Genomic DNA, 245,748 nt, shown 5'->3' with positions numbered 1-245,748 from the left:
TATAATACTTATAAAGTGTCTTTCAAGGTCATGTTGATACAATGAACTCCATGCATTCTACCATATACCACATAAGTATGTCCTCTACCTTTTTATTTCTTCAAAATACAATCAAATACTCAAAGGAACAAGTAGCCTGATAGGTGCCAAAAAAAGGCATACTAATAAAAGGTCTTTAGAAACATTCACCAACCTGTCATTGTAGAAACATTAAACAACAAAGTATTCTAATAGGTCCTAACTTATTTAGTGTTAATCAGTATCCAATACTGGGAGTATGAAGTGAAAGTGAAACCTGTGGGGGTTCAATTCAGTTAAATTCCCAGGCTAGGGTCATGTCCAACTCAACAGGACATCTTACATAATTCAAGCTCTTTAAACTCCAGGCCTGAGCCAGCAAAATATCACTGCCTGAACCAATAACCCACACAAAATGAGTGCAATTTACTGTTTAGGCTGGTGGTGGGGGGAAAAAATGGATAAGACAACCTATACGAAAATGATATGGCACAAGTGGACACTAGATCTGTGGCAGTCAAACTCTAGCCTTGCTGACTGCTCTCCCTGACAACATTTTTGGGCTTTATGACGTTCAAAGGAGCATATAATGATCACAAATGCTGTCTAGATAGGAAGCTTTAGGTTGTGAGACACAACCCGTGTTAACTTAAAGCAGCTGGTCGGTTATAAACATTATATGATTACAGATCGCTCGGTGTGTGATTAGAATGCATAATATTAACTTACTCATTCATAATAATACGACTCCATGTGTCGGAGTCTTTAATTGGATTGTATTTGGACTGTATTTAAAGCCTCGTTTAACCCAAATTATCATCGGACAGTCAAAGCCAAGAACAACCTAATTAGTTAACGGCCAGTTGTCATTCTTCTCCCTTTACGTGGTTAATTTTCAAACTACACTGACCATTTGACAAGTTTTAAGAGATTATTTAAACTACCTTTAGATCAAACTTAAATGTAACAACCGTCCGATTTATTTTGTTGCTTAACTTAAAGCAGGTTGATAGACGGTTCAGCTCATAAACGCGGATCCCTGACAGCGGCTTTTCTATGTCAGCAGCACAAATTCTCCCGTTTACCTGCGTCCCTCTGCTGACGCCTCGTCCAGTGACCTGACTCTGTCGTATCCTGGTCAGAATATTCCTGTTTCGAGTCCGTTTCTTTCCTCCCATCCAAGGGGACTCGGGCCCCAGTAGCGTCGCCATTACTTCGTCTTCCTGAACTGCTCCAAACAGGAAGTTAAAATCGCTCAGCTTTCGACGCTCACTCGTGTGTGTTGAGCGCCCTCGTGTGGACGATGTTTTAACCGACCAGTAGAGGGCGCCATGCACTGAACTCAAATGCGATTTGAAACTATGCTAAATTGTACTTCTGTACTCGGAAAGTCGGAATAAAAACACAACTGTAAAATGTAACGTCCGTTTAAAAATATATATTTATAGTTGTATATTTAAAACAAATTAAAAAGCAATTTTCAAATACATCTGTTGCAGACTGCTTAAAAAACAGTCATACAGGAAAAGATTCAGTCAAAAATCAGCATGTACTGACTTACGTTCTAAATAACATTAAATCACATTTTCTAATGTAATGTTAGATTGCATATTTTAAAAAGAAATCAAAATAGTAGGATATACATGATGAGAGGCAGGACTAGCATTTGTGACCACTTTGGACTAATGGACTAAAAAGAGTTGCTGATGTATTTTACTATCAAATGAATACAATGTATTTTAAATAAATTAGTTAAGTAAGTTGTCATCTATTAATGAAAGGGCAGACAATGTCATAATATAGATGCAGCAACCTTATCTCCTTCATTTCATATTTAAAGGGTCTATATAATTATAATAGGCCTCCATTATTTCAATTGGTCAGTATCATGATTACAAAACATATAAACACGTCAGTTCTCACATTTCTAAAAGGTGGGTGAATACAGAGTTGCATTTTGACCACGTAAATACTAACACATAAAAATAGATTTTAAAGTATTGTTGCATTTAATTAAACAAAGTTAAGGTAAAATAAGAATTTTCCAACAATTGCACAATTAATTCAGCATAATTATGTTATGTCACATAACTGTATTAAAGTAAGTTACTTTATAGTTTGTATCGTTACTTTACTTTCTGTCAGGTCCTATTGAGCAATTTCCCAAGGTAATGCATCCTGTAGACACAAAATATGACTATAACTTAACAAATCTTCATTTAAAAAAATTCAAATAAAATAATCAAAATGATCATTTAATAAATAACAAAAGATTATAATAAGTTTTCTTTTGTTAACATTAGTTAACTACATTAGCTTACATGAACTAAGAATGAACAATAATTCTACTGCATTTATTAATCAATTAATGTTAATCTCAACATTTACTACATTTTTTAAGATCAAAAGTTGTATCTGTCAACATGAGTTAATGCACTGTGAACTAACATGAACATAAAACATTAACAAAGGTTAATAGATGCTGTAAAAATATATTCCTCGATATTGATGTTAGTTTACATATGAACTGATGTTAACAAATGAGACCTTATTGTAAAGTGGTAATGATCATTAATCAATGTTTTTGTACAGGACAGAGCATCGTGGTCAAAATGCCCATCAAACATCTATTATTAACCCATTATAAACACATTTTTCGGAATGGTTTCATGCATATAGTCGTGTTAATAGTGTCCTATTTGAAAATGTTCTGCATTTATTTTCCCGAGGTTTTTTTCTTTCTTTTTTTTCTTGAAAATCGTATTTGAATGTGCGGTAACTAGTTGCCGGTGGGCAAATATGTTGTATGGACCCCCTCAATGTCAAATATGAATAGGAGGAGAACATTTGGCATCTATCTCAAAATAACTGCTTTCAACAGATAAATCTTTAAATGTATTATGTATAAAAGTCAAAGAACATTTGATGCATCTAGCTTATATGCTTATAATCTCTTGAATATGAAAACACAACAAACAACACATCCATTTGTCTTAACCCTTGTGTGCTGTTCGGGGTCTTTTTGACCCACATTTCTAACTTTCATTCATGGGGATAACATGGATAATTGTACATGGTTTAGTGTAAGATTTTTGCCCATCTTTTGGAAAATGCAGTTTTAAATGTAACAAATTATCACTTTAACCAGTAGATGGCTGCAGAGCTCCACTATTTGCTATTTGACTAACTGAAAGACATCTTTTCACAAGTTTTTCCAGTTGTATATATCTACATATTATGAAATCACAATTATAACAATAAAAGTTACTTTTTGTCAAAGTTTAGTTAAATTCTTTTGTACTGAAAAAAAAAATCTGTTTTTCAATAATGTTATATTATGATTAGAATCAAATGAATTTTGTCAATGGACAAAATGAATCCTCAAAATCAGGATTTTGTTTTATATCAATATTCTAATCAATATTTTCAAACAATGTAAGTTTCACAAGACTGTGAAAAAACTATGTAAAAAAAGTATATTTAATAGGCTACTCGATCAAAAGAGTTAACACAACTACAAGCCAAGTATACTTTGAATACTTATACTTTTAAGTATATCTCGATGAAAATATTGAGTACAAGTACAGGCCAAATATACTTGGACTTTTCTCTCAGTATAAGTCAAGTACACTATGTAATTTTAAGTATATTTCTGAGAAGTACATAAAGTATATTTTTGAGAAATATATAAAATGTAGACTGAAAGTATTTTCTTATTTTTATTTTAAAAGAAGTATACTAATAGAACACTTGAATAAACTTTTTTTTCTCTTGTAAGATTCGTTTTTGGATGATTCTAGAGACCCTCATGATTATATATATATATATATGTCAACAAAAAATACTTATTAGTAACATGAAAATTACCTTTCTTTGGGAGGGTTTGCCTTCGTCATGCTTCCTGGAAGTAGGGGTAGAAAGTTGACAGCCTCATGTGACAGGAAGGAAGTGAATACCTTATTTTTTTCTTGAAATCCTTTATTTAGTTGTTTGCTTGCATGTCTTTGAGACATAAAACTTGGATAACATCTAGAAAAATACTTACAAAAGGAAAATGACAACTATACACTGCGGCAACTATAGTTTCCGGTGGGCTTTGATGTTAATCAGTATCTGTTCTTTGTTGGATGTCACTCAGTCCTCAAGGCTTGACTCCTCTGTGATGTAAAAATATGAATTCATAGACTCTCGCAGTCCTTCACTAACCAGAATCTCCTGATCCGTCCCCTTTAACTGCCTTTGAATCATCGACCTGATGATAAATATGAGTTATTTCTATGCATAACACAGAACAACCAAAGCAAGCATCATACTAGCCTAAATTATAGGAAAAGTCTGGAAAATGTGATCCAAATAAAAACTGAACCTACCTGGACAGATCTTTCCAGTTAAGATTGGACCTCTGGAATGCTATTGGTGAAGGTATATGCGCTACAGTTGTGTTCGAATCATGAAGTAAGCAAGGTTCAGTCAGCTGACAGTACGTTCCATTAAAAGGTTCTGTAAATAGATTAAACGTATTCTCTCTGATCTATTTTAACATTCAAATGTTGTATTTATCATCATTGAAATGCAATGGACTGTCTTTTGTGGGTTGGAGGACTAATACTGAGCAATTTTGTTGTTGTTGTTTTTGTCATGAACTTACGTGAGTAATAGTCTACCAGCTGGTTGAGAGTGGAGAAGGTCCGGTTGTAGTGGATATAGAACCAGTTGTTGTCGAGCTGATTGATTCTGTAGTGCTTTACATTGCGCACATGGTCTCTATCTTGTCGCATTGAGAGTGAGTAGGAACCTACAACCAACAGCGATGCATTTGTTAAGGTTAAGAAATAGACTTATTAATACAAAAGATGGCAAGGAATAAATTGCTTTTAGCACGGACTAACCAGGGGATGACTGGCTTTCCCGAATTAGAAAACATCCAGAGTAGTTTTGAGGCAGCATAAGAAGTTGTTCTGCATTTCTCCTGGTGATCCCTTCAAACAGCCACCTTTATTGAAATAAACAAGATTTGGCAAAGTTAATAATGGACATAATAATCACACTTTTTTCAAAATCACTCAAGCAGCAGTGATCAGGTGGTATGATTAAATCCACTCCCTAATTATGATCTGATGACATCACATAACACTCTCCTTGTCTATGTTTTTCTTTTTCACCATTTTTATGATGGTCGCAATGGTACGCAATGTCAGAGAAACATTATATGGGGGAGAGAGAGAGAGGACCCATGCAGGCCAGACTCAAACCCGGGTCTCCCATAAGAACAGAAAGTTCAAAATGTTTTTAGCATTTGTATTTTTTTCTTTTCTTTTTGGAAATAAGGAATGTTTTTTTTAAATAGTTTGAACATGACTGACCGATTGTGCACTTTGGAAATGTACGTGTGAGGAATGAAAAACTCTGTGCCAGATGTAGAAGTAACTCTCAACATGTCATCATCTCTGTAACAGAAACAAACCCATTCTGAATTTATAGACTTACAAGCATTTATGTAAAAAAATTATCTTTACTTACTCGGATATAATGTTCAGTTTGTCTCCTAAAAATAAACCATGTAGGGGAGAGTGGGGTGATTTGTGCCAGGGGGGAAGTAGTTCCACCCTTGTTTCTGGAAAACCGTAGAAGAAATTGGTCATATGACCACATCATTTTGAAAAGCAATCACTTTTACTCGTCCTCCAAAGAAGGGAGACACATGGCATGCGAGTTAAGCATATTTTAGTGCAAAAAACAGTTTTTTCCCTTTCAAAGTAAAATTTCTAAGATTAAGGTTTTTTGATTGTAGTTTCTGAAAAATTATAGACAAGTTTGAAAACTTTTCACACATGTTTTAGTGCTTTAGTAGGCTACAAAATGATTCTATACAGTTAGCATGATGTTAGCTCTTAACTGCTGGATCATGCTAGTTTTTCAAACTTTTGGGTCCGGGGTGATTTGTGCCAAAGGGCCTGGGTTAAGTTGTGCCAGATCCAGACCACCTAGACCTACATACTCACAGGGGATAATCTTGAGAAGTGAGGAGATAGGCATGCCTCATCAGTGTTTGACTCAGGCCTGCCTGCTATTTGTTTAATTTAGCTAACACTGATTTCAGTTTTGAGTTTGCACTATGTTATTAAAGAGAAGTTTTATTCCGTTTTTAAGTGGCCTATGTCACAATAGGATGTTTAGAAATTAGCCTAGTCACTTTATTCTTATATGTTACATAATTGACAGACAGCACTATGTCAACAGGCATCTATTGCCAAAGCCTTTTTGCCTGAAATGATTCACAAATATCATATATTGTGTTGCTATGGTGCTCTAAATGGTTGCTAGGGCGTAGCTTGATAGCTTCACAATGATCCTGAGAGACTGATTGGTCGTCTGAGTAAAATGAGCCCGCCCCCTTGTCTCTATGACACTGTGATCCAGAGTTATGTTCAACACAAAATCCCTATGCAATTGACCATAGTAGGAAAAACGCATGCTATGGTATTCCAGGGTGACAATATCTAAATGAACCTTAAATTAGTCATTTTGTATTGAATTTATCTTGCTTTCATATAGCATTATGGTTCATAACATTAAAATGTTCTGTTTTACTTCAGAAATCACTGGCACAATTTACCCCCAATGTATTCCCCCAAAGGCACAACTTCCCCCGCACCAGGGGCAAGTTGTGCCATGAGACCACTTTTTTTCCAAGAGCTATATTTCTGAAACAATTTATTTCAGATCCAAAGTTATTGTTCTCAGGGATGCACCACATCCTGAAATATATGTACATCCTTAAGTTGAAGGCATTACTGCCATGGACTCACTTTAAAGTCACTTTGAGTAAAAACTGGCACAACTCACCCCACTCTCCCCTACATCAGACCTGTGGGGTGGAAAGTTGCATAAAGCCACTGCCGTGTGCATGCGATTTCCTGCAGCTAAAGTAAAAGAGACACGGTTGAGGGATAATTATACACAACATGACTAATAAAATATTTAGTACAGAGTAAAAGCTAACTGAGTTAGAGGTGTCTGACAAAGAAAAGCTGTTCATATGTGGAAGATTAATTGCATAATCACGCTCATACTCAAACACCCATCAGACATCAATACGGGATCCTCCAGTCTGTGAACACCAGATCGACGCCACAGTCTGCTTGTTAGACACCCCATCGTTATTTTATCACCATTTTCTGATTTTATGACAGAATCCACCCTGAAAACCCAACTGAAGAAACAACACTACTCAAAAATTCAATTACACAATATTATTGATTCATTTGATATAAAAACAGACAGACTTAAAAAATAAAGGTTCTTTTTTTTTTTTTTTCATGGTTTAAGAGACATACTTACTCAGCTCTGTTTCAACTCCGTGTGCGAAAACGCTAACATTACAAGATATAAAAATAACAGTAGGCCATTTGATAAAAGATACCCACTATAGGAATCTCACCATCACTAGATGAGTGCACAACGGTGTTGACACGACCTTCATCCTCTGTTGTCTGATGTTGTGCGTGTGAATTGACTTTTTTTCTGTTGAGTAGATGTGGTGAACCAACCAACATGCAAATGATATTTCCTGTGCTTTACAAATCGACAAATCATACAACAGTCAGAATAAAACTGTTGTAAAGGGACTAAAGGCCTCATTAGTGTGCAAGATGCAGTGCCTTCAGTTACAATAATTACATGGAATGGATATAGACATATAGATTGTACATAGGCCTATGTGAAAGTTAAGCCAATTCTATATCATTCATGAAGGTAATTTTGTGTGTAAGTGATAACTTTGAGCTTCTAACATTTTATTGGCAATGATATGCACCTTCAAATGTTTGAAGAGACTGGTAAAAATAGTATAACCACAACCTGAGAAGTGTTGCTTGAGGTGAGGGGAGGAAAAAGTACATGTGTGGTCGGAAACTTTGTCTCATTGGCATACCGTTGAGAGGTTGTTTCTTGTGTGGTTCTGAAAATAATACTATTTTGAAAGCAAAAGTATAGCAGTTATAAGCGTCTAAGGAAAAAATGCATGAACAGTGTTATTTCCCATGATCTAACTTTATTTAGTAATTGAGAATCAGTGGACAGTGACTTTGTCAGACACTATTTCATACTCATATACAGCTGTCATTCCATGTGTACATCAAGTCATGTTTTAATTAAGAATTATTATGTTAAAAAAAATGGTTAGGAATTAAAATACAAAAGAAAAAATGATTTTTATATCAAACTAAGTCCATGCTACTTTTGTTTTGAATATTTAAAACGGTGATGGCTTAATGTAACTTAAAAAAAAATAAAAAGAAACAAGTATTAAAATGAAAATAAAGAATGATATTCCACTTCTTTTGTCTGATGAGTCATTACAAGTGTTTGTTTTCTAATAGTTGATGGTTTTTAGTATAACCCATTAGAGTTTTTAATATAAATACAACAAAAGTCAGTTACTGAACATTCATTACATTCATATGATGAACAGGAAAGTGTATTCAACGACAAAACACATTTGTAAGACATAACAAATTAAACAATAGCACACAGTGTAGCACGATAAGAGCACAGGAAAGGTCACAGGTCACACCATAAAACATAAAAAAAAGAAAAAATGTTTTAATGCATGTGTTTTCCTTTACGTGAGAGTGGCTCATAAAAGAGGTGGAATTAATTCCATGTAACGCACACCGTGATAAAAAAATGAAAATAAAAAGCGTGATGGAAGACCCTTCATGTGTAAATATATATTAGTCTTTAATTTTATCTGCTTTTATGGCTGAAAATGTGGCTAGCATATAGTAACATCTGTATATATTCATTATGCATACCTTCAGTATATAATACATTTCATTCGAGCCTCCCCTGCCTCACTATTAAAGGCATTAGAAACATGTAGGTATCTAGGACACAAATAACAGGAGGTGAGGGGTGAAAGGACAGCAGACAGCAGATTCTTTAGCAGGAGACCTCCATGGTTTGTGGCCTGGCCTGGTTGTCCAGGACTCCAGAGTTGGGCCCGTCCAGAGGGCTGTTCAGGTTGCGGCTGCGTGAGCCGTCCATGGATGTGATGCTGGAGGAGGAGGACCGGGATCGAGACAGACGGGTCATGCCAGCCGCTGGTACTGTGAGGTGGGAGTGAGATATGAGAAGATATGTGATTAGTCTTCAGTAGAATCGGGGGTAATTGCAAGTAAACAGATAGAACAAGCATCATGCAAGAGGAAACCAAAAAGAGAATGTAATAATAGATTATCAGAAATTCGTCTTGTGTCTGCCCACATACAGTATAAATGTGCACACAGAGGCATTTCTGACAATATGTAGTAGATCTACCAAACACAGCGCAAAGACACATTCAAGCAAAACTAAAAACCAACACATACCTTCTGAAAAATGTGGAAAATATATATATATATTTAAATAAAATAAAATGAAGAACACAAAATTGAAAAACCGATATCGGTCAACCACTAAATAATACCATGTCAAATATCTACATGCAAATATGTCTAAACACAAGCACAGAGGTGAACCATGCAAGCATGTAAACACCAGTCAAAATAACTGTTGGATCACATCCGGGTACCTGATTCAGTGCTCAGATGGCTGAGCAAAACATGAGGAACTGTTTGCAAATGTTGAAGGGAGACAGATAGACAGAACAATAAGATATCTGTACAGGTTTTGGTATAAAAAGAAAAGTGTGTGAAGTGTTGCATGGAAATGTTTTCAATATTTCTGTTAATTTGAATACAGGCTAGATACTACGAGGACGGCTGTGTTTTAAAATGTAACCTTGCAAGTTACAACCTCAACCCTACTAATTACCACTGTAAACCTTGCAGGTGTTTACAGCTGTGTTTCAGTGGCCTTTCTGCAGGGTCTTAAATCGCAAATCCTTTTTCTGCAGTGACGTGAGCTGAGCCTAATGCTTCATTTATGGCTCCTCACCTACAGAGGGCGCCAAGAGGCAAAAAAACATGTGCTGCGTCCCAATTCGCCTACTTATACTACGCCCTAAAATATGTACTGTTTTTTGTGAAGAAAAAGTAAATACTTTTGAGTGTGTAGCAGAAGAGTAGGTAAGCTTTGAGACATGCTACTTCGTCATAACTGCGTCTTTAACGGACCACTCTGCCGCTTAATTACATGCATCCTTACAACGTTTAAACGGCCCTGTCAATCATCTTGTCACAGTTAAAATCCTCTGCATTCAATTTAATTTAATTTACTACCGTATCAGAGAGAAATGTAGCAGCACGTTGATCTACCAGACGTGGGTCTTTAATGCGGAGAACTCTCCTCATGTGTTTGTATAATGATGCATTTGAAAGTTAATGATCAAATGTACCTCTATAAATGATCACAAAGTTGTTGCAGATGAAATATAATGTGGATGACTTTGAATAAATATTTTTTCATCAGGTTAGATACTGATTGTTAATCACGAGTAAAACCCTTCTCCACTTAACTGTTGTCTCGCACATCCGCCATGTTTGTAGTTTAATTTTTTTTTATTAGTGTTTGTAGTTCTTATCGAAGCCTCATCTAATGCACAATGGGTTGTAGGCAATATTAGCCATTTAGAGTGTGCACGGATCTGCACTTCGGATTAGACTATCTGGGTATCTTTGGAGTAATTTCAACACTATGATTTGGACCACACTAATTCTAATTTCAAATACTATTTAGGATGGATAGTATGCAAATTGGGACGCAGTAATGCTCTTTAATAATTATGAATCTTTTTGGCATCTAAACATTTTATTATTATTTAATAATTTTCCCTGATATTCACAATGAAATTCTTCATAACCATTATCCAATTTCACTCTAACTTCCAGTCACCTTTAACTGTCTGTGACCTCCAGATAATGACTGTCGCCCCATAATAATAAAAAAAGAAGCTCTTTTTTGTCCTGTTTGAATGTTCAAAGTATGTTTTTATAGTACAATGTTCTCTTCGATCTCAAGATAAGATTTAGCAATTAGATTCCTCATGGTGTGACCCCCTTTAAAAACTCTCTAGGGTTTTGATGGCTTAATTTAAAAGCCTGGGATGAATGTTACCAAGAATTATGCTCTTGAAAAGTCACCGCTTTGGTCCGACTCCTGACATGTAAATTCCTGCCTGATTGCAACAAAGACTATACAACAGTGCAGAAATGAAACAGCAAGTATCTTTTGAGGGGGAGGTATGAGGTCAGAGAGAGGGTGACATTTTTTCACACAGAGCGCTGGCAGCACATAAAGCACTATACTGGTGCGCCGAAACCTGTCAACCAAAATGTGGGGAGGGCTCATTCAGAGGACATTGCTATTTCGTGCACGTCTGTAGTTTGGAAGGAAAACTAATCAAAACACAGGGTGTGTGGGAAGTCATGGTGAGTTGTGTGCGGTAAAAAGAAAGGAGAAAAGAAACAAAGACAGACTCCCAGAGCCGGATTTGTCTTAATAAAAGACGGCCATTAGTCATAGTGTTGGGCTGAATTGATAATCAGCATAGGCCTGTGTCTCAGAAACGCAGATAAACAGATGCATGTTTACGGAGAAAGCTGTCCCAGATTGCTCTGCACAGTCTGCAGATTAAACTAACTTCACTGAAGATACATTCACAGGTTAGAATGTCAAACGCTGAGGTAAACGGATAAAAATACTCACTGTATCCCATTCCTTGAACAAAGTATTTGAAGGCTTCGGCCAACTTTCCAGGCTGTTGGGAGATTAGAGGTCATTTAAACAGGATTACACATTCATATTACATAACGCATACTTGAACACTGGTGAAGATAACAGCAGGGGCGGAGGTGTTTAATATGGTGTTCAATATCAAGAATTAAAAGATCAGGACTAACCTGAACAACCTGAGGCAGACCGCCACAGTCAGCCATCTGTCATAGAGAGAGTAAAAAAAAAGAACTTTGAAATACACGCAGTTCACAATGTACCACTTCAGGAGAGCAAAAAGTTAGACGAGTTAAATGCTGGACTTGAAGATTAAGAGTTAGGGCTTTGCAAAATACCCATGTTGTCTTACCTTCAGCAAGGTGGTCTTTGTTGGATTTAACCTAGAGTTGCATTCAACCTGTAATATAAAATAATTTATTAGTTTTCAAGTAGTGGGTACAGCAACAAAAGGGGGAAAAAAAATGACCTTCCAAACTTACCACAGCCTCCACAGCAGGGGAAGTGTCTCCAACCACCAGAAGAGCAGGGCATCTGTACAAGGACAGACAGTGGTGAATAGAAAATACACAACAAAATAAAACAATAAAAAGAACTGTAATCAAATAAAATAATCAAATGAAATAAAAGCTTACATCAGCGTTTTCACTGTGTTCTCATTGAGACCAACAACTGGCCTCTCGATTCCAAGGTCTTGACGACTGTTAAAACAAAGGCCTAATTTAGAAGGTTTGTCAGCATAATTAATGACCAATACAGATGATTTCTTTAATGAAAAGTAACTTACGCATTGTATGAGCCACAGAAAAGGCCCAAGTTGTCCTGGTTGATGTCTTGGGCAATGTGCAGGCGGTACGTCTGAATCAGTTCTTGGTTGTCAGTCAGCTCCTCCTAATTTTTCAGAATAATAAATAAAAAACATTAAGTTTAAAGAGAAATAATAGCCAGCTAGGCTCTCATTGTGCTCACAAAGCATTATGGGAATGATTGTTGTAAAGCCAGAGGGGTTTACTCACAGTGCTGAAGTGATGATACATCACGGTGTCCACTAAATTGCTAGTCCACCCAGTGAGCTAGGGAAAAAAAAATAGAATAATATGGATATGGATAATACTATGAAAGTAATAAAATATAAACATATTTTGAGTGCATTTCGAGACAAAACAATGGCACTGACATTTTAAAATCTGTCAGTGCAAGTCGCTTAAAGTCAAAACAGCTCAAACTCAAACTAAAGGCTTAAGCCTTGTCTGTGAAACCAGGGGTGACAGTTTACAGGTGGAAGAAAATTAATGTCATAATGTCCAATAACTTAGGACACTAAAGAGACCTTTCTACTGATTCTGAAAAACCCCAGGAGAAAGATGCCCAGGGTTCCTGATCACCTGCGTGAACATGCCATAGACCTGCAGATATGCATAGAGCAATAAACTGTCATTTCTAATGTAAAACACCTAAGACTACAGGGAGACAGAAGGACAGCTGATCGCCATATATATTATATATAATCACCATCTGTTTGATCAAAGTGTATACTCACCTTGGAAGCAGCCCAGTCAATCCAGCCCTCAGCGCAGGGGTCCACATTGATCAAAACCAGCCCCTCTACCAGGGTCGGCTGAATCAGCTGCAGACAGAGCAAAGGAAATTAGGGAATTAGGGTCTTTAATGAGGGGAACGTGGGGAGAGTGCATTTAAAAGTGCATGTAGTCATGGCAGAGGAGGAGCTTTTAGCAGCTGAACTCAAAGCATCTTCCTTCAGAAGCCTCTGCTCCTGCTGACTGTCAGTGGCATTAATCTTTCAGTGTGCGAGTCTATGCGCACTCATATGAAGAGAGGCTGAGAGAGGACAGCACAGGAAAATAACACAGGGCACTTAGCGACCCGTGAATGAGAAAAGAGGGAGGGGGAAGAGATGTGTTATGGGTTGTTTTGCATAAAAGAAATGCTGAATATATCAGGCTTGTGAATGTGTCAGAGATATTTAGACTTTGATCAATAGCCTCAGATGCTTGAGGCTGCAGTGCGGGCAGTATAATAACAGTCCTGCATTCAGAGCCTCTGGGGGCAATGCAGCTTTTCCGGCACTATTTTCACTAAAAGTGCAGGTGGGGATGATATAAAAATATGTGATATAGCTGTTTGATATAGGGCATGTACACACCGCAGTTTAATATGCAGCATCATTTCAGTGTTTTATTGTTAACTAAAACTATTATTTAGTTGAAAAATATGAAAAACTTGATCATTGAAATAAACTAAATTCAAGTTGAAGAACTAAAATAATTCAAACTAAAAGGATAAAAATATATAGAAATATAAAAAAACTAATAATAATGACAAAGCATATAAAACATTTACAAAATCTAGTGTTTATGAAGTTTAAAGTGCTACATGATGTAGAAGTTATTTGTGTAAATTTAATGTAATTAATTCAAATAATTATATTAAAAAACAAATTAATTATTGGTTGTAAATAGTTGTTTTAAGGAAAACATTTCTTTTTTCTTTTTTTTTTATACTTCCTATGAAAAATATTTATAAAAATACATCTCCAGTTGCTATTATTTCTTTTAGATAAAAACAGATAACGGCAAACGGGTTAAACTGTTGGCATCCATGTTCCTTGTTTACAGCTGAGAGACACAAAAATGTTGCTGTGGTTACACCGACGGGTTTGGGAGGCAATTCAGTATTCCGTACGCAAACAGAATGCTAATTTAGGGGATTCAATACCGTTATAAAGAAAGAAAGAATGAGCTAGACAGAGACAAATTTTTTAAGACAATAAAATGAAAGTGAAATGAAAAGCAGAACTCACAGCAAAGCGGCTTAAGATGTATGCACCTGCTCCCACACCAATGCCAATCACGCTGTTCACCCTGCAAACGGATACATACACATCCTGTGTCATTTTCAACATCTGCGGTGTTTCATCAGTGCTCCCAACAGAGAAATCTTGTAATTCACTCAAACAGTCCTACAGATGCAGTGATGTCCTGTTCCGTCACTGATTGATGTGGTAGAGAGTAATTCAATACTAATGGACCAGCTGGACTTTGTTACTCACTTCAGCTGAGTCAGGACTGAGGATAACATCTCTGCCAGCTCATCCATGGTAGGGTACTGGTACCTGAAGAGCAACAAAGACAGAAAATGACAATTATATAAATCAATGGGAATATAACCAACCAATATTAACCAAGGGAATAGAACTAATAAATAACACCACTCTGCATCTTATTTGCTGAATTAAATCCAATACTTGTTTCTTACTAACTTTGGAGTGCTGATTCCAAAATTAGTGCCTGTTTGCATGCCAGTTTCTCACAAAATATGATGTGCATTTCAACAACCATTTATAAGGCGAAGACGTCTTGTTTTATCCCTTAATCACCAGAAACACTGCCACATAGACAGGTTGCCAGGTTAGAACTCTTTGTTAAATTCTCAGCTGATATTCACATTTATATTATTTTATGCCAGGGGTCGGCAACCTGGGTTAATCGCTGGCACACAAGCAAATGCGAGAGAAGTGTATGTATTTCATTCAGATAAAGTAGTCTAGTTTTATGCCGGTCAAATGCACTCGGGCTCCCCATAATTAACATCGCGCAACATCAGCATCACACGTGCACACGGAACGCACATGTAGGAAACCTCGGGAATTACGGCCGTTTCACGCATATTTTTTTCGCCGTGCATGTTAATCAATGAGTGCATTCACACCGGGAGCAGGAGCAGCGCGTGAGTCCCCAACAGGAGCGTCGCGTGAGCAGCAGTGAAGCGGGGGTTTCGCCGCCGAGTCTATTTTGTCTGCGCTGCTCACGCTCAATTTAAAGCCCCTTTCACACAGAGATTCCGGAAAATACACGGATAAAGTGACCCAAGATTTGACCCGGGTTCGTTTGTTGAACACGGCAACGTTACTAGGTCCCCAACCCGGCATCAATCCCGGGTCGTGTTTGCGTTCACACAGAAGGCACTCTGGCAATTTGCCGGCAATTCCCGGGTTCAAAGCGCTGTGTGAAAGGGGCTAAAGTGAAAGCACACTTTTGATGGACAAAATAAATATGATTCCAAACAAAAGTGCCCAAAATGCACAGAATGTGCATGTCTAGTGTGTTTGAACAAGAACTGGATTAGGTTATGTCAGAAAAGAAAATTAAGACTCTTTAAGAAAAGAAAAAAAATTATATTTGTGTGTGCTGTAAAGTGGTTAGAAAAAATGAAATCGAAATCGGCTAAAAAAAAATCGGTATCGGCAGGTCAAACTCAATGAAAAATCGGAAACCGGAATCGGCGTAGAAAATTGTAATCGGTGCATCTCTAGTTAGGAGTTATAAATACTATTAATTTGTCTATCTAAATCTAAAACAAATTTCAAGAGAAATATTTAAATTTCTGTAGGCTACTATTTCTGTAGGCTACACATAATGTGTTGCCATTATGAAAATGTAACATGTTTGTGTATTTATATGAGTGTGTGTGTGTGTGTGTGTGTATATATATATATATAGGCTATGTGTGTGTTGTGGCACAGTGATGAACTCGGAAACTTAAAAATGGCACTTTATGACAAAAAGGTTGCCGACCCCTGTTTTATGTCATGATTACAAGTTATAATTATGGCCAATGACCGAATTGGCCATAAGCCAAAAAGTGTTCATGTAAACTTCTTTAGTTTTTTTTTTACATTAATATTCGACAAAATATTTGTTCACTCCTTTGCAGATTGTGAGTTAACATACATTTTGAATTCTTCGAAATTCTTGCAAATCAGCAGAAATTGTTTTTCAAGATGCAGGGCTTTGTGATCACAAGATTTTGATAATGTGTTTAATGGCAGTTTTGCCTGATTGGCTGTTGGGACGTGCCACTCACCCTGTGGGAAAGGGGGGTGCTGCCTCCTGCTGGCCAGGGGCGTCCACGTGCACGACGGCAAAGTGCTGAGTGATCTCCATCATGTCCTCAAAGTTAAACAGGGTGTTGAAGCAGGACTTGTCTGAAAACCAACCAAAAACACCAACGTCATCATCATACTCAGAATTTCTGACAAGTACACAATTTGTCTGTCATTTCATTTTTTTCCACATACGGTTGAGGCCGATGTCATGGTAGGTGAGAATGACAGGGCGGTTGCCTTTAGGGCTGCCTCTCATGGTCACATGGAGCACACCATGGGGCGTCTCAATGTCATGCTCCTGGAACAAACAACAAGAAGTCAAATACAGGCAATAAAATCTCTCCTCAAAAACTTCGTCAGGCTGCCAGGAAATGCTTAAGGGTTTACTATGCTACTAAGTGAGTGAAGTGTTGGTGCTGCTGCTTTCAGGAAGAATGTATTTGTGTAGTAAGTGATATCCCCCATGAGAGCCTCAAACAGATGGCTGCAGGATCAATAGAAAGATCTAGAGGGAAGGCCAAGCAGCTGCACAGAACACTGCACATCAGTACTGTTGCATTATGGGTGTGTGCCTTGCTTAGAAACGTTTTTCATTGCATTATACACTGATTTGGGTTTATGGCTAATTTAAAGAATCCCTGGGCATTCAAATTTGTGAAATTTATCTAGTGATTCATATTCATTGACAAGATTAAATCTATTGGATTTATGTAAGTGATCTAAAAACGGAGATCTAATGCTTTAATATAAATAAATATACATAAATGTTGAAAGGATGAACCGTGAACTTCTTGTACTTTAATTTCACTCCAGTCATCATCATCCAAATCGGTTTAGGAAGAAAACCAAAATCTATAAAGCATCCTTCCAAGAGCCCAATTAGTGCTGCATTATAGTAGTTACTGATCCTCAATACGAGGGCAAACATACACACAAACTACACTAACGTTCAAAAGTTTGGGCTCAATAAAGAAATTAATACTTAAAGAATACAATCAAGGATTCACTAAAGACAGTATAATGTTACAATCATAATGCGATCATGTCTTTCATAAATTACATTTTAAAATATATAAAAACAGAAAACAGTTATTTTAAATTGTAATAATATTTCCCAATATGACTGTTTTACAGCATTTTTGATTAAATGAATGCAGGCTTGGCGAGCATGAGACTTTCAAAAACATTTAAAAAAAAAATCTTACCAACACCAAACTTTAGTCTATATAATAAGATAACCTCTAAACAGAAAGACTTTCTGTGGTCAAATAAAAAATATCAATGTGGACGCTGGCCGGATGCTTCCGAGCCATCACTGGGAGCGGCTGCAGAACAAAACCATCATCCTGTGAGTATGACTTTGCAGAACTGTAACGCACTGCAGGCCTCATGAGAAACAGAGAGAGTGCTTTTCAAACAGAGTAAAGCTTTGAGTCTTAACATTCACAGAACTGTCCATATTGCACATAAAACTGGAAAGCAAAAATGGCTGAAATCACCAGTTACAATCTAAATGGCTGCTTCATGCAGCTCCTGAGAATTTTTAGTAGCAAGTCAACCAGAAGTTGTATATCACAATTTGTATGGATAGAAATTCTCATTACAAAGTCTACACATTTTCTGCTATTTTTACAGCAAGTTATCTCAAGTTATCTTACAGCTATTATCTCAAAGAGTCTATTTCATAAAACCCCTTTGCAAATACAAAGCTAACCAACTGATCGGTTTACATGTCAGTCTATCCAGACTGTGATGTCCCTAACCATATGACCCTTCAAACCCAACTGGTATAAACCAAGATGGAGCCGTCATATGCCTGAGAGAGCAGAGAGATTCCTCAACAGGAGAAGAACTAATAAAGAGATTAATGATAGAAAGTTTCAGATCAATATCTGCTGACATAAAATTAGAATTGTTTTAATGTTGTATTCAAACTATATAAATCACCAGAAGGAGATAGGCCAGTAGTCAAGAGGGAAAACTGGGAATGTTGTCCTGGGCCTTGTATTGAGGGAGGACCAACTAAGGTCCTGGATAGAGTTTCATCATTTCATGTTCAGTGATGTATAAACCAAGGATATAACAAGGTTGGACTATAAGTGTGTGTGTGTGTGTGTGTGTGTGTGTGTGTGTGTGTGTGTGTGCGCACAGAGAGAGAGAGAGAGAGAGAGAGAGAGAGAGAGAGAGAGAGAGAGAGAGAGAGAGAGAGAGAGAGAGAGAGAGAGAGAGAGAGAGAGAGAGAGAGAGAGAGAGAGAGAAAGAAAGAAAGAAAGAAAGAAAGAGAGAGTGAGTGAGTGTCTGTGTTCTGCGCATCACAGCTTCCTCTCCATCAATTATAGAATGAGTCACAGCAGAGAGACACAGGAGTCCTGAGGTAAGGAAAAAAATTAGCTTCTACACTGAAGCTCTTTGTGTGAATAAGAGTCACAATATTGTGACTGGCTGTTATTTGCTAATACCTTTCTAGCTTTGGGGCCATCTTATATATTGAAGTTGGCATTAAATGGAAATTCACCAAAACTGATCTTGTAACTTTTAAATTAATATCATAACTGGATCTTCCGGTGAAACGACAGACTTCTCTCTGGTAATATATATATATATATATTTAAACCCTGCCCCATTCTTGCAATCGACTACAAGCTCACATTCAGATCTGCTTCCAGCCAATCAACGACCGACAGATAAAAATCAAGTCCGTGTTCTACATTTTTTTCTTTTCCGATAATCCATTTCACTCGGATGTGCTTTCCAATACAGAAGAAAAGACTGGTCACTCACTACTGCGGTTTCATCATGACTTCAAACACTGACACAATTTAGATTTATGCAGATATAAGCAAAATGTACAGTCCTTCTTACAGAGAAACAAGCCAAAAATATTGATGACATCCTGCACTAAACAGATTTTGTCCAATCAAATGGTCTCTAGAGAATGTCCCGTGCCCTAATACCACCTTCAACCAACTAGCAAGCAGCAAATCATGATTCATGGCTGAGATATAACTAAAACCAACCTGCTTTTATTCAAGTTCAGTTTCAATAGCAAATTGAAAAAAAACTGCTCATCAAATAATTTTATAGGGTAATACTTGGTATAACTGAGTAGCGCTTGCAGCTAGGCATGCTGATTGAATAAATGTCTGGTGCTTGGCTTTAAATTTGGTTGCACTGGAACGTGTCCGAATGTTTTCAGCTCTCAGGGACCTGAGGGATCAAGGCCAGAGAGTGGGAGACTCTGAAATGTAACATTTAAAAAAGTCTCTCCTGTTCACTCTGCCAAACACACTCTCAATCTTTCAGACACACACATGCACGCATTTATACTCTGCATGTGGGTCTAGAGAGTGTGGGAGAGTCTGGAAAGAGGGACAGAATAGGAATGAGCCTGAAAAAAGAAGATGACTAATTCAGTGGGACAAATAGTGATGGGTCATCATGATTCCTGACTAGGTCTACAATAAGCTGTAGAAGGTGATCTAAACTCTGCAATGTATTCATTAAAAACCATAAACAACCTATAATATGATCTGATATCAAACGCTTGCATCATCTTCCTCTGTGCTCTTCAAAAGGGAAAAAAAAAGATCAGGATCGACTAGGGAGCACTGCAACCTGCTGTTCACAATAAAGAAATGCTGATCAACCAGCCTATTCTTTCTGGAGAAATTCAAGTATGTTGCTGGTTTAGCTAGTCAAGAAGCCTGGTGGGAGCACAAGTCTTTTCAACTGGATAAAGATGTTTCTTACATTCAAACAGTGCCATAACAACAACACAAACCGAAGTGGACACATTTACAAAATAATCAAATTACTATTGGACTCACTTTTTTAATGGTTGACTTAAATAATTGTCTCTAGCACCCTTTTATCCTGAATATGTGGTTACATCCTTGCATGCAAACATTCAAACATGGCAAAAGGACAATCAAAACAGCTCTCTCTTGGGAAACAGAGGCTAAGCCAAGGTATATGAATGAATACAAGCCCCAGCCTTTGCCCACCCCCACCCCCGCTCCTCCAGCTAATAGCATCAATCACAGACCACAAGCCTGGGAGCCATTACACAGCACAAACTTGATGGCAGATAACTATCATACACACACACAGAGAGATCACATACACAGATATGAGTACACACCATCCATATGCATTTCTAGAAACACACACAGTATACACTCTCAACCACACCCTGCCAGTAATGCTACGCATTTAAGTGCTCCAAATCAAATGCCCTTGATTTGCTTGACCTATTAGACCGTTTGATGATGTCTCGGGACGTGTGCCATATTTAAATACACAAAATCCTTATTTACTTGACAATCCCTCGACTGCACCAACATATCATTTTAGTGTAAATCATGTACATTTGAAGCACCTAAACTGAAGATCTTTATAACTAACAGTTTAGTCTCTGACTGGTTTAATCTGTGGTAAGGTAAACAAGCAGAGAGGCGCATGACTCGCATGACTAATGCAAGAAAACACACAATCCCTCACTGGAAACAATCCCATATACTGGCTCACACATCAACCACGACATGCATGCACATACAAACATTTCTGCTAGAACATAGGAGGATATCAGGGCTAAAACAGTAGGAATCAGGAGTAAGGAATCAGCCTCGGCTGTCAGTTGTAGAGATCTCTCTTACACACACACACACACACACACACACACACACACACACACACACACACACACACACACACACACACACTCACCACTGCATTTCCAGTGCATGCATTCTGCTCCACATCCAGAACGGTTGACATGTTTCCACACACGAGACAGTGACAGCTTCAGAGAGGAGACAGGAGGAGATGGGAGGATCCACGAGAGAAACACAGAGTGGCTGAAGGAGGGATGGAGGGGAACGGACAGGGAGAGCAGTAGCTAGGCAGAGATCCAAGAGGGAGGGGAGACAGAGGAGTAGAGAGAGGGAGAGTGAAATAAATGAACAGAGGAGGTATGTTTTGAGAGAGAGGGGGAGAAAGAGATAGAGAGAGAGAGAGGGAGAGACTGTTGAGATGCAGATAGAGTGAGGAGAAAGAAGTGACTGCGGTTTGCGCTGGGGAGGCAGTGCTTGCTCATGCACACGGCAGCCCTGCTCTGATTGGACGAGGGGAAGTCAGGTGGGCGGGAGGTGGCAGAAGCAGGGATGAAAGGGTGGGGCAGACACATAGAGGGCGAGGAAGGGATGATGCTCTCCACTGCACTTTATGATTTGTTTTTGGGTGGGGGCAACCAGTTCACAGCTTCAGATTCAACAAGAGAAAAAATGCAGAGATATTTGACCTTGCAAATCAATTTATTCATGGGAGGGGTTCCCAACTGTTTTTTTGGGGGGGGGGGGGGGGGGGTTGCCTCATGGTAGATTTGATTTTATCAAGTGGGGGCTAAGACCAATAATAAAACGCATAATTATCACATGAAACTATACAAAAATGTCCTTACAATTTATTAATATTTCTTTTACCTTTGCATAGTTTTGCTCAGTCTCAAGATTTCCCAGGATGAGTACATGTAAACTCACCCATCAATGATAGAATAAGATACCTTACAGTTTGATTGGACACATGGTTTTTGACGTCAAAGTTAAGTTGAGTGTAACCTTGTTTGGTTTATTGCTTGATTACCGATCGTGACAGCATATGCATTTAGACCTGTGACCCATTTATAGGTTGTGACACGCTAAGAACCAATACTTTATTGTACAATTACATACAACTAATTACTCAAATGAGCCATCAAATCAGTACAACAACGACTAAACCTACTATCAGTGTCCTTTTTTCCACTGTGTTTTCTACCACTGCAATAAATAATCACGGTTGCAGAACACAGTTTGTCCCCACTGAAGGAATTATGACCCAGCAGAGGTGCACTGTGGTATATCATCTGAGCAATCTCTCTACGGATCTTGGGCTCTGATAGGTTATTGATTTGCTTTGCTTCCATTTATCAGTAGATGAGGTTGAAACATTGTTTTTCATTCAGTAAGCCTCTGTGCTGCACCCCAGGGGCCGCCGTAGACAAACACAATCTGAGGAGCAATAGTCAGGGAAAGCTAACACAACTGGAGCTGAAACACATAAGGCAAAAGAAGTCAATTTGTGGATTGGAATAAAGCAATGCGTTTATAAAGGTACGTACAGTGTTTTATTCCTATCCCTAACTCTACAGTAAGTACATGCTAATTAATATTACTCAGTACTTAAATGTATAATTAAACTGTAACACCTAACAATAAAGTGTAACCTATGTATTATTACTTATTGATGGACCTGCAGCTTCAGTAATAAATCAGATTGTGTTAGCCACTCTCTCCGTCTCAGTGAGCAGTCCTGCGGAGCGTGCCGTGTGCGAGTGACCTTCAGGCGAACGTGTGCACACCAGAGGGCAAAATGGACAGACACGGCCTTATGAAGGCCTGTCAACTTCATAATCAACAAAATATCATTTACATTCGAAACTACTCTGAAACTAGACACAGAAAGAGAGAGAGAGAGGTCAATACGATTCTAGGCATTTGGGTTATATTCCTATTTGATGGCTGAGTCTGAGAGAAGGTCTCAGAGAACAGGGGATCAGAGATGAAATCATGCTATAAATGATTCTTTTCTACTGGGCAGCGGTCTTTTGCTTATTTTGAATATTATTTAATACGTTAATGACACTGTATTAAAGGCAAGGATATGACTTTGCCTACTCTGAGCTTCTGGTGCCCTCTACAGGATGAAATAGTCTCTGAATAATGATGAACCTGTCGTGATGACTTGCAGTATTCACACAAGATGCTTCGGCTATTACTATTGGCTAAGAGCAGAAGGAAAAACGGGGTCTCCAAAAGGGGGCTCAGAGAGCTGAATCACCAACTGAGATCGAAGTATTTTGGCTAACAAAAGAAGAAAAAAAAAGCAATAGCACTATTAAGACGCATAATAATAATACTATTAATAATTATACACATAAAAATGTTGTAAAAATTTTGCAATGACATTTAAACATGAACCTCATATATATCAAAAACAAGATGTAATCCATTAGTCTGTAATCTGCTCAAACAAACATTTGGGACGTAAAAGAAGCTGTAGTTGCAACAACAACAAACAAAAAAAGCCAAAAGAAAAAACAGCCATTTTCTGAAAAGACAAGCAATGAGGTCACAATCTGACTTTTAATAATTTCACCTTAAACCTATAAGACTCTGTAAACCATCTATGCTATAAAAATGGCGATAGACTGTTTCAATTTTATCTTCTGGCTTTTGCACTATATTTTGGATGGCTGTAGAGAGAGAGAGAGAGAGAGGTCATTTACACAGAGTAAATGTGTTTTTGTGGTTAAAAATGCGAGAAGCAAGGCAGTGGAATGCATAAAAACAAGGCCTTGCCTTGAATGGCCACTCAGACTGCATTACCTCTCTTCACCAGCGGAGAGCAGTCCCTCCTTAAACCAAAGCCATCGCATGCACATGTAGGTGTCCTGCAGCACTCAATGCTACTGTGTGATTGGATTGGCTGGCTCGGTGTCGGCCCATCATCTGACTAACACTTAATGTGTGCGAGCTTGGGTATGGAGGCTTGCTGAGTAAGGAATACTAAAGCCACTATATAATGTAGACCAGGTCATGCTGGAGTCTGAGCATGCTCACTTCAACAGCTGCAGGCGCTAGGCTATATTTAGCTCATCTGAGACCCCTGCACTGAAAGAGGAGAATGTAATCCACGACGATGTATTTCCGTTTCCTCATTGCAACAGAGACGTTAAAAAACCCAATCAGATATGAATTTGTAAATGATGCATACATCTATATTTCAAGATATCAACCACCATCATTATCAACTTTCAATAGATAATGATCAGTGTGGATAATTATGATATGCTTTACAGGATGCATTAAAGGTATAGCGGAGGATCTTTCCGATTTTAGATAAGTCCCACCCTCTCCACTTTTTGAATAAGTTTGATTGATTCACCAGAATGATTGACAATTAGGAGGACCAATAGTATACACTATCCACCCGGAAGTAAAAAAATCCTCCGCTATACCTTTAAGTTCTTGAGTACCTTCTTAAGTTAGAACTACAACATTGTCTTGTTTTCTTTAAAATTGACTTGTTTCAATTAAACAAAATCAGTTGATGGCTGTCAGAGCTGATTCGCAGAATCCTGGTGTGACAAAGTTTCAACACAAACGCAGTATCATGAAAGCACATGTTCATATCCTCCAGTCAGTCTTAAGTTATTTCAACACCAAAATAGTACGCATTTCCCAAAATAACACCTTTGATATTAAAATATGAAGGTTGAACAGCCTAAAATATCCTTATCCCACCACTTGTCTGTTTTTGCACACAAACCAGAGCATCTAAGAGATAAAACTGACTTTTATCTCATCCACTAATGAAATAAATGTAAGATAAGATTCTTACCTGACAGTCGAAGTCTTGGAAGTTCTGAGAGTTCTGTAGGAAAAAGAGATGATATCTGATTATTCCTTACTCATTGAGGTGCATAAAAAATGTCTAACACATAATCAATTATTCTCTCCCAGCCACTGCTGCTCTTTATATTGACACCACTAGATGGAGTGAGAGGTCAGTGAGTCTCTCCAGTTCACGCATTTACCCTGGTTTCACAGACAAGGCTTAAGCCTAGTCCCAGACTAAAATGCAATGTATGTTTGAGCTGTTTTAACTGAATGCAACTTGCACTGACATATGTTAATGCCATTGTTTTTTCTCAAGATGCACACCAGTAATGTTTTTTTCTTTTTCTAATGCACATTTATAAAAGCTACTTAAATATCCTAATTGAACTAAAGTCTAATCCTGGCTTAATCTAAGCCCTGTTTGTGAAACCAGGCCATAAATAAAGAAAAAATACAATTATGTCATAATTAACTCACCATCATGTCTTTTTAAACCCCTCTATGCTGATTTTTTTTTTTTTCAGTGGAACACAAAAGTAGAAAATTAAGGTGTATGGATGATTTTTATGACACTTTTATGATACATTTTTGGTGTTTAATGGAACTTGACAGCCGGTCACAATTCTTTGTATTTCAAAAGAAAAAACTAATAACACCCACCTGCAAGTGTAATGAAAATAATTCTAATAAACTATAAATGCGTGTAAACGTTATGTGAAAAATATTATACAATTATAAATATTACTATTAAATTGACTATCTTTTTCTACCCACCCCATTTGTGTATTGTTAAAAACCCGAAGGCAAACTATTGCTGTCAATACACATAAAACAATTAAATAATTTCCAAACAGTATTGTCAAATTGGATACATTTTAGCATAGTTTATTATTTAATTTTTTTAACCCTATGGCTGCTCTATGGTTCAGCCCATTCATTAGTTTAAAGTGAGAGAAGGACCCCCCATACAACATTTGTCCCTTGCCTCTTGCGTTATACTGGTGGCCTTGCTCAGCACTAATGGGTGTATGACATTTACATTTCTATTTTTAGAAATATCATTTTTGATATAGATGCTGTGGCAAAAACTAATAGCAAGATTTAACTGACAAACCCTGGGATGCCATTATGAAAATTTCTGCCAATAAGGGCAGCAGGAAGAAAAAAAAAATATTCTGGAATGGATTGAAAATATCTTTAATTGTGCGTAATTTTTTGGCACCTCAACCCCATTCCCATCCTTTAAATTCCATTCTTCCACTTTTTCTCTTGCTTAAACCATTTCACTACTATTCCACCCCATCCGACCCTTTTCCATCTCCATTTGTTTTCACTTGCTCCATGCTCTCACATGAATTATTCAGAAAAACGCAGGGGTAGAGAGGACCTTTGCCTCAGCTACAGGAAAACACAGATCTCTAACACGAGGAGCCGTGGAGGAAAGACGTGCGTGAGAGTGTGGCACAGATGTGTAATGCTTGAGTCGTGAGACGTGGCATGTGCGCGTGAGCATCACAATGCATTACAGAGAGAAAAGAGGTATGAGCTCTGCTGTGTCTATAGGCTTTATATTGTGTTAGATCTTGCTCCTCATACATTTATGTGCATATATATCAGCAACGGCTCAAAGTCTGGCTGCAAATTCTGCTGATTTAAACTATACATCTTGCTGACTTGCAAGATTTATAACAAATGATTTTGTAAAAGTTTTGTAAAAATAGAGAGAATGGATCTCATTCATGAAACACGAGCAGAACGAATTTTTGTGTAAATCGTGTGTAAAGTGGTTCTGGTGTAAATTTTCGGATTCATTAAAATGTTCGTATTTTCCAAATGTTAGTTGGTACGAAAGAAATCTACACCTGCTCCCAGCCACGCGTAAATAGTGCGTTTAACATCCGAACGTTTTGCTCATTAATAAGGATGCATTTTAATTCACCTTAATCGGGTACATATTATTTACACAGCATTTTGGAAAAAAAATATATATATACAGTAATTACATACAGTTTTTCTTTTTACTTTTATTACGAGAGCCAGTAATAGCATCTGCAAACGGAACACAAGTCTTTTTTTTATTTTATTTTATTTTATTTTTTTTACAAGTCCACAAGTCACAAGTGTTGCAGTCAAGCTTCATTTCGAACCATTTTCTTTTCACTTCTGGGACTGTTCGATTAACAGATGAAACTCCATTAACTGCATCTGTAATATGCTGCCAAGCATTATTACCTAAAAAATCTTTTTTTTTAGGACCTACAGAAGAGGATTAGGGCCAAGCAATAATAAAAAAAATAAAACAATAAAACAATCTCGAGATTAAAGTCATTATAATGCGAGATTAAACTCGTTAAATTTCGAGAAAAAAAGTCGAAATACAATCTTGAGAATAAACTCATTAAATATCGAGAATAAAGTCGTTGTGTTTCGAGAAAAAAAGTCGAAATGAAATGTACAGAATAAGGCATTCGATCAGTGTTCATTGCATAGCCTACTGATAGAGGACATGGCAGAGTTGGATCACTCAAGCTATATTTTAGACTTTCTTTCAGTAACAATGAATAGAACATTCTTAGGTCTAGGTCGGCTAACTTTAGGTCTTTTTAGAAGAAAAAATCAGTCCAATTTGCGTGATGTATTCGCTTTTGTCCAACATGAAATTCATGGAGGTTTCGTGGTTTCCCAGGATACCATAAGACGCATTATTAAACTTGTTGATCCTCAAGGTGTGGAATTTCGACGAAGGAGACTGGCCCAAATGCACTCTGGCATATGGACAGCTATGATAAATTAAAACCGTACGGCATTGCCATTATATGGCTGTATAGATGTTTACAGTCGTTACATTCTGTGGATGGAGGCCTACACAACCAACAACGATTAATAATGCGTCTTATGGTATCCTGGAAACCACGAAACCTCGATGAGGTTGATATCAGTAGGCTATGCAATGAACACTGATCGAATGCGTTATTCTCTACATTTCATTTCGACTTTATTCTCGAAACTGAATGAGTTTATTCTCACGATTATTTCGATTTTTTTTTCTCGAAATTTAACGAGTTTTTTTCTCGAAACACAACGACTTTATTCTCGAAATTTAATGAGTTTATTCTCAAGATTGTATTTCGAGTTTTTTTCTCGAAATTTAACGAGTTTTTTCTCGAAACACAACGAGTTTTTTCTCGAAACACAACGACTTTATTCTCGAAATGTAATGAGTTTATTCTCAAGATTGTATTTAGACTTTTTTCTTGAAATTTAACGAGTTTTTTCTCGAAACACAACGACTTTATTCTCGAAATGTAATGAGTTTATTCTCAAGATTGTATTTCGACTTTTTTCCTCGAAATTTCACGAGTTTAATCTCGCATTATAATGACTTTAATCTCGAGATGGTTTTATTTTTTTATTATTGCTTGGCCCTAATCCTCTTCCGTAAGGACCTGATACGCCACTATGTACGCTTGAAAATAAAATGTGGCGTTTTGAATGAACTTCTGATAATAAAACTTCAATTTCTGCATCTGAGAAATTTCTCTTCCTCATTCGCTTTTGAGAAGACATGTTGAAATCCTTCGTTTCGTGTCATAATATGATGCCCATATATAGTTGTCAGTCGGTTTTAATGGGCGGGATTTATGGTAATTGAGAGAATGAAAGTGCACGCACGTCCCATTTACAACTGATTGGAATTCATTAACCCACACACACACATTTCACTATCAAATCTGACGTTTACGAAGTATTTGTGAATCAGGAGAAGAATTTTCGGGAATGTCTCTTTACGCGCAAATCACTCACATATTTACTCGTATATTTACGAATGTTTCATGAATGAGACCCAATGACTTTAGGAATGGGTTGGAAATTCTAAACTTTGAGTTGGAGCTGTATCATTTCCAGCTATTATTACTTTTTTGATTCAGTTTGAGTGTCGGCTTGCTAAAGAGATACACATCTGTGGCGATGCGTGTTGTAGTAGCGCGGTCATATCTGGCTACCGGGAGCCGGTAAAACACACTCTCACACGCTTACTTTTTACCATTTTGAGAGGAGTAAAATTGACATATGCGGCTTCAACAAGCAGATGCATTTACACTTGTCCGGTTTCGTCTGCGTCTCAAACCACCTCCTGAAGTGGATTGAGTGACCGGATTTAAATCGATATTGAATCGAAACCGTTTCAGAGGGCCTTTACACCTGGTCTTTTCACAATCATTTGATGACTTTACTATCATTTCACTTTCATTTGATGGCTTTACTATTATTATAAAATGTATTAAAATAATTAAAATAATTATAATAATAATAAAAGTTACAAAAAAATAATAAATAGAACTAATAGAAAAATGTGTAGGTGTATCAAACCTAGGGTCTATAAAAACGGTATGTACACAAGACACAAGGTATCACTAGTAAAAGATATAGTAAGCTATATCTTGTTTATGATTGTGTATACAGTAGATGGGCATACTAGTGTGTGTGTGTGTGTGTGTGTTGGATGTTTCTGATATGTTTATCTCACCTTGTAGGTCAGCAGAGGCTTGATCTCGGTCAGCTGAACATCTTGCAACTCATCCATCTCTGTATCTGTCTGTACTACAAAAAGAAAAAAGAAAAAAAAAGCACATTCATGAAACACAATACATGACCAACACTATTTCTTATTAATGTAAATAAAAAACAATGTGCACTGCACACTATCTGTTTCAGTTGAACCTAATCTAGTCTAATAAAGCCCAACATTGCCAGACAAATCTCACGTTGCGTCACATTTGCAGCAGACCTCACCTGAGTCAACACAGAGCTTTGTATTGAATTTCTGTTAATAAAACACGCTTTGCGATGTACTTAGTAGAGTTCTAATAATTTCCACCCTTGTAATCAAGCGCAAGTGTAGTCACCCTTTCTATTTTTAATTAACCTGGCAGACCTGAGATTGGGTATCAGCCCACAACAGCCTTTAGTTACACACTCTCGGTAAACAGTAATAAAAACTGAGAGCCGAAGGGAATGTCTCTACAATTAAATTTGCTCTTTTCCGTTGCCTTGGGAACTGGGATGTTTTGATGTAAGTGTACAGTCTGCTTGCTTGTTAATATATAAATGTTGCATGATTCTGGTCTGCGATTAACATTCTGAAGGCTAAGTTTTATGAAAGGATCAGTTTTTTTAATTATTCTTCCAGTATAATCACTTCCTGTATTCATTACAAGGACTGAGACAGGAACGTTCACACAAATTGTTTTTTATTTGCGTCCTTTCTGTTTGATTGCTGCTAATGAGTGACTCTGCAAATGAAGCCCCACCTTATGTTTTTTTCAATCTCTATTCAAGGTGAGACCTACAGAAATATGATGCTTGATCAAATATAAACCTAGATGCATCAAAAATGTGACATTCGGTATGAATGATGTGCCTATTGAGATCTGCTGAGATCATGCTGTAAGGTGGAATGGCATGCTGACGTGGCTTAACCCACTTCCACAAGCCTCATCTGTCTATCATCACAGTTCTGACCTTCCTGACCTTGGGATGGGTCCAAACGTGACTGGCTGCTTTAATTGTAACACCGTCAACGGACTGATGCACCACCATCAGATGAGCCATCGGTTTTAAAACATTTTAATCAAGAATTTTGGTTAGAAAATAAAAAAATACAGGTAAGAAAACAGTGAAGAATTACACTTTAAAAAAACAGTTTTCACAGAATTTTTTTTGATCCTTAGGAAATCATTCTAATATGCTGATTTGTTGTTCCAGAAACTTTTCTTAATATTATTAATGTTGATAAAACAGTTCTGTTGCTTAGTATTTTTGTGGAAACCATAATTTTTTTTGAGGATTCTTTGATGAATAGAAAGTAGGGGTTGCACAGACTAGCTGACTTAGCCATGACGCTTTAAAGGGTTAGTTCACCCAAAAAATGTCTGTGTCTGTGTTGCACGTCACCACGTATCACACACATGACCAGCGTCGCCCAATAGTGAGCCTACGTGGTCACGTGCAACACGCTTACGCGCTACGCTTAAACACTACGTGAAAAGACTCGAGGCCCAGAGAGAAGGAAATGAAAAGTGGAATAAAGTCGTTATTTTTGTTTGTTTTTGCGCACAAAAAGTATTCTCGTCGCTTTATAAACTTAAGATTGAGCCACTGGAGTCACTTGGACTATATTAACGATGTCTTTAATACATTTTCTGGGCCAGCAAGTTATAGTGTCTTAGAAGCCTATGGAGGAGTGAGACAGCTCTCAGATTTAATCAAAAATATCTTAATTTGTGTTTCCGAAGATGAACGAAGGTCTTACGGGGTTGGAACAACATGAGGGTGAGTAATTACTGACAGAATTTTCATTTTTGGGTGGACTAACCCTTTAAGGTTGACGTTGACTCGCCGCTGATCATGGCCTATAGAGGGCGCAACAGGATAAGAAATCTTTATAGTCCACATTTACGCTCAATTTCCAAATAGTTAAAATGACAAATAAATGCATACTCTGAGGGCGCTCCACAAGACATGTTTGATTATATCATCTGGATTCTCAAAATTGGGAGAATGCACGTTTTAAACAGCTTATTGTAGACGTAAGTTAATCGCTGTTCTAAACGAATGAGCTGCTGCATTGTAACGCACAAACATAGCTCGTACATTACGAGCAGATGCACAGAATCATTCAGTAGCACATAAATGTACTGTCAACAATGTTCTGTGATTTATCAATAAAATCGCTTAGAAACGGAAAAGTTCTAGCATACATTTCTTAGTAGCTAAAACCCACAGCGTCACTATTAGAGACACCGCCAGGTAGAATTAATTCACACACAACCGCTTTCTTACTAAGACATTCATATAAATGTAATCTTTACTGTGCTACTTTATCTGATTTAGAACGAGCAGAAATCTGTGAGAAATATAATGACCCAAAGACGAAAGAACTGATAAAAATAAGCTGTTATGTAGGAGCAATAGTCATAATAGTCAAGGCAACCCGCGTTCGAGTCACAACTCGTGGTTCAGGCTTATTTGTTCATTAATGACGTCATCAGCGACTAGTCGACGTCGACTTTCATCACATAAATGTCGACTTTAAAAATCTGAAGTCGTTTAACCCCTAATAGAAAGCTCTTGTAACATTATAAATGTCTTTACCATCTCTTTTGATAAAATTAATGCGTTACTGCTGAATAATAGTAAGAAAGTAAAGAAAAATTTCTTTAAAAAAAACTAACTGACCCCAAACTTTTGAACTGTAGGTGGAATATATATATTTTACATACTGTGACAGTTTTCAAAACCTTTTTTGCCTCAAATATGTACAATAATGAGCAAAATGCAGTTAAATTTTTTAAGTCGTTTAGCAGCTTCCCTTATGTCAGTGCAGTGCCTTTCATTAATGAAATAGCAGAGCAGCATGAAATTAAACTTCCATTACATAAAAAGCGAGAAACCTACTAGCACACATTAAGATTTGAAAGCTTAGGAGGTGGAAATCTCCTCCGCAATCCCAGCAGCAAATCCGGATGAAGGGCATTAAATAATATTTAGACAAGGAGTGAGTGACACAAAAAGAAAACAACAAATGTTCAGCATGCCAAAGATTTGCCACAAAAGTCCAAGATTCTTCTGCGCATGGTCCACGAATCTGGACAGAGGGCAAAGGTCAAACTGCAATCACGGCCACTGATTGTAATCCCAAGATTGAGCTGAAAGGCTCCGGCTGGAATTATCAAGCAGATTCATATACTTTTTATTTTTTTTTAAACATACTGCCAAGATCAGTGTCAAGATTTCATATCAACAAGATTTGACTTGCTTCATTAACCCGAGTTAACTTTCTCACCAAAACTATCAACCGCAATCAATGTCATTTTCAGTTTCCGCCCACTCTAGTTGTGCATTCAGTGAAGTGTAAAACTGTTGCCATAGAGACAGAAGGGCTGATGTTTATTTTCAGAGTGGGCTCCCAAAGGGACGGGAAGGAGTAATGAAGACTCAGAACAGCAGACCGAGGCATAAGCTGAGACTCACAGACACCCATAGTTCTGTATATTATATTTCTCACATCAAATCAGGGCTTTTTCTGAGTATAAATCTACTTTAGGTAAAACCTACAGCAAAACAAACCCTGATTCACCAGCATCTTCCCATGTGTATTGCATAACTGAGGACTGTGCTGTCCGAAGAAATGTGACTCATGTAAAAACACTTCCCAGGGTTCCAGCCTCATATTTCAGAGATTTTCAGCGAAAATGTGTATCTACACAGCTGCGAAAAGAAAATACCCGGAAAAAAATGATCAGAGCTAGCAGTCAGATGACAACGTTACTATAGGGCATTGCTGAATCTATTTCACAGATAAATGTCTACAAATATCAACTTTCAGCCCTAACAAGCCCCTCCAAACACCCTGTTAATCAGTCACATGTGGGTAAAGAGGCCTTCTAGCCCACACACACGTTTGTTTCACTATATTAGCGAGGATATTGCATAAACTTCCATCGATTTTATATTAGGTTAATGATATTCTCTATCGCCTATCCCAACCCCTCACCTAAACACAATCCTCGCAAAATGTGCAAAACAGTAGATTTAAATAAAAACACGTTTTGGCCGATTTATAAGACTTTTTAACTACTGAGGACCAGTAAAATGTCCTCACTACTCAGTTGTTGTCATAATATTTCACTATTTAAGTGAGGATATTTGGCCAAACCTGTTCCAGGGAGGACTTCTGTAAATTGTCTCCACACATTTAGTTAACCACAGACTAAGTGAAATAAAGAGAATAGCGTGATAGAATAAATAATAACTTATTTCAATATCGTGATAATACCGTACCGTGATGAAAGCTTCAACGATTATCGCAACATGAAAATTTGATACCATCACATGCCCAGTCCTCACTACTGATTTTCAGCTATATTTATAGTTGATTATTAACCACTTGCTGTTTGTAACAGAACTCAAATCATGAAGTAACATCGGCAGCACATGCTCCATTAATTTTTGTCACAATTCAACCTCTTTTTATGTGGAAGGTCATTGTTCTTGTTCTCAGGAAACAACCAGAGACCACTTACATGCATTCTCATGTGTTAATTTTTAACCAGTCCAATCACTTCCTCTGAATCCCCGGCTCTTTACTGGGAGAATGGGAAGTGGTTTGCAGGGCGACCCTTTTCCTCACGACCTATGACTAGGGTCAGAATGGAAGTGCACTAGGTACAGCATACTGTGCAGTGCACACTCTATAATGCCTACTAGATCTGAAATATTGAGAAATACTTCACAACATGCCATGACAAATGTTTCAAAGCATGATGCAGTGTTGTTGAGGTAATGTCATGTTTATTAATGAAGTACACGTGTATTATGGGTTCAATATGGATTTAGTATATTTATCATTTCCGTTTAATCTTTCACTTTATTATTCATTTATTCATTCGTTTATTATATATTATTTATATTATTTACTAAAGACATTCTATACCACTGCAATATGGTATTTTTAGATCGAGTAATACAATATATAGTGCTTTTTAATTATAAATATTAGACAATGTTTAATTGAATAAATGGCATTATCTGAGTACTTATATAAGGTTATTTTGCATTTTTAATATAATTTTATATAGCAACATCTTACCTTTTGGCACTCAAACCAAATAATAACGACACAAACATGTTAGAAATCATACCTGGAAAAAGTGTTACAACTTACTTAAAGCCTTTATAGGGGTATTGATTATGTATAACGCCTTATATATTTTCATAACTAATTGCAACCAAAGTTAAAATGCATTATAATATTTGCAGATTCTTTGTTACATCTAAAATTGGTTGTTTGTTGTGTATTTTAATACATTATAGCCTACCTGCTAAAGGTGTGTTCAATTAATAGATAAGTATAATGTATTATAACAGTGGTTATAATTATTTATGAGACCATTCAATGCATAATAAGGTGCATTACAAGGCATAATTAAAGCAATAAAAATACTTTCATAATGCATAATATATAAAGGCTTAACAAAAATGAAGAAAGAAAAAAAAACATTACAACAAACACGAAGTACTTCAAATGACAACAAATAAAAATAATTAATATATCATAAGATTAAAGATGAAACCCTCTTTATAATAATAATAACAAAAGATCATATTAGCAATAGCATACATAAAATGCATAAAGATTGAAATAAATAAAAAAATAACCAATTGATTCTATGTATTATGTTAAAAGAATACATGATGCATTGAATGCTTCAGAAAAGCCACTAGTAGAAGGTTTTAGATTTGCTATTCTGTAGACAGCCTGTATGTTCCCTCTCACCTTTTTCTGCCTGCTTCTGTCTCCATCTCTGTGGCTCCCTCTATCACTAACTGAATTAAGGGAAACCCCTGGTCTAAGCAGTTGTGTGCGTGATAGGGTGACACACACACTCCGTTATAAAGCTCTAGTGGTGGCAGAGAGCGGCCGATGCACTAAACTCTCTGCCAAAAAAGGAGTTCCATCTCTTTCTCTTTTCATACACTAAGGGATGAGGGACACCCTGCATGCTGACGCAAACTGTCACAGACTCACAGTATCGCATCCATCATACTTCGGCTTTTTCCTTATACATTAAGCCACTTCCTTGCTGTCATTTCAGAAGAAACAAGGACTTGCATACACACAAGGGTATATGAGGATACTTGTCTGCCTTTAAGTGTTCTCAGAAATCTCTCTTATGCACACAATACAATCACATACAATCTTTTTCATATATAATGCAGACTATAGCGAAAACCCTTCTTAGAGTTCCCAGAATGCTCTGAACGGAGTGCATTATTCCTGAAGGGTCACAATGTTTAGCCTTATTAGAAGAGAAAGCCACTCACTGTATTGATTTAAAGCTTAGTATTTGTTGGCATCATCAGTAAAAGCATCTTATGTCCTCCAAGACATTCACTTATGCCTCCCACACACACACACACACACTTAAATTAAGGACAATTTCACACTATGCTTTTGGTGCGGACCCGAGCCTGTTTGACATTAGAGCTCGGATCACTTGATTGGTGTTAAAGGGGTCATATAGTGCCATTTTTGTACAAGCTAATATGATTCTTTAGGGTCTAAATGAAAAGTTTGTAATATACTTTAATTAAAAATTCTCATTAGTATTGTAAAAAAAACACTAATTTCACCTGGTCAAAAACAGCTCTGTTTTCAGCACACCGTTTAAGTGCATGTGTCTTTAAATGATAATGAGCTTTGCTCACCCCGCCCCTCTGTTCTGTGGGGCGTTTTGACACAATACACGTGGAGTGTTGCCTTGACAACAGTTGAGGGTATATTTTGGAGAAAGAATGGCAGCGGGAGTCTCTGAGGGAACATCTGTGCAACCGTATCAATTTGAACCGGAGATGGACCCGGAACAAGATGACGGTCCCGAACATGACGTTTCTGAATGGTTGGTTAACGTAATGTCACTTTGATCTATCTTTGTATGTACTGGCAGGGTAGAGTAGTGAGATACGAACGCTATGTGTTTACTGATGTAAGTTATACGTTAGTTCATTGACAGATTGATGTTACAGATAATGGTCATGAAAAACTTTTTTTCGGTAAATGTAGGCTTGTCCGTGATGCGTAACGTTATCTATGCAGTGTTAGGTACAACTGTCAGGGCTGAAGCACTAAAATTTTACTGATCTGTTTAAAAAATAACCAGTCTGTGAGACTATGTGTCAGGCTTCTTGGGTGGATGAAGTAGGAGACGAACACGAAGACTATGAATTCCAAGGTTTTAATTCTCAAACATAACAGATACACAAAAACAGGGAGCGTGTGCTCAGAGCAGGAACCTAATATTAAACAAACCTAACATAAGCATTGACCGACAAGTGAGTACTGAAAGACAGGAACTTAAATACACAGATGACAACGAGTGAAGACAGGTGACGGTGATGAAGAACAATGGCTAATAACTAAACAGGTGACAGAGATGATGATGACCAGGTGCAGGTGATGATGACTGGGAACTCTGGGAAGTGTAGTGCAGACAGGACAATGACAGACGGTGAATGTGACATTACTCCCCCCTCCCGGTAGGCGCGTCCTCGCGCCGTAGAAAGACCAAAGGGGTGGGAGGGTGGGCGCCCTGGAGGCTGACGGGGAAGACAAGGCAAGGGAGACAAGGCAGGAAGCCTCCAGGGCGGAGCAGACTGTGGGTGTGGTCACGGTGGAGCAGGCTGTGGGCGTGGCCAGGACAGAGACGACCCCTCGGGCGGCCACGGCGGTGAGGACCCTTCGGGTGGCCACGGCGGAGAGGACCCTTCGGGTGGCCAGGGCGGTGATGTCCCCTCAGGCGACCACGGCAGTGAGGACCCTTCGGGTGGCCATGGCGGTCCGGACCCTTCGGGTGGCCAAGGCGGTGCGGACCCTTCGGGTGGCCATGGCGGAGAAGACCCTTCGGGTGGCCATGGCGGAGAAGACCCTTCGGGTGGCCATGGCGGAGAAGACCCTTCAGGTGGCCACGGCGGTGAAGACCCTTCAGGTGGCCACGGCGGTGAAGACCCTTCAGGTGGCCACGGCGGAGAAGACCCTTCAGGTGGCCACGGCGGAGAAGACCCTTCAGGTGGCCACGGCGGTGAAGACCCTTCAGGTGGCCATGGTGGTGAAGACCCTTCAGGTGGCCATGGCGGAGCCCTATGGCCCCCCCCCAAAAAATACTTGGGAAAAGTCCCGGGTACTAGAGAGGGCTCGGTGCTGGGCAGATCCAGCGACGAGGGCTCGGTGCTGGGCAGATCCAGCGATGAGGGCTTTGTGCTGGGCAGATCCAGCGATGAGGGCTTTGTGCTGGGCAGATCCAGCGATGAGGGCCCTGAGCTGGGCGGAACCAGCGGCGAAGAGGGCTCTGAGCTGGGCGGAACCAGCGGCGAAGAGGGCTCTGAGCTGGGCGGAACCAGCGGCGAAGAGGGCTCTGAGCTGGGCGGAACCAGCGGCGAAGAGGGCTCTGAGCTGGGCGGAACCAGCGGCGAAGAGGGCTCTGAGCTGGGCGGAACCAGCGGCGAAGAGGGCTCTGAGCTGGGCGGAACCAGCGGCGAAGAGGGCTTTGAGCTGGGCGGGACCAGCGGCGAAGGGGGCTCTGAGCTGGGCGGGACCAGCGACGAACGGGGCTCTGAGCTGGGCGGGACCAGCGGCGAAGGGGGCTCTGAGCTGGGCGGGACCAGCGGCGAAGGGGGCTCTGAGCTGGGCGGAACCAGCGGCGAAGAGGGCTCTGAGCTGGGCGGGACCAGCGGCGAAGAAGGCTCCGAGCTGGGTAGGACCAGCGGCGAAGAAGGCTCTGAGCTGGGCGGAACCAGCGGCGAAGAGGGCTCTGAGCTGGGCGGGACCAGCGGCGAAGAGGGCTCTGAGCTGGGCGGGACCAGCGGCGAAGAGGGCTCTGAGCTGGGCGGGACCAGCGGCGAAGAGGGCTCTGAGCTGGGCGGAACCAGCGGCGAAGAGGGCTCTGAGCTGGGCGGGACCAGCGGCGAAGAGGGCTCTGAGCTGGGCGGGACCAGCGGCGAAGAGGGCTCTGAGCTGGGCGGGACCAGCGGCGAAGAAGGCTCTGAGCTGGACAGGACCAGCAGCGAAGAGGGCTCTGAGCTGGGCGGGACCAGCGGCGAAGAGGGCTCTGAGTTGGGCGGGACCAGCGGCGAAGAGGGCTCTGAGCTGGGCGGGACCAGCGGCGAAGGAAGCTCTGAAAAAAGGTCAATTAAGTCCTTCTCGTCCGGACTCTGGCTGAGGACAGGAACAGGAGATACTGGGCGGAAAGTCTCTGGCTTGACGGGCACGACGCTGTCAGTCACAGGTGCAGCGGGCATAACGCTCACAGTCTCAGGGGCGGCGGGCATGACGCATACTGCCTTGGCTTCGGCAGATCTGGCGTGAAGTGCAGGCTCGGCTGGACTGGCGTGAAGTGCAGGCTCGGCTGGACTGGCGTGAAGTGCAGGTTCGGCTGGACTGGCGTGAAGTGCAGGCTCGGCTGGACTGGCGTGAAGTGCAGGCTCGGCTGGACAGACGTGAAGTGCAGGCTTGGTTGGGCTGATGAGAGGAGGGAGATCAGAGAAGTCATCCCTGGAGATAGGTTTGATTGTGCAGATATATCGCCCATATCCTCCCCTGTGACCTCCACGGATACCCCGGAACACAGCTTGGCGGGTTCCCACAAAGGCCTGCTTCCAGCTCTCCATCTTCTTTTCTTTTTAAGGTCGGTCAATCTGTCAGGCTTCTTGGGTGGATGAAGTAGGAGACGAACACGAAGACTATGAATTCCAAGGTTTTAATTCTCAAACATAACAGATACACAAAAACAGGGAGCGTGTGCTCAGAGCAGGAACCTAATATTAAACAAACCTAACATAAGCATTGACCGACAAGTGAGTACTGAAAGACAGGAACTTAAATACACAGATGACAACGAGTGAAGACAGGTGACGGTGATGAAGAACAATGGCTAATAACTAAACAGGTGACAGAGATGATGATGACCAGGTGCAGGTGATGATGACTGGGAACTCTGGGAAGTGTAGTGCAGACAGGACAATGACAGACGGTGAATGTGACACTATGACAGTCATTAGGCACATAAACAACATACTCAGACAGCAGCTAATACCTTTTTCAAAGTTCTCGTTTATAAAGCAGTCTGGTGAAATGATTCGCGCAAACATGAAAGCACTGACGTTGATCGTGGGGAATATTCCCTTCGAAAACAAAACTCAGCCACTGCGTCTTCAGCGGTTCGGATTTAGGAACATCAAAATGACTGTGGTGTTCCTTATTACACCCAAGAACAGAACACCACAATCGCTTAGACGCCATTCTGCTCCAGCGCAACTATGGCGGACTAGCGAGGGCGGGTCTGTGTTGAAAAGCTGCTGTCAGTCAACAATCGTGGGAGGGGCGTCCGACCGTGTGACGTCACCGCTTGATTTGAGACGGGGGAAAACATTTAAGAAGATTTAAAAAAAACACTGGATGGATTTTTATCATTATATGATGGTTGTGTACAGGCACTGCCAACACACATTTCAGTACAATCAACTTGTAAAAGTGCATGTACCATTATATGACCCCTTTAAAAAGGGTATATGGGGTTCTGTTTTTTTTTTAAGTGCAGGCCAATACTGATAATTATTTTCAGATTATGACCGATAAATGACCGATATTAGACTATTTTCTCAAAATAAATAAAACACTAAAAAAGATTTAAAGGCGCATTCACACCAGTGGCGTCAATTTACCAAAAGCAAAGGTATGGCAGACTCTGATAACGTGATCAAATCTTACTCCCTCGACGTGACAGTTCCACACATTGTCTTTCATTACCGACCCTAAAACATGCCGCTGCTGCAGCCATCCTCACATATCACAACATGCACATCTACACATATTGAAGCCATAATTAGACAAATTGAAATGCATAAAAACTGATATTCATGCAAACCGATAGCTGAGACAAAAACTAACCAACCTTAAAATACGACAAGTGTGTGTGGTGCGTCCAAAGATGAATCAGATAACCCAGCAAATTAGACAGTTGTAGACCACTGTTATGAGAACAAATTTTCAAGGACTTTTCAAGGACTTTTCAAGGACTTTTTCCAGCACTTCAAAGCTCAAAAGTCTGCATATTTCTTTTTAATTTAAATGCTAGTTTTAATGTGATGACCAAAACATTTTTTGGGAAAACTAATACTTGGTAAACTAACAACAGGAAAACTAATACTTGGTAAAAAACAAAAACTTTTATTTAAAAAAAAACAAAAAACAAACAAACAAAAAAAACACCTTTAATTACATTATAACCAGTAGATGGCGACAGAGGAGCACTTATTGGCTAATTAGCCATTTCCACTCCATAATTTAGTTTTTTTTCTCACACGTTTTGGTTTTGAATTTATTTTTAGACATTATAAAAATCATTATTATTTAAAAATCTACTTTTTGTACTAAAGTATGTTGGAAAAGTCATAAAGTCTCATGAAACAAAAACTTTTCTTCAAATTGTGAATGAAATTACACTGTAAAATATCACTGAAGCTGTCAATCAGTTCAGTGCAAAACAAAGAGTGATGAATTAATCTTTTATTTACATTATGCTTTGTTTGTTAATGTTATAATGAGAAGATTTGTGCATGTGCAGAACTTTGTAAACTTGAGCTAAAGAAAAACTATTGCAGCGTTTTGAGAGTTACTGGGCGGATTCTCACTACCAGTAACTTAAACACCACTTATTGGTCATTATTTTCAACAGAAATACCTGTGATTGGCTATAACGCTACAATTCACTCAATGCTGCAAAATCACGTTGTAAATACCACATTTGCACCGCTGTTGAACATGACACGAATACAATAACCAGATCATTTTAATTTACTTGCTTTTCTCTTTTATTAAACAATTACAAATTATGTTACACATAGTAATATAACTCGGTTTATCCTATACTTTACAGGCAGCCAAGGTATAGCAGCCGCCATACCCAATTGACGGCCTTGGTTCACACCAACTATAACGATAATAACAATATTAGTGTCCACATCAATGCACAATATAGTTGTCTATTATAAGCACAGTTTTGTTGCCTGCCGCTTTTAATTCTAGAGCTCTTTAAAGCAGGATGGATTCTGATTGGCTGTCAAGGTTTTTATCGTTTATTAGCAGGAAAAAAAAAACTATTCTGAAAGTGATTCAAACAATATCGTTTCTCTGTGCCATTATCGTTATAGTTGTGGTGTGGACCTGGCTATTCTTTCTATTTAGATTTTTTTTTAGAACAATAGACACTACAAATTACAAAAATTACAAAAATCTACAATATCATAAATATTGTATATGGTATAGTACAGTATATTATATAAATCCATATGGTAGCCTACAGATATATTGAACATACTATGTACAATTGACATTTTTGCAAGGTCCTTGCCACAAATGCTCTTTCCAGACACATACTTTCATGATGTTTTGTGCAGACAGCACAAGGCCTACCCTAGTGAAAGGCTGAATGTTTTAGTCTTATTTCTTTTTATTATTTTAATTTCTTCTATGTAAAGCACTTTGAATATAAATAAACTTGCCTTGCCTTGCCTAGTCATGTTTATTAGGGGACATATGTGACATCAAAACAATCCCATCACAGAATGCATCTGTCTCTGCAGAGGATCTGCTTTGGCCTCAGTTTTTGTACCAAAAGCATGAGGATTTAAAGTAGGTTAAATTACAGTGTGGGACTAAAGCCTTCAAACAAGCAGATGGTCAAATTTTGTTTCACAAATAGCGTGCACATATATAATTTAGCTACGTTCTATATATTCCATTTACTTTTTATCTCATTATAGATGCACAAAGCATGGGCCGTATGCATTAGATTAATCTGGTTTGATAAATGACAAAAAATACATTTCTAACCTGTCCAGGCAAGATGTCAGCTGGGTAAATGACTTTCTACATAAATAAAATCTAAACATTTGCCATGTGGAGGAGCCTTGGCTAAATGTATTTATAAGAGAACCTGCATTAGCACAGACTTCAGGGCCAGGGGAAGTGCTCTGAGAACCCAGTCAGATTTCATCTGAACAACATCTAAACTTTTGAATGGTAGTTTATTTTACACCGTTTATTATTAATAACACACTAGACATTTCAGGGTAAAAGCTAAAGAGACACTGAACTGAGACTCAAGCAAAAAAACGTTGCAAAAGCAGAACTAGCAGTTGTTCTTACAAAAGGATTGTTATATGTTTTGCTTTTAAGAGCACTGAGTCCTTAGGGATCCAGTGCAAAATACTGAAGAGGTGCATGAATATACACTGAGCAAATAAAATAAGAGCCTCCGCTGTGATCTGAAAAAGTGCCGGGTCAGTGTGAAATCTGATGACCATTTTGATGGAATAGACTGAGACATCTCAGCAGGCCAGCCTGATATTGAGCCATCATGCAGAAGCACAGCTGTCAAGGTGAAAATGGGAGGAGGGAACGATGGGAGAAAGAGAAACATGGCACAAAACCAAAGACACAAGTTTAGTGGGCTGGCCACAATCCAGGACAACCACATGAAACCCACCAGACACGTGCGACAGGCCAGAACGAACGACCTTTAATGTTAATAAGACGAAGATCGAGCTGTTGAAATTGATTAAAAGAGCTCCAGCACAGGGATGATTCGCCTTTTGTAGGTCAGATATTAGATGGGTTTGAGATGATTAACAAGGTGCAACATCTGAAAATGAGAAAAAAGCGAGTGCTTCACGTAGCAACAGCAGAATCGAAAAAAATAAGGTCACAGGGAACTCTCACAAATCTTCAGACAGTCATGCTAACAACGGCTGCCATTTGCCAAAACCAGTTTCACAGCGTTTCTGACAAAAATAAAGGTTAAACCGGGGGAGAGAGCAAGTGCAATGCAATTGATCTACTGAAAGCCCTTAAAATTCCACTATTGAATCACTAAACAAATGAGACGTTTGATGTTTTTTTGCGACTCTCCTTTCTCTCCACTAGACTGCACTTAAGGAAGCACACTCACGGGAACAAACGCTCCGGAGAATCATATTCGCTATGCAGCAATTACACCATGCAAACAACCAATTTGTTTCTCAGTAAACACTGGTCTGCAAGGTTATATTAAATCATTACCATCTTACAAAATACAACCAGTTCTTTTAAAACCAATTGAAACAATAGTATAATTTTAAGGAAAAACAGTACTAAAGTTTTACTATGTTTTTTGTTTGAAAGACCCTAATACTGTACATTACTGTTGTGTTCAATAGATTGGGGTAGTAAAATAACATTTTTGAAAGAAAATTAGTTATGCTCACCAAGACTGCATTCATTTGATCAAAAATACAGTAAAAACTGTATTATTGTGAAATATTATTACAATTTAAAATAACAGTTTTCTGAGTTTTTGGGGGGATACTTTTATGAATATAAAGTTGAAAAAAAAAAACAGCATTTATTAGAAACTTTTGTAACATTATACATGTCATTACAGTCTTTTTTTGATACATTTAATGCATGAATAAAAGTATTAATTTCCTTAAAAAAAATCTTAGTGGTAGTTTTAATGGATAAACTCATATTATGAAGAAAAATATGTACATTAAAGCCAGTTTTATTTGTTCATTTAGTCCATGTCTGGTGAAGAATAATCTGAAATCAAAACGGATTAAGTATTACAGAGTGTCCCTTCGGTCCTGCACATCCCTGCAGTGAGGGACGGTCTGGAGGACCAGTTTGGAATCTGTCCACAACATCACACACTCAACAGCCTGACAACTGTGATACTGCTCCACCTGCAGCAGGTGCTTTACAGAAGATGCTATGAGGGAGAGTGGAAATGTACTGCTTCGTTTGTTTAAAGGAACAGCAGTATGAGCCTTGTACGGCAAAGTGCTGCAAAAAGATTCAAAATAAAACCCTATGGGGTTTCTGTTCTGTTCTGTTCTGTAATGACAAAATTTTCTATCCTTATACTGTGTACTTTGCACTCACTGCCTCATATGTCACTAACACACACCAAAATATTATATTTTAAATTCAAATAAGATCTGACACATTCATTATGGCCAGTTTAAGATGAAGTGTCGTCTTTATCTCTGTATAGCACTATGGGCTATACTCATTGGCCCTCGTGCTGGTTCACAATCCTGATAAGAAGAGTTATTGAGATTGTAAGCACACTCGATTGAACTGAGCATAGCTTAATTAAAGCTCGCAGCTCCCGAGAGTCCCAGGATTCCCTGACATCTATCTATCTCTACACGCCAACCTGCAGGAACAGACCAAATCTCTCTCTCTCTCTTTCGCTCTCTCCAAATATACTTCTCCATATAGGGATGTTTAAATGCTAAAGTAATGTTTTAGTAATAGGAAACACACGGAATAAACATTTTAGAAAATAAGTCAAATTAAAACAGAGAGAACTTACAGCGTAATGACAGTTAAACGAGTTAAACACACATTCATCCGTTATTTTGGGGTGTTAACAAACTAAAAAGGGGTTACCTCAGTCACAAACTCTTCATAGACAATAACAGACAGGTAAATATGGATAACTGGCTTTCCACATGCAATTATGGATGTTTACGAGGAAATGAGGAAGCGTACCATTATTAATTATACCTGTCAAAATGTGAAATTTCCCATGTGAAATGATGGTTTGAGTAGAAAGTTCATTGGATTTCTATAGAAATTCACATCATCTTGAACAGCAGCATAAAGATCGGTTAAAGCTTTGTCTTGAATACAATTGATTAACACAAATACTGTGTACTAAAACAACAATCGACGTTTCAATGTAGATACGACAAACAATTTCAGCAAAAAGACTGTAAGGGATTTCTTAGGAGACCTGTGTTGATGATAACAACAGGTTAGTGCTGTTTGTTTGTTGTGTCAATAGTGTGTAGCGCACTATCACATTGTCTGAGTGTGCTGAAAAAGCACACCTGCGAGCACATGGAGTTCACATCATCAGCACTGCGACCTTCCCATGAGCAGGTGACCGAGGACAATGTCATTTGTGACATGCCGGAAGTTGTCTCGTATATAATCGCAATTAACCTAAAATCCATCCGTACGTCTTTGATACATCGGCGTCCTTCGAGAAATCTTATATATATATATATATATATATATATATATATATATATATATATATATATATATATATATGAATTTTACATTTATAGGGTAAAATTAGGAAGACGAAGCAATCACAAATCAAAGTTAGACTGACGTAAATAATTTAGCAATAGACAAATTCAGACACAACACATTTTTCATTTAAACTGTTATATATATATATATATACACACATGTACACAAAGAAAAATCATATTCAATAGAATAGATTGCAGCTGGCCCTCATGTTCTATACGATAACCATCTATGAAAACTATGAAACATCTGCAGCGACGAATAGGATAAAAATGCACCGAATTACAACCCCTTACATCTAATGAGGTAAAAAGTTTCTATTTTTGGCAACATCCTTGGTGTCGGATGTGTGAAAAAAATCGATCTATAATAAATCAAAATGTGCGTGTTTCTTCTCTTCTGTCTTATTCAGCGGCTGTTGTGGTGGAAATCGACGTTACTGTGTCTCCCAGCAGTTTAAAAACATGGAGCCATTTTAAATGGAATTAACATTGGTCGCTGAAGAGAAGATGACCAACACTATCACTCTAAATTATATCACACAATTCCCGTCAGTTTTGTTTATATTCCAAGAACACATCGTACTAGTTCAGTTCTAAAATGAGGCATTTAACTCACCAAACAGTCTTGAGGAACAATACTTGGATCTGACTAAGGAAAAATCCCCCACAAAGATGTTGAAGTGAACGGAGGCTGGTAGAAGGGCTCGTCCGCACGTTTCTCTGCTCGCAGTCTCTGCCAGCAGCCGTGTTTTGATGTCACTCGGTGGGCGGGGTCTTCTGGGCTACCCACATTACACTCAACGTTTGGAAGACCCCCTCATACGCGATTTATCGCCCCCGTGAGGTTATCTATATGGATATCGTGTCACGTCTTTATCGACAGTTATGTCTTTTTCTTTAGTTCCGCAATATTTTTTCGACTAAAGAAAATCACCAGTACACCAAGTATACACATATGCATACAAAGTGCTTTTATTGTAACTGTCTCCAATCTCAACAGCTGGACAACATGTTAAACAAGCATATCGTCATCATAATGCAGTATATAGAGGGAATACCGTTTTCCAGTCATAGGCTACAGTATTGAAAAGACGTGAGTAAATAATGACAGAATTTTATATATGTGTTCATCAAGATAACTAATATGCATAGATTTAATTTTAGGAACTACAATTGCAATACTGAAATGCATTCAGAATGAGAAATTCAGTATTTCCAGTTTCTGCTTTTAGACAAACAGTCATGTGGTTCAGTCTTTGTTAATACTAACTCCTGGTTTCACAGACCAGGGCCTAGTCCCAGACTAAAATGCATGTTTGAGCTGTTTTAACTGAAAGCAACTTGCACTGAGATATCTTAAAATATGTCAGTGCCATTGTTTTGTCTCAAGATGCACACCAGTAATGTTTTTTTTTCTAATGCATGTTTCTAAAAGCTACTTAATGTCCTTATTGAACTAAAATCTAATCCTGGTTTAATCTAAGCCCTGTCTGTGAAACCAGGCCTAAACATTTTATGGCTAATCCATAATGAAGTGATGTCACAGACTACATTTACTGCACAAATCTTAAAGAAAGTTGACTACTGAGGATTGCAGTAATTATGAAATTCACAGTTGTTCAGAAATAAATATGCAATATTCAAAAAACATTTGAACTTTCTAAGCATAAGGTCCTTTAAATACAGCGGAGCACATAAACAATAGTTTCATTGTGTACATTTTACTTCAGTTTCACAGTTCACACCCAACCTGTTAAATAGAGGTTAATGGTTACTAACCTTTGAACAATGCAGGACTGATCCTTATTTTGACTATCCAGTAGGTTTTTAGAATAAACATGATTAACTTAGTTAAAAAAAATTGGTTTATATATACATATATAAACCAAACATACATTTAGGTATTTTGTTATATGTTTACTTTCGGTGAAAGAGAAAGGATGAAAAGGATCTGGATCACATTTGCTGTAAAGGGATAGGTGGGTTGATAAAGTTTTGCAACATTCAATCCTAACTCCAAGTCCACAGTCAGAATCACAGATTCTGTAACAAACAGCTTGTATAGATTCACATTGTTCTCAGTCTAATGTTCTTTAGGCTCTTTGGTTTCGTGGCCCGCTTTAGGAATGTATTAAACTGAGGTAGTCCTGTGATGATAGTGAAATTTGCCCTGGCGCCCTCATGTGGCACAAATCAGAGCGATCTGTTGCACCTTTCCCAGTTCATTCAGCAGCTGTTTGATGCTTTGCTTGAGTTCAGGCAGACGGTCCAATGGCTCTGGAGGCTCCAACTCTCCCGTGCAGTCCAGCCAGTTTTCAAGCACTGAAACAGGAAACGATGTTTATGAATAGTTAGTGTTTTGATGTATTAGCTTTAATGTATACGAAACATTCCCATTATACAAATCACCAAATGAAAAATTGCAAAACATAAATCCAGCCCCCTGAAACCCTCTGGCACACCATCAAGCTCCCTTTCGATGAAGTCCATCCTGCGAGTAACCTCTTCTTGTAAAGTCTCGATGTGTTCCAGCAGGTTGATCCTCCACTGCTGGGGCTGAGCTGCGCCCTTTACCCCGGCTCCATCACCACACGCCTCACGCTTCTCTCCTGCACCCTACAATGTCACATTCACTCATTACTTACATTGCAGCATTCAATGTAATTAACATTCAGTCACAAACAATATAAAACAGTCAGTCTACACTACTGTTCAAAAGTTTGGGGTTGGTAAGATTTTTTTTAATTGTTTTTCAAAGTCTCTAGGCTCACTAGGGCTGCATTTATTAAAAATATTATTGAAATATTATTAAAATGTAAAATAACTGCTTTCTACTTTAGATACATATGTATTACATATATGTATTAAAATGTAATTTATTCCTGTGATGCAAAGCTGAAATTTCAATAGCCATTATTCCAGTCTTCAGTGTCACATGATCCTTTATAAATCATTCTATTATTGCTGATTTGGTGCTCAAAATTTTTTTTATCATTATTCTTATTATTATCGATGTTGAAAACAGTTCTTCTGAATGTTTTTGTGGAAACCATGATGCATTTTTTTCAGGATTCTTTGTTGAATGGAAAGTTCAAAGAACGAAACTTATTAGAAATATAAACCTTTTATAACAAACCCTTTACTGGGTCCTTGCTAAATGTAGAGAAAGTATGAATTCCTTAATGAAAGTATTAATTTCTATAAAAAAAATATATATATTTTGAACAAATGTACATATTTTGAAGTACACTTTTTAAGTTTGCAGTAAATCATTAAAGGAATAGTTCAACTCAAAATAAATCCTAAATGATGACCGGTCGTGCTGTGTCTAAATGAGTCATATTTTAATAGATGCAGATGTTTAATGTTCAGTACGTATTTTAAATATTGATGGACCTCTTATAATTTTGGACCACTGATACTTTTATTGTGCTTTTTATCATTTTGGAGCTTAACAGCACAAATCCCCATTCACTTTCATTATATGGAAAGAATGGCCCATTCTTCAACATTTCTATTCTATTAAAATTCACTTTTAGATGTACTATTCCTTTAAAAAATGTCAGTTCACTGTAGGATCAGACCTTTTGATTTGACCGTAATAATTATATTTCACAGAACTGGACAGTGTTAATCACATAATATTAACCTCATTTGACCCTCACCATCCTGTGGTTGAACAGCTGAGTACTAGATGTCTTCAGTAGTGCTGGTTGGATCTCTCCATAATAGCGTTGTTCATTCTTCAGCACTCTCTCTGTGTTGTGTGATCGATCTTCCAACACTGACTCAACCCTTGTCTTCAGCACCAGCCTCGGTTCCAATACTTGGTACAGTGTTTGTGGCTTTTGGTAGCAGTGCTCACTGCTAATGTAGTCCTGGAAGGATGAAGAGAAGGGCTCTTTATGTAGAATGACTTCTGAAGATGCTGATGAAGAAACGGTTTTTGCGTCCGGAAGAGCCATGCTTTTTATCCTGGATTTCTCAGTCAGCTTCCACGGCTCCCGCCACAACTTGAGGTCTGGATGAGTCTGGCTCCTGCAGAAAGGGGTGTAACACTCTTTTCATGTGGCTTTTCAAACAGCATGAGTCTTATTGGTTAAAACAGAGATAAAACAGCATCACTTAGGCCGCATTTACAAGTGACCCAATTCAGATTTTTTCCTCCCATGTGGCACAGATCGGATATGACCCACAAACATGCAAGCAGGAAAAAAGCACATGGATTCTGATATGAATTGGATATGTGCATTTGCGAATGACGTCAACTCGGGTGGAGAAAAACTGCGATCACATGACTCTTTTCAATGGCGCAATGGAGGACGAAGGCTCAACCCAGTGGAGTCATGATGAAGTTTTATGTATTTTGAGTCTTTGGGGCGAAGGGACAGTGCAGGCAAAAAAGCAGGGTTGTTACAGAAACAAAGGCGTATTTTAAGAAACTTCAGGCGAGATGGGAACGCACTGTTTTAAGCACTCGTGGCTACTGTGCCAACATAAAATCAAAAGCTTAAAAAGCAAGTACAAGGTAGTCAAAGACCACAACAACAAGAGTGATGATAGACCATATTACATTCACATTCTACAAACAAATGGAAGGCGTTTTAGCTGCCGACCACCTGAAATACTAAATAGTTTCAGAGAGGAAGATGCCGCGTCGCCAGTGGACTGTCAAGAGCCGGAGTGTGAGAAAATGAAAGTTACAGGTAAGGTAAATGAACGTTTTTGCAGACATTAGCTGGCATATAAACGTTATTTCAGCCATTGCCAAATTAGAAAAAGTGATGATATATTATTGTGTTAGCCTATAACATTAGATACAAGGGTGTAATGTGTAATGACCTAGCTATCATCAAGTGAATAGTGTAAATGAAGATATCGGATATAGCATCAAGACCTGCAGTGTAAATGTGGCCTTACTGTAGCACGCTGATTTTGAGCTGCAGGCCATTGAGGACTTCCAGCACATGCTGGACGTCCCCTAACAGCTGATGAGTGGCTGCGATCTTCTTGCCGTTCTGATGGGAGTAGTTCTCCAGGAAAGAGAGGCCATACATATGGCCAGTGCTAAGCCAGTCCCTGTCATACCAGTACCGCAGGCTCTGTCTCTGACCTCTGGTCTGCCCTGGACACACACAAACAAATGCACTGGTAAGCCAAAATTGACTTAAAACAGCAGAAAATTCCCTAGCAGGAGAAAGGGGAATTGACAAAATGCTGAGTCAAACTACTCAAACTGCCACTCATCCTGAGATCTATATTAGAGTTTTGTTTAACATGCATCACTTCCAAACCTGGAGAATCCCGGCAAATGAAGCAAGCGTATCGGTCTGGAACGTTCTCTTCCAGGAGGCCCATACAGGTTCCATGCTGCCAGTACAGACACTCTTCACACTGAGGTTCAAGAGAAAAAGTAACAAATGTGATCGTTTGTTAATAGTGAAAATGTTAAAGCTAAATCTTCTATTATAACATAATATTTCTATTTTAAAATGTAATTTATTCATGTGATGTCAAATCAATATTTTCAGCAGCAATTACTCCAGTCTTCAGTGTCACATGATCCTTCAGAAATCATTCTAAAAATGTCTTTACTATCACCTTTGGTCAATTGAATGCATCCTTGCTGAATGTAAGTACTAATTTCTTTACTGACCCCCACATTTTGAATGGTAGGGTTACCTGTAACATGAAGTCATTCTCCTCTTCCGCTTCACACACACAGCGGACAGTTTCCTGACTTCCTGTAGTTGAGGCAACAGAGCTACAGCTGAGAGGTGAGGCAATGACATCCAGATCCGCCCCCATTTCATCTTCACTCCAACCACAGCTGTCAGAGGACCAGTCTGAAATGCTATCCTCATCTGGAAACATATTACAAAACTTGTATTATAAGGTAAAAACTCCTATAAACTCTACAAAACATTAAGATGGACAGGAAAACTTCAGTTAAAGCACTGCTGAATGTACTAACAGTGAAAATATAAATTGACAGGAAGTGAATGAATAGCAGAGCAAAAAGTTTTTTTTTTTTCCTTAAATTATTAAATGCAAGATGTTTTGCATAGCATGTGACATGATAATATAACATTGTTATGAGATTATATAACATAATTTACAATTCTATAATTAATATTTCTACTTCTTCTAGACTTTACTGTTACGAACATATTTAGTTTGTTTGCATTGTCTGTAAATAAATGCTGCTTTTCTTTACCCGATGTGTTTTTTTTCATCTTTTTCTTTTCCTTCAACTTTATACGCAAGAAGTCTCTAGTCTGTTTCTCTTTTGACCGGTCACGTTCTTTCACGCCTTCTACAAAAGGCAAAAAACAAAGCTCAGTTAGATCATGTCATGTATTGAAGCCTTCAATTAAATAACACTGAAAATCCCAAATCCTTTCTGTGAAATACAATATAAATTTTATCCATCAGCCATACCCATTTCCATAAATCTCCTCTCTCTTTCCTTATTGAAGTATCTATGCATGTTGCTGTCTAGCTGATTGTCTCTGGTCTTGTCCCTGGTCTTGTCCTTCAGTGAAGGCCATCGTTGGTAATTCTGTGCACTGACAACAGGGGGCGCAAGAGAGCGTCTCTTCACGGTCACCTGCGCACAATCATGTGACGTAACGCACCTCTTCTTAGAGCCATCCTGATTATTAAGTGCGGTCTGTTTGTCCATTGCCCGGATCGGGTCTGGCTCCATCAGACGATCATCTCCATGGTAGTATTTCATATGATAGTGCAGGAGTTTTGCTTTGCGGAAAGACTTCGTACATCCAGGAGCACTGCATTTATATGGATTATGGTCCAAGTTGATCGAGAGCACTGGTGGCGGTTGGTTTCTGATGACTCTGTATACTGTGATAAGTACAATTTACATTCATCATCACTAATTCAAGATGATTCTGATTGTTCTCATTAATTAGTAGAGATCATTACTCACATGGTTCTCTGCTGAACCGGTTGGGGTTGTGGAAGGCTTGTTTTCTAACTGCTACAATAAAAATAAAAATAAAACATGATCAAAATGAACCAGGTCTTATTTGAGTAAATATGTGTTTTACAGATGTGGTGGATGGAATCTCACCTGTAGGCTTAAAGGTTTCTGATTGGCACTGAGCCTTAGGTACTGATGTGTCATTGGATGGTTGTGTCAGACATAAGGGGTCGGATCCTTTTCCTTGAGTTCTCTGATTGGTGGATTCGCATATGGGCTTGCAATCATTATGAAAAGTTTTTTCTAGAGGAAAGAGATGAATGATGAGGAAATCTACCATTATGGCACTACTAAACAATTTTTTTACATAACAGTCATATACTCAAACCTGAATCAGTCTTGGTTTTTTTGGAGCTCCTTCGTGCCATTGAAAGTCTCCTCTTCCCTACAGAAAATAAACTTAAATGTTAAATCAACTTGAATAAATGAAGCCTCACCAAATAATAGAGCTGCATGAATTGATGTTTTCTGATAATTGCATTTGCGATTGATAATGCAAATGTGAATTTAAAAAAAATTGTATTTAAGAAAAGGCTGTCTTCATTTTTTCATGCTCAAACATTAAACCACAGAGCCTTTATTTCAGTGGAAAACTGCAGAAAACCCTTATATCTCTTTTGTTGAAAACAGTCAGTTTATAAGTGCTTCTCATTACAAGTTTGATGAAAATGGCTGGTGCATGTTTGGTTCCCAAATACACATTATAAGCAAGCCAAACCCAGAGCAGATGCAGAGATGAGTTTGTGTGGAGCGGCATTTACTGCAAATCAAGCCACTCTGAGAGGACGAAAACACTGGATCATAAACTGCTTTGCATATATTTAAGTAAATCACAGCCTTTGCAATTTGATAATTGTGGTGTAAATTTTATTTTGATTACTTGTGCAGCTCTACCACACTGAGCTGAACAAATAATGTTCGTTTCAAACATGTTTCTCAATATATTCCCCCTGCTATTGGTCAGTCAAACAAATAGCCCCGCCCCAAACTCAACACCATTGGTTGAGCCACTGTTACCGGGTAGGGGCAGTTCTCAAACAAACAGAACATTGTTTTGATACCGCCACAGACCCGCAGTGTTTATACTTTTCAGGGAAATCAACCTACAAATCAATCACTTGTATCCAGTCAAGAAAATCACTTTGAATAGTTTAACTTTGCACGTACTTCTTATTCGCTGCCTCCGTGACTTCCTGTCACGAGGAAGGCCTTGTCCTTTGATTTCCTCCTCTTTTCGTTCCAGGACTTCTGCTTCCTCGTTCTCATTTCTCTTTACCACCCCCTCATTAAAGTTCAAGCCCAAATCTACCACCACAGAGCTCTCCATTTTCAAGCTGGTCTTCTCTTCTCTCTCCTTCAGAAATAACTTACTGTAGTTGTGCTGCGCTATTTGCTCCAAGACTCTCTCTCCCTCTGCATCTTCCTCCTTTATGCTTATATTTTGCACTTCAATGCATTTCCCATTCCCATTGCTTTTCTTCTTTTCACCTTCCTCTCCATCCAAGACTGAGTTCCCATCCTCCTCTTCCTCAGGAACACGGTCAATCTGTTTATCACCGCTGGCTTCATTCTCCTGCATTTTCTTGTCCTTGACTGTCTTTTTTACCATTGGCTTCTCTCCATTTTTGTCAGTTAGTTTCTTTCTACACTAATTGGAGAGAATGAGAGAATGAGTAAAAGAAGAGAAGGCCAAAATTGGTACTGAAATAGAAACGCAACATGAATAGGATAAAAATACTAAATGAACCTCTTTGGTGAAGGGCTTCACGTGGATTCCTTTGACTGTTTGGATGACGCCGTCATAGAACTTTACAGTGTAGGATGCTGCAGGATCATTTTGTACATTTGAATCCCATTTGAAACATACAATTTCAATTTGAAAAATAATCTGTTCACATAACATTTGTTTCATGCAATATTTACATCAACAGCTTACCATCTTTGTTGACGGCCAAGACTTTAGCAGGATAAAATCGACAGTCAGACCAACTGGCAAGAACTTTGTCATTCACATGAAATCCCTGCAAAAAAAGTATGAATTCAAACAGAATTTTACAATGGTTTTAAATCTGGTTTAACCAATCAGTATTTAGGGTCAAATTATCAGATTTTTAAGAGACTTATTGACCTTGACACATAGTTAAGTGGCTAGCTACACCACTAATATAAACAAATATTAATAAGCACTGAAGTTGTGTAGTAATATACACTACTGTTCAGGTCTGTAAGATACAAGGATACATTAAACTGATCAAAAGTGACAGTAAAAACATACATGATGTTACAAATCTCTAATTTAAATAAATGCTTTCTTTTGGATGTTCGATTCATCAGAGAATCCTGAAAGAACCATGGTTTCCACACAAAATATTAAACAGCATAAATGTTTTCAAAATTGATAATAATAAGAAATGTTTATTGAGCACCAAATCAGCAAATCGTGTGACACTGAAGACTGGAGTAATGATGCTGAAAATTCAGCTTCGCCAAAAGGAATAAATTACATTTTGTTATACACTCACCTAAAGGATTATTAGGAACACCATACTAATACTGTGTTTGACCCCCTTTTGCCTTCAGAACTGCCTTAATTCTACGTGGCATTGATTCAACAAGGTGCTGAAAGCATTCTTTAGAAATGTTGGCCCATATTGATAGGATAGCATCTTGCAGTTGATGGAGATTTGTGGGATGCACATCCAGGGCACGAAGCTCCCGTTCCACCACATCCCAAAGATGCTCTATTGGGTTGAGATCCGGTGACTGTGGGGGCCATTTTAGTACAGTGAACTCATTGTCATGTTCAAGAAACCAATTTGAAATGATTCAAGCTTTGTGACATGGTGCATTATCCTGCTGGAAGTAGCCATCAGAGGATGGGTACATGGTGGTCATAAAGGGATGGACATGGTCAGAAACAATGCTCAGGTAGGCCGTGGCATTTAAACAATGCCCAATTGGCACTAAGGGGCCTAAAGTGTGCCAAGAAAACATCCCCCACACCATTACACCACCACCACCAGCCTGCAGTGGTAACAAGGCATGATGGATCCATGTTCTCATTCTGTTTACGCCAAATTCTGACTCTACCATCTGAATGTCTCAACAGAAATCGAGACTCATCAGACCAGGCAACATTTTTCCAGTCTTCAACTGTCCAATTGTTGGTGAGCTCGTGCAAATTGTAGCCTCTTTTTCCTATTTGTAGTGGAGATGAGTGGTACCTGGTGGGGTCTTCTGCTGTTGTAGCCCATCCGCCTCAAGGTTGTGCGTGTTGTGGCTTCACAAATGCTTTGCTGCATACCTCGGTTGTAACGAGTGGTTATTTCAGTCAAAGTTGCTCTTCTATCAGCTTGAATCAGTCGGCCCATTCTCCTCTGACCTCTAGCATCAACAAGGCATTTTCGCACACAGGACTGCCGCATACTGGATGTTTTTCCCTTTTCACACCATTCTTTGTAAACCCTAGAAACGGTTGTGCGTGAAAATCCCAGTAACTGAGCAGACTGTGAAATACTCAGACCGGCCCGTCTGGCACCAACAACCATGCCACGCTCAGAATAGCTTAAATCACCTTTCTTTCCCATTCTGACATTCAGTTTGGAGTTCAGGAGATTGTCTTGACCAGGACCACACCCCTAAATGCATTGAAGCAACTGCCATGTGATTGGTTGATTAGATAATTGCATTAATGAGAAATTGAACAGGTGTTCCTAATAATCCTTTAGGTGAGTGTATTGTAATATTATTTCACAATATTAAAATTTTACTCTATTTTTTAATCAAATAAATGCAGCCTTGATGAGCTTCTTTCAAAAACATTGAAAAATCGTATGACCCCAAACTTTCAAACGGTAGTGTTTATATATAATTTTCGAATTAAAAAATAATAAAGGATTACGCCAAAGTACTTTACAATGTTTTCTTTTCAATCATTTAATTATTTTAATGAGGCTGTATCACCCGGAATAAAAACATGAAAAATATCAAACATTTTAAGTCAGAAATTAAAAACATGTTCACCATAGTATGTGTACTCAAGCCATTGTATGAATTGCATTTTTAATGTATCCAATGAATGAACAATTAGTTAATTACAAATTATATTTGTGTAGACTGGTTGATGCAAGATTTGCTTTTGTGATCCACACAGTAATAATCAGTTGAAAGAACAACAGGACTGATGCAGCATCACATTCATATCTCACTGAACAGATTTATATGTGAGGCTGATCCTAGATTAGCTTGCATATACTGGGATTTTTGAGGAGCAGTCTGTGACTCACAGGGATAATGCTGTCTTCCTGCCGTCCCTCTCTCCTCAGCTGAACCCTCTCCATGGGCCTCAGATACGGACTGGCCCAGTCAAACCACTCATCGTAGCGATGGCTCCACTGGCGATAGTGGATTAGGACTTTCTCATCCTCGTAGTCAATCTTCTCAATGTTGGCAGCATACCTGGGAGCGAAATCACATACGGATAGCTTGCTATAAAAAGGAGTGATGGACAGGCTACAAAAATGACTGTTTTTAAAAGAATGGCACTTGCCAGTTCTTCAGACTGTCCCGTGCTTCAAGAGCAGCGCCCACCTCAAAAGTTATCCCTCGTCTGTTAGGAGGTGTATTGCTCATGTTGTCAGCAAATACCTAATATGAAAGTGTCACATTTCAGTAACCGCCCAGTGAGGATTACATTACATAGATCATTCTCAAAGCAATACTAGGGCTGGGTTAATATCGATTTCTCGATTTAGTCGATCCTCATTTTGAAGAACCGATATTGATTCTTAAATCCCATTTATTATCAATCTTTCAGTCTATGTTGTTGATGAACGAACAAAGCAGAGTACCTACCATCCAATAAATCGCGATAAGCTTTGTGCTGTTACTTCTGATATAAATAAAATCTCAGCTTTCAAATTTTGTCACTTTTATTTCGAAATCAAACAATAAATACCGTTTTGACGCTCTTTTATGTGGCGCGGCAGATCGCTGTAGCGCCTTAATTCAAGCGAAGCTGCAGCGCTAAGGGCACGTGAACGTATTTACGCTTTACTACTATTTACAGCTCGAAATAAACATGAATGAACATCAGAAGGAATGTTGAAAGATAGGCCTACAGTACAACTTACCAAAATCTGTATCACAGATCATGTAATCGCTTACCCAATGTCACGTAAAATTACATTTACCTCAGAAAAGCAATTCAAAACTCATTAGTCAGCTAGAAAATTAACTCCAGATAGGAGCATTTTGCTAAATATACGCACTATATTGCATATATTCATTGTATTTTTACTTAACCTGTTCTTCAATATTTAATGTATTTTTATGACAGCCACCATTTAAGTGTTTACATTTTTTTTTAAACCGAGTAGAAACATAAGTAGGCTAATTAAAATGTATTATAATAACGTTATTATTGTACAATTTAAATGTAGGAAGAAGTGCACTGCCCTACAAATCAGTTAATTTTAACCTTTAATATTATAGTGATGCATCATCTGGATTCCCTGTATAGTTTACAGCATTAGTTGAGAGAGAGCATTAGTTTTTTTTCCTTGAGGAAATATTACCATGTACTGTACCTGGTAGTCCACAATTAATCGATATCAAATTGAATTGAATCAAAATCTAAGCATGATATTTGTGTCAATAACAAATACTGGGCTGGACGCCCTACTTAATACATTCAAGTAGACTATTTAAGAGCTAACATGAGAGAAATTAACCCTAATGAAATGTAGTAAAAGTGATTACATTTTTCCTTTTCCGATAAATATAATTATAACATTAGCTGACACTCTGAAGTCTGAACTGTATCATTAATAATAATAATAAATAATAATAATAATAATAATAATAATAACAACATCTGTATTTTGGCAGGAAAACAATTATGTACAATTATTAACAATTAGCATATGTATTTATTGTCACAGCTTGCTAAAATCACAAAAGGCCACTGGTTACTGACAAAATTGCACTGTTTTGTAAAAACAAACTTTTAACAAAGTAAGTATTTGACTTGTAATATAAATCTTTCAGATACAACTTTTGATTTTAAATGTTGAAATTAACTTTAAGTAAGATTAATAATAAATACTTTAGAAGTAGTTATCAATGTTAGTTCATGTCAACTAATGTAGTTAACCAATGTCAACAAAAGATTTGTATTTTTCATGCTACACGTTTTCATTACCATTAATGGATTAAGAATGAATAATTAAATGAATAATTATTTAAATGTTTATGCTTAAATCACAAGATTTATTGTTTTGACTTTTGAAAGCCATGATATTCCATGATTTCTTTTTATAGGTCTATCAAGGAAAAAGCGAAATCTTTCCCAGTACTCCCTGGATCATCTCTGATCTACAGCATTTGACTTAGAAACAGTGTAGGTGCACAGAATCCAGGTCATGGCATCATGCCACTAAACACAACGCGAACAACAGACTTAGCTTAATTATCAATAGCCTACTTAACTAAGACTCTTATTTCTATGTAACTTTTATGTTTAAGTTCAACATTCGGTTTCTATTAATAAAAATGTTAGGAACAGGATATTAGATCTATCAAAATGTTACCAAACTACAAAATAAAGCATAACAAAACACACTTAATTAACTTATTTGCTGTTGTCTGAGAAGTCATATAGGTGAGAGTGATTAAATGTGATGTTTATCGGGGGCCACCAAGTGCCTGACAATGACAATGGAAACAATAGAGATTCCATATATTTCAATACTACACTACATGGCTGCTTATTATTCTCAGATTACATATTCCTGCCTGTCTTTAGCCAAAAGCAGACAGGGGACATAATTTAAGACGATTTGAAATGCTACAGGATCATTTTCATCTTAGTGAAACCACAAGCAAACGTTAACTTCCTGACTGATCCACACCCTCCACGAGAATAATGACATGGATAGTAATGGGCGAGTACATCGCCACTCCCACAAATACAAGCTGTAAATCACAACATGCATCTATCAATGCACATGTTACGACATTTATTAAATTTCATTAGCGTTACCTAAAAGCTGCAATTACAGATTCAGTTTTCTAAAACAAGCATCTTTAAACATATCGTACTCGAGCAAAGTCTTGCCATTGAGAAAACAGTATTGTATAATGCTGTAAATATCAGTTACCTGCAGCGATATCCGTCTCTTTATATACAAAGGCGCGTCGCGTCTTTTATTGTAACCACGTTGGGCGCGAGACGCACTTACTATTTTCCAATGTGTTCCACAGCAGACTACCGGTATGAACAATACCAGAACTGCGCATGCGCCAGCGACTTCGCGTCTATATAAAGACGCCTGGGAGCTTTATTGTGATTCACACAGCACAGGCATTATTTTAATACATTACCCTTCAAAAGTTTGCATTCATTAGAATTTTTTTTAAAGGACTTTTTATTTATTTAAATCTTGAACATTTGTTTTATCAGGAACCCACAAAAATATCATGCAGCACAACTGATTTACATAGAATCATTTCCGAAGGATCATGTGACACTCAAGACTGGAGTAATGATGCTGAAAATTCAGCTTTGCCATCACAGGAGTAAATTAAATATCAAAATATAAATAAATAAATGTAGGGGTTGGGGTAGGTCATCACATGTGGTCCGGATAACCGTACAGTACCAAATGTAGCCTTGGTAAGTGTAAGAGACTTATTTGAAAAACATAAAATTCTTACCAACCCCAAACTTTTGAACAGTAGTCTATTTATATAAATAATGTAACATTATATAGGTATAATGTATAGAGCCTAATTTTATTTTAACCCCTCAAATATTAAATAAATAAACAAATCACATCTTTGTGAAACTTTTTATTATACTTATTCCTCAACATCCATTTCACACAAAATACACACACACAATCCAAAGGTTGTATAGAATATTTTGATCATACACAATCGGTCTATAGCACAGAATACTAAATACAAGAATTTAGATTTTCTATTTTCCAACAACTCACCACCACTCAGTTCCATTTATAAGCAACATCAGTAAAATAAGCAGCACTATTTACAAGCTTTATTTACATACAAAGAACATGAATACACAAAGGGTACCTGTCTTTTTAGATAAGCCATGGATTTTATTTACTCTTTTCCAAGATTTTACATTTTAATTCTTCAAAGGCTTTTTTTTTTTTTTTTTTTTTACAGGCATCATACAATGGCATATAATTTCATTATCACTTCATATATTTGATTAATTTACAACATTTTTTAGAAGTAGTATTTCCAAATGGTATGTATGAGGCTGTGGACTTCCAATGGGAGCTGAAAATGTACTATTTCATGACTCTGGATTCAATTTTGCATAAATTACATTCCTGATTATCAGGGAGTAGCAGTTTCTTTAAACAAAAATAATCATAAAATAAAATAGAAAACTTTCACTTCTTAAAATACTGTATATTATAGGATAGAGTATGAAAAAGTCACATTTTTCTCTTTTCTATAGTTTACTCTTAGATCAAACTAAGAACACATACAACGTTTATACATTTGTCATGTGCATTACAGATGACCTTTTCTTTAAAATCCACAAAGATACTGTCAGGACAAACAAAATAAAGTTTTCTTACAGCCTGTCACTATGACTTACTATACAACACAAGCAGACAGCGTTTGAGTGCTCACAAAGCAATGCATCCATGCAAGTTACTTTTAACTCTGAACCTCGCAATGCACGTTAACGTATGTACCACTAACAATTCGTGATCATCACAACTGAAGATGTGCCTTTTTTTAATGCATTTCTTGAACATGCAAAGAACTTAGGATGAAGGCATGACATTTCTGCCATGTTACCATCAATTTCACTAGTCTTTATATCGAGGAAGTGGGCAGAACACACATAACTAACAAAACAAACATTGACGTTGTGGAGAGTTTTCCAGTTAAAATATAAACACATTTTTAACAAACAATCATCCTTAGAAGTGTACTTTTGTCTAAGATTTTGCCTAGTTTTTGTCCATGTTGTCATATTTGTGTATCACTGAATCATGTACTGCCATTGAGACGTAAGGAGAACTTTAAACAATGCCCTCTATGAAGCTTGTGTCCAGATGTACAATAAGCATTCGCAGAAAAGACATCTCCTTGCGGGTGTTCTCGAATATGACACGGGGGTCGTCCGACTGGCACCGAAGGCAATTAGGAGCCATTACCATTGCAAGGTTGTTTACGTCCATTTTAGTGACTGCAACATTCGTAGGCTGAGCAAAAACCTGAGGAAGACATGGGACATACATAAGTGAAATAAGACATTTGTTCTGCCCATTGTGTGTGTTTGAGTGTTGTGGCTACCTGTAGGAAGTGGATGAAGTAGCACAACACCAGCCGGTTGAGCTCAGGCAGCAACTGCACCACGCTGATGGCTGCCACAGGATCATCATAGTTACTGACACACTCCTTGTAGAAACTCATAGGGATAAGAGGCTCTTCCAGCTCACGGTACCAGAGCTTCATCAGAGAGGCTGAGGGAAACATTGGTATAAGATGTTTAAACATGTCTGGTATTTTACTGGAATGCCAGTAAATATTGTCTTTGGATACGTAATATTCTTACAAATGCATGAGAACAGTTACTCACCAGGAACATTAGGGTCTGACAAATTTTCAGGAATCCTCCACTGGTCCACCTGCAGCTTCAGTGCATTAACTTCATCAATGTCACCAGGGACCCTGTAGGAGGAAATTGTAATGTTACACCCGAGAACCACCAGAGGGAGACAGCACACCATAATTATGCATGAACTAGACTGTGAGTTGGGCAAAATTGTATGTCTTTCGCATCCATAAGTTGTGCAATTTCCCTCCCAAGAGATAAATATATGACAGTATGGGGAATCTATTTTGAAACTGCACTTTGCCAAGCAACAAGCTACTCATTACTTGATATGTTTAAAAGGAGAGTTTTGATCATTCTTGCCTTTTGGCTCAAACTTAAATCAATCACTACTAGGTACAGAATACTACAATACAAATGGATGCTTAGGACATACATTAGCCCAGTTAAAGTGCGTAAGTTTATTCCTAACATGAAATTGGCACACTGTTTCACTGTATGTGGGAATGTAGAGAGTTGTAGGTGGTCTAAATCTAAAAGAACCTTTAGATCTCCAAAACGAAGAACCTGAAGAAACCTGCCTCCAAAGCTACAGTACTGTGTAAAGTTTTAGGCACTTGTGTAAAAATGCTGTAAAGTGAGGATGCTTTCGAAATTAATGTCATAAATAGGTTTCATTTATCAATTAACTTCCATTTACTAAATCAAATCCATATTTGGTGTGACCACCCCTGTGTTTAAAACAGCTTTTGTCCAGGTGCACCTGCACATAGTTTTTCAGGTAGATTTGCAGGCAGGTTTCTTCAAGCGTCTTGGAGACGTTGCCACAGTTCTTCTGGATTTAGTCTGTTTTAGTTTTTTTGTTCTGTTTCTTAATGCAATCCCAGACGGACTCGATGATGGTGAGATCAGATCTCCGTGTGGATCAGATCATACCGGCTGTTGTCAGACTCGTGCATACAAAAAGCTCACTGGATTACTAAAATTAATGGCAAAAGGAATGTTTGGAAATGTAAACTGATATTTCCTACTGACACACTACAGCAAAAGATATAAATAACTGGCTTAAAACCTTCTTTTTTTTTGTGTGAAAATACTAACATGCCTAATACTTTTGCACAGGACAGTATATCCTGTAAGGGTTGCTGTAACTGCAAACGGAAGCTCATAGATTCAGTTTAATACAAGCTAAACGTGTTATTGCTTTAGCATGGAAAAGTATTCAAAAGCCCTATTCGGACGGTAATTGTTTCTCATGGGGTCGTAAGGTATTTTCAACATTTGCAGGGGCTAGTATGTGATTTTATTGCCGTCCGAATCCAGAATGTCAGTGTTTTTCTCCCACCACCCGCGTAAAAATCCCTGGCCGAATTTTTGAAGGTTGTGTGGTGATTTAATTGCCGTCCGAATCCACATCTCTGAGCTTACAAGAAGAGATCACTTCAAAATTCACTGTTTAAATCCTTTTTGATCACTGTCGAGCACCTGCATGCATTTTAAAGATGAACACTTTTATTACTGAAATGCTGGAAAGTATTTACAAGAACAATATTTCATCACCGCTCCACCTCAGCGAACAAAAAGGAGAAAGAGAAAAAAGCACTATAACTGTATACAATTACAATTGAAAAAAGTTTAAATGTGTAGTTAACTACACTACAATTTACGTTGGAGATTTTAAAGGGCACAAAGTCCTTTTAAATAAATTAACAATGTAATGATATGATTTATTTTTGCTGTCAGAGCGAAAACAAGCAATTAGTGTGAGAGTATTAAATTTCGAAATTTCTAATAAAACTGTAAACTAATTAATACATACTACCATTTAAAAGTTTGGAGTCACTAAGACGTTTTTTTTTAATTAGTACTTTTATTTAACTGTGCTAATGACACATTACCAAAAAATGTAGTTAAGCTGGTAGCGTCACAACTTAATTATTTACTTGTCAACACACTCATATGTTAAAATATAGTCTGCTCTTCTCTTCTGCCTAATTAGTAGTGAGTTAAGCAGGTCTTACCTGAATATCCCTTCAGTCTGAGCTCCACCCAGAGCCAGCACATACTGAGACAGCTGCACTTGCACCCATGGTAACTTCCTGTCCGGGAAGAGTTCACTCTGCCGCTCCATCACTTCCTCTAGAGAGCTGCCGAATAGTGAGGGGGTCATGATGGCACGTCGACTGTGGTCCACCTCCTCCAAGCTAGGCTTACGGAGACCCTTTATGGGAAATAGAGGAATTGCTACTTATCATCTTCTTTCTTAAACATCTGATTCTTCTTCAGTGTATTTGTAAAAAAACTCACCTTTTTCCCTCCAGTGACCGCCACTTTCTGGAGCTTCCGGTAGCAGTACTTGGCATATGTGCTGATGGGAAGCGCTAGAGACAAAAAGACGTAATTTATTCCTACTATTCTTAGACACAGGATCTGCACAGCCTAATCGCTGACAGTTTTACATCTAATGCATCAAAACCTGTTTTACAAGTTAAACACTGAGAACTGAGTCACTTTTTTTTTGTCTGGAACGTGAGTTCCATATCGCTCTGTAATAGTTGTTATGGCACCAGCGAGCATGGGATCACGGCGGCTCGTGGGGAGTGAAGCACTTCAAAATGAGTCACTTTTTTAACAATGAATGAAAAATTATCTGGTTCCATCAAAAGTGTGGAGGAGGAAATCCAGCCTCTGTTAGTAGTGACTCATCAGATCAACATGTGAACTGGAGGAGAGGAAAAGACAGAGGGGTTTTCTACTAGGCTGTGTTCCATCAATGTGCTGTTTTGTCCTTCTGTTATGCAAGGACTATAAAAGTAGACATTGCAGAACATTTTCCGTTACTTAGAATAAATTATATTCACAGATATCACTTGATGTCAGATTCTGAGACAAACTCCAGACATGTAGAATCACTAAGATTTATTGTACATTCAAAAATGTTGAATTTATTGCACTCTGTGCTCAATATTTTAGAGAAACCACAGCCTGTCTCTTCAGGATTTCTCTGGTTTCACACAAGAGCTTCATAACTCCAAAGTTAAATCCATAGGGGGCATTTCTAATACCGTCACTGCAGGCTTTACGAATCTTAACTAAAGGAGCCAGATGGTAAAAACTTGTGCGGCGATAAAAAGCATCTTTTCTGGAATGTGCCCCAAACTCGACACCCCTTTAGATTTATAGCAAACAGGTGACACACATGCGTGTTGACACAACCTCTTGTTCATTTCCCCGCACCAGACTGCAATTATGTTTAATGAGAGATATTGCATCATAAATTTGCCCTTGATCTCTTTTTTTGGGATCCCTGAACCTAAACAGCTCATTTACAGGGTAAACATACGGATTCTGCTTAATTCTGAATATTTTGCATGAATAAGTGCTGGTGGTCCGGCTCTGAAGCAACAGCTTGCACTCATTTGAAATGAAAGGCAACAATAAAGTGAAGGAAAGCCAGAGGAAACAACAATCTTTTCAGAGGCCACAAATGAGACCACACAGATCTTTGCGGTGACTCCCTATGTCAGAGAGATGAGTAAATTCCTGTTTTACAGCGGCCCCGTCATCAGGGCATTCAGCATCTCAATAAACTCCTCAGCTGAGCCGGTCCTACTTACAGACCAGATCTAACCTTGAGAATCCTCCCATAGTGACTCACATCCATCTGCAGCACTATCTGTGAAGTTGACCCACTTATCTGGACATCTGCCCATCAGATCCAACTAAATGACTCAAAATCATTGCAGGCCATGAGCCATATCCTGCTCCTTCAAGTGGCCAGTGGCTGGTGCTAGTCTAATGATCCTGTGACTAGAGATGGCTCATGAGTAGTTCTGCAGCAGTGGCTGTGAGTCAATGTTATGCCATGTATGCAGGCAGTGAAAATCAGTGTAAGGGATCCTCACTGTGGTGAATGCCACGGCTATGTGTAGGCAGAAATCTGATGAGATCATCAGGACCAATCATTGTGGTAATACAGTAACAAGGTCAAAGTGTCACCATATGGAGGTACAGTCATCTACTGATTAGCACACGTGATGTGTACTGCCCAAAAGGGCTAATTAAAATAGTTGTATTGACCTGTCAAATAATCGATGTTGCTAATGCAGTGGGATGCACCCACAAATGAAGAGCACTCAATATATATTTACAGAGACCTGCATACCAACGTCTAATTCTTTATCAGTGTATAGTGGTACATTAAATCTCTAGTTGGTCCGTTACATATTCCAAATCTCTTAAAAATCTCTCAAATGTCTATTTCAACAAACTTTCCTCTGAACAAAGTGACTTTGAGGTCAATTTATTCTTTTTTTGTTTCATTCCAAAATGTGTCTCAGATAAGGAAACAGCCATAGTTAAAGAAAGGGCCTGAGGGGTAGGTACCTTCCGCTTCCTCCTCTGAGCTCTGTTTTCTCTTCTTCCTTGACTTTGAGTTCTTCTTCTTAATATCCTGCTGGTCCAGTATGTACAGGGTTACTGCAAAAGAGACAAAAAAAAAACATTTATATATAAAATACTGCTTTCATTTGATAATGTTTTAGAATAAAATTAGTTAAATTATATGCAAAATTAAATCACAATTAATTGCATGTTAAGAGGTAAGTTTATTTAAAAAAAAAAAAAAAAGGACCTTTATTTGATCAAATATACAGTAAAACTAATACTGTTAAATATTATTAAAATGTAAAAAAAACTTTATTGTAATTTATTCCTGTGATGCAAAGCCGAATTTCCAGCAGCCATTCCAGTCTTCAGTGTCACATGATACTTCAGAAATCAGTCTAATATGCTGATTTGGTGCTCAAGTAACATTTTCATTTTATTATCAATGTTGAAAAAAGTTTGCTGGTGGAAACCGTGGTAAAAAAAATTTAAGTCATAAAATTATAAAAGTCTTTACTGTCACTTTTGGTAGATTTATGTATCCTTGCTAAATAAAAGTATTATTTCCTTTAAAAAAAATTATAATAAAAAAAAATATATCGTGCTGCCCCAAAAATTTGACTTTGACTTGCGGGGCTGTTGACAGGATGTGTTCTTTGCATTTTTAAGAGGCCATAAGTTTTAAAAATGTGTCTTGAGGCCTTCCGTTCAATTCAGTTGTGTTCGTGTCACTGTTTTAGAACACAAGAATGTGTCCTGTGTGAACAACTTCTTGATGATTTGGCGAGACAAACTGCCTGTAGCCTAGTTTTTTTACTAGATTTACTAGAGAAGATTATTTTATAATATTATTTGATTTTTAATTAACTGACAAACTCACTTTTCTTGTCATTGGTTGGCTCCAAGTGCCTCTGAATGTAGCCTTCCAGGTAGCAGCAGAACTTGGGTGAAGGAGCGAAGAAGGCAAGGCACACAGCCATAAGCTCCCAGCCTGCTGCCAGACTGCGTGGGCTGGTGTTGCCTGTGGTCTGCCTCACGAGCTGGACATAGAGCTCATCCCTCAGACCCTGCATGCCCCAACACTTAGTGACAACTAGGAGAGCCGCATGCCGCCGGTCCAACCGTGAAGGTCGGTCTCCCATGTATGCCTGGACGAGCTTAAACATCTCGCAGGCTTCTTTGCGCACAGTGCGGTCGTTGGTCATCAGCATGGGTTTCTTGATGGAGCCGCGGTTCCATGACAGCATGTTGGCGATGGAGACTCGACGGCGGAACAGGCCCTGGGTGTGCATGTTCAAGTGCTTGCTGGCCCAGTCGGCCATGTTGGAGTCTGGGGGTGGTGGCTGACGGAGGGTGGCGTAGGATAGCTGGTAAGCCCCACCATCACCTCCCTGTAAATTGGTATCGCTGGCTATGTGGCGATGAGGGCCAAGTGAGCCCGTTCTGTTGTCTACCATACCTTTCTTTCTGCTGTCCAACTGAACCTTTGGCTCCAGAGTTCCCGCCTACAGAGGAGGAGAAACACGGTAAGAACAAAGGTATTCATAAAAAAACTATTTCTCTAAAGCTTCAGTTAGTTCCGACTGACATTTACTGAACATGACCCTCAGTTATGTTCTGCAATAATTGCAGGATCGGCACCTAAAATCGTAAATCAACACAAAAATCACAATAATCTCCATCAAACACTATGTAAAAAAAAAATCCAATCCATTATAGATGAAGTATGACCAATCGCTGACATAAAAAAATTCTTCTACAGCAAGTCGTTTCTCCTTCTATGTCTCTAAAAAATAGTGCAAATCCAGCAATGGCCTCATTTTGATCCCTAGAGGAATTTTGTCCTGTAATAAGGTCCCTTATGCAGTCATTGCCTCTCTTGCTGTACTGAAAGCTGTATTCCTGTTACAAAATCTAGACACAACATGTGTGCCAACTTCACTTTTATACCAAATATAGAATATTTAGGACACTGTGGGTCAAATTTACATAATTCATAGAGGTCATTTTAAGGTTTTATTTAAGCAATACAATTAGAGTTCACCTTTGTAGAAACAATGTGGGTCTATTAAAACCATATGGTTTTTATTTGTATAGTTTTAAACTTAAACTTACAGATCAGTATTATTTAAGCATTACTTATTTACTATATATATATATTTTACTAATATTTTGAATTAGCAGGTTTTAATTTAAATTTTCATACAGAGAAATATCTATTTAGATTTAATGTAATATTATTTAACATGCAGTGATTTTAGTGCTTCAACTTGCACTTGTTTTATTTCACATTTTTGAGTCTGAGTTTTTTTAAGTTTAAGTTGTTCCTCTAATATTTATTTATAATTTATAATTTTATTTCAGCTTTATTTCAATTAACAAAACACAATTTTTTTTTATAGTTTTAGTTAACAAAAACACCACTGTTATGGATGGATTCCCCATGGTTCCCCATGACACAAGAAACAGAATCAAAACATATTTTCCGATTTTTTTTCTCTGTGTATTCACTATCATCTGCCAAAGGTTTTGGGAAGCAGCACATTGAAATTGCCAGTGTGGTGAAATGGCTTATACACCAGGGAATGAGGTGATCTATGATGTCATCAGCTTATGGAACAATCCCCAGCAGGTTCCAAACCCCTATCGACTGCACTGTAGACACACAATTGGTCGGTACAGTGACCACGCCTGTCCAGGACCCAACTGTCCCGTCTGTGTCAGCGATGCTACCATATGGGCCACAGTAGCCATCCTTCCTGCTCAATAGGCGTCGTGTTTTGGAGCTCCACTACGTTCTGGCATTTCACCCATTACCCCCGCAGTTCACTGCTGGACTCTTATCAGAGGACCAGGGGTGGGGGGTGGGGGTGTAGTTGGGTGCGACGAGAGTAGATATCATCGCCTCTTTTTAAATAGGTAATAAAAACGTTTGCAACGATCAGCACCTGTAAGTCTCAAAGCCCTAAAACAATGCCTTTCATGTTTCCAGAGCTGATTGGATCGAAACCCAAGTAGTGAGTTCTTGAAAGCATTTGAGAAGTACGGTCCTCTGGGCGCCTGGCTGTTGAACAATGCAGATAGAATTCATCACTGAGGGAGGACATATTACAGCTTTGCTACGGGTCAGAGCGGCAGTAACCGTTCCTTTGAGTGAAATTATTGCCTTTAACTAGAATCATGTGCAGCCGAGGAATTACCTCTAACTTGCCTGACTGCAATGTTGAACACAAAAGAGAAAGATGTTGTTATACTGCCTGTTGCCTCATTGTAATTTATGTTTAGACTGAAATAACTAAAAGACTGATATTTTACATCACTCTTATGGTATAATGGCTGGTGTAAGGTGTACACAATACTCTGTTTCTAATATAGACCACAGAAAAAAAAAAAATCAGACAGGCATGAAAAACTTCAACCAAAACAAAACGCTCTCCCAACAGTCCCACATAAAGATTAAACAAATACAACGTCTGGTTTTTAATGATGCTGAAACTCAAGATCTGTGGAAAAGAAGTGTGTCAGAAGTTCATTCACATATTTTCTACAAGACTTCAAATCTCTATAAAATAACAAGGGAAAAACTACTCTCACAGAGGACGTGTAAATGTTAAGCTCATTATAAGTAAGTGATAGTTTACCAGAAGATTGCCAGTAACATTCTTTTTTTTTGGTTAATATTAGTTAATGTATTTAAACTATAAATATACATGTAAAAATATGTCTTTTGTGTCTAAACAATGCAAGTCAGTGGGGTTTAAACAATGTTGTTTAAACAAAAATAGTTTAACATTCCTTTTTTTTTTCAAATAAATGACAGAATCTGATACCAAAATGTATCACAATGTAATGTTTCATATCGTTCGTTATCGATAATTATTGAAATTTGTTATAACCTTTTTATTTATTTATTTTAAAGACAAGTAGAAAAGTTTGAATTTAAACCACTGTTTTTTGTTTTGTTTTTTACATTATTAAGGCAAACAACAAATTTACTGGATCTTTTTTCTTTACTGGATTGTAATAGTGTCACTTGATCAAGATCGGCTCATGCTGCACTGACATTGGACTCCAAACTTTCATTCCGCTTTCATTCCGTTTGCCATTTGATGTTTGGCAACGTTGTGGTGGTCGCGTCAGCGATACGTGTGCATTTTAATGAAAATATCGATCGCTATATTGAAAAAATTTTATATCGTTACAGACAATGGTGTACCGTCGATAAATACCGATACCGTTTTATCGCCCAGCCCTAACCAAACTAATGTTAACGAATTGAACTTTATTGTAGTGTTACCAAGTCGTTTCTACCAAATAAACAATTAAACTGAACATTTCTATGTTGTACCTGTGAGGGGGGTCCAGCAGTCTCAGGTGAGGACAAAGTCAAACTCTTCTCAAGCGTGTCCACCTTTTCATAAGTCCGCTTCTGCCGTCCTGGAATCTCCAGAGATGTGAAGGCCAAACTGGGATGGTTACTTGTCCTGCTTTGTGACCTGCTGCAAGATGCAACGTCCTCCCTGGAGGAGCACCGACCCACGCTGTGTGTGCGCTGCGAGGAAGAGTTCTCAGACATCTCAGAATCCAGACTAGCTTTGGTCTCCCGCATGGTGTTTGAGCGACTGACCACCTCCCTCATCTCTTCCATTAGGCGCTCGTTCAGGGCTGTAAGTTCCCCAGTGCTGCCCACAGACCCCGGTCGGCCCTGGGCTCCAGCACCTATCCTCCTCCTGCTTTTCCTCCGAAGGCTGGGAGACGAGCCGGTTGAGTAACCTGAGTCCTGGTAGCTAACGGCGGGAGGCGGTGGTGTGGAATAGTCCTGAGATCCTTGGCTGCTTTGCCGGCTGTGGTGCACTTCCATAGCTCTGAGCACACTCACTTCTAGGATCCTCCATGACTGCTTCTTCTCCAGGCTGGTGGGCTCCTTCTGAAGTCCCCTTGTTGGGAGAAGCAGAGACTCGGATGCTGAGGTCGGAGAAGGGCTGGGAGAGGGGACCGGTGAGGTGGAAAGGAGCCCTTGTTTGGGATCAACATTCACCATGTGCTTGATACACTCCAAGCCTGCTGGACTATAGTCTGAAGGGTTCCTCTTGTGTCTGGATCCGGTGTTAGACTGAACCGGGTGCTGGAGGAGTTTCATCTTCTGAAGGCTGTGATTGTGTCTGGATGGGCCATTGTGTAGGTGAGCACCTTCAACCTCCATATCTACTGGAGGCTCGTCATAAATGGGGCAATCGGATGATGGATCGTCATAGAAACTTGCAGTTGCTCCATATTGAGGAGATACTGGCCTAAGTGAGCTGGACTGTGGTCTTAGAGATGCTGTAGAGTCCCCAGAGGTCACAAGGCAGAAGCTGCCATTGCTCGCCTTCCTCAAGTGGTGAGCCTGCTTTGAGTCCGCTGCTATTTTTCCTCCTGGTGTGGTTTTGTAAGCCTGCGGGGACAGCATGTAGCCTGAAACAGATTTGACGCTGCCAGGATTGAGTGTGCAGGCACTATGATCACTGGCTTTGCTCTGTGGGAGATGAAGGGAAGCAGCTCCGTTGGTTCCTCTTGTCTGGCTTCTGCCAATGCTGCTGACCTTTACCAACATGGCGGCTTTGGATCCAGGTGAGGGCTGCCACCTCTGAGATGTGTCTCTTTGCTCTTGCCTGTAAAAAGTAAAAGAAATGCATTTAAGTTAGATAAATTAGAAAATAAGAACCAAAAATAAGGAAAGAATTTGTAAAACACCAGAAGGCAACACAAATCTACAAAAGGAGAAGCCGTAAAAGCAAGTACAAGCTAACCTATGAAGCCAAAACCAATCATCGTTATGATGCCTTTAACAAGTCCAAAACAGCAATCTCCATGGCTGTCTTTATCATCCAGACAAGTCTAGCTAAATTCTCAGCAATTTAGGGAAACTAAGGGTCTGTGAAGAGTATAAAATGTCTATTTAAACATCCATAATGCCATTGTCAGGAAAACAAAACCATGATTGTTCAACTGAAATAGATTTTAAAACACTACAATGTTGGAGTGTAAAACAGTTTTGTGGTGAAAATGAATGTGGTTCCTTGAATTGTTCTTATTCAAAAGTTTGCCAACAACATGTTATTGTCACTACACCAATCTGCTTCTGTTTGTAAACCCAACAACTCACACAACTCCTAGACAGTGTTTCATACTGAAGACAAAAGATCTAATCTGTTCACATCAGGCAGACTAATCATTTAGACACAAATGTACTCGCACCATTCCCAACAAAATATTGTCTGACGTGACCTCATAAATCTTCTGTATTTGTTAATTTACTCAATCTCCAAAATGAAACAATATGCATTATCATAGCAATTTCCGATAAAATGTTAGAAAGTACAGAGTGAAAACACAAAATAAGTGATAGGTCTTTAAAAAAGAAAGTTAACAACTTGCAGATAATCCCTAATTGTACAAAACAAAAAAATCAAAGCAAAGAGAGTAGTAAATACTTAATTTACCGTTTGTGTGTGAGGAGATGAACGCCTGTCGTGTACTGAAAGAAATCTATAAGGGATATGCTTTCACAGAGCTTTTATGTACACAACTGGATACCACACTAAAAAACCCCCAAGAAAACCTCTGATAAAAACTGCTCAGGCGACCGTCTCTGGGGATTTTTAATGAGTCACTTCTCAAATAAAGCTCTGGTCCTGCTTCCTCTTACACCGCTACAATCCATAAACACATACAAAACAGACCTATCCTATCAAACTCAGAAAGAAGGTAAGAGATAAGAGTTATGTCCGACTGTAGGTAAACACTTATTTAACAATTACATTGACTATGACAATCCACTGTTGCATTTTGAAACAACACAGGATCATTGCTGTGGAGGAAGCACTTCCCTTCTCTTCTATTCGCTGAGGCATTTTCTCTCATTAGAATTGTTCCCTTTTCTTCTCAAATCATTTCTCACATTTTTGAAGATAAACAGCCGTTTGAAATGCCAGACAGGTACAGCATATAGGAAGACTGGAAGTCAGCCATCTGGCAGAGCCCCAAGGCAATTGTAAAGACTGTCAGACGTGACAACACAACAATCAACAATGTTCAAAGTCCGTCACACTGATAGAAAGACTTGACACTTGAATCACAGAGTGTGAATGTTTAGATGGTGTTGGTTTTCTCAAGGTAGTGACGGAGGGGGCATTGCTGTATAAGTGTTACCCACCAAAGAGAAGACTGTAAAAAAGTAGCTGCTCTTTCCTGTGAAATTCAGCCTTCTGTGTCAGCTATGACACAATGACATAACATGCTCACAGGGTCACTTTAACAATAAGGCAAAGTGATAGAGTATGATTTCAGTTTGCTTAAATGTTGTGAAAACAATGCTAGAAATGATCTGTAATGTAGAGTTGAGTGAGTCTCCAATGTGACACTGAACATCCAGGAGGGATGTTTATGTAGGCCCACAGATTAAACATGCTGTTGTTATACGAGTTCTGCCGATGTGAGAAAGCAGGCAGCTCAATTTCCTGTCACAGGGAATGACTAGTAAAAAGCTCAAAGGACAGACTACACAGCACAAAGAGGAAATACTAATGCAGATATAAATATAGCGCCAGATTTACTGCTGGACTTACGAAACGTTACTCAGAAAGGCAAACGGCAATGTACCTTCAAAAGTTTGGGGTCTGTAAGATTTGTTTATGTTTTTGAAAAGTATCTTATGCTCACCAAGCCTGCATATATTTGATCAAAGATACATTAAAAACTGTAATATTGTGAATTATAATTAGAATGTAAAATAACCATTTTCTATTTTAATATATTTTAAAATTGTAATTTATCCCTGTGATCTCAAGAAACATTTCTTACTATCAATGCTGAAATCAGTTGTGCGACTTATTTTTATTTTAGATTTTATGATTATACAATTTGTTTTCAGGATTTCTTGATGAACAGAAAATTCAAAGAAACAACATTTATTTGAAATAGAAATCTTTTGTAACATTATACATTTCTTTACTGTCACGTTTGATCAATTTAATGCATCCTTTCTGAATAAAAATCTTTCTTTCTTTTTTTTTTAATTTTAAATCTGACAGCCCCCAAAATTTTGAATGGTAGTGTATGTTCAAGTGGAAAATAGGGATTTGAAACACAAGACTGCAATAATAACTGACTGTGATTAACTATATGTTGTCAGGGTATTTTTTTATTGTTTTATTTTTTAACGACCTGATAAACACCAGTAGTGGGGAAACTGACACGTGTCAAGATTTTCTCTTTTAAAAAAAACCCCACAATAATAAATAAATCATTTGAACCTAAAAACATGGTCTGAATGAACAACATAAAAATAATTTGTCAACATTTTTACAGTAAATCAGTGACATTTAGTTCACTCAGACATGGAATAAGACAACAGTAAAACTCAAAACCTGTTTAAAAATGTCCCCAAACAACAGTAAGTTTATACATTGCCTTGAAGCCTTTGGGTGAAACTAGACACATATTGGTAACACCCGCTCTGACATTTAAATACAGATGACAAAGAGGCCCCGAACAAATTAGTAGTTACCCAAAAAGTTACCCATCAATTTCAAAAGGAAAAACAACAAGAAATGTCCAATATAAATCAAGCTATTTTTGACATCTGAACATATCTAATGTCGGCAGAATAACTTCATACAACGCAAAATAAATACCTAAATTCAGTCTGACTTTTGGATTGTTTGCTTTCTGAAAAATGACAAAATCAATAGGATATTTCTCTTTACTTTTCCCAATACAAGTGAATGAGTTACTACAGCAACCAAGACTGGTTGTCCCTGACGCTAAAGCATGGCACCAACACATGACGTGTTTTCAACTGTATTTATACATACCCCCGGTAAAAACGTACTGTGTGACCATGAAAGTGCAGAAGAACAAAAACTAGTCAAATGAGAGCGGAAGAGAGAAACTGAGAAAGTGAGAGATTAGTCATGGGAGGCTGCTTTGGTTGGTATTAGAAACAACGTTGGCATTCCTTCCACTGATCACTCAAAGGCGCCGGGATTGTTTAAATAGCAGGACAATGCATGGTTGTTAAGCGTCATGGCAATGGTTCTCTTACCCTAATGTTTCATAATAAGATCCTTGTGGGCAGGGAGTGTGGTTGCTACCAAGTAGACTGATGAAAGACAACCTAGCATTTTTTTGTTTTGTTGGCAAGTTCATTTCGATTTTATTGATTATCCATTGATTATACCAAATTCCATGTGTACATTATGACAATTCATAGATGAATTAGAGTTCATTCACACATTTTATTACAGTCTTTGTGTAAAAGAGGTTAGCATGACTAAAAAGCAAGATAAGATTCCACTCTGGCTCTAATTTAATTTGGCAGTGAGGAAAATAAGGTTAACTAGTCAGGGAGGACCAATTTGTCCTAGGCCGTCTGGTGTCTAAGGCCCTGTTTACTCCTGGTATTAAGAGGTGTTTTCATTGATCGGATCACTTGTGGACAATGCTAAATACAGGTGTAAACCGGGTCTAAATCTTTTTGAGCTTGTCCACTTTGAAACAGATTCGATCGGATTGCTTTCGTAGTGTAGACGCTCATGTGGTCGAACAGCCACAAAAGACCGCCTGCTCTCGACCTACTGACGTAATGCATAAACATTATGGGAAGCGCAATAGCCAGATGGGGTTTAAACTTTGTCAACTGAAGACCCAAGTTTGGTTTGAAGACGAAAAACGTACCAAGCACAATGTTCTCTCATCATTGCTGATTTCTAACATGCACTCATAGCGTTCAGCGTAGTCTTGTCGCTGTCAGGGCAGAAATGAATGCTGCTGCTCTCTGTATGTTTTCCGTCACCTTCCGTTCATATGTAAATTGTGCGAGCTTATTTCATCCAGTAGATCGAAAGACCTAAAAAAGCCCATACAAGTGTTCGAATGTGGATAAAAGAGACGGATTAAAACACCAGGTGTAAACGGGAATGTGTCTCCCACATCAACTTGTGATTCGACCAAACAAAACGCATCTTAATACCAGGTGTAAACAGGGACTAATAGTCAAAACAGAGGTGAGATATTAGGATGTGTGTGGAAATGTATCTTACCTCATTATTTTATGAATGCATTGGACTTTCCATGAGTGTTGGAAAACATAATCAAGACAATGTATCCAAAACTCTTCTCCAACTAAAGAGGGAAACTGAAATAATGGGCTATTTTCATCTTAAGGACAGGAAGAGGAAATGTGGTCTATAGCGAAAAACCTAAAACATGACTCATAGTTGATAATCATCTTCAACAGATGTGAAAGTCCTGGCAACATTAACATACACTCATATACACTACCGCTCAAAAGATTGTGGTCTGTGTAATTTTATTTTAATTATAATATTATAATAAGATTTTTTTAAAAACCTTTGCTTGATTAAAAATGAAATTAATAAGTGATAAGTAATTTATTACAAATTAAAATCACTGTTTTATATTTGAATATGGCCTATATTTAAAATGTAATATATTCCTGTAGTGGCAAAGCTGAATTTTCAGCATCAGTATTCAGTTTCACATTGTAACGATCACCAGTGAGAGTGCCCGGGATAATCAGAGGCCACTCCAACCTGGACAATCACCACACATCCTCCATTCCCCATAATCCTTTGCCCAGACCATCATCCATTATCACATTCACCTGTCTCTCATTATCCTGTTTAGCTCACACTATAAAAGCCTGGTTCATTCTGTTGTCTCTGTGAAGTCTTGTATGTGTCTCACTGCATTTTTGAGCATGTTTGTATCCTTGTTTCTCCTCTTGATTCTCTGCCTGTTCCCTCGGATTTCTCTCTTTGCCTCAGCCCTGATCTGTTATTGTTTGTTTGTGTATGACCCTTGCCTGTTATCTGGATTACATCTTTGATTACCCTGTTCAATAAATACTGCATTTGGATCCTCAACCTTTGTGTCTCAGAGCAGTACTTGACACACATGATCCTTCAGAAATCATTCTGATTTGCTGTTCTAGAAATATTTCTTCTTATAGACCTTATGTAGCCCCGCCCCTTTTCAGCGCTGCGCTCGTTGTCTTTTGACTTCCGGTCTGTATTTTCACAGCGTTTTGCGTGTTTATTAATGAACGGCTCGTTTTAAAATCTTCCCGGTCGACTTACATTTGTTAAGTCACCTGTTTTAAACATTACAGTCCTCATGATAACTTTCGTTAACTTTACATTAAGTAAATCCTCTTCAAAAGCTAATTCCTCCTGGACAGAAATGCCATAGAAATATACAGAGCGACCGCAAAAACAGAAGTTAAAAGACAATATTTTAAAGATGGCGGTGCCCTCGTTTCTCTGGCGCATAAGGTCTATAATCAATGTTGAAAACAGTTATGCTGCTAAGTATTGTGGAAACCGTATTTTTTTCAGAGTTCTTTGATGAATAGAGAGTTTAAAAGAATAGAAATCTTTCATAACATAAATGTCTTCACTGTCACTACTGATCAATTTAATGAATTCTTGCTAAAGTAAAAGTATTAAAATCTTAGTGACCCAAAACTTGTGAATGGTAATGTGTTTAGTAGACATAACATTCTCTCCATTCCACATGTATTAATTCATCAACACTGAAAATTATTTGTTTTTCAATATTTGCTCAATGAAGCAAATGAAGGTCTCCTGAGGACTCAGCTGTTTGCAGACAGCTGAACACCTCTCACTACTGAGCCAGTGAGTCTAGCTTCTTCACATACCGCACACGTGACCGGCCCATCCTCTCCCTCCACACCCTGCTCTCAAAAGACTTGAGAACAACTTAAGCAGATAATTCAAATTATTAAGAGCAATAAAGCCTGACCACAAACAGGGTGGGAATAACTAAGGGCTCTACAACTACAAAATAAAGGATTTATTACGGTTCTTATTTCTGACTTTCTAAAACTAGCATATTGTATGGTTCACACCGAGCTTGTGGTGTATATGTACATTCGGGTGTCTGTAACCCCCGGAAAAGGCAGTCAGAGGGGGGCCGGCTCAGCATATGGACAATGAGATGGCTCTGGAATCTCAGCACTAATCTACATCTGTTGATATGAAATTAGATAGCATGAGAATGCACGGCTCTGGTTACAGCTATAAAAACTACTAATTCCCTCACGAACAGTGAGGATACTGTACAGAGAATAAGGCATATACAACAGTGTGACCAAAACATGTGGACAATTAGTTTCAAATACTTTTTTTCTAAGAGAGATGATTGTGGTTACGGGTGAAAAATGAGGTCCCAACAACTAGAGTAGCAGTTCTGGTCAACTACATAAATACATAAAGAATCATAAAGATAAAAAAAAATAACTTGTTTCTCTGCGTTTCAAGCGGAACCAGCGGATCAAGGCAGCAATCTGTTCTCAATGTATTTTAAGCAACACCAAAGGCACGACTAAAATAAAACAAAACAGGCGAAATTGCTCTACTTTCATAGACGATCTGTGTTAGGCCACTAATCTAGTTTTCAGAGAAAAGGACTGAGGTAACAAAACGTGCGTGACAGGCTGCGCAAAAAGTTTTAAGGAATCTCTTTACAGTTTAATGTTTATGACCATTTAAAGGTAAAAGCATGAGAAAGGCCAAATGATTTCTGAAATATGAGATGCCCCTTTAGCAATACTCCCTAAGGATATTAATGGTGACCTTTTCACTCCAAACATGATAACATTAGATAACATTATATTAGCCTATAAAAAGACCAAGTATTTCATTTAAAATGTCTTTTGCAATCTCACCTATTTATTAACTCCCAGATATACCCCAACTCAAACAAATCTTGTGATCATGACACAAGTGAAAGTAAGCACACAAGACCGGCAAAAACTTTCACTTTTGGTATCTAACCAAGCCGTTACACAGCGGTTTTCAGGCCCTTCTGAGAAATCCCCATAAATACCAATATCATAAAAGACACGTTATCTCTAGGCTATGACATGCAACATTGCCGTAGTTAGTTATCATTAACTCCATCCCTGAATCATTTCACTCTGACAAACATGCCATAAAAAGACTTCTGTCTTTAACTCTATATATCAATGCATATTATTCAGATCTGTCTCAACTCCTTCAAAAGAAAGTTTACTAAATCATTTGTCCACAAAGAGAAGGTTGTATTAGGCTGTTAATTTAATGTCTTAGATCCCACTCCAGTTCATGCTATGGGAAACCCTAACAGCTGGTCCTCAGGGATTTGCGTGCTTAACTAAAACCCTTGTCCTCCTATAGCAGCCACTCTGCCAGGGGGCCGTCTGCAGGACAAAAGAATTTCGTGACCCCTTCACAACTTCCCCAGGTCATCCCTGGGTTACGTTACACCATTGCGTCACACGGCAAAGGAATCACAGAGGTGTGCTCTAATCTACAATCTTCTCGCCATGGTAACCTACTAAACGGCTGAATGCTAGATAACACACAGACATTGTTGAATTAACTCTTGTGATCTCTAGTGCAGATGTGGACAAAGTAAGCTTCCTTAATAACTTTCACAGAAACACCCCCGTCCCTGCCACCTATCCATCATTTAAACAGGATCACATTGTATGTGTGTGCCAGTGTATTAGTGTTTGTTTACAGGGATTTGGTTAGCATGTTTACAGAATTCCCCGACTAGGGTCAAGCTCTGCTTGCCCGTAACACGACTGTGTCCTGGAGGGGCGGGTGTGATGACTACCAGATTTAGCACTTTGTTCATCAATCAGGGGAAGCTGATTGTCCCAAACATACCATATGATAACACAGATGGTGCTGTTTAGATCATTGTCAGGCTGATATTTTATGACCACTCCCTAGCTTTTATTTTTAAACTGACAAACAAATGAAATCGTTATTGGAGACTTATTCCCGTTGATGTATGAAACAATAACAAAGAACATGTCACAACAGGTCAATAATAATTATACAGCAATTCAGCAAAAGAACCTTTCTTCATTCTGGTGTAAGCACACAAGGGACAGTAAGAGCCAAAATAGCCTCTTTCTATGGGTGAAATATCTAAACAAGATTTTGATACTGAAATTTAAATCAAAGACGCTATTAAAAACTTAATCGGCACATTAAAAAAGCACATTAAAATTGCCACAATATTCATAATGCAAATATAAATAAATCAAAGCTTAATTTTATGTCGTCAGAAAAATCATCACAAATACTCACCAAGGATGCATTTATTTTATCAAAACTACAGTAAAAATTATATTGTTAAATAACACTTTTTAAATTTTTATATATTTAAAATGTAACTTTTGAACAGTAGTGTATATCATGAATATTTAAAATATCTCCCAGCCCTACTCACAACCCACAAGTTATTGGAAAACAACTAAGATATTATCACACTTCTAAATTAGGCACAATGCACTCATGAAGATATAGCTATGGTCTCTGATTCTCTTGCACACAGCTGTCTATTGTTTTGTACATCGTATGACCTTTGAAAAATGTGAGTCATCCGTTAGGAGGCTTAGACGTGTGGGGTTCCTGAGAGAGCAATACTGTTGCTTGTGAGGTTAGAAACAAATTGAAGGCCAGGCGGTGGGAGATGAGTGGTTTGTTGCCCTTCTAGTTTTACCTAAAGGTCAAAAATTTGTTGCCCTTCTAGTTTTACAAAAAGGTTAAAAAATGTTGGGCCTCCCAGAGACAGCAGTCATGCGTGTCTAAAGCGAAGACAGAGGACAGCTCTTCATAACACTCATCAAGTAGCTCGGGCCACATGTAGCCACAATATTTCAAAATCCTCCCAAGCTTCAGTGGGATCCAACTGTTAAGATATTGGAGTCCATTAACTCTTTTTCCATGGGTGGATTTAAAAGAACGAGGGCCCTGCACAACATTTCCCTGAAAAAGAAAGAACCGCAGTATATGCTGGATAATGTATACCGTGGCTTCAAGAGAGCTTTTTTTGCGGGAAAAAGGGAAAGTCCAGTCACGTTCGAACCACAATGGTTTGGCTCTCCCTGGGCCCCGACCCCAGCAGCTTTCATCTGGTGGGGCCCAGAGATTGTTTTAGGAAAGAATGAATGGCCTAAGTATTGTAGTTCGGTAAAGCATAAGGCACTGAAATAACAGAGACATAGCCCAGTGCCAGGTGAAAAAGAGCTGGCATGACTGGAATCTGGTTATGAAGGTGACAATGGGTCTGGGAAGAAACAAGCAAACTCTCATAAAGCACTCAATAGTAAGGGTTATGAGGAAATATCAACTTTTCACATTTGGCAGCAATTTATCAAAATTACTTCCTTATGAGTACATGATAAACAAAAACGAGTACAAGTTAAGCTCCATCGACAGCATTTGTGGCCTAGTGTTGAACAAAAATACATTTCCACTTGTGCCTCCTTTTGGGTTCCAGTGAGAAACTTTTAATGGATTTGAATGAGGCCAATCTGTAAACTTAACTCTGTCGCCATGACAATATAACCATAAAACTCTAACAACTGCAAAAAGTTATTTAAAGGGATAGTTCACCCAAAAATGGGCGGTTTAATAAAAATTTAACCGATTTAATTTAGGCTTTTATTCACATTTAAACATTCATCAATTCACACATCAGTTATAATAAACGTAAGCTCAAGCATGCATGCTTGATGTGCGAGAACCAATGAGGTTTATTCTCATGTTACGCAGCATGTTTGAACTTCTGCAAAAGGTTTGTTCTTGCGCTTCAAGCAGGCTTCTGTTTTTGTTTTCTGATCAATGTTTATATGTAAATAAAAGCCTAAATTCAATCTGTTCATCATATAAAGCGATAGTGTATCTTCAGAAAATTTTGCCTAAACCGCTCAATTCAGATTCGTTTTACTATCTCTTTATGAACTTTTTGAAGCGTCAAAAGTAGTTGCGTAGACTGTCAATGGAGAGTGCAGAACTGGCTCAGATTTTATTAAAAATATCTTAATTTGTGTTTCGAAGATGAACGAAAGTCTTACGGGTTTGGAATAACATGAGGGTGAGTAAATGATGACAGAATTTTCATTTTTGGGTGAACTAACCCTTTAAACAGCTTTACAGCTCAGGTTTTAACGGAAAAATGAATGCAAGTACTTTTATAAATTGTTTCACATTTTTGCTTTATTCATTTCCACTAAGTGCCTCAATGTAACCTTGATTCTAGCTTTTTCTAAAGAAAACGAGGGACAAGTCAAAATGTATTTTTTGTGGTAATCAACATTATGCCACAAGTGCTGCCAGTTGAGCATAACTTGTACTGAACCCAGAATGTTTCTTTAAAGTCAGGGAAAATGAGAGTGATATTCCAGCAGTCGAAGATAATTGGTCTCTGGTTACGGCCAGTTATTTCTAAGGAACTATAACGACTAGACTCAAGATAACATGCAGAAAAAGCCCAGTACCTGAGAGAGTCTTTGCTGCTGTCTGCGCCATGGATGTCTGGCTTCTGTCTGTTGTCCATTTCTTGTTGTTTAGGCTCTTTGTCGGCACATTCTGGCTCTTTAGTGTAGGGCTCCATGGGTGGTAGAGGGGTGCATCTATCTTGACTTCCCATGGATTGATTACTATGTTTCCTTTCTTTAGTACCCCCATCAGTCTTGCGCTCGGATGCCGTGTTGCGTTTCATGGCCTGGAGCTGAGAGAGAGGGACAATATCTGCACCCTGCGGCCTGTGCCACACGGTGATCCGGCCGGCAGAGTTGTAGTAATAGAACCTGCTGCTCTGGGGGTCAAAAAGCTCCCACCACTGGTTACCATCAGCCTGGCGGACAGGCACGTCGGTGGGAGGGTCCCAACCACACTCTCCTGTGGCCAGATTCACGTACATGCGCTCTTGTGAACGAGGCTCCAGGATTTCCACCCAATCAGCGCTGAGAACACAAAAATAGAGAGCATTATCACCATTCAAATCGTATTTAAATTGATTATATTTATTATACTAAGAACAAACATAACACATTTATTGTCATAAGATTGACTGTGATTGTTTTCCAAACAAAAGCAGGTACATTGGAATCCTAGTAAATTAAAATCAAATCAACTCAAAATGGCACAGATGTGCCGTTATAAATTAGAGGCTGCGCTTCATGGTCAATCTCTTAAGTGTAATCTGACGGATCTGTTATCAAGGGAATTAGGCCAAAGCCAGAGAGATTCACCATGTGTGAGAGTTCATGCACAGAAACGCTGTCTCAGCGCACTCATAATCCTATCAGCAGATACAGCCACGGACGAGGAAACGAAGTTGTGAGCTGGAAAGCATTCACATATATTCCCATACACACATGCACACTGGTCACTGCAAGACAAGTCTGGTCTCCCATCTGGTCACAGGTGCGCTTGTCGTGGTCTGAAAAGCTCTCTAAGTCATCTTAGTGTGTCATGTGACTGCTAAAATATTTATAGATGACAGGATTGGAAAGAAAGGGCGAGACTAAAGACAACGCAATCGTCTTGGAATCACATGTGCAGACACTGGAAAGTTCAACCATGTTTGACATTACACTAAAATCTGAACTGAGCATGGTGACTACCATGAGAGTAAGAGGAATAAGTCTATAAATGCATATTATTGATCTTATTGTGAACGATTCACCTATGCACATTTTTGACCATACCAGACTTCATTTTGTCCTCACAAACCCCAACTACTTCTTACAAACGACTGCAAGCTTACATTTTGATCTGCCTCCATACAATCAACACCTGATGCATAGAACCACTCGGATGTTCAATGTCACAATATGCAAGAAACGATCTGTTGCTACTTCCGTTACATTGCGACTTTAAAGCCAACAAATACAATTCTGAACCCAAATAAAGGTACTACTACATTTTACAATAAGACTCAAAACTTTTCACCTGCGTCTAGGACAACGAATGGGGAAAGTGACATCGGATGGAGACCTAAACAACAACAACAAAAATTGAATGCAGCTAATTTGGGTCATGATAACCCTCTGAGAAACCTATTATGTTTCTTTTGCTCTAGTTTCCTACTGCAGAGAATCTTTAGTGTGCTAATTTAAGCCATGATGTGGTAGCTCAGACTATCTGTCACAGGCGGCGGGATTGCTTCTTTAGGCCACCCAAACCAGCGAAGGGCTCAATATGACTCATTCCGAGAGAGTCATGGAGAGTGTGGTTTAAACCTTCGTAAAATAAACAAACACTTACACACTAGAATAAAACGCAAGACGATATGAATATGAACATTCAGATGTCTAGACATGTAGACACAGCTACTGTAAATTATCCTATCGAGTATCGATTCATCTTCAGCTGTTTAGAATGGTCTGATGATGCTCCAGTGAGGCATGTCAATGTTTGCCAGCTTCTGTGCCACAACAAGTGTGCTCTTTCTCTCCTGCCACGTGCCCTCTATACCACTGGTTGGACAGTGAAGAGTGTGTTTGTGAGTTGTCACGTCCATATGTCCATTTGTTCCCTGGGCTTCAACCCAAGCTGTGGCTCAGGATCAGAAATAGTCAGCCCACCTGTTCAAAGGTGCTTGAAATGTAATATAAGTAGTCCAACTGCCTTTATTGTTCTACTCCTTACATTTGAGAAAAAAAAAGCAAATACCAAATCTGTTAATATATCATTGCATCTTAATAAAAAACAAATGTAGATATACAGAGGCCAAGAGAGACTAATATACAGCTGGTGCCAGGTAAGCTGGGAAACACAAACCAAAACAACAGAACTCAGCAAAGACATACTGGGGCACCATCTGTCGCCGACATACCAATCAGCTCATTTTACCTTCATTAACACCGTTAAATATTTGAGCTTTGCCTTGAGAGAAACAGCAACTGACCTAAGGAAAAGCACTGATTTTATGTCAATGCATGTGCAAGTGTGTGTGTGTGCATTTCTCAGTTTGACAAATTTAACTATGGTTAAGGTTGGCAATGTTACTGCTCATAAAGAATCCTGTCCTGTAGAATGTATTCTGCACAAACTGTTTCTCGCTACTAGATCAAGAGCTTTATGGGTGGGAGCCGTGTAATTGAAGAGCAGTTAAACTGGAGGCCTTTTGTGTGCTGAACTCCACCCACCCTTTTCTCACTCGTTCAAGCAGCCTCAAGAAAGGCATGCAGTCTCTGCAACAGAATCCTTATGACTAAATTCCTCCTCATCAAGTTCAAATGTTTGGTATTATATTATCAAGAAAACAGATTTGCGTACATGTGAAAAAATAAAAAGGAAATAAAGTAAAAAGTTGCATAAGAAAGCATGAGGTATTTAGGTTGACCACCAAGACCACTGTAAAAATCACAGAGAGAAAACTCTCCATCCTTTAATAAACATAAGATCATAGATTAGAATCGAAACTCTAGAATTAATAATAGAAAGAAATTAATGCTGTTAGATATTCTTTTTCACATTATAAAAAATCCTTTTGTGTAATAATCAAGTAGGTATCCTGTTACCTTCCTGTCTGTAATAAATGTAGCCTATCGTATCTTTTTAAGGCACACTGTGCCTTTATCCCCTCCTGGTTCTGCTAAGGCTATTCTCTGCAAGTAGTGCTTCACAGGCACTAGAAATATATCAATTTAAATAGAATAACGCCACCAAACGCATGCAGCATACAAGAATGCATCATACTAAGACCTTCACCCTTTTCTTGTGTCTAGCTCTGTATGACAAAAAAAAAATATTTTTAGAAAGTGTCTAAAAATATGTCAAATCATTTCCTCAAATATATAAAACAATGAAATTATTTTTCAAATTCTTGAAGTCAAGGAATCTGCACCATTGTTTAAAAATAGCTGGTAAAATGGCTGGTCTCCAAGCACTGAATAAACAACGACATAATGGACTAAATCCATTGTTCCAAAATGAGGCCAAATGCCGTTTTTATTCAGTGCTTTTTTTGGGAGCGCAATTTTGAAATTCCACCTTAGGTGTTTCTGATTTAGAATACCCGAGATCACTCTGAGAGAACGGAAACAAATTTAACAATAATGATCAGTACCCAAGTCTCTTAGCTGCCCTTTACTCATCAAAAAGCTGAATTCCACTATTCTGAGTTTGACACTTGACAAACATTTGCCACACCAAGCCAACATGTTTAAAAACAGAACCTGCCTTTGACTTAGACAACGTATTAGTCCTCTGGCTAGCTGATAGTGCTAAACACAGCCACTTTATCTCAAAATAAACTGTGTTCCTGTCAAGGATTATTTACAACAAAACAAGAATATCCTTGAAATAAAAGGTGAAATGAGGTTGGAATAAAAGGTGAAAGAGGGTTCAGGTGACGTAATGCCATTCAATATGGTGGAACAGCATGCAAATTGTGTGGTAGGTGGGCCGGGATTACGTAATTACCTCAAGGTGTGGCAAAAAAATAAAGTACTTGCTTAGATATACCTAAACAAATCAACTGTTCTAACCTTACATCAGTATTCACCTCTCAAACAATTTCAACCATATATGGCCTACAATTAATTTAACTTGCATATTTGTTGCATTTGAGTACAGAATACATGCTGTGTCACTCTCAAACACAAATGCACAGAGTGTCAGCTGAGTACACACAAAAGCAAACAGGCATATAGTTCCACAAACAGAACACACAAGGAAGGACACTGCCCTGCCCCTGAAATAGAGAAGAGTGAACAGTGAACACACTTCATTCAAACAAAAAAACAAACTGCTGCACCTGTCAGAGGAATTCTTTAGTTCTGTGAAGTGAGGTCACTCATTCCAGTGATACTAGGAAAAGCTGGACAAACAAAATGTAGCCTACTCATACACATTTGAATGAAAATAGATGGATGAAAATGGGTGGAGTTCTTCTGTCCCTTCCTGCTTCATGCAAATGCTTCATTCATCCCATGGTACTAACTAAACTAAACACCTTGAGAATGAACACAGGGTTAGATCTGGCCCCTGGGGTTGATATACAGTAGTGAATGAAGGTGCAGCAGAATGCTCCAGACTGCTAAAAAAGCAGGCACCAGTTGTGCCAGCATGAGTGAGGTACGGAGGATCATCTTTCCGTGTCACTGAATGGACAGGACACTGAATGGTGCATTTCACTGCAAGTAAAAATGCACACATTGGATAAACTACAACAGGTAAACGTGTCAGCTGTGTGGACACAATATCGATAACAATTAATTAATTCTGATATGGATTCTTAAATCTCTGTTTTCTGCTGATGCGTGAACTTCATATTACTTGAAGAGCACCTGCCATCCAATAATCCCAATATGCTTTGTTCCTTTTAATAAACAATGACTCAGCTTTCAAATTATGTCAGTTTTATCACAAAATATACAATAGAATAAATGTTGTTTGGAGCTCTTTAACGTAGTGTGACAGATAGCTATTGTTCAGTTCAAGCAACACGTGAACAGATCATCTCTTTGTCTTTACTACTAGTTATAGCACAAAATAAACATGAATGAACATCAGAAGGTATAATGAAAGAAACAGTAGGCTACAACTTACTGCAATGCATCATGTCTCATGAAATCGCTCTCAGTTTCAACCGTGAAAAGACGTCAATAAAACAGCTTGTAAACAATATGTCCCGTAACATTATATCTACCTCAGAAAAGCCATTCAAAACTAATTAGTCAGCTAGAAAAAAAATAACTATAAAGTGGAGAATTTAGCTAAATATATGCACTATATTACATATCCATTATATTTGTACTTAACCTGTAGTCTACATGATGAGAAAGAACGGAAGGAGCTAAAAAATAAAATTCAACATAATTTACCGCCTAGGCTAGGCCTATTTATTTTCTTATAGGAGTCAATGGCTCCTTCATTTAATTTTTTTGTTTTGTTTTTCTGGAGCCCTGTGCAGGTTTCTTTTGCTCATTTTGAAGAGGGCAAATGACTAGAGCGCACCAGGCCTCCATCAGCAGAGGTCATAGTACAGCTGCTCCCGTCCATTTCATTTTTATTCTGCCTGGCTTTACGGACCAAGACCAACGCTGGCTTCATTTATCTTTGTGGGTAACATGTCAGTACTGATATAGCTGGCCGTGTGTTAACAGATTGGTTACAGGAAAGCATTCTGATGGATGGCTGAAAGCCAGCAAAAGAAGAGAAAAATAAGGTTAAACAGACACACTTCATTCATACACAACAGGACATGGTGTGGTCAGAGTTTTCTACACAAGAACGAATGTGAGAGCAAAAAACAGAAATCACTTGTTTGTATGCGTTTACATTAAAAGCGATTTAAAACCTTCAATTGGATTAGACATAAGAAAATAAGCCTATCCCTATCAAAACCAGAGCCTCAGCATTATCTTATTGGGGTCCTCTTATGAATACTGTCAACTCAAGCTAGAGTTAAAAACCACAATAAATACAATCACAGTAATCTGTTTGAATATTATGTTTCTAATTTATTTTATTACACATTTAAGGGTTTATTTTATTACAAATATTTGGATTTCTTAACAAAAAGTCTATTCATTTTTGGACTAGATTTGGTCAAGTACACACTGCAGCTAAATACAGATCTCACTCTTGTTGATTATTTACAGAAGTGACAATCACATTCAACAACCAAATTAACATAAAAACTAGTTGGTAATATAATGACGTCACTCTTTTTTGAACGCTGACAGCTCGTCAAGAGGTGCGGTGTTAGAAAACCACAGAAACAGATACATCTATGTCATGAGATGCCAAAATTTTAACTTCTTTCTAGTTAAACAGCTGACTTCTCTCTGGTGATGTACACTAGTCTTCTCCAATGTTGTTTATTTGACTTAGTATCATGTCATTTTGCTTCCAAACTAAATTTCTCCTCAGATATTTTTATTGGAAAACAAGAAAATGATTTGTTAGATTTTTAAATCACCCAAAAATCTGCAAAGAGCATATGGCTAATGGCTCTTGCTTTTCCTGAGAGGATGATAACTAAACCAGATAGTACTTAAGTGTTGCGGTTCAACGAAGGAGGGCATCAAACTGTCTAGCCAAATTGTAGTAAGTCAGTATCATATGCATGACAATATGTGAGAATTCCACCCATTACTAATGGATAATGGGGTCATGACAATGGAGAGCATTGTTAGCACAACCATCAGCCTCTATTCATTTGGAACAACCCCCTTTACAATTAAAGCTCTCACGGCACTGGTGGCCAATCAGAACACGAGTTGTGCCTCAGCGGGGGTGTGTGGCTTTGGGGTAAGGATAAGGGGTCTGAGATGCTGAACTACAACCCCCTTCCGAGAATTCTTTCTATATAAAGCAAGAAAAGTTGACCTCTTTGGGATGATGCACTGCCTGCCTGTATATGTTATACGGCTGTTTTTGTCCGCACTGCTGCTGAACTACTTCCTGTCTCAACGGACAGTGCTGCCGGAAATTTCTACTCTGGGCGGGAAGTCTGTAACTGCCAAACAGCAACTGTGTTAGCAAAACAATAAATCTTCTTTCTAGAGAGGACAAATCTGACAAGCCCACTGTTTGCACACCCACAACCCCAAAGGCCTTATTCAGGACAAACGAGCACACTGACAGCAACAGTGAGATGTGAACGGACATGTGTGAGGGACTAACACACACAGAAGTAGCAGAGTAGATGTGTGCTCAAATACAGATTCGCTTGTCTACTACCAGCTGTCAGCGTCAGTATGAATACTTCTTTCGAATGAACATCTCATTTTGATATACAGAAACAACTGTAAAGATTGAGCAAGATAAAAAGATTAACTGTTCCCTGAGCTGACCTTCCATGCCGAACATAATGATTTTATCATAACGCGTCCGGTCAGAGTCAGACGGGCAACAAGTTAAAGTCTTACTTTTAGTGTTTAAAAGTATCAAATTCAACGCATCAAATTTCCTCTCAGGTCAGGCTGAGTGACTGGGTGGGAGCAGGGTCAGAGGTCACCTAACCACCTCAAAGGACGACGTTGTCAAAGCGAGCTCCTAGGAGATGGGAATTGGGAGCCCCGAATGCCCAACTAACTAGGTGTTAAAGGATTAGTTCACTCCAGAATTAAAATTTCCTGATAATTTACTCACACCCTTGTCATCCAAGATGTTCATGTCTTTCTTTCTTCAGTCGAAAAGAAATTAAGGTTTTTGAAGAAAACATTCCAGGATTTTTCTCCATATAGCGGACTTCAACTGAGACCAACGGGTTGCGATGTACGTCCACGACTTCACGCATTACGTAATCACGTTGGAAACGTCAGAGCTAGTGTAAGACGAGCATTTGTGGTTAAAAATATTAAAAAAATTAAATTTAGAAAATGACAGATCGTTTTGTTAGATAAGACCCTTATTCCTCGGCTGGGATCGTGTAGACCCCTTTGAAGCTGCATTGAAACTGCAATTTGTCGCTGAAGTCCATTATGGAGAAAAATCCTGGAATGTTTTCCTCAAAAACCTTAATATCTTTTCGACTAAAGAAAGAAAGACATGAACATCTTGGATGACATGGGGGTGAGTAAATGATCAGGAAATTTTAATTCTGGAGTGAACTAATCCTTTAATGTTTGTTTCAGAGCTTAGTAGGGAGTAAGTAAGGACAGGTTAAAAATAATGCTTTCAAGTTTTGGAGAAGATTAGCATATTAACAGTACAAATTGTCAAGGTGGAGTCAACAGCTGCATTATAAGTGACCCATCCTGAACAAACACAGGAATTAATAATACCAGTAAAACAATTAAGATAACAACACTAATATAAAAGTGTTTCACAAGGCTATGATCAAATAATGCAGTGATAAAATAATGTCCAACTGTTATTGGTTGGCTCAGAAATGTTGGCCCATAAAATCCAAAGCATGCATTTTAGACTAAACCACTCAATTCATATGGATTCGTTTTACGATCTCTTTATCTGTCAATGTCTTTGCCGGAGCAAAATAACTGTGAAGATGAAAAAACAAAAACAAACCTGGAATAGAAAAGCAACTTATTGGCGCGCGAGACACGGCCTCAGGCGGAGCACTGGAGATGGGTGCTTTTCACATTGAGCTCAAAGGTCTTGTTAAAACACTGGTGCTAAACTGCTGTCACAATGCTATGTCCTCCCTTTGTCTGCACGCTATTGTGTACCAGATATGCAAACAGGGGAAAACATCCTATTGTAAGATCTCATTCTGAATCAAAGATAAACCTCAGCCTGTCAAAACATACATTTACACTCACTAGCTGGAACAGACCATAAGAGTGTCCATTAACTTCAGTCAGTGGTCTAGAGTTTCTTCAAAATGGTGCAAAACTAAAACCCATCTGAAGAATTTTAAAACAAGCTTCAAAATTGAGCTTCATAGAGACATGGCAATGTTAAAAGCGTCAAGTGTCCAATGTCATGCCCCTGCTCAGCTTCTGACCAGGGAACTCGGAGAAAGGAACAGAGAGCCATCAATACAACGGCTGATCAAAGCTCGGTAGTGTTACATCAAACAGTGCACACTGTCTTTCAACCACCTCTTTTCATCTATTTACACTTCAGCATCTGTGTCATAATCAAGCTCAGGGTGGAAAAAGAGGTTAGACTACATTTTAATTGAATGAATTTAATTAATTCGTACATCTGTAACCCTGCACTAAACAGATGCTGTGTGTTTTTCTGGCAGTGCAACGCCAACTAAAGCAACATGCGTCCACAGCTCACATTATGTGACTTCAATGCTTCTAACCACAGTAAAGGCGACAGAAGGTATTGTGGGATATCAAAGAGGGTTCTGGTGGTTTCCTGTAACCATCAGCCGATATTAGGAATTAGACCACATCCAATATCTGATACAAGACTGACTCTTGAATACTGGAACAAAACAGTTAAAAACTAAGTATAGTTTACATATCAAGGAATTATTGTGATTCAACATGTTCTTCCATTTTCTCTTTGTCAGATTTAAAAAAAAAAAGGTGCCATTATGCCATATATATTTATTATACAAAACCTGACAAATCTAGCAGTTCAATTAATGAATAAATAGAGTGTACGGATGCTTCTTATTTTAAGCTTCATCTATTTAATTGTCACCAAGCCATCATTTGGTGTATAATATTTTTTTCCTGTAGTAATAGTATGCTGCTGCTAATAGAGCAGTCTTAATTAAATATAATCGTTATCATTTGTATGATGAGTTTAAATATCACGATTGTGACAGAAAACAATATAAAAGCACAGTTAAATTATATACAAAACATACATCTCACAAGAGCTTGTGATGTTGTTGAACTCAAATGGAGTGAAATATGGAAGGATCTTCAGGAAAAAAGATCTGACTTTAATACTGCCTGATTTTATTTATTTAGCCTATTTTAATAAATATGTGGAGACCAAAAGTAACGACACAGTTGTAAAACATTAAATACTAGTGATCATCTCTGATTACTTAAGAATGGAATTAAAACAAATCGAATGGCGGGTAAAGTTGTGAAACCTATTTTGTCTCAAGATCAGTGAACAGAACTGTAGTTTATCATTTTTATTATCAGATGAGATCAGTCTGAGATTACAGTAAGAGGAACGCTAAGTTAGTCAAAACAGCCAATGATCTGTGACTGAGCTATGTCTATAGTGAAGTCGGTTCAAATCAAATCAGTTCAAATACACATGGCCGAAACAGTTGGCTTCCGGCAGTGATGCTGATTTAATGACACGACTGAACAAACGACAGCAGCAAACTGAACAAAATATCACATTTGACTGACTCCTCGTGAGTCGTGGGAAAATCATCTCTTCATTCACACAATCTCCATATTCTCCTTCATACTGATTTATAGCCGACATCTTAAGCAAATTGAGTGGTATTTATAGTTTCCTAGTGAGTAATAGTTAATTTACAGATCTAAAACTAGTTGAGGGGGCTAACGTGCAAGAAAGACACCGCGCTAACTTCTCGTGTCAAAACTTGGTTAATTTTCCAAAAGAAAGATTCAAACTTACCTTTTCCCAGCCATTTCTTCTCACATTGTACGGTTAAAACCACAAAAAAGTATAAAAGGATAGCGTAAAGACGGCAAAACTTTATCTCCTCGGTCTGTCGGACGTCCTGCGCGAGGGCTTCGTGATATGTTCAGAGTCCTGAATGCTCGCGCGCCTGTGCTGTGGCTGCGTGCGCGTGAGCTGGTCTGGATAGCTGGGGGGTGTCTCGTGAGCACCTCTCTCTCTCTCTCTCTCTCTCTCTCTCTCTCTCTCTCTCTCTCTCTCTCTCTCTCTCTCTCTCTCTCTCTCTCCACCCCCTACAGACAGCTACTGCAACTCCAGTTTACCTGTACTGGCTGACACGGAGTAAATGTGACGCCCAAAAAGTTTAGTAAAACAAACTACATGTGGTGGTTTATACAACAGGTGCAAGTTCAGGTGGAGTTGGATTCATATTTGATTGCCTGAACTGAAGGGATTTAGAGTATATCGGATTATTCAGAAAGCGCCACCTGCTGGCGAATAAGGCAAACACAACGGAGCACAAAATGTCTTTCAGTTATGATATCCTTCTGAAAAAGCATCATAAATGTAGAATAGTTTAGGTTAAGGCTGCTCTGTCTGGTCTCAAAGCCTGGTTTTAGTTTCTTTTTTTAATGGTTTCCCATCCTGGCTCAAATGGGTTTCAGCCACATGGTCTATAGGTAAACACAAACCACTCTAAAACCACCGAAACTAACAGCAGGGAAAACCACCAAGACCAGCAAACCAGCTTAGACTGGGTGATAAAAACAAGATGAGAGACATGGAGCCACATACATATATTTTATAAGTAAAACATAACATTTTGAATATTCATAAAAGGCAAGAAAAAAGAAAAACTAAGCTGGTTTAAATGGTCTCCCAGTTTGGATAAATTCGTCGGATGGTCTCACAGTCTGATGAGCTTAAAAGTGCCCAAAACCCCTGCAAACAAAAACTAGCCAACAGACAAACATGAGAGACCAGCAAAGACCAGTAAATTAGTTTTAGACTGGTTTTAGTTGTTTCTTTCTAAAAAAAAAATATATGGGGAATATGAAAAAGGCGTAAACCTGGGTATTTAACACTTTATTCACCAACTACTATACCTTCATTGCTTTCCATATTTCAAGCCAATGGAAAACAGCAAAAAGGGAAGGAATTGGTTTGTGATGACACCTACACAGATATTTGAATTGAACTATTATAACACATCATTACTCCAACACTGTTTAGTATGTTATTCATAAGTGCATTCAGATAAACATAAAACATTTGTTAGACTGAGGGTGCTCTCTTTTCAGAACAGTCACGAAGAGAAACTCCCATATGTTCAGTCTGGTAAAAATATACTAATATTTACATTAATTGCACATACATTCAAATACATATTATGCAGCATTCAGTTCCAAGTGTTAACTTACAGTAGCACCATGTTTAAAAAAGCAACATTTCCATGAACGGAATCACATAAGTTGATGACATTATTATTATATAGCACAACATGTGTAAAGTATCATGACGTTTCCTTGGGATTTTTCAGTTTGAGAGTAATATTACAAATATCCACAGCAGCAACGAAGTCAGAGCACGTCGGCCCTGTATTTAACACAGTATCAGAGTCCCACATCACAGTCTTACAGGAATAATAAAGGAGTAGTGTGTTTATAGACGACAAGTTTATATCTCAATGATGAGCCAAGTGAGTTTTCTTGTCTTATGAGAACAGTGAAGGTGACTGATCTTAGCCACGAAATGTTAGGTGCTGAGTTGGATAGAGATTGGCTCATTTAAAAAAAAAAAAAAAAAAAAAAAATCCATCAAAGTACCTTATGGTAAAAAGTTTCCATGGTAGAAGTCTTTCATTAAAAAGTTCCCAAAAATGTAGTGAATCAAAAACTGTAAATAGAAAAATGCACTGAGAGAGAAAATGAGATGGCCACACTGATATGACTCTCTCCGAATCCACACTTCATAATAGCTGGACGTTTGCAGAGTTTACTTGCTGTCCTCGGGTCAGGAGTTCATCAGTTCACATTCCTCACCTCTGTGCATCCTTCACAGTGGATAGTAGTGATAAACTAACCTACCCATCCTTCCCAAATTTGGCCCCTGTATAAACAGACAATAAAAAAAATCTTGGTCTAGGTTTGAGCAAAGTAAGAACAACATAAAGACAAAAGAAAGTCATGTACAAAACGAGGACGATGTGTAATTATGGCAGTCTGCACCACTCTGTACTTTGTTAACACACTTTTTCTTATCAGTAATGAAGGACTCTTGTCATCACGTGTGCATCTAAAGGAATGTCCGGAGAATTGAAAAGCTGCTCATGCAGCGAGGGACAGCATGCACATACACTGTATGACAGAGGGAGGAGGACTACTGAGGATTAGTGCTGATAACTGGCTGGCTGAATTATATTAAGCAGATGGTGTGTACAACAAACTCACATTGATTTGGAGGATGGTTTCTTCACTTTTGGCCTCTTTCGACGATGAAGGGGCCTGAAGCATGTGGAGAACACACACACACACACGTTGGGTTTTCATTTTTTATGGGGACTTTCCATAGACAATGACTTTTATATTGTACAAAGTGTATGTTCTATCCCCTAACCCTCTCTACCCCTAAACACAACCCAAAATTGTTTTACACCTGTGTGTGGCACCCCATGCCAGCAAACATACATAACAAAGATAGGACATTATTTATTTCCCAAGATCCGGATCTTTTAAAGCCTTTATAACTAACTTTATAACTAATTAATAAATATTATAGAGTATATAATAATTATTTGAAGTATCTTATGCTCACCAAGGCTACATTTAATTGATCAAAAAATAAGTAAAAACATTAAATATTATTACAATTTAAAATAAATGTAATTTTTTTGTTGTTGTAAAAAGTCAGTTATTCAAATGATTGCAAAGTTGAATTTTCAGTATCATTACTTCAGTCTTCAGTGTCACATGATCCTTCAGAAATCATTCTAAAAGATTTGGGGCTCAAGAAACATTTCCTGTTATTTATCAATGTTGAAAACGGTTGTGCTGCTTAATATTTTTGTGGGAACCGTGATACATTTTTTCATATTTAATATAATATTTTTCAGCAGACATATTGATCAAAAGATAACATTTAAAATGTTACAAAATATTTCTATTTCAAATATATACAGAATAAAATATCTAAACATATTAACAATATTACTTTTTAATCAGCCATAAAATATAAGAATGAAGCCATACCTATAATCGTACAAAGAGTTTCTTTCTTTACCACCTGTAAGAGATATGATGAGTCACTTGGTTACAATTTGTATATTTATTGGTATTATGTTGAAATGCAACATTAAAGCAAAGATTTTCATCAAACACGTGGCATGACTCACCTGTCTCCTGATTGCACTCTTTGTGACCTTTGCAGCTGCGCAGTTTCATGAGCTCCTGGTGCATGTGATTCACCGCATCACGATCAAGCGTGCTCACGCCATTTACCAGCTGCATACAGCAAAAAAACAGCAGTGGAAATGATAGGGGTTCCCTTGACAAATCTTATTAAATTATAAAAATGGTAAAGGAGATAAAAAGATAAAGATCTACCTGATAAGGATCTGTGTTAAGATCAAAATACTCCAGGAAGCCAGTGGCAAACTCACAAAATAGGAAGTTGTGCGTCTCATTGATAGTCCTCAGACACCAGTAAGTGTTATTGTTGGCACTCGTGCAAGCACAAAACGTCCCCACTGACAACACAAAAAGATAATTTAAGCGAAATTATATAATTATTTAACTATTAAGTAAAAGTTTTGTGGCATTAAAAAACTGGAGTGATGTGCTATGCGGTACTTGTCCAGAAGGGGGCGGTCTGCCAGTGTTGGTTGTCATGTGTGAAGCAGGTGAGGCCAGGCATGCTGCAAGTGTCATTATTACGGAGGCGCTTCAGGAGCTTCCTCAGCTTCTTCCTGCGTTTCTGCTCTTTCATCAGCCACTGTTTCTTGTCTTTGGAGGTCATTCCACTTAGATTAAAAGAACAGATGTCTTTACTATCAACTGTCTAAGTGTATGTTAGTTAGATTAGAACATTAGGCATTAATGTGCCTTCCTTGAAGTTAATGACAGATGATGAATGACAACTTACTTGACAGAATGTATCCGCCCTGATTTGAGTTTGAACAGTGCTCTATTGTTGTACTGATACCTTTAAAGCAAATAGTACTTGATTATGTCTATTGTGTGAAAAAGATCAAGCCAACACTTAAGCAGTTAATTAGTATGAAACGCTTACGTGTTTTGGTTGCATTCACACTCTTTTGGTCGAACCTGCTTTAGATGCCCTTTGACCTCTCTGAGGTTCTTTATTTTGGTCTGCAAAGTCTCAATCTACATAAAGAACAAAAAGTGGTTAAAAGTAAAACCTAACCCAGCTAACTAAAATATGTTCTAAGAAGGTTTTGTTCTGGAAACGTGTTCTGAATGTTCAAAATGTCCCGTTTTTAACATAAAAAAAAAAAAAAACTACTTGGTTATACAAATGTTAAGGGAACATTCCATTTTATAAGTTTGCAAACATTATGGGAATGTTACTTTTGAATGTTCTCTAAAAATTATAAAACAAGTTAGATGAACTAAACCGTTTCAACAAAAAAGTTCCATGAGTTATGTATAAAAACGTTGTGCTGTTTTGAGAATATTATTAAAGACCAGATAACTTTAAATATACATTCTATTAACATTACTGGAAGAACATTTGTTCATAACTTTGAGAAAATCTCGTCTGAACGTTCATGTTAGTTGGGAATGTAGTAAATTTAAGCATTATTTTGGTTTGTTTTTATTCAGGTTGTATTAGAACAATTTAACCATGATCTTACCTCATGCTCAATGTGTAGTTTGTGATCTTTCCATGCTTGTAGAGATTTATATAATCCACCATCACACCTGACTGTGTCATTCATCAGAATTGAGCATCTGAACAAAGTTTGACATAATAGAAACCACAAATTTGTTCATTGTTTTTCACTGCCACTAGCTGTTATCATCCACATTAACTGACTGTCTGTAATGAACCTGTAGGTGACTTTAAGAGCAGCAGGTGGCGTGAGGGTGTTGAAGTTGCTGTCTGTGGGTCCCATTCCGCTGTATTCTTCATTCTCTCCATACACTGCCTGCTTTCTGCCTAGCATAAGGCTGGTGTTCAGGTTGACGGGCTGGTAGCCCTTCTCCAGGTCCAGAGTGAACACATCTGAGTCCAAGTGATACGTGACAGAGCGGGCCCAACGATTTCTTGGCAAACTCTTCTTGGTCTTCAACTCTGGAATATTGTAAATGGACTTTGTTACAGATACAGGTATATTATTGCTTAAACTACTATCATTCTACGTCATGGTCTAATTTGATCTTGTATATGAATATGATTCCTAAAAAATTGTCCTTTTTGGAGTTTGACAGTATAAATCAACATTCTTTTTTTTTTTTTTTTTTTGCATGGAAAAGAGAAATTCAGACATTCTGCAAACTATCTCGTTTTTGTTCCAAGAATAAGGAAATAATGCAGATTTGGTATGACAGGAAGGTGGGCAATTTCTGTCAACATTTAAAATTTTGGTGTATACGGTTTTGATGTGCATAATTATCCGGTTAGCCCTTTTTGGCTGATGCCATTTTGGCTGCAAAAAGCATGTTTCTTCATAGGCTGCCATTTAAAATTAGCCATGTTTCCTGACTTATTTTATTTTTGCTATATAATTTTGCTACATACAAATATCTGAAATTTTTCATTATTTTATAGTAGATGTGTACTAGTTCCTTTTTTGGGGGGATCTTAAAGGTGTAAAATACCTTTTCCTTATTTTCGCAAATTTTAAACTTCACACTTCCAAAGAGTTCCGAGCAACTGATACATTGTAACTGCCTCATAAGTGGGACTGGGAATGCTAACGAACAGCTTTTTCCAGGTCTCCTTGGAACTAACCCCATTAATATTAATAATTTAAAATTGTGATTCAAATATTCTGAATTGAATAGACAAGAGAGGAGAGAGTGGAAGGCAGAATCAGCAAAGGACCTTGAGCCAGGACTTACACTCAAAAGCTGCGCTATATGTCAAAGCGCTGCCCACAATGCTGTGGCTCCAAAATACACAATTATTATTAGTCTTTTCCATTAAAAAAAAAGACTCCTAACCACTGAGCAAGCAAGAACACCTGGACAAAATATGTGAAACTATACTGTAACACACTCTTTTTGGTGAGTGCCTTCTTCCTCTTGAGAGGCATGTTGGGTTCACAATCACAGTGGTCTGATGCGGAATGAGCTCCGTTGATCTCTCCCCTGTTAGCAGCCATCAGGCCCAGAGCACGAGGTGCATAGAGACCCGCCATCCCTTTACACTTATACAGCCTCGGCATTCCAGTGGAATCTTCAATACACTGCCACTTCTGCACAGAGGAAGAGTGGTTACTTAGAAAGCACTAGACAGATGGCAATCACTGGAAATAATCAAGGGAATATGCCATGGTAAATGAAAGTGAATATTTACCTGCCCTGGTTGCTCACAGGGCGTCTGGTACTCAGCTCTTTGACACAGGTCTCTGACCCGCTGAAACTTTGGCAGCAAATTCTGTTCCACCTCTTTGCCATCTGCTAGCTTATGCAGAGGCTTCCTGTAGATTGGAAAGAGATCACATCAGGTTGCCACTCAAAAACAGCAAAGAATTAGATACAGCCCCTATTCGAAATTTGTAGATGTGTCCGATGTCAGTGTGCCATCTGGTGCCTCTCTAATGGAGTCGTGTCTAATCAATTTCTGGGGTTACAAATCTTTTTCAGAGCGATACAGTGTATGAGTTTGTGATACGGAGTTCAATTAAAAATGCATGGGTTCATCTGGCCTGATCAAATGTACTCACCCCCTCTCTACCAGGAATGAATCCCTCCACACTTTCACCTTCTTGTAAGAATGAAACCTGGTAAAACTGGAAGAATATAATGAGGAAAAAGGCTGTGTTTTTAAATTGTGAGCATGAAATGTTTATCTTGGTGTATTTTAGCACCTGTTGACAGGTTGTTCTGTTTCCAACAGCTTGAGGATGGATTTGCCATCCATCTCCAATGGAATATCCACTCCGGCCATGTCCAGCAAGGTAGGGGCTAGGTCAACGTTCAGGACTATGTGAGGATTACTGCAGGAGATCACAAACTTAGAATCAACAATGTGTTATTTTTAGCATTTTGCAGTAAAGTTGTGAGCTTAATATCTTTGACTCACATGCCACCTGCCTCCACATTCGGCCCTCTCAGGTAGAAGGGGATTCGAATGTCAAAATCATATGGCATTGATTTGCCCTTCACCAAGCCAAACTGGCCAATGTGGTAGCCATGATCAGACATGTAAATGATGTAGGTGTTATCAAGCTCCCCAGTTTCCACCAACATATTGTAAACCTGTGGGGGGGAATAGTAAACAGCATTACAACTTCTAGGCTAGATACACACGTCCATTTCTACATTTTTCTGTACATTTCAGAGGCATCTCTCATATGTTTTAGATGCTGATTTGCCTCACCAATCAGAATCATTGCCAAGTACCGTGGGTTTACATGTACAAGGTCTTGGGCTTTGATTCTGGTTTTGCTAGTTATTCTAGTAAACTAACAAATATTACTGCTTTCATAAAACAGTTTTATAAACAAGATGTAAATATTGTGTAACTTACACTAGCATTCGAAAGTTTGGGCTAGGTTTTATTAATGTATTTGAAAAGTTTCTTAAGCATTTATTTAATCAAAAATACAGTATAAAAAGCAATATTGTGAAATATTAATACAATTTAGTTTTCTATTCAATCATTTTCTTTTCTTTAATAGTTTTCAATTTTAATATATTTTAAAGAGTCATTTATTCATGTGATGGCAAAGCTGAATTTCTCTATTAGAATTCTAGAAGAATTTTCTTCAGCATCATTACTCTAGTCTTCAGTCACATGATTCTTCAGAAATTAATCTAATATGCTGATTTGGTGCTCAAGAAACATTTCTTAATTATTATCAATGTTGAAAACAGATGTGCTGCTCAATCTTTTTTGTGCAAACCTAAAATAAAATAGAAAATGTAATCACTTTTAATCAATTCTTTCTAAATAAAACTATACATCTCTTTTAAAAAAAGACTTACTGACCCCAACATTTGACACAATATTGCCAGTTTCTGTTTGTCCATTTTAATTTCAAATGAAGCCACAGAAGAACAATTGCGTATCTCAGAGCAATAAACAATTGGCATGTCTTTCCTGAATCTGAATCTGTGTTTTGAATTAACCAGTTCAGTGAATACTGACTTACTCATAAACAGTGACTTCTTGGTTCATTCCTGAATGAATTATTAAAATTACTCACTCATTCAGTCAATTACTAGAGTAACGATGTAACCTGCAGAAGGAGTCAATACAAAATTTGCACTACTAACAGACAGACCGGTGGAGTGATAAAAACATATCGGTACTATCAGCACTCTTATAACACCACATAGACAAGAATAAGGACTGGAACTAACTTCTATATAAAATATGATCTATGTGCTATATTGTAAGGTTATCATGATCTGTGACCTTCTCAACGCTGTCATCCACTGAAAGTAGGGTCTGCAGCCTTCTCCTCTGTAAAATATTGGTGAACTGCATGTGCACAGGCTTCATGGGTCCCGTGTAACGCAGGATCCAGTGCTTGTCTAGGTTGGGGGCGTGGTTGTAGCTTGGTGTTCTGAGTGGGACATTTTCAGAATTGTTAAAAGCTGTTTTCTGTGCCATTGGAAGAAATTACACATTTGTTATACACTTTACTGTTTATGAATAAAACGTACAATTTTTGGCAAGAAAATATAGTCACAGTCCTAGTATTTGTGCATAACTTGAGTGTTCAAAAGTCTGTTAATGGAGAAGATTTGTGTGTAATTCATTGTGTGCTGAATAACATTGCTGAGAAATTTCTGAAGTCTTGTTTCATATTGCGAAGGCCAATGCATTGTATTCTTTTGGTTTGCACTGTTTGAGAAGATTTGATTTGCATAAAGTTGCATTGTACATTTCAGCTGCAGCTTGATGAATGAGCAATTAAAATGATAATTTACAAAAACAATAGTAAAATAACAGTGAACTTGTGATTGCACGTGTTTAGATAAAATAGTATGCTAATTTAGTTTATGCACTAGCAATAGACTTTATACCTCTAATGGGACCTATGAATGAATACTGATGCAAATAATAAATCATGATATTATAATAATAGCACTCTATATCTCTCTTGAGCCTACTGTATGAACTCATTTGCCGGAGGCACTATGGAAACAATTACTGTACACAGAATACATAATCAAACCTCTGTTCCTGCAATAAACCAAGAAAGTAAGTCACAAGAGGTGGTTCATTAAAAGTAGCTAATGTGTAATGAGAATAGTGGCTATAGTACTATACAGTGAGCATTATTTATTAGGCTGTCGTATCTCAAATGGCATAAGAACATTTGAAAAATTGCTGGAGACTGAAAAATTTGAACCAAATGAGATTTATGAAGCTATAACCTCATGCATACTGTGAATTCTCCTAGTGAGTGAGAGAGAGAGAGAGAGAAAGAAAGAAAGAAAGAAAGAGAAAGAGGGTCTTACATGTGTTGAGATGCATTGGGGAAGGCGCTGCTGTACTGAGGTGCTGCGTCCTCCGGCCCATGGGGGGCAGCGTGGCTCAGGACCATCATCACAGGCCTGTGCGGGTACATCCTCTTTGACATTCGGAAGTAGTTGATACTGTCATTTGTGATTACATCAGTGAGATAGTCCTGTAAAAGAAGTAATATTAAAAGGGAAATCTGTCTGATACAAGTATCAATATGTGTTTACTAAACACATACACTACTGTTCAAAAGCTTGGGGTCGGTACGATTTTTTAAATGTTTTTGAAAGAAGTCAGGACATTTGAAAGAAAGGATACCTTCATTCCTTCGTTTTTATTTCAAATGAAATCTTTTTGTAACATTGTGAATGTCTTTACTGTCACATTTGATCAATTGAATGCATCCTTGCTGAATAAAAGTATACATTTATTTTTAGAAAAAATATATATCTTACCGACTCCAAACTCTTGCACATTGGTGTATAATTTAATCCTAGATCATGTTTGTCTATTATTATGTTCAAAGATTCACCAATGTTAAAACTTTGGCTGAGGCGATCATAAGCTTCTAATTATTTTCAAGTTATGAGCAATAACTGATACATAGCCAATATTAATTCATGCTGTTTTGTCTATGTAAACACTACTAACAACTAAAGTCAATCGTTTTAAACACTACAAGGGAATTTAGGGATATTGGAAATGATATTCATTTTGCAATTTGATAAAGATTACATTTAAATACATTAATAATTTAATGACACTGTTAAAGACGATCTTTACAGTTGCATCATATTGCGGCAAAGTTAATCTACAATAAATTTAAAAATAGAGGAAGTGAGCATGCACAGTTAAATAATACCCAATATCTTAACTCTCTAAAATCGTCCGTCAACCGATATGATACCAATACAACGTGTCTCCTTAAATATGTTGGGTAAATACTGTGAATGAGCTGAACCGATATGACGGTTTTACACTTGGTCTGCTGTATGTAGGAAAATTTCATAATACAATGTTCAGTCATGTTCTTTGAAAAAAGACAGCGGACAACCTTCGGATACTCCGAGCCATGCTTTTCTCGGATCCCGTTCCGGCACAGTGTGTAGTTGTAGAAACGAGAGTTCTTCACCAGTGCTACCCATTCTCTCCAGCCAGGAGGCACATAAGAGCCATTATACTCATTCAGGTACTTCCCAAAAAAGGCTGTAACAGAAATGGATTATTTTGAGATCTTAACTTAACTTAACTTGAACATAATTCAGTATTGCAAAAATACTGCATATACAGATCCATGCTGTCTACTAACCTGTCCTGTAGCCTGAATTGTTGAGGTGGACGGCAAAAGTGTGCGGTTCGTGGTGGGCCTGCCAGGAAGGTGATGAGCAGTTCTCGTTGTTGGTGTAGGTGTGGTGGTTGTGCACATATTTCCCAGTCAGGATGGAGGATCGAGAAGGGCAGCACATCGGAGTGGTGGCAAACGCATTGGAGAAGTGGGTGCCGCCCTGCATCATTATGCGCTTTGTTTTGTTCATGGCCTGCATGGAGCCTTTAGGGAAAAAACGGGCAATATATGTAGATTCGAAAAAGAGGGAGACAGAGCAAAAGAGATCCAGATTGTTTTATGTAACAGATGCTTGACCATAAATTTCCTCCCTAAAAGGGTTCGAGTGAAAAGCCTGAACAAAGACCAGCAGTGAGGCCATTATGTTGCCACTTCAGTGATTAAAGTGCCAAAAATCGAGTAGAAAAACAGCATGTTTGGCACAATTGACCTCAGCAGTTGGCCGATGCTACTGGAATGAATGTGTAAGATGCCCTTCTCCAGAGAATTTAAGTAAATTATATGATAATGACTCATATGAATGTGAATCATACTCTGTATAAACTCATACTTGATGTCACGCTGCGCACAAATTCACAAACATAATATGCACCCACACACAGAGAGAAATGCAAATAGGCAACACACCGAGTTCAATGTCCTGGTCATCAGTAAGAATGAGAATGATGTTAGGACGAACGTTTCGTCGATCCCTCTGAAGACGAGACCTCAGCTTCTGGCCAGAGAGGTACATGGTTCCATCCGAGGGGCAGAGGAACGTCAGGATGAAGACAAGGAGAAGGGTGGCCGGTCTCCACCCAACTGCCATGACTTTAACCTGTCTTCCAGCTCCCACACTAGTTAGTAAGATCACTGTTTCCTCTCAACCTGGAGAACAAAACAAGAGTAACTGTAATTTATACAGGGCCCATTATCAAACATTTCCTATAAAACTAACATTTTTTAGGTCCAGTTAATATTATAAAAACACAAGATTTTTTGCATTTAAAGTATTTTAGATATATAACATTAACTTGAACTGGCACTCATTGTCAGTGGCGCTCACTGACAGTGGCGCGCGCGCGCACACACACACACACACACACACACACACACACACACACTCCTCAAATGACCCTCCACTTCTACTCCTTTGGGCTTTTGGTCACCATGGGCAGAGAAACTAAGGAGCTCGTCCATATAAATGATCTTATTTATGATGCTTGGCATTAATTAATCATTAATGATGCATAGAGACCAACTCATTCCCCAAGTGTAACGATCGGATCAGTTGAACACATGGCAGCTGGTGTGGATGATAATGACAGCGGGCTACAGGCCAAAAGGAGTCAGAAAGAGGGTGAGTGATACAGGCCAAAGGTTAGAAGAGGAAAGGGTCATTACTAGAGAAGACAATAGGGTGTTAATGAATTGGAATAGGGAAGGTATGTGATACAGATTGGTTTTGGAAATGCATGTTTAGATTGACCTCACAGCCAGGGTTGGGGCCATTTTTTATGCAGTAGAAAATGCTTTAGGGACTGTCATGAGGAATATGCAAACCATCATCGTAAAAGTCAACAAAAGACAAAAAGACATGCAATTTATAAATATAATCTACAATGAATTTGCAATGACAATTCTGGAAATTAATAAATAATTGCATAAATACTAAACAGCTGCAGAAATGTTATTTACCAGTCTAACATTTCGAAAAAACACTTGGCTAAATACATGAAAGTGCAGTAAAGTGTCCTTAAATATTGTTCTCAAATCACTTTTGTATTATCATTAATCATCAATATAATAATTGTGATTATCTTTTTAACTATTATCACGCAGTCCTACCATAGTCCTATCGTGGCCTTCATTTTTTCTTGCATTTTGAAAGTTAATAAATCTATTTACTTTTCTATCCTAATATATTTATTTGCATTTTTTCATGTACAATTTGCTTTGTTTTCCCCTAATGTCCATGTCCCCATCATAACAGACCAATGGAGAAACACAGATTTATTGAATATCAACCGAATTAGTTGACTTAAGGTGAATTTGCTGCCATATTCACAACCTATTACCAGTGTGTTTGATTCACAGATGCAGAAGAGAAACATTTTCCTCTGTTAAATCAGTACTACTCATACAAGATGTAAATTGCAGTCAATTTGCCAAATCACTTCACCTCTAACACACCAGAATTTTTTGGATAAAAGCCACAGCAGTTGTTCTTTGTCCTCGGAGGAGGTCAAACAAAATAACTCTGATAACTGATAGTCAAATACAATGGAAGGATTTTGTAGCTTCTTAACACAGCATTAACCCAACACACCACCCACTGTGATGGGTTACATTCGGAAAGAAGCATAAGCTAAGACAGGAATTACTGTTTGTTTTGGAAACCCATCTCCCTCAGCATCATCCCTTGAAACCTAAATCCACATGGACGTATCCCTTTCATGAAACTCCATGCCATCTTAATTACAGCTTATTTTCTTCTAATTCAAATCACACAGGTTACAACAGCAGAAATATTCATCCCATCTTACCTCAGAGCGGTCAAGGCCAAACGTGCAGTAGATCCAGGCACCCTGTGGTCTTCAGGGCAAAGGTGATCACACACAAAGTCCACCCTCCAAACTATCAGCCAAAACTTTCTGCAAGAGATGCCTTGAGGGTCTCCCACTGCTCATCCCTGGACCTTCTCATCTAAAGGGTATATTTTTAATCTTATCGTGTATATGACAGCTTTCTCTCCTTCATCTATGCTCTTCTCGTCACTCTCCCTCTCTCTCTTTCCGTTTCTCCCAACATCTCCTCTCATACCCTCACAAACACTCACACAGCTGCATTCAGTCCATGTTAATTCCTGTTCTCTCCTCCGTCATTGTTCTCTCTCAGGGGAATGGATGAGGTCTGACCTTGGGGGTCTCCTGTTTTAAATTCTCTTGGCTGCTCTGTTTACCCCGGGCCCCTCCTCTCCTCCTTGTCCCTCTCCAGGACTCATTGCTGGCAATTGATAAAAACAACAGCTTGAGAAAAGAGTTCAATCTTAAATAGCTCTAGCAGGACAAACAGGAGATGTTTTGTCATTAAAAGTAAGTTAATTGCGACACATTGATTGCAACATTTTTGAACAGTTGCATGGTGATGGGAGAGATATGTTGTTTGATTTTAAAGGTTCTTCATTACCGCCACACCAGTGAGAATAATTCTCAGTATTGCCATTGCCAATAATTGCTAGTATCAGATGCTCTGTATCTGATCTACCATTCTGCTTGCCAGCATGTCCTTTAGCGCTGAGCTCCTGTTATTGCTGCTGTCAGCGTTTTGCCTCCAGCTCGCGTTGTAAATTGGGTTGACGTGATATGGTACGACAAGCCTAGGGATATAATAAACGCCTCAGTAAAACAATTTTAAACATATCAAATCTCATTCAAATGTTAGCAAAAATCCAATAACATTTATCAATTTGGAGCTAGTTGTAAAAAGTTCATTTTAATAAAAAATCCAAAAGCTAAAATATTGTCTTGAAAATGTTCTACGATTGAAAACAATAAAGTTGCAGTTTAAACAAATAATACATAAAACTATGTATGTTTGTATATATATAAATTCAACAAGATGTAAATATATAGTTCAAACTCATTTTCAGATAATATCATTTCATTTTTCTTAACCCGTTGGCAAATGTTTCTTTTTTTAAGCATAAATGTAGCAAAAGAGTGCAAGGTTTATGTTTACAAGTAAAACTTGCATAAAACAAGTACAAAATGTATAAATGGTATTAAAAGAAATCAAGATATATTGCTGGTAAGAAAAAAAAGAAATTTATATTAAGAACTTTTTTGCAGTGCGATATTTAATTGTGTCTTTTTGTTTGCTTGAATTGCTAAATAATTGTTTTCAATTGTCTGTAGAACATTTTCAAGATAATTTTTCTTTACTTTTGCATGATATATGACTTTGTGTAAAAGCTAATTTTACAAACAGGATGGTTTCAATAACAAAAAGTCATACAAAATCGGACCAAAGAAAATGAGCTCTTTCTGAATGCAGGTACTACTGAACGACAGTAATAATGCTTTTTACATGACAGAACAACATAAACTGCTAAGAGCCATTTGACACAGGTGTCATAGAGTGCACTTGACCCAACTTTCGTGCCCTGGGCCTCTCAAGTACCGCCATCACTTTACTTCCTGCCCTCATAACTATGCTGGCATGGCTTGGGGAATGTGCGTCCACCCTCTGATTCAGTATGCAAACTTTCCAAAGTCTCCTTGAATTTGCCAACAGCAGTTGGTATTCAGATGCAAATGGTCTGACAAGCCTCTTTCATGGGGAAGACCTTTATCTGCCAGCCAGTTTAAAGTGAGGTGGGGGGGATATGTGGATTCTCCAGTTGAATACTGTACATCAGGCCCTTTTGTGGCAAACTGTGGCCAAAAGGACTTGCGTCAGATTTGGTCAACATCAGTATCCATCATTCCCTACTTGTTTGGAGTGGAACATATACACCATGGCACCTACAACAATTGATTCGCGCGTTTTTATGATGCCGTGAGCAGTTGCAGGGGCGGCATTTTCCTTAAACAAATATTGAACAGACAATTATCAAGAGCAAATGGTGTTTTCTGCCTTGATCAGCAGTATGATAAACAGCCGAAAAGCTGCATGTCAGCACTGTGTGAACACTAAATCATGCTTTAACGAATTAGACTGGTCAGAGTCAACAGTCCCGTAAACATCACTGACCTAACCCTCAGATTTACATCACAAGACTATGATGACAAGCAGCAGAGAGCAAATGAGAAACAAAGTAACAGTACCCTCATATCACGATTCGATACATATCTTGATACTGAACTCACGATACGATATTATTGCGATACTCCAAAACATATGGTAAAGGTTAAAAAAAAATTTTTTACTGTTGATTAAAATGCTAAATTTGGTATTTCATTGGGGAATAGGCTTTGACTTGGTGTTGGTAACCCAATGCACAGGACAATGGTGACACCAGAATAAAAATAATCATGATTCTGAAGCTGAAAATACAGAATTATTTTAGACGAAAATGCTCTCTGTCACTGACTAGATATATTTAAAATAATGTAGGCCACTTTTTACTGGTAACATAAGACATTTGGCATTATCAGGACACACACATATTCCCCCATTGCATTATTATACATTATATTCAACATTATATATAATGTAGTACTACAGACACTAAAACTCTGTAAACGTAAAAAATGTCTTACACAGTCATTTTTTACTTTGGGTGAACTATACACAGTGCAGATTGTCACTATCCATGTTGCATTTTTGTATTGCGATATATTGTGACAATATATTGGTTACACCCATATAAAGCATTGCTTTACATGATGTCACAGAGGACAGCTCAAGTAGTCTACCTATTTTCTTCAGTTAATGAAGAACTCGCTTAATGGAATATTAAGCTCAAACAGCATTTGTGGCATAATTAATAATCATAATTAATTATCAACTTTACAAAAAAAAAAAAAAGATATGTAGTATATTGATGTGATAACAGAAGTGAATTGGACACAATCCATAAATATAAAAAATTCTCGCTGTTATAAGAGTATAGCCACAAGACATGAACAATATGCAAGTTAACATGATTTTGGCATAAAAAATTGTCTACCAACCTTTTCTGTGTAAGGCTATATTCAATTTCACAACTTTGATGCTATGACATTACAACGCCATAAACCTTTCAATTCGAAAACAACTGTAATCTTGATGACTTCTTTTTACAGCTCAAATAATAATCAATGCTTTAAAAAAAATTATAAGCTTCAGCTCCAAAAATTCACTTCCACCATAATGTTTATTTCTGCTGCTTCTTTTTTAAGAAAGAAAAAGAAAACAAGGCACACAAGACGAGTTGAAATGACTTTTTGTGGTAATCAACATTATGCTACAAATGCTTTTGTTTGTGCTGTATATTGAGATCAGAATACTAATGTAATAGAAGTTATGTATAAGCATATAAAATTGAGTTTTAAGAGTGTATCACTTTAATCCAGCTTCCTCCAGCTAGCTGAGCATCTTTAAGCTGATATCTGAGTGAGTTAATGATGAGCCTCTTCTGTTTCAGCTTCAAACAAGACCAAAGAAAGGTCAGAATAAGCGTTAATCATCATAATCGTCTGCTTGTTATCGCAGTGGCTGATAATGGACAGATGAAAAGCCATGTTTAGATGCTTCCTCTGAACACAAATGACACTGACAATTTTCAAACAAGAACAAAAGGAGGGAAAAAGAAGCTAAATATCAAATGCATCAAAGATAAGATTTTTCTTTTTAGCTGAATCTGACTAAAATGAGTTTTGAACTAAATATGTGCACTAGTGTTATGTGAGGCTAAATATCAATCAACTAGACAGGAACCTACTGCTAATTGTTGTTGCCCCTACTAATTGCAGCATCTAACCGGTGACCGATTAACAAATTATATGTACTCCTGCCGTCAGGAGCAGAGGAATCCAGTTCCCATCCTCCGTATCCGTCAGCAACCATATGGCATGCACTAGGCAAGCGTGGTGGTCCTGATCCCTGTGGCCAATAGGGGATATTTGTAGGAGTCACCCTGGAGTCTAAGGCCACTTTATCGCCCTCCGTATGTCCTGTGACAGAAGGACAGAGGGGCCACATACAGTGGGGTCCAAAAGTCTCAGAACGAAGATGGGAATTTTGGATTCAAAATCTAATTTAAGGGAAAATAGGGAATGTTAAAACAAAGACACTTTGTAGCTCATGGAGCTTGAGGGCTTCTGCCTTTAAAGCAAACAGGGGACAAACACCCCTTAAAAAAAATCAAATTAATGGAAATTTTTCAATACAACTTTTTACTCAAATCATTATGTAGATAATATAATAAGTACTGACAAAACTGGATTAAAGTAAATGCTTATCTTAGTAGTAGGCCCCAAAATCTTTGGCCCTCGCACACTATCAGCAGTGCTGTGATTGTGCCTTAGGGTTTCATGTGGACCCCAGATATCAGGGTCTTAACAAGCAACTGGAGGAGAAAATAGTTTCTGGTACATTTTTCAACCTCAAAAAATGGTTTTTCCACTGCTATCTGCCAGGAAAATCCTTTAAGATTAGTCTTTCCTAGAGCACTGGCTCCACTCATCCGATTCTGACTAAATAAGTAGATGGAGTGAGAAAGATAGAAATAAAATGAGAGGGGAGAGTGACTTCATTTACATATTCGGATGCAGAAGGAGAAATTGTGCCTTAGGTTTTTAATGGTAGAGAAACTGAGAGCAGGACCATACTGCATATCAAGATGTTCATCACATTAAAATAAATACATTGTATCCATATTAAAACTCAGAATAGGATATACAAATACATTAAATTAATTTATATGCTTTAATGCATGTGACATCTACTTTGAGTCTGTAGTGAAAGATTTGTTTGTTTGTATTGAACACTTAGTATCAGGTTTCAGCTTTCCTTACAATCTGCTTTCTGCCACGCTACAGGATGCCAGTACGTCATTCATTTTATTTTAATTACTTCCAATTTTTCTTGTCTCCTCTAAATGACTTGGGGGAGAGGGTAAGGGTAATGGCCCTGACTTAATGATGATTACAGACAGTATTGGTTTCTCATTTCAGTAAGCTGGCTCAGTGGTGAAAAAAAGAAACACATTCATCTTTTTGTTCACACAGCAAATGCAGTGTGCATTGTGCCTCAAACAGAAATAACATGCATGACTTCACCAAAGTCAATGTAATAAATCCCTAATGAAAATGGCTACAAATGACAAAAACTCCGGTTCTACTTGCTTCGTGGTTAATAGCTGACCACCGTTACACTCACCCTCCTTAAGCTCACTCCCATCCGGGTCACGGCACCAATATAACCCCTCTGGTTCTACTCGCACCGCTCCGAATGGGTTTCAAACCAGCGTTTCCAGCATGGGAGGCATAGCAAGTAGCGTAACAAGTACGCTAAAGACCACATGTATCTAGCGTCAGTCGCTAATGCACCTCTTGAGACCAGGGGAGTGAGGTTTTACTCACACAGCTCTTACTAACTGGCCTCCGTTACACTAGCTCTGGAAAATATTTTATTAACTAAAATTAAAGTTGCTTAAATGGAGAACGAAAACCAAAACAAACCTTTGTTGCTCCACCAACAAAAAGAGTTATAACCAAACCTTTTTGTTGTCTTCAAGCAACACAAAGTAGTGGTGTTTTGTTCCTGAATAAATTACAAATTGATCGACTCAATGACTCACTCATATAGATGATCAATTATTTAGTTCCTGAATGAATCAGTGTTTTGAACGAATCAGTTGAACGAAATATTCACTTGCTGCCACCTGTTGGCATAATAAATGAAAACTAGAAATTAAATCTAATACTGAAATAAAAATACAAACTAGTACTTTTCCGAAAAGTGAAACAATTAAAATGAACTAAAACTGGAATGGGATTGGAAATATAAATACACAGTGAAATAAAAATAAAAACTAGCTACATTTTCAAAAGCAAAATAACCCCAAATTGCAGCTTTTAAAGGGATACTCCACTTTTTTTGGAAATAGGCTCATTTTACAACTCCCAATCAAGAGTAATGATATGACGCAGTGCCTGAAAATAGTCCCCAGCTCAGTAACATACAAAATGACCGGGACTAAGTTTGTCTAACCTATAAGACCTATTTCCAGGCGCTGCGTCATATCATTACGCCTGCTATACTCATGGTACGGCAGCAAAGTTTCTTGATTATTACGCAGGAATGAGAGTATAGTTCCTAGCCATATCAGCCTAGAAAATCGCAACTTTTCATTTTCCATCGGTCTTAGTACACGATGTAACTAAAGAAGAGTCAAGTTTTAAATAGGAAAAATATCGAAACTCTTTGGTCATTTTTTTGAGAGATATGCTAATGGTCTTGTCCGATTCAATGATCTATGCTAAGCTATGCTAAAAGTGGTACCGCCAGACCCGGAGTTCGGCTGAATGGATTCGAAAACGGTAAAACTCAACTGTTTAACTCTGGGGGAGTTGTAAAATGAGCCTATTTCCAAAAAAAGTGGAGTATCCCTTTAAAACGCAGCTCCCTCCGTTCACTGAAACCATCTTCAGTATTCCATCCACAAAGAAGCACTTACAGCTCACAGCAGAAAGTGTAATTATCACATCTAACGCCCCTGACCCCTGTGGATTCCAGCACATGAACATTAGCAGTTATTCACATGGGCTTCCCTTCCCACTGTCAGTGTGGCCACTGTGGAGATTTTCTAATCTTCGCTGGAGATGGTCCCTGGGGATGTGCGGCTTGTTGGTATTTTCTTTTTCTGACTTTCCTCATCCTAATCCTCTTCTCCTTCTCCCTTCCTTCTCTTTGTGGTTAGATTAGAAGGCTTAGTGGTAGCCCCTCCAAAATCTATACATGTTACAGGCCTCATTGCCAAAGACACACAAGGGCTTTAAGAAGTGCAGGGATGGATGGGAACTTGAAAAGAGGAATTAGACAAGGTCCAATGCCCAGCACACTGACCCGAGTCTTCACAAGATATCTCCGCTAATCAGATATAAACTGTTCCGATTGTCTATGGATATTTTAAGCGAAAGAAAAAGTTAATGAAACATGAAAAAGTTATGAAATATGGACCTTGAAATGTTATACTGTAGGGAATTAATAAGCTATTTTTCCGAAGTAAAAGAACATCCCATCTTACATCCATCTTAAATTTCAATCTAACAGTCTTTAAAGCTGCATTCCACAACTTTTTTGGGTTATAAATAAATCTGAGCAAGTACATAACCAGCCAGTGTTCAAAACTAGCTGCTTGCCTTAGCTCGTTAATAATGTTTTTAATTTCAGTGGTACTGGTGGATTTCGGCGGGAAATTCGAGCATGTCTTTGCGTCATTACGTCACATCTGTACACATAAAGAAGGTGTCTCGGCTAGTAGGCTATATTGCGTGTGTGAGGATGTTGGAGGTGGAGATTTATAGCTTTTTCTCACCGCACTTGATATAATTAAACTTATCAATTTGATGACGGATCCAGAAAGGTTCAGACGACAATCACCAGTGACAACTGGAGATTCTCCCGTTGTAAAATGCAAAAGACTTTGTTCGGGCTTCGGAGTGGCTACAGAAAAAAAAGAGACTGCAACCGGGCCCATGCGAAAACAAGGATAATATCGGAAGGGCATTACATGTAGACACGCAATGCTTGCTATGTTGTTAACATTAACAATTTGAGAACAAAGTATAATTTGCACGGTTTGATGTGATATGATAAGCGATAGTTAGATTTAATCAGCGCGATTTACTGCAATGATTTTTCTCCTTAGTTGGTCAGAACAAAAGTGGATGTTACTTACTTGTTCAAATGACAAATTCTTATGTTAGTCATACTTCCAAAAAGTAGAATCTGTGATTCCGAATGACAGTATCCACACCGGCGCGGTGACTGACAGCCGCACATTCTCCTCAAAACATTGGATTCATCCGCGCTGTGCCGAGCCGAGTCTTCGAACAGAGATGGCGACAAAGAGCTAAACTGTAAACTAAACAGCTTCTTTAAAAAAAAAATAATACAACTTAAAATTGCAATATGTCTAAATGTTTCAAAAATTGGATGCTCTATTTTGGCCACAACCAAGACATATCTAATGTCTAACCATTGGTATGATGCCCATACCAACAACTCTCACAGCCATAACTCTCCTGGTTTCTTTCTTTTTTTTCCCCTCAGTACATTGGAAATATAGTTTATTTAATATGCCAATGTAGCTTCATATTGACTAAGTACCCAAGTACTAAGGATGTTTTCCTGGACAGTTCTTATCACTATCATTTGTTCCTGTCTTTCAGAATTTGGCTGTAATGTGTAATCCATATCGAAGGGAGTTTCTCACACTCACATAACCATAAACAGACATATTTAATGGAAATAAATACCCCCACTGTCACATACAAGTGCCAAATTAATAAAACATCTGGTGAAAATCATTAATTCTCATTTCCATCTCTTTGTGTTTTAATTGTGCATGAATGTCTTTAATCATATCACGAACAACCCATGACTGGCACGCACAGAACTCATAGATTTACTCAGAATTTACCCTCCTGTCAATCATAAAATTCTTCAAATGCCCCGCCTGCTTATGTATTGGTTTCTTAAATATTTTGCCCAATTTCCCCTCAAATGCCAGTTCAGAAGAATCAATGACACGCAGGACAAAACATAGAAAACATAGTATCTATGTTGCACAAAGAGTAGATCAACAGAGCATGGCACTATGAAAATGGGTTTGATTTTTCGGAAAATCTCAATGAAATGCATTCAAGATATACGTTTTCTCAATGTAAGCTGCTTTAGATAAAAACATCTGCCAAATGAATGAAAATGGAACCAATTTGGAAAATATATGTGATTTCCCAAGGTAGTATTACACAGTTCCCACATACGTTACAGTATATACATTAAGCGTATACAGTACTTAATCATTACATGGTATCCGGTTACAATAGCCACTTTTTTTCCCCATTTGGTAACTGGCCATTAAAGTGGAGACATTGAACTAAAGCCCATTTCGTTAATGACGCTTTCATTGGGGCTCCATGTCTGCATCTTTTACCCTGTGGCGAGACTGGACCCTCTAAACTGCCCCTTTGATGATCGTAATCTGTAATCCATAAAAAAGACTATTACCATTCCCTCAATTTCCACTGCTTTTTCCCTACATTTACTTCCCTGCCGATAACAATGGTCATTACATTCACAAATAGAACAGTGCAGGTGGTTACTGCCAATAATTGAGAGGTTCGGGTAGAATCTGCTTGAGGGAGGAAAGGGCTACACAAAAAGCTAAAGTACTTGATGAGAGACCGAGTTTGACCCAACCTCTATAAAACAGGCCATAAATTGCAATAGTGAATGACTCCACAGACATGGCTTCGACATTAGGGTGAATGAACAGCAATACAGGACTTATAGAGTGGGCCATTCAGTTAATGACCCTGAACGCTCACAAGCTGATATGATCTGCGGTCCTGTGCCCGACATGGATGATTGCATAAGTACAGCAGATTTGAGGCTTAAAATAGAGATTGAAAATAAAATAAACAAGACTAATTTTTAAAACCACAGAAAAGGGTAAGAGGAATTATTCACTTACTATCAACATTACATACCCAATAAGCTTCTAGCCCGCTAATCTCTATCTTAACCTATTAAAGTAATTAGCAAAGCAGCGGGAGAGTTGTCCATTTTGATAACTCTCAAAGGAAGAGGGTAATTATCAGGGTTTGAGCGTTTTTGCCAGAGGAGAGAGAGACAGTTAGACGGTTCCTCTGATGATAGCCAAAAAGTACTGAGACAAAGAGTGTATGATTTCCCACTGACCTGCCAGGCGAACCCACTCACACAAACAGGAGGTAATTCAGTCTTCCCCATACACACTGAGGCGCATGTGGCTTACCTTTGTGTGTGGGATGTCTGTTGGCACGATCTATGTTGCTTCATTGGGCGCCTTTTTTAAAAAGCGGGCACATCGCCCAATGTTGACAAAGCAGGGTATCTCCTGCTGTCTGCTTTTTTCATGTGCACCGAGTGGAAAGAATCAATTATCCCAGCACACAGCTCACCATTTTAATATCTGACTCCTAATTAGATTGTAGGGCGATATCCCTGATGAAAGAAGATCAGGGGTTTTTAATATATACACTACCATTCAAAAGTGTGGGGTCAGTACGTTTACAAAAAATATATATTACTTTTATCCAGCAAGGATGCATTAAACTGATCAAAAGTGACAGTAAAGATATTTACAAGGTTACAAAAGATTTCCATTTCAAATAAATGGAACCCCATTAATGGAACAGAAATGTATTGTTATTTTTCGGTTTAGCACCAACTTTGAGCTATTTGCTGGTGATGTGTGTGCTTTTTTTTAGTGTTTGCTATGTATAGTTTTGTGTATGTATATTATTTAGTTTGTACACTGAAATTAGAAACAATTTTCACTCAGAAATTGCTAGTAAATTTCACAAATAGTTGGATTAAACATTCAATTCTGAAAGACTGAAATAGTATTTTCTTGTAAAACTTACTTCAACAATCTTGTTTTATTTACAACAACAGCAAAAACACTTTTTACAGCATATATACAGTATTATACATTATTTTCTATTTTAATCCATTTAAAAAATGTTTGACTCCATTTGACTCTATTAAAACTAAATATACTCCCATGAGCCACAAGAAACCTCCTTTAAAACTAAGTCAGCCCGTGCTTACGCCCATTATGTAAACAGCAAGGTTTTATGTGGAGAGAGTTAGAAAGACCAAAGGATTTTATGCAATAATGTGCAAGAATGAAAAACTTCAAGGGCTTATTGGAAGAAGGAAATTTAAAAAAATCAAAAAAATATATATATATCAACACATACACTATGCCTTTGAAGAGTTCTTTCTCTTTCTTCCAGGTTGCAGTGGCTGTTTTATCTTGCTATGCTGAAGGCAAATTCAAAAAAGAGCCTGAAAGGGGACGAGAGGTGAAGTGTACAGACTTTCTTTTGAAGTATATGATCATGCCTCAAACAGAATAGCTGATTATATCGGTTTCCTGTAACATCACCAAGCAAAAACCATTTTAGTACACAAACAGTAATCCAAGCCTCAAATTCAAACCCGCTGATGGACAGCTCCTTTCGATTCTTACAATTCATTAACATGCGGTAAATCTCTAGGGTGTGATCTGTCAATGCTCCACCTCAACACCACAGATGCTGATGTAATTATGTACAGAACTGAAAACGCATTAGTCCTTGGTTTGGTCTTGATTATGTCCAGAGGGCGGGTCTCTCATGAAAGCTCATGAAAACTGCATTACTTCACACACTCATGAAGACATGAGATCATGGGATCCTGATACTGATCTTCCCTGTCTCCCACTGCCTAGGTGGCTATTAGTGACTCTGGCAGCCATTTAATATAAATGAGGACTCAAAATAGTATGATGGGCAGAGATGCTCCTGAACGTGGGTTCTTATGAAGGCTGTGCATCATTACTCAGTGCACAGCTAACTGTGTAATGGGCTGTTTGTTCGACTCACTGCAGGATACATGGCAAGATAAAAACTAATAGGCCCTGTTCTATTTCTGTTCTGGGGCTGTGCAGAAACTAGGCAACAATTCAGTCCCAAATCAGGCTTAACCACGCTGCCACCCACAACCAATTATAATGAATGTAACACTAAGGAGAAATGCATAAGGGAGGATGAAGTTCTAAATAGTATGCACTTTCTCACACAAACACATAGGAGACATGTTTTCTGCTACATTTCAGAGTAGATTAAGTGTTGAGGGTTACGCATTACAATTAATGCTAGTTATGTAATCAGATTACTTTTTTTCAAGTAACTAGTAATGTAGAGCATTACTTTTCAATTTACAACAAAATTGCTTTTTCAAATAAGTACTTTTTTCAAATAAGTTACTTTGTTTTGCCATTTATTGACTGACAGCTCTCAAGTACCCACAAATCGGGAGTAAAGGTGTAGGAAGTTGTGTGTGATGTGTAAACATGCGGTTATTATAGATCTAGACTAAATGTGAGCATGCATTTACTCATCTCACTTGCACAAAAACAGATTCAGTGAAACACAAACTCAGAATGTTACGCAAACTTGCAATATTTAAATATGTTAAATAACACAAATATACTCTATGTATTCAATCTCACTTTATTAAGCAATGTCTTTACTGTTGACCTTCGATGATCCAATTTAACCATACTAGTAATAACCACAAATGACTTCAGATAAACATCACATTTAAGCATAGCTGAAAGGTAATTAGGTAATCTAATACAGGCGTGAATTTTTATTTTCTTCATCCTGAGACTAATATTTATTTCACCTTTTGTTATTAAAAAACAAACAAGCATCTAATTTTAACTTCTAAAAACTTGGCTCATCGTCTTATCCATTTCAAAGTCATCCATAGAGCATACATAACTCTTTACAAAAGGTTTAAAATGAAACTTCAATCGACCAATAACTGCCATATCTGTAACATTGTATCATCAGGTACTTTTCTTCACATGTTTTGGGAGTGTCCAATTGTTGTCAACCTATGGACTCATGTAAATTTAGTTTTGTCCTCCTTACTTCAAATTGATTACATGTCTAATCCAGGTTTATGTCTTCTCAATGATGATTCTGACTCCTGTATAAGTTAATTACACAAGAGAATGATGTTTGCTGGTTTTACAGCTGCAAAGAAAACAATAATACAGAACTGGTTAACTCCGCGCATGTATGCAAAAACATATTGGATTCATAGCCTCCTCAGAATAGTGACTTGTGAATGTACAACAGCACGAATTAACAAAGCTAAACCTAGTACCATTGATGCATGGCAATGTTTTTCTTCCAACATATTGGATTATATAAAGGACATATCAACCCTTTTATTTTTTATTTTTTTCAGATTGCTAAATTATTGATAATATGTCTGTTGCTCCCCATTTTGCCTGTCTGTTTGTTTGAATGTGTGTTATTTTGTAATATGATAAAAAAAAAACAAAAAAAACAAGCAACCCCAGTCCAGGTGAAAAAAAGTAACCCAAAAGTAACGTAACCCATTACTTTCCATAAAAAGTAACTACTTAACACAATGAGTTACTTTTAGGAAGTAATGCAATATTGTTACACATTACTTTTAAAAGTATCTTTCCTCAACACTTGTTAGATTAACTAAAAACAATACCATTTTATTGTTGTGAGCCAAATCACTTAATTACTCGGACTTGAACCCATTCTGTATACTTTGGCCTTGTATCAAATCGCGAAGCACTGGCCCAATGATTGAACTCTGATAAACTTGATTGTTTTAACATCTGTGTCTGGGACAGACTATTACTTAGATAACACCTGACATGTATGTGGGTCTTTTTTTAATCAATCATCCAATATGGCTCATTTCAAGTAAATGCTTCCCTCAGAAATGAATTTCTCTCTATTCACATATGCCATTTATCATGATTCAGCTTTAACAGCTGACACTCGCAGTCATCACTCCACCTTCACACTATCGTGCACACATCTGCTATGATGATATCATGATAAATTCAGCTCTCCAACGTAACAGCCAAATAGAAATAATAAATAACTCTAATTATTAAATAAAAAAATTATAATAAGACAAATATATTTATGAATATATTTATTTTTATATTTAAATTATATAAATATTTATATAAAATAATACTTATATATTTATAGCAGTGAAATACAAATATCAGTATCATTTATAAAATCTGGGGAAAAGGAACAAAACAAGTTTAATGTATAAATGTCAGAAATGTGCACATCACCATAATTTATGAGAAATATGTAGTCTATATAATGGGAGCTTTATCAGTGCTTTCAGTTCTGGTGCAGACTGGCCCTCGGGCCACGTTTGTTTGATTCTGTCTGGTCCAGATCTCTCTCAATCGATTCCAGAAGCCTCTCATTCACCCAATTAATATTTCGACATGTGCCAAAAAAAGAGCTCCCTTGAGTTAGTGAGTTATTGAGTTAGCCCACTGATTTTTTTTTTATACTTTTTTTTTGTACAGTTATTTTGCCAGGATTTTATACAAATTAATTAGAATTTGCAATCTACATATACAACATTGTTATATGTTACAGAACAGAAATAATATAATAATTAAACAATAAAGGCTGGTATATAGATTTAAGCACAGTGCTGCTCACATCTCGTGTCCGAATCCACTTTTGCTAGTTTAACGACGGGAAAAATAGTCGGTGCGCCCGGTGCATGGTCTAAAAGGGTTGTCCCTATTCTCTTAATGAGTAATGGGTGTGTTTTGGGCGTAACGTGCAAAAAACCAACCAGAGTCTCATCTCCCATTCCATTTAAAAGCCAGTTGCGCTCACGCCTTTGGCGGATTCGCTATTTACATGGCGAAATTTGCAAGTGGAAAAACTGAAAGCATCTCCAGAGAGGGAACGGATATACTAGTGCGTGAGGTTAAAGCGCGCGAGCAGACCATCTACGGGACAAGCCGGATTCCACTATATCTTTATGTACACAATATTCATCTTTTAAATAGTAATCCTTTTATTTTTAATAGTTGGCATGTTTGTGTGCTGCTGCTGCGCAAATGCATTTGCTATTTAAACAACGTGGCGCAGGACGTGAAAATGATAACTGCGTCGGGCTGAAACTAGCAAAAAACGCATTGCGCCGGTGTATGATAGGGCCCATAGTGTTCATCTAAAATTACAATTTAATGAATTAAGCCAACTACAACAATACTTAATGCTAAAGTGTAATCTGATTCTACTAGAGAAGAAAAAAACCTACTGGAATTACAGATAAACCTGCCATCCAAACTAACTGTCCATACTGTCCATACTTAAACATTCAAGTTAAGTTTCAGGCCACAAAAAGTCTGGTGCATGTGAGAGTAGCCAGCTAATCTGCTTTCTTTAGTGAGTTGGGAAAATCCAATTTCGGAAATCTATAATTCCGTAAAAGTTAATAAGCAGCCACAAAGCTGGCTGAGCTCCTGAGGGAGCAAGAGATAGATACGGTGAGCGAGAGAAAGTCAGAAAGAGTAATGGGTAGATGTGAGCTGAAGTCTGAGCAAGAACCCATAACTCAGTTGGGAGAACCCTGAGGGCAAGAATAAGGCAAAGAAATTCCATTTTCAAAATGAGCAAAAAGACACATCTTTACATGTAAAGTATATGAACAATGTTTTTCAAAGCTCAATGAATATTGATCAAATCACTTAGCAGACTCTCCATATTCTCATATATAGATTCTCTGTTTGGCCAGAAGTGCTTCAGATAACTTTTAAGTCACTGTAATTTACTTTAGTGTGCAGTTCACCATTAGTCCCAATGACTGTTACAATTGTCTCCCTGGGTATGAAATCAAACCTCTGCAGCTCATCCCGAATGCTGCAGCCACCCTATTAAACCCAAGCACTTCCACATCACACCGCTATTATGTTCCCTCCACTCCTTCCCTATTCCTGCTAAAATTGACACTAGGACTTAAATCTTTATTAGCCTAGGTGTGCTTTCTTGCCATTTGTTGATCAAAATGGTCTTATTTGTGATGACAACTGACTTTTCAGAGAATTTCTGGATAATAACATCTGCTAAATGCCTTAAAAGGATAGTTCATTTTAAATAAATAAAAAATGTCTCTGTGATTATTTGTCTATCCAGTGAAAGTCCCAACAATGAATGGACAAAAACAGTTATTTACATTCTTTACAACCTATTGTGCGTTCTGCAGAATATAGAAAGTCATATAGGTTTGGAGCGACGTGAGAGTGAGTAAATGATGACCTAACTTGAATTTTTGGGTGAGCTCTCTCTTTAAATGTTCAGGGAAAAACTGAAACCAAAACTCTAAAGGCCTATCCAATATACTCATCTCATCTGAGCATCAGTGGTCCAATTACTGTTGTTGTGACAGATGTTAATGTTATATGAGACGAGAGATGGATTCTAGTATTGAATGTTCATGGCTGATGGAAGAGAAGTTTACAGTGGGAGGTGCCTGAGGGATGAGTAATGACACATGAGGACCCCAAAACTTTGAGCAGGGTTTTCCAACAGCAATGCCATATTCCCAGTGTAAACATTCACCATTTATTTGATTAGTGAGGGAAAAAATGCATTTGATCTTGAATAAAAGAAAAAGAAAAAAAGCCTTTTGATTACAAATTCTGATTCTGATCTAAGATTGATGCTCTCCATGTTCTTGGCAGGATGTAATTACAGATCTCCGCTGGACACCTGCCGTATCTTGGCACAGCTCTGTAATAATGCATTCACATCACTCTCTGCCTCAGAGGGCACCGCCAGAGGTGCTGTACTCCAAATCACTCATCAAAGACTTCCAGTCAGCATTAACATTTAAGACGGTGGGCACCGGGCTCAAATTATACTTTAGATTCATACCAGGCCTTGTTTTGCTCTCAGCAGCTCATGAAAATGAGATCTCGTGTCTCACATAGACGTGCTCTGGGCGGGTTCGGATTTGTCTCGTGTCCAGACTCTTTGATAAAAATCACTCGGATGTAATCACTCCCATCTAATTTTGACAGATTTTTGGGATAAAAAGCAAATAGATTGTTCAGGGCTTCATTTAAATCTTGCACATCTCTTAAGCTTATCTGACCACAACATCCAACACAGTTCAGTTTTCAGTTTAGTATCAAACCTTGTATGTTCCCAAATGAAAAGCCAATTAACTTATTAAAAAGTGCTAATCAAACTCAACTTCTCAGCAATTCAGTGATTTAAACTTGAGAAGAGTCCACGATTTCTAACTGCTCAATGTCAGTTTTCTTTGTCAAAAGATAAAGATCCAGTCTGTCCATTACAAGTTCAAACTTTGCTAGCACACTTATGACAATTTATGGCGAAATCATATGATATTGTATGACTTGGATCAAAACATACAACTTAAATAGGTTTTTTTCAATTACAATCATGGTTAGATCTAGGGGTTCAGTTCAGTTAGGGGTGGGCCTGCCCTTTGTGGTTAGGTTTAAGTCTGAAATGTACGTTCACTCTAATGATTTCGCCATTTTGGTCAAATTATGATGACTTCTCATGACCAATAGCAACACCAACATGAGGAGTCTGAGAAGACTAGGAGGAAAAAACCTGTGAATTTTACAATCACGGTTAGATTTAATGTACATCCCAACACTGGGTTGAACTTTGCATAAAATTAGCGAAGCTACTCTAAAACACAAATCGGTTATGTGGACTTTCTCCCAAAAACCAACAATATGTCAATTACAGTAGACAAAGAAATCCAAAAATAGGTTTCCAGCTTGTAAATTAGATAAAATCATCACAGGATAAGAGAACCCTATTGAGGCCTGGATGTACATATGCAAATGAACCCTAAATAGCTCCCACTCAGGAATTAGAAAATTGAGATCAAATTCCTTCTTCTTTTTTTTTTGTGCTGTCAGACGGAGGTCCCAAATGAGCAGTTTCACTCGGCTCTAAAGTTACTGCTGAACTACTTTAAGAAATCTTTGAAAAAAGAAAGCGTACTGTATGCATTGGAAGCCTCTGTGTATACACTCTCAGTAAAAAAGGTACAAAAGCTGTCACTGTGGCGGTACCTTTTCAAAAGGTACACATTTGTACCTAAAGAGTGCATTTTAGTCCCTCAAAGGTACATATTAGTACCTAAATGGTACATATTAGAACCCTTTTGAAGGGTACTGTCCCAGTGACAGCTTTTGTACCTTTTTTTCTGAGAGTGTATGGTCCAAAAAGAATGAGACCACCAAATCTTACATTCAAAATGGATACAAACGCTATGGCGTAAACTGAACAAGAAATATTTCAGATTCTGCAATATTTCTAGGTCACTAATCAAAGAAGCAAATTTGTGAAATTGACCATGTGAACTCATTTGTACAGGTCTGATGAACTAAACGTCATAGGACCTGGTCTACAGCTCTGGTTCAGATGACAGAAGAGGAAAAGGAGGCCAGTTGTTTTGGGGCTAAGTGGAGACAGTGCACAGTAAATAATGAATGACTAAGGCACAGATCTCTCAGCCCCCATCACCTTTGTCATTACCTCATAGCCTCACGCAGAAAACACAAGCGCAAGCTCACTGATGCATATTTTTACCCACCGAATCCCCAGCACTCCGAACCTCACTTGCTTCCATAGACCTACTTGACCCAGAGAGCAGCTCTTCATCATCAAAAATGCAGAGTGAGTCATGTAGCAATTTACAGGGGTGACGACAGACTCTTGTTAAAGTCCTTAAAAGGGCCAAAATCACACACAAACAAAGACGTTGTAAGAACCATTTCAGTCACACTGCGAGTATGAGGGACAAATATTTGAGATGCGAAAAACCAAGAACTATGGCGACGCCACCATGAAGAGTCTGAGAAGACTAGAAGAAACAAACCTAAAAAAGGTTTAATAAATGGGAAGAAATCACAACTTTCTGAACCTCTCCATGGCAATGATTTGGTCTTTATAAAAAAAATATATATATATATAATATCAGTTGAAGTAATTTCAGATATACATAAAATTGAGGTTCATGCAATGCAGAATTGTGCATATAACAATCTGGAAAGAGTATCAAATTATAATTCGCTTTTAACAATAGAGAAATATACCTGTGCATCCATTACTGGCATCAAATCTGACAAGAGGTGATGGTACCAAGCGGTAATTGGGGACAAAGGCACTTACCTCACTGATGCCCACCTCTGAATCCTTCCTGAGGAACAGCGAAACAACAGGAGATGTTAAACTCAGGGATATAATGATCCGTCACCTGTTCGGTCCTCGCCAGACCACCTCTGACTCGACTCCCCCTCTGCCAGCTGTACAAGTGGGCTCTCTCATAGCCGGTCCCCTGATATAGACACACAGAGAGGTGAAAGAAAGGAGGCGTGGTTCCATAGCAGATAAATAAAAGAGGGCGGGAGAGAAAGAAGTCCCTTAATCTACAATTCAATATCGTGCACTCCCCTCTCTTATTGTCTCTCTTTCCCTCTCTCACACAGTTACTCTTTCCCTCATGCATATTAACACGTCCCTGTTTTCCCTTATTCTCCCACACACATGGAGGAAACTCTATCACTCTCTCTGTCTCTCTTTTGCTCGCCTCGGACTCTGTTTTTCCACTTTTTCTGGGCTCTCTGAGCCGGTATTCATCCAGCAGCAGTGTGACTGAATCAGGGCAGCTCTGGCCATCTGTTGGAGCTTCAGAGCTTCACCTATTCACATGGGTTCTAAAGCTGCGGGTCTGGCAGCGGGGAGAGAAAAGAAGGGGTGGGGATAAGGGATCAATCTTGGAGCAGGAGGGCAGGGGAATGGATCGCTGGGTACAGACTACAGAGAGAGTATTTATTAGGCTGGCAACTATCAGAAGCACTGGAGAGCAGAGGGTTGTTAACAGGGGCACGGACAAACTGCAAAGTTAAGTGCTTCAAGAAACAACCCCCCCCCCCCCCCCCCCACACACAATCAGATGCATACAGATGAATTTCGGAGGATAATTAAATGAATAATACAACTGTTTAAATATTAATGTGTTTAAAATGTATCCAAAGTAAAAAAAAAAAATCAACTTTTCAACTGTTCAAACTAGAATAGAACAGACTGCTACAACTGAAGTGAAAAAAGACACTTATAGAAAGTATTTTATGGTTTAGTTAAGTTCTCACAGAAGAGGTGTGGCTTCAATAATTAAGTAGGCTATATTATAACATTCAATATCTTAAACAGTACTTCAAACTGTGTATAGCATATTGAGAAGATATGTAATGTTACTTTTCTAATCTTGTTAGATGATTAAACAACTTTTAAAAAATGCAATGAAGGGGTCATATTTTGGAACTGTCATGTGTGAGACATGGATTGGGCTCTTTTGATTTGGAACCGTAAGAAACCGCTTAGCAAGAGTGCAAAAGTGCCCGCCCACTTTTTCTGTGGCATTGGTTCCGGTAGTATTTTTCCCATTAGTTTCTCCCATAGGGATTTTTTAAAAGTCATTTAAGAGTCATTAGCCATGAACAAAACCATGAGGTGATTTCTCAACATTATAAACTTTCATTTGAAGCAAGAAAGTATTTGAAAATCAGACAAGACTATGGCATTAATGAGGGAAAGAATACAATCAGCATTGTGAATGACATTATAATTGAATCAAAATTATGGAGAAATATACAACTGAGAAATAACAACTGAGCACAACTGAGCTCTTTTGGCATGATTTGCTTGTCTCTGATTGGTGGAGGGTTTTTTTTGTTTGTTTTTTGGCGAATTATGGATTTGATCTGGAACTCTGCTGTTAAACATGATTACTTAAAAAAAGAAGTGAAAATAATGTGGGCTGATAGCTAAAAACAAAAGCATATACCACCAACTAACAACTTCGTAGCTCTGTCTAAAACAATTTACAAGTTATCATTAACAATCAATTCCCCTAAATTGGAGAAAATGAATGGGATTTTTACTTCCGGAACCTGACTGTTGCACTGTAAACACTAATGCTCAAAATAATTAATTTGTTTAAGTAGGGTAAACTTAAACAAATGAGTTAAATCAAATTAACTTTTTGAGTATTTATAAAGTTCTTTCTCTTGAGTTCACAAAACTGACACATTTTAATTCATCTGAATTGTTTCACTGTTTTGAGTTTTACGAACTTGTTTCTTTTAATTTAGACAAACTTAAATTTAATTGAAACTGGGCAGGGATTTCTATGTCCCATGCTTTGCCATGACACTCAAACGGGAGAGTAAATGCTCAAATTATTTTGTGCAATATTAATATTAAGTGGGAAATTTAGTGTTTAATGCTTTGCTATGCTAATTTAGAAGAGTTTCTGTTATATGTTTTTTTTTGGGGGGGGTTACCATCATGGTGACGAGTGGAGCATGAGCTTGGTTTGAGAACCGATATACTGTTAAACGTTCTATATTGCCGTACTCATTCAGCAATTGCTATGCTATTGCTGCATTGTGTTACCAATTAGCAAGTTAGCACTTACTGAATTAGCAAACCAAGTTTTTTTTTTTCACTGCTAAAAATATTTAAGTTGAGAATGAGATTGTGATAATTTTGTTAAATGTAAGAATTAGCTTAACTTAAAGTTAAGAGCAATTAAAATGTAGTACTAAATGTTTGATGTAGATGATGACCTAATTTTTCTTGAGTTTTTCCAACTTATTCGGGTTTACAAAACCCCCAAGCAGCCACCCAGAACACTTTTCCAAATACATAACAGAATAAAGAACACTCAGAACACCTTAGCAACTGTATAGCAATGCCCTGCCAACCGCCTAACATTGTGTCTTTAGCACAAAGAAAGAACACATCTAGTCTGTTTGCTACAATCTTAATTTTAAGCCCATGTCAATTCCCAAACACGTTCTGAAAAAGAAACACCTAATCATGCTGTTCATCAAAATCGAGTCAAGTTGCATCAAACGATAAAACAAAACACCAGTAGAAACCGCAAACTTGACTGCTCACCCATCCAGTGCAGCGTCTCTTACATCTCAGTGATAATGTCACCCATGTGCATATTGGTTCACTGGCAGCTGTCATTTCTCACAATGAAAGTGGCAGTGTCACGTATCCTGCTCCCTCAGGAGTCTCGCAAAGAAATCAGTCACTGTCTTTGGAACGCTCACATGATGGATGCCTCTGTTTATTTGCGTTCGCAGGTTATTTATTTGCACAGAGGCACAAACGATCAGAGGAAGAGGACATCTAATCACTCATCCGCCCCCTTCCACACTGTATATCTCAGGAGCTGCAGGCAGCATCTCTAATGAAAATGAAACTATCACAGTCAAACTAAAGTTTTCTCTCGATTTTATAGGAAAATTTACATCAAAATGACTAAACGACATTTGATTCATAATAAATAAGGAGTGTTTGCTAGGCCTCCATTTTGATCAAGCATCAATGATACAGCGAACTGCTCGACTTCAATCTTTTTGTAATAGTTATTTTGATCAGAAAAAAAAAAAGATTCCGATTGGTTTACTTCAATTTGAATCTCGCATGTGATTTCAATGTCCACGCTGTAAAAGCTAAACAGGTGATAGAAATCAAAAGTCAGAAACTAATTGTCATTTTTGATCATGAAAACATTTGATGGACTCAATAGTCACTGACATGAGCAGCTGGAACAATGTTGCTCTAAAGAGATGACGTGCACGCACACACACATCTCATCGCTAAATGGAAAGACATGATTTATTAATGCATGTTCTCCCGGAGGAATGAGATGTCTAGATTCAGATCCTGAGAGATTTTGGCCCGTCTCAGCATGGAGATTGAGATTGTGAACAAGTGTTTGATGTCATTCCTCATGAGGACATATTTTGTTGTACTTTTTTCCAAAGCAGTGACAGTCCTCAATAACCAGATTTCACACAAAAATGTACACCACCACCAGTTTGGCTAAAATGACAAAAATATTTCAAGCACACGTTGTAAGTTGGACCAGATAAAGGAAAAGCAGCCCCAGAACTCAAAAAAAGTAGGTGTGTTCAAGCTTAGTACGTTTACTGGTAACGACAATGTATACCAAAGTATGCCAATGGATACAAAAAAACATGGATAAAAACAGTTCCACCTGCATTTTTAACAATTGGCCTACATCTAAAAGTCACGTTTTGTTCCCGTGGACACGGTTGTTTGCTCGTGCAAATAAATAAGGCGGAATAATGTTTACTCTGATTTTCCAAAAAGGACGGCTATGTTCCATCCTGCTGGGCCATTGTGCCTGGCAAGGACTCCACATTGAAATGAATGCGTTTCTCTATGCAAGTTGTTCCTCACTGATAAAAACGTCTGCTGTCAGCTCTGGTTTAAGAGAGAGAAGACTTTGTGCAAATTAGACCAACCCCTCTCTACCTCTGAAAGCAGTCCATTCTCTATGGGCATTTTATTTTGTTCAGGCCTGAATCCCTCCTCCATCACCCCACATTGCCTCTTCAAAACTGCTCCTCTTTTATTCCTGACGGCTCAAAGAGCATCTCTATCAATCGGTCGATGCCCTTGTGATCACCATGGCTACCTTAGGAAAGGAGCTCCCCGTTACAATGGATTTGAATGGTGGTGTCTTAAATATTGAGAGACAACATAGACGTTTGAGTGGCATGCGGATTTACTGCTACTCGTGCATTCCTCTTATGGCTTGATGTTATGGAACAGCAGTAAACTCATCCTGATTTAAGGTTTACCCAATTCAATTTAAAGGAATAATCCAGGGTTCAGTACAAGACATAATCGACAATATACTTTTTTCCCCCTTTAAAATAAAGAAAAAACTTAATTACAGTTAGAATGGAAATTAATGGGGTTGACGCATAAACGTTAAAATACTCAATAGTATAACAAGACAATATTCATGTTACCATGATTTTAGCAGAGAAAAAATAAATCTTAATAAAAACCGTGTATTGTTCGATTTTAAATGCTCATATGCTCTCATTGCTCAAATAATACAATGTTTTAACAGAAAAAAATAATGTGCTGTTGTAAAATATCACATTTCTTCTTTTAAAGCCTCCAAAAAATGTCCCAATTCACTTCCATTATAAGTGCCTCATTATAACCTTGATCTTTGCTTTAAAAAAGAAAAGAAAAAAGAAGCCATATTTATTTCTTCTAACCAACATGGTCACAAAATTTGTCAGTTAAGTTTAAGTTGTTTTGAACCTGGAATATTCCTGATTTAAAAGGCAAAATTCCTGCAAGCCTGCATGACACAGAAGTGAATGCAGTCACTTTCAAAAGTTGTGTTACAGAAGACTAGAGTGGTGCACTGCATACCAAGACCTCATTAAATGCACAGCATTCCACCAAACATCTGAGGGTCATTAACACCAACAGTGATAATGTCTATTGTACATCATGCTGTCATGTCTAATGTATTCCGTCTTATTTATTTATTCCGCTTGCCACTGTTCACACGACAGACTCTGATTATTCACATAAATAGTTAATATGACATTTATTGAACTGCCATTTATTCCATGCAATTGCCTGCAAGCCTCACATTTGTAGAAATGATCTGTAATTCTCCCCAGCATAAGTGAAGGAAAGAACAGAAGAGTGAAGAAAACAGGGAGAATATTTAAAAGGGCAGATTGATAGCATTTGCTGGTTAAAATTGAGCATTTCAGAGATGTCAAAGTTTCACTGTTAGCAGTCTAAAAACATGTTGTTTCTGAATTAAAATATCATAACTAAATATGTTGATAACTAAATATCAAGTTTTTCAGAAAACTGAATTGTTCTGCGAAATTATTGGCAGGATGGTAATGACAGCATTTTTGGGACTTTGTTACACATTATTTTCCAAATTGTACACAAACACCAAATGATCTGAAAGTATTTCCCACATTTTAGTTTTACTATTATTATTATTATTATAGAAGAAAAGTTACAAAGGCTGAATAAGGGAAAAGCAAAAATAGTGAATTTCTGGTCAATTAAACTACACAATATGTAATTAAATTAGAAAATAGTGATTAAAGAGACACAGAAAGCTGTTATAATATCCTTTCAAAACTAGAATGAAAACTTCTAAGGGGCATCGTCTAAGGGGCAAGAAAAGTTCTCTTAATTGATACATAACCCGCTTAATACAGTTTAAAACAGTGACACTATGCAGGTCAGGAAATAACAAGCGCTAGTTAGTGTGTATCTGGCGGTAAAGCATAAGGCCTCAAGTGAGAAAACATCTAATTTAAAGTCTCTTTGATTGCCTGTTACTTTGCAACGATTATCACAGTCGAATAGATAGGACTAGGATTGTTGCATTAGCATCTACATGTCATTCTCTAAGCATTCACCTATAATTTAAAATTCCACATGCATTCCCTATTTCTCATTCAGACACACCACATCTTCAGCAACAGAGAAAGATTTGGAGTCTTTCATCAAACATCTTGAGTGCCTGGCCAAAGCTTGTTCACTGCTCTTGTATACAATCAAGAATGCTACGCTCCCACAGTGCCTTCAAAAGCCCTGAATTAATAATCACAGCACTTTTTAGGAACTATGTAGATTAGCAACCAGTCATGTTCGCTGCCTTAAATTATTAATGAGTTGTTTGCACCACAAGTTGACCTTCCTTCGGTACTGCTCTCCAAACAAACGTGCATGGCAAGCAGGACGACGCAGTGTGGAGTGAAGCACCAGGGCTTTTTATAAGAGAGTCAGACATGCTTTTACTGAATGAGAAGGTTAGGAGCGAAAATAAAACCGAATTGCAAAAGTCAAGCCAAACTCCTTGGACTTTTGAATGTTGAGGCAAAAGGTCAAAGAAAATGACTCTCTCATAAAGGGACATCAACCAGCAAGGCTGAAAAGACACCAATGAAAACTACTGAATGACATGAAATAAAACAGAAGAAAAACCAATGAAAACAGCAGGTTATATGCCCGGTTTTCAAAGGAAAACATTTGTATGCTAGCAGAAAGTCTTTTGTCCAACAACATGCAAGAAATTGATACAAACTAAACACACTGAATTTCCTCTCCTCATTAACAATTTAACACATTTGTTAATCTATTTCTTCATTCAACAACATAATTACCTCCCTATTTTTAATAAGTATTCTCATTTATAGAAGCACTTCCCACAACTCAAAATCAATATTTTGCATAGTAAAAGTAACACATGTCTTGGTGTTTGTGGACAGCAAAAATATTGGTCATTCCAGAACTCTTAAGTATTTCCCCTTCCAAACTAATGTTACTCCTTGTTGCGTCATTATAATGTTAGAACTATTTTTATAGCCTATACAAACATAATAATAATTCTGAAGCAGTGGCGAGTGCGACATGTAAAAGATTAGGGATGAACAGGTGTAACCGACAAAACTCAGAAATGTAAGTTACAAATATCAAGAACCTAGACTATTAACGTCACATAAAATGCCTCACAAGCCACAACATTCATGCACGCGCTTAACCGCGCACCCGCTCCTACGCCCGCCGTGTACAACGCCAACTGTTTTTTTTTAAATCACGAGCGCTGTCAATCACGTATATCGCCGTTTCAATTATTGGCCAGTTGTTGTAAAGCCCCGCCCATTTTAGAGTTCGCCCAATCAGCATATAAAGAAGACCGGAAGAAGCAAGTGGTGCTGCAGAGTCAAATGACGTCCAGCTCCTCCTCTATAGACGTGTAATGGGTGGTGGGGTAGAGTTGTGGGTAGGGTTAGGGTGTGGTTGGATATTCTAATCTAGCTTTATCCATTAGGCCCAAATTACATTCGCCCCTCCTCGCTGGACGTCTAGCGAGGGGGAGCGAGACGTAAGATCCGCCCATTTGTTTCGCAGCGAGCAGCCTCCAGACGGGTCAAAAATGATTGCTTAAAGCCTTTTCCAATGAACGACCGTTGCATATTTAATATACTAAGATCATATCTGTATTTGAAATGTGTTCTTCTAAAAATTGGCAAAATTAACTTTTAGCATATAAATATAAAATGATCACAAAATATTTATGATTCATTTTTTTCTACACTGATTTTCCCCCCCTCTAGAACCATCTACATTATAACTTACAGTTCACGAATGGCTGAAACGAAATGGTTATTTGAAAATGTTTTTTGTTTTTTTTCCAATCAAGTGTCTGAGGGTCTGAATTGAATTTAGATTCAATTGTTAATTTATTTATTTTCAAAACCTGAAGGAAAATAAAATTTCTAACAATGTATTTGACTAATGTATCCCACATCTTTTCTTAACAAAAAAATGTTTCGTCTCCGTATCGGCTTATTTGGAGACATTTAAAGTTAAATCTACATTTCGACTTGACACTTGCTGTGCACTACGAGTCTATACTTCCCTCTAGTGGCCAAAATAACTAACCTTTTATTACTTTACTCAATGGACGAACTTTGAAATGGAGGTCTAGTTTTAGACAAGCAATTACCATATTAAAATAATAATATGGTACATTATACACTTAATGATATTTACGTGGTTTTCACACAGAGTAATAACTAGTTTATTTACTATGTTTCTCAGCCTAAATTTGTTCATATATGCACCAGAAGAAACAACTCTGTCCCATCCATCAACTTTTTCTCTGCTGCATTTGAACAAAACTACTAATATTCACTTGTAGAGAAATCCTTAAAGTACAATACAGTATAACATCTTGAAATTAGGAAGTTGTACTAGAAAATAAATAGCTACATCAAATTGTAAACTCTGAAGGAACAAGCTTTGCAAGAGAAGGTTTGGCATAAACCAGTCAATAAAACCCCTCACTATATATTGTCAAAGCCCATGAAGTTTACATTAAGGCAAACAATCAGTACACGGGCATGTATTAAACTCTCTGATGCGCGCACGCACACACACACTCACACACACACTTTACACAGCCAAATTGATTAGGGCTCAACATGAAAAACCTAGCATGACAAACAGCATACCTATAGCTTCATCAAACATTTCCAGCTGTGTCAAGGACAAAGTGAGGTCACAGAAAACAAAAACACAGAAAATATGGATGAAAAAACAGGTCTGAGATTGATTTCCTTATGACTTAAATAGGGTGACCCAGAGGCCAATGACAAGGCTGAGAATAGCAAAAGGCATACACAATAACAGGGACAATAGTGTTCGCCCTTTATATTCTTTTTGTCACAGTCATTCGTGGTTGATGGCATGCTCTGTTGATGAATGAGGTCCTCACTGTAACTTCAGTGTCTCAGTTGAGTTCATGGAATAAGAAAAGGCCTTGAGTTTTAAAGGGCTTCTCATTGGTACTGTCTATAGTCTCCGAATGACGAAGCAGGCATGGGAGCAGGCTCTTCTGCAAACTGTGGGCCTGTAGAGAAAAGATTATGTTGGTTGATTTGAATTTATAGATTACTTTTTAATTTTTTAATTAAAAAAAAGAAGGTTTATTCAGTCTCCAAGGATGACTTGCCACACTTACCAGTTGGGAATTGTGCTGAGGCGAACCTTGTGAGCAGAATTCCTGCACCTTCTATTAATGCAAGCAGTATACCTCCCATTGCAGCAGAGCCAAACATGGCCACTGGTCCATCTGTGATGAGACAAGAAATTAATATCACACAAATAAACACATATATTTAAATAAATAAATATAAAAAGAAGAATATTAAGAGAATGCACTTTAAATATTTATAAACTGGCAAGGAATTAGAACTTGCATAAATGTGACCACATCATTATCTACATTAGTTTGAGATTTGACTTACTTCTTGCAGCTAAAATGGCTCCTGTCATGGCTCCACTTGTGATTGAGTTCCAGGGGTCTTCTTTGCCCCTCACCTTCACCAGCCCACAATCAATCATGGAGAAGAGGCCACCCCACACCGCAAAGCTTCCTAATGATGAACAAACATTTGTATTTTGTAATATCTTTCAAAGTAAATACATTTATTAGCCAATTACATTGTCTACATCACTCACGATTTCTGTCCCTCCATTGACTGGTACGCAACTACCACTTGGACGCTTCAAAACGTTCATAAAGAGATTGTAAAACTAATCCATATGAATTGAGTGGCTTAGTCCAAATTTTCTGAAGAGACACGATCGCTTTATATGATGAACAGATTTAAGAGACTTTATTAAAAATATCTTTGTGTTCCAAAAATATCATTTCAGTCTCCAAAGATTAATTAAAGTCTTACAGGTATGGAATGACACGAGGTGAGGAAATTATTACAGAATTTTCATTTTTAGGTGAACTAACCCTTTAATTTGAACAAACTTTAAAAAAATAAAACTAAAATCAGCCATTAGAATGATTTCTGAAGGATCATGTGACGCTAAAGTCTGGAGTACTGGCTGCTGAAAATGTTATTCAAATAAAAAGATAACATTTTACAATATTAATATTTTTAATGTATTTCTGATCAAATAAATGCAGCCTTGCTGAGCATAAGACACTCCATTCAAAAGCATAAAAAAAAATCTTAACCCCAAACTTTTGAACTGTAGTGTCTCACTCGGATTACATGTGACAAATAACCTTTGAACCCTTAAACATTACCTCCTAGTTGTGGAGCTCTGGTCCTTATGGCTGTCAAACTACCCCTCATTCTGTGATTCATTCCCTAAAAAGATGAAAAACAAAAACACCAATGAATCTTAACATTGGGCCCAAAAGTACTACAGGCCCTTAACTTTAAGTAAAACAACACTGCTTTATCAGCAGCACAGAGAATTACTCACAGAAGGAGAGTTTCTAAAGCCTTTGACGGCCTGAAAGATCCCTCCACCGATGGCCCCCATGGTGAAAGCACCCCCACAGTCATCCACTATCCTCCAGGGGCTGAGAAACAACAACAGTATGATTATGAGAACACTAATAGTGCATAAAGATCATCTCTGCTACTAACAAACAACCCTTGCAAAAAGTACTCTGGTAAACATGATCTCTACAATTATTTCAATGCACATTTGGGTTACACTTTATTTTAAGGTGCCCTTTTTACATAGTATAGATACAAATAAGTACTGAGTAATATTAATTAATAACATGTAATTACTGTATAATTAGGGTTAAATTTGGTTTAGGGTTAGATACTTGTAATTATACATAATTTACTGTCATTACTATGGTAAGTACATGTAAGATGTGTAACAAGGACACTGCTAAATAAAGTGTTAACCACTTTCGTTAGTGGAAATCCTACTCGAGGAAGTATCCATAATGTCGCTCAATAAATGAAACAGAAAATGGGTATGTTATATAAATATGACACATTTCTATAACGTTAGTAGCCTACTTATGCTTTCACGTCGTATTGCTAGCTAAGTTATCTACAGATCCTACTAACTGCATGTTAATAGAAATAATAGCCTATCTATTATGTGTAGTAGTTTAATAGATTAAACATTTAAACAATATATATATTATCAAAAATAATGTAGAAACTAAATCAACCGGTCACCGGCTGAACAAGGTCATGTGCGGGACTGACAGCAAGAAGCCTTTACTGAAGGACATCGTGTTAACTAACATCCAGTAAACCGACCATATCTCAACAATTCGAGCGTCAAACACCCTGACAGTTAATCAGACCGTATAAATAATAAAGAATATTTAAACTCTTATAATAACAACAAATATAAATGTTCGAAATGCATCAAATAAAAAAGTTGTTTGAACTGTCGGCTCACCAAGGCTCCCTCGCGTACTCCTCCATTTTGTTCTTTTCCTCTTCCCACTGACGTAACAAAGCACGTGCTCTTGCAGTGAGTGACGTAAGGTTATTCGCGTGGTCCTTTGCTGTCTTTTTCTTTGTGATCGTTGAATTGCTCTAGGCCCCTCTAGTGGCAGTATTCACACAAATTACCAACCATTTACAGTGAGACAATATGCAGATCAGTCCCACAAATGGGTAACTCAATTTCGTCCACCATAGACAATAATGGATTATAGTTTACGAGGCCCCATCTTGTTGCCCCCACACATGGTTTTTACTAGGTACTAAACAAAATAGAAAATTGTAGGCTATCTTATAATAGTGCTTTTGAATTTAGCTAACTTAGCTAAACTTGAGCTAAAAACATAATGTAGGCTATAAGCCAAAATGATATTTTATATGAGAATTATGCCTGATATCACAACATACCCACTTTAAATTTTGAAAAATTAAAGTTGCCAAGTGGCTAATAAAACTGTTCTTTATGGTAGAGCCTCTTCGTTGCGCCTAGAGGAGATGGGGCTGCATTAAAAGTAGGTTGATGACTCTGCGGTAAAACATAATTCAAAAACCTCTCTCGACTTCATGTCGCCTCTATGTTATTGCTCTGAGTCCGACACGCGGTTGGCTATGTTTCCATTATTAGGAAGGGGAAAGGAATGAGATGCAGTCTGAGCCTGCATTGAGAAATGACCAAATATAGACATTTTAGCTGTCCTGAGGGTTAGTCAGGGGCAATCAAAATATAAACAAGCTTGCTTCGATTCCAATCAACTTTCAGACTCCAGTTTCAGAAGAACATTTCTGAAGAGCTCTGAAAAAGATGAACAACAGACTATTGAGTGATTACCTCTAGCCCCAGTGGTGATGTATAAATCCTGTAATCTATGCATTGCAATAAGCACCTGCCACTTATCTGAAGATCATAATTCCCTAAGAAAAGAGGGAAAAGTTTTTGAGCTTTAAACCTATGACCAGGTTGATTGTAATTTGTAATGTTACATCACAAGTGGTGTGGTCTTTTGTTTCTCGTTATCCTACATAGCCTTTGTGTATAGTTCTTTATTCTAGTGACCAAATGAGCTAAGCAGAACTATGTGGCATTAGCAACAATGCATTAGATCACTGGTTTTCCCCCATGCCCAAGGAACTCATTGTATAGCTCTGGAAGCGTGCTACAGCCCTTTATAGGATCTGTGTGATCATGTGAAGAGCTACTCACTCACTAACACTAGAACCATTCATTCTATCTATGGTTCTGAACTGGACTCTAAAGCTTTTACAGCATTTTTATATCCCCACAAAATGACTCAGAAGGTTAGATTGGCGTAAATTAAAAGATATGTTTACATAGTATTGCAAGTTACTTAGTATTGCATTATTTATGTGACTCTAACAGTATGGATAGTTCATCCAAGAAAATTCTGTCAATTACTCATCATATCCTTTCTTCTGTGGAACATAAAAGAAGATATGATGACATATTTTCACTTTTGTAAGACAAACTCAATAAAGGGTGAAGTATGCCTTTAAGGAGTTTGTATTGACATAAACCAGTGTTTTTATTTGAACTAAAACTATTAATAATTAGTAGTTGAAAAAATAAAATTGTGCACTATTAAAAATAATTTACTAAAAATAAAAACTGAAACGAAATAAAATAAAATAAAATAAAATATAAATATTAGATGAAAAGTTTACATTTATAAAATAAGTGGCAGTTCCATTTATTACTAAAAGTAAAACTAAAATAATAAACTAAAGGTAAAAAAAAAAAACTACAAAAAATGTCAAAGCACATTAAAATAACTACTAAAATTAAAATGAATTCTAAAACAACAGTGAAACAGTTTTCTAACATTATTCTGACAATGACCTGAAAATAATCAAATAAAATCACATGACCCAGGTGTTTTTGTTGGACCAATCATATCTTTATCATGCAGATTCCTCCAAAAACAATTTGAATTTTCTACATAACACAAATGGAATTACTGGATTGTCACAGCTGAAACCTGATATAAGAATCATTTTATTCGACACAGCTTATTTTTTTAAATGAGCATAACATTCTGCTCTAACTTCCATTAAGTGTGCTCTTGAAGAGAATGCTTACATTCCCAAATTAAAATCTCTACATTTTTTTATGTTGTTTGATAAATTACAGATGGATGGTAAAAAAAAAATACACTTAACAGTGATTAAAATTTATATATACTCAATGGATTACATAAATTTTAAGAAAATTTCAGATTAAAAAAAATATGTTTTGTAGTTTGTATGTTTACGCAGTCATATTCACATAGATCTGATTATCCATCCCTTTCTCCTAAATGCTGTAATTCTGTTCTCATTCACACTCACTCATTCAAAATATAAGGTATTGAAGAATCTGTACCATGGAAACAATACCTGTTTTGTGATTTTTTTTAAATTAGAATCCCACCTTTAATCTCTGATCAGCAAGAACTTTTACTATAGAGATTCCCAAACCCAAAATACTAGGATTTTCGTACATAGTTCAATTCAGTCAGATGTAAGAAGATCCAATTTTACTGCCGAAACAAACATCTACTCAACATCCACATACATACCAAACACACACTAGTAAATCTATCATATGAAATGATTCATTTAGTGCAAATGACAAGCAAGGCATCAAGTTCTCTGCAGTTCCATAGGCCATTGAAACCTCTAAGCACCCACGACTGCACCACACTTCCGTTTCTTTAAATCGTCCAGTGTATTTTGTACAAAGACCCCTGGGCAGAAGCTGTGCATTCAATGGAATAATCACCATCTATACGAACCTATACCTGTCTTCCATACTGTAGGGCAGCAGTAAAGACTCTGTATGGAAGATTCTGAGTGTTGATCTTCTCAAGGTCTGTGAGATGTCTGTCCTTTCATTCCTGTCTTTTTTTCTTCATTCATGTTTATCTCTCTGCACTGCCAACTTACTGCAACAGCTTTGGAATTGCAACCTGTGAAAAACAATTCATTATGAGTTCAAACTCTCTCAGGGAAAACAGGAAAACCTCTGAATATGAGACCCAATGTATCTACAGGAAAGCTTCAGGATAATTAAAAAAAAATTACTTGCAAGATTGTATATAATTTAATTAGGCCAATATGTTTTTTTTTTTATGTAAATTAATTTTAAAATTAATAATTTTATACCTTTTTGAGCTTTTTGATATTGCTGCCTCTAATGGAAGCTAGAAGTTGGTCCCTTGTATTTTGAGCTCCTCCTCTTCCTCCACTCCTATCACCAAGCTTCCTCTGTGACACGGGCGTCAGGGAGTTCTTCAGGAAGTCTCCGTCTAGCATTGGAGGTGGAGGTGGTGGTGGTCCTCCAGGCGGTGGTGGTGGCGGAGGTGGTCCACCAACAAGCCCACTGACCCTTTTCTTATGAGTCAACTTGGGCGATGGGGCCGGTGACGGTATGGGAGAAGGTATCGGAGACGGCCTGGGCGAGGCTCTCGGGGAGCCTTTGCCAAAGCCGGGTTTTGGAACTTCTAATGAGTCTTTCTTGTCTCCAGCACCTTGGGCTTGAGCCTGCTTCTGTTCCTGCAACCGCTTTTGTCGCTGACGGTCCATATTGCGACTAAGAATACTGGTCATGGTCATACGAGGACCAGCTAACTCAAAGTGGTAGCCTAGTTTCAGAAGAGTTGTGTTTTCTTTTAAGATTTTGGTCATTTCCATCTCAGACTTCCCTCCGATGATGTGCCGCTGGTTGTGGAAGCGTAGCTCAGTGAGTGTGGAGTTGTGCTGGAGGGCATGGATCAGGGCCATGATGCCTTTGCTAGTAAGTAGATTGGAGTCCAAATTGATGCTAGTGATGCTTTTGTTAATGCGTAAGGTCTCTGCAATAGCATAAGCCACATGGTCATCAGCACGGCAGTTAGCCAAGGAAAACGCTTTGATGTGTGTGTTGTTTTTCAAGGCCTCTGCGAACTGAATAAGCGTTTTGGTTTTTATGACCTCAGAATTATTCACATTGAGTTCAGTCATGCCCGGATCGTTGCGACGAACTCTCTCAAGGTCTTCATCAAACATACTGGCCGACTCATCCTCCTCTTCCTCCTCTTTGGTCTTACTTTTTGAAATGGTGTCTGAGACACAGTTTCCAATGTTCACTTCCTTGATGGGTTCATGAATTTCATTTATGATTTCATTTTGTTTCTGAACATCCTCTCTTTCCTTATCGCTTGCTTTTGCATTATATTCCTGCGGCTTCTTCACATTTTCATCGTTCTTTTCAGGTTCTTTCTCTTTATTTTCGGCAAGTCCCCTCAATTCCAACGTGGGGCCCTCTTTCGTCTTCTCGCTTGACCTTCTTATTAGTTTTTCATCCTTGTCCTCTTCTTTTGTTTTGTCTTCTAGAACCTGATTTTGCTTTTCCTCTAACCTGGACGGATAGCCTTTAGTCTTGTTCTCCTCTCTCTTCCTAATCTCTTCCTTTCTCTCCCTTTCCTTATCCTCTTTCTCCTTTAGCCTAGAAATCATCTCCTTTGCTCTACTTTCCACAGATTCCCTTTTCCGACTGTCTTCCTTTCTATTTTTCTCTTTACTATCCTCTTTTTTCTCCTGAAGCTTAGAAATTAATTCTTTGGTTTTGCTGCTGCTACTTTCTCTCATCTCTCTTCTGTCTTTGAGTTTACTCCCATCAATTTGTTCTTTCACCTCTACTTTTCTCTCACTCTCCTCATCCTTCTTGGAAAGGGCAGATTTGTCATCTTTAGTGCCCTCTGTGACTCTGCGGGTCCTGTCCACCATTCTATCATCACATTTAAGGAAGGAAGAGGTGGAGGGGGTCCTCTGAAGTTCTCCATCTCTGCTGTCAGACGTGGAGGTATTCTTCTCTTGGCTCAGGCCCATCTTACGCAGGTACTCTTGCTTCCGGCTCTCCTTCTTCGGCTCTCCCTGAGGATCAAACATGTATAAATTATGGACAAATTATGCCGACATATACAATCAAATGTAGGCTATATGTTTGTTTTGGGTGAACCGACTGGAGGAAAAACCAGTGGCTTAGGCCTACATACTAACATGAAAATGTTCAACTAAAGCCACTGCTTTGACACAGATGGTTATATAAAAGCTGTAGTGCATGCACATTGGATGTTTACACTATGCACAGTCGGTTGTTTCACAGCGAAGAAGATGTAAACTTGCACAGTGGCTGAGTGTTTGATTTGTGAGCTGCACTTTTTCACTGGAAAGCTCCAGCCTTGGCAGACTTATCCTTAAAAGGCAGTGAGCAAAGGAGCAATCAACCAAGGAACTTCAACTGGTCCAACATTTCAAGAGTCTTTAATATCCAAAGAGACTCCATTAGGTATACATTTCTCCTGCTTGTATTATGTATTTAAATTGAAAAGTAAAAAAGTAAACATTGCATAGCCTTTTACAGTTAAAGTTTGTACAAGTCTAATTTGTAAATGTTATAAAAAAATAAGGTGGACATTATGCAAGTGTCATAAAATTATACAAATACATCTACAAACAAAACATCTGTCAAGCCACATTAGCCTACTTTTATTCATTTATTCTGCCATGTCTTCAAGGTCCCACTATAAACATGTTAGGATAAACTCCAGTATTCAAATTTTCATAGACAAAACTTTTAAGGTAGGCAAGCTAGTGAATATTTTACCTCCGTTGACAGGTTTCTCTGGAAGCGTGATTTGAAATCATCGGTCTGGCTGCTCAATTGTGATTCCTTTTTAACTGGCGCGGTTGGTTTTAAATCCGTTTGGTCCACAACGATTATTTCACTCGGATCTGGATCGGGAACAACTGATACCTCTTTCTGCAGCTCTTCCATTTCTTCGGGTGACAGGTTTGACAGCAAGCTGTCGAGGTCCGGGTCCTCGCTCACCTGTCGCCCGGTTTTAGTGAGTCCCCTCACTTTCCTCCGGGACATAGTTGCGTTCAATAATGACAAAAACCTCTGTAGAATTTGCTGAAGATATCCGTGTATTTTTCAGTTATTTTACCTTGTGAAAAAAAAAATCATTCATTAATAGGGCTGTCAGATTAGAAAGTGAAGATGAAAAACGAGGAAAAGAGTCAAATTGAAGCCTTTCTGGATGTGAAAGAAACCCGAGGAGCAGCGCGAGACGCGATGGACTGTCAGCGTAAGTTTGTAGTGCTAGGACATTCCTTGAAATCCATCGAGCACATGACCATATTTAGATGGGGGTACATAGTCCTTTAAAGGCAATTGGGAAGGATGTGGTTTACTAAAACTCAAAAGCATCCCAGAAACGTACTGTTACTTCCTGTTAGGAAATCAGGATTCCTTGAGTAGTCTACTGAAAATATTTTTTCCAGTGATGTTAAAGAATGTTATAGAAACAGGTTGGATACTATAATAGGCTGCTGTGCTATTCCAGGAATCAGTTTAATGTGGTTCAATAGAATATAGGCTATTCATAAATTTGAAATGATTATGCTTCATCTTAATGGAAGCAAATTTGAAGCCAAGACCACAAATCTGTCACCAATGGTTGCAGCAGAGAAACAAAAGGGCAGGATTTAATAGCAGCAGTGTTTATTACAAACTCAAAATGATCTGGATCTCGTGGATCTAAAGAACACAAACATAACCATTGTGTACAGATAAGAGCGGAACAAATACTAACTGAAAACAGGCTCAATATATACTAACTAACTTAAATCAATGAAAGAAACGAGAAATAGGTTTCGGTGCATTAATCAAACAATGAATAACCATGGAAACAAATGCAAACAAAGGAAACAGAACAGGACATAATGAAAAACAACTCAAACTTAAAAAACAAAGTCCAACAGAGGAGGAAGGAGGACGAGGGGTAGGCAGAAGGGACCTCCAATGATGAGGGAGGAGCCAGGGAGGAGATGACAGGGGAGGAGTTAGGGAGGGTGTGACGGTGGGAGAAGCCAGGGAGTGACTCCAAACAGAGCCATCAGGATGCAGGCCCACGGTGGAAATGAAAGAGGGACGAGCCAGGGTGTAGCCAGGAGCACAACTGAGTGAGAAAAGACACAGGCACAGCCGAGGAGATGAAAACCCAGGGCGACACCGATGGACTGGAGGGCCGAGGGACTCCGGCAGACAGAGAGTGAGTGAACACAACGGTGGAGCCGAAGGGAAGGAAGAGACCGGAAGTCTGTGCCACAACCAGGGTGATGAGGAGGGGTCACAGTGGAGCTGAGCTAGCGTGGAGCCAAGGTGGAGCCGATGGGTCGACAGGACGAGGTGGAGTCCGGAGCTTTGAGGCTTCAGGTAGATCCACACACCAGTGCAGAGCTGGAGAGCTGAAAGCCCAAGGCGGATCCGAGCTGCTAGGGAAGAAGGAGCCTAATCTCCATTCAGGGGTAATCTCCATGAGGGATGTTATTGCCGGCTCATGCACCTGTTCAGACTTGGCTCTCTGTGGCTCTGTGGCTCTGGGACTACAGTGGGCTCTGGTGCTGTCTAAAAGAGTAGGATCTAATCGCAGCAGTGTTTATTTACATCTGTTGATATGGTTACTCATTGATTTCAGGCACAGCATGATTGGAGACAGCAAAGTCAAAGTCTGTTTTTATTGTAAAAAGAGAATTATGCAATATTCCTTGTCCAGTCTGTTCAATTAGACCTCTCTTATAGGATTAGTGCAAATTCAAACACTAGTAGCCTATTAATTGCCTCGCCCCCAAGTAAAATGCCTGTTAATATTACATGTTGTAAAAATTTCTCTTTATAGTTCCTTTTCTTATTTGTACTTCACATTCCAGAGTGACAAATACAGTAGCATTAGCTGTATATAACAAAAACAACACTGTTAAATATACATTATTTTAAATAACTAACACGTTATTTAAACAGTGGACTAAGCATCAATACTAATCTTACAGATGTGAGATGAGGAGGTAGCAGAAATCAAATACAAATCGCACCTCAAATGTACCTGACAATTGATTCTTTTAATGAGATGTCTAATTCTTTTAATTTACATTATAATCTACCCTTGAAAAGTTTAATATGATGAACTTTTAAAGTAATTAAGGCAGAGACATCCACTCGTGCTAATATAAATGGGGGAAAAACACTCAATATGGCGTCAATGGAAGTCCCGGCTTATGGTGCAGTCGCATTAGCAGAATTTCACGAGCAAAAAAGTTCCATTATCTATCGTTAATAATGTAGCGATGTATGAAGCACAGCTCAAACAAAAGTCACCTTCAAGCATTGACTGTTGGTCAATGTGGCACATTCGCACAATGCGACAAAATTCATAATTGTGTGGATTTCCATTAAAATTAGCTGAACAACGGTAAATTTGACAGCCCCTTCACAGTTAAAAGAGCCAATGGGAAAGGGTGTGAAAATGTGTATTTATTTATTCATTTATTTTTGGCGTGAACTTAATTAAAGTAATTTCGGCAAACAGATTTCAGTATTTCCCCATTCAAGTAAATAGGAGCTGTACATGGCTGGAAATAGCTGCATGTGGGCATTACGAAAATAATCGCAGAGTGAAATGACTTGCCTTAAAGGGACTTAAACGTACCTTCGCTGTGAGAATGTAACAAAACAACATAAATGAGTGTGAAATGTTTTACAAAAACCTTTTTGAAACAAGTAAAAACAGACTGAACTAAACTAACTGAATGCAAACATTGCTGTGATTTCCTTGACAGCTAGCCTGGGAAGGAAGATACAATAAAAGACATGCAATTCTAAGACATGCTGTTAACATTACAGCTCAACCTCAAGCCAGATCTAACAACAGTTGACGAACTACAAATGCGCAGAATGAAGTTTTGGCTGGTTGTGAGGATGGAATGAAACATGAAATTCTTTCTTAATGTAAGTTCTTTCTTATTTACATACTGCATGTTAACTGTCTATAAGACATCTATGTCTCATGTCCGCATGTTAACTGTCTATAAGACACCTAAGACATGAAAAGCGTACAGCATGATTTGGTGTTGATGCACATGACATGCTCAGATTAGCGGTAAAATAAATACATTTTGAACAAACAAGCAGGGAGAGACAGCTAAGCATGTCTATTGCAGAATAAAGTGCAAATGTCACACGCTGCTTCTTATTTGGCGGACCAGAGAATGATATCCTGGATAAGTCAGAACTGTCAGCCAGTCTCTTCTGCAGGACAGTCATTTCAGAGAGTTTGAACAAAATGTTAATGGCAAATTTAAAGCAGTCTTTTAGTTCACAGAGTTGCTGGATTTAAGTGGGAAGAGTCTTGTTGATTAGTGAAACGTGAAAGCTGTACATCAAACAAGAAAACACTCCGACGGCATGAGGCGATTCCGAAGTCAGTTCATGCTTCACTCCACAAACTAATCAAGAAATAAATAACATAAATATTTTTTTTAAACCGCTTCTCATACAAGGGATTCCAAACAAGCATGGGCCCTCTTCATCACCCATTGTGTGGGTTATCTTCTTCTCGCTGAGGGACTCCAGCTCTTTCAGTGCCCTGGGTATTGGGGAGGGGAGTATGGTGGAGGAGCTGAAAACACAACAATAACACAGTTCAGTGAAAAGCTTTCTGATTCTGTGTGCTATTATATACAAATGTGGTGTTTTTATTTCCACTGCACACTCTTAAAAAGAAAAGGTTCTTTATTGGCATCAATGGTTCCATGAAGAACCTTTAACATCCATGGATCCTTTCCATTGGATTGGACAAAAGGTCCATTAAAGGGGAAAAAAAAGTAATTCTTGTTAAAATGTTCTTTACATGAAGCAAAACTCAAAGGTTCTTTGGAGAACCAAAAATGTTTTCTTTTTTTCTTTTTTGGAACCTTCATTTTTAAAGCGATTGTTTTTTTCTTCCCTTGTACTTCCATGTGAAAGGGCTTCTCCAACAAGAAAAAAATGTAGGGTGGGACTTGATTGGATCATTTTGGTTCGCTATTTTGTCCCGCCCTCATGCCAGTAAACACGTCATCAGAGAAGAGATGTAGTTGCAAAGTACAGACGTTACTTTAATAAAAGTTAATGAGGGCACATGAGTTAAAAAATAAAAATGATGTACATGGATAAATGATTTAGCAATATTCCTTGAAAAAATAATTGTCAGTTTTATTTCATGGTGACATTAAGAGCTTGGTATGCGATCTCTGACAGAGGCCATGGGAATACCTGCTTGACTGTATCCTGCATCAGGAGGATTAGGAGGATAAGGACCATGGTGCATCATGGGATATTGGTGAGGGACACCTGGATACTGCTGTACCATTGGAAATCCAGGATAATCAGGATGTCCAATGGGTTTACCATAAGCGTCGTACATATGCTCCACAGGATAGCTGGCCATTGGAATGTGCTGGGCTGAAATTGAGACTAATGTTAGTAAACAATGATTTTTATTCTTCTTAAGAATCAGTTCAAGCATTCTGAAAATTAGCCATGGCAAATTTATTCAGGAGTAATGAGAGTATTCCAATAAGAAGCCGGTGGTTAAATACATAGAACTAATGAAGAACGCAATGCAATACCACAGTGGTTCCCAAACTGGGGTAAACGTACCCCTGGGGGTAGTGAGGTGACAGAGGGGATACGTGAACAAAATGCTGAGTTTTGCTGTTCATTTAATTCTGCTCCACCTTAAAATAACATTAAAACCGAGCATGTATTTCTAACAGGCAAAATGCCATAAAAGGTCAAATACATGACATCCAATCAAATTACCTCATCTTCTGCGGTCAAAACTGACTGCATCCACACAAGCAGTGTGCACATGATAGGTTGCATGCAGAGTTTGCTGCCTTAGCAAATCGGGCTACATTACTGACGTTCTTGACAATGTACCTTTGTAAAAGTGGGGATTTAGCACTTACTACCATACACAAATATAGACACAGACTGTGCAAGGAGAATGATTTAAGACTAAAACTCTTCGATACAAAAACATACCCTGTGTGAGTTCTTGTTTTTAACATTAGTAATATACTATACTAGGAAGAATGCAATTTTTCCCAAATATGTGATGTACATTTTAAACACAGTATTGTCAGTATTGTTTGCTCTATTTTGCAATGAAAAAATAGTTCCAACGAAAGCCGCAGCAGAACTGTAACACACAGCAGTGATTTGTGAACGAATCTGCGGCTTAGAATGAATCGTGAGAGTCATTGATTCAATGACCTATTTGTAAATACAGGTTATAAAGGTAAAAAAAATTAAATAAGGGGGCATATGTTATGAAAATGTGTGACTGAAGAGAGGGGGTACATAGAAGGATGTTAAATGAGGGTACGCCACTCAATACCAGACCAGGAATAATACCAGATTATAAATAAATCAAGTCAAGTCTAGTCAATTTATTTGTATAGCACTTTTCACAATTCAGCTTTGCAGAAAATCATGATGTTAATGTTTATATAGTATCCAAAAAAATTTAGCAGATTAGAGCATAGAGATTATAGTTTATATTTTGCAATGATATAAACAATCATGCAGCTGAGATTTGCTAATAGGTTATTTGAACATACTTTTACAACTTTTAACATATCACTAGGTGATAATAGTTAACATTTTGCGACGATATAGACAATGACGATTTGCCATGTTTACGTGAGTGTACTGTATCTGGTTAAGGTTGGATTTACTTATAGTAGTTGTAATAGCAATGTATATTAATAAATATATAATAGAATAATAACAGCAACAGCCAACAAACAGCAAAACCAAAAATACATTCTAAATATTACATATAATACCTTCATGTGTCTCTGCAACAAATAGATTTTTTAATTTTCTTATTTGTATTTTTAATTAATTCACATGTAAGTATACTTCAATAAAATACCACATATAGTAAATTCAGGATGGACTGCGAAGAGAAAGAAGTGATTGTGTTTACCTTCATAAGGAGTTCTGCCACGTTGCTGGCGGCGCTGGTAAAGGTAACAACAGGAACACATGAAGCAACAGACCATAGTTGCTATAGCAGCCACAAAGAGCAGGATCGATGAAGCAATGCCAGCTATGGTGGAAGGGCTGAGAGAGGCAGGACAGAAAACTTCACTGGTGTTATCAAACATAAATTTGGAATAATCTGACTTCTCTGGGAGCAACTCATAGAAAATAGTTAGGCCTTTAGGTCTAGCAATTAGCAGCTTCACCATTAAGAACAGCATTTCTTTTATAACAGTCATACTTTTGCTCAGCTTTCCTTAAAATCAAATTAGTTTTGTTTGGTGGCCTAATGTGAAATTAATGAGCCCCTCGAGGCTACACACTTGGTCCTTTTCAGGGATCTGAGCGTGATTCACTGGCCCATATGGGAACACTCCAACCGATCTTAGACCCTTTTAAAGCGAACCAAACTGTGACCATCTTGAGAGATTGTGCATTGTAAACACAGATTGCTCCGGGCTAAAAACATTCACAAATTCCAGTTTAGCTTGGTCATCAGATGCCTCCATACAAATCAGCTATTCATCATGGCTTGCTTCTGCGGACAGATCTCCCCAAAATATTCATTCATGACGTACACTTGTCTATTGTCATTCTGCTTTGAAACTCTATGAGAAAGATGCGGCTGCGTGAACAGCCTTGTTTATATTTTCGTGTTCAGGTCGCGATATGTAATGATATTATTAAACTACTGTGTGCAAACCTTAACATAATGTATGAGGCGAATGGAGTGAGTACTTGCTAGTTCTCATAATGCCTGATTTCACCAGTATGTTTCAATAAGTACATTACTGGACATGCACTTTAAAAAAATATTTCGAATGAATGCAATCACTGACAGAAGCCTATTATTTTAAATTGAAAAAAGTAAAACAATATTACAACAATGGACAAAAACATAATTGTTAAGTTGTAAACACATGTATAATAATTTAAAGCGTTTAAACCTTGTGTAGTATGAAACAATTGGCATCGCAAAGGCAAGGACCATTCAAAATAAACGCGATTTATACAGGTGGATGTGTGTTTTAGTGCAAGAATATGGATGCAGTACTGCAACAAAATGTTTATTTTTGTGCAGAAGATAGAAAACCTACAGGAATATTCCATATTCAAAGTTAAGCTCAATCAACAGCATTTGTAGCAATGTTGTAAAAATCTTGGTTACAGTGTCCCATACAATGGAAGTGAATGGGATCGAATTTTGGAGGGTCAGCCATCACCCACTGAATTTGACTAAAATTTGATCCAAAAAGAAACAGTATAAACAAAAAGATGTCTGAGACACCATTACTACTTAACCCTAGTGGTCAATAATCTAGAATCTTGAAAAATGTACCTGAGATGGAACAGCATGCAGCGCTTCTGTCCCGCCTCTGTGATCATCTTGAAGCCATCCAGGCAGCAGTAACGGCGGTGACAGTTCCCACAGCAGAACGTTATGAGTGGGCAGTCAAAGCCATTGTGCCAAGTGCCATTTTTGTCCACATACCACAAGCAGTCCTCATTTGCACTCACTGAAAGTAATAATTAAAAAAAATTGTGGTAATAAATATAGCAAAACACTACAACATATTGGGAAAAAATATTCTAAACTTTGAAAATTGAATGCGGTTACACTTAATATAGGCTAATACAATAACATATAGGCTATATATATTTGTTAGGTTTTAAAAATATAGGTTTTATTTTACTATGCACAGGAGAAAAGCACAGGCTACTTTGAGAACAACATAATCAGTTATGAGCATACTTTCTTGTTTTAGTTCATCATTTCTTTGTATGACAGACTGGCCTAAAAGTGTCCACATAATTTGGCATGCGTCATTGAGTACACAACGTGTTTACAACATTTTCTGCAACTTTTTTAAAGGGTGAAGATGTCAATTTTCCTAGACCGGACATCACTTTTTGGCCACTAGCCTACTACATATACACTAAACATTCATGATAATAGCCTATTTTTTAATTAAATATTAAATAAGCACATTAGGCTAATTCATGATTAGTTGACTCCTAAGACGCTCACTCAACTAACCAAATAATTACTAAAGTAAAGAAAGTAATTTCTTACATTAATTTTACAAGATGTAATCTTACAATAAATCTTAATATATATATATATTTTTTTATTTGATTTATTTATTATAGAAATTGCATCTTTGTTTTCATGTTCAGTAGCAGTATTTTAAATGTAGGTCAGTTAACCACTTGCTTCAAGGTCTCAACTTGGATTAGCTTTCAGTTACTGGTTCTGCAGTGAATGACCTACCTACACAAAATACAGAAGAAAACAAATGCAGCCTCACGTGAACTTGCAAATCTAAGGGGTTTGAGAGCTGTTGCTATAGAAATGAACATTGTAGCAGTAATGTTACTTGTATGTAAGTTGCATTATATAAAAGCTATACATGACATCGTCGTCAGCAATAAGCATTATATTACTCAAATAATACCTTATATAAAATAAAAAAACATGTACAGGTAAATATTTGCAGCAATGAGGCCTATGAAGAAACTACAATATCGTCTTACCCTGCCAAGCTGAGAAAATAATATAGAGGACCGGTGTAATGACGGCGTAGAAGGACATCCTGCTTCCAGAACACTATCCGTTATACCAGACAAAAATGGTTACATTTGCATCCTTTGAAAAGAAGGAAACCTTCAAATGATAATATTTGCCACGTCTCGCAGAAAGCGAAGCTCTGAATCAAGCGGCTTCGTGATCAACATGCGATCTGTGTGGAATGACACACCGCCCGTGACGCTACACGCCCGACGCCAAACGTCCAGTACCAGCCTCCTCATAGATGAAATAAATTAAAGGACGTTCATTTCCCCGGGATGAAGTGTTGTATTCAAACTAAGACGGGAAAAGGAAGATAATTATTCCGGAGATTAACCGTTACTGGGTGTAATTGTTGTAGTGCATCAGACGCGCGAAATTCCATGAGGGGAAAATGGAGCCCGTGGGCTCCTGTAGCAGTTCACACTTCTGGAGATAAATAGATTAATTCACATTAGCCTATATGTGCAGACTACGCTATATCGTTTCTGAAAATAAGTGTAATGTTACATATAAGGCAATGCATATACATATATATTTCTATTTATTTCCTATAATAACACTGGCTGATGTGTCATCAATCATCCTGCACACGCTGGACTTGCATCTAAAAATGTTACCCATTTTACCATATATTATATATATATATATATATATATATATATATATATATATACATACACACACACACACACACAGCCGTTCAAAAGTTTGGAATAAGTACAATTTTTTAAATGTTTTTAAAAGAAGTATCTTATACTCCCCAAGGCTGCATTTATTTGACTGAAAATTGTATGATTGAATTGAATTGAATGATTTCTGAAGGATCATGTGACACTAAAGACAGGAGTAATGATGCTGAAAATTCAGCTTTGCCATCACAGGAATAAATTATTTTAAAATATATTAAAATAGAAAACTGTTATTTAAAGTTTTTTTCTATCAAATAAATGCAGCCTTGGTGAGCATAAGAGACTTCTTTTAAAACCATAAAACATTTTACCGATCCCAAACATTTGAACGGCAGTGTATACATATAAACTCTAAATATGATAAGCGGTTCAGTGTTTTTTACACTGTGACTTAAAATGTTATGTATTTTCATAATGATCAATGATTAAAATGTGTAAATTAATGTCAAGTACAGAGTGCCACGACGGTGGTAGCTGTACTAAAAAAAACATGCTAATTAAAAATGTATTATTTAATAATTTTGTAAAAAATTGTTGTGGCCTATGATAAACTCCATATTTTCTGAGTTAACATTTTTTATAAACAAAACCGATGCCAGATGCCACTGCTCTGGGTGTGTGTGTGTTCACAACTCACTGCACCTAATGTGTGTGCACTAACTTGGATGGGTTAAATGCAGAGGACAAATTCCGAGTATGGGATACTTGGCCTTCACGTCATGACAGTTTAGATTTGTTTTTAACAAAACAATGCTTTGTAATGGAATAAGCTATATAAGACATTTGCATGTTTATAACCAATTGACCATAACCATTATCCTAAAGATAATGTACAGTTACAAAAATGTTTTGCATCCGGCAAATAACAATAACCGATATATACAAAATAATCAATAACAATAAGGTTTGATTTGTTAACATGAACTAACAATGGACAATACTTCTACAGCATTTATTAATCTTCATGCTAATTTTTACATTTGGTAATACAACTTGATATTTGTTGACATTAGTAAATGCACTGTGAACTAACATGAACAATATTTCTACTGACGTTAACAAATAAATAAATGCTTTAAATATATTGCTCATTGTCAGTCCACTTTAGCTAATGCATTAACTAATGTTAACAAGTAAGACCTAATTGTAAAGTGTTAGCAATATATCTTTAAGAGTGAATATAGATAAATGAAGTTTTTTTTTCTTGTTTTTTTTTTTTACGGTAAAAAAATAAAATAGTGTCATACAGATGTCTAAATCTTCAAAAACGTTTTGAAACTAAATACACTTAAAATAGACCATAACAGGCCTTTTATTTTGAAATTTTTCTCATACTCAAGTGGAGACAGTGTTGCTAATAAGACTGTAAGATCACCATTGTAACACCATATAATTCTTCATGCTCACTCAACACTGTGTAGCCATAAAGACCATGCTCATGAGACCACGTAATGACAAACGACGTGGAATATTTTAATAAGGCCGCCAACAGTTCCAACTTTTTTCAAAGATTAATCAATCATCCGCCAGAAGTCTTTTTCCTTCCTCTACAGAAAGATTTTGTAACCATCATGATTTAGTAAAGTGAGAAGGTACAAATGGACAATTGATACTTTTAAATTGTTCCTATACCGTTACCAGTCCCTTTGCAAAAAATTCATTCATCATACCAGATAGGTCTATCAAAGCACAGTAGTGTTTTGACATCCGATACAAATGCAACCACACAGTCCTGTCTGGGACGCCAAGAAGCTGCTCCTCACGCCCTTCTCTTTTAACATCCACAGGAATCAATCCTAGTCCATTCCTTCCCTTAATAAAATACAGGGAGAGGCACGTAAACCTTTACTCTAGTCCTCTTTTGGGTTGTGGATCAAGAGCGTCGTCCGAAAGGCAATCCGAGGCCACTCAAATGTTCAAGTTTGAAGAAAAGATGACCGAGTGGTAAAGACGGAAACAAAGGACAAGGAGCCGATGTTGGGTGGGGATACAGGTCATATACCAATGGACTGCAAGGCTCTTCTCTCTACTTCATTCAAGTGGCTTGAAAACATGCTATAGCAAGGCTGCTGAGCAAACTGGGTTAGGAAATCTGTCAGATAAGCCTGTGGAGAGAAACACTAGAATCATTTAACAGCACATTAATAAGAGATGAAGATATGAAGGCTACACTGTGTTACAGAAATACTGTGTTTTGAATCACAAAATGACTCACCTGAAGGTCAATTTGATATATGGGATCCTTCAGAGCATCTGGATCTTCATCATCGTCATCCTCATAATAATCATCGTCTATGGGGAAATTACAATAACTGTTATACAACGGCTTATTTGTAGAATATAGAAAGCATTGTGCACTTCACTGGTTTACTTGTTTTTGCATTGCATTGCTAAAGATGTGAAGCAGGGTTATTATTGTTAACTAAAACTGAAACTATTGAAAATGTTCTTGTTAATTGAAATAAAAACTACAATGTTTGATGAAAAAAATTACATTCAATAATTTTAAATGTTGGCAACTAACTGAAAAGTACGGGAAATATATAAAAACTAAAACTGAAACAAATACATAAACCTAAATACAATTCAAGTCACTCTGGATGAAGCCAAATACATACATGTAATATTAGAATGGAAAAATGCAAATTTAAGCCTATGTTGGTCATGAATTTTTACCGTATTTGTTGGAGGCAATGAGATCAGACAGAAGCTGTCCAGCTAGTCCTTCATCTTCCTCATCATCATCATCATCCTCTTCCTCCGCCAGATCATCCCACATTCCAGCAGACTCTGCAAAGCAAGAATTACAAAACTTAAGATGCCCACAATTCAAATTCATCAATTAATACTAATACTAGGGGTAAATATTTAAACCAACCACATAAATACCTTGGCTCCAATCTGCTGGATTTGCTCTGTTTGCATTAGCCTCCACCACAGAAGACAGTTCATTGACGATGAGTTTAAAGATCTTTACCAGCAAAGGAATGTTGGTCCACCGCTGTGGGTCTGAGAGGAGCAGATCGGTCAGATATCTGAGGCAATAACAATTATTAATTTGGCAGTTTAAGAGGCCATCTACTTACTCTTGGCCGATTTAGAACGTGTACAAATTCCCTCGTCTGGATTAAAAATTTCATCTCCTTTGACGACTATATCTTGGAGGCGTTTGTCATTTGTATTAAAACCGTGCTGGAGGAGTTTACACAAGGCGACAGCACTGTGGACAGAGTGATTACAGTGTTATTTCAATGCGAGCTGTACAATTCCTTCAAACACACTGGAGACGAGATTGGAAACCCTCACCTGACTTTGCCTTCATACTGGCCATAGAACAGATGTTGGCGACTCATCCACTCAGCCATGACAAACTCTAGGGCAGGTTTCCCTGTGGGACCTGGAAGACTGCATAGGAATTCCAGAAGGGGCTCCAACTGGATATGGACCAGGTGGGCGAAAACCATGATCAGGGACTGAATAAATAAATGAATAAAGAGGACATATTTCACACTTCATTTGAGCAGCCAGCTTCAGAATTATCTGTCATGCAAGAAAATGAATGTTCAATACACAAAAACAGGCAGACATCTATAACTTGCTGAAAAGTAAAATTGCAGTTTATTAAGTGGGTGCTATTTCTGTACCTTTGCTAAATCATGTCACACCTGCATTCGGGTTCAGCAGTATCCCAGCACCATGGTACATTTACTGTATTATTTTGGTTTCTTTCCTTTCAAGGAACTGAATGTTCTAATGAATGTTCTACAAATAAAGGGTAGGATTTACCCATTTTTGTTTCATGCTGATTCATTTATGAATATTCAGACCATTTTGCAAACGGTTTTGACCAATTCATTGAAAAGAACTGAATCAATAGAACAATTTGCTGATTTAAACATTTATGGCTTAATAGCTGATTAAATATTTTAGAAATTTCCATGATTTTACATTTCATTACTTTTTCAGTCCTGGAAAACACAATTTTAAAATTCCCTGATACTTCCAGGTTTTCCATGATGGTGAAAACGGGTTATTTCTTGACAATTACAGGGTTATTCCAAACTTGACAACAATGACCTCCAAATATGATGGGCGCCGTCTTTCAAAAATGAAATAAGATGCAACAAAACACTTAAAAATGAATACATAAATAAAAATACATTTAGATCTGGTGTTGATGAAAACAATGAATGAATGTCATGAATGGTGTTAAAAAGACTGTTAAACATATATATTGACATTTAAAGTCAACAAATTAAGGTTGACAGCCCTAATATTTTTTCGTTCTCTCAAATTTTCCATGGACCCTGCTTGTGGCCCCCAGGCCCAAGTTTGAAAACACTAATGGTATCAGTTTAGTTTCGACACTGGGGTACTGCACCTGGGCCAAAATTCTATTCCTGATCCAACCGTACCTGCATCACACTGAGCGTCTCGGCCTGCTGCATCTTGCTGAGAATAGCACGCAGTATTTGGTCCAGCTGGTCAGCCAACTGAGTGCCAGCCCGGGCAATGAGAGTGGACACCAGACGACCTACAAAAGCAGCGGTGAACTCAGACGTGCGAGGGTCCAGGAGCTGACTGACAACCTGCATGACATACCACAGGCCACTGTGGCCTTGCTCATCTTGCCACTGGGCAATCTGCTCCAGCGCCACGGACACATAGGCCCTCAAGCATTCACCACCATTCTGGGAAAATCAGCAATGATGCGAGTTAGATAACAACTGACATGAGGACTCTGAAAAGATATAACAGATTTTTGTTTTTAGGAAACTGATGCTACCTGCATTGTGGTGTTGTCATCTGTGCGGAGGGTGCACTGGGCCACCGCAGGAAAAGCTTGGCACACAAGCATGTCTGACAGAGGGGGCTTAGTGTTACGAACAACTGTAGTTAGGATATCTATGGATGTCTGCAAGAACAGAAAAATATGTATTACTTACAGAAAACAGTTCATAAATGGAGGTAGAACAAAAATGAGAAGTTTATCTTACAGCACAAAGGCCAGATGGGATTTTATCAGGCGGTGCCTGCATAATGCTAGCGAGAGTAGGAATGAGGCGCATTTGCATGGGTCCTTGGCAGGCTTCAATTTGGGCAAGCTCCTTGAAGATGTCCTGCGCTAAAGATGCAACAACTGGATCTAACAGAAAGAGAAAAGAAAACAAGCCCCAAGTAATCTAATCTACAAGGCAAATGATACTGGATGTTGATAATAAAATTAAATAATTATAAAATGATCTTACCATTACTGTACTTAAGGAATATGGCAATAGTGAGCGGGCAGATCTTGTTCTCAGCACTCGTGGTGAAAGCCGGATCCACCGTGCACACAATACATAGGGTTTCCATGACTAAAGTGAGAACTTCAGAGCTGAACTGAGCCGCGAGCTGCACCAGCCCTTCTAAGACACTGGGCAGGAACGGCTGCAGGACGTGGGTACTCTCCGACAGCTTGAGTTGATCACAATACCTGTGAAAAACATAAAGAGAGATCACGTAAAAAATACACAACAGTTCAAAAGTTTAGGGTCTGTAATATTTAATACATTTGAAGTCTCTTATGCTCATTTATTTGAGCAAAAATACAGTAAAAATAGTAATATAGTGAAAAACTGTTTAATATATTTTAAAATGTAATGTATTCCTGTGATGCAAAGCTGAATTTTCAGCAGTCATTACTCCAGTCTTCAGTGTCACATGATCCTTCAGAAATCATTTTAATATCCTGATAAAAAAAATTTAAATCAATGTTCAACAGTTGTACTGCTTAATATTTGTGTGGAAACCATGATAATTTTTCAGGATTGTCTGACGAGTTGAAAGTTCAAAAGAACAGCATTTGAAATAGAAATCTTTTGTAACATTATAAAATGTTGTTACTGTCACTTTAAATCAATTTAATGCATCCTAGTTAAATAAAAGTATCAATTCATTACACATTAAATCTTTCAACAAAAAAAAAAAAAAACCCACACACCTTACGGACTCCAAACTTTTACAACTGTAGTGTAAATGACAAAAACACTGGAGAATTATTGAATTTTCAAACACATTGACAATTATTTGAAATAATTAAATTGTGTAATTCAGTTTAAACCACATATATTTATTCATCACCCAAAAAAAATTCAGGTTTTCATCCCTAAAATGCTCAGTGTGTAGAACCGATTAAGCTTCCTGCTTAGAAGCAACCCAAGCAAGTCTTTATTAGCTCCTAAAGAATAAATAAAATAAAAAAAGCCTTTATCTTTGTGGTTCTTTTGCTATGGTAAGCATTCAACCATTCTCTGTTCTAATAAAAATTAAATAATGGAACAGCATACAGATATGTGCAAATTATTAAACCCTACACATGAGAAACTGGAAATAAAAGTCTTACCCCCAGATAGCTCTCACAGCTGAGATCCGAACAGAGGGTGGCTGGCTCTCATGTAAACCACTCACAGTGGCCTGTAGGAACTGCTGAATGAGCTCTGGGGACATCGCTGCAGTGAAGCGACTGGCTGCCCATAAGGCCCGACCCAACAGGAATGGAGAGGCTGCTGGGAATTGAATTGAATAACATGCAGATCAGATCCTGTCATTACACTCAGGCCATATACAGACGTAAGATCAAAATTAAAAATGTACAAGAAGGTTACCTGGTAAATTGAGGTCAGCAAGGATGACATTGGCGAGGAATCCATGCATGTCAAACTGCACACGACCGTTCTTTACGTTCTCTGTGATGATGGTCTTGACCGAACCCAGGGACAGCATGCAAGCCTCATGCACCTTCCACCTGCATATCCATGGAGAGATATTGATGTAAAGCAACCCACTGAAAGACAAAGCTTGGTTGTGACAGAGGATATGTTTTCTCTCTTTACCAGTGTTCACTGCCAGCGTTCTTGGCTTGCTCTGCCTCTTGGAGGTGCCGTGTTGCAGCCGCCGCTAAAGCAGCAGCGCTCTCATTTTGAAACTCGGCAGCCACAGCCTGATGGACGAAGGGATACATAAGATATAAAGGAGGGAAAATAATCGAACACCCACAAAGAAACTCTCTGTGCTCTCACCAGCAACAGATCCTGTGCTGATATCCGGACCGAATAAGAGAACGTATCATCATCCTCATCCTCAACAAACTGCTGCGGATTGGCAGTCCATACCTTGATCTGTGAGACAGATGAGAACGTTAAGATAAAAGCTATAAAGAAAGACTTGACACACACACTCACACCGCCCACAAACCTGATCCTCCGTGATCTGCATGTAGAGGATGATGTAATATATAAGCTCTGGTAGAGCTTTCTTCACTGTGCTCTTGAACTTCTTGTTTTCCAGCAGTGTGTGGACAAACTCAAAGATGCTGAAGACGAGGTTCTCAAAGCCAAGGACCTCACCTGTGACATTGACAATGAATTAACAGAGCTCAGTGCTTACTAAACCAATCTAAACAATGACGATCAATTACAAAAATCTAGTGCCACATACCATCAGAGTCAACTGGATCATCCACTTCTTCTGTGTAGTTGACCTCAGTTCTCACATAAGTACATGACTGGTTAAGAAAAGTACTTGAATCTGTTATAGAAATGACTGTGGTACCAATAAAAACATTGGATGTGTCTAAGATATTAATGGCAATAAGTTAAACAAGTGGTAAAAGCTGTCAATGACTGGATATAAGGAGGCGCTCTCTGTCAACGTGTTCCACACAATAGGTAGAATCTGTTGCATGGAGGACACCATAGGTTTGGGGAAGTTCTTCACGAGAGCCGTCACTGCCTATGAAGACATAACAATACATAATTACAATTACATCATGAGGGGAAAAAAGTATTTTTCTGCATGATGGAACAGCTAGTCACCTTGAGCACTTCCATTTTCAGGCCACTATCTGAAGTGGGTCCGTCTGGGATCTGCAGAGCCTGTATGAAGGCCTCTGTGAACTGCTGCACCACCGGGAAGATCAGAGTATTGGCAGCACCCTAGAATCAAAAACAACTGTTTCAAAATTTCAGTTAACTATTTAATATGTTTAACGTTAATACTTTAACAAATCTTAATCAGCTGAACATCTTGTATTTTAATATACTTTAAAATTTAATTCATTCCTGTGATGGCAAAGCTGAATTTTCAGTATCATAACTCCAGTCTTCAGTGTCACATGATCCTTCAGAAATCATTCTAAAATACAGATTTGGTGCTCAAGAAACCTTTCTTATTATCATGGTTGAAAACCATTGTGCTTCTTAACATTTTTTCAGGATTCATTGATGAATAAAGTTCAGAAGAACTTTAGGCATTTTTTTATTATTATAATTTGTATCGTTACATCATAAATGTCATTACTGTCACTTTAAATAAATTTAATGAATTCTTGCAGAAAAAAGGAATTAGTTAGGAAAAAAATTAGAATAATTAAAAAAATCTTACTGATCCCAAACTTTTGAATGGTAGTGATATGTAGAAGTTAACATTAACCAAGATTAAGAAATGCTATAAAAGTATTGTTTTAACTTACTGGATTGGTAGCAACCGCATTACCCAAGTTATTAAACTGAACCTTATTGTAAAGTGATACCCGTTTATCTATGAGCTCACCTTTGCTACTTCATCAATCGCGCAGATGAGATTGGCGCACGTGGTAAAGATCTCAACTGATCTGGATCGTGTGCGAATACTGTAAACCTGCAACAATAAGTACAGAACACAAGTGTTTACACATGATTGTCACAAAAGCATGGACTGTACCGTGTTTTAAAGCTGAGTATAATACCTCTGCCATGGTAAAAATCTTGTACATTTGAGGCAAAATGACAGGTGCAACATCAGGCATCTGCACATCCGTCACCTCTCGTGTAAATTCTATGAAACACAATGATATGTTGCTTAATAACAGCGCAAAAACATTGTCACTTGTTGTGACTGTAAGAAAGAATCATAGATGCTTGGAGTCATTACCAGTGAGGACCCTCATGGCGCCGTGTACAGCGTTAACATCCCCACTGGCCAGCATGTCCATGAGGAGCTTGAAGAGCCCGGGCCAAGCTTCAGGCCAGTCCCAGTGTGCAATAGCCGACACGGCGTAGGCCACGCTGGAGCGCACCTTGCTGATGGCCTCCCGCAAACCACCTGGAAGCAGCTCACGGATTGCAGCTTTGGCCTGAACAGAAATGGGAAGCAAATTAACATAATGCCACATCTCCAATACTCTAAAACATCCAGACATAAATGCGCGTCTCTAACCCATTCAGTCGTCTCTGGGGGTCTATATTTCTCTGACTGGGCGCACCAATGGGTCTCAACATACTGCTTCAGAATGACAGAGGCCAACTACAACAGATACATAGAAAAGAAATTAAGCAAATGTAACCATAACAATCAAATACTTGTTTTTCTGTTGATTTATGCTGAAAATATCTAGATGTCAACGAAGTCTTACTTGGCGTATAGCAAGTGCTCCATGTGGGTCGACAGTGAGCTCTGCAAGGTGAACTCCAAACTCTACAAAACAGGTGCAAAAATATTGTGTCATTTCCACAGGGAGCCAAAAACAACCAGAAGCAAATTAATATAAGTGTAGTTCACAAGTACAAAGAACCAACAATAAGTTAGCAAGTTGGGCCCAAAAATGCATTAGAAGCAAAATAAGTACAATCAAAGACACATGTCTAATGTACGCTTCATTCACAGCAACACAGCACTGCCATATCTTTTATCATCCATGGATTTAACTCAATGAGAGGCTGGTGGCCAAGAGACAATGTTACTGCTGACACACAACACACAGCAGTAGCCTGAGAGAGGCCACAGCCAGTGACTGATTTTCAAGGGCAAACTGTATGTGGGAAGATATTTGTTCTTTCTAGAGAAAAAAAAAAAAACCTTGCCGTTCAAAAGACAATTTTTTTTCAAGACACAAATACTTGTATTCAGCAAGGATTCATCAGATTGATCAAAAGTGACATGAAAAAACTTATGTTACAAAAGATTTCTATTTCAAATAAATGCTGTTCTTTAGAACTTTCGAATTATCGAAGAATCCCACAAAAGCATCACGGTTTCCACAAAAATATTAAGCTGCACAACTGTTTTCAAAATTGATAAGAAATGTTTCTTGAGTGAGCACCAAATCAGCATATTAGAATGATTTCTGTAGGGTCATGTGACACTGAAGACTGGAGTAATTATAATAAAATAATAATATACAATATTTTCCACTGTATTTTAATATACTAAAATAGAATATAATGGAATAATCGAACTTTTGTTTATAAAAAATTATCTGGCATTTTTGAGCCCTGGTTTGTCTCTGACTCAAAATGAGTGAATGGGTCATAACCACCATACCATGTCACATCCTATTCAGATTAGTGGTCAATTCATACCAGGTTTTCAAGCATTACTTCTTAAACTCATACATTTTGATCACTGCTTATGCTACTGACTCACACCCAGCCCCCCAAAAGACAGTAAAACAGCCCAAAAAAAAAAAATGTTGAAGAAAAAAAAGGGTGATGTAACCTTGATGATAGTGGTTATTCAGAGCTAAGTTAATTGAAACACTAGAAGAAACCAAACCTCAAGTGACCATAGGATGAGGAAGTGATGTATTTAATTCATAGGAGGAAATAAATAAGACTATGAAATAAGAAAGTAGTAGGCCTATGTAAAAATAATAATAAAAAACTTAGCATTAGGAAACTTAAACGGCTAACTAGTTCACCCAAAAATTCATTTACAGTTCTGAGGAGATTTTTATTCTCCCGCGGAACATAAACATCAATCACCATTCACTTTCATTGTATGAAAAAAGTATGCAATTAAAGTTAATGGTTACGAAGGATGTCAGTCTCTAACACCCACATATATAAGTCAAACAGGTTTGAAACAACATGAGATTGAGTACATAACAGAATGTTGATTTCTTAGAAGTGAACTTAGAATCTTAACAGATATTCTCACAAACATAACGCGTATTTACCAAACGAAATTACCGTCATGTGAGTTTAAAAGTGAAACTGACTAAATATAGACGGACAGAACCGAACCCCACACATGTAATCTTTTCACATGTCTCTACAAGCATCAAGTTACCTATAAATGCGGGAACATGTTGGCTGCACATGCTTTTGCCTCTTCAATTCAATCCAACATGTTAGCAAATTCTGCGCGCGTACATGGATGAACACGTTCAAGTAACATCATAAAATTAGCAAACGTTCGTTTAAAATGAAAAGGCGTGTGTTCAGGAATGCCAGTGAGTGAAAATATACACTTCACATGGTGTCATGCATGTTGTGGCAGCATCTCCCGTCAGTTCTTACCCTCCGTCACTTCCAACACTTTAATACGCTCCTCAGCCGCAGCACGCACTTCTTGCACCGGCGACAGAATGGCGTTCAGCGCGTCTATAAGAGTCTCCTTCAGTCCTTTATCCACCTGGTCGAGAGTCGAAACCGGGCCGGGACCCGAGGCGCTCATACCCGCCATATTTTTGCCAGTTTTGCTGAGGCTCACGGAGAGATGACCGGGGACCCGACGGAAGGATGCACAGCGCGCCAATGCACGTTTAGGGAGGGACTATTAAACGACGAAACGTTGCCATTCGCGAATCATTGGCGCTATCATGACCATAATGGCTCCATCCACAGGAATGGAGGTTGAACAACTACACTGAACCGACTTTTTTTTTTTTTTACTTTGTCGCCACCTGATGCTCAGTACGAAGCATTAACGCGTTTGATTTGTGCTATTCCACACAGAAGTTGCACACAAATAAAGACAAGAAAGGTTCATGATAACAGAAGTAGGTAAGTATTTATAGGTGAGAACAAACCATTTTATTCCACAACTGAATTAACATCGGAAAGATCTGTTTTGAGTTTTAAAGAAAGCCACATTATACATCACAAAGTATATTTCACACAGTTTTTTCTTCAGCCTGCTACATCTCTTTTGTCTGACAACCTACATTAGGATTCTGTACAACACTTCTAATGCATCAAGCAACAGATCAGAGCAGATCTCAAGCTACTGAAAATCAGGGTAACCAGCCAACTTATTGCTGGGATAAATAAATAATATTTTATATTATTAGACACGTGTACCAAAACAGTGGGTTCCAAAAATAATTTTAGACCATTTTGTTTAGTCCAATTAATATTATTTGGTGTAAATAGCCCAGATTGATAATTTCATGTTAGAAATTCTCTAAAGGTGACTGGGGCAAGAAAAAAAAACCAAACAATAAATATGAACAAATACATTTGGGGAAGCTGAAGTTCCCCATCGTTTTGCATTTATGGGATGGAAACCCCTGAGGTACATCTATGCATCACGTTCTCTAGAGAAGAAAAAAAAAAAAATGTTATAGAAGGAAATCTTCAAAAATACAAAACAAAAAGCGGATAATCATATAGATTTTTGTTAACAGTCCTATCAAGAAGGCAGTAGCACCAAGGGAGCAGAGGGGAAGCGGGAATCAATAAGAGGATGATCTCTGGTGCATTCTTGGTGCTGTAACTTATGTGCAAAACGGGGAGCCTTTTGACTATCCTTTGAAAAAACATGATTTTGGTCCTCATTCTGTCAAATCGTTTATAGCGCAGCTGACGCAGATGTAGTCCTCATTCTCAGCCTGCTCAGCAGACACTCCCACACAAATCTGGTGGAACCACTGGTTACAGCTGCCATCACACTGGACCCAGTTTACCTATGAGGAAGACCCAAAAAAGCATTCAATTTTTATCCAGGCAAGAGTCACACAAAAATAGAACCCAAATATATTGGCAAGAATGATGCACTGGATTAAAAAACAAAACCAAGCACTTCAAACTATGCTAGAGCTAACCTCGTTTCCTTCTGGCTGTTGGCATCGCTTTGCCGAGCACACAGACCAATCCTCCTCAGAGTCGTCTGAATACGATGGGTCAGAAAGGGAGTTGGCAGGGGAGGTGGTTCGTTTCTCCTCTCTTCTCCTTTCTTTGTTCATTTTGGGCTTCTTTTTCTTGGGCTTTTTTATCTTGTCTCTGTGCTGACCTTCCACGTTCTCCTTCTCTAGACGCCGTTTGCTGTTCTTCTCAACCTTCTCGGATTCCTTCTTGATCTCTGGAACCACATCCTAGATGGAAACAATTCAAATCAAAATCAGTCAAAAGATCAGTTCTGAAACCTAGTGAGCTTTCTCGCAATACAGAATTCCAACAATTATGGAAGTAACCTCGTAAGTGACTGATTTGCTAACAGCAAAACACTAAGCATATAAACATAGGACAAATGTTAATAAAAGCATTTTGGAATTACATTAAACTTTTTAGAAATACTTTTCAGTACTGAAGGACATTCAAGTTTATTTATCATTTAATTTGCATTTTTGGACTATTCACACTGAACCCATTGCCGATGAAAAGCTAATTAAATAAATGATAAAAAAATATAAGTAATTAAATAGTTCTGAAATAAGTTTAACATAAGTCAGTTATGACAGACTATTATGACAAAACTTCAACTTTTGTAACCATGTCAATTTCAAATGTTTATCTTAATTATGGCTTGATATCTGCTAAAGGTCATAATTATGGCAAAAAGTCCAAATTGGGGCATACAAAGTCAGTTGTGACAACTTTCGTTTACCTGCATGTCATATGACCATTAACCAACATCAGAGAACCATAAGCATGTAAATGTGTTGTTCATTGAAATATTAACTTCAAGTAAATACTTAAAGTCAAAGGGGTTGGGTTTACATCATAGGAATTTACAATGCTATTGAAGGATTAGTAAGCAAGTTGAGAGTTCTCCCACCTGTGCTTTGCTGTGCGGGGGGCTCCTGTGAGGTGGACTTCTGTCTTGAGCAATGTGATACTGGTGATCATGTTCGCTGCTCTGCATGGAGTGCTGGGATGGTGAAAACCTGTTAAGCAGGCTGCTATAAAGCTGTTGAAGCTCCGGTAACGTCACCTGCAGGAGAAGACCTTCTACCAACAGCTCCTCCAACTCAGCACTGAGTTCTGCAACGCATGACAGAATCCCAAATGTTTACATCAAGACATTTACAACCACTCTGTAACTGTGCATTAAAAAACTTCAGGTGTGGTTGACTCACCATTGAGAGGAATGCAGGGCTGCAACATGTAGAAAGAACTGTTGCTCCCTTCCATTGCCTGAGATGATGCAATCCCAGAAATATGTCTTGCCTGCATCATATAAATAGAATTAATCAAATATAAAGTCAACTGAAAATATGCTTTTATGTTACAAACTAATTATATTCAAACATATTATGCTCACTTTGCCATTCAGATGCTGTGTAGGAAGAGAAACCTGCTGCACTTTGTGCTGCCAGCGCACCGTTCTCTCAATCACATATCGCAGGGCATCGCCCTCCGGAAGCCGAATCCGAATCCGCTGTAAGGAAGCGAGCAGTGGAAGCACCTTATCCAGAGGGGGCTTCTCAGAGCGCTTGCAGAGCGGGCATAACCACGGTAGGCCTGTCTGGATGTCCTTAAACCCCGGCACACAGCCGCTGTGGTAGGCGTCTCGACAAAGTTCACACTGGAGCATGGGGCCTGCGGGGACGGTGTGACACAAGCACACTGTGGGGGCCAAACAGCTGGGCGAAGACTGACACTTTGACTCATTTGAGATCCTCAACATAGACATGCTATCCAACTCTTTCTGATGTACGTCACTGAGAGTGGCCATCTGTTTGGAGAAGAATATGCAAGTCTGAGCAGATACCCAAATGTCCATCATCACACATGTGAACAGTCAGGACTCAACAATAAGGATGGCTCTTTCTATGTTTCTGCAGTTTTTTTTTTTTAGAATCAAAATTAAGACCACATGCCCATACAGAACAAACCCATACAATCTCAGATTTAAAAAAAAATGAATTAAACAGGCTGGAGCACACATTCAACTACAAAACCAAATACAAATTGGTTTACGTACTAATATACCAATACATACAAATTAGAGGTTGATCAATATTGGATTTTGCTGATATGATAATAATGTGTTTAAAGAAAGGCAATAAAAAGATTGTGCCGATACTAGTCAAATCTAAATACACCGGGACTCTTATTTTGAAATGTATATGCTTTACTGCTTCCAGCTGCTCTTTCAAACAGATGAGGGAGATAAAATATGCAACCATCTACAGCATCTTACAATATAAAAACCATTAAGTAAATTAACAGGTCATTAAAAATGAAAAATACTCTAAAATCACGTGCCACATGTGCAAAAGTGCTGCGTTTTCACTTTGAATGTGCAGCTAAATTAAAGAAGTCTTTTAAGGACATGCAGAAATCCTGAATTTTAATTTTATTTTGGAGTGCAATATATCAGGGTCAGCAAGACTAACTAAAACCTACTTGTTTTGCATTCAGCCTAAAACCAAAAGGTGACCTACTGCTGAAGCTGTATCTTTGCTCGTAGAAAGCGCTTTTTCCACATCAAAAAGGGAGTCCAGTTTTACTTCAACTTTCTTGCAGGGTAATGAGACATCCTTGGCTTTTTTAGATTTTGACTTCTGCATTCCAGTCTCACACCTAGGACACAAAACCTTAAAGACACAAACATACAAATTAATAACAAAACCACTTATTTGACTTAAATCATATAGTTATTCATATCCAAAATAAGTAAGGTTGCAAATAAGTAATCTACCTCAAGAAGAGAATAGGATGAGTTCCTCAACAGGAACGTTTTAGCTGCACTCTCCTTCCAGGTCTGTACCTCAGATACTAAGCTTTCCAGTCGAGTGAGTGGTTCCAACATAACCGGAATACCTCTGGCTCTCGACACTAGTTCAGATAGGGTAGCAAGACCAGGAATACGGCCTCCAGCCTGTAACAATAAATGTTTAAATGGATGGAGCACTACTTACACAAGTTTCTATGTATCCAATCGTTGGGTTACAAATAATAGAGCAGTACAGAAGCATGTGAAACACACCTGAAGAGAATCTGCTTCCATTATCCACTCTCTGGCCCTGCTTACACAGTCTTTGAGCTGAAGACAGCTGGGAAGGTATGCTGGGATGCTGTCCACTTCCCGTATAGCTGCCTCAAGAGTCTCAATACTATGACGAGGCCTGAAAAAGAGCAAAAAACAAGTGAGTCTACATTATTTTACAGGATCAAAAGGTTTCATTCAGCAACAACGTATTCAATTGATAGTATTGACTGTTAATTGGACAGTAAAGGTTTTTACATTTGTAACAAAAGATTTACAATTCAAATGAATGCTGTTCTTTTGAACTTTCTATTTCACAAAAATATTGTTATCAATGTGGAAAACAGCTGCTTAATAAGCAAATAGCAAATTAGCATATTAGAGAATGATTTCTGATGGATCAAGTGACACTCAAGACTGGAGTAACTGCTGGAAATTCAGCTTTCCCATTACAGGAATGAATAAGATTTTAAAATGTATTAAAATATTTTAAACTGCATGTTTTTACTGTATTTTGATTCAAAAACATTCAAACAAAATCTCCAAACTGTTGTGTCTGGACAATGTAGGTGTCACATTAGACAATGTCACAATAGATTGATCCAAGTTTATCAGTCAGTAAACAGCTTTAAGTCAAAATGTCTACCCTGCACATTTTTATTCCCAATCAGAACTACCTCAACCAGATGTTTTTTTTTTTTTTACAACATGCATGTTGGGAGTGCAGGACTTATATTAGCCATAAGCCATTGAAAGGAATAGGCAAACAAAATTTGCAAGCAAAATTGACAACAACTTGCAAATTATTTTGTTGCACAATGAATTTGGTCATGCACAATGCCAAACTTAAACCACCAGGAGTTGCTTTCGCTTCTCAGATCTAGCTGATAAAAGTGGTGAAAAGCTAAAAGGGAAGTTGATCAAAAAAATTCTATCATCATTTACTCACCCTCGTGTTGTCTTGGTTCCAAACCCATAAGACTTTCATTTATATTCAAAACACAAAAGGAATGTATTTTTTAAAACCTGAAAGATTTCAGTCCTTCGCTAAAAGTCCATTCTACCAAATTTTTGATAGCAAATCACTTTATATGATGAACAGATTTAATTTAGGCCTTTATTCATATATAAAGAATAAAAGCCTAAAGTAAATATTTTCTTCATATAGCCTAAAGCAATCATCTCTCTTCAGAAGACTTGGATTAAACCACTGCATTCATATGGTTTTCTTTTACAATCTCTTTATGAACTTTTTAAAACATCGACGTTTTGATGCAATGGCCTTTCAATGGAGGGACAGAAATCTCTCAAAGTCTCACGTATTTGGAATGACATGAGGGTGATTAAATAATGACAGTTAAATTAATAAACAATTTTGGGTGAACTATCCCTTTAAATTAATGTAACATTTCACTTAAATGCAAACTAAGTTCACCTAGCAGTGAGCATGTTATGGGCCTTCTCTTCCCAGTGTTCACAGACAGTGAGCAGCTCCTGCAGACGGGCCATGGTTCTTTCCACACAGGAGTGCGGTGCCAGGCCTACTCCTTGATCTATGAGCCTCCTCATGCAGTCTAGACTGAGGTCGGCCGGCTGATCGCTGGCTTCTTGAACAGCCTCCACCCAGCGTGCTTGCTCCAGCCTCTGCCTCAACGCCGCCAGCTGAGGCAACTCCACATCCAAGCCTGCACCTTCATCTAGGAGGCCTTGGAGGGCAGAGGAACCAGCCATGTCCTCTGCAAGGAGATCCAAGCTCTGCTGCTGGAACTGTTCAACACGGTTCAAAAGAGCCTGAGATAGAGGTTTGAGGGAAAAATGTAAGATCAGCACATCTGGGAACAAGGAAAATTACACTTAGGATGTTGTGTGGTTGGTTACCTTTAAGAAAGGGGCCTGTCGGATGGTACAAGGCAGGTCATACAACTGATTGACAAACGTCTTCAGTTCCTCCACAGTGAGCTGGTTTTGAGACTTTCCCCCACCGGAGCGATACCTATTAACAAAAATATACACATTTGATACAGAACTGCATCAGTTTAAAACTACTTAAAATGCAAGAACTTCAAATAGTTTTACATATCAGAGGAAGCAATAAACATACCTTGTCTGTCTCTTGCCATTGAGGAGTTGTTGGGCCATTGAGGTACACCTATCTGCATTCTGGATGACTTGACGCAGGTGACATAGCAGGTCAGTCTCGGGGTACATCTTCTTCTCTGCTTCTACTATCAAGGAACGAAGCTCCTCCAAATCTAATAATAAAAAATAAAAAAATAAATTATTTTAGACACTAAAAAAAACAAGAGCATTTAAATCCCCAGAATCCCAGCATAGCAGAATTGCAAAGTTTATACGAGGCAATTAGAGAATACCTAACTGTCACTAAACAAACACAATGACAGTAGCTGACATGCTTGAAATGTATCACAACAACAGTTTTGGTGGAGAAAAATTAGCAAAAATAACTGCCACAGCTCACTTAAGTCACCAAGCCAGCAAACACTTTTGGAATAAATGTATACATTTACAAACAATTTGAGATATATATTTTTTATTTTATTCATACATGTTTAGAGATGGAAAATGCTCTGAAATTCTGAACGTACATAAATGAGACAATTTCTCTCAATGTAACAAAAAAGAAACGCTTGGCTTCAGGGGTCAAACTTTTTCTAATGTTCTCACACAATGGAGCCTATTCAATAAATGATTAAATAAAAAAAGTTATATATTATAATGATATTACAAAATTATATATACACATTTAAGTGTAATTAATGGTTAAAATTAATACATAAATATTCATATCAAAGCATTTAAAATATTATTAAGTTATGTGGTTATGTAAATGTTCAAATAGTGAAATTTATCAACTGTTTTTCAAATACACTCGTGCACTAAATTGTGTGGTGAATTTGATGCAAATTTATTTAAAGCTAATTGCTTCCTAAAGTTTGTTAAAGGGTGAGAAAACATTAACAAAAAAAACATTATGAATAATAAATGCTTGGGTTTCTAAGGTTTAAAGAAACACATTGGAAAAAATAACTTACCACTTTTATTGTCTTGATCTGCTTTCAAAATCTTGTTAACTTTAGATGCCCAGTCTTCATAGGACTCTGCGCGAGCCGTCAAAACCTGGAACAACGGCTTCAGCTCTGCAAGTGTGTATTTATAGCTGAGCAAGTAAAAGACAAAAAGGTTAATATGTAGAATTAAAGCAAGAATTTTTTGCATATGAATCATCGTTCTGAGTTTTAAACCCATGACATGTTTTAATGTCCTATGCTTTTGCAAACACATACTTAAGAGTGTAGCTTCTAGCAGGACAAGGGCAGAGGTCCTGGATATGGTGGAGACAGACCAGCTGGTCGGGGCTACAGGGACAGGTGATGGCAGACAGGTAACAGGTGGTCCGGCACTTAGCACACTGCCTTTCCTCGTCTGGTAGTACATCATAGTCAACCTGCTGGGAGTGCCACACGCCCTACAGAAAAGCAAATACACAATGGGATCAATTAGTAATAGATAGACCAACCATGAATGCAAACAAAGAGCAAAGGCAGAGCTACAGGTTTAAATTATATATATATATATATATATATATATATATATATATATAAATAAAATGTAAACCTGTAGCTTTTGAAGTGGATCAAAAAATATAATCACACACACACATATACAGTAGTCAACATTTGGATCAATGAAACAAGTGGATCAAAATCTTTCAAATTTATACATGAATTTTGAACAATACCTGCTCTTGTCTTATGACAACTTTTTTTGATCCACTTCAAATGTTTACACACGCACACACACAGTAAATAAATTTGTTGATTTTAATCGATTCTCATTTTTATGAACCAATATCGATTCTTAAATCCAAAGAATCGTTCTTTCGGTCTATGCTGTTTTCGGTTGATGAATGAAAAAAAGCTTTGTAGTGCGCCTTCCATCCCAAAAAAACAAAAACTTTGTGCTTTGTTACTTTTGATATGAAAAAGCGAAGGGCATGTGAACAGATCACCTCTTCCTATTTACTACTAGTCACAGCATGAAATAAACATGAATTGGAGTCGAAACATAATTACGAAGTGTTATAACTTCATCATTATAGAAGTTTTTTATTTTTTTTTTTTTTTTTATATTCAGTATTATAGTAATTTAGACCCTTCTGACTCCCTGTATAGTTTACAGCATTAGTTGTACTATTATCTCAGCATAAAGAGAATCACTTGCTTCATTCTTAAATAAATCAGCCTTTTGAACAAATCAGCTGAATGACTCAATGACTCAATGACTCACTCATTAGGACAGTTACCTGCCACCACCTACTACCGGTTCAGTTTAATATTTGTAAGTATCATTGCATTTTTACAATATTTCATATTTGTATATAAAAAAATATATATATAAAAAATAAAACATTAGTCTCATAACACTATTTATTATTTTTCAGTGTAAATGCATTAATGCCATCTCTGTGTCTGTGTAAATACATGCTAAATAATGTGTTTTCTCTGTAGTGGAAATATGGATTTTGTTGATACAGAGTTCATTTTTATTGGAAACAGCCTTATATTGTCTTATTTTTCTGAATGAATTTATGCAAGCACGCGCACACACACACTCTCAATTGGGTCATGAAGTGCAAGTTAAAGCAGTTTAAATGGGCTCACTGCCTTTAAAATAGCCACCCACCCGCTTATAGGCTTTCTCACGGAGCATCTTCTCTTCCAGAATCATAGCGCACATGTCCTTCTGGACAGCAGTGGCCAGTTCCAACTCTAGACTGTCTGCCTTGGCGGCAATGTTACAGGTCATTTCATCGTGGGAGAATACACAGTATCTGTTGAGAGATCGATAGTGCTCAACACACTTTCGACCAAGATGCATCTGAAACACAAGACCGTATTTTAGATCACTTGTATGGAATTATGCTTATCCAACATTAAAATCATAATGTATCTGAAGTAGCAGCATTCGAAGAAAGGTGTTGAGTTTAAGGGGCCGTTTACACAACACTGTTTTCAACTAAAAACTTTATGCATTTTAGACGTTCATTTACACAACAACTTTTTGGTGGGCTGAAAACGCAAACTTTTGAAACAGGTTTCAAAGTGAAAGTAAAAAAAAAAACCGATACTGTTATTGTCTCCATGTAAACTACAAAAAGGTGAATTTGTGAATATGCATGTGTATTACGTGTTCAGTCTATAGGTGCGTAGTTTTTCTTTACAAAGTGACATCGCCAATTACTGGCCTGGCAGCAGAATACATTGTTTTTAGTCATTTTCACAGATCCGTGTGAACGGGGAACGTTTTGACAATGTTGTTGTCTGTACGCGAAAAACGCAAAGGACAAATGTGTCCGTTTTTAGTACATCGTTGTTGTGTAAACGTACGATGTTCTGCGTGCCATTAGATCATTAACATGCATTTACAAAATAGATAGGGTTCATTTTTATTTTATGCCAACGTTAAGCGCCTTTTACCCAGTCTGCCGTGCAGAAGTTGACTGCTTCTGCAAAGTTGAAGCCCTGGTTGAATCCACTGTGATAGGCCCTCGGGAAGGTAATGACAAACTCGCCGGCACACTGGTTTGTACGGTAAATCTACAGAGGACAAAATCGTATGTTATTAACGGTCTCGGTTTAGTCCAGAACTCTCCATCTATGATTGTATATGCGGCCACTCACTGGTACTCCATGATCCATGAGCACATTTGGGTTCATGATGGTGACCAGCTGGTGGAGCAGGTCTGGCTGAGACTCAAAGAGCTCAGGGGCCAGGCTCTTCATCACATTCTCCAACTGCTCTGCGGCATAGCCAGGAGCGCCATACCACGTCTTTGGCTCTCCCCTGCAGATCAAAACAACAAAAGAGCATGGTTTGTTTTATACTAGTAGGTGTTAATATAAAGCATAAAAAAGCACGTACAAGGTGGCACAGCAACTTGCTGAAGAGCATGTGTGCTTAATCTACCATGTAAAATGGGTTTCTTTCAATGTGAAAAGTGCGAGTGGATTACCAGTGCAGATAGTTGATGGAATAGCTCCAGTGGTCCTCAATGTGCCAGCAGAAGGAGGAGAAGCACATGCCCACATAAAGCCATGGGAGCTTCATCCCACAGATGTCCGCTGTGACATGAGTCAGCACAGATGCATCCAACACTGGCATGTTGTTGAGGTTCCAGCCACTGCTCAGATAATCCTGAACAAAAAGATGATTTAATGAAACATGCATTTGTGATCTGAAGATTTTGATCTGTACTTTCAGCATACAGACTGCAAGAACTTGGCATTTCAGGTTATTTTTGTACCTCCTCCTCTGGCGAGAGCTTAAATGTGCCGTTCTTAACAGGAAAGCCACTTCCGAAATCCTTTGAAGCAATATCAGCCCCATACTCAACAGTGACATCCTCCTCTATGGTGCTAACCAGCCGCCAAAACTCCTTCTCCACCAGCTCTGTGGGAACCATCTGTCAAACGATAAGGGCAATCACTTCATATTCCAATAGCACATGGTATGCAATCATATTTGTTTCTCAAGTGTCATTTAACAGACATACGTGAACAGGCATGTTAAAGTAGTCAGACTTGAAAGAGTCAGCCATATCACCAAAGGTGCGGAGGGTGTAGTCTCTGGAGGCCTGCTCAAAGCCAAACGCCACCTGTGGCTTACCACACTCCTATAGTGAGAACAGAGAAGCCAATGATTACAAGCATTATAACTGCATAGCCTAAATGCAATCGACTATTAAACAATTCCGTACAATTAAGCAAAAAAATCACATGTACTAACAAACAGCAGGCAATGGGTGCAGAAAGCGCAGCTGTAATTTAGTTATGAATATAGGTTCTAAGAATATGACTGCATTTATGTTATCAAATGTTTCATCAATATCATATTAGGTCACAAAACAATTATGTGATAAAGACAAAGAAAATGGTCATGATGGCATCATTTTGCAGATGTACGGGAGTGGCTCACCTGAGCCAGGCACTTGGGGCACCTCCAGTCACCTTTAGGGACATCGTGGAGGGGTGGGATCAGACAGAAGGTGTGATAGCTGTCGTCACACCCATCACAAAGCAATAGTCTATCTTCATCACCTCCACCCCCACATACCAAGCATATGTACTGCTCCACCTGTGGGGGAAAAAACCCCAAACATTGCCATAAAGGAATGCAGTGCACAGTTTCTGTTGTGTGAATGATCCTCTGACCTCCTTCCTCACCTTTGATTTTTCCCCTTCAACTGGTTGCTCAATGGGTTCTTCTTTCACCTGCACTGGAATTTCTTTCACTAGAAGATATGTAAAGTAAGTAAGTTCAGAATTTCACGTTGCAGTAAGATTACAAGTTGGAAATACACTACCATTCAAAGGTTTGGGGTCTGTATGACTTTTTAAAAGAAATCTCTCATGCTCAAGGCTGAATTTATTTGATCAAAATACGATAAAATATGTAATATCATGAAATATTATTACTATTTAATATAGCCTAACTTAAAATTCCTGTGATTTTCAGCAGTCATTACTGCGGTCTTAACATAATCCTTCAGAAATCCTTCTAATATGCTGATTGGAGGTCAAGAAACATTTCTTATCATCAATGTGGAAAACATTGTTCTGCTTAATATTTTGTTTTTACAGGATGTTTTAATGAATACCAAGTTAAAAAGAACAGCATGTCCTGTCACTGACCCCAAACTTTTGAATGGTAGCATAGATGGATGCTAATACCAAGCCATGATGAACTTCAAAATAGGGCTGTCACGATTCCTCGATAAAATTCGAGCACTCGATTTAAAATAAAATCCTCGACTGCAATTTTCCTGTGCCGAGTAACCTGCAAAATACCAGAAGTGGCGCATTCCACGACGAGAATCCATGAACCGCATTATTAGACCGTTTTCTAAGGCTTCCCAATGTATTAAAACCATTCTATATTATGTATATTATGCATTTTAACATTGTTTTTCTATAAAACTATAATATGATTACTTGATTTTGATACTTCATTTGAAACTATTATTGCCTCATTGTTATTATTTATGTATTTTAAGTCATTTCAAAGGCTATTGTTTGCTTAGGTCTGTTTTTATTACCAAACCAAAATATCAGATTACTCAATTACCAAAATAATCATTAGTGACAGCCCTACTTCAAAATATGCAAAGTGATTTTTGAGTAGAAAACTAGAAATAAAATATATGGATCTGTACCTGGTTCTGATTTTGCCACACAAGAGCCCATTCGCCGCCTCAGGTTGGGTTTGTTGTCACACACCTCGCCCGGTTCTGATTTAAAACAGCGACCCTATGAAGAGAAGCAAAATGTCAGAGTTAAGGGCATTACTATCTAGTTTGAACAACTGGTCCAAGGTATGAATGCCCTTTACCTCTGTCCGTTTAGCTCTGCGGGCAATAGTGCAGGTTTCTATTGGTTGCACCGACTGACGCTGGGGCAGGTCGTGGGGTTTGTACTCCTTGTCTTTGGTGTCATTAGTCAGAGTTGGCTTCTGAGAGTTCTGTTGAAGAAAAAGATTTAACGTCAACGTCATGTCCGATGCACCACTTCAAGTGACAAGGCCACATATTCACAATAAAAAAAAAAAATGGAAACAACGCAAATGTACTTTATTTATGACACCACTATAAGTGTGCACATGTGGCTTCACTCTTATCTAATTAACCAGAGAGCCACATGACAGCAGGGTGGACATTATTAAAGCCAGTAACAGTGAGAGGCAAAACAGATCACCCCTAGGGTATTAACCATAGGGTAAAAGCAGCAGGCGAGTGGGCCTAGAGCTCAGGGCTCATCAAATTAATTCACACCACTTTATGGGTGGGGGGAGGGGACCGAGGGTACAGCACAGAAAAACATGCACATCAGAGAAAACTGTTAACCACTCATCACGCAGGAACACCAAAACACAGACGAACAGCCTGCCAGACACTACTTAAAAAGTAAAAACAAACTACAAATGACACCCTATAAAAACATACACAGGAACACAACCTCAAGTATATGTTTGCTGCACTTCATAGTTGTGTGTATAAATAAACTAGGGCACTTATCAACAATGCTTAATAAACTGGGACACCCTTTCTGTTCAGATAGTTGGGTTCCCTGCCAAAAAATTATCATGGACAATGGCTGTCATGTGTGCAACATAACAAAGAACATTAATCAGGAAAAGGGATGGAAACCGAATGATATAAGGCTGAAAAGAGGAAAGGGGAAGTTATACAAGCGCTTTAGTGACCTCACCATAAGATTAGCTCCTGTCTGGAACAAATAGTATGGGTAGAGAATCCTCTCATAGTGAGAGCGGAGGTGAGAGCCAACTGCTTTGCCGGGAGCAAAGCCCATCTTCAGTGCAATCTGGGTCCATCTCCGCTCTCTACAGACCACATCAAAGCCACCCTCTTCTTTGACCAGCTAGACGGAGAAAGAGGTCACCAAAGACATGTTTACATATATTTTCTTTTCAAAAATGCCACAGAGGAAGTATACATCAGCGTTTTCAACTCTAGTATCCCATATTACCTGCAAAGTGCAAACTGTAAAACTTAACCAACGTACTATGCTTTAAACCATGCGTATGAGCACTGGAGATAACAAAACCTCAGTCCTCCTACCTTGTAAAGAACATATAAATCCAGGGTTTTGCGCTCAACATGAGGAATTTTCAATGTGCATCCCTGCAGTTCCCAGAACTTTGCTATCTGGTCCAAGAAATTGAGCTTAACTCTGGTTTGGGCCTATGAAACAAAAAAAAAATACAACAAAAATGGTTTCAGAAAATCAAACATGAAGTCCTCGTTCTTTCAGTAGCATTTAGTATGCAAGGGAGAAAGCATCTTTTTTTTTGCACTAGTTTTATATTTAAAAGAACAATTTATATTAGAATTATTTAGGGTCAGTATGATATTTTCAAAGAAATAATATTTGTATTCAGAAAGGACACGTTCAATTCATTAAAACTGACAATAAAAACATTTATAATGTTACAAAAGATTTTCTACATCAAATAAATGCTGTTCTTATGAACATTGTATTCATTAAATAAAAAAATAATAAAAAAATTAACAAACCACAGAGCAATCAAAAGAGTTGGTGGCAACAATATGTGATCTTATTGTGATTTTACACCAGCGACCTTTCCTTTCTGTTAGTGACCTTTTTAGTTGACACCAAACCCTGAGCTTTTAATTGTGGCAGACCAAAAAGAGGTCATGTCTAGTTGCAGGTTTCGGTTTAATAAGGCCACATGAACATATCTGCAAATACAAAATTTTAATCTAACAGGAAATAAAAAAAGGTCTCACCTCCAACTCATTGAGCCTCTGAATGCGTGGTGTGAAATGCAGTCTGTCCACATCACAGGCAAATGGTGGCTGCCATCCCTGACATAAAGAAAAAAAAATTTGTTAAGCTTTTATGTATACCATTTGCCACACAAGTTAAAAACTCTGGTCTAATAGAAGAGCATTGTTTCAGTTTGTGGGTTTTTCATAATGCCATCTTTGTACTGAACAATAACACTTATAGATACAATATGAAAGTAGTATAGCATTTCATCTACACCAGGTTGATAAAAAAATTTATTATGGTTTAATACACAAATCAACATCAAGATGGTTTTCATTTCAAAAGGCCCTGATTCGTCTTCACCTTAAACCAATTTTGCTGTAGGCTACATCATAAGGTATGGTATGATGCATTGCATACGCAAAAAACATATATAAATATAATTGAAGTTGTGAAATGGTCCACAGGCAAGAATCTGAAACTATTAACATTTTATCAAATATATGTGCTAATACATCAGTTATAAAAGGATATTAGCAGTGTAACATACTAGGATGGATAGATTCAACGGAGGCCGTTTTAGGGTGTTAACAGTTGTGTACAACAAGGCAAAACACAATAAATGTACATAGCCAAGACAATAAACAACTTTATTGTTCTGTAAACGTTTAAAACGCGATCTAAACCGAATCCAGCTTCTCGCTTGCGTTGCTATTTACATCAAATTTCAGTTTCAATGGCCAAATGCAAATACACAACTCGCACAACATGGAGGACAACGGCAAAGAACAATTACGCCACCGACAACTTCAGCAGTATTTTATTTATTTTACAATTTTGTCTCAAGATAAAACTTAAACTATTTAATAAACGACAGTAATGTGTTAACAAACGAGCGTTTTTAAATTAAGTTATTTGGTAGCAAAAGTGGCCATTTTTAGACAAGACAGTTTCCGTAGCACTGAGAAAAAATAAATAAAAATAGTAGCTAATACATAAACATAATAAACAAAAAACATGACCAACAAACACTTTCACACCACCTTTCAACATTAGATAACCAAGTAAAAGATTATATTTGAAAGCAAATGCTTTGACGTTAATGTAAAAAAAAAAAATGAGGAAGTTGCATTTTTTTTATTCAACGTTGCACCAACAGTACAGGTTTTTCGCAAAAAAATGTTTCAAAATAAAATGTAATAAAGTTATATAATGCTTGTCCTAGGTTGCAAGTTCAACTATCGAGGATTGTTCTTGTTTGGGTGGATGCATTCTAACGAACATTGATTTTGGAAGACAATAACAATCACTACATTCTGTTCCTCAACATTTTTCCATCAACCAACCATTTATTAAAAGTATCTGCTCAAAAAACAGTTGTGATACTTATAAGCCATAGTATGATAAAACTCTCTTGAAAGGAAAGCAAGTGATGTTATTGTGGTCGCTGTAGGAGTAAACCACACGCGAGCATTCACGCATAGCTAGTAGCTGCGCGTACACGCGCACTCGCCGTTACGAACGTTCGCAATGGCTGGAGCCGCAATCCGCCATGTTGAAAAAGCCTGTCTTTAGAAAAAGTGTTTCGGGATCTGCAATCTACGAGTAAAAAAGACGACAGAGAGATAGCTTGCATTTGACAGTTCTGTTATATGTCGAAGAAACTTACCGGGGGCGGTCGGATCTTGCAGATGCCAGTGTTTTCTGCAATTGGACGTATTTTGTTGATGAACCCAAAAGGGTCGGCAAATTCCTCCCAACTGGGCTCAAAGACAGGGCACTCCGGTGGTGGAATAAACTCGTTGGGTCGTGAATGGGTCATTCTGGGGAACTTGATCCAAATGATGACATGTAGAAACTGCAGTAAACTGTTTGAAGTTGAAGTAAATGTTTTAATTAGTCTCGAAAAGATGCCATATTAAAGAATGATTACACCTGAACTCCGACAATTAACATCCTCATCCACTTTGGGAAACGTACACACAGACGGAGTGCTGACGTAACAGTGCTTAGTCGTCTTCCGCTTCAAAAGTAGAGACGCTTGATTTCCTTTCTTTGTCCGACATTCTCACCAATGCAGATTTTTTTTATAAATAAGTTTTTTAAATTGTAAAACGTACGCTTAAATTCTCCAAATTGCATTGGAAGGGGGAAAAGGTCATAATTCATTATCGCACCATTTACGTAACGATCCGATAGGCCTACTAACAAAGCTTTTGGTTTAGTAATGGTCAACAATTTTCAACATAATTTATTATTAACAAAAATATATACATTACTTCAATTAATTTAACTATAGCAAACAAAACATGCAATTATATTTCAAATCTAGCACACGTAACGTTAGCTGTCTATAACAGTCATCCAGGTTTTATTTTCAAAACGCGTTTGCGTTTTTTCTTAGCTTTATCTGCTCGCGAAGGCTTAAGTAAACATGTTAAGTAACATGGTACTCTCATGAAACCTGTGATCAAAACAAAGCTTTGTATACAAATATGAGGAACCCCTCGAAAACTTTTGTATATTTATGCGTTTAACCGTCTCCTCTGAAGTGCTTTCAAAAGGCAGAAGTAGGTTCCCATTGAATTAGAGAAGTGACTTGGTGACTCGCGCGGATTGATAAACCAAAGCTTCATTTTCACCGGAACTACTTCTTTAAATGGACTCTTTCAAGTTACCCACTCGGAAGTAACAGATGTTGTCCAGGGACGATGAATTTAGTTACTCCCCAGCCGATTACCATCTAAAATCACTATTAACCTTTGGCATGGGGTGACATCGCACATCAAAAACCGTTTGAATACATAATCCGTGAGCATTTGCACCGTCTCGTGACCCGATTTCGGAATGCATGATCCTTCAGCGGAAAATGAAATACTGTGCCAAGACAGAAAGTATCTCACCGTACTGGCGTTGCGATTGACTTTTGTCTTTACATATCTTTGTGCAGAGGGTCCATCAACATCCAACGTAGTATTCCATGCGAGCAATTTCTATGAACACGTACCGCACGTCAACTCGGAAGCTGTCGCCCCCTATGAAACGCAGGACAGCGATCCCCGGTTCCCTTATCCGCCTATCGCAGGAAACCGCAGTTATTCTACCGAGGCAGAATGACCGAGGTGTGGCAGTTGTAGCCTGACAATAACGACACTTTTGCTTAATTGTCTTAAAAACACAACATATCGGTGTTTACTGCTTTATTTCCCCCTAAATCACGAGTTTAAATCATAAATGTTCTTTACGTCTACAACAGACATATTTGCCCTGTATGTGTGTGTGACACACACACTAAAATATATATATGCACATACATTTATACACACACACAGATACATTAGATGCATAAAAAATAGTACACTTATATATATATATATATATATATATAAATAAATATATATATTTATACACACACACACACACACACACACACACACACACACAGATACATTAGATGCATAAAAAATAGTAACTCTCATAACAGCTTAGTTATATTTTATTTTTTCAGTATAATATTGCAATTCTCTTAAATGGTCAACCATGAATTTTGTTATTTGACAAGCACTGACCTCCTAAATCTCCTCATACACAAAAGTGACTTCATGTGTTCTGAAAAGTCATAGAGAGATAATAGAAAGGTCTTGTGTTAAGGAATGTTTAAAAGGACCGTCTCCATTCATCTATGATGTTAGACAGGTGTACATGATGTTACCATACAGTTTGGTGAGAATGAACATGTCACAATAATAATAAAAAAAAACTATACAAAAACCAATTACATTTTTCTGAACTCTGTGAAGAGAGCAAAAACCAGACCTATAGTAGTTTTTTTTTCCCCAAACAAGAAAGCCATCTGAGTTACATAATCAAATACAATAAGATTTTTCCAAACAGTGACTTCAATAAGTGCTCTATTCGTGGTTCACCCTGTCCAATGCCACATAGAAGCTCTTCTTGTCATCCAGGCAATGCCAACCAATGGGTCCAATCTCACAATCCGCACAAATAAGGTACTTCACTTTGCCTACATCTTTTGTGAAACCCACGTTCTCAAAAGTGTACATGTCATCAACCAGCCAGTGAGCTGTTAATGTGTCCCCATCCAATGTCCCGTCTGACTGACCAATGGAGGTTTTCTTTCTCATTGAAGGGAGAAATAGCTGGTAAATGGAAAGGGATGTTGCATGGAAAACATATGACATATCAGTCTTGAAATATCATAATCATTGTATATAATATAATAATATATATATTTTAAACTACAAGTCAGTTGTGCAAACAGACATATCATTACTATAATTTTGCAAATTACTTTAGTGTAAATTACAATGAATTATCGTAATGTAACATTATGAACCATACCTGTATTTAAAATGTTTTACACACTAGTTTTAAAACAAGTTACCTCCTTTTCTGCAAACACTGCCATGCCTGGGCAGAGCACTTTGGAAGAACATCTCTGGCACAACACTGATTTCACATTTTTACCATCGTCTGACACGAGAGAGGGATCTACAGATCCCTCGGGAGAGGAGGACCGTTTACTGTCATCCATGTTAGTAAGCAAACTAAAAACAAAACATACGATTAATCAGAATTTACCATATATTACCTGATTATGGTCAGTCTATCAATGCATCTAATATGGTATTGCTATAATTAGCTGTAACTGGCTCAATAAGAGACTAACAGGAATACTCGCCTCCAAGTCAGACGATAAGGAAAAACGACCCTGCATAAGTCAGACTTGTTATCCAAATATAGTCTTCGAAATGCTGAGTACAAATATGGCAACTTAAGTATAAACACAATAATAGACAGTAGTTGGAAAATACTAGCGGACTAGTGTCAGCTACTGCTAATACATGCGCAACCGCTAAAGCAGACCGGCTAAAAACAAGCCACGAATCCGTTCCGCTCGGCTCAGATTAAGCCGAGACTCCATTTTCAAACGCAGTTATGGTCTAACATGATGGGAACATCCTTTTAAGATCCAGATAATATATTTGATATATATTCCCCCGGTTTCACAGACAAGGCTTAAGCCTAGTCCCAGACTAAAATGCATGTTTGAGCTGTTTTAACTGAAAGCAACTTGCACTGACAGTCTTAAAATGTCATTGCTATTGTTTTGTCTGCACACTAGAATTGTTCTTTTTTTCCTAAACCGTGTTTATAAAAGCTACTTAAATGTCTGATTGAAATAAAGCCTAATCTTGGCATTATCTAAGCCCTGTCTGTGAAACCGGGCCATATAGTTATTCTTTATTTAGATATTATTTGCAAATAATATCCTGGTTCAGAGAGACAGTTGTTTGCAAATGTATAATAAATATGAACCTCCAGAGATTCCATTTTGAATGTATACAAATCTCCATTTTTACTTGAATGATCATCTCCACCGTATAAATCAACCAAATAAGAGAAACTCAAAGTATGACCCATAAATATTTATTTGAACATTTCACATTTCAGTTAAATGCAAATGATTTACCACCTCTACACGTAACACATGAATATATGGTTGTGGTAAAGCCACACAGTTAGCTTATTTATTTAAAAAGGATCAAACACTACTTTTTTACAAACAGCAGTCTGAGAAAGTTCAACAATAAAGGTCAAACTTTTTGGTTTATTTATGTAACCTTATTATTAATTTGATTGGATTGCTTGCAAAGTAAATTAACTAGTTATGTTTAAGACTAATGAAATTTACTACACTGTAGTTTTGGCCCATCTATTTTAAACCTATTTCCTGTGGCCTAAGGCACGGGAATATTCTTATACTTTACAGGAAAGTTTATACTTTACAGACTGCACAGATGTATCCATGCAGAGGCTTTAATAACAATGATATTCAATATCTGCGCTGTAAGGTGCAACAGTTGACCTGTTTACATTTTCAATTGACCTAGAAGTAAAAGATAAAATTATGAATGTGTTCGAAGCAGGTAGATTGAGCCGAAAACCCTCAAACCCTTTATTTGCCCTTTGTGCGTTTTCCAGTTATTTTGAATAAAAAGATATCAAAGACATCTCTGCTCTTCAGTAAAGTTTGGGCAATAATTTGGATGTGCATCAAATGATGTGAAGAATTGTTCATTTACATTAAGAAAAAGAAAATGCATTATATTATGCATTATATTATGCATTATATTATGAGGGGGCATCTCTACAGCTCAATGGAAGTGCTTTTCCACTACTAAAGAAACACATTCAAAACCCAAGAGATTGTGTTTAAATTAAAGATTGATGATAACAAGGTTCATCATGTTTCAACCTTCAACCTTCAATTATTTGTTCAGCCTACGGCACCATTTAACCACACAAAACCTTTCATTAAGTGAAATTTCATGGATTCTTTGTAACAGAATAAAAATGAATAAAAGTCAAAACGATAAGGAAAAACTCAAAGGTGAATAAAAACAAACCAAGGAATGAGTATAAATGGGGGCACTAAAAATCCTAATTGAAAAGCGATGTGTTTGTAGAGCTCTCAGAGGAGAGTGTCATCAGTGCAGCCTCCCTCAAGGCCATAGCGGAACTCCTGAAGGTTGGACACCCCGTAGAAATGAACGAAGGCTGCTGCCACCACCAGCACGTGGAATATCTGGTGTGAGTGAAACTAAGAAGAGAGCAAAATAGGCGAGTAAAACATCTGCATATCACTATACTCAAAATAATTTCTGACTGAGGTGTAACTTACCCAAATATCACACTTGCCCGGGAAATAGCGCTCTGGAATTCGTGCAGCATACAGTCCAGCACCTGCGATGTACATGGCGCCCATTAAATAGAACCAGCCCATCTGTCCAACAGTAGTGGCTTTGACAAAACCCTCCTCGATGGTGAAGTGCATGGTGGGAACAATCCCGCTCAATCCGAGACCCATGAAAACTCCTAAGGAAAACATTTTTCAAAAACAATTTGCTATGAATAAATGTACTGTTGTCTTCTTGTAGTATTACTTTAGTGACACTGATATACTAGATTAATTTTCATTTTAAATAAATAAATGTATAGTGTTTTTTCCCCCATTTCTTTTTTTATATATGTCTAGACTCTATATAGGTTTTATTTCTTTAGATATTTTAGTACATCAAGTAAATGAGAAATGTTGATTAAGCAACTAGCTAAAATGAAAAATAAAATATTTCAGTTAACATTCATTTTATTTCAAGTAACAAAACAGTTTATGGGTTTAGTTAACTATAATAAGGTGAATTAACCTTGTATTTACTCTAATAACCAGGTAAGACAAGTTGAATGAGAAACTGCTGCAGAGTGACACAGCCAATAAGATGGGATTTGATGTTTAAAAGTCACCAATTCTTTTTTTGAAATATTTGTTTTAATGTAAAACTGCAGTGTTTATTTAATGATTTATCCGTACACATTATGTTAGTACTTTATTTTACAGTCCTGTTCCCCATGTATATCATATGTACTACTTATAGTAACCCCTAAATCTAACCTTAACCCATGTAGTTACCTTATATTACCAAGTACTTTCTTAGGTAAGAACACTGTAAGTACATGTAAGTGCACGTACTGTAAAATAAAGTGCAACCCACATTATTATTATTTTTTATGCATCCTTCTATTGTTTTAATCAACCACATAATATCCCTTCCCGCTTGCAACAATGTCTCTTGTCCAATGACACGTGCACTGGTGCAAGGGTGGGACATTCCTTTCCTCCAGCAACATGTCACTCAAATGAAAATTAGCAAACAAAGGCAATCCAATTATCCAATCAATTCCCGATTGACAAAATCAAGTTCTGTCCTACATTTTTTCTAGTTCAAGCAGCCATTTCGCTCTGATATACGTCCAGCGCTCGAAGTAAAAAAAAAAAAACCAAACACAAAAAAAACCCTGCAATTGGTTGGTGAAATTGCGTTCCAGGGGCAGGGCATTCAGAGTACCTGAAACATGTGAGAAGTGCCGGTGCACAAGATAAAGTGAGGGTACGCTACAGATTAAAATAGAGAACTGTCGGTGCTACCTGATTAGAGAAAACGGAGAAAAAGGCTGTTGTGTTCCCTTTTGACAAATAGGTAGGAAACCTTCAACACCCATAATGCACTGGGCATGTTGCCATCAAAAGCCATTCCCAGTCTATGGATAGGCTTGAAGGGAGTCAAATACTGATTTGCTTCAAGTGTGGGTATCTGCAGGTCGGAGTAATGGGCGTGACGAAAGACCTTTACAATTGTTGGCGAAAACAGCCTGTTAGGGTGTGGGGTTAGTTTCTGTTGTACAGTAGCAATTCACCTTTTGGCATGGACATTATTCCACCCTGCAGCTACCTCCTCCTCTTTTGCTTTAGGAGGAAATACTTCTTAATACAACTCAACACCATTATGATTAAAAGTTTGCCGTTTCCGGATGCAAGAATTCAATGAGTAAGTGTTTAGTTGGGAGCAAGTTATTTTCGGTTACCAGTGAAGGATCCAGAGCCTTGTAGGCAGTGGCTAAAGGCTGCAAAGAACCATAAACCATAGATATGGAGAGAACAGCGCAACAGAAAATATGAAAAACCTATCTGGATGACAACAGTGTTTTAGGCCAAACGGAGGAGGAAAAACTGAAAGAAACTACCATTCCATCAGTTCCGCCCAACCTCCCCGAAGCAAAACACCATTTTGTACAGGTAAGAAATCTGTTGCCATGGTGTTCCAGTTTTACCATATTGATGTTTAAAGAGTTGACGAGGTAATTTTTAGTGATAAACCTAATTCCTACAATAACAGTTCTGTTAATAACCTTTTGTCGATCCGACTGTCCATGGGTGAGGATAAAAAAATGGGGAAGTACAATCTGTGTTTTTTACGAAAGCCCTAGAGCTGTCAAAAGTCAGCGTTTTACATCATCAGGTGGACAAAGAAACAATTTCTTAGTCCAGGTAAAATGGAGAAAGGGTTCATTGTTCATTTATATATACTACTGACGTATCAATACAAAGCAGGTTGAAAATTTATTCTGTGAAGTTACACTTTAACTTCTATTGTTTCGTACTATATTTCTTCACTTCAGATTTAATCTTTTAGCATTATAGATTGGCCTAAAATATGGCAAAATGTAAACGTTATGGCAAATACATCACTGCCCACCTGCTCTGGTGGGCCTGTGGCGGGGAGTGGAGAAACGGTCCCACTGTGCAACTACGATGGCTGCAATACCCAACACGCAGACGATTGTGAGGTAGATGAGACGTGGCTGAGGAGAGCAGTAGAACGAGTAGTAAAGCCAGGGTACAAAAGAGCCCATGATCAGCAAAGCAATTCCGGAGTAGTCTAGTCTAAGAAAGAGAGAGACATGAGAAAACAGAGAGATAAGTCACTTAAAGTCATTTCCACCACGAAATAGTGTAGTTAATGAGACAATAAACCTACTTGGAGAAAGTGCGAGAGACTTTCTCAGAATGGCAGTACACTGTGTGAAAAAGCCAGGAGAAGCTGAGGCACAGCACTGCACCCAAGAAGAACATCCCGAACACCACTTTCTCCTGCAAGGGGGCCATGAAGTACATATTGGGCCTCAGCATGGTAAGCGTGCCCAGGCACAAGAATAAGATTAACCCTGTTGAAAAAACAAAATAAAATTAAAAAACAATTAAACAATGGGTCAATGTTTTTTTGCTGTTGTTGTCTGGATCCTTTAAATTGACTAAAAGGCAAGCTACACAGCATTTTACAAAATACAACTTTCCTGATATCACAATGAAGAAATATATTTTACAACTGTTTTTAAATAAAGTTTAAGATCACTTTTTACTTGTTACATGATATTTTTGGAGTCATTCAATTTAAATTAGACTGAAATGGTTATCCAAGTTGCACGTGGCCGCCATTTTGGATTTCGGATCAGCGAGTGTGCGGTTAGACACTTCCGGTTTCGCATTACGCCCGGTGCAGGGAGCCGGAGAAAGACGAAATTGATCTTTTATAGTTGTTTATAGAATCAATTATCACTTAAAATACTACTAAGATCCATATTACTATCACACGAGCCAATGGCAATTAAATGCACGGATGCGAGATTAACGAATGAAATACAACTGCTCACGAACAGAAGATAGTAGGCTATTTGACTCATGCTGCATACGCAATGACAATTATGCCCACTGTAAATATAGAGTTACAACTACGATTAGAGTTGTTTGCATAAAATGCACCGTGAACATTCACATGTTTGCCCTGTGATAGGCTACAATTTATCTCCATTCTCCATTTTCTCAATTCTGCATGCATTTTTACTTACTTGCATCAATTGCTCGATCAATATTATCATCACATATTTTACATTTACATTTTTTAACTGTAGGTACCACAAACAATTTAATATAGGTAAGTTTGTGTATATTTTACATGTAGTACAATACTGTATGTGCTGCTTATAAACACCAGACAGATTATTATTATTATTATTAATGAAACTTGCACAAAATGAATGCAGTAATAGAAAGCATAGAAACGCACAGGTGAAATACACTGAAAATGATATGCATTTAAAAATGTGGTCGGGTTGAAGTCATCCCTCCGGATCGTCTGTATCCACTCAGCCCGTACCGCAGCGTCAACGGGGTTGCCAACCGTCCCGTATAATACGGAATCGTCCCGTATTTGACACATAAAAGTCTTGTTCCGTATTGAACTGATAACGGAACGCACTTTGTTCCGTATTTTTGAGAATCAATTCAGTGCAAATCCATGACAGACACATAGCTTCAAATATATGTCAGACTATGAACGAAGACAAGAAAAAAAAAAAAACCCGACGGCGCGGTAGATACTAATTTCTCCCTCTGTTTGTCTATGATCAGCGTAGCGTTTTTAATATCTTGGAACATCATCAGAGAATGCCCTTTTAATTGGTTGTTTCAGTCATTGTGAGTCACGTACCGTAGCAACGATGACAAGTGACAACAGGGGGAAATGTAAAAATGACTACCTCCGAGCAGCCGGCGAAAAAGAAAAGAGCACAAAATTATAGAATTGAATGGGAAAATGACTACCCGTGGCTGGAATGCGTGAGGGACAATGAATACTGTTGTGTTTATTTTTCTTCAAATGCAGTCTAAGCCGATGAGTTTTGAATGTTATAAGTTGTATTTGTTTAAGTTAAAAATAAAACGTATTATAAAGTAAACAAATCCATGGTTCATTGCTGGCAAAATGATCATGATAGCCTTTATATTTCACATCTATGTGGTTCAGTCTTGTATATTGATTAGGCCTACTTTGCTATTCTATAAATATATAGGCCTAAGAAGTTGTATTATAATATGCTATAATGTATGAAATATATTTATCTAAATGTATCAATTAGTTTCCACAATATTCACCAGAAGTCCGGAAGTGAAGCGAAACCGGAAGTGTCTAACCGCACACTCGCTGATCCGAAATCCAAAATGGCGGCCACGTGCAACTAGCCTATTGCACGCAGTGAGATTTTCCAACGAATGCTTGGTGTCGCCCCTCGAGCTGGCCGTTTTTCATTAGTCGATGTCAGAACCATTAATCTTTCAGATTTAGGTCTGGATTTCCAGGCTAGTAGGGAACAGGGATGTCTGTGAATAAGGGATGCGCCTGACAAACTCGCTAGTCCACTCCACGTTTCGCTTATTTAATTGTTTTAACAGTCTTTATTTGTTTAACAGTCTATAAATTCAATACATTTACTTCACAGACATCCTTCTATGATATATCCATTCTACGGTCTGTTTGCTGTGATGTCGGCGTTTCTTTGTCACAAGCACTCTACTGTACACGCTGTGTAGTATCGGAGCACGAGCGCAGTATTGGACCCTATATATTTCTTTATTATTTCTTCTATATTACTTTTAGTACTTCAACTTATGCATTTCAGTTAGTTGCCAAGGCACATTTCTAATTTCTAAGTTTTTCATCTAACAGTTATATTTTATTTAATTCCAGCTTAATTTCATTGTACAAAATTTATTTGAATAGTTTAAGTTAACAATAACAACACTGAACAAACTCATATGAATATTTATAATCTTGCATGCTCTCAAAATGAGAGCAGCGTTTGTACTTGTAATTGATCCCCTGCAACTTATTGCACTAAATATATGCATGAGGTGCACAATAGCCACCATTCTCTGTGACAGCTCCACACTGTAACCCCAACCTTACCCAACAAATGAGTCCAGATATTCCCAGTCTCTGTGTGGATCCTGAAAATGCTCCCAAAGCAAGCACGGAACGAGGGCATGGGAGGCCGGTGACCGTGCAGGAGGTAGTCGTTGTCTTTTAGCCACTCTGGCAGGACATGAAAGGGAATGACCCTCCAACGGCCCTCCCAGACCTGCAGAACAGAGATACGGCATTACCGCTTTGTTTCCATGCCCTTCCAAACCTGTATGACTGTATGATATTTTGAAGAATGTTTCTGCTCATAGAATGGAACTCAATGGGGTCCAAAACAACATTGACTTTTACTGTATAGACAACAACAACAAAATACAGGGTTGTGAATGACATGAGGGTGAGTAAATGGTGACAAGTTACATTTTTTGGGGAGAACTATCCATTTAAATTTCTGTTTAAGATTTAAAGGCGTTGTGTTTGATGATCACACCTTATGCACAAACTCCTCCATCTTCTCCATTGCACGGTGAGCCTGAAGTGGTAGCGTCAGAACCTCTCCGACTTCTTCATCCTCCTCTTCATCATCAGCAAGAGCACTTGCTCCCTGTGGACACAATCAGAGCTCAAAATGAGCCTGCAACACTTTCTGCTGGCACTGAAAATGAAAGACTCTCTAATGCATTCAGATTAATAATTGCGAGGCTTGCCTCTGACTGGAGTCCTTTGGCTCCTATGGGGCTATTCTCCTCCAGCAGGGGACCCAGCTCCATCAGCTCCACATCGGCTGGGACGTGGCATTCCTCAGTGACCCTGCAGTCCGCATGACTGGCAGACCTGATTTGTCCTGACATAAGTAGACTGCCCTGTGACTCGACCCAGACCTCTGAAGCCTACACTTCAGTTCACTGTGGGCCAAAAGTAATACATTCAATTAAAACAAAACTTCATTGGCAAAGTCAAGTCATGACAATACCAGTGACCCGAAACAACAAAAGAGACTGCTTACCTCTGGCAGGTGCTTTGAACACATACAGGTCTAAACCAGCCTGCTGATGTTTGCCTCTCTATGAAATTGCATTCAATCTTAGGGGGGGAAAAAACAAATAAAAACCACTTGGCATCATTATCTCAGTTCAAAATACTGGCTGTGTTTTTTCGAATCATTATCAAAATAAATAAACCAAACCAAAATAAAGAAATATATCCTATTCATTTTTTGCATAGGGGAATTGATTTTAAAATGTTAACTTACAAACCTGTGGAAGATGTTAATCGATTGGTTTATGCTTTTGTTGAAGCCATCAGTATGAATTATATAGGTTATCTTATTTTTTATTCGATTTAAAAAAAAAAATAATTGTTTAACAGAGGAATTCCAGGAGAAAAACTATGTTACCCATAATTCTGCAAAGAAATGTCCACCAATCAGAGAATTGTTATAAGTAAATAGTGGCAAAAAGCAATACTTTAGTGAATCCTAAATTACGTAATTGAGTCTTAAATTCAAACTTCTTAAATATTTGAATAAATAACCATATTTTACAATAAACGTAAACTATATTGTTTCTATATAGACATTTAATAATAGTTTTATATTTATCCATAGTTTTTAACTCAATTGTCATTTGTAATGCTTCATGGGATTGTAGTAGTCCATTGCACTCTATTAAAACGAAATTCGAAAAGCGTCACTAAACGAGACAGTGTGTGAAAATGACTGTTCGTGAATGTGTGAAAATGACTGACAGATTTCTCATGAGATAAAGACATTGTTGAAAATCTTAATTAATTAGGCTATAATTGTCTTTATTAAAAATAATAACAATAATAATAATAATAACTAAAGAATTGTAGAAAAACTAATTTGTATACAGTACAATAACACGTATTAAACGCCTAGGTGTTGTTTGAGTAAACGAGTCATTGACTCATACTCTCATCCGATTAAATGCGGAAACAAGACACTGAACGAATCCATTTTTTTGTGGTCTGATTTAAAAGATTCGAGTCACGGTGATGAATCAAAATCCTTAACGTTACCACTAATTCGAATCGAACGTTGGAACGCATGTCGTATTTGATTCCAAATACGTCTAGATATGCAGCTCAGTGGATTTTAAATCAAACCCGTAATAACTGACAAATATCTCAGTATGAAGTGTCATCATATAGCTCATACCAATGACTAACGGTATTAGCCTGCTGGCTAACAAGGGGCTTTAAATTTTAGAGGACGAACAGCCAAAACACCGGCACACGTCATGATCAACACTTACAAAATCATCATACATAACATAGCAACAATGCTACAACAACAACTATACTATATTATTCGCAAAAATGCCACTAACAACGATTAATTAGTACGAAATTAAGCGCTTTAAAAAAAACCAAGCTGGTTTATTAGAGCAGGTTAGCATTGAGACACAGAAACCGCTACGCACCGCTAAAGTACTGTGTCTGGATGCGTCCACAACATTATATGAATCACAATTTTGCCTTTGCGTTGAAATAATGAGACATTTTATCGTGCAAACGGTTACCTGATTTCCAGAACTGCTGTTAAAGAAATTAGATCTCTTCCGGACGGCCACCAAACACCAGCAGGATGGAGAAAAAAAAGAGTTGAAAGCTGCTGTGTGCAATACGGCGAGTTCAAACTGGCTCTGTTGTCTTTGAAATAACACCGCGGCGGCGCCTCCTGCTGGGGAAAGACGGTCCTGCAAGATATTTGGTAAAAACCCCCACAGCGCTATTTAAGGGCACTAACCCATTTATTTGGTGGTTCTTGTGAATGCTTCCACATTTACAGCAGTAATCTCCAGCAGGTGATTTATTTTATTGTAAAATACCAGGTAGTGAAGGTTGAACTTCAGTCTGAGGACTGCAGAGAATACTGAAGCGTTTTACTACACTGCAGCAGCATCTTTGTGTTATGGTCACATTTATATGGCACGTGCTGACAGCCTTTAGAAAGATTTTTTTTTTAAACGGAGATGAAGTATTTTTGTTAAACCAGCTGGCCTTCGCCAATCTCCTATAATCCCCAATCCTCATCCGTCTTTATAATCTCTTTCAATGCAAAAGTGAGCATCCCACAACCAAAACATAAATAAAATCCTCAGATTTGGACATGTAATGCTGAGGGGAAAACAATAAAAGAAAAAGAAAAAAAAGATGCCAGTGAAAACACTTTAATAAGCATTTCTAAGTTGCTTGCCTTTAGTGCATTTTGTATAAAACAATAGCATTGCTTTTTAAATTAAAGCATAGTTAACATAACAGATAAACATATGGAGTGCAGCATGCATACAAAAATACTCCAGTGACAGCAAATGCATCTCATAACAATGTACACATACACCAAATATGAATGCGTGTCAAGTCATATAGGCACATGAATATAATATTCAGCAATAAATTCAGCAAGCAGGTGTCTTAACACACTGGTGCCTTTTCAAGTGCATTAGATAGGGGCTTTTTTTGTAGTATCAGCATCTTATCGTGAGCTTTTAGAACACATCAAACCACACGGGTGAATATAAAGACTGAGGACACAGCAGGTCATCGTTGTATCATGTTACATAATTAAGGGCTTTTAATATGAAGAACCAATTACCTCTGGACAGGCTAGCATTTAAACATTTAATATGTATTATATACTGTCCATAAAGGGTAATTTATACCATATTTGCTTAAACACAATATTGCACAACTCAAGTATCTGTATCTTTGGAGTAATTAGTGGTCTGGGCACTGAACATCGAGAACGGTCTAATAGACAAAGCGTTGGCTCTGCCGGTAGCCCAGTTTGTCCAGGTTGGGATTACAGGCAAACTGGATCATGGGAGGTGGACCGCACATGAGGATCATAGAGTCATCACTGGGTGGAGGCAGGTGCTCCTGAATCATCTCAGCATTGATGAAGCCCTGACTGTACTCCCAATCTGCAGACAAGTGAACATAGGTACAATTCAAAGGAAGACCATATATGATGAATAAAAGGAAAAATATGTCCCAAGTGCTTAAAAATTGCACTCTTTGTGTTCATGTTGGTTTGAAAAACTTTTCTATCATTATAAAGAACGTTTAAGTTTAAATTTAAAGAATCTAAAATGTCATGTGGTGTAACCATCAAATAAAATGTAATAACGTATTCTTATACCTTCAGGAGCTCTGTCCACCGTGAACCAGAGTTTGATGCGATCCGGATGCCTCGCCTGAACCTCCTCCAGCTCATCCTTCAGCAGAATGTCCTTCTCCGTCTGGAAGGCAGACGAGAGGTAAACTGATTCAGTTTATACTTACTACACAGCTTAATCTCTTTGAACATTTTTATGTAATATGGTTACGAACAAAACATTCCACCATACTCTTAAAGGGATAGCTCACCCAAAAATGAAAATTCTGTCATTATAAATTCAGAACGATCCCTTTAATTATATCGCTTGAATGGAACACCAACCTGGTTGGCAAACAGCAGGCTGCATGTAGTTGTGTCACTTGGGTTCTTGATGATGTCACGAATCAGCTGCAACATTGGTGTAATGCCTGCACAGGGAGGAGGACAAATTATCATAGTGATCATATGGCTTCATTATGACTAAAAATGAGGAGAAAGACACTGTACCTGTTCCACCAGCTATAAGACCCAACGTTTTTACAGTCTTGGTCTCGGCAGGGGCCTTCTTCTCGGCCTGTATAGTGAACTGGCCTGTTGGGTGGAGATGTAGGTGTAAGGTGTGACTGTGTAAATACATACATCTAAATTCAGGTCAAATATTGATAGTAAATGTGCTGTCAGACCTTCCCCCTTGTACTCCAGCAAACCTCCTGGTCCTCTGAAGTCAATCACATCTCCGATCCTCAAACTCTCCAGGTACTGGGACATCTTTCCCCCTTCGGGGAACTTTGGGTGCACATTCCTAAAATAAATCTGCAGAGTAAAATATGTCAGCTCTATAAAAATATTTAAAACCCCAAAGACTTGTACAAGAAATATAGACCAAGAGAACCTTCACAACTAGGTCAACGAATCCTTTGTCATCATCACTGGACACCGGTGTGTAAGGACGCACAATCAAATTACCATCAATCCTGGCAGAGAGATAAACATGCTTGCCTTGAGAGAGAACGACAAGGAGAAAGAGCGCTTTACTATTAATAGTCGATACACACACCAGTCTGCTCATCAAGTTCTTGTTTACACCAGGTAACATCCGTATCAGATGATCCGATCACAAACGGAGACAAACTACTGTTTACATCTGGTAACGTGCCTCAAAGGAGTCTCTGGTTTTGTGTCTAGATACAGAACTTGCTATTTCAGTAGTTAATGCATGTTAAAAGTGCAAAAAATAGTTATAAATGTATATATAATATGCACATACACACTTTATATTATAATGTATTACTATTGTAATTGTTTTTATTATGCTCACTATGGCTGCAAAGAGTCAGTCAGACAAGGATTGTTTGATGAAATTAAAGTTCAAAAGAACAGCATATTTGTAACATTATAAATGTCTTTACTGTCCCTTTCGATCAATTTAACCCTCTGGTGCTTCTGGTAATTTTATGTTTTTTTTTTGGGGGATAAAGGGATATTTCACCGCTGGAAAGATGAATGTGTATTTAAATTGGGTCATTTATGTAGCAGAAATGTGTAATTATTTTAGAAGTTGGTGCCTTCTAGACTGAGAAAAGCCAGAAAATTTATTTTTGGCTCATGTGGATGAAAGACAACAACTCCCAGAATGCACTTGCTTCGCTGCCCTACGAGGCCACTCCCAAGCCACGCCTACCGGTTACAGAGGGCAGTATCGGAAGAAATTATACAACTAGGCTACTAGTTGACTCGAAACTGAAAAGATGCCGTTATATTGTGAGATCCCACCCCCTATGGGCGGGTTGAAAACATGCAGAACTAGTTCCTACTACTGGCTGTAGTCTCTAGCCTCTGGCCAAAAAAGCCTCCGATGACGCTAAATGACGAATTTTTGCGTCATCTGAGTTTTTTTTCCAGACACACAATACAGAAATCTCTCATCTCAGGGGGACATGAGAGAGGGAAGCACGGTCATTCGAAAATACTACCGGGTTTCTACTGATACAAAGCTAGTGTTGCTTTCGTCAACGAAAATTATGATTAAATATCGTCGTCAACGAACCTTTATCACGTGACGAAAACGAGACGCAACGTAAATGCTAGTCATGTGACGATAACTATAATCAAATGTATAATGCAATATTGTTGACGAATAAAAACGAGACTAAATGTGGTTTACAAAATAAAAACTATGCTAAAATGTCTCTTCATTTTCGTTGACCAAAACGAGACGAAATGTTATGACGTTATTTCGTCTCGTTATTATTATTTTGCAGTATTTCTGTTTCCCGTGGCTCACTTCAGGGGCTGCATCAGGTTGCACTGCGCAGACGCAAGGCGATGTCACTTCCTCAAGCCCCACTCGCGGCATTATTTAGATGATGCAGCCGCGGTGAGTTAGCGTAAACGACAACAAACAAAGTTAAGTCTGACGCCCGTTTCACACGTACTCTGTGTGCAGTGTGTATGTGGTGCAGGAGCAGCACGCGCTATAGTGCTTTCACATTATGCTGCGTTTGCAGTGCGTAACTGATCCACGGCTGTACCACAAACACATACTCACTATTTTTATTTCAAACCCAGAAGTTATCAGCTACTTTTATTTTTTAAAAAGTTGTCAGCATTGCGATTCTCTTTGTACACATATACACTCTTTAATAGACGTAATTCACGTTTAAAAACAATTTAAACAACGTATTCAATGCATTACTTTTATATAGATTTATATATTAAGTTGCTCAAGCAAGTGGTAAAATATTTAACCATGTACTTATATTAAAATCGCAAACATTTGAAATGAAAACTTAAATTTGACATTTTTTGATTTGATACAATAAATCTTGCATGTCACAAAGAACTTGTTTTTCCACCTCCACGAATGAGACGAGTGTTACTTTTCTGTTCGCTATTTTTGCTATTTTTCCATAGTGGTACTTATACTATATTGACTGGGTTAAATAGAATTGCATTACTAAAAAGAGACTAAAATACAATTGTCATTGACTAAAACTAGACTAAATGTCATCAGTTTTTGTCGACTAAAACTAGACGAAAATAGTCATGGATAATTCTGACTAAAATGCTCAGACTTTTAGTCGACTGAAACTTGACTAGACTAAAAAGAGTATGAACGAGACAAACTAATAAAAACTAAAATGACAGCTTGACACAAAGACTAGACTAAAACTAAAATTAAAACAAGCCGCCAAAAACAACACTATACAAAGCTTAATGCTAATCGGTGAAGTATCCCTTTAAATGGTCCTGAAAAAAAAAAAAAGTCACACTCGTGCTCCGAACGGTCAATGGGAGACGAATTTCTAGTGGAAACTTTTGGTACTGCTCATTTTTATAGATAAAGCACTAATTGGAACACAACTTGTTTAGATGTATGGCTTTGATTTTCTTGCAGTTTTAGATTAAAACGTGTTTTTGTACATTTCAAATATACAAATATACATTTCATTATAATAAATAAATAAATAAATAAAATAAATAGCATTTTTCATAACAATAAACAACATTCTGTACATTTTTGTAAATTCACTTTTAAAAACTTTTCACTTCAGCAACAATTTTCCAAGTGTCGTCTTTGAAAAGAGATCAAACTTAAGTATGTGATCCAAAGCATCATAACTACAGCATAAATATAATTTAGTACCATAAAATCCCCCAAAAATACAAAATATTAAAAAAAAAAAAACATTATTCAAACTAAAATGTAGTACATTCATCTCATTGAAATAAAGGGTGATTTTCTGACTGCCACAAGAAGAGCTCCAGAGAGTTAATGCATTCAGAAAAGAAAAAGACTATTTTGTCTAGTACCTGTATTAAAGTATTGAGACTGAATGTACATACATAACATGATAAGTGTCATAGCATTGATACCAGGAATACTGAAGAAAACCACATAACCAGTAAAGGAAATTATTTTATTTTTTTACTGCAAAGGTTGACTGACATGCATGCAAACAGGGCGTCCTTTGCTGTTATCTGGGACACATTAGAACGGATTAGCATTTTCACAACAATTGCGACATGGTTTGTGTTTCTAACTGGATCAAGCTAATTCTTGTACTCCATTAACACCTGTATTTAGCACAGCTAGGTATAAACATCATCCAACTGTCTGTGATTACTCTCAAACAAATGGACATGTATAAAGCTGCTTTTCAAACCCAAACCTCATTTATCATTCAGCCTAGCACACCGTTCTTATCCAAAGCAGCCAGACACAGGCTACGTGATAGGACAGGTGTGGGATTTCTTTCAGCATGCTTCAGACCAAACCCTGCAACCTTTGTATTAGCAGCAGAGAAACAATCAACCCACCACTTACCCACAAGACTACTTACCTACTGGTAATCCCAAAACATGCTCTGGGCTGGGCAGGACGAACCGAAACCTGCGGGTATCATGACTTATGATCTGTATGAAGAGAGTAAAGTTTTTATTTTGTCAACAGCATCTTATCAGTACCACATATATAAATTGTATCCCATTGAAATAAAGAAACAGGGCAAATACCTCCTTGTCTACAAGCCTCAATTTGTATTTTTCAGAGGGATCAATCAGGGTAATTTGTGGTTTCTTTTTCCTGTTGAAGAAATAATAGCCCAGCACACCTGCTGTTGAGACCAGTACCACTCCAACGGTCACTGCTACTGTAGTGGACTAAAATACAGATTAGTGCATATTAACAAGGTTTTAAAAACATAACAGAAAATAATAAATTATTAATAAACGCTAAAAATGCATTTGTTGGTTGATTCACAGTACACACAACAGAAGTGTGTAACGGTTTTAAATGCATCGATGAATCATCTGTTTTTCCTAGAATAAACTCTGACGTTTCTGCTTTGGTATCCCATTTCTAGAAGAACTGTCTGCTGATTCGGTAGTAAGTTAAATGTTTAATAAGTTAAACTGAATAGCATATTTTCAATTTGGTGGCATGACTAGTCAATATTAGTCTATGGTCAATATGCTGTGTGTTGATAAAGGGGAAAGCATGCAGCACTGTTATGCGAAACAAACTTGGTGGCATTCCAAAGCAGTAACATGGCACTTCCTCTGAATGATAGTAAATAACAGCAATTCATCTTTAGTGTAATGTTACTTCTCCAAAGCTTTGTGACTTACCATCGCGTAACCCATGTTGAGTGATCTACTTCTACAAGGAGATTCAGTCAGAGTAAACCTTCAAACTAAACATTCGTCGACACACCTATGTCTACGCAGGCGGAGAGCTCAGTGTTTGAGGCAAACAACGCTGCGCAGTTACTGCGCATAATAAAACGTTTCATTCAACGCATTCCGTACTGCGTAATCCCACCCCCATTACAACACTATCTAATGTCTATGGTCGCCGTCTCTCGGTAGCCGGAAACACATAAAACAAGATAGAAATAAAAGTCCTCCAATCTCCTTTTTTCCAGAAATTCACATCACTTTATTTAGAAAATTTAATGTTTAAAAATAAAGTGCAAATAATAAATGTCCTCCAATTTATTTTTGTCTAGAAATGTATTTTATTGATTCATACAAATGCAATACAATTTTAAATTAAAAAAGTGAATTAAATTCCCAGAAGGTACTTTAAAGGTACTTTATTCATTCATTCATATGTATAATTCACAAATTCCAAAAAGCGAAAGCAATTTCCTTAAGAATTCATATGGATTGTTAAATTAATGCTAAAATCACCGTAATTTTAAGATAACAGGGTCCTTTTGAGTTTTTAAGATACCAGGGGCCTTACATACATTGGTTTCCCTTATATATCAATTTATGCTCAAGCTATTATCTTTTTTACGTAATTGCGGACATTGATGTGAAGCTGATTCGATGTCTCTGAAAATATCTCCATTGCCAGAGCCTTTGTCTCTTCTGATCCATTCCAAAGGGCCCGATAAACAGGAAGTGTGTACTTTTGTTTCCCCTGTAACCAAAACATGAAAAATCCATCCTTTAAAAATAAGCTAAATCGATCTCTATTCATACAATTGATCATTTTAATAGTCCAAAGAGCTGAATGAATTATAAATAATGTACAGATTCTAACCTGGCTTGTGAGGAAATTGCGAATATGTTGGAATCCTGGTTTATGTTGGTTCTTTGCAACAATCTGGGCCCATCGCAATTTCAGCTCAGAATTGTTGGACTCAGTAATATGCAAGTAGCACTCCTCTAGCTTCTTTATGTTACCTGTTAATATGGAAATACTTATTTATTATTTTACAATCTACTTAAAATACTTAAACATTCATCCAAAAACACAATAAGTTATTTGCACCATCTGGAAGGGGTGACTTCTCAATGATCTTGTCCAAGAAGTAGACAGTTTGGTAGGTCTTCCATGGTTTTATATCAGTTTTGTTGATGGATTTTAAGTCCAGGTTATGGTTAACCCACATTTCAGCTAACAGCTCTGCTGGTTTCATCAGTGTCTGACCAGCAGAGAGATCAGGGACATATGGAGGCCAACCAGGGACATTGAGCCAGCTGTCAAAATCCAGACCTAACAAAGCAAATGAGAACACAAAAGTTGAAGACAAAAGACCGTCAGCCCATACAGTATAGATTCAGACTATCCTTTGTGATTTTATAACAAAGAAATGCTACTAATGGTCTTTTTCCGCACCCTCAATTTTGTGGACATTCTTCTCTTTCAGGTCTGGGAAATACTCCAGGTAGAACTCCAACGCATCCTCCGCCAACACACTTCTGAACTTGAACTTTTCCACATAAGCCTTGAAGAGACACAATTGCTGTTTTCTTATATCTACACATTTTCATTCATATATATACTGCCAATAAAACGTTCCAGGTCAGTAAGATAAAAAAGAAGAAGAAATTACTACTTTTATTCAGCAAGGACGCATTCAATAAAAAGATTTTTAACAGTGTTACAAAAAAAAAATCTAAAAAAAAAAATGCTTTCTATTAATTAAAGAATTATCATGGTTTCCACAAAAATATTTCCAACATTTTTAATAAGAAATATTTCTTAAGCACCAAATGATTAATGATCCGCCGTATGATTTATATTGGTAACTAAAACTATCAAAACATTTTTCTTAATTGAAAAAGTTGTAATAAAATATTAGATGATAAACTTCAACAAAATGAAAATTAGAAATGCCTACCTTGTTGAACTGTAATAAAAAAAAATATATAAAAAAAATCTGAAATAAAAAAATAAACCTAAATAGAAATATTTAAAAAGAACCAAAACTAATACAAATGACAAAATTACTAAAATAAAAAAAATAAAAGCTAATTCAAAATAAAATAAAAATAAAATAGTAAATAAATAAAGTAACAATTCACTGAACACTGGAATAATGGCTGGAATAAATTATATTTGAAAAAAAAAAAAAAAATCCGGAGGATCTTCGGATTCGATTTCTGTTAAGTTAATCTCCCAATTTTTATTTTATTTTTATTTTTAAAAATATTAAAACTGAAAACAGTTGTTTTAAATTGTAATTAATATTTTTAAATAATTGTTTTTTCCCAAAAATATGCAGCCCTGGTGAGCATAAGAGACTTAACATTTAAAAATCTTACTGACCCCAAACTTTCGAACAGTAGTGTATATATATATATGTATTTATTATTAATTATTTAAAACATTTTCTGTAGTCTTATTGTTCTAGTAACCTTGAGGAATGCGTCAAAGCGTGACTGATCTCCTGTGAGGTGGGCCAGGTAGGAAACGAAGCAGAAGCCTTTCTCATAGGGCGTTTCATTATAGGTATCATCAGGATCGACACCTATGTAAAAAACACACAGAGGCAGTAACAACCTATTCTTCACAATTTGTGATAAATAATGACCAAGTAGTGTGAGACCGCTATCTTTATTCAGCTTACAACGTCAAACTAAATAGACAATAAACTAGTGGTGACCCACAGTACCTGGTTCGATCTTAACCCGTAGTTTATTGAGAGGATGGTCCTCTCCAGTGTTGTCCATGTGCTGGCGTAGAAGAGCTTTACCAGTTGCCGCCTCCAGACATGTATAAGCCTCTCCTGCGAAACAAATGGCACCCTTTAATGAACTCTTTATTAGTGAAACACTTTAAGGGGTCAAATAATGTAAAGCATACCATACAGCTCCTTGCAAACTCTGCGTTGAGCGTACATCGTGAAGCCCTCGTTCAGCCAGAAATCACCCCAGGTGGCGTTGGTGACGAGGTTTCCAAACCAGCTGTGACAGATCTCGTGTACAATGACATCAGCAAGAGAGCGATCGCCGGCCAGCAGACAGGGCGTGACGAAGGTCAGGCAGGGGTTCTCCATCCCACCGAAAGGGAAGGATGGAGGCATGAACAGCACATCATATCTACACAAGTACAACAAATAAAGACTTTTCTGAATAAAAGTTCTCTTCAGATTTTATTAAGCCACTTTAGATCAATCGGAATAAAGTGGTGCAGGGATGACGTATTTTTGTAGGCCAAAACCAGTAAACAAGTTAGCATTTTAGCACTTCCGGTTCCATCGTCCTGAGGTCAATGTTTTTTTTTAATGGGTTTTTGGTTAAATGGTTGAAATAAGGTCTGTGGTGAACACATGCTCAAGATATTTGAATGTTTTTTTACAATACAAAATACATCAGTAATACCCTCTTGTGAATTGTTTTTGTTTTCACTTGTCTTGTACAAGGTGGTTGCTTAAAAGGGACATTAAACATCATCCGCCAAACTGGTAAACTCATCTACTCACTAGTCCACTTTCAGAGCCTCAATGTGTTTATAATCACGCTCTTGAAAACTATTATAACTCAAACTTTCAGGGAAAATGCTTTTAATGGAAGTGAAGCGATGCAACTGATGCTGGAAAGTCACGTGCCAGTAACAACATTCATCTACCCATCTTCATATTATATAGAGAATACTTTTTTTAATGAACATGAAGTAAAATTCAATTGTAGTACCGACTCTTTGTGATTTCGGATGCAGCGTGAAAGAGTTGTGTGGTGACGTTGAAGTCATGCGACCGTGGTGTAGTTCATTTATAGCCTATGTTTATAATACACTAGGGCTCTGTCCGAAATCACCCACTATACCCTTAAATAGAGCACCATTTGAGGGGACAGTCATTTGTAGTGGTGCCGAAACAATAGTGGACGTTATTAGTGGTACGTTACTGGTACAAAGGTCTCATTCCCACAGAAGTAAACCAAAAGGTAATAAAGTTCTTAAGAGTTTAGAGACAACTTGCACACAGAGGAGGGTCGCTCTTCCAGGCAAATGGCATTCTGCTCCCCAAAGGTGTAAACTCTGAATGCAAATTCCCATTGTTAGCAAATGTTTCCATGTGAAAGAAGTTTCTGTCTATATAAAGAAATGCAACAGGAGGCTCAGGGCGATTTGTAACTCAAATTAGCCCGTGATGCTGAGTGTATGCAAAACACTTCGCATCTTGTATTTGATAATGTCAGGTTCGCATTTTCTCTCTTTATTCCAGAGCATTTGATGTTTTGTATTTATTATCTTTGAACCGATTATGAAATTGGCATGATACATTTACCTGACATAATAAATTTGATTTTGAATTTGCATTTGATTTTATTCCAACCGACTCTGAAATTGTTTTCCCAAGTAGATTAAATGGATTCGTATGTTAATATTTGGCACTAATTCAAGTGTATTTGTTTTAAAAAGACAAGAAGTGAATTTCCGTTTAGGAAACCTAACCTAATTTCCGTGACCAACCTAAATCTGGGTGCATCTTACCTCTGTTTTAATTTAATGTTGCTTTAGATAAGTGTACGTGGGAAACCACGGCATGGCCAATCCAAAGCTATTATGACAAAAATATGTCATCCCTGCACCACTCTGTTAGGAAGGTGTTAAAAAAAAAGTGTCTCCCACCTTCCCCAAACATAGGATCCAAACAGTTTCTCTCCCACAGACAGGAACTCTTCGATCACGTTATCATACTCTTGCTTGGCTGCCTGCAGTAAGCAAGGCTCGGTCCAAACACGTGTCCTGAAAATGGTGTTAAAAGTCAGAAATGTTTGTCATTACAATAATAATTATTACCATTTAAATGTTTACTTTATAATAGGGTCTACTTATAATGTTAGTAAAAGTATTTTTGCACCAAAAACACAGTTTTCCATGAACATTTTCAGCCATTGCAGTTTAGTTTCAATAAATGATTTGGGGGGGGGGGGGGGGGGGGGGTTTGGGATTTGGGATGTTTTTACCTGGGTCCCACCTCGGCAGACTGCAGGTCTCCTACTGCCAGTGCTACCAGGTAAGAGGGAATGGGATGCTCCATAGTGAACAGGAAAGCGCTGTCTGCTTTCCTCTGCTCCCATTTACTAGCGCTCATAACTGCTGTGAAGCCATTAGGCACCTGATAAGAACAGGGAGGACCATCAAAGTAAGAAACTACCGTGTTTATGAGACAGTACAAAGGGCAATGATAAGAAAACCCTTCTGCTCTTTTTTTAAAAGAAGTCACTCACCAAAGCTGCATTTATTTGATCAAGAACACAGTTCAAAATAAAGTTCAAAAGATCAGCATTTATTTGAAATCGAAATCTTTTGTAACACCCTAACAACAATCTTGCTGTCACTTTTGATCAGCTTAATGCATCCTTGATGAATAAAACTAATAATTTCTATTATAAATAAAAAAATTAGAACCCAAAGTTCCTGATTAATAAAATCAAGTGGCCGCCTCAAAATGGAATCCATTTTTTCCTAATTGACTCAAATTACGTCTTTACGTCTATATACCCATACTCTCTACCTGTAAATTCGACTGGCCCAATGGCCTCACCTGAACTGCTGCTGAGTAGGTGCTCTTGACTGCTGGAGTATCAAAGCAAGGGAAGAAGGAGCGGTTGAGAACAGCCTGGCCTTGAGTGAAAACATAAGGCTTGAGCTTTCCCGCAGTCTGCTCTGGTTCCAGCCAACACACCTAAAAGAAGATAGATGCGTTTGGTGAAGCATTACCTGCACAACAGCCGAGTAAGTGCTCTTTGTCATGGGCGTATGGAAGCCGGGAAACAGGCTGCGGTTCAGGACAGGGAACCCAGATGTGTACAAGAATGGCAGTGTCTTCTCAGCCGTCTGCACTGGGTCCAGCCATGACATCTACAGAGAAGTATGGGAACTTGTTTTCCACCACGGAATTAAAAAAATAAACGTAATAACTTTAAAATAATTTTATTTGACAATTCTGACTTATCTCTCAGAATTGCGAGAAGCAAAAAAAAATTCTCGTAATTGAGAATTTTCTTGCAGCTGGGAACTTGTATCTCACAATCAATTCATATTTTATAACTCGCAATTACGAGTTTATCTCACAATTCTGAGGGGGAAAAAGTCAGAATTGCAATATTATATATAAACTCACAATGTTTTGTTTTTTTTCTAACAATTCCGAGTTTATAACTCACAATTCTGAGTTTTTTTCTAACAATTCCTAGTTTATAACTCACAATTCTGAGTTTTTTTCTAACAATTCCGAGTTTATAACTCACAATTCTGAGTTTTTTTCTCACAATTCCGCGTTTATAACTCACAATTCTGAGTTTTTTTCTCACAATTCCGCGTTTATAACTCACAATTCTGAGTTTTTTTCTAACAATTCCGAGTTTATAACTCACAATTCTGAGTTTTTTTCTCACAATTCCACGTTTATAACTCACAATTCTGAGTTTTTTTCTCACAATTCCGCGTTTATAACTCACAATTCTGAGTTTTTTTCTAACAATTTCGAGTTTATAACTCACAATTCTGAGTTTTGTTCTCACAATTCCGCGTTTATAACTCACAATTCAGAGTTTTTTCGAACAATTTCGAGTTTATAACTCACAATTCTGTTTTTTTCCTCACAATTCCACGTTTATAACTCACAATTCAGAGTTTTTTTCTAACAATTTCGAGTTTATAACTCACAATTCTGAGTTTTTTTCTCACAATTCCGCGTTTATAACTCACAATTCAGAGTTTTTTTCTAACAATTTCGAGTTTATAACTCACAATTCTGAGTTTTTTTCACACAATTCCGCGTTTTTTTCTTACAATTTCGAGTTTATAACACAATTCTGAGTTTTTTTCTCACAATTCCGCGTTTATAACTCACAATTCAGAGTTTTTTTCTAACAATTTCGAGTTTATAACTCACAATTCTGAGTTTTTTCTAACAATTCCGCGTTTATAACTCACAATTCAGAGTTTTTTTCTAACAATTTCGAGTTTATAACTCACAATTCTGAGTTTTTTTCTCACAATTCCGCGTTTATAACTCACAATTCAGAGTTTTTTTCTAACAATTTCGAGTTTATAACTCACAATTCTGAGTTTTTTCTAACAATTCCGCGTTTATAACTCACAATTCTGAGTTTTTTTTCTAACAATTTCGAGTTTATAACTCACAATTCTCAGTTTTTTTTCTAACAATTCCGAGTTTAATTCCGCGTTTATAACTCACAATTCAGAGTTTTTTCGAACAATTTCGAGTTTATAACTCACAATTCTGTTTTTTTCCTCACAATTCCACGTTTATAACTCACAATTCAGAGTTTTTTTCTAACAATTTCGAGTTTATAACTCACAATTCTGAGTTTTTTTCTCACAATTCCGCGTTTATAACTCACAATTCAGAGTTTTTTTCTAACAATTTCGAGTTTATAACTCACAATTCTGAGTTTTTTTCACACAATTCCGCGTTTTTTTCTTACAATTTCGAGTTTATAACTCACAATTCTGAGTTTTTTTCTCACAATTCCGCGTTTATAACTCACAATTCAGAGTTTTTTTCTAACAATTTCGAGTTTATAACTCACAATTCTGAGTTTTTTCTAACAATTCCGCGTTTATAACTCACAATTCAGAGTTTTTTTCTAACAATTTCGAGTTTATAACTCACAATTCTGAGTTTTTTTCTCACAATTCCGCGTTTATAACTCACAATTCAGAGTTTTTTTCTAACAATTTCGAGTTTATAACTCACAATTCTGAGTTTTTTCTAACAATTCCGCGTTTATAACTCACAATTCTGAGTTTTTTTTCTAACAATTTCGAGTTTATAACTCACAATTCTCAGTTTTTTTTCTAACAATTCCGAGTTTAATTCCGCGTTTATAACTCACAATTCTGAGTTTTTTTCCTCACAATTCTGAGTTTATAACTCACAATTCTGAGTTTTTTTCTCACAATTCCACGTTTATAACTCACAATTCAGAGTTTTTTTCTAACAATTTCGAGTTTATAACTCACAATTCTGAGTTTTTTTCTCACAATTCCGCGTTTATAACTCACAATTCAGAGTTTTTTTCTAACAATTTCGAGTTTATAACTCACAATTCTGAGTTTTTTTCACACAATTCCGCGTTTTTTTCTTACAATTTCGAGTTTATAACTCACAATTCTGAGTTTTTTTCTCACAATTCCGCGTTTATAACTCACAATTCAGAGTTTTTTTCTAACAATTTCGAGTTTATAACTCACAATTCTGAGTTTTTTCTAACAATTCCGCGTTTATAACTCACAATTCAGAGTTTTTTTCTAACAATTTCGAGTTTATAACTCACAATTCTGAGTTTTTTTCTCACAATTCCGCGTTTATAACTCACAATTCAGAGTTTTTTTCTAACAATTTCGAGTTTATAACTCACAATTCTGAGTTTTTTCTAACAATTCCGCGTTTATAACTCACAATTCTGAGTTTTTTTTCTAACAATTTCGAGTTTATAACTCACAATTCTCAGTTTTTTTTCTAACAATTCCGAGTTTAATTCCGCGTTTATAACTCACAATTCTGAGTTTTTTTCCTCACAATTCTGAGTTTATAACTCACAATTCTGAGTTTTTTTCTCACAATTCCACGTTTATAACTCACAATTCAGAGTTTTTTTCTAACAATTTCGAGTTTATAACTCACAATTCTGAGTTTTTTTCTCACAATTCCGCGTTTATAACTCACAATTCAGAGTTTTTTTCTAACAATTTCGAGTTTATAACTCACAATTCTGAGTTTTTTTCTAACAATTCCGAGTTTAATTCCGCGTTTATAACTCACAATTCTGAGTTTTTTTCTCACAATTCCGCGTTTATAACTCACAATTCAGAGTTTTTTTCTAACAATTTCGAGTTTATAACTCACAATTCCGAGTTTTTTTCTAACAATTCCGCGTTTATAACTCACAATTCTGAGTTTTTTTTCTAACAATTTCGAGTTTATAACTCACAATTCTCAGTTTTTTTTCTAACAATTCCGAGTTTAATTCCGCGTTTATAACTCACAATTCTGAGTTTTTTTCTAACAATTTCGAGTTTATAACTCACAATTCTGAGTTTTTTCTAACAATTCCGCGTTTATAACTCACAATTCTGAGTTTTTTTTCTAACAATTTCGAGTTTATAACTCACAATTCTCAGTTTTTTTTCTAACAATTCCGAGTTTAATTCCGCGTTTATAACTCACAATTCTGAGGGGTTTTTTTTCTCGGAATCGTGAGATATTTAAATTCAGAATTGCGATAAACTCGCCATTTAAAACAGTAATTGAGAGTTTATATCTCACTATTATAGGCTATAAATACAATCTCAACTATTTTTCATCGCAATTTTAAGTTAACTCGCAATTCTGACTTTTCTCAGAATTGTGAGATACAACATTTTGAATTAAGAGTTATAAAGTCAGAATTGCGAGATAAAATGTTGCAATTACTTTTTATTTATTTTATTCCGTGGGGGAAACAAACCACCATAGTGATGCTTCCTTGCTTGCTTTTACAATAAATTAATGAAATTTACCATCTGAAGGCCTAAAGTGAGTCTGCAAGACTGCAAGGAGAACAGATTCAGAAAGAGAAACCAAAGTATTCTTCCTTCTAGGTCTCATGACAAGTGAATAAGTTTCAGCTTTGATATTGAAGCTCAGCTCAGGCTTGTCCTGAACTTTCAAAATGGAAATGATTATGAACAAAAAAAATATTAAAAGTACAGTTTTTCTTGCTTACCCCTGGTCCATCAGAAGCTGTATATTTGATTGCAAGCTGAAGTTTGTCTTCTGAGTTGAAAGTTGTGGGAAACCTCACGACGAGCGTGGTCCCATAACTGGTGAAGTCACGAATCAGAAATTCTGTGCTGGTCCAGTCACGGTCATTTCGACTGAATGTGATTTCATGCAGGGACAGAGTTGAATGAATATCTAGCTGTAACTCACTCTGACTATCCTGAATGCATTGCAGCTGTAATGTTTCGGTGCCTGATATGGTTTTCTTTTCAAAATCCACTTTAAGATCGAGATGAAAATGATCTATTTTAAACTGGCGGAAACTAGAGGAGGTAGCGACGTCTTCGGCTGTGTCTGAATATAGCGTAAATGTTTTATCCATTGTCCTACAAGTTACAACTGGCACAAATCTACAACAATAGATCTGACGGGCTACAGCAAAACACCGGCAAACGGTGGTCAATCTGTTCTTCGCTCAGAAACGACAAGTGAACTGTGGTAAAACAATCCACTAGCTGGAAGACGAATAGGTATAGCATGTGAACTGGATTTACGCAGCACTAGCCTGCGTTATTGCAGCGCAGTGTTGTTTGTCATGAAGACATGGCAGGTGACCAATGAAATAAATCTGAAAAATCTCACTGGCGCCTACTGAAATGCTACCAGTTAACAACTATTATCTGTTATTCATGACACAAACCACGCGCCTCAAGTGGGCGCACGAGGGCTAAGAGAGTCACTCTTTTGAGCCACATTCAAATCTCAGGACGTTTTTGGAAACATTTTAACACTCCCCATAGTACAGTATTTTAAATATAAGTTCCAAGTATTGGTATCTCATATCCTAACGGAACTCATCACCACCAATCTCTATAAATCGTTCATAATTCGGTAATAATCCAGTAATCACTGTGATAGGCTCATCCAAAAGAGCGGTGAGAAAAGTAACAGTTGCCACGTGACAGCACCTCACTGCAGTACACGAGATCCAGGGGGCGGAGTTGGATCCAGATCTAAGGGGTGGAGATTGGTAGGTTTAGGGGTGGGTTTAGGGATCAGGGGGGGGATATGGGTAGGTTTAGGGGTGGGTTTAGGGATCAGGGGGTGGAGATGGGTAGGTTTAGGTATATGTAAGGTGGGAGGAGTTGGATCTGGATCCAACTCCTCCCCCTGGATTTTGTGTTCTGCAGTGAGGACCATCTCCCCGTGTATGCACTACTTAAGTAGCAGCAGCAGCCTGGATTATATATTTTCCTCCAATGTTTAAATGTATATTTTTCGGCATTTCTGTGTATTATTTAAGAAATAACAGTATAGGCAAATGGTATATCAAATGTAATGGTTGGCTTTTTAATTACACATTATGTTTGCCCTACACAGACCTTGATTTATAAGAATGTCGCTGTGATCATGTCCCCATTATGGTGAGGTGGTGTACTAAATTACAAAGATGTTTTATTACACTAATCAGCATTTACCATCTGAAAGTTTACATTTGCCTTTAGAGAAACCTTTAAAAAAGTCTAACATACCAAATTATTTAATCAGAACGAAGATTGATTGCATCAGTGTACAAACATAATCATTTTTAAATCACAAACTTTATTGATCTTAGTATTAGCATACACTGACCAAGAAACATAAAAATACACTTAGTAACAAATAACTTTTTTATTTTATTGTACAAAAAAAAATCTATAAGTATATGTTAATCTATAAAAAATCTATAAAACATTTTTAAAAATTGTCTTTCACAGTAAAACTCATTTTGGGACGAGGCATTTCATAGAAAGTGATGCCTTTCTAGACATATCCCTATGTGTGTGTGTGTGTGTGTGTGTTTAATCAATGTTAAAAGTATATTAGCTCAATAAATTATTGAATAAATATGACTCTCATCAGAAGGGTTTCCATGGTTTCACACCTGGCTGGCAACCTCAGAGCCATCCTCATACATCCTATCTGGAGTCCCCAGATTGACCCATTTCTGGGATACCTGGAGGAGCAAAGCAAAAAGAAACGAGGTCAGTCCATAGGGAAATCTGTTTGCATTGGTTTAACATTCTAGTAACCCTTGACTGGCATGTAGTCTTAATAGTAAATGAAACTAGGGTGTAACTGCACAATCAGCAGCTCTGTGGTGTTGACTGAAGGTGTGTCAGAAATCTGGCTAGGGTTAAACAACAGCTGGGTCTTAAATCATGGAGCTCACAGTGAATAAGGCCATTATGAAATGTTTTAGATTGTATTTGCAGAATTTGGCCCCATTCCATCCCAATATTTTCTGAAATATTGAGTCAGTGTGTTAAAGCAGAGATTCACAGGACAGGAGAAACCAAAATGTTTATTATCAAAGTTCTTTGGAGATATTTAAGTAGTAGTCTTCAGGTCAACCCCAGCTGCCTCTGCATTTGAAACACATGGCTCTGTAAATCATTGCATGACATGATATAGGAATGAAGCAAATGTGTGCCTCAGGCAGTGCTGATAGTCCCACAATCTAAACGTCTCCAAGACCAAATGACTAAATTAACCAACCAAATCATGCATCCGAAAGTCTGTGGTTTAGGATTCCTGTGGTTTCTGGTAAATTTCAAAATGAGTGAATGTGTGTCATTGCACAACCCAAGGTTCCTCGTTTTTTTCTTGTGTCTTGAAGGCATTCTTTTCCAACTTAAATTTATTCAACAGGGAATTTTCATTTCATTTCATTTGTTTTGTGACATGTTGGTACATGTGCACTGCATTTTCCAGGTGTCTGATTGCACATTTTCACTGTAGTGTAAATTACCCGACTCCCACCAAAATAACACTGGCACCCACATTCTTCTTTGAAAAACAGTTTGTGTTTGGGATTCATTTAAATCAGTGGTTCTCAAATGATGTGTCGCAACTCAATAATGTGTTTCAGACATCAGTTGGGGGGTAAAATGCAGTTAAATCCAAATAAGATTAAACAATATAACCTTGCATAGTTCTGATAGCAAAATAAATTAATGTATCTATTACTAATATAATAAGCATAAAATATTCTATACTATAAATAAATAAATATTTGTTATTTATGTTAGGCATGTAAATCACACATCCACTGATGTTCATTTATTTATAAATCTTACTATTCAGTCTGTCATGTTATTTTTCCATATTGTTAGGCCTACACAGTTCTTATTTCATTGATTTTTTTTGTTTAATAAAGAATTTTTATGCTGTTTTGAGGCATCAAATCTAGTTTAAATGACTAACAGTCTTCTAAATTCAAAGTTCGGTTTCTATGTGACTTTTTTTTGGAGAACTGGAGAACTTCACTACACAAGTACTTCAATTAGTAATGGATTAGAGTTAACATTATTAGGTCTTTAAGAATTATCATTAACAATGGACTGTGGTTTGATGAGTGACACCACAGCATATGCTCAAGGTGTCCTGGTGTATCATTGCAATCTTATGCAAACTCTTAGCAAGAGGGGGAAAACAAACTAACAAAGACACCTATTGGCTTCAGCTGGGAACATTCCAGCTATTAATATGTTGCTTAAGGGGAAACTAAAGTCGGAATAGAGGTGCATTGGCCAAACAACTTATCTGGCTTTCTCTACACAAATAAAGCTGAATAAAGGGCTGAGCCACTATCACTGTTTCCTTCCGTCCAATCGAGCTTTTGTCCCTGAGGAATGGAATGCTCACCTACATATCAAGTTCACACACTTTAGCCACCATAAGCTTGAATGGAAATAAACAACAGAACAACCTTGAATGCATGTTTTCCCACTAAATCATGACCGTGGGGAGTGGGAAAAAGCTTTGAGTGGAATGAAAACCTGTGTGTGTCAATACAAATAAACTCAAAGTAAGCAAATGATCCCTGATGAAGTATTTGTTGCATTTACAGCAGAGTATGTGAGTGTAATGGAGTGTGTAATCGCACCGCTTTAACTCCACTCTGGGGTTTCCCACTCCTTGCTAATTTATTGGTGTGGGAAAACCACTCGTGAGCGTGCTCCATTTGACAATCTGCACCGTTACCTTACCGCTCTACCGTAAAGTGATTTCAAAGTGTGTCGTTTTATACCATATATTAAGTGAAATAATGTTTGCGCAATATCTTTACAGTTGTGAGATTAATGCTTTAGTATGATGATATAATTGTTGTAAATTTTGAACAAATCATTGTACCCACGCCACAACTTCCATGACCTTTCCGAGTTAGATCCATTTGATTTGATTTACTTGTGTGACAGGAGCATCTAATTATTTTCTTAACACCTTTTTTTAAATACACACGGGAAATCTGAAGTCATCCATTTGTATTTTTGATCATGTTTCCAACGTTTTAATGTTTATTTTGACTGCTAATAGTCTATCAGCATTATAAAACATAAGGTGAATTCTTGTTGACATGCAATCGTTTTATTTATTAATATATGTCATACTCAAAATGGAGCGGTATCAGAGTGTTCTTTGAATGAGCGAGAACACACTGCTCATACTCACATGCACTATAGTTCAAAGAATTAAAAATAAATAAATGAATACCTTTATTCAGTGAGGATGCATTCAATTGATCAAAAGTGACAGTAAAGACATTTATAATGTTATAAAAGATTTCAATATCAAAGAGAACTTTCTACTCGAAGAATCCTGGAAAGAAAGTCACGATTTAAACAAAAATATTACTGTTTTCAACATTAACAATAGTAAGAAATGTTTCTTTAGCAGCAAATCAGCATATTAGAATGATTTCTGAAGGATCATGCTGAAAATTCAGCTTTGCCATCATAGGATTAAATTACACTTTAAAATTAGATTAAAATAGATGTTATTTTAAATTGTATAAGATTTCACATTATTATTGTTTTTACTGTATTTTTGATCAAATAAATGCAGCCTTGGTGAGCATAAGAAACAACATAGTGTTCTAATGTCTCAACCATAAACAACAAAACGACAATTATGCCTATTGTGCCTACCCTAATTCCAATCAAAAGCTCTTTCACAGATGAACACCACACCTAGATCCAGTAGTGATCTCACTTTGACGCAGCAGAGCATCAAGAGAACCTTTCCCAGTTCCACAGACAGGCCTGGGCAGTGTGTAACTGATCTGCCTTTTCTGGAAATTCCTCTCCCAACAGATTGATACACGATGGCAAGGCGATACAGCGGTATTCAATTTCATACAGAGCCAAGATAGATACATATTTGGGGATTTTTTACTTTTTGAACTCATTGGAGGTCAATACATTTTCCGCCCATTTATTCTGAGTGACTGTGAGGAATGACTATTTACCTGTTGTTCCTGGAACCTGTGGTGCTGGGAAAGCGAAAGCGGGGACTCTTGCCCAGGTGCATTTCGGATGCGGAACGTGCCCTGCCTGTTCCGATCCAGTGAGTGAGGTCGAGGCGGTTGGAGCTGGCTGCGCTGATGCCATGATTTGAGTTCCTCCGACACCACCTGCCGCGGCAGGCCCCTGCTAGGGTGCTGAGGACACTCTCTTAGCGAAGGGGCCCGTGACAGTTTCACGTGGGCGGGTAACAACCTGCAACTTCGTGGCTGGGAGGGCAAAGCCTCACTGTAGTAGTAATCATAGTGACCATTTGAAGAATAAACAGGTGAAGGGGCCTGGTGGCTTATGTACGACCTTCCGCCGTCCATTTCTAAGGGGTGACCCCATCCGTCCTCCACGTACCCTCTTGAAAAACTAGGTGAGGACTGGTACTGAGGGTTCTTGTAGAAGTGGGTAGGGGAGGACCTTTGTGGCACATGGCTATCGGCTAGGCTGGAATAATGATATCCGTGCTGAAGTTGGTAGGGCCACGGAAGTTCCCCAGGGTGCTCCTGGCAGGGCGAGCTGGCGTAGGACTGCACCGAGTGCTCCGAGTTGCTGTCCTCAGAACTAGAGTAGTACACAGGACTTCCAACATTCAATCTTATGGGGGAGTATTCTGATGGTGGCACCATAAAGTCTGTCAACCGTCTCCTGGGGCCCCTTGAGCGCCCACGCTCCCGCTCGGGATCATAAGGGTTAGGTTCAGTCCTGGGAAATCTGTTAAAATGAGAAATTACATTTGTCAAGATTTGAGATGGCCATAATATCTATGGAACACATGATCTGAGATTGGGGTCAGTATGATTTTTTTTATTATAACTTTTATTCAGCAAGAATTGATCAAAACTGACAGTAAAGAAAGATTCTTATTTCAAATAAATGTTGTTCTTTTGAACATTATATTCAAAGAATCCTAAACAAAAAATCTATAATGGTTTCCACAAAAATATTAAGCAGCACAACTGTTTATAACATTGCTTATAACAAGAAATGTTTATTGAGCAGCAAATCAGCATATTATTATGATTTGAAGGATCAAGTGACTGAACACTGGAGTATTGGCTGCTGAAAATTCAGCTTTGACATCACAGGAGTAAACTACATAAATATATTAAAATAGAAAAAAATATATATTTTAAATGTATTTATAATATTGCTGCTTAGTTGAGCATTATTTTTTTTATTTTTTTTTAAAAAACAATAAAAATCGTACCGAATCCAAACTTTTGAACAGTAGTGTATAAAAGAGATTGAGTAAATTGTGAGCAGACCCAATGGATTGTCTCCTGCGCAGGTGCATCTCTGGAGTGGAGGGTGCGCTGCAGGACTGTGTGTGTTTCAGGGCAGCATGGGTGGGTATTTGCAGTGGTATCCCGGCCTCCGCAAGACAAACTTCAAGAGGAGGCAACGTGGGGGTAACAGCAGGACTACAGATGCATGGAAAAACAAAAACAGTTACTTTCACAATTACGAAGACAAAACAGAAACAGTACAGCTGTAGTTTCGTTATGAGTGTTCAACTGCCAACAATGCATGCCTTCCATAAATCAACCTTGAGATAACTTAAAGGCCATTAGAGAAGTGGAGGTGTGGTCGTACCCACCCCAAAAATTACTATGTGATGTCTTAATGACCAGGTGTGTCAAAACTGTTTTTCAAAGGTCATGGATCACATGCTTTTCACATTTAATTCTCGCTTTGCACTTTTCACATTTAATTCTCGCTTTGCAAAAGATTCAAAGAATAAAAAAGATAGATATACCTGGATTTGACGCTATTAGAGTGAGATTTTTTATTTTTCTGATAGGGCTGGTCCAAACTAGTCTCCATCCAGGGAGTGTTTTGAATGGGGGAAGGGTCATGCTCTAAGATAGGACTCTGGCATGTGTGCAAGTCCTCCAGGGATTGTGGGGGGGTTTGATGGGATATGGCCTCGAGGGGCCGGTAGGAGGGGCCCATAGGTGTATGAGGAGCGGGATGAAAAATGTTAATACGTGGATGGTGAAGATCCACAGCAGGCGCAGGAGGCGCAGGAGGCTCTGAAGAAAGCTGGGAAGACAGTTCCTCTGAAACATGGATGAGAGATTATATTAATTAATGGTACATGGGTAAATGACTTATAGCATGGAAAAACATTTATTTTTCAAAATAATTATATATATATATATATATATATATATAGCATTTGTATACATATATATGAAAATGTATATTATGTTTTACATTTGTATAAAATATTTTATATAATATTTATTTTTTATTTACATTTGCATATTAACATTTTTTTTTTAATTAATAATATGGTTAATAAATTTTTTTAAATGATTCATAGTATATACATACTACAATTTCAGAAAAAAAACATGGTTTTCACTTACCCTCATCAAGCACAGCCGAGTCTGACAATGAGCTATCGTCTGAAGCGCCTTGATACAAAACATAGATAAATGTAAGAACAAGATGATCTTTGATGTTCAAGCTCATTACAAAGTGCAAAGAAAACAGAAAAAAAAACAGAAAAAAGTGCTCATATAAATCCCTCACCTCTCTGTGCTATCACGACAGGGCGTGGTGAGGATCGGCCGTGTTCCAGTCGCAACCTGAACACGGCTTCCTGAAGATCTTTGAGTTTCCTTTCCTCCCGCTGGTACTGCTGTAGATGACTCTTCTTCACCGCCTTGCTAAGATGTTTCTCCTGACACAGCCTCTGGGCCGCCATGTGTATCTGCTGCTGAAGAGCCAGATCAGCTTCCACAGAGCTCAGCTCAGAGTCCTGTGTGCCATGTTCGTGATTGGTTAATGAGATTCACACTTATTTATAGAAACAATAGAGTACGTCTAATGACTTGGAAACAGTCAATTTATATACAGATCTTTATTTTCTCTGTGAATAAGTGTCTTTACCTCAGTTCTACGTAGGATGCTTGGCTCATCTAACTTAAAAGCAGCTCCAATGCGCCTGCGAATTTGAGGCGGCTTCTCTCCAGGTAACAGGGGATAGTCTGAGGACAAATGTCCTGTGAGCTCCTGAAAGAGAAGAGGGAATTGATTAGGAACGCACCAATATTAAAATTCCAGCTGATAACTGCTTTTATTTTACAGACGCAAAATGGCAGATATTAAAATTCTATACTACTTTGTCTAAATAAGAATTAAAACAGTAAAAACTAAAATCAATCTTTTAAAATGCTACAAGTGAATTTAGGCATCACAACATCATATTGCACAGTATGATTAAATTTGCTGAAGATTAGATTTAACAATATTATTCAATTATTATTAGTGCTTTTAATGATGGCAAATGTAGATGTAAAAATAGAGGAAATTAATATCACAATTAAATATACAATCCAAATCATGATATATTGTGTATTCCAACAACTGATGTCTTTAAGACTGGTATTTAAATTTTATGGGGGCAGTCAAGCAGACCTGTAATTTGTCCGTGCAATTTGTAAGAATAATTAAGTCACAAGCAAGTTATCAAGAACAAGCCTTTAACCAGAATTCCTGTTTCTCCAGTGTGAAGCTTTTCAGCGAGTTGGGACAAGTTATTGCTTTCAACCGCTATATTATGCAAGCCTGTTGTTGAAATATTTGGTTCTTTCCTAAGCCGTACCGAGAGCCCTACCTGCCAAACTAAACCTGCCATCTATCTTTCCCAAATCCATGCCAGCATAGGTTTTGAGACAATTTTCTTTGAGACAAAAACCACAAGCCCACAGCTTTTTAAAAAGCCACAATAGAGGTGAAGCCCTTCAAAAACGGATGATACACGCACTGGCGTGACTTCAGACTTATTGTGACATAAAGGTGTCATCAGACACGGAAGAACACCTGAACAAGCCCCAGCAAGTGACTCCAACAGGAAACAATGATGCATTTTTGTGACTTAACATCTTACCAGGAAGACTAACACACCAGAAAGCCTCTGGGGTCTGAAGATGATGCACTTTGGTGACTTTCTCACTCAGTCGATGCCATATATATACATATATATATATATATATATTTTTTTTTTTACATGTATTAAATATCCTGTCATGTTCTTTAGAGGTGAGAATGTTTTGATTATTGCTAGGAAGATTTTTATCAACACACCTTCTGAAGAAGTGGCGGATAATAGGACTTTAAAAACATGATGTTATCAGCGTCAGCGTACATTGGAAGTCCCATGTGAAAACCTCCTCGTCTCTCTTTAATAGTGTTTTGGTGGGTCCATATGCGTGTTTGTGAGTGTCAGTGGTGACGGTGACTTACGGCCTCTCTGATGCAGAGTTTCTTAAGCTCCTTTAAGCACGTCTTCAGCCTGTCCTCCAGAGCTTGCTGCTTCAGTTTCATGACCCGAGTATGAGTTTTTACATCCTTCATCACTGTGGTGGGGCTGTCAGGCCCTACAACACATAAAACACATTCCGATAAAGAGAAACTTCAAGATAATAACAGAAAATCAGCAATTATATGAAGAATTAGTCTTTGTTTCAATACTAGCATAGCCTGAAAAGATGATATAACTCTAAATGTTGTCTGAACTAAATCTAAATAACTAACTAAATTTAACCACAAAAAAACCTGTCTGCTCACGTGCATACCTCAAAAACTGATGTAAACTTTCAGGAAACACATACTCATCAACTGTGATATGCTCAAAAATGAAAAAAGAAGGTCACTGAAAACGGCTAAATGGGTGACAACAAAGAATAGATTTCTTCTGTATCCGGTGACTGCAGGCAAACGCCTCTGGCACGTCTAGAGAGCTTATCTACTGAATTCTTTAACATACATTTTCAATCAATCATGTGACAGCACACAAAGAGATAACTGAACAAGGACAAAAAAGAAAAACGTTCACCTGCACAGAAAATAATGTGTTTATTAGGAGTTGTTTTGGTTTAAAAGGGCCTTTAAAAACCTGCTATAGTGTGGTGATTGCTTCCGATTCAACCCTTACAGGTGTAATAATGCACATTACAATGTTCCTTTTTAGTGAAAGAAGTGAAAACTAACCACTAAATTATGCATTTAAAGCTACCATTCAAAACTTTGGGGTTGGTACTTTTTTATGCAGTATCTAATGGCTGCTTTTGATAAAAAATGCAATCAAATCAAAATAATTGTGAAATAGTATCACATTTTTAATCCATTTTAAAATGTCATTTATTCCTGTTATGACAAATTACTGAATTTTGAAATTTCAGCATCATTACTCCAGTCTTCAGTGTCACATGATCCTTCAAAAGTTATTCCAATATGCTGATTTGCTGCTCAAAAAACATTTCATAATATTTATTTGAAATAGAAATCTTTTATAAAATTATAAACACCTTTAGTCACTTTTTGTCAATTGAATGCATCCATGCTAAAAAAAATTATTCATTTGTTTTCCAAAAAAATGTGTACTGTTCCCACACTTTTGAACAGTTGTGTAGGCCTATATATAAAATCTTTTAAAAACATTTATTAAAAAAAAGGTTGCTTTCCAATTTTGCACAGATGTAATCCTTTCATTGAACTATACAGAAGAAAGAAAGTCATTTAGGTTTGGAATGACATGAGGGTGAGTATATGGTGACAGAATTGTCATTTTTGGTGAACTATCCCTTTAACCTCATAAATACATAATGCATAAAATGTGTCATTATAGCCAAGGTGTAACTGAGACTGAACCTACCAGAATGCAGAATAACCCCACTGTCAGTATCACTGATCTCCTCTTTGCCTTCCATGACTGCTGGTCAAGTGGTCTTCGAAGTGAAAGCCTTGGTTTTCTCTTACTTCACGAGTTCCTACAAAGCAAACACATCTTTTATCAGACTCATGCACACTCACCAGAGACCATGTTAGCTGTTCAACCCAAAGCGAACTAAAACAAGTCTCGTGGAACCACTCAGCCCCTCAGCCGTGACGGGTCTCCTGACCCAGAGCCACAGGGGTCAGAGCGGATTCCAGGAGACTATTCTGACAAACAATAGTTTTCACAGGCCCACTAAAAATCACAGTGTAACTACGCCTCTCAGCTATGCGCAGTCAGCAGGAGCTTAGGGGAAGCTTTAACTAAGAGGGCATTCAAGTAAGAACTCTTCCTCCTGTATCTGAAAAATGTCTAATTTCCAGGAGGAACAAGGGCGTGCTGTCCTTAGATTACAACACTGGAATGCCTGCAGCAGAAGAGGTTAATGAAGAGGGCCGCTATGCCTCATTGCACTCACTTGTAATTAATGAACCTTGATTCACTACAACAGATTCTCATACAACTTAAAGAAAGTTAAAGGGAATTGTGATTAGCTACTAGGGGTGTCCATGGTTAACCGATTAACCGATTAACCGTTAAAAATTGCGCAACCGAGTGAAACATTTTGCTCGGTTAAGTGGCGTCAATGGCGTGCACTGAATTTAGTTGTAATACATTTTTGCACCACCAGAGACCGCTAGACCAGTTTTCTAATATGAAGCGGGCAAAGAAAGCGCGCGTCCGAGAGTGAAGGCTGTGCGAGAGTGAAGGCTGTGCGCGAGCCAGAAACAAACATAGTATCCGCGCCACTGATGGCAGCACAATAATATCTGTATGCAGAGCCGCAGAGCCACAGCTTTACCCCAGCAGTTTTACCTCGAGCATGCAATTTCATCACAACAGTTTTACCCGCAGAGTCCGTTTACCGTTACATTAACCCATACAATTTGTATTATGCATTTCCTAAACATGTACTTGCTAATCAATCACTTTATCTGAACAAACTATTAATCTATAAAACACAATCGGTCTTCCGACCTTTTACTATTGTGTTGATATGCGCGAGGGAGAGAGAGCAATACAGCGCTCGTGTTGTTTGAAGGCGGTGAGAGTGCGCGCGCGCGGCCGGGGCTCTCTCACTGTTTGTTCTTATGCTCCCTGTCCACTGATCTAAATAATTAGTTGTTACGACGACTTATTTGTTCCCTCGTTTCAATAAATCGTGGACACGTTGAACAAATTCCCTCCCTCATTTTGATTTAACGAATTACAACGTGGCCAAAAACAGTTTGATAATAATTAGTGAATGCTAAAGACCTATTTTTTGTGAATTGGTGAATATTCAGGTGAATTATTTCGTGGCCACGAATTAATAATAATTATTAAACTGTTTTTCTTACCTGTGAAGATAGCTCTTCAGTGAAGGCCGACTATTCTCGTACAGCTTTTTATTCCTTTTTTTGGTGTGTGTATTTTTTACAGTCTGGTGTGAACTGGTGAATATTCAGGTGAATTGTTTCGTGGCCACGAATTAATAATACCTCAGCACGTTTTACAAGGCCCTTCTCGATCGCAGCGGCAACGAGCACTTTGATCACTTGATTTAAAAAACAAAACATTTCAGCGCTAGATCGCCTAAAAAATAAACGAACGAAATGAATGCTCTGCTAGTTAACTGGAGATGTTTTGTTTATTTGTATTGGTATACCTGCCGCGAGATGTTTCAAAAGTGGTGGGGACAATACAATATCGACCTTAGAAAATAGTGGTGGGGATGTCTCACCCGCAAATTACGCCTATCTCGGGGTTGCGGCGCGCACACTATGGTTAACCGAGTATTAACCGCTAAGGGCCTCGGTTAACGGTTAATGAAAAACTTGAAAACGTGCAGCCCTATTAGCTACGCACTGGTTTGCACATTACTTACATTTACATGCATGCATTTGGCAGATGCTTTTACACAAAACATCTGACATTGGTTTACACATTCTTAGGGAACTGAAACTATGAGGCTTTTTTAGCTACAGCAAAAGATAATAACTAATTAGCATGTGCATACAAGACTATGATGAGCTGTGCTTAGTGTTATGCACTATAAATATATATTATAACCTTCTTATAGTCAAAAACAACACAAAATTATTTTAAGGCATTTCACAATCTCTGAAATCACAGTACCAAAGTTCAGAGCACTTGTGACACATTTGTTCCGCGGTGTATGACTCTGACAAGAGTCTCACCAGCTTCCTGTTATTATGTCAAAATGTTGTTTTACGTCACGATGACAATGTCCTGAGTAAGCTGTGAATATTTACAGTTAGTGAATGGTTAAACAATGTTAGATATTAAAATCAGTCAGCTGTCAGTGCATTACAGCTGTGACTTTATTACTTTGAAACCGCAGATGACTCTGACATGCTCTCTACTAATAGTGCAACCGGTTCACTCATTCATGACATAAGAGAGAAATAACACAAAGAAATAATCTCATGTCAATAAGGTCACTATTTTATGTTAATTCATGTTTACTGCTCTACTAGCAATGGATGAAATATTAAACCAATATTACAAATAAATATCAAACCTAACCAATATCATTAAAACCCCATTGACACATTCATGAATAGGCTACATATTGAATTATTGTGCCTACGATTTTTTTTCTTCTATATTTTGATTTGATGTCCAATAGGCCTACCATTGAGAATCAAGTTTTGGTAACACTTTATTTTGATAGTTCCCATTAGACATACTGTTGACTATAAGTAACATTGCTCCTACATGTCAACCAACTCTCATTAGAGCATTAGTAGACTGTATTTTTCATATCTGCTAACACTTTATGATGGTCCCCCGACAGACATTCTACTGACTATAAGTAACGTTTCACATTTCTTGACTTGAGAATGAATGGCGGTAAAAAGTTGGTGTCATTTATCGGTAGACTCGATATTAAAGAACCGATAAGAGAAGTGTGAATATTGGTAAAAGAAAAATCTGTCAAATCCACGTAAAAAAAAGAAAGAAAAAAAGTTTAAACACATTAAACTACCCAACACAAAAACATTCTTTAAACCAGTAAAAATAGAAATAGAATGTAAGACAACTTTGCTGGAAAGCTTTTATCTGAGCTTGTATGATGCCTTGTATGATAAACTACAGTCTTTATCATATAAAATAAAATGTACTTACTTACATATTGTTAAACACTGATTCCCCTTAAAGTATGTGTATCCGGTAAACAAAATCAGTTGTCAATTTCCATGAGATGTCTAACTCCACACTGCACTCTGACTCTGGATGAGCACCGGTAGGAGTTCGTACTGTGAAATGAACCTGGGTGCGTCTTGCACATACCTATGTGTGTGTGTGTGTGTGATATCCCAGTGTCACACCTCTTGTAGACACTTGGCAAAGGCTATAAAAACTCTGGCTGTTTTCTTAGTTATCAGCTTGTACAAGTATTTAGGAAGTGGTGAAATCTAAGGTAACATCATAAAGGTATTAACAAGGTAAGTCAAGACCAGAAAATCTAAAAACTAAAAAATGTACTTCAATCTTGGAAATAAACAATAAAAGTTTCATTGTTTTAAAACAAAGAAATGTTTAAGAAATAAAATGAATAAGAACTATTCAGTTTCTTTCTGCAATATTTCTGTGTCACTTATTAAATAAGCACATTTGTGACAGCGATCATGTGAATGTTTTTGTATAGACGGATGTTTGAAGTTGCTGTTCAGAATCAGATCAAATCATTCTGGAGAACATGATCATCAGGTTTTACACAAAACTTTTATGCACTTCAAATACTTCTGTTAAAGCAAAAGGGTGAGAAAACAAATACTCAGTCACACAATCAGAAATGCATTTAGATTTTTTTAGTTTAACTTTACACTCAAATTGTTATACCGATAATATATTTTGTAAAGATCTCTAATCTAATATAATTTGCAGTGATTACTATCAATCTCATACTTTTTGGCCTATACAGGTCTGTTTTAATGAGATCCTGCTGCCCCCAACTGGTGACACCATTCTCAAACCATAAGCCTATCTAAAAGAACACGTATGGCAGCGTTCCATAAATCCGGCCCTGGAGGGCTACTGTCCTGCAGGATTTAGCTCATACCCTGATCAAAATGACCTATCTGCAATTTTCTAGTAACTCCGGAAGACCTTGGCCCTGTTTACACCTGGTATTAAGATGTCATTCAGATTATACTTATAAAGCTAACTAACTAATGTAAAGATACAATCCCAAACAAGCAAGCAAACAAACCCCTTGTTCAATTCAATTCTTTTAACGGTACTGTAATGTAAATGCTGTTGTCATGCATACAGTGCCCTCAGTGAGGCATTGTATAGATGATCATTCCACTCTGACATTCTGAACCAATAGGAAACCAACCCACACACAGATGTCAGGGGAACGGCTCTCCAGAATACTGTGGGAGACGCTTCACCTGCTGCTCTCATGCATCTCTCGCATACATTCAGGATCCTTGTCCTCACACTGGCTCTCCAAGAATGCCGGTTAAACGCCTATAGGAGCCACCACGGCTACCAGACGGGATAGCATCCTATCACCCAACAAATGACCAAGGAAACACGACTGCTGGAGCATACCAGTATCTGGTTTCACAACTAGTCTCCACCATTAATCTGCGTACATTTTTTTTGGCTACCCCTTATAAGAAAGCATTAGGGATGGGATGGTCACTTTGCATATTCGAGTACTTGAACGTAAAAATATCAAAGCCATGGGCACAATTTTTTTATAGCCAAATAAAAATAACACTAATCAATTCAAACATTAAAAAATCAGGCCTTTATCAGTTGTTTTTACTTTATTATTGCTTATTGTCACAGGACTTTGATCAGTTGCTAGATTTACCTGCACCCAAATAATAAAAATATGATGGCTTAATTTCTATCTATAAGAAGGGGTGGTGTAGACCTGTAATGCAATCAGTAGGAAAACATTAAGCATGCAAATGCATGAATAAAACTATTTTTTGTTTAAAAAAAAAAGAAACAACACACTAAAGCCTGAAAAGCATTGAAATAAATATCAGTAAATACTGGTAACTTACATAATATAATAAATTTGAATCTATAAAAAAAAAAAAAAAAAAAAACTTTCCACACAAAGGCGCGTGATAAAGCCTACCGCTCTGCGCTTTGAGAGGGATGTGGACACGAGCAGGAAAGAGACCATCGATCTCGTTTCTGATATCCTCATGTTTTCTACTTGTAAAAGGTATGAAGAGCGAATTTTATCTTCCACAAGGGCAAGGCATTTAAGCTGTTTGCGCGCTGCCAGAGAAAGCAAAACTAAAATCACCCGCGCGTGTGAAACGCGCTTTACAAAATGAACTTGACGCGCCTTACCAATTATCATATGTCTAACAAGCACAAACTGTGTTAAAAATAATTTGACTTACAAGTAAAAATGTTGGCTATCTGTATACAGCGTTTTTCTACTTTAACACAGTAAAGAATACGAAAATAATCGACCTAAAAGCGAACAAAGGAAGAAACGTTTAACGCGTCTTTGGGTGAGACGCGAGTGAAGATTTGGGAAAAGAAAAAAGAGATTCCATGCAGGGATGAGTCACGATTTTTGAATATTCGATTAGTTGATTTAATTATAGAATATCTAATGTTCTAATGTCTGTTGTGCGATCATTCTCTAAAATAAAATCTCCATGTTCTGGACGGTGCTGATGCAGTGGTGACGCGTTCATGTAACCGGAGGGTGACGCAGTGCTGCAAATAACGCACATAACAGCTGTCACAAAGAGCCGGCAAAAGTAATGATTATGAACGTGTCAAATATAGCAAGAAGACATTTGAATTGTTTATTAATAAAGTGTTTTGTGTGTGTGTGTGTGTCAGTGTCGAGCTGCAAAGATGAAGTTGACGATGCTCACTCTTGCAGTGAACGCGCCTGAGAAATGCACACTTCATACGGAAAACATAATATGCTAGTCGGTTTATTTTCGTTTTGAATTGTTTTGTTTAAAAGTAGATAATTCAAGCTTTCTATAAGGAATAACTAATGGAATATTTTTAAATTCGCTAATAATCGGGTGACCAGATCGCAAACCAGAATTCAAAGCCGACAAAGCTTAAGTTTATGGGCTCATATAGGCTACAACTCTCTCATTCGTCATGAATTCAAACTTTTCCATGGCTGCGATATAACATTTAATTGCTAACCTATTATTTCTTTTGTAAACAAAGCTTTGTGTGTCATAATATTAATGTAAAACAGCATTCATATACAAAAAATTTTTTTAGGCAAAACACCGCCGGTACTACTCAGCCACCGCGGTGGCGCTTTACAACCGCGGTGGTGCGGTTGTCAAGTTTACCGGCACAGCCCTACCTGTTATGTGCACTTGCGTATAGAATAATACAAAAGACTACTTATGCTATTTTCCTCTTAGTCCCTCATTTGTATATCTTGACAACAAACAAAGATACCATACAAACAATAGCGTGAAAATGGGATCATTTCAACAAAATAACAGGAACTACATTTTTCAAGCTTCAAAAACAAAGCACCGTAAATGTATCATAAAAAGAAGTTTGATTAGACTCATGAGCTATATGAGTATATATATCAAGTTTTCTGAGTCCATACAATAAGTTTGTGTTAGAAAGAAAGTCATATGGGTTTAGATTAGAACAACATGATGGCAGAATCCTTACTTGCCTTTGCCTAACATAAGCATAGGCTGGGCTCCACAAACACTGAATTGAGCACTGACTTCTGAACTGACCAGATTTAGCTACAAGACTTTAGTTTTGTAGGAAGTAATTGAGTTTTCAGGATCATGTTATTTGTGTCAGAATAAACCCCAAAGGGACTTCCCTGCTAGGAGAGACTATAGTAGGCCCAAGTGTTCTATTTCAGACAAGCAAACACAGTTGATAATACTTTATATTTCTAAAAAACGATTTTATTTAAGCAGAGTAAATTCTGATTAAGAAAACAACGATAGATAATTAGTGCTTGGTTATCTACTGGGATGACACTAATTAGGGGATTCTAGAATTATTCTTTTTTTAAATCTTTCTGTAGATTTATACCACAACCTGCTATGAAGAGAGCTACGAGTTCTTTGCTGTAAAAAGGGTTTCTTGGGTCATGTCAAAAGTGCATGTGACGTTACGTGGCAACAGTAGTTTGCAAGGCCAGAGACGGGTCTCAAATCTAAACTAACATACTTTTCAAGATAGTTGTGATTGAATACATTGTTTATTTAGTGCCACATCCACTGGATTTCCATAGGTTTAGCGGTCTACAAGGTTGAACTGATTTTGTATGGAAGCCCGTAGATTCATATCTCCCCCCTTCCCGGGATGTCGGATTAGCACGTATGGGAGCCGGAGAGAGTTTTATTATTGTGGGAATCTCCCCCATCCTGCCCATTCAGACAGGGAGCTCAGGCATGCTGGGAACACCAGTGAACTGTGACAGTCACATATTAACCTTCACTTGTGTCCTGTCTACACCAGAAACAAAAAGATATTGGTCCATATTAATATGCTAGCATCACGTGGTTGCTGCAGTTGCTTTGCAGATTTGTGAGCCCGTGTGAATTGTAGACTAAGTTTCCTGTTCTTAGCTAACAAGAGTAGCACCTGCGTGTCTTCTGCTGCTGCAACTGCTTCAAAGTTTGATGTGTTGTTTGGTCAAAAAATGCTCTTCTGCAGACCTTGGTTGTAACAAGTGGTTATTGTTGCCTTTTTATCAGCTCAAAACAGTCTGGCCATTCTCCTCTCACCTTTGGCATCAACTAGACATTTTCAACTGCTGCTCACTGGATTTATATATTTTTTCTTTTTCTGACCGTTCTCTGTAAACCCTAGAGATGGTTGTGCGTGAAAATCAGTAGATCATCAGTTTCTAAGATAATCAGACCAGCCCGTCTGTCACAAACAACGTTCAAAATCACTTAAATCCCCTTTCTTAACCATTCTGATGCTCAGTTGTTTGTACCTAATGTACCTAATAAAGTGACCAAAGAGTGTAGAATGCCGAATCAGATTACACACATGCACTAACAATTTAAATTTATTTTAATATATATAAAATTTGTATTTATTCCTGTGATAGCAAAGCTAATTTTCTTCAGTGTCACATGATCCTTCAGATATGCTGATTTGGTCAAGAAACATTTCTTATTATTATCAATATTGACAACAGTTAGCATCTGCTTAATATTTTTGTGGAAACTGTGATACTGTGTTGGGGATACGGTGATTTTTTGCAGGATTCTTGGATGAATACAAAGGAACAGGATTTATTTGAAATTGCTTTTTTTTTTTTTGCAACAATCAACATGTCTAGGTATTATTCACATTACTGATATGCATGATATTGCATGCACATTATAAACCGTTAAATGTGCAACTATTTTTATACCATCTAACCCTTAAAATAAAATTGTTGGTGTAAACCAATCTAGTCCCAGATTAATTGATTTAGTCATTTTAAATAATCCTTTTGACTTGACTTGACCACATGAACCACATTTTTTCACCTGAGAAAACATTTAGCCTAAAGTATAAACATAATACACAATGAGTATTAAGCTAAACAAAATTACAGTACAACAATTATACTGCAACGAATGTGTACTGCCCCCTTGTGGGAAGAGTTATTTGTGTTTTGAGTTTCTTGCGTTTTGTCCACGCAGAGCTTCCGTAGTTCAGTGATTCACCTAACAGTCCCACAGCAAGTCGTACTCCAGAGTGTTAAAGTCTGTAAATTATTATTTTGGTCCCTAAAAAAGATCTGTCTGTAAGTATTTGTTTGATAGTGATCTTAGCTTCTTTTAGATACCAAATTTAGTAATTTTAACATGTTTTCAATTCGTAATTTGTAAGGAAATATGTGGCGCTAGTATTGTTAGCTTCCCTATGGCATTTTCCATGTATATTGGCATCGTGCTTGTCGCTCGCTAATGCGATCGTTTTTTGAGGTTTTTAGTTTATTCTAAGCTACTTATTTTATATTTGCATTGTATATTCACCCTATTGAGATTGTAATATGCATTTTCTTTGTTTCTGTATGTTACAGTTTTACAGTCTTTCCAGTAAAACACACCAACAGAGCACGTTGCTTCCTGGTTCTTTATTGGAGATTGTTAGCTATCTGTAAAGCTAGTTCACACACACTAGTAAAGGCAGAATAGTAAAAAGACAAATGGAAGGTCAGCCAAAAGTCGATACAGAAGACAACACTGCTGTCCCGGACCACCAAAGTACAGTCAGCAACGTTGGTGACCTGTGGGAAACGAGATCGAACTGTTCTAACACCTCACGTTCCAGTCAGCGGTCACGGGCCAGTCAAAGGTCCAATGCAAGCATTTTGGCAGCAAAAGCACGTGCTAAAGCAGCTGCCGCTCAAGCACAGGCATCATACGCCGAAAGAGAAGCAGAGGTGATAAAAGAAAAAGCCCACATCGAAGCTGAAGCTACTAAAAAGAAAGCAGAGCTCAGTGCTGACCTCCTCAAACTGCGTCTACAGAGTGCAGCTGCAGCCGCCAACGCCGAGGCAGAGGTCCTGGAGGCAGCAGCCGAAGGTGAAGGTGGAGATACCTGGTTTCCAAAAAACAGGGACAATGTCGTCCAGCCCATACCAGTTCCACCTCCGCCGGCTAATACCCACTTTGACTCCACACAAGCTACCACACTAGTGCTTCCAGCAGCTCAGCGAGGAAATTACAGTGGTGATTTTGTGCAAAATAAAGTCAAAGAGCACAGCGTACAAAACAGTGAGATTAGTGAATATGGGTTTCAAGAGCTACAAGTGGCGCATTCCTCACATAATGGCATCACCAGTGGAGCAGATCGTTCTTATGCCCAAAGCTCATTCAAAAATGCTTTTTTCACATCTCACTCGCAGTATCCAACCCCAGTTACTACTGACCACAGATTTCAGCCACGCTCTATCCATCAGTCTCCCCCTTTCCAGCCCAGGCTATCGTCTCCACGCCCTGCTGTCAGTGCGAACGAGCCCAATTCCCCAGCTACATCAGACTTAGCCAAATATTTGGTTCGCAGAGAGTTGGTTAGCTCAGGGCTTCTGACGTTTGATGATAAGCCTGAAAATTACTGGGCTTGGAAGGCATCTTTTTTGAATGCTATAGAAGGACTCTATTTATCCCCAAGAGAGGAGTTGGATCTCCTCTGCAAGTGGTTAGGCCCCAAATCATCAGAGCAAGCAAAACGATTAAGGGCTGTACACACCTATGATGCCACAGCTGGTGTCAAAATGGTGTGGCAAAGACTGGAGGATAGCTATGGGTCCCCGGAAGCGATAGAGAATGCTCTCCTGAAAAGGTTGGAAGATTTTCCCAAAATCGCAAACAGAGAAAACCACAAGTTGAGGGAGCTAGGTGATCTCATCTCAGAGCTCGATGCTGCCCGTGTAGATGGTCTCCTACCTGGCTTGAGTTACCTAGATACGTCCCGGGGCATCACTCCTATTGTTCAAAAACTCCCATTCCACCTCCAAGAGAAATGGATTACTTCAGCATCCTACTACAAAGAGCAACACCATGCTTCATACCCGCCATTCCCTGTTTTCGTGAAGTTTGTGTGCGACAAAGCTAAAACTCTCAATGACCCAAGCTTTGCCCCCTTGCTCTCTACTGGTTGCCCAAGTGTTTATAGGCCTGAAAGGCTGAACAAGCCCAACTTCAAAACTGCAGTATCTGTTCGAAAAACTGAAATAACTGCTCCAAAAGGCTATCGTGACTCCTCTGACCAAAAGATGGTTGATCCAGATAAACTGTGCCCGCTCCACAACAAACCACACTCCCTCCGCAAGTGTCGTGGTTTCAGAGCAAAGACCTTGGATGAGAGAAAAGCCATTCTGAAGGAAAAGAACATTTGTTACAAGTGCTGTTCCTCCGTTGACCACATGGCAAAAGACTGCGACACAAGTGTACATTGCAATGAGTGTAAAAGCGACCACCACACCACCGCGCTGCACCCTGGACCAGCACCCTGGAAAACGGAAACTCCAGGCTCTGCAGCCTCAGACGGGCATGGCGGGGAGCAACGAGAAAGTTCTGTCCAAGCCATTGTGTCCAAATGTACTGAGATCTGTGGCAAAGGTACCAGCTCACGCTCATGCTCCAAAATCTGTCTAGTAAACATTTATCCTGCTGGACACAAAGAAAAGGCAGTGAAAGCCTATGCTGTGTTAGACGAGCAAAGCAATAGGTCTTTAGCAAAGACGGAATTCTTTGAGATCTTTAACGTTAACACAGGCACCAAAGTTTACACTTTGAAAACCTGCTCAGGTGTAAGTGAGACAAGGGCACGCCGAGCTGACGGTTTCATAGTAGAGTCTCTCGACGGCAACACTAGCGTCCAGCTTCCCACATTAATCGAGTGCAACATGCTCCCAGATGATCGATCTGAGATCCCGACGCCGGAGGTCGCAATACACCACACTCACCTCAAGCATTTGGCAGCCAAGATTCCAGATTTGGACCCTAATGCTTCAATACTGGTCCTCCTTGGTCGGGACATACCAAGAGTGCACAAGGTCAGAGAACACTACAACGGCCCCCACGATGCTCCGTACGCCCAGCGCCTCGACCTTGGCTGGGTCATAATAGGTGAGGTCTGCCTTGGGGGTGCTCACGTGCCAAGCAAAATCAGTGTTTACCGCACAACAGTGTTGAACAATGGACGCACATCTCTCTTGGACTCTTGCTCCAACTCATTCCATGTCAAAGAAAAGGTCCTGAGCACTGACTCCACATTTAACTCTTTGAGCATGACCAGCTTGATTGACATAGATGAGAACGACTGTCTCACCAACAAATTGTTCATGAGAACGCCACATGATGACAAACCCGCTATGTCAGTGGATGATGAACTCTTCCTGGAGATCATGGATGAGCAGATGTTTATGGACGAGTCCAACAGCTGGGTGGCGCCACTACCCTTTAAACCAAACAGGCACAGACTACCCAACAACCGAGACCAAGCGGTCAAACGTCTCAATTCGCTGCGTCGCGTGCTTAACAAAAAGCCCCACATGAAAGAACATTTCTTGAACTTTATGCAGAAAATGTTTGAGTCAGGACACGCGGAACCCGTCCCGCCACTCGACAAAGAACAAGAGTGTTGGTACCTACCGTTCTTTGGTGTCTACCATCCTCGCAAACCTGACCAGATACGTGTAGTGTTTGACTCTAGTGCCACTCACGAAGACACGTCTCTAAACAATGTTTTGTTGAGCGGCCCAGACATGAACAACACCCTTATCGGGGTCCTCTTGCGTTTCCGCAAAGAACCTGTGGCAATCACTGCAGACATAGAGCAAATGTTCTATTGTTTTGTCATTCGTGAGGACCACCGCGACTTTGTGCGTTTCCTATGGTATGAAGGTAACGATCCCACAAAGCTCATCAGAGAGTACAGGATGACTGTACACGTGTTTGGAAATAGCCCGTCTCCCGCCATAGCAATTTATGGCCTCCGGAGGGCGGCGCTGGTTACACAAGAGGAGTACAGTGACGAGGCCAAACAGTTTGTTCTTAAAAACTTTTACGTTGACGACGGACTGGCTTCCTTTCCTTCAGACGCCAGCGCCATTCAAACTCTGAAAAGCACCAAAGAAATGCTTGCAGACTCTAACATTCGTTTGCACAAAATAGCCTCCAATAGCCCAGGTGTAATGGAAGCGTTTCCATCTGAAGAACGTGCAAAGGAACTGAAAAACCTTGACCTTGGTGCAGAGCCCCTGCCCTTACAGAGAAGTTTAGGACTGAACTGGGATTTGCAAAATGACTGTTTCACCTTCCTCGTGTCAAGAGAAGACAAGCCATTCACAAGAAGGGGCATTCTTTCTGCTGTTAACAGCTTGTATGATCCCCTGGGGTTTGTGGCCCCCATCATCATGCAAGGCAAGTCTCTCATCAGAGAATTGTGCTCAGAGAACTGTGAATGGGACACTCCACTGCCAGCAGAAAAAGAGGCACAATGGAAATCTTGGAAAAACTCGCTTGTTGACCTTGAGAAACTACAAATCCCCAGACAGTATGTGAACACGTCACTGCAATCTACCTGTCAAAGAGAGCTGTGTGTCTTTGCAGACGCCTCTACATCAGCCATATCAGCAGTTGCGTACCTTCGAGCCATAGACACCGAAGGTCACGTCTACGTAGGCTTCTGCATGGGTAAGTCCAAATTAGCTCCTAGACAAGTCCACACAGTACCTCGTTTGGAGCTATGCGCTTCAGTTCTGGCGGTGGAGCTGGCAGACATGCTACTAAATGAACTTGACATCGAAATTCACAAAGTGAAATACTACACTGACAGCCGAGTAGTCTTAGGCTACATCAACAACAACAGCCGAAGGTTCTATGTCTACGTGGCCAACCGTGTTGCTCGCATCAGAAAGTCATCTGAACCCAGTCAGTGGCACTTTGTGAGCACGGAAAGCAATCCTGCTGATCATGGAACACGGCATGTGCCAGCTTCATTACTGAGTTCTACCAATTGGTTTACTGGTCCTGAATTCTTAAGGAAAAGTGATGAAGAGTGTCCTGTGCAACCAAACAGCTTTCAACTTGTTGAACCTGCCACAGACATTGAAGTCCGCCCACAAGTCTCAACATTTGCTACAATGACTGTGACAAAATCGCTCGGCTCACAGAGGTTTGAGCGCTTCTCCAGTTGGAAACGTCTTACACAAGCTATCGCCAAACTCATTGAAAAGGTCAGATCTATCTCAAAAGCTCCTGAGTCAAATGAATCAAAGATGGACGCTCTAACACAAGCAAAGTTAGTTATTGTACGGACGGTTCAAGGCGAGACATTTGAAAAGGAAATAAAAACTTTGAACAAAGGAGAGGACATACTAAAACACAGTCCACTGAAGAATCTCAATGTGTTTTTGGACAAAGAAGGACTGGTGCGAGTAGGAGGACGTGTGACTTCTGCAGAAATAACTCAAGAACAAAGCCAACCCATTGTTATTCCAAAGAAGCATCACATTGCTGCTTTGCTGGTCCAGTTCTACCACGAGCAGGTTGTGCACCAAGGTAGACACATCACAGAAGGAGCCATCAGGTCTGCTGGACTGTGGATCCTTGGAGGAAAAAGGTTGGTGACAAATTTTCTCAACAAATGCACAACCTGCCGCAGGTTAAGAGGAAATGTACAACAACAAAAAATGGCAGACATTCCAGCTGATCGTCTCATCCAAACTCCTCCTTTCACACATGTCGGGGTGGACGTGTTTGGACCATGGAACATCAGCATCCGCCGGACAAGAGGTGGAGTGTTAGAGAACAAACGCTGGGCAGTAATGTTTACCTGTTTAGTCACACGAGCAGTCCACATCGAGGTAGTTGAGTCCCTCTCAACTTCAAGTTTCATAAATGCTCTCAGAAGGTTCCTGGCCATAAGAGGCCCCACAAAGCTCTTTCGATCAGATTGTGGAACGAACTTCGTTGGAGCGTGCAAAGAGCTTCAGATAAGTTCAGAAGATCCAGAGCTTCAATCCTACCTCAAAAATGAGGCATGCACTTGGAAGTTCAACCCACCTCACTCCTCTCACATGGGAGGGGTGTGGGAAAGAATGATCGGAGTGGCCCGACGTATTTTGGACGCTATGCTGCTGAAAGTTCACTCTCCAAATCTGACTCATGAGGTTCTTGTGACGCTCATGGCAGAGGTAACAGCCATAATGAATGGTCGTCCATTAGTACCTGTGTCATCCGATCCTCAACAACCCGACTTGCTGACACCAAGTGCCCTTCTCACTCAGAAAATCTGTCCCGTCTCTGTTCCACCTGGAGACTTTGATCCTAAGGACTTGTACCGTAAGCAATGGAAACAGGTGCAAAGTCTTGCCAACTCGTTCTGGAAACGATGGCGAGAAGAGTATCTTGCAACGCTTCAACCAAGAAGAAAATGGCAAGCAGATCAACCAAACTTAGCCATTGGTGACGTTGTTCTCCTAAAGGACACTCAGGTCAAAAGAAACGAATGGCCTACTGGACTTATTGTGGACACTTATCCTGGTCGAGATAAGAGAGTACGTAAAGTAGATGTACGGATAATTAAAGAAGGTACTGCTAAGGTGTACACAAGACCTATTTCAGAAATTGTGTTATTAGTTAAAGGTTAAGAGTGTTATAGCAGTATACCAGGCGGGGAGTGTACTGCCCCCTTGTGGGAAGAGTTATTTGTGTTTTGAGTTTCTTGCGTTTTGTCCACGCAGAGCTTCCGTAGTTCAGTGATTCTCCTAACAGTCCCACAGCAAGTCGTACTCCAGAGTGTTAAAGTCTGTAAATTATTATTTTGGTCCCTAAAAAAGATCTGTCTGTAAGTATTTGTTTGATAGTGATCTTAGCTTCTTTTAGATACCAAATTTAGTAATTTTAACATGTTTTCAATTCGTAATTTGTAAGGAAATATGTGGCGCTAGTATTGTTAGCTTCCCTATGGCATTTTCCATGTATATTGGCATCGTGCTTGTCGCTCGCTAATGCGATCGTTTTTTGAGGTTTTTAGTTTATTCTAAGCTACTTATTTTATATTTGCATTGTATATTCACCCTATTGAGATTGTAATATGCATTTTCTTTGTTTCTGTATGTTACAGTTTTACAGTCTTTCCAGTAAAACACACCAACAGAGCACGTTGCTTCCTGGTTCTTTATTGGAGATTGTTAGCTATCTGTAAAGCTAGTTCACACACACTAGTAAAGGCAGAATAGAATGTATGTGATATAGCTACTGAAAGTGTATCCGCAAGCAATAGCAAACAAAAAAGGGATGTTAAGAAAATACGGATTATTTAACACAGAAGATTGGGATTAGTCCAGATAGATAAAAAAGAATAAAATGGTCTACTTTGTTCACCATAGCAAGACTCCTGTCAAAACAACATTCAACAAACCATCTTGTGACGTTGAAAAAGCCTTTCTATTTTCAAGCATGATGAAATGTTATATTTAGCCTTAATAGTAATATGGGAAGGTCCTAAATATACATTCTGTGGGTCACTGTCAGTAATTAGTGACTTGTAATTACTCCAAACTAGCATCCATAGAAAAAAAGACACTGCATAATTAAAGTGTGTGTGAGACAGAGAGGGAATAAGGATCCCTGAGGCCTGTGAACACCAACACCGCACCCTGGCATTTGGTAGTTGTGTGTGGCCATGAGGCTCCCTTTTGGGAGAAACTTAAAGAGGATGTAAAGTGGAAATTGGTTTCAAATGAGCCAAAGCACAGATGGATAGTCTGATGTGGACTGAAGTGTCATGCGCGGTACCACCAGCACTGCAGCGCAGGACGAATCCCTCCGGCTGCAAACCCCAGGACTTCTTTCCCTCCGTATATTCATTACAACTGCGGCGAGACTCAGCAGATGAAACAGACCTCACAGACCCTGGCTTAACTCACTCTGCTACGACTGGGGAGGTATGTCTACTAGTGGAAAATGTTTGTGGCTTGTACATAGCACATTGAATCATTGTAACAGGCAAATAGTAGAATAATAACAGAAAAAAGGTTTCAAAAGCTCTTGGCAAAATGTTGATTAGGCTACTACAAAAATATCTTTGATATGTCTTTCCTTTTCTTTAAAAATGTAGTTTACAATGAGGCGCTTACAATGGAAATGAATGAGGCCCAAGAAAGGCTTACAAGCCTTTTAAAGTTTCAATTTGACAATGACAACATAATGCTTAAAACACTACATTGAAAGTAAAAGTGACAAAAACAAGTTTACAGCTCAAATAATGCTTATGTTTTAAAATAATAATAATTGTAATTATAAGCTTTACATTTCTGCTTTTAAATGTGCAAATTTTTTATTTTTTTTACTCCAATCACTCCCATTGTAAGTGCCTCACTGTAACCTTGATTTTTTGGTTTTACAAAACTAAGGGATGAGTCGAAATTAATGGTTGCGGTAATCAAAGTTATGCCCCAAATGCTGTTTATTGAACTTAACTCGTATTGAGACATATTCCTTTAAATGTAAATTATAGTTTGCATGTTCAGTGGAATATTACCACCACAAAAAAAGGAAATATGCAGGTAAGCATTGCATTGATGTTCCTTTATCTGTTACTCATGAAAACAATATCTTATTTTAATTGTCATTTCTTTATCCAAGAGGAAGTGCAGTGTTTCTTTGAAATCAGTGTGTTATGGTTACATATGGCTTTAGTCTGTTCCTGTTTAGTCTTTGTGTCACCGCACAGGACAGTAGATAGATATTCTAGGTATGCTGTAAAAAAAAAAGTAATGCAGTTTAATAAAATACTATGTCTGACTTATTCTTTCAGGTTTACAAGAGCTGAATGATGCTGAAAGTCTCCATAGATCAACACTAAACAGGAACATGGACATATTAGTTTGTAAATTAGAAAGGAAACTCTTGATCGTAAGCGACACACTTTTCTAGAGTGACTACTTGTATCACTAAAGACATCAGTCCCAAAATATTTTGTATGGGAAGGAACATGAGACAGGAAGTAAGTTATTCAGAAGAATTTAGAATAGCACAATACAACAAATCAACAGATTATGAAAGTCAAATGTAATCAAATGTGCTGCCGCACAAGTGGATGAAATAGAAACATCACTGCAGCGCCTGCCATTGTATTAGGCCACATCCAGAGGTGCTAATGAGAGCCTTAAAACTGAGCTGTCGGCAGCAAACAAAACACACACGCTGCTTGGCTCCGCTTTGGCCGACCCTGGCTATGAACCAACAAAACCACAGATTCCAGGGCTATTCACGTTCAGTGGTCTACACACCTCCCTCTCATGCCGGCCCACTCAAATCACCCTTGATGCTCTGAGTCCCACTGATCACTGGATTCCACAGCATTACATCAGGAATGTTGTTCCTTTTGTAAGAAAGACAACTCAATAATGGAATGAGACTTTGACTTTATTAGATAAAAAGCTTAGTTCTGGACTGTTTTGACTGAGACCGACTGACTAGTTCACGTGTCTTCATAAGCATCACACCGAAATGAGTATTCCCACCTCAATAAATGAATGGTGTGTAAAATAATATCCACCTTCAGACAATGAAACAATATAAGCAAGTGATTCTCACGCTGCAGCTAGAATCCCTGTGCAGGTTTCTTTCCTCTTGGGTTCTAAACAAAGCTTTACAACTTCTCTACACTGTCTATACAATACTAAACTTCCATATAAACAACAATCACTAGCGCTTACAAATTTTACTCTGTATAAAGTGCTCTTATAAGTTTAACAACATCTTTGTTCCCATCCATTTTATGTCACAATATTTTGTCATATCTACTCAATATGATGAGTTTTCAGAATTTAAAACTAATTTTCTTTGTTACTAATTAGAATCATAGAGGTCAACATTTGCAAAGATCTTATTATTGCTGAAGGTTGTAGGTTTTGTATCACTTTTATTTTACTTAAAATTGCAAGGCACCATCTGAGCTAGAACAAAATCTGGGCTAGGGAACTTTCCCAACTAACATTTAAATACACGTAAAGTATCACTTAACCAAAAAAAAAAAAAAAAAAAACACAAACTGCTGAACTGCAGCAGATACTTTCAACGTAAAGCATGGATTTGAGAATGCTGGGTTAATGTTACTTTGTTCAGTTTCGTTCAGTTCACACATTGCTTTGGACCTATGTAAAAGTAAATATATAATTTATACATTTTCTTATTATGCCCAAATTTGAATACTTGATTGAATACTTTCAAAACTTTGGTTGAAGTGGCAGATACGCTCAATTTTCATCTGGTGCTCTGTCTTCAGGCTATGTTTAGGTATTATCGATTAAGAAAATATTACCATACCTTTTGTCGTCATAACAGGAAAACCTAAGCAGAGTCGTCAAATGTTTACGCAATGCATTATCATGGGATAGTATTTATCCACGCTTTCTCCAGCGCCGCATACCAAATTGATGTAAGCGAGACTCTGAAGAATGGCCGCTACCAAACCACGGGAACTAAAGGTGCTGCTTCGCACGTAGATTCTCGTCCATGGTTCCGACAAAAGAGATAACTTTTTAAAGAAATTTGTAATGCAGCAAAGTCAATATAAGACGTCTGAAAAAGTTCGGGACTTGTATTTTTATTCTATGTCTTTTACGACAGCACTTTTATATGAATTTCAAAACCATACCCCCCATGTCACAATGGTACGTCCCTCACCCATCCAGAAACTTTTTCACAGCGCTCCCTGAACTAGTGAACTGGTGACTCGGACTAGAACTAGAAGACCGCGAAAAGGCTCTTTTGAACAACTCGTTTTAACCGATTCCAAAGTCCAAACGATTCAGCGACACTAAAAGTTTTTAATAATTGTAATTTAGTTCTGTTTGTTGCAACCACGACTAAGTAACTTCTCCCCATCATTCAAATATTTACGATCGTACATGAATTAAAGAGGTTTTAAGTTCAGTAGTCAGTTGAACTGTTGCCTCGTGTACGAATTTGTTCAGACCAGTTTAGTGATCCGTATCTAAAGATTCGTTCTTGAATTGGACATCGTTAGACTGAATACATGCTGGGCAGTGTATACTGTTAGATCCTGTTATAATAATGGCTTAAATCGTTTGCGAACGACGCGTAGTAGGCACTGTATAGGATAGGAAATGAGGGCTATTGTAATTTCTGTAAAATGAGCAGTTGAGCTGCACGCGGTCGAATCTTTTGAAAAGTAGAGAAGGTAGAATGTAATGTACCATTATGGGACTGCAGGGTGCTGGTGCCTTTTATTAACATATGAATGGTTTCACCTTGAAAAGGAGACTGTCTCACAGTAAATGCTCATGCGCCAGTCACAGAAAAGAGAAAAGAGTTTACTAGTTGATCTGACGAAGCGTATTTAAAAGTAGATTAACTTTCCACTGCAGAATAACTTATCTCAATATCTCTATGAGGTAACTTAACGAGTAAAGTGTCATTTTGCCACCCAAAGTGGCATTAGGATTTTTAATCCTATGGTTATTCTTAACCCTGTATACAAGGTGGTCATTGTTCCATGTTTCGCACGTTTCATAACGTTACTTGTTGGGTTTCGAGACTTTATTTCGTTAGCGTTCTTTTGTAGTTAACTATAGGGTCAATAATATTTGGACCAGCGTGCAACCTTGTCAATAACAGCAATGTAATGTCCATCTGTGAAAATGTCTCCACGTGGATCCTTCATTTGTATTGAGTCTTCTGAAACAAACAGAAAAAAAAAAAAACTGTTTCCGTCACACATCACATGAATGGATATAAAGCCCGTGAAAGTTTCAGTCTGCGACAGTAAAATCGCCATGAATATTTAATGAGGTAACTTAGGTCTATTGATGAATGGTTGGCAGTTCCTCAACAACTTGCTGTGATTAGCCTAGCTCAATGTTAAAAATACCTTTAGCTGTTGTTTAAAACAACGTAATATGGGTTGCCCGTTAAAGGGATAGTTCACTTTGAAATTAAAATTTGGTATGTTTTAGCTTACCTCAAGGGCATCCAAGATGTAGGTGTCTTTGTTTCCGCAGTAGTTTCAATTTAGATATTTTTAGGTCAAACCGTTCTTGTCTGTCAGTCATATAATGCAGGTCTATGGTCACCACCTCAAAGAGCATGCACAGAGAAGTCCAAATTAAACAATTCCCCATCGTAAGTACACATTGATGGCCTAAGACACGAAACGAGCGGTTTGTGTGAGAAAACGAACAGTATTTATATCTTTTTTACCTTGTACACAACCACATCCAAGTGATCTGAGGGCGCGCGCGCTTCCTGGTGTGTGACGTGTGCGCGCGTTCTGGCTGACCCCGGATTTCCACCAACTGCGGAACGGCTGCAGATCGGCTCCGCTGCGTGTCGGCTCCGTGCTCCGCTGTCCTTCAATACCCACCAGGTCCGGATTTGTTGCGGAACGGCTGCGGCCATGACTAACAGCTGAAGCCACGAGGACCCACGAGATCTCATGAATTCACGCATGATCGCGCGATATAAGTGCTGAATTGCTGCGGAGCTGTCCGGCATCCGGCAAAAATAGAAGCTCTGCGTATCTGCTCCGGAGGGCTGCGGATCGCCGGAGTCGGAACGCAGCCGTTCCGCAGTCAGTGAAAATACACACATTGACTTTAATGGAAACCTATTGACTCCGCCGCCGTTCTGGAGCAGATCCGCAGCCGTTCCGCAGTTGGTGGAAATTGGGGGTTAGTCTACGCAAGCGCCGTGGTTGTGTACAAGAGGTAAAAACAATATAAATATCAATCGTTTTCTCACACAAACCGCTCGTTTCGTGTCTTAGGCCATCAATGTGTAGGCTACTTACGATGGGGAATTGTTTAATTTGGACTTCTCTGTGCATGCTCTTTGAGGTGGTGACCATAGACCTGCATTAAATGACTGACATACAAGAACGGTTTGACCTAAAAATATCAAAATTGAAACTACTGCGGAAACAAAGACACCTACATCTTGGATGCCCTTGAGGTAAGCTAAAACATACCAAAATTTAATTTCAAAGTGAACTATCCCTTTAACGGGCAACCCATATTACGTTGTTTTAAACAACAGCTAAAGGTATTTTTAACATTGAGCTAATCCCTTTAAATGATACCAATACCACGTAATAATGCAGTCGTATGATAAAAGGATCATCAATAATGATCTATGATGATGATGAGAACTGATAAACACATGCTGTTAGTAACTTGGAAAAGCACACAATGTGCTGTAGATGTGAGGTTTAAGCTTCGGGGGGGTTTTAATAAAAAAAAAAAAAAAAAAACATTTTGGTGTGTGATTCATTTCGAAGAGGAACTGCGATGCCATGCCGCCAGGTGTGAGCTATTGAACTTACATTTCACAACAGCCCACTCAGTTTCTCATGGGGAAAATTACTCCAGAAAAAATGAAACCTGTGTAGGCTAGGCTACTATAGACCGTATGCCATCCTCATTTGTTCACTGATTGTAGTGATAATGACTGATCAGTTCCATAGTTTTGAAGTAGGACGCTACATCATGTAGTTATTATTACATACTTAAATGCATGTGTACACTGTAACAAGGACACCTTAAAATAAAGTGTAACCCATTCTTAAGAAAATCGAACGAGACTTTGAATACTGTAATAAAGTTTATTACTTAGCATACATACACAAGTAAATATTTATTTTAAAGTTGCATCTAGGAAAAGCATAAGCATAATCAATTCTGAATATTCACAACTAAATGACTATGTAATGTCCACGCAGAATAATAATGCTTTCTAGATGATTACTGTCAAAAATATGTCCATACATGCTTGCTTGTGAAAGTTTCGGTCTGTGACAGTAAAATCGCCATGAATATTTAATGAGGTAGGACTATTGATGAATGATTGGCAGTTCCTCAACAACTTGCTGTGATTAGCTCAATGTTAAAAATACCTTTAGCTGTTCTTTAAAACAACGTAACATGGGTTGCCCGTTAAATGATACTAATACCACGTAATAATGCAGTCGTATGATAATAGGATCATCAATAATGATCTATGATGATGAGAACTGATAAACACATGCTGTTAGTAGCTTGGAAAAGAACAATGACCACTAGATGTCAGCAGCGAGATGTGAGGTTTAAGCTTCAGGGGTTTTTTTATTCACCACCATTGTGTTTTTTTATATATATATATAAGTATAAACAGAAAGTCTACGGTAATTTTTTTTACTAACTTTACTTATAATATTGTTAGTACGCATATTGCACTAAGAACATTTAAAATTACTTTGGGACTTTTTGAGGTCCCCAATGGTGTAACATTTCAGTGTAAATCAGATGCATTTGTTAATGTGTGGTTTCCAAAGGTAAAAAGAAACATTTACTTTGCAGGTAATTTAACTAGTTGATAATCTCCAGTAATCTGCAGTCAGTACATGCAGTAAACATTCTGCTGTGATGGTTCACACGTTAGCCACAAAGATTCTGGCACAAGCAAAACATGTCAAATGACATCAGGGCCATTTTTCATAAACCTAGACCTAGCCATTATGTCAAGACTGTGTCTTAAGAACAAATGCGAACAACTAGCAGTTATTAAGGGGTTATCAGTCTTACTTTTCGGTGTCAAATTAAACCAATCTACGTTTTTATGTAACTGACTTGAAAATGAAATGAAATGAATATGACTAACTTGTAAGACTAGTTTATGCAACCGCCCCCCAGTACAGTAGATTTTAAACTCATATGCTCCCAAATATGATACACAATTAGTCTGATAACCACAGTAACTATATAGCCTAGCACTTTTATATTTGCTCTATAGACTTTATATTATAATGAAAAAAATTATTTTGTCTTTTTTTGTCTCCTAGTCAAAGGTGGTGACATCAACTAAACCTTGTGAAAACGTGTGGTGAAAATGTGTTTCCTAAGGAGATAAATAAAAAGTCAATTTCAAATCCTTTGCTGTTGATATACACAATTTTGTGGACAACATTAATGCGTTTGTCTATAGACATAAACCACAAAGCACCACGGGGGTTTAATAAAAAAAAAAAAAAAAAAAAAAACTTGGTGTGTGACTCATTTCGAAGAGGAACTGCGATGCCATGCCACCAAGTGTGAGCCATTGAACTTAAATTTCACAACAGCCCACTCTGATGAGAACTGATAAACACATGCTGTTAGTAGCTTGGAAATGAACAATGACCACTAGATGTCAGTAGCGAGATGTGAGGTTTAAGCTTCAGGGTTTTTTTTTATTCCAATTTTTTTTATTCACCACCATTGTGTTTTTTTAATATATATATATAAGTATAAACAGAAGGTCTACGGTAATTTTGTTTTACTAACTTTACTTATAATATTGTTAGTACGCATATTGCACTAAGAACATTTAAAATTACTTTGGGACTTTTTGAGGTCCCCAATGGTGTAACATCTCAGTGTAAATCAGATGCATTTGTTAATGTGTGGTTTCCAAAGGTAAAAAGAAACATTTACTTTGCAGGTAATTTAACTAGTTGATAATCTCCAGTAATCTGCAGTCAGTACATGCAGTAAACATTCTGCTGTGATGGTTCACACGTTAGCCACAAAGATTCTGGCACAAGCAAAACATGTGAAATGACATCAGGGCCATTTTCATAAACCTAGACCTAGCCATTATGTTAAGACTGTGTCTTAAGAACAAATGCGAACAACTAGCAGTTATTAAGGGGTTATCAGTCTTACTTTTCGGTGTCAAATTAAACCAATCTACGTTTTTATGTACTGACTTGAAAATGAAATGAAATGAATATGACTAACTTGTAAGACTTTAGTTTTAGTTTATAAACTAGTAAACTAGTTTTAGTTTATGCAACCGCCCCCCAGTACAGTAGATTTTAAACTCATATGCTCCCAAATATGATACACAATTAGTCTGATAACCACAGTAACTATATAGCCTAGCACTTTTATATTTGCTCTACAGACTTTATATTATAATGAAAAAAATTATTTTGTCTTTTTTTGTCTCCTAGTCAAAGGTGGTGACATCAACTAAACCTTGTGAAAACGTGTGAAAATGTGTTAAAAGTCAATTTCAAATCCTTTGCTGTTGATACACAGTTTTGTGGACAACATTAA

General features: G+C 37.9%; 17 protein-coding genes across 35 annotated transcripts in view; 1 reads left to right on the top strand and 16 right to left on the bottom strand.

Annotated features, from left to right (window-relative positions):
• trpc4apa (transient receptor potential cation channel, subfamily C, member 4 associated protein a) overlaps positions 1–1,253 on the bottom strand; it is a 12,417-nt gene extending 11,164 nt beyond the window's left edge. The window contains exon 1 of the mRNA XM_084395066.1: positions 1,104–1,253. Coding sequence (XP_084251192.1) covers positions 1,104–1,229 — 126 coding nt within the window. The 5' untranslated portion in view covers positions 1,230–1,253. The remainder of the gene's footprint in view (positions 1–1,103) is intronic.
• A 2,646-nt stretch (positions 1,254–3,899) lies between these two features.
• sla2a (Src like adaptor 2a) lies at positions 3,900–7,513 on the bottom strand. Of its 5 annotated transcripts, XR_014625897.1 has the most exons (10): positions 7,446–7,504; positions 7,092–7,231; positions 6,879–6,941; positions 5,539–5,581; positions 5,382–5,465; positions 4,908–5,011; positions 4,667–4,813; positions 4,389–4,518; positions 4,064–4,270; positions 3,900–3,919 (listed from the first exon to the last, which is right to left on the bottom strand). XR_014625897.1 is itself a non-coding variant. In XM_084395864.1 (9 exons), exons 2-9 carry the CDS (start codon positions 7,174–7,176, stop codon positions 4,153–4,155), a joined length of 774 nt encoding a protein of 257 aa, XP_084251990.1. In that variant the 5' UTR covers positions 7,177–7,231; positions 7,460–7,513; the 3' UTR covers positions 3,993–4,152. The 5 variants fall into 5 exon arrangements, 4 of the variants coding, with proteins under 4 accessions (XP_084251990.1, XP_084251989.1, XP_084251987.1 ...); XM_084395864.1 differs by lacking the exon at positions 3,900–3,919 and having other exon boundaries at positions 3,993–4,270; positions 7,460–7,513; XM_084395863.1 differs by lacking the exon at positions 3,900–3,919 and having other exon boundaries at positions 3,993–4,270; positions 7,360–7,508.
• Positions 7,514–8,371: 858 nt separating this feature from the next.
• ndrg3a (ndrg family member 3a) lies at positions 8,372–46,540 on the bottom strand. Of its 5 annotated transcripts, none has more exons than XM_084396137.1 (17): positions 46,358–46,494; positions 29,564–29,637; positions 25,037–25,069; positions 16,790–16,895; positions 16,576–16,696; positions 14,762–14,824; positions 14,513–14,573; positions 13,232–13,318; positions 12,708–12,764; positions 12,479–12,582; positions 12,327–12,392; positions 12,174–12,225; positions 12,044–12,091; positions 11,862–11,897; positions 11,668–11,719; positions 9,593–9,631; positions 8,372–9,128 (listed from the first exon to the last, which is right to left on the bottom strand). In XM_084396137.1, exons 2-17 carry the CDS (start codon positions 29,618–29,620, stop codon positions 8,962–8,964), a joined length of 1,149 nt encoding a protein of 382 aa, XP_084252263.1. In that variant the 5' UTR covers positions 29,621–29,637; positions 46,358–46,494; the 3' UTR covers positions 8,372–8,961. The 5 variants fall into 5 exon arrangements, with proteins under 5 accessions (XP_084252263.1, XP_084252259.1, XP_084252260.1 ...); XM_084396133.1 differs by having other exon boundaries at positions 29,564–29,632; positions 46,358–46,467; XM_084396134.1 differs by lacking the exon at positions 9,593–9,631 and having other exon boundaries at positions 46,358–46,540.
• A 148-nt stretch (positions 46,541–46,688) lies between these two features.
• Positions 46,689–60,043, bottom strand: phf20a (PHD finger protein 20, a). 4 transcript variants are annotated; one of them, XM_084395586.1, is made up of 17 exons: positions 59,905–60,039; positions 57,335–57,391; positions 57,031–57,202; positions 54,681–54,765; positions 54,492–54,568; positions 53,912–54,392; positions 53,073–53,129; positions 52,835–52,987; positions 52,691–52,741; positions 52,183–52,605; positions 51,959–52,057; positions 51,424–51,605; positions 51,036–51,135; positions 50,662–50,866; positions 49,407–49,779; positions 48,204–48,357; positions 46,689–48,063 (listed from the first exon to the last, which is right to left on the bottom strand). In XM_084395586.1, the coding sequence occupies exons 3-17, from the start codon at positions 57,082–57,084 to the stop codon at positions 47,921–47,923; spliced, it is 2,637 nt and encodes an 878-aa protein (XP_084251712.1). In that variant the 5' UTR covers positions 57,085–57,202; positions 57,335–57,391; positions 59,905–60,039; the 3' UTR covers positions 46,689–47,920. The 4 variants fall into 4 exon arrangements, with proteins under 4 accessions (XP_084251712.1, XP_084251710.1, XP_084251711.1 ...); XM_084395584.1 differs by having other exon boundaries at positions 57,294–57,391; positions 59,905–60,037; XM_084395585.1 differs by having other exon boundaries at positions 52,691–52,738; positions 57,294–57,391; positions 59,905–60,037.
• Positions 60,044–60,582: 539 nt separating this feature from the next.
• On the bottom strand, positions 60,583–93,785 carry arhgap46a (Rho GTPase activating protein 46a). Of its 2 annotated transcripts, XM_084395450.1 has the most exons (10): positions 93,599–93,785; positions 83,101–83,568; positions 71,086–72,388; positions 67,618–68,242; positions 66,738–66,830; positions 64,659–64,732; positions 64,373–64,572; positions 62,376–62,467; positions 62,090–62,259; positions 60,583–62,010 (listed from the first exon to the last, which is right to left on the bottom strand). In XM_084395450.1, the coding sequence occupies exons 1-10, from the start codon at positions 93,610–93,612 to the stop codon at positions 61,816–61,818; spliced, it is 3,234 nt and encodes a 1,077-aa protein (XP_084251576.1). In that variant the 5' UTR covers positions 93,613–93,785; the 3' UTR covers positions 60,583–61,815. The 2 variants fall into 2 exon arrangements, with proteins under 2 accessions (XP_084251576.1, XP_084251577.1); XM_084395451.1 differs by lacking the exons at positions 83,101–83,568; positions 93,599–93,785 and adding an exon at positions 73,220–73,337.
• Positions 93,786–94,667: 882 nt separating this feature from the next.
• On the bottom strand, positions 94,668–126,047 carry sulf2a (sulfatase 2a). 3 transcript variants are annotated; one of them, XM_084395213.1, is made up of 21 exons: positions 125,882–126,047; positions 105,237–105,476; positions 104,574–104,813; positions 104,319–104,470; positions 103,261–103,430; positions 102,209–102,359; positions 100,871–101,046; positions 100,656–100,784; positions 100,512–100,577; positions 100,142–100,265; positions 99,842–100,040; positions 98,671–98,914; positions 98,475–98,571; positions 97,889–97,983; positions 97,742–97,801; positions 97,450–97,619; positions 97,204–97,346; positions 96,993–97,101; positions 96,850–96,883; positions 96,052–96,105; positions 94,668–95,710 (listed from the first exon to the last, which is right to left on the bottom strand). In XM_084395213.1, the coding sequence occupies exons 2-21, from the start codon at positions 105,415–105,417 to the stop codon at positions 95,680–95,682; spliced, it is 2,625 nt and encodes an 874-aa protein (XP_084251339.1). In that variant the 5' UTR covers positions 105,418–105,476; positions 125,882–126,047; the 3' UTR covers positions 94,668–95,679. The 3 variants fall into 3 exon arrangements, with proteins under 3 accessions (XP_084251339.1, XP_084251340.1, XP_084251341.1); XM_084395214.1 differs by lacking the exon at positions 125,882–126,047 and adding an exon at positions 107,135–107,269; XM_084395215.1 differs by lacking the exon at positions 97,742–97,801 and having other exon boundaries at positions 125,882–126,015.
• A 7,771-nt stretch (positions 126,048–133,818) lies between these two features.
• timm17a (translocase of inner mitochondrial membrane 17 homolog A (yeast)) lies at positions 133,819–137,502 on the bottom strand. Its single transcript, XM_084395930.1, has 6 exons — positions 137,345–137,502; positions 136,394–136,493; positions 136,212–136,275; positions 135,412–135,540; positions 135,126–135,236; positions 133,819–135,014 (listed from the first exon to the last, which is right to left on the bottom strand). The coding sequence occupies exons 1-6, from the start codon at positions 137,368–137,370 to the stop codon at positions 134,944–134,946; spliced, it is 501 nt and encodes a 166-aa protein (XP_084252056.1). The 5' UTR covers positions 137,371–137,502; the 3' UTR covers positions 133,819–134,943.
• A 1,785-nt stretch (positions 137,503–139,287) lies between these two features.
• On the bottom strand, positions 139,288–143,568 carry lmod1b (leiomodin 1b (smooth muscle)). The gene is made up of 3 exons (XM_084395784.1): positions 143,033–143,568; positions 140,551–142,299; positions 139,288–140,354 (listed from the first exon to the last, which is right to left on the bottom strand). Exons 1-3 carry the CDS (start codon positions 143,300–143,302, stop codon positions 140,328–140,330), a joined length of 2,046 nt encoding a protein of 681 aa, XP_084251910.1. The 5' UTR covers positions 143,303–143,568; the 3' UTR covers positions 139,288–140,327.
• Positions 143,569–145,085: 1,517 nt separating this feature from the next.
• Positions 145,086–152,286, bottom strand: shisa4 (shisa family member 4). Its single transcript, XM_084394613.1, has 5 exons — positions 151,835–152,286; positions 150,639–150,816; positions 149,244–149,380; positions 147,521–147,709; positions 145,086–146,885 (listed from the first exon to the last, which is right to left on the bottom strand). Exons 1-5 carry the CDS (start codon positions 151,890–151,892, stop codon positions 146,845–146,847), a joined length of 603 nt encoding a protein of 200 aa, XP_084250739.1. The 5' UTR covers positions 151,893–152,286; the 3' UTR covers positions 145,086–146,844.
• A 1,557-nt stretch (positions 152,287–153,843) lies between these two features.
• Positions 153,844–164,126, bottom strand: ipo9 (importin 9). Of its 2 annotated transcripts, none has more exons than XM_084395697.1 (24): positions 163,879–164,126; positions 161,994–162,055; positions 161,798–161,884; positions 161,513–161,714; positions 161,328–161,416; positions 161,153–161,239; positions 160,417–160,536; positions 160,233–160,333; positions 160,040–160,098; positions 159,797–159,948; positions 159,622–159,720; positions 159,436–159,542; positions 159,208–159,347; positions 158,946–159,108; positions 157,810–158,036; positions 157,558–157,706; positions 157,347–157,475; positions 156,976–157,251; positions 155,867–156,033; positions 155,647–155,780; positions 155,450–155,569; positions 155,237–155,350; positions 154,776–154,852; positions 153,844–154,665 (listed from the first exon to the last, which is right to left on the bottom strand). In XM_084395697.1, exons 1-24 carry the CDS (start codon positions 164,042–164,044, stop codon positions 154,555–154,557), a joined length of 3,138 nt encoding a protein of 1,045 aa, XP_084251823.1. In that variant the 5' UTR covers positions 164,045–164,126; the 3' UTR covers positions 153,844–154,554. The 2 variants fall into 2 exon arrangements, with proteins under 2 accessions (XP_084251823.1, XP_084251824.1); XM_084395698.1 differs by having other exon boundaries at positions 158,946–159,105; positions 163,879–164,124.
• Positions 164,127–164,345: 219 nt separating this feature from the next.
• Positions 164,346–181,901, bottom strand: kdm5ba (lysine demethylase 5Ba). The gene is made up of 28 exons (XM_084395696.1): positions 181,746–181,901; positions 180,512–180,710; positions 178,860–178,937; positions 178,170–178,292; positions 177,799–177,969; positions 176,924–177,052; positions 176,748–176,841; positions 175,759–175,826; positions 175,511–175,669; positions 175,089–175,208; positions 174,840–174,998; positions 174,549–174,730; positions 174,217–174,379; positions 174,013–174,132; positions 173,219–173,413; positions 171,820–172,001; positions 171,568–171,692; positions 170,616–170,766; positions 170,393–170,507; positions 169,950–170,305; positions 168,515–168,653; positions 168,227–168,406; positions 167,970–168,122; positions 166,844–167,257; positions 166,659–166,749; positions 166,358–166,563; positions 165,405–165,674; positions 164,346–165,266 (listed from the first exon to the last, which is right to left on the bottom strand). Exons 2-28 carry the CDS (start codon positions 180,662–180,664, stop codon positions 165,135–165,137), a joined length of 4,428 nt encoding a protein of 1,475 aa, XP_084251822.1. The 5' UTR covers positions 180,665–180,710; positions 181,746–181,901; the 3' UTR covers positions 164,346–165,134.
• Positions 181,902–182,320: 419 nt separating this feature from the next.
• On the bottom strand, positions 182,321–183,740 carry rabif (RAB interacting factor). Its single transcript, XM_084396261.1, has 3 exons — positions 183,545–183,740; positions 183,248–183,410; positions 182,321–183,002 (listed from the first exon to the last, which is right to left on the bottom strand). Exons 2-3 carry the CDS (start codon positions 183,395–183,397, stop codon positions 182,754–182,756), a joined length of 399 nt encoding a protein of 132 aa, XP_084252387.1. The 5' UTR covers positions 183,398–183,410; positions 183,545–183,740; the 3' UTR covers positions 182,321–182,753.
• Positions 183,741–184,277: 537 nt separating this feature from the next.
• On the bottom strand, positions 184,278–193,879 carry adipor1a (adiponectin receptor 1a). Its single transcript, XM_084395295.1, has 9 exons — positions 193,502–193,879; positions 191,965–192,041; positions 191,666–191,863; positions 191,449–191,562; positions 191,004–191,175; positions 188,241–188,427; positions 187,959–188,146; positions 185,549–185,742; positions 184,278–185,467 (listed from the first exon to the last, which is right to left on the bottom strand). Exons 3-9 carry the CDS (start codon positions 191,807–191,809, stop codon positions 185,339–185,341), a joined length of 1,128 nt encoding a protein of 375 aa, XP_084251421.1. The 5' UTR covers positions 191,810–191,863; positions 191,965–192,041; positions 193,502–193,879; the 3' UTR covers positions 184,278–185,338.
• A 257-nt stretch (positions 193,880–194,136) lies between these two features.
• Positions 194,137–200,439, bottom strand: cyb5r1 (cytochrome b5 reductase 1). Its single transcript, XM_084395296.1, has 9 exons — positions 200,212–200,439; positions 199,597–199,743; positions 199,425–199,497; positions 195,974–196,080; positions 195,765–195,894; positions 195,589–195,672; positions 195,424–195,509; positions 195,124–195,223; positions 194,137–194,905 (listed from the first exon to the last, which is right to left on the bottom strand). Exons 1-9 carry the CDS (start codon positions 200,224–200,226, stop codon positions 194,733–194,735), a joined length of 915 nt encoding a protein of 304 aa, XP_084251422.1. The 5' UTR covers positions 200,227–200,439; the 3' UTR covers positions 194,137–194,732.
• Positions 200,440–200,585: 146 nt separating this feature from the next.
• Positions 200,586–210,764, bottom strand: rnpep (arginyl aminopeptidase (aminopeptidase B)). 2 transcript variants are annotated; one of them, XM_084394974.1, is made up of 11 exons: positions 210,064–210,764; positions 205,872–206,012; positions 205,291–205,442; positions 204,953–205,069; positions 203,183–203,418; positions 202,992–203,105; positions 202,735–202,847; positions 201,713–201,821; positions 201,365–201,589; positions 201,134–201,276; positions 200,586–201,010 (listed from the first exon to the last, which is right to left on the bottom strand). In XM_084394974.1, exons 1-11 carry the CDS (start codon positions 210,439–210,441, stop codon positions 200,864–200,866), a joined length of 1,875 nt encoding a protein of 624 aa, XP_084251100.1. In that variant the 5' UTR covers positions 210,442–210,764; the 3' UTR covers positions 200,586–200,863. The 2 variants fall into 2 exon arrangements, with proteins under 2 accessions (XP_084251100.1, XP_084251101.1); XM_084394975.1 differs by lacking the exon at positions 205,872–206,012 and adding an exon at positions 206,048–206,188 and having other exon boundaries at positions 210,064–210,563.
• Positions 210,765–211,855: 1,091 nt separating this feature from the next.
• inavab (innate immunity activator b) lies at positions 211,856–240,237 on the bottom strand. 3 transcript variants are annotated; one of them, XM_084394675.1, is made up of 10 exons: positions 239,981–240,237; positions 221,061–221,175; positions 219,650–219,783; positions 218,294–218,416; positions 217,934–218,162; positions 217,768–217,815; positions 217,152–217,455; positions 216,661–216,816; positions 215,350–216,106; positions 211,856–212,055 (listed from the first exon to the last, which is right to left on the bottom strand). In XM_084394675.1, the coding sequence occupies exons 2-10, from the start codon at positions 221,113–221,115 to the stop codon at positions 211,978–211,980; spliced, it is 1,884 nt and encodes a 627-aa protein (XP_084250801.1). In that variant the 5' UTR covers positions 221,116–221,175; positions 239,981–240,237; the 3' UTR covers positions 211,856–211,977. The 3 variants fall into 3 exon arrangements, with proteins under 3 accessions (XP_084250801.1, XP_084250800.1, XP_084250802.1); XM_084394674.1 differs by lacking the exon at positions 239,981–240,237 and adding an exon at positions 224,317–224,497; XM_084394676.1 differs by lacking the exon at positions 239,981–240,237 and adding an exon at positions 224,313–224,452.
• On the top strand, positions 229,858–236,992 carry LOC311282391 (uncharacterized protein). The gene is made up of 2 exons (XM_084396132.1): positions 229,858–229,935; positions 230,215–236,992. The coding sequence occupies exon 2, from the start codon at positions 230,341–230,343 to the stop codon at positions 236,293–236,295; it is 5,955 nt and encodes a 1,984-aa protein (XP_084252258.1). The 5' UTR covers positions 229,858–229,935; positions 230,215–230,340; the 3' UTR covers positions 236,296–236,992.
• Positions 240,238–245,748: the final 5,511 nt, after the last annotated feature.

This window comes from Rutilus rutilus, assembly GCF_951802725.1.
Source record: "Rutilus rutilus genome assembly, chromosome: 22".
NCBI lineage: Eukaryota > Metazoa > Chordata > Actinopteri > Cypriniformes > Leuciscidae > Rutilus > Rutilus rutilus.
This window is presented reverse-complemented; position numbering and strand designations above follow the sequence as displayed.

Coding starts and splice junctions, on each gene's coding strand:
- sla2a (XM_084395861.1), bottom strand. CDS start 7,501: ATGAAGGTCGTGTCAACACCGTTGTGCACTCATCTAGTGATGGTGAGA. Junction 5,012..5,381: donor ATTTCCAAAGTGCACAATCG/GTCAGTCATGTT, acceptor ATTTCAATAAAG/GTGGCTGTTTGAAGGGATCA. Junction 4,271..4,388: donor AACTGGAAAGATCTGTCCAG/GTAGGTTCAGTT, acceptor ATTTATCATCAG/GTCGATGATTCAAAGGCAGT.
- ndrg3a (XM_084396137.1), bottom strand. CDS start 29,620: ATGGATGAGTTGCAAGATGTTCAGCTGACCGAGATCAAGCCTCTGCTG. Junction 13,319..14,512: donor ACATCTTAAGCCGCTTTGCT/GTGAGTTCTGCT, acceptor CTCTGTCTGCAG/CTGATTCAGCCGACCCTGGT. Junction 9,632..11,667: donor TGTTCAAGGAATGGGATACA/GTGAGTATTTTT, acceptor ATTTGCAAACAG/TTCCTCATGTTTTGCTCAGC.
- phf20a (XM_084395584.1), bottom strand. CDS start 57,376: ATGAGCAATACACCTCCTAACAGACGAGGGATAACTTTTGAGGTGGGC. Junction 54,393..54,491: donor TGAAGCCCTTCACCAAAGAG/GTTCATTTAGTA, acceptor CTCTCCAATTAG/TGTAGAAAGAAACTAACTGA. Junction 49,780..50,661: donor CTCAAAATCAGCGTGCTACA/GTAAGGCCACAT, acceptor CCCTTTCTGCAG/GAGCCAGACTCATCCAGACC.
- arhgap46a (XM_084395450.1), bottom strand. Junction 68,243..71,085: donor CTGCTGGACCCCCCTCACAG/GTACAACATAGA, acceptor CCTCCTCTGTAG/GCGGGAACTCTGGAGCCAAA. Junction 66,831..67,617: donor GCCAACCAATGACAAGAAAA/GTGAGTTTGTCA, acceptor TCTCTTTTGCAG/TAACCCTGTACATACTGGAC.
- sulf2a (XM_084395213.1), bottom strand. CDS start 105,417: ATGGCAGTTGGGTGGAGACCGGCCACCCTTCTCCTTGTCTTCATCCTG. Junction 102,360..103,260: donor CCCAATGCATCTCAACACAT/GTAAGACCCTCT, acceptor TGTCCCACTCAG/AACACCAAGCTACAACCACG. Junction 97,620..97,741: donor GGGCGGATACATTCTGTCAA/GTAAGTTGTCAT, acceptor TTTTAATCTAAG/TGGAATGACCTCCAAAGACA.
- timm17a (XM_084395930.1), bottom strand. CDS start 137,370: ATGGAGGAGTACGCGAGGGAGCCTTG. Junction 136,494..137,344: donor GAGTACGCGAGGGAGCCTTG/GTGAGCCGACAG, acceptor GTTGTTTCTCAG/CCCCTGGAGGATAGTGGATG. Junction 135,541..136,211: donor CAGAGCTCCACAACTAGGAG/GTAATGTTTAAG, acceptor GTTCATCATTAG/GAAGCTTTGCGGTGTGGGGT.
- lmod1b (XM_084395784.1), bottom strand. CDS start 143,302: ATGTCCCGGAGGAAAGTGAGGGGACTCACTAAAACCGGGCGACAGGTG. Junction 142,300..143,032: donor AGAGAAACCTGTCAACGGAG/GTAAAATATTCA, acceptor TTTGATCCTCAG/GGAGAGCCGAAGAAGGAGAG. Junction 140,355..140,550: donor ATATCAAAAAGCTCAAAAAG/GTATAAAATTAT, acceptor TGTTTTTCACAG/GTTGCAATTCCAAAGCTGTT.
- shisa4 (XM_084394613.1), bottom strand. CDS start 151,892: ATGTCCTTCTACGCCGTCATTACACCGGTCCTCTATATTATTTTCTCA. Junction 149,381..150,638: donor TGCATGCTGTTCCATCTCAG/GTACATTTTTCA, acceptor TGCCTCTCTCAG/CCCTTCCACCATAGCTGGCA. Junction 147,710..149,243: donor TGGCAGAACTCCTTATGAAG/GTAAACACAATC, acceptor TCTCAATTTCAG/CCCAGCACATTCCAATGGCC.
- ipo9 (XM_084395697.1), bottom strand. CDS start 164,044: ATGGCGGGTATGAGCGCCTCGGGTCCCGGCCCGGTTTCGACTCTCGAC. Junction 161,715..161,797: donor CCCCAGAGACGACTGAATGG/GTTAGAGACGCG, acceptor ATTTCTGTTCAG/GCCAAAGCTGCAATCCGTGA. Junction 155,351..155,449: donor TCCAGCAGATTGGAGCCAAG/GTATTTATGTGG, acceptor CTTGCTTTGCAG/AGTCTGCTGGAATGTGGGAT.
- kdm5ba (XM_084395696.1), bottom strand. CDS start 180,664: ATGACCCATTCACGACCCAACGAGTTTATTCCACCACCGGAGTGCCCT. Junction 168,654..169,949: donor CATAACATGCTCACTGCTAG/GTGAACTTAGTT, acceptor GCTCTTTTTCAG/GCCTCGTCATAGTATTGAGA. Junction 166,750..166,843: donor CACAGCATCTGAATGGCAAA/GTGAGCATAATA, acceptor TATATGATGCAG/GCAAGACATATTTCTGGGAT.
- rabif (XM_084396261.1), bottom strand. CDS start 183,397: ATGGATGACAGTAAACGGTCCTCCTCTCCCGAGGGATCTGTAGATCCC. Junction 183,003..183,247: donor CAGTGTTTGCAGAAAAGGAG/GTAACTTGTTTT, acceptor TCCATTTACCAG/CTATTTCTCCCTTCAATGAG.
- adipor1a (XM_084395295.1), bottom strand. CDS start 191,809: ATGTCAGGACAAATCAGGTCTGCCAGTCATGCGGACTGCAGGGTCACT. Junction 191,563..191,665: donor CCAAAGGACTCCAGTCAGAG/GCAAGCCTCGCA, acceptor TTGTGTCCACAG/GGAGCAAGTGCTCTTGCTGA. Junction 188,147..188,240: donor GTCTCTCGCACTTTCTCCAA/GTAGGTTTATTG, acceptor TCTCTTTCTTAG/ACTAGACTACTCCGGAATTG.
- cyb5r1 (XM_084395296.1), bottom strand. Junction 196,081..199,424: donor TGTTTTGGGATTACCAGTAG/GTAAGTAGTCTT, acceptor TTCTCTCTCAAG/GCAAGCATGTTTATCTCTCT. Junction 195,224..195,423: donor GCCTGCTGTTTGCCAACCAG/GTTGGTGTTCCA, acceptor TCTGCCTTCCAG/ACGGAGAAGGACATTCTGCT.
- rnpep (XM_084394974.1), bottom strand. CDS start 210,441: ATGGATAAAACATTTACGCTATATTCAGACACAGCCGAAGACGTCGCT. Junction 206,013..210,063: donor CAGCTTCTGATGGACCAGGG/GTAAGCAAGAAA, acceptor ATCTTCTTTTAG/GTGTGTTGGCTGGAACCAGA. Junction 201,277..201,364: donor GAAGTCACCCCTTCCAGATG/GTGCAAATAACT, acceptor CCATATTAACAG/GTAACATAAAGAAGCTAGAG.
- inavab (XM_084394675.1), bottom strand. CDS start 221,115: ATGGAAGGCAAAGAGGAGATCAGTGATACTGACAGTGGGGTTATTCTG. Junction 218,163..218,293: donor GCATCCTACGTAGAACTGAG/GTAAAGACACTT, acceptor CATGGCACACAG/GACTCTGAGCTGAGCTCTGT. Junction 217,816..217,933: donor TGTCGTGATAGCACAGAGAG/GTGAGGGATTTA, acceptor TTTTGTATCAAG/GCGCTTCAGACGATAGCTCA.
- LOC311282391 (XM_084396132.1), top strand. CDS start 230,341: ATGGAAGGTCAGCCAAAAGTCGATACAGAAGACAACACTGCTGTCCCG.